At 42.2% G+C, this 288358-nt stretch overlaps 3 protein-coding genes and 2 long non-coding RNA genes across 12 annotated transcripts; 3 read left to right on the top strand and 2 right to left on the bottom strand.

Moving 5' to 3' along the window:
• Positions 1 to 68644: 68644 nt before the first annotated feature.
• Positions 68645 to 72609, bottom strand: LOC130142845 (uncharacterized). 4 transcript variants are annotated; one of them, XR_008819545.1, is made up of 4 exons: positions 71282 to 72609; positions 70912 to 71042; positions 69510 to 69577; positions 68645 to 68949 (listed from the first exon to the last, which is right to left on the bottom strand). It is a non-coding gene; the product is annotated as an uncharacterized LOC130142845 (long non-coding RNA). The 4 variants fall into 4 exon arrangements; XR_008819546.1 differs by having other exon boundaries at positions 68645 to 69577; positions 71282 to 71469; positions 71781 to 72609; XR_008819547.1 differs by having other exon boundaries at positions 68645 to 69577; positions 71282 to 71469; positions 71818 to 72609.
• Positions 72610 to 81400: 8791 nt separating this feature from the next.
• Positions 81401 to 109246, top strand: RIGI (RNA sensor RIG-I). Its single transcript, XM_056325049.1, is given in 28 exon segments — positions 81401 to 81499; positions 83043 to 83195; positions 90728 to 91406; positions 92651 to 92826; positions 94175 to 94325; positions 96124 to 96207; positions 96210 to 96248; positions 97080 to 97157; positions 97160 to 97186; positions 98180 to 98250; positions 98253 to 98330; positions 99212 to 99246; positions 99248 to 99413; positions 99416 to 99475; positions 100201 to 100366; positions 100770 to 100871; positions 103034 to 103126; positions 103129 to 103190; positions 103504 to 103639; positions 104488 to 104636; positions 105919 to 105952; positions 105955 to 106035; positions 106724 to 106801; positions 106804 to 106998; positions 107937 to 108260; positions 108801 to 108983; positions 108986 to 109169; positions 109171 to 109246. Coding segments are annotated over 28 exon segments (3759 nt in total).
• A 3921-nt stretch (positions 109247 to 113167) lies between these two features.
• Positions 113168 to 152382, bottom strand: ACO1 (aconitase 1). 2 transcript variants are annotated; one of them, XM_056325265.1, is made up of 21 exons: positions 152265 to 152382; positions 141305 to 141425; positions 139391 to 139559; positions 135046 to 135183; positions 133039 to 133108; positions 132738 to 132921; positions 129276 to 129415; positions 128039 to 128210; positions 127469 to 127569; positions 126324 to 126440; positions 124918 to 125077; positions 121549 to 121684; positions 120952 to 121036; positions 120540 to 120696; positions 119877 to 120001; positions 119503 to 119607; positions 118687 to 118829; positions 116887 to 117034; positions 116357 to 116479; positions 115163 to 115348; positions 113168 to 113885 (listed from the first exon to the last, which is right to left on the bottom strand). In XM_056325265.1, the coding sequence occupies exons 2-21, from the start codon at positions 141399 to 141401 to the stop codon at positions 113772 to 113774; spliced, it is 2670 nt and encodes an 889-aa protein (XP_056181240.1). In that variant the 5' UTR covers positions 141402 to 141425; positions 152265 to 152382; the 3' UTR covers positions 113168 to 113771. The 2 variants fall into 2 exon arrangements, with proteins under 2 accessions (XP_056181240.1, XP_056181242.1); XM_056325267.1 differs by lacking the exon at positions 152265 to 152382 and adding an exon at positions 151689 to 151823.
• Positions 152383 to 153069: 687 nt separating this feature from the next.
• LOC130142844 (uncharacterized) lies at positions 153070 to 166750 on the top strand. Of its 3 annotated transcripts, XR_008819541.1 has the most exons (8): positions 153070 to 153301; positions 159745 to 159930; positions 160018 to 160107; positions 163294 to 163364; positions 163633 to 163818; positions 163940 to 164101; positions 165427 to 165480; positions 165976 to 166750. It is a non-coding gene; the product is annotated as an uncharacterized LOC130142844 (long non-coding RNA). The 3 variants fall into 3 exon arrangements; XR_008819543.1 differs by lacking the exon at positions 163633 to 163818 and having other exon boundaries at positions 153071 to 153301; XR_008819542.1 differs by lacking the exons at positions 163294 to 163364; positions 163633 to 163818; positions 163940 to 164101; positions 165427 to 165480; positions 165976 to 166750 and adding an exon at positions 160886 to 161025 and having other exon boundaries at positions 153078 to 153301.
• A 5717-nt stretch (positions 166751 to 172467) lies between these two features.
• Positions 172468 to 281310, top strand: DGKQ (diacylglycerol kinase theta). 2 transcript variants are annotated; one of them, XM_056325263.1, is made up of 23 exons: positions 172468 to 172723; positions 198924 to 199003; positions 209610 to 209709; positions 215073 to 215158; positions 215887 to 216012; positions 218069 to 218222; positions 222682 to 222750; positions 237961 to 238061; positions 239562 to 239785; positions 240607 to 240697; positions 247433 to 247487; positions 248623 to 248684; positions 248943 to 249093; positions 249955 to 249993; positions 251654 to 251769; positions 258276 to 258427; positions 259786 to 259934; positions 260523 to 260704; positions 262161 to 262261; positions 267358 to 267504; positions 269140 to 269251; positions 272531 to 272683; positions 273818 to 281310. In XM_056325263.1, the coding sequence occupies exons 1-23, from the start codon at positions 172528 to 172530 to the stop codon at positions 273914 to 273916; spliced, it is 2745 nt and encodes a 914-aa protein (XP_056181238.1). In that variant the 5' UTR covers positions 172468 to 172527; the 3' UTR covers positions 273917 to 281310. The 2 variants fall into 2 exon arrangements, with proteins under 2 accessions (XP_056181238.1, XP_056181239.1); XM_056325264.1 differs by lacking the exon at positions 172468 to 172723 and adding an exon at positions 174955 to 175031.
• Positions 281311 to 288358: the final 7048 nt, after the last annotated feature.

Below are 288358 nucleotides of genomic sequence, written 5' to 3'. Positions count from 1 at the left end.
GGGTCAGGGTGTGTAGGAACAGTTGCCCTTTCATTTGAGCTCTGTAGAGTCAGGCAAACACAGCCTGATCATTAATATCTAAACAGTAAGTTACAACTACCTCTGCAGCAAGGAGTTGTTTGCATTTCAGGAAGGCAATAAAAAAAGTCATTGGGGTTATACCTACGATGAGGTGTTTCACGTGTCATTTACTGGCTTTTGTATAAGATGAGAAGCTTCTCTTCAGAATATTTGCACTCAGGAAAACCCTCAAGCATCTTGTAGAGAGCAAAAGGTTGTTGTCTTTATATGAACATCAGGGCAGAACCGTTGTAGAAATACTTGTGGTATGAGCATTGATTTTTATTTTAAATGCCTATTGTGAAACATGGCACTTGCTGTGAATTCAGGGAAGTGCCTCCGTCTTCAGAAAGTACCCACAGGATCAGGAGCCATACATAGGCTTCTGGGGCCATGTGGAGGTGATAATATGCTCATATCTGGACAAGTTATCCATTAATGATAATGTTGAATTGCCATAGAGACTGTTGGCTCAGGTTCGCATTGGTGAAGGTGGTATTTGGTCATAGATTTCATATTTGGAAAAAAAAACATTTCAGGAGGGGCAAGAGGAGACGAGCAGACTGTGTAGCACCAGGAAGGAGGGACAAGATGTCCACAAGGTCTTTTTAGACGTCCTGCAGAGGCAAAAGCCCAAGCCACAAAGTACAAGGAGAAGTAAGAGTTAGAGGCCATGGGTGGATAAGGAGGGTTTTGGAAACCCTTGTGATGGGAGAAGCTGGAAGCTTGTGCCCTGTGTCAGCAGCAGACAGGCTCTCTTTTCATCCACAAGCCTGCAACAGCCAAACAAAAATCTGGGACACAGGCAAGGAAGAAGCATTACAGTACTGTTTATTGTGTCTATTGACTACCTGGATGATGGGATGAAAGGCAGTCTTGGAAAACTGGCAATAATAACAAACTGGTGGGAGCAATCAATGTGTTACAGAGCAGGACTGCTGTGCAGAGGGACCTGTACAGGTCCAGAGAAGGGTCCCTGTGATGGTTAGGGTTGGAGGACAGGGTGTGCAAGGGGAGGTGTGGGATACTGAGCTAGTTCAGCCTGGGAAAGAGGGGAAGGAGAGATGTCTCTGCTGTCTGCAGCTGCCTGGGGGCAGGGAGCAGAGAAAATGGAGACAAACTCTTCCTAGTGGTAAAGAGCAACAGGATGAGATGCAACAAACATGACCTAGAACATGGGAAATCCCCATTAGATATTAGAAAAAACCGTGAGAGTGATCAAACATTGGAAGAGAGCCCAGAGAGGATATGGAATATCTGTCCTTGGAGAAATTAAAATTTGACTTGACAGATCTCTGAGCAGCCTGATCTAAATGGACCTGCTTCAAGCAGTGAGTTAGATTAATTCCAGAGGTCCCTTCCAATCTGGATTATTCTATGATTTCATGAAAATAATTTGGAAGAAAAAAGCAGTTGCATTTTAAAAATAAATAATCCCCTTCCCTAAGTTTCTGTACACAATTTGAATGTTTTTCCTGTGCTTTTATAAATCCAAATGTTACTATCCTATTTTTGCAAGTTTTCTAAATTCTGCATGTATATAAAGAAATTGGAAGGCCATTATTGCTATTGTACTGTTCTATATTGTTATTATTGTATGTTGTTAAACACAGTGAAAGTTTCCACTCAAGTTAACATGCACTAGTAAACTATGACATTTTTATTGTCATGATATTTAGGACCATTAGTCATGCATCAGAATGTGACACCGCAAGGTGCTACACAAATTAGGTCCAGAAGACAGTATACCACAGGGAGCTTTTGAGATCAGTAGGAAGAATGTTTTTGTATTCTTAAGAAAGTTGGCAAGTGGGTTTTTTTTCTCTGAATTTTAGGACAGATAAGTAAGACAGAGGTGATGTGAAATCACAAAAAAAGAAGGATATGTGAAGTTTCTGTATCAACAGAAAGGTGGTTCTGAGAAATTGCTCATTATACATCTCCAGCAGAAATAAGCGTCCTTTTTTGGTGTCAAAAATAAAGATAAATGACAGGTAAAGAGTTTTGCTGTCCCTGTGGTAGTGACTTAAATACATGACATCTTCTAGAAAAGTCAATGTAAAAATACTTCCTGTATCCCAAACTAAGCTACCGATCCAGAAGTCTAGCATTCCTGGAGGCAAGTCATAGCAAACTGTTGGAAAGACTTCTTGAGTAAGGGAGGCCAGAAAGTAATTTTGAAAAGTTTCAGATTACATAGGTTTATTACACCATGAAACACAACAATAGAGTGCAAAGTAGCAGAAGAAGCACAACTACCATAATTCAAAAATAACTAAACCCAGACATTATCTAGTTAGGTCAGCCTTTGACTTTTTCATGGACTGTGTCCTCAACAGATGTCAGGCCTTTTCTCAATGTAATTTCTTCCATATTTTCTCTAAAAAGAGGGAAGCTATGCTTTAAATAACCCTTCCTAAGTCTCACCATTGCTGCCTGTCACCCACTTCAAAAGCATCTCTCCCCTCTGCATCTTGATTTCCATTCACCTAGAAGACAAACTCAGTGACTTACAACATTTATTTTTGTCCTTTTGTGTGCCACCTGAGATTGCTTTGAACTATAGCCGGCACTTACCCTCTCAGGTGAACTGTTTCAGTTTTCCAAAACCTGTTTTTTCTTCTTTGTCTAACTAGACTGTCCTGGTCACATAGCACCAAGGGAGTGGATATCTGACTCATCTTCTTCTTACAGCTGCTGTTGCAAGGCTTTAACAAAAAACAGATGCAGAAATCATGCCCAAATAATTAGCAAACCAGATTGCTCTTCCCTGAGATCCTTCACTCCCCAGCAACAGCACACCAGGCTGCAAATCGCACTGCCTCCACAGGAGCGGTGCCAGGTTGCTAGTGGTGCAGCTGAATCAATCCCTGGCTGAGGAAAGCATGCTTTCTTTTTGTTGTTGCATTGGCAGCTAACTTGGCCTAATGGTCCCCATCCTGAATATGGTGTTTCATGAGGGACTTTCATGCATTCCTGCTTCATCAGGGCTACTCTGTTTAATTAAGTGATAGCTCTGAAAGGCTTGGGCAAGGAGATGTGTGAGCAGAAAGCAACACATAGCTGTTGTCTTCCTAACTGGGTGGTTTAATAACTAAGTAAGGACGTATCAAAGGTTTGTTTTGTTTTGTTTTTAAAAAAACATTTCTTTAAAAGTCAAGGCTTGTATTTTGAAAGGTAGTGGTTTGTTTTCTCCAAAACTTGTGGCTTCTGCTGCAGTATTGCCTATGTAGAGTTGTTTAAATATCCCAAAGAAATGGCGTTTGCTGTATATGGACAAGAGAATAATTTCTACTGGTGGTAAATAGATGTAATTCTGTTAACCTGCTTGTCTATAATAGTCACAATTCAAGGAAAAGGAGATAATAGGATGCTAGAACATATTTTACATTGGGGTTATGTGTGTGGCCATGGCAAGTAATTCCCAGAATTTTTACAAAGTTGCACATTGTTTATAGGATCTAAGCCAGTTTAACGCAACTTTATCTATCAATTAGGAAGCATACATGAAGAAAACCATACTTCCACCTCCCTTGTCCTTGACAGAACCACATACACATCTTAGAGCAGCAGAAATACGTAACACACGTAGCTGCTGTCACACTAACTTCAGTATTGTACATGCAAACTGTTATCACCTGTGGAAGGAACACTCATATTTGTCAATGGAATTATACTTTGTAGACATTTCTCATGTCTTAGATGCCATACCTGCACTCAGAATATAGCTGAACTAATGGTTAGAGAACTTCTAAGGCGTGTGTGATTGTGGCGCAATGGATATTTGTGCATATGAGTCTTTGTTCCTTGAAAACTTTTCTGTGGTTTATCTCCAGCTTTTTTTCTCTGTCTCTTTCTCTCTTTTTTTTTTTTTTAAATTCCAGTCTAATGTAAAAAAAAGTAGTTTTTTTTTAAACATTTGCTCCATAGCTTTATAATTAAATATGTTTATTACTATTCATATTAGAAGATCTTCTTAGCAACAAAGCTGCTCCAGATGAAGTAGATGGGGATTCTGCAGACTGCTGAAGGTGGAAGATCAGCTTGGACAGCTATGATGTAGAATGAAGGACAGCTATTTATCTGTGTTTATTTATACCTTTGAATGTATACGTGTGATTTCTGGTAAATTCAGTAATAGTTGTGCTTGGTATAGTCTTATGACTAGCTTTTCAGTGATAAGCTAGCTGAATGAAAGACCTGTTTTCAGTACAAAGCACAAGACCTCTAATGGAGTGAAAATCTTTTTTGCCCCATTACAGAACACAAAGGGTCTTGGTTACAAAATTCAGCTGTGGATTGTCTGTACCATAGGCTGGTACACTTGTCTGCAGCAATCCCTTCCAGCCCTGTTTAGCGGGTGTATAACCATAATGGGATGTTTGCTCACCCACTAGGAAGGAGATAGTTTGCATGTTTGAATGGAGTCCAGATTTACATTTTTGTCCCTCTGCATCTGGGGAGGGTGTTTGGGAATTGCATTTGACCCAGTCAAGCTGTTAGTTAAGTTTTTTACTATATGTTTTTTTCTTGAATCAGGTACAATACCAATACTGGGAAACATTCATTAAAACACATAGGTTTTATTTCCCTACTCTCCACCCATTGCTTGATAGCATTGTGTTCCTGCCGGGCCAGGCAGTGTTAGTCAGATCATTACCTTTCAGGGCAGAATTTCTGGGAGAAAAAACATTCTACTGAAAATAATAGGATACACTGAGTGGGGTACCATTTAATCTTTTTCCTTAAAATATAAAATTTCTTCCTAACGCAATGACCCTTAAACAGTAGGAGTGCAGCCTGCTTTTCTGGCCCTCTAAAGGCATCACTTCCAGGCAGTTTTGTATTAAGAGGTATCTGGAAGATCAGATTATTTTCTCTTTATTCTCTAATAAATTATGAGTCTGTGTACAGGTACTTCGCAGTGCATCTATACTGCTGGCTCATTCCTGAAAGGGCCTTGAAAAAAATGAATAAACAGGCAGTCTTCTGCTTCTGCTATCTTCCCTTCCTTATACAGTTGCTCAGTAGCTGATGGAACATTCCTATTTTGTGCAATCAGAAAGAGCCTTTCAGTTGTTCTGTGTACCTGCTCCACCAAATTCAATAACCAGTTACAGTCCTCTAAGCTGGTAGGGGACTTTAAATAAAATCATCTACTAAATTCTGTGAAATCGAAATTTGTAGGAGGTGCCTAGAGTGTGATTTGGTTCTGTTCCGTGGTATAATGTGATTCTCCAGAGCTGTTGCTCTGAGAGGATTCACATCCCACAAAGAGGAATTAAGTAAACATGGATGACAAGCAGAAGGACATGATTTCTGACATTAAGTGGTATATGCAGAAGGGAAGGTCTTCTGCTCATTCTGTGAGATACTGCTTTCTGGATGGAGGCTGCTCCTGCAGTCTTTCTCCCAGTGCAAACAGACTTCTCAAAATCTGTCAGTGGTAGCACTGACAGCGGTTTTTGCTGAAGAGAGCATTCATTCTGCTCCAAGGGGGAGGCAAAGGTCCCGCTGACTAATGGGGACCGGCAGCAGCAGCAGCACTTCCTTCCTTGGGAATCTTCCAAGGGAGTAACTTCAGAGGTTGCTCAGCTGGTCTTTGGGTATGAAGTTGGAAGTCTTGTTTCATCCAGAGGTGTGTAAGTGTCTTGCATGAGGGACAACTCATGCCTGGGAAGCAACAGGGAACTTGTATTAAAAATGTGACTTTAGAGTGTGAGCGAGCACTAGAGTGACTTGGGGTGGGAGGGTGTCACACTCCTGTCATTACTGCTCTGAGAGTAAATCATCATGTTAGGACTCCCCTGAATCTAAAACATCGAGCAGTAATCAAATTCATCACACTAGTTGATCCTGATGAACATGTGACTAATCCAAGGTGCCGCAAACCAGATTTTTCTTTGCTGTGTTTAGTCACAACAGTATTTGCTGTCTTTTATTTGCATATGTTGTTTCTTTTATGTCTTTCTGGTCAGGGAAGCCTAGATAACTGCAATACTAATAAAACTTAAGCTACAATGCAGGCACACTGTGATTAAGACTCTTGAGGAAGAGTTTCCTATCCTGTGTCAAAATTTTGCAGTTTAATTTTCCCCTCTCCCTTTCTGCATTGAAACAGAACCCCCAAACACTGCAGAGATTTTTGTGCAGAAGTGGAAGCCCACCTCAGACCTGAAGGAGCAGCTCCTCTTAGAGGTGGTGTATGAATTCCAGCAGGAGGTGCCTGTGACCTGGCCTTCTCCGGTTGTCTGAAAACTCCGATCTACTCTTAACTAGATAATGAGTGTGAAAGCATTTACAGGTGTGAGGTGGACCAGAAGACAAGGCTTTTCAAGTGCATTTAGCATTACTTCTATTAGCACAAGTGAAAATACAGATAGCTATGTCTAAATTCTGCACAACTTTTTGTTTGCCTTATACAGGTCCATAGTTCATTTTGAAGTATAATTAAAGAATTTTACGTGTTTTCCATGACTGTCCAATTACAAATCCTACCCCTATAGTATCAAATATCTTTAGTGGTTTTAGTAATTGGGCCCCTTTTCCCAGAAAGTTGCCAGCCATTTCTTTAGAAATTTGCTTAAAAGTCAAAGTCTGCAACTGGGCACACAAAAAGATGGAAATGAGTTGCATATCTATGCAAGTGGAGTAGCTGCATACATACATGTAAGTGGAAAGTTGAAAAGAAATTTATCTCTGAGCAAAAATGTGGGGCAACATGGATGCTGCCTTGGTTTGTAAGCTTCTGATACAATTTGGTCTGAATCACACACATCAGCCTCTGTAGTCAAGCACAGTCTGAACCTTTTACGCTCCACACATTTTGCAGAACTAACCATAGCTTGATTCATCTTTGAAACAAAATGGTTCCAAGGCAAATATTTTATCATACTATGAAATAGCCTTGTGATAAAATCTGTTCTACTTAGCCTTGGGACCATGGCAATGTTCTGGTCATTTGTACAAGGTCTAAAAATATTATCTTAGTGAGCATGTCACTGATTTCTTCAAATCATTCAGTGCCCTCTCAGTTGGCACAGTTTCAGCACCAATCCTGCTGCTCCCCCTTGTCAGTGTTGCCCTGCCTCCACACACAACTTTAGTAGGACTGCTGCAGTTATTTTCCATTTTATTCACAGTGAAGAGTGACAACAGAGAAGGGACCTGAAATGGAAAAGCATGTGGGAGAAGCTTGTTCATGTTTACCTTATGGAGAGCAGACCACTTGAACAGGCTGCTTTGATCTTAACAGGTACCTTGGTCCAGCACAAATTTCCAGTCTCAAAATCTCTGCTTCCCCCAAGGACCAGTTCTTCCAAGAGGAAGAATATATCTGCATGTCTTTTAAAAATTTGCATAAAGCGAAAAGAAAGCTGCAGTGAATGTTAACTAATTTTGATTTGCTGAATTATTCTCAAAATTATGGTTCTGGATTTAATCATCCAGTAAAATCAGCAAAGATATATACTGTTATTTATATACACATGTATACAGTCTGGGTGGTAACTTCTCAGAGAGTGCTAAAGAAAAAATGTTCTCTTCTCCCACCATCACAAAATGAAAAAAGAATATAGGGAAAATGAAACTATTTGTCTCTAAATCAGATGTTTGGAACATTATGGCTGGCAGTTTGTTTACAACATATATAACAGGATTACAAGTCTGTATGTTCCAAAAATTAAAAATCAACAACAACAACAACAAAAAAAGAGATTTATGTAAGATGACTTTGCATCCTGTCATATTTTCTTTTTTTATGAGTAATCTAATGGCTCCAAATGTATTCAGGCCTCACACATTCTTGATTGCATCCCATGACTTAATAAGAACTGTCAGTCTCCCACCCACACATGGACTGCATACCTCCCTTCAGAATTGCCTAAAATACTCCTGGTCATGTCCTATCAGAAAGCTATTGTGGAACCTACTTTTTTATGTCTTAACAGGGTAAACAGCTGTCTCTGCAGTAAAGCTATAAGACAGGCTAATTCACACAACCCTAGAACAACCTGTTTTAAACTGTAAAGATTTAATGTCTATCCTCACTAAAGAAACATAGTTTATATGTACTAGGCTTCAACAGGCACAGGTGTATCTTCCACATAATTTTGATATGGACTACAAACTCCCTTTTTTCCTGTTCTCCATTTTTGGAACATATCTAATATCTGCCTACTATTCTTTTTTTGCTGTGGCCAAGCTAGATCTTGGGTCAGCTTTTGGTAGTACGCACCAAGCTGGCATGCAGTTTGAAAGCTCCTGACACCTGTTTTCCATGGGGATAAGGGAAAGGCTGGGATCCTTCAACCCTAGCAAACGTCATTGGCCTATGCTTTTTGCAGACAGAGGCTTATGACTGTGCTTTGTTTCAAGAGCAAAGATGAGCTTATCTTCAGGGAGCTCATGGTGGCTGTTAACACAGGATTCTCCAGGGCCTTGCCAGTGCCTTGGAGGAGAGAGACTGCAGGACAGGAGTCAAAGCTTCAACATCTAATGACAAAGTTTAAATGAGGAATAGCTTGACACAAAGCAACTGATTCCAAGAAGTGGTGACGGTCAGCTGAAAAAAGGCAGTGTGTGAGGGCAATGATTACACTTTTAAAATGAACCAGCTTTGAGTTGTTTTGATTTGAGTTGTGACTTATGAACAGCTGAGGATGGTGTATGAGTGTGACATCTTATTGCAAGGAGGGAGGAAGCTTGCAATTTAGTAAATTACTTCTAGTAGACAATAAAAAATTTGACCATTAGGCAGGCCAAAAAGCAGAGATGAGCCTGGCTAATACCTGCCAAACGAGAGCCCTAGTATAAATATGTAACTTCTATCCAGCCTGTGGACACTGAAGTGTCCATTTAGTGTCACGGACAGTCTGGGAAACTACAGTAATAAATGGCAGTATATATTTTTGCTGGACTGTAGTCTATGAAATAGCAGGGAATACATCACCATTGTCAGGAAGCTTGCTGTGGCTGGTGAGTGGGGCAGCAATGCATGGCTTGAGAACGCACTTGTTTCTCAGTTGCAAGCTCTTCTAATCTCAAACAGGAGATTACTGTGTATTTGTCAGTAACAAAGACAGAATTTCTCTCGCTGATCCTCTGAAGATGGATAGGTATTAGATATTCTGTTATCTAAAATACCTTGTGGTTTGATGCTCAAACTGAGAAGTCAGGGTGCTTGCCAAAGATACGGTCACTTAAGTGGCCAATGCATTTTTCACCACCTTTCTCCAGATGTCAAATGGAATAAAACAATAAAGCAGGTTTTCTGCATGGGGACAGATAAAAGAATGGACTTTTCCCACAGTCAGGGAGGAGCTACGGACATATATTAAGATGCTAAGGATTAGGGAGTGTGACAAAGGGAGAGGTGGAAGGAAACTGAAGTGCTTATATTCACAATGTATATATGTGTGGACATGGGGAGGGAGGACCCTGCCGTTCTGACTGTGGGGAGGCAGTAGTCTAATGACGTGTGAGAGAGAAGGGCCATGGTCCACTTCGTGCTCCGTGTTGACCACTCAGTGACTGTTGCATGGGCAAGAGCTTGTTGGTTCTCAGTCTTAGACTCTGTCAACATGGTGATAACCTTTAGAAGGACAGCATGTACTGAACTTAAATGTATTAAAGTAATTCTCATAATATTTGGTGATATTAAAGCTTGAATGTGCTGTAAAGGAGTAAAATAGGAACACCTGAGTAACAGAAGCCAGCTATGAAAATTCTTGAGAAGGCAGCATAATTTTTAAGCATTCAGATTAGTAGATAATAGCATAATTATCATGAGGTGACTCACAACAGAGAATTAGAATCTCATTAAAAGACTGGGCATGGTAGCAAAGCTATGAAAGAATTTTGTCAATGATTTTGTTAATTAATCATCTTTGGCACTAGGCATTACATTTTTAATTTTAAATAAGCTTTGTCTCTTTCATTTCCTGTGTGCAATACTTTTAAAGCTGCACAGTAACTACTCAAAGTCAAAGTTTTAAAAGAACAAACAGTTTTTTCACAGCACAGCAATAACTCAAAGTCTAGCAAAAATATTCTGGAAGTGGCATTGATATTCTTACTGCAGTGTCATGGCAGCAGTTGTGTGTGCATCCCACTGCTTTAGCATCTAATCAGGATTTAAGTTATCTGTAGGTCTGATTTGTCAAAGGAAATAACAGGGTAGCAGGAAATAACACATTTACCTCTCTCTTTGTAATACAGTATTCAGTAGTTTTGTTTTCAAGGGTGTCACAGCCTGCCTCCTCCACACCCCACCCCCCCTTTTGGTTCATGAAAATGTTTTTTGGTTTAAGATCAACTAGAAAACCTAAATCTAAACGTTATTTTCATCCCATTTCAATATGTAATCAACAGCTCTGTTGCCTCCCTTAAAAAGTCATGAATGTCTCAGGTCCTCTGAAATCTTACACAACCTTGCATAAGTGTATTTATTCTTCATTATTAAGTTTATGTAAATATTTCATTACACTTTGTTATCATACAAGGGACAATAGTATTAAATAATTCTGTGTTAAATGCAGTACATATACGAATGTGATAGGCAGTAATTATTTTTAACAATTTACAGAGAGGCTGAAGTTTTTCATATCTAAACTTACTGTTTAGAAAAAGGTCTATTATGGAGCCCAGTATAAGCTTGATCCATGAGAAGCAAAGTATTTTTAAGGATAATTCCTGTAAAACTGAACCAGAAATTGTGTAAGTCAAGATGAATTCTTTCTTCTATATATAGGAACATGCTAAACTCCAGCATTGATTGCAGGTGTGAATCAAGCTGTCTATGGGTTTGTTTTGCAATAAATGCACACATTTGAAGACATTAAACAGCTGAATACAAGAAGGAAAGCAGTTCTTTTTATGTGAATGGGTAAATTTATGCCCTGACAATTTAGGAAGTTTTCCTTATGGTGCTGTCTCGCCCACTCTTACCAAAAGGAGTTTATAATTGATATCACAATATCACATAATGAAGATGACTGATAAACACCCTTGGCCCATGGTACTGGATTTTGCATGCTGTCATCTAAGATACAAAAAGCCATTTGTAGATTTGATCTGTGAAATACCTTAGTGGAGACAACTGCGTTGGCTAGAGATGTTACATGGGCTAAGGGAACAAGCTTTACATCTCAGTGTATGGTGCAATAATTCAGTGTGATTTAAGCTTGATGATTTAAATGAGTTTTGGGTAGGACTGTAAAACTGTTTGATAAAGGCCAAGCAGACAGGGCAGAGCAAGTCAATGATTCAGGAATTTTCGCTACTGAATTTGCATTGAGATTATTAACTATTTGTGCCTCAGATCTGTGAGAAAAAATTATAATCAGATAGGTATATATGCAGTATGGTGTTGTAAAACACAGAGAAGTCTCATTTAGTCCTAGAGATGCAGTGTTCACATTCATTTTAAAGCCAGCCTCTTTCCTTGAGTGTGTCTCCCCTGGTTTGTTCTGGGAAGGATCATTTAAAGCACTGTTCTGGAAGTTACGAGAGTAGAGCTCAGTTCTGCACTTTGCTTCAGCTATCCTTGTAAGCTGCAGTGCTTCTCTTCTCCTTATTGCTTACACCTAAAAAGTGGAGATCATACTATATGCCTGTTTTGATGTATAGTCTGAGGGTAAACAAACCAGGTTGCACTGATCTTCTGTGATATGAGAACAGAAATGTGCTCACACCTGAACAGAACTTAGCTGTGTCTCACAGCAATTTTTATGGCAAAAAATATCCTCTTTCCCAAATGAAGGCTGTATTGTTAGCATTTTTCTATTTTTTATTATTTTATTTTTTTACATTTGATCCATTGAATTTATTCCCCTTTAGACACTAGAATTACTGTAAAGTTTTCTGGCAGTATTTGATCAGTTTTGTTCACCTTGTAAACTAGTGGCAATATTTATTTGATAATCTGCTACATTTACAATTTAGGGTACCTTTTAAATAAGTTTAATTAGATCCATTGACTTCCTGATTGATAAGCAATGGCTTTATAAGCATTCTTTTCATACTTCTCAATTGCCAAATAAAACACTGTGGTTAGAAGGGGAAAATTTCAGGAATGTATGAAGCATTTGCAAGAAGAAAAGAAATTCTTTTTCTGTTTTGTTGACTGGAATAGCAAGCCATCAATCCTGTCCATAGGACATTTTATGCTAAAAATAAAATTAAGTTTTTAAAATCTCAACTTGATAGTGCAAAAGTAATCAGGATACCACAGGAATTTTCTGTGTTCAACTTGAGGTGGTCTTTAGCTGATTTAAAGAACAGACAATTATTTAGGTGTGACTCATAGGCTTGTTTTATTGATCTGTCCTGCTGTTAAATATATATGGGCATGTGTTCTTCTGGGACTTACTTGCTTCCAGCACAAATATTTAGGAGCAACATGTGCCAAGACATTAAGATTTCGCCTCTGCTATTCTTTCAAATTTCAGTGCTCTAAAATAGAAGATGTCTCAATAGATAAGGAATACATTACATTATGCATAATGTATTTATCCTTTCTAGACTAAATAAGATGCCTTCCTACAGACTTAACACCCCCCCCCCCCCAGCTTCACAAGTCAAGCTCATAATTTCTTTCACAGGAACTTGCTGGCTGAAGTGGTAAATCCAACAGTGCATACACAGGTCGTGTTGCTACCACCACGTTGAGTGACTCCAAGAGGTCTTACCTCAGTCGCTTTACTGCAAAATCTTTAGTTTGAGTAATTTCCAAAAGGAAAAAATACATCTCTTTTACACTGACTCTAATCCTATTCAGTCACTCAGTTCCAATTAGAGGAGCTTGTTTACCAGTTACTTGGCCAAACTGTAACTGTTTCAGGTTAAATATTCCATCCTAGGTTATTCTAGCCAGGAGGATTAAGCTCAGTTTTCAGCAGAAAGGTTTTCCACCAGGCCACCCATGCTCCTGAGCATACTAGCATAGCCAGTGGGAGTGAAGCATTAAGCCAGTAAGAAACACACAGGTCCATGGAACCAGATGAGATGTACCCAAGGGTGAGGAGGGACCTGGCCAGTGTCATGACAAGGCTTGCTTTCTACCATCTTCATCTCTACCAATGTAATTTCTACCATCTTTGATTACTTTGCTTCCTGACAATGACAGAAAGACAAATGTTGAACACATCTTCAAGAAGGGCAAGAAAGAGGATCCAGGGATCTAAGGCTGGTCAGCCACAGCTCAGTCCCTGGAAAGGTGATGGGGAAAATCCTCCTGGAAGCCACTTCCATCTGTGGGAAGGACCAGAAAGTGACTGGAAGTAGCCCAGTCAGACAGACGTACCAAGGGCAAATCCTGCCCAACTTGATTGTTTTCTACAGTGACATGAGTGAGTGGCCATGTGGAATAGGGGAGGGCAGCATCGTGTTGTACACCTTGACTTTAGCAAGGCCTTTGGTGTGACCTCCCACAGACTCCTTACAGCCAAACCAGTGAGATACAGGCTAGGTACGTAGACAGTGAAATAGGTGGACTGCCAGGCTCAAACTGGTGATGGTGGATGAGGTCCAGCTGCTGGCCAGTTTGTAGTGGTATGCCTCAAGGACTGGCAGTGGTACTGGTAAAGTTTAATGCCTTCATTAATGACCTAGAGGATGGGTTTGACAGAACTTTTGGAGTGTTTGCAGATGACACCAAATTGGGACTCACACTCAGCATGCTGGAAGACAGGGATACTATTCAAGCAAAACAAGCTGGAGAAATTGGCTGATGGCAACCTTGAAAGATTCATTGAACAAAGGCCAATGCAAAGCTGGGCCTCCAGGATGGACAAAGCCCTGCAGTAGTATAGACTGGAGCCAACCACCAGCAGAAAAGTCTGGTTGATCCTGGTGGGACACAATGTGGCCAGGAGGCAGGAGTGCACCCATGCAGCAAAGCAGACCCCACATCCAGGGCTGCACCAGCAAGGAGAGCAGATCCTTCCTAGGTGCTCAGTCGGCACTGGTGGGTCTGCTCCCAGCATGTTCTCCCCAGATTTGGGCTCCCAGCAGAGGACAAATGTTGACATACAGTAATTAGTCCAGTGGAGGGTCCCCATGATGGGTGGAGCTGGAGCACAGGGTGTATGAGGGGAGGTGGGGGGCAATGGGCTGGTTCAGCCTTGGGAAGAGAAGGGGAAGGGGAGACCTCACTGCTGTTGCAACTGCCTGGTGCGAGGGTGCAAAGAAGAAGCCAGGCTCTGCTCAGAGATGCAGAGCAACATCTGCATGAGAGGTAACACGAGAAGTAACAGCCACATGCTGGAATGTGGGAAATCCCTGTTAGGTACCAGGAAAAACTTTTGTAATGTAAGGATGGTAACAATATTGGAACAAGGCCCAGAGTTGTCCTTGGAGATATTCAGACCTCAAATGGACAAAGTCCTGGAGCAACCTGATCTGACTGGACCTGTTTCAAGCAGGGAGTTGGAGCAGACAACCTAGGAAGTCACTTACAATCTAAATTAGCCTGTGATTGCTTTTTAATGCTGAATTACTTCAGCTAAAGAAACTTAACTTCTTCGGAGAATATATTTAGAGGATAATTAATTCTTTACTGCAAGTTCCAAATGATGAGAATTTGACAAATATTTTGGGAGAACTGTTTTAAATATATCACCCCAAATAAATTTGGTGATACCTATAGTCACAGAAGCTTGCTCTGCTGTTAGGAAGATGCTTTTTGCTAGAAGGGTGGTTTTCCCTTCAGTTAACAGCAATGCTGCCCTGTAGGAAGACAGGATCTGTGCCGCTTACAGATGTCTAGAATATCAAGGTACCCTTTAAGAATGCAGCCAGGTGGGCAGAAGGCGGCACACATTGTATCTGCTATTAATGATGCTGGATTTTTGCTTTTAACATAACTTATACCTATACCTTAACATAACTATTAAGCAAAACAGATTCACCTGCCTAACCAAACACAAAATGCCAGACAGGCTTCACAGAAAGAAAAGACTAATTTGTGCTAAATTCCATCCACATTTCTCTGATAACTGTTTCAAGCCATACATTAAATATACACCAGTTACGTAAGAAGGAACAAATAACAATTTCCTTATTGCTTAGAGATTGTCTGAAATTAATCTACATGAGAGGAATGTACCACTCCCTTTTAGAGACCTAAGTTGAGGTCTCTACAGTAGCAAAGGAATGTAACTGAGGGTGATAGGACGGCTTCATGAAGCTCATGTGCTTTCATTCTGCTTTGCTTAGACTTGAGGGGGAATGGGAAGGGCTGGCTGAGAGAAGAGGCTTTGGAAAAATGCCCACAGCTGGGAAAGGTTGGCACTATCCCTTTTTCCTTGCAAGGGTAAGGGAAGATTTTCAAGTGGTTATGATGCTGAGAGCAGCCTGGAGGAAAATTAAGTAAAGAGTTGTCATTGCAATAGTTCAAAGAGAGAGGGTGTCTTCTGTGTCTCCCTTGAGCAAGGTTTCACTGGCAACGAAGCAGAAATCAGCTGAGCTTGATCCCTTCCCCAGCCTTTCCATTCTAATGGGAAAGGAAGCCTGACCCTCTTCTGGAGTCAAACCTGAAACTTGGTCTTCCTGTGACCAATTGGTGTATATTGAAAGTTATGCTCGTGACTTTATCCTTTACTCTTTGTTTTTAAGTGATAATGGCTACAGGTTGTATTTCATGCTGTGCCTATGCCCTTTGGAGATTTGTGATACAGGAAGAGTTGAGCCTCTCAGGGTGCTTATGTCAAAGGGACTGTAGTTTAAGGACTGATTCTGTGTGATATAGTCACTGAGATGCTCAGCACAGTTTCAGTGGTGTTGCTGTGCACTGAAGCAGAACCACAGACAGGAGAAGAAGTGCACTGGTAAATGTACGAGTCCAAGTCTCCCTTGCAGCAAAGGCTTTGGATGTGGATCAGGGCATATGCTCTTTCTCATTTCTTCTCACATGACATTGCTCCATTATTCTTGTCTTCAAAAGTCATTTATTGGCATAGTGCTGCATATTACTGCATAGTGCCAAAGGCACCTCAGTCTCAAAATAATTTGAAGTATAAATAGTCTTCTGCAGCAAATACTGTTGCCTGAAGTGGATGTCAGTGATTCAGACAAGGCATTGGGAGCACAAGCCTGTAATTCCTCTCACATCCTGGCAATCCATCTTCTTTATTACAATTTTGAAGAGATGTTTAATTGCTAAGTTTACAAATGAAGATCTGATTTTTCATCCTAGTACTTGTTCTCATTTTGATCTTATACAGCAGTTTCAGGGTGTATTTCCATAGTCTTTGCATGAACTTTGCTGATTTATGATGATGCAACATCTCCTTGTCCCACTTAATTTTTTGCATTGCCACCAAAACCTATCCCAATGTGAAGCAACTGAAAAACCCTCCAACCCTATATTGAAGGAAACTGGTAACCCTAACCCCTTTTTTTAAGAGCAAGCTATGCCAGGGGGAGATGGATGTCACAGATGAAAGAGGTCCTGTTGATCAAAGGGATGCACTGCTTTGTGCACAGTTCATTTGAGGTTTTGGAAGGATCTTGAATGGGAGTGAGTGGTGCCGTTGACTCATTCTCAGTTCGCTGCGGATGAGTCTCTCACCCCCGCCTCACAGGTGGGTGGGTTTTCCCATCCCCACTGTTCTTGGCAGCTGCTGGGTGAGGGCTCTCCATGCCTCTGCAGGGTTTCACCTGACCCTGGCTGCTGCAGTCCTGACAAGACAAGCAAGCAGCCTCCATCCCTGTTGTCAGCCGCACCCTTTTAAAGGAATTTGCTGTATGCTCCTATATAGCAGCAGATCATACAACTGCTGGTGGCTGAATCACAGCGGCCTACGCAAGAACAAGGGTGGCAGTCTCAGTGAAACTTCCAGGTCTTTCAGCTCCTATGTGACTTCTATACATTTGAAAACACATGGGGTTTCCTGCATCTTTCCTCCTTGCAGGTCCTTTTGTCGGATGCCATTTGGGTGAGAGCAGCCAGGAATTATGGCATACCATCAAAGGTTTTACAGCACTGCAGAGCAGCCAAGCATGTTGAAGGAAAATAAAACCTGTGTGGAGAGGTGTGACAGTGCTTGCATATATTTGCTCCTTGACACACATTTTGCAAACCCAGGGTGGTCAAGTGGAGGATGCATGAGCATGTGCAACGAGCCTGAAAGCTGTGGCTGGCAGGCCAGGTCACATTGTGCTTTAGAAGACCCATGAATATACCAGCAGAGCCCTAAAACTCAAACAGCATTCCACTGAAGAAATTCTGGCAAGGGCAGTTCTGTGTTTCTGCTCCACTCCAAGCTCCCATTAATCTCATCTTTCCATAAAAACAATTTTAGCTCTATTGTGTATGTGGAAAATCACACATTGGTCTGTTTCTCCTCCTGCTGGCTGCCAGTTAAATTACCGCTGATATTGAGACATCACAGCACAGGGTTAAAACAGTTTGGGAGGAACAGAGATCTGGTTATTCAAAGTACAACTGAGAAATATTACAATACACCTCCAATGCAGATTTAACTCCTTTTTCTTTGCACAGAAGATTAAAGCAGAAAGAAAATGACCCAGAGCTGAGATTTTCCTTTTTGAACACTTTCTGAACAGCTATTTTAAAAGGACAGAATAATAATAGTAATAATAGTAATAACAGTAATAGTAATAGTAATAATAATAATAGCAACAACAATAGCAGTAATAATAATAATAATGATAAATAATTTACATTTCTGCAGACAAAACACTCTGTGCTCTCAGAGGAATGAAAGACGTTTTGCAGAGTAGCCTTTGTTATTGCAGAAAGGAAAGAACTTGTGGGTCACAGGAGTCAGGAGACCTATGCTTTCATTTCCAGCTGAGCTGCACGTTTCCTGTGTGACCTTGTAAGTCCCCTGTACCTCCATTTCCCATTTGTAATGTTGGATAATAAATATCTTGATGAAACAAGGCTTATACCCAGCTTGCAGAAACTCTTTGCAGCTCCTCATTCAGGCAGTGCCTGAAATGAGTGCTGAAATTTCCTTTAACGACCTGGATGGCTCCAGAGCTGAGGGAAAGGGCAGGGGAGGAGATCCTGGCCTGTGCTGTGCAAGAAGGAGTGTGTCACTGTCCTTTTCACTGACCTTTGGGCGGCTGCTTTGGGAGGAGTGTGGTCTTTCTTGCTCTCTGGGGTGCTAAGGAAACACAAAGATGGGAGAAGGTACAAAAATTGCCCTCTAGCAGTGAGAGGTGAATGAAGGAAGCAGTCCCCAAGCCACTGAAACTGAAGATTACTGGGTCCTTCCCAGCCCAGGTTTCTTTTTTGGGCTCTTACTGACAGATCATTTTGCCTTTCCCTGAGACAGATAAGCATACTACCTTTATGTCTTACTTAGTTTGCTTTCTCTGAACAGCATTTTAAGGGCTGCTGCCTTGCTGTCCATCCACGCCTGTGAAAACTGATGTAAAATTCTACCACATCAGCACAACATGCTTTTTGGCTTCATTTTGCTTAGGTAAAAACATTTCCTTTCTATGTAAAAGCAATGGAAAGCTCTCAACTTCTCCACCTCACCAGATGTTCTCTCAGCTTCTAACCATGGTCTGTGCATGGCTGTAGTGGTGCAATGCAGCAGACCTGGTGGGATTCCAGGGAATTCCCTGAAAAGTTTTTCCCAGCCCGAGCCCAGAAAACATCTCCTGCAGCATTTGGCAATCTGTGGCATATGTGTCGAAGTGTCACATTCCAAGTGACACTCAACAGAGAAAACACACAGCCAGCACACAGCTGGAGGTATCTAGATACTGGAATGGTGGTGTCTCTCAGACTCTCTGGGATTTCCTTCTAGAGGACAGCAAATTGTGTGGAGGTTGGTGAGTACATCCAGCATCCCACTGGGAAGTGACTGGGGTGCTCCCCCTGTGGAGGTCCCGAGGCTGAGGGATGGGCACAGCCACTGCCTGCTTTAGGGCATGGCAGGTTCTCCGTGGCACTTGGAAACTGAGAGTGGTTCACACAACCAGTGCCACCCCAGGAGAACAAAAGGTCATGGCATTATACATGAAACCTAACCTGGCATTCATGCCCACCACCCATCTGTGAGGATCCCAGTCTGTGTCCATGACTTTTCAGGAAGGGCAGGCTGAAAAACTGGGTGAAGATGTCCACCTTATTTCACAGTGACTCTTAGCTGTTTTAAGCAACCTGGCAAGGAAAGGATTTTTTACATGAGTTTAGGAGTACAGGAAACAGTTTAAGGAAGATGCAACCTGTAAGTTTCTGTGTTTTTTCCTGTTAAGTAAGGATCGTGTTTAGAAAACAATGAAGCTGAAGTTCTGCTTCACCAGTTTTAAACTATGGTCCTGCTGCAGGCAACAGAGCACTTCTCCTGCTGGAGAACTTGCCCGTGAAACCTGGAATCTTCCCCTTTGCCATCCATCCCCGTGCTTCACTGTGTCTGCTCTCCACCACTCAGACAATGGTGTTTGTGGAGCTTTTATCTTTTTGATAAAACTTGTAGCAAAACTGAAAGCTGAAGTCTGTGGTGAGACCTCTTCTGCTTCAGGAGACACAACCCCCAAAGTGCTCGCTCTGACTGTGAGGTAAATCGAGGGTAAAATTGCTCATGGGGAGCATGTTCAGATATTCGTATTCAGCGCTTCAGAACAGTGCTGGGAGGCAGAACTCTTTCCTTGGTCCCAAACATCCAACATGTCATGAAATGGTAGCCAAAACCACACCGTAAGTTAAGTGGTATTAAATAGTAGCTATGGTATAAATACACATCACTGCCCATCACCTATGCAGCTATGAAAATGCAGAGGGTGATTTTAAGGGTCGGCAGTCCTGAGCAGTGCTTGAACGGAGGAAGTTTCAATATTTTTGATGGTTTCATGCCAGGAGCAATAGGACTGAACCAGCAAATGCCTGCTTTGGGCTCCAGCCTCTCCGGTGTGCAAAACTTGCAAGCCAGTAGAGATAAATGGTTGGACTCCCAGCAAGCCTGGGTCAGGTTTTTCAGCAGATGCATTTTGGTCAGTCCTGGGAGGTAAATAGGAGCCCTTGGCAGATGGTCCACAGAAGGCAGTACCAGAACAGCCCGTGCAGGAATACAATGGCAATACTGTTTCCCATAGACTAAAATAATGAGTCATGGCTTCCCCTCGCTACTGTCGTTCACATAACCTTTACAATAATTTATAATTAGATTAGTTGCCCTTTGGATAGGTACAAATGTTGGGGTTTTTTTTTTTGAAGGGTTGCTAAGGTAACTGATGATTTCCTTATTTCATCCTGTGTAAGGGGAAATTTTACTTCCTAGTGGGCCTGAACTCAGGACTAGTTGAAACAGACAACTTGTTTATCATGAGTTTCGGTGCTTCTACAGTTACCAAGCAAAGGACTCTCAACCTGTTTTATGGGGAGCTGGTTGTATTATTTAATTTTGCTGGTAAAAGAAGAGCTAGTGTAACTCATGTGAATTGTTCCACCTCAAAGATAAGGGAATGGAATTTTTAATTAAAAGTTTTAAAAGGCTTTGACACTTTTTTATAAACTGAGCCTGGAGCTCAGCCTGTTTGTTTTGTTATTTTCTCATTTTCAGCTAAAAGTGCAGTTATTGCTGTGCATATAAAAAGAAAAAAGGCAAGAGAAGTCTGTGTGGGTGGATGGTACTGCGCCTCTGCTTGACCTGACCAGTTCTCTCTTTTGAAGAGGAGATGCTGAGGTTTTATAAATCAAACAGCTGAGGGGAGAATTATTTCCAGATTTTCCCTGTCCTCTCCCACTTACACAAACATGGAGGCCCAGGAACAGAGGAAAGCTACAACTGAAGCTAAGTTGCATGTTTCTCAGCTGTAAGAAACCTAATACACACCTTCAAATTAAACAGAAAAATTCCCCAGTGTCCTTGCCCTCTACCACTCCACAGCACACAACAAAAGGAAAGTTCTCTGGCTTCTGGGGAAAACCAGAAAAAACAGCAAGCTAGTGGCCAGCTGACTCCATAATCCCTCTGGACCCCTGTGTGCCACTTAGCAGCAGCCCTCGGCATGCACAGTGTGCATACTGCAAGCAGCTTGCTCACAGGCAGCTTGCTTGTGCTGAGAGCAAAAGAACCAAGAAGGACAGCAATGCCTTGAGAGGGGGGCAGTGATGGGTGACAGCACAAAGTGCCAGATGGCCTTATACCAGGAATTTCCCTTCTGTCGCTGAAACTTTCTTGTGCATCCTGCTCCAGAAAACTTACCCCCAAATGCTGTGGCTTGCCCTCAGCAGTGAGATGGAGAGAGCCCCAGACATCTCACTCCTCCTCCAGAGCCTGCATCCGTGCAAGGTACCGGTGCTGCTGGCAGCAGAGCAAAGATTTCCATTAGCCAGTGCTTTGCAGCCGTGCTTGTGTGCAGACATGTAAAAGGAATTTCTCCAGGAAATATTGTCTGGAGGTTTAAAAGTAGTCTGTAATTTGATGAGTTAAAGGACAAAGGTGAGTACATTTTGTTATTTAATCTGTCAGAAAGTTCAATGCAATTCAAGGTTGTTGTAATAAATAGAAATGTTTACCTAACCTTTCTCCACCTGATTCATCATGAATTGTATGATATGTCCTCAGTGACACAGGAACGTATAACTATAACTGAGAAACGAGCAGATAAGAGCTTTACAGAGTAAATCTTTGGTTTTATATAAAACAGCACATTAAAGACAGGCATGTCCTGAGACGCAGGTCTCTATGTATATTCCACTGACAGTGCGTTGCTCAGATGCAGTTTCATACAACAACCAGACCCCACAGAAATCCTTCAAACTGTCATCCTGAGAGCTTCCACAGTTAAACATTTTTTTTATCCTGATCTTCTTTCTGCTCTCTCAGTAAGGGTTTTCTATAATACTCTTAAGTGACACCAATATTGAGAACAAAATGGTTGATACTGTTCTCCCTATTTGACCACAGGAGGAGATACTATTCTGAGTCACTGCAGAGTAAACCTCCAGTTCTTCACCAAAAGTAAAGATTTGTGTCAGAAGGTGTCTCAACCTACTTATGGACTGTGAAAGTCTATATTGTGCCTGTTCCTAGGTCTAATTTTATCTGTAAATTGATCCGGTTGATGGTTTTTGAGAAGAATAATCCTTTGTCAAAAAGATACCATATATTCTAACTAAAACTTTTCATAATGGAAAGTTACTGATAAGAAAATTTGTCAAGTCAATATGATTTATTTAGTTGACAATTAAAAAAAATACCTAATCTTTATTTCTAAAATAATTTTTGTTTAAAGATCATGAAGAATTAGGTCTATGGTTGATCATTTGCATGTTAAATATTACTGAGAGTAACTCTATGGTCAAAATCAAACCAAAACTCATAATGACATTTAGAATTTCCAAATTTCCACTTATAATTTTTTTCTTAATTTTTGACCTTTTGTCTGACTAGTTTTGGGACTTTGTATTCAATGTTGAAAACTTGATTTGGAGGCAGGAAGTATTTACCTCTTGAGAATTTCAGGTTTCAAAAAGAGGTATTTACTTGGTCAGTGCACAAAAAGACACACACACAGCAGCAGTAAGCAGCTGGAAGAGTGAATCAAAACATCTTGCAAATCCTGAGTTTCTTCCAAGACCTCAGTCTTTTTCCTCTTGAGAGGTGCCCCTTTCTACATAAATTAATGGCTGATCGGGAGAACCAAGCCAATTCATTCTCGGGAAGACTGAATCTGGGTAAATGTGCAGGGAATTTCAAGCCCTCTATGACTACCTGTTGAAGCAAACTGCACATTTGGTCTCATTCTGGCTTCTCCAAGACTAGTGGCAGCACCCCTTAATTGGCAGAACTCCCAGCTGTCACCTCTTGGAGCGTGGTGGGATTGTGGAGTGCAGTAGTGTCTTTAAAGCTAAGACCTTTGCTGAACAAAGGTAGAACTTGGACTGTGTACAAGGTGCGTGGGAAGGGGAGGTCGTTCCTGGAAGAGGTGTGATATTCCCACACTGGCCCAGGTTGCTAATTCAGTCTGTTGAAGTGCACCGTTCGAGTATGTTTGCAGCAGTTGTTTCAAGCCAAACCGAGGAGAATCACAGGAGGTAACAGTATGAGTAACCGTGGTTAAGTTCACATCTGCCAGTGGTGAAGTAGCAGAAGTTAACAACATTGCAAACTGAGCATCATTTCTCTATAGGTGTATCTTTTAACTTCATAAAAAAGAATCCAGGGAAGTCTTTTAGAAGTAAAAGAAAAAGCTCTTTTTCAGAAAGTTGAAGTCCACCTGGAGTACTTGGAGAAATAATTTGATAAAACAATTTAAAATTGTCAAAAATCTAAGCTGTAACAAGTGGCAGTAGCCTGGGATTTGAAGTTGTCTGACTAGAAACACAATGAATTTCAGAGAGCCAAAGTGAGGCAACTTTTAAAGGAATGAATAAGAAAATATGAAGGTGCAAAATAACAGTAATATTGATTCTTGTGTGGCAAAACACCCCCTCTTTGTTTTTTAAGGAATGCTGAGTCTTTTCACCTCAGGTGTTTCAGCTCTGGGAAGTGGTGCAAAACTGATGACAGTGAAGCATTGATGTTATGTGGGCCTGTACAACCACAGTCTTTGAGGTGTCTGTTCCCTTTCTTTCTACAAAAACAAAGCAAAATAATGGAAGTTAAGGACACAGCCATTTACACAGAATTCTACTGGCAGATCAACACTGAGTAAGGAACTGAAGAGGTAGGATACTTCAGAAAAGATAACCAAAGCATGATATTAGCTTTGCCATACAGCATGTGGAAAAAAGTCTATAAATAGAATACTACGCATCTGTTTAATTTCTGCTGTCTTCTCTGATTTTGGTGCTGGTATACTAGATAGCAGAATTTCATCACATGTTATAAAATATACAGAAAACTTACTGTGTCCAAATCAATGTCAAATTAAAACTTTACTAAACATTTAAATGCAAAGAATAATTAACATTACAATTACACTATTTACAATACTTTGAAGCGTCCTAGGCACATAAACATATTCTACTGGAATAAATTACACATAAAATGTAGATTGCAAACAAAAAATCTAAATCCAGATTTATACTGCATCAACAGTCCGTTATTTCGGTTGTGGTGTTTTCACACAGAAGAAGGGATTTTCTTCTCTAAGTATTTTCAAATAGCATCTTAAAGATGTTAGGAATACCACAACAGTGAAACTATACAGTTCATTTGAATAAACACTTGTCATGTTCATTCTGTTATTAACATGCTTTTGGTCAACTGGTTGTCATCCAAAGAAGGTGTATTAACAGTACTATCAACTCTTCAAGGCAGGGACTGCTTCTTACCAAGAATGTGTAATAGTACCCAGAGAATATGTAGTAACACCAGAGCAAAGGTAAGTTAATGCTAACTGCTACATGGTTTTGTAACAAAAATAAGATTACTATGCAGAGAGTGATTATGCCTCCAACCATGCACAATCTGAATTCTTGCCAGCTCTGTTTCATCTGTACCTTTATAAGAATGTGCTTGTTCAAATCCTCTCCTGCTTGCTTTTAAAACCTTCCATGAACTGGACATAAGCTGTTCCTCAGCTCTTCTCAGCGTTGAAAACACCACCCTCACTCCAGCAATGTCTGCTGCTCTAGGACAGATCGTCTGTCTGGCACGCTGCTACCTCTGCATGAGACGCTCACCCCTGCACCCAACTCTGACCCTTCTGCCAGCCAGCGACGATAGTGCCTTTAGGTGGGCGGTGAAGCATTTTCCAAATGACCTCTGCTCACATGTCATCCTCTGGATTTGCAAGCCTGTGGTGTGAGCATGACAGTGCCTCTGGGCAGGCGATAGGGGGATTTCCACAGTAGCTGACGTTGCACATGCTCCCAGTCACGAAGGCTGTGAACGTCTCACAAAGCACCTGGTTTGTTCAGACCTTGGTGAGCTGGGAAGTGCAAGACAGTCGAGAGTCTTCTTACTTCTGCTGCATTTCACCCAACAGAGGGTAGAGGGGCTGAAGTGGAGCCTGTTTGTTGAAAAGGAGGATTTATAATGTGGTGGGGTGAACCTTGTATATTCAAGTATTTGAGGTGAACATTGCATAGTAAGAAACTTTCTGACTTGGTGTTACAGTTTCATCTATGGGCACAAAATTTTCAGCCTTCTTCTCTGCACCCCGGACCTCTCCTCTGTAGAGGTTCAAGATTTTTCAGCAGAAGCCTCTGGAGCTGAGAACATGTGCATTCTGCTGCTGTGGTTGACGGCGAGGCAGCAAAGAGCACGTGGCACCCGCACCTCTGCTTTTGGAGGTCCCACCCCAGAGTCGGCACTGGCATATACGCAGTGTACCAGTATCACATCAGCGTGCACCACTGAACTCTGCCCAGACTTGGTCTTGGCTATTGGGTTTGGGACGACAGGCTCTGTGCATTATTCCCCAGCCATTTCTAGCTATTTATGCTCTTTAATTATTGAAATAAGTACAAAAGTAATCAGGACATAATTAGTGGCCACAATTCATTTATCAAGCTTTATGGATTCATTAGCTTCAGGTGTATGGCCCTCTCTTTCAAAGGCACTAAAATCTTGCTGCCCCCATGTGTGTCGTTGGGACTGAGTACACTTTTGGCCACTGTTAGTGAGAAATCTGGTGTCTGTTGCCATTAGATGAACTAATGAAGATTTCCACTGTTAGGTCACAGCCTAAAAAAAATTGTGAGCAATCTGAAGCTGAGATGTGTAAATCCAAACAAGACAGACGTTTGCATAGAGAAAACCTGTAGGCAAAACTTTTTTTCTCCTGTTAACACTGATTCTTCAGCTATCAACATTGCAACTTCTGACTTTCAGTATCAACTGCAGTTTTTCTCCTGCTTGCTTGTTTCATAATTTCTCCTTGGCTAATCCTACCAGTGCCCTTCTAATCAGACATTGCAGTTAATTAGGAAATGGGATTGGAAAGGGGTCTTAACATGTAGGCATTCACAGAAGACAAAAATGACTCTGAAGGACTGACCACAAGGCTGTGGGTGGCTGCATCCGTTTGTATCATCACTGAGAGACAAATATCCAGAGGCTTGAGTGGAAAAAAAACAGTCAGAGGGAGAGAGGAAGTTTAATGTATTTAAAAGATCTGCTAAGTCCTCAAAAACTGTAAAGGAATGATCCTCCAAACAGGTAATAAAAGGGGCAAATGAGAATTATTGGAGAAGTTTTAGTGGTATCCTGTGATTTAGCCTATAAACCATTTATTTTTAGGTAGTAATTTTACTATATATTTTTCTTTATGATATATGAAAAGGTTTGGGCTACCTCAGGCTTCAGATGTTTTGTCTTGCCAGGCCTGGATTTCCTTGATTCTGCCTCTGGGTGCATGAGCTTTCAGGAAGGACAGAAGATTTAAGACAGGTTATGAGCAATCATACTTTACACCAGGGTCCTGGTGTCTTGAGTCTCAAGGAAACCCTTTCCCCATGTGTTTAAATAAGGCTTAGAGTTGTATGAACGGGCATAAACAACCAAAGCATCTGTGTTCAGTGGTTCAGTTAAAAATGTTTTCCCATACCTAATAAATAAACAAACAGCATTTGCCAGCTGGCTATTGAACATCAGTAAGAGGGATCCACGGGTCATGATCCCCACCCTTACATTCTCTTTTAACAGATGAGAGTGAAAAAGGTTTTACAAATCTGGAAACGCTAAGATTTAATGACTGAAAAACTGAAATAAGGAGTTTTTAATACTGAAGTTGCCTACAATTTGCATCACACAAGTCTTTTTCCAAAATGAAAAGGGTATAATGACACCTAAATGAAATATACACAGGTTTGAGTAGGACAGTTTTAATCCAAATTATTTTTATTTATTCACTATTAGCTGGATTAAAATAGCTCCACATGTGTGGAATCTGTGCAGCTGGCACTACAGAACTGAGTGGCAACAGGCAGATAACCCCAGGCCCAAACCCTTTGGTATGTAAATGGATGCTGCCCACCCCCTATGGCTATACAGGTGATTTACACCCCAGTGGGCTCTGGAGAAGTGGCACACCTGGGGGCTGATGAAAGCCATGGGCTGAGGTCTTGTGGCCCAAAGAACAAATCAAAAATCAAGGCAAAGGGATCATCCAAAAATGATGCAAGATTTTAATGGTATGTCTGAGGTTATTGATTGCGAGCCACGTATGCAATGCTTTTACTTTCTCGAATCTCATCTGAATGAGGAAACTACATGGGACGAAACTATGAAAGATGCTTATGGGTAAATGAGCAAGGCAGTTTTGCATCACAGAGAGGGTAGGTACATTGGGTATGAAATGGCAGAACAAGAGAGAAAAGCAGATCAATAACAGTGTTGGGAAAACTCTCACAACAGGATACGAGGAAAATTATATCATGGCCTAAAAGCTAGCAGAAGAGACTTGGAGAAAATTGTAAGCCTGTATTATCTTGACTTTGCATTTTGAATGGCCTTGGAGATTCAGAGAAAATCATATAGGAGGGACCTTCAGTATTGTAATTAAGACTAAAGGCCCCAGCAAGGGAGAGGATGGAGGGAAATGGACTAAATGAAAACAGAACGAAGGAAGGGTTTCTATATTGAGAGCATAATAAGCCAAAGATATCATCTATGATATGAAAGGGAGTACAGATACCAGAAGTGGTTGAGAAGAACTTCAAGAACAAGATGAAAAAGGAAAGAAAACTTAATCTGGCTGGAACAGACACTAAATAAGAGGTGTTTATGGATAGAATCAACAGGATGACAGAAATTACTTTGTTGCCCAAGGAGAAGGCAGAAGCACAGAGACAAAAAAACAAGCTCTGAAGGACAGGTGCCAAATATTGTAGGAGTGAAAGGTAAGCCTGTCATGCAAGTTACTAAGAACAACCAGATGAACACAAAGAAAGGACTGAATCATGGGAAAAAAGAGAGAGAAAAAAAAAAAAGAAAAAGAAAGAAAAAGATAACACCACCACCCCCCGCTCCCCAAATCTCCAGCAGATCATGATTAATAATCAAAGGAAAAAATAATTTGGAAAGCTTTTCACTCTGAAGTACATAAACAGTATTTAATTATTGTGAGTAACAGGAAGAAAAATCCCAGGACCCTTTTTAAACCCAAAATAGATCGTAAATCCAAAACATAGGAAAAGGAAGAAAGCATGACCAATATTGTTTCCTAAAGCAGTAAAAACGAGACCCATGAGATACATTGAGTGCAACAAGGCATTTGTTTGAACGAATTAAATTTGGACAGTGCGTATTACAGCTTCTATCAGTCTGAAAAATAGCTAGCTAGTGTTTGCTTGACCTTCCTCCCTGCTGTACTTGCTGCCTGGTCAGATAAGTGTGCCATTCACAGAAATTTTGTATATTCCTGTCATGTCTGTACCTGCTCTTGACTGTCTTTCTGTCTGTCTGTGTCTGTATTCAGCTCTGAATTTCACCCAAGGAAAGCCAGCTGGCAGCAGACAGCTGAATTCAGCTGAACACGTCTTTTTTGCCCCAAATGCAGATGTTCCAGGTGACACACCCTTTGCATACTAGTACCAATGAACAACTTTTCTGAGAATCCATACTGCTGAGAAGAGCATTGCATGTATTTCAGCAGCTAGAAACAGGCAGGTGTCTGATAAATCAGCTTTCATGTGTGTGGTTAGTTGGGGAAGTGGTTATCGTGGTTAATGGTTATAATGACTGTCATTTACTCCAGCCTCTGAGACAAAAGCTGGATCTCTGGGGCTTGATTATAGACATGATAACCTTGCAAACTCAACACAGCTCGATTTACTAAAGCTCAGGTGCAGTGGAAAGTGGGTGCCGAGGGGAAGGGAGTGTCTGTGACATTCAGCCACATGGCAGCACGCCCGTCATGGCACCAGCAAAAGGCGGTCAGGGCATGGGAAACTGCACCTGGAGAACGGCTCCCACCGCATCTCCTGTGCCTCTATGTGCTGGGGAGGAGACACCCTAGTTTCAAAGCAATGATGGAGGTTCATCTCAGTTAGAAGAAGGTGAGGCAGCTTTTAATGCAGGGTGCACATATTGAGGGAGAAGAAGGAGAAATTAAGGCTAGCCAGAAGGCTGGTGGCTGTGGAAAGCCTGGTGCAGACTACAGTGAGTGAGCTTTTCTGTGTCAATATGCTTGCTTTTATAAAAAAGAAAAAAAAAGTCCTTTCTCAGTGAGCCCATTCATTCTCAGCAGCCTGTAAGTCTTTATTTTGCAAGGAAAAAGCACAGTTTAAGCTGAGTCACAGGCCAGCCACACTATGTCCTAGATGTGGTCATGTTTAATGACTTTCCTTGAAGGCAATTGCCTTGTCTGATTATGAGTAAGTGAGATGGTGTTAATATTATGTAGTCCAAAATTTAATCTGATACAGATCAGCTGAGGCCCTGATGCTGTTATACTGGTTTATGTCAATCTAAGCAAATACTAAGCCTTGAGGGTTTTTATACCTGCATTTCCTATGGGGCACACAGTGTGTCAGTGCAATTGCTGAAAGGTAGTTACCAATAGTTAACAATAAGGTAGACTTACGCCATGAGGAGACGTCTCAGCATAAGGTGTCAAGAAAAGCAGATACTTGTTTTTTTCTGGCAGTCTCAGGGGTAATACTTTTTAATACATTTTTCTAACTCATCAAAAATTCCAACATATTCCTAGGTCTGTTGCTCTGACAGATGTGTTTGTAATATTAAAAAAGGCCCCTAATGAGCTAGACCCACCTCTAACTAGGGACTATGTGAATTAACTGGGCTTTTTTGGCATTGTCCTCAGTTTCCTTTGTGCCTGAATTATTGAAATTATTCTTTGAACCTTACTATGAGAGACAAGGGGTAGACCTCCTAATTAATTTGTAATGCTTCTGAAACCACTTATCTTCTGAAGTGCATGGGCTATTTCCTGATATCTTGGAAAGGTTGTCTTCAAATTGACCATGGCCCCATCTATTAATGCAAAACAAAGCTGCCAGACAATATTTATTTTGAAAACATAGGTTACTATTTAAGAAGCTCTTGAGATATATATACATAGAGTCAGATGCTCAGCCAAACCTTAAAGTGACTGAAACCCAGTATTTTTATAGATGTTTAGTTAACTTTATTTTAATATCCTTTCTTGCATTATTTTCTGGTTCCACCAGAAGCAGAAGATTTGGAAAGTAAGTCATACAAGTGTTGTCTGAGTCTTGAGTTAGCCTATTGTTGCAAATTTTATCTGAATCAGTAATTTTTTCTACCTAGAAGAAAATTTTACATCTGGGGCAGTTTCATTCACGGTCAAGATCCAAATATTTGGATAAATGCAAAAAGCATATAGGGGAAAAAAAGAAGGAGGAGCCTCAAAAGATCCTTATAAGATAATTACATGAAGGACAGTGCTTTTGTGACTTAGCAAAAATTGTTCATTATTTGCATGTGTAGAGAGGTGACTTATTTCAAGATTTCTCTTCTTCCTTTCAGCTAAAGAAACATGCATCTGAAACCACACAACTTGCTGTGATACCCAGGGGAGTGTCTTAAAAGTGGGTCTTTAGGTTTGTTGCTTGTATCTAGTGTAATAGTTCATGGAGCTGCCTATTGCCTAAGTTTTTAAAATTGCTTCAAGCACATGACAATAGTAATGGGACTCATTCTTACATTCCTTTGTGGTTACAAGAACCTTGAAAGGAGGTAGCACAGTCTACAGATAGTAGAAAACACTAGAAAATGTATTGCTGTTCATGAAAAAATAAAAGACAGAAAAAGTAAATAGTAGGTTTGGCTACTTAAGTGTGTTGTGAACTTAATGTTAAAATTTTCAGGTAAAGGAAGTGTTAGCAGGCTGATGAGAACAACCTTCAAGGAGAAGAGCTGGCATTGAGCAGAACTGCAACAAGCAGGATTTCCGTGGTAAATATAAAATCAATGGGGACAATTCCGTCTACATGAGGGTGGTGGAATTGGCCAACTGTGAAAAGAGGAACTTTGCCTATCCCTTGCCACCCACACACTTCCTCATCATTGTTGAACTTGATAACATGGTCTGTAAAATACCACAGTCTTCCCTGGATGCTTTCTGACAGCAGCACGTACGCCACACCCAGCATGGAGCTCAGCAAACCCTGTGAAAATGTGCTTTGCTCCTAGAGTTGTCTTACCGAACCCCCTCTGCCTCACCACTTGCTGGCAATTATTTTCTTTGCTGTGGAGACCTGGTGCATGTCTTGTAGGCAGAAAGTAGATCCATAAACAAATACTCTCACCTGAAAAAGCAGCCAAGGTGAATGTTCATTGGAAAAATATTCCAGCCCTTTGGCGGCTGAGGTCCCTCTGTGCCAACAGGGGTGTGGGGAAAGGAAAACGGCCTCCTGAGACCAGAGGAAGTAGTAGGTTGAGCATGTGCTGGCACAAGATATCAGATTAGTCATCCAGAAATCACTGTGAGGGGTAGGGGCCTTTAATTCCAACACCATCTGTACCTTTGGTAGACATGGACCCTATAAATCTCTCACCATGATGGCTTTGTTCAGCACATCACATTGACTCTTTCTGCCTCTGGGGCTACATGCAAGCTGCAGGAAAAAAATTACCAGGCTGTAACTCTTGCTTTGTGCATTTTTTGGGACTTGTTTGCATGCGTGAACTCAGCTGACGTCAGTTTAGAAACTTCAGTCTTTACTGGGTCTCATCATGAGACTGTCAGGAAAACTCAAGCAGGCATGTGTAAGTGCCAGGAGCAGGAGAAAGGAGCTCAGGTCTCATGTTTCGCTGAAGGGAGAAATCCATGGGAAGACTTAGAGATGCCTGTGGTATCTTCAAGGAAAAGGGAGCTCTGAAACAAGAAAGGTGAAAAACAAACAAAAAGCCCTATCAGCTATGCTGGAGTAAACAGAAAGTACGCACCATGTTGGGAGCAGTTCAGACTTCCCCATGCAGACAGTGGCTCTCCCACCCACACAAAACACTGGCTGCAGATGTGAAAGACTGGGGCAAGGCTGCTGGTCCTGTGAGGGCAAGAAAATTAGCTGTTGGGATTTACTTTGGTATCTCTGAGCCAGTTATAGGCTCTTCAGGCAGCCCCCTGGCAAGGAAAATGAAGAGGGTCTGGTGAGGTCGTCACTGCACCCTGGCAGCACTTGGTGTTAAGAGAGCAGAGCTGTACTGCTGGGTGGTGTCTCTGCAAGGTGCCGAAAGATTCCAGAGAGATGCTTAGCAGGACTGGGGGTGCAGGTCGCACAGGGCTTCAGTGGTGCTTTTCTACTGTGTTATTTGCAATTGCTGTTAGCGGGTAAGTCCTGCCCGAACTGCAAGTGGGCAGCTGGCTGGCGCAGTTTCCCTGGCCTTGTGAGATGGTGTTGTGTCGTTCTTCAGGCAGTCACAATAAAGCGTGTGAATCATACCATCCCAAATGCCCGGCATCCGTGTGAGTCATTGTTTTGCTACCATGTTTTACAATTCATTCCTGTTTTGCAGCATCGGGGGTGGGAGTGGGATTGGGGGGTGTTATCCTTGTGACCTGCCCCACAGCACTTTGCGAACTGACTGAGGTGCAAATGTAAAGAGTTGGCTGCGTACAGTATTTTTTGTTTCCTAGGAAATCTTACAATTACAGTCAGTTTCAAAGGAGAATGAAATAAAGGAAACCTTTGAAATACACTGGGGGAACGAACTCTTTGAAAGTACCTTTGGGTGATGCTTTTTAAAAATTTTTGAGGTGTTTTGGTATTAAAATATTTTCTTCTGTTATTAGTTGTTTTAAGGTTTCTAAACATCTCCTAAATAAACACTGAAAATTGCTTGAACTGAGAAATCTGAGTTTCCTTTATTAAAATGTCAATAGCAAATTTTGACCATATGAAAATGCAAGTTAAAAAATCCTGTCAATATGGGCCCTGTATTGAAATGTGATTTTGTCAAAAAGCATTATTCCTGTCAAAAATATTAATCAAAAGATTTTTGCACTAGCTGTTTGTATACAGATGCATACCCACAGAGCTATACAAACAAAAACTTGTCAGAAACAAAAGATGAAAATTCAGAAACATAATCATGCAAATAGAAAATTACCACAGTTTTATAAATTCAGGAGCAACTATTGAAATGCTTTTCCTATTTCCATTCAGTTAAGCTTAGAGTCTAGCACATTTGACACTTCTGTCAATAACTTAGAAAAAAATGTAATGGCTAGTATTTAAAGTCTGCATAAGACAAGTATTGGAGAACTGCTGAACTGTGAAGAGACTGCATTAAGGATTTAGAAATCTGATTTAAATATCTAGATATATGTAACACTGTATGTTAGCTCAGAGTGAGAAAGTAGGCAGTGTTGTCTAAATGGGAACAAGGGACAAGATATTTGTGGGTAGTTTGTAAGTTCCCCCATAATGCCAGTGCCAAAATAGCTTAAGAAATGTATTGGGAGGTATTGAATGGAAATGAAGCTTTGGCTTTTTTTTGCTCTTTTTTTTTTTTTTTTAAATTTTCTATGTGTGCCACTGATGCAACTATTTCTGCAGTACTATTAATGATGTTGATAAAATACAGTGGGTTGTTGAAGAAGCCACAGGGATGAGTAACAGCTTGAAAAACATGTCCCATACTAGCAGACTCAAAATAGTTGGTTTACCAAAGAGGAAGTCAGGAGATGATTTGATCACAACCTGTCAGCACTCAAATAGTGAGCAAGCCTTTGGCTTCTATCTCTTAAACTTGGAAGGTGAAAATATCACAGGAACCAGTGAACGACAACAGAAGCATGACAAATGAAGATCAGAAATGAAATGCAGATTTTCAGCAGTGAGGCTAACTAATCTTTGGAACACTGTGTTAAAAAATGTTGCAGGTTCTTCAGATGTAAGTTTTAATTTAGAATTTTGGTGCTTAAAAGAAAAAGCTCCGCTCTGTCAGATAAAAAATAATGCAGAGAAATTTGGTCATCTGTGTTATTTAAATGGCTAGCCTGGATGACAGTGGTAGTTCCCTTTGGCCTTACACTCTAGAAATGCTTGTTTACTGACGTCTTAATTCAGTATGCTTTCCACCATGAAGTGTGACGGGTGATGTTTGTGTTGCCTGGGTGTTTTAAGTGATATATTGTGTTCCATTAAGAAGTGAAGAGGTTGACTTCAACCCTCTGGAAGGAAAAGGAGCATAGGTTGCTGTTGCCTTGGTAGGCACCAGACGTCCAGGCATCAGAGGGCTGGAAAGGGAATTTCCTACAGAGTACTCGGAAGAGTCTACTGTTCCTCACAAAGCCAATGAGTTGGCTGCAGCCAGTCATGGACACAAGTATCTGCTGGCAGAGACGCAGTGGTTGGGGGAAGAAATGCATATAAAATTTTCTATTTCTAGACTGTCTGACCTAGTTGCTCAGAGTTTTCCCAGTTAATGAAGTGTTCTAATTTTAGTTCAATTAAAGCTAAGTTTTTTTCACTTGAATTGATTTTTGGTCTTTTTTGAATATCTAGTTTTAGTTGAGGGTCTAGGAAAATGGTCTTCAAGACTGGCCAAATTAAGATACCCGTGCAACTTATCTTTGTGTGTTTAAACCCCCTACTCCTCCCAGAAGTCCTAAAAACTTTCTGCCACTTCAGTGCCTCTGTAACATGCTGGAAGGTCTGGAGCAGGTTCAGACACAAATCTTGTTCATCTCCTTGTTTCTGAGACTTATTAGTGAGGATTATTTGTTTGTTGTGTCTACAAGAATGTTTGGTGGGGAGTCTTCACAGATTCTCCAGGTGACCTGAGTCATACAGACCACGCCATTAGTGTCTGATCTCCACCTCCCTTAGTGCAGATTCCGTAAGCTTCTCAATCGTACTCTTGTTCTCACCTTCCTTTAGTCCTTTCTCAAGCAGATGACTTCATGTCTTTCAGTTTTTGCTTATCAGCTGTACTTTCTAGCCCTCTGATCATCTTCATTCTTCTCATATGGATCTCCATTTGCAATGTATGTAATTGTAAGTATATTTCACCTTTCTTATGAGAGGATGCCTAAAACTGAGCACAAAAACCGTTTGAAGATGTATCAGTGGAGCACAAGCAAGTTCTCCTTGGGTCTTTTGAGTTGGACCACCTCATCATATGTCTCAGTGTGAGCTCTCTGCCTTTCTTGCCACAATGTAAGACTTTGGCTTGTCTGATTTAGAAACCACCTACCTCCAGATGCCCTTCTGCAGGGCTACACTCTCCTGTGTTTTCCCACCCTGCATTTGAACCATTTGATTGCCATTGTTAGTCTAGAATTTTGCACTTGTCATTGCTGGAAATTGAACCCAGTGTTTCCAGACCTTTTTTTTAATGTTTAAAAACTATGCTGAACTCTAACCTTGCTCTCCATCACATCTAACCTTGCAGCTCATACCACATGGATGGTACAATAAACACATTCATTCTTCCATCATCTAAGTTTTTAACAAGAATGTTGAATATTGAATACTTGACTGGTTTAGACCCAGGAAAACTTAGTGAATACTTACATCCTGTTTGACATTTGTGTCATCGTTGCTTGAAGTGTCCTTTTCCGAAATGCTCAGCAACCATCTTAGAACAGTATAATCTAAATGATGCTCACTTAAGAGAATGTTATACAGGACCGTGTTTCAAAAGTCTTATTTAAGTCCAGCTTTAAAAGTCTGAAATTCACAACAGAGTACACCTAGCATGCTTTTCCTTTATTTCAAGGACCTATTGTCTTGTTACAACATGCACATACCCCTCTTGCTTAGATACTAAGTTTACACTTCCTTCAAATACCCAGAATAATGCAGATTTTGAGCTACCAAATGGGATGGTAGAGAACAAGGAACTAACAGCTGGCTCAGCAACCACTGCTTTTCATTATCTACATGAAAAGCAGGTTATGATTTTGGTTTCTTCGGAAAATTTTTGTGTAGGGAATAGTTTGAATGGGAATTTAAGACAAATAGGGTAAAGAAACCCAATGTTTCAGTAATAATACTATGCATTTATAAAATTATTTTCTTCAAGGCCCTTTAAAGGTCTTATACAGTAACTGCCTGAATCTATATGGATAAATGAGAAGGAATATCCCATAATAATTTTTAATGGGGCGGAAGGGTTTAAAGGCAAGAATGGCAACAGGGAAAGCCCATTAAATCTTTCATGTATGGTGTTCTGTGCTCCCTGAATTTTACATTGAAACCTTAGGAGAAGAATAATAAAAAGCTGTATTATTTGCAGTTCCATCAGCTGCAAATTCAACTGATAGAAGGAGGGAAATGAGCACAGTAATTCTCTGTGGGAGTGACAAAACCATAAACTGTTGGATGTACTCATCACCCCAGAGAAATTGTTGTCATCTGCTTTCCACACACTGGTAATAATATGTCTGTGAATTGGGTGCATAAAGATGGTTATCATTCTCCTAAACTGTGAGACCTTCTGCCTCTTGTCTTCACTGTACCCTTGCAATGCTTGTATTTTATCCATACAGTTTTCTTGTCAGCCACCCAGAGATTTCCCCTAAATATGTATTATCCTAGCCCACAAATCACCAGTCCCCCTTGCTTAGGATCCCTACTGCTCTGTCTGTATTCAGAAATTCTGCCTATATGAAGGGTGTAGTTTCAGTGCTATAGCATTTACCTCTGTCCTCAGTAATGGAGCTGCCGCCAATAAAGGGTCGGCACTTGGGATCTGGGAACTGCAGCATACACAAATTAACTTCAAATTACTGAAAGCAGTGGACCTGCAGCTGCAAAGAATGCAAAATTCAGGTTGCAAAAGTTGAAGTCCTCTATAAGCCCATCAGTGTCTCACGCTGCACTTCTAGGACTAGTTTAGAGCTCAGAGGTTTGTGTGACTTCCATTCACACCTTTCCCTTAAGGCAGGCATTCAGTCTTGTACAGAATATCAGCTAAATCTATTTTAAGAATTTCAGAATGCAGGTCTTCTGCTGGCCCCTGGTGTTTATTTGAATCTGAAGTTTACTGTTTTGTAAACCATTCACACTTATCTGCTCTATTTCGTTTGAGCTTCTGCTGACTCCAAGCCATGGCCTGAGAAATTACCTAAATTCAGTGAAAACAGATACTCCAGGGATACTCAGCCTTCTCTTTGAGGAAGGTGTAGCTGGACAGATGTAATTGCCCTGCAGTGCGATCTAGTTGTTAAACAGAAAGTGAGTGTAATGACACGTGTCCAGAGAAGCACTGTGGAAAAGGACAAAGGCCTTTAGTGACAACAACAGCATTAGACTGTACTTTCACCACCCTATATATTTGGTCTCACCAGGCATTTTTCTTTAAGCTTTCCCCATAAGGATTCCTATATAGTACAGAGCACTGATCTCAGTACTCCTGCTCTGGAGAAGTTGCCACAGCTGTAGGATTTACCTTTACAGTTCCAAGAAGATACAACTTCATTTGACTTTTTAATGTACTTTTGATTTTAGACTAAGAGCTTGAACAGTTAGGAGCTTACTGTGATAAAGATCATATAAAGATGTAATAAATTGTAGGCCCTGTCCAAACACTCAAAATTTCAGCCCAGTCACCTTTTCTGCTGATCATCAGTCAAGACAGGTTTTACATCCTTGCATTAAGCAGTCGATGTTTCACCACTGTGTGCAAACAACAGTTTCACAAGTATCTTGCTCTCAGCTGTGATTGTCGAAAAGGAAGTGTATGGCAAACAGGATGCAATCAGGCAGTTCATAAGATGGGCAAGACTGTCTCACCGGAAGGGTTACAGTGAGGTGATTTTCTCGTTGTTGTTAAAACTTTGTCCAAATATATTTGTGTGTGCATAGTTTTGGGCTTTGGCAGGAAGCTTTAATGCAGAAACAGCATGCCCTTCCGTCCTCCGTGTGTTTGAAAGCGTTTTTGGTGTGAGTCATTGGAATCCTGTGGTTTGTATATCCTGAGAGGAGAAGAGCTCTCTGTGATTATCAGACACCATGAAAATGTAGCAGTTTGAAAATAAAATGATAAGGAAGTTCATTATTTCATAGGAAATGTCTGTTGATAGCTTTTTCCTCACCTGTTTTGTGTGGAGGTCTTGTGAGTGTACATGGTCCTCTGTGGCTTTGCTTTGCAGGCATGTATCATTTTTCAGAAGTGCCACGGGTTGCTAGAAGGGAGCTCTCCTTATGAGCTGAAGAAAATAAGACTGAGAAAATAAAACTCCTTGAAACAAGGGAGTCATCCTGAATGGTAGTCCATGTGCTGAGCTGATGTGCAGTCGTGTGTCACTGTGATACTGTTCTGTAGCTGTCAAGGTCCATCTTCTCTCACAAGACATGATGGGAAGATCTGTATTGTTATCAACTTTCTATTAGTGCCCCAATGACACATAACTGTACTAAACTGAATATGTTTCCTCAAAGAGATGTGGATTTCCTGTGGTGTTTTCTAAAGATAGTTTTCCGCAATTGCCATTGATTTCTTTGTCTTTATACCCTGCTGAAATCAGGTGGCATTAAGGGTCCTGTCATTGTGTCGAATTGTTGTGACTGAACATGTTAACAGGACAGGCAAGTGGGATGTACAATTAAAACTGAGGGTTTTTTAAAATCTCCTGACACATTCCGAGTGAAGCTATCAATCACTATGTGAGATCTGCAACATTTTACAAAACTATTTCACAAAAGAGCACTAGGAGAATGCTGTCACATGATTGGGGTGTATTTGCCTGAGGGGCTGCTGATTAAAGGAACAGAAGTATCCTTTGAGAAAACTCTCTTCTTCCTGGCAGTGGGGAAAAATAAAAACAAAGGAGGAAAAAAGAGATATAACTCCATGGAACTAACTATTGCTGACTAGTTCAGCAAGCTTGTAAAGCTGAACAACACATTGGAGAATTGTGGTATGTGAGTTTATCTAGAAAAATTAAACAGCCTTCTAACCTTCTCAATGATCTTTCATCCCACAGAAGCAGACTTTCTAAAAATATAGAGAAAACCCAAATTCTAGGAAGTGCCAAATTCTAGGAAGATGAGTTACAGAGTCTGCAGGCTACACTTGAAGCGATGTTCTTACTTTTCCTGTGTTTAAAAAGATTCTTTATATATAACAACCAAGTTGCTGTTTCACTAGAGAATGTGTGCATGCACCCTTTTCTCCCCCACCCAAGCACTAGGCCCACCAGCTTTAACAATAACTTTGTTAAGGAGCTGACAACTGGAGCAGTGTTGCAGTGGTACAGACCACACCACCACTGTTGTGTCTTGTAAGCAATGCCTACACAGGTATTAGAGGCAACATAATCAAGCCCACGGCATTTAAGTTCGGAGCAAAGCTACATTATTTAAGTAGGAGTCTTTTACCATATGAATAAGATCGTTATACTACCCAGTGTATTAAAATGTGTTGTGGCTTGAAATAATAACTGTTTTTCTTTGTGTACTGTGCCTTAGAAGAAACTTATTCTGCTTGTGACCTTTATCTTGACAGTCACTTTATCAATAACAATAAAAATGCACATCACTTCTAGAAAATATTATTCAAGATCCTACTGATCTTAGAAAGAAGAGAGTTATTAAAGACTGCCAAGTCTTTTTATGACCATAAGATATAAGTGAGGTCTGTCTCAAGTTAAGTAAAATATAATTTATGTGAACATTTGGGTGACATCCAAAGTCTTTGGTTAAATAGACGAGAGTTGCAGCCAATAAGATACTAGTAATAACAAAGTTAAGTACAGTTGGTGAAATTCTTCCCAGCTGAGGTAAAAATGGCAGACTACACTTTGGTTTTCATTTAGGCAGTGTTTCCCTGTAACTCTGAACCCAGCAATTTAGGGAAGAGAAACTTAAAAGATGGTTAATCTGGAAAAAGGCAAAAATTTGTATGAAGCATTACTCAGGAGGATGAAGTTGAACTCTGTTTAACCCAGGATCTTGTGTAATTGGGATTCCGTTACAGAAGACTGTACAGATTTCTACAGGATATTGATTCATTCTTAAATTTAATAGGGACTCTCCATAAGCCTCTCAAGGCATACACAGAAAACCGGTCACGTGCTGTGTTACAGTCTTCTACAGTAACCTTAGGAACTGTAAGTAAACACTTACTTTCCCACACAGAGCCTGATGCACTCAAAATGCACAGCAACAGTTGCAGTGGCTTAATTGTCCATTCTTCTAAAAATGTAAGGCTCACTTTTGCAATCTCATAAACTGTTTGGAAACATTGTGCCATTGCTAATCACGTGCATTGGTCAGGGATTTGACATGAAGTGGTTTGTGATTTGTTTTACATTTTGGAGAAATTTGAAGTTATAAGCTGGATGATAGCCCTAGAAAATTAAGGCCTTTGATATGAATGTAAAGGACTTTGCTTGATCTTGTTGTATTTTATTGCCATGTAATTATTCCTGAATCACAAAACACAGAGTTCCTTCCTATTTTGCACAAAGTATTTTCCTGCGTCCTCTTTCCAGTATTGACTGAAGTCAGGAGAAAAGCATAACTTATGTTTTCTTCACTATGTAGAACTTGTTTCATTTAGGAAATCAAATAATGGAATGTCTCAGAAGGCTTAGAAAACCTGTTTTGTGCTGATTTGAGTGAGCAGACGTGTTTGATTCTGGTTCAGTAAATATTGGATCAAGCTGTTGTTTTATCAAAACTGGTTTCCTTGTTGACAGTCTCAAACATTAGTGAGAACTCTGCATCCAGTCCCTCCAAAACAGTTGCAATATGTTGGTAGTGTTCTTTCTTGTTCCCACCTCTACCAGACTGATATTTTTATGACTTCTTATTTCACTCAGAAATGATATTTGTAGAGGATATATACTTCTTTGTTCTTTAAATTTTGTCCTAGTGGAAAACCTTGCAAGGTAAGTTACAGACATCAGGTGTCTTGCTGAAACTGGGTAAACGAGATTTGACTCCAAGCTCTCTCCTTCTTTACAAGCCAGGTGACATAAAGCACAAAAGGTGCCTGCAGTGAACGGCATGACTGTGCAGGCCTTCTGTTGGCCGACAAGATGGGGCAACCTCCCATTTAGGATTTTATTTTTAGCAGCTGAAAAGGGGTGCCCATTGCCAGCCTATGTAGAGCTTCTAGAGAAACCTTTATAGGTGTTTAGAAGGACAGTACATTTGTGATCCCGTAACATAGTAAGTCCCATTTGTTTTGGAGGGCTTCCTTCACAATGAGATTCTTTCTACCAGCAAAGGTGGTTTTCACAACATGCCTTGCAGATGGGAAGTGTTTCTTAAAAGCTACATTTCATATGTTTTAAAAATTAACAACATTTAGGAATAAGAAAATCTCAATAATTTTGAAGAAATCTCAATGAGAGCAGAAATTTTTCAGGGTGGGTGTGGGAGTGTGTGTGTGTGGCATGGTGTATGTGTATGTATGTGTGTGTTTTGTTTATTTTTTACCTGGCTTTCACTTCATTATCCATGCTGGTAGCTCAGACTTCTGATGGAATGTGTTAATTTTATTAAGACCTCTAACTACTCTTTGAATTCAGTAAGATATCACATAAAAAATAATCCATATAGTTTTTATGCATAGTAAAAGTGATAGGCATCAAGAAGAGAACTATCTAAGCAGGGACCCACCCTCAGACACACCTGTCCCTCCATATTTCCTAAACTCAGCAGGTATTGCAGCTAAATTGCTGCTTGAAGCCTGCTTTTATTTCATAAATTCAAGGAAGCAAATGGTAAAGCTCCTTTTCTTTGTTTCAGACCAACTTGCTCTGGCCTTCTAGCTCAGGATGTAGAAGATGCATTTAATTTCTGCATTTCTTACTGTTACCTGCTACCTGGAGACTTTCTGATTCTGATCAATAACCAAAGAAAAATTTCAATGGAAGGTTTTCTCAGACTTCGTTGATGTCTTTCTTATAGCCATTCAGCTTCATCCATATTGATCTTTAATCTGTCTTTGGCCATGGTCATCTGAGAATCCTTTCTAAAGTCCCCGCTGGATCTCTGTTAAATACGAGAACTGTACTACTGCCAGGGCTATGAATAAGTCTGACTTGGGTCAGGATCATCTGTCCTCCTCACGACCTTCGAATCTTCCTCTTCACCAGACATAAAAAATTAATGAGTCCACAGATTCCTTTTCCTGACTTTTCCCACACTTCCTTGTAGGTGTCTGACTAGTTCCCACCGCAGGAGATCTCTCTCCCTTCCACCACATGAGCTGTCCCTCCAGGCTGTTCTTGAGCCTTCCCAAAGCACCAGCCTTCCTCAGTAAGAAGCCATCTTCAACCCGTTCATTTGTGCATTGGACAGAGCAAGAGCAGGGCTTGCAGTTAAATGGTGCATGAGACATGCTGTGTCCAGAGAGATGAGCCCAGACAACACCATGCACGTTCTGTAAGAGCATGGAAAGGATCCAAGCAAATTCAGTGTGTGAGACTCACAAATTCAAAACTGAGTGTGAGATGAGAAACCAAGCCAACAGGATTATTGTGAAGGAAAGTAAACAGTTAAGTTCCGACTTTGAGCCTGGGTGTCTGAGTGAAAATCTGTTTGCTTTATGATTAAGAATGTTCTTTTCAGGTGTTTGAGAGGGGAATGTGAAATTCAGCAATAGAAAGATGAATCAGAGTTTATTGTGGTTATTTGTGAATTCCTACTGCATAGTGTAAGATAACAATACCCCAAAACCTGAATTGCTCCACACCGAGGAGGCCAAGCAATAACATCAAGGCAAGCTTCCTTCTGCACATACAGATGTATATGCCTTGAAATCATGGATCAATTTCCCTGTAAAGAAAGAGTTAAAAAGTTATGCGAGGGAGCATATGGGCAGAGAAATGAATATACAGTTCAGTGACTAAGAAAGAGGATTATTGTGGGCTGCTTGATAAAAGGCAGTTGATCTTTGTGGAAGATAATCCTTGAAAATAACAAACATGAAAGATATTTATGAGAAGGATATGAGATGTATAAAGATGATACCAATTAGGTCAGTCACTTGGCTTAAAAATACAGAGCATATGTCCCTTAAATGTATGAACTTCTAACATTCACAATAACATAGTATTTCTATTAATTCTGTGTTAATTGGAGCAACAGATGACTGAATAAATTTTAGCACGTTTAAAATTTATCACTAACTTAGATGTTAGTAACCGCAACTCCTAGGAGCTTGGAAAATACAGAAAACTGCCATGAGGATAAGTTCAGACACAGAGACACTCAAGTAAAAAGAATGTGAAAGAAATAATCCATTAAAGAAATTTTCAGGTGGGTAGTACAACAAATAAGATTACCAACTACTGGAAAACTACCTGCAGTGTGTTAAATTAATAACCATTGTCTTGTCTCATGTCAATCTAAAAAATATTTTTTTGCTGTTGTGTCCTGAAGCACAAAGTTTTGTAGTTTAACAAGACAGCCTGAGTCAAATGCTCAGTAAACATTAAACCTTAAAAGTTCTTAAATCTCTTTGTCCTCAAACTCTGCTGTTGATTCTGCTTTTACAGTCTCCTCATTTTCAGTGTCCACCACCCCCAAGAAAAGAAGGCCCCAAAAAATTATTTTGGCAGCTAAAGTGAGATTACATACTATGTCCTGTCCTTCAGCACCAAGGTTGCAAGTTTCTTCTATGTTTTTACCTTGAAATTATTAGGAACCTGAGTTTGCATCTCTGAGAAGCCCAAGACCAACCTGAATGTGAAGGGAATTGTTCTCCATATATTTCACACCTCACTCAAGCCCAGAAATGGGGCATGTCTACTTTCCTGCAGGATGCTGGCTCAGAGGCTGCTCTCAAAACACACTTGAACATGTGCCATTTGCAAAAAGGCCATGTATGTGGGCGGCGGGGGAAAGGGACATGGTAAGTGTGGCTTTCAGACAGAATAAGAAAGCATATCCTTTTTCCAAAAATTACTCCCCCCTTTATTACAGATCTGTTTAATGTAGGATAAGAAAATGATAATTGCATTGGGGCTGAGACACGGTTATTACCAGCCAGTTATGTACTCTTTATTTGCCGCTAGAGCTGTTTTGAGGAAGCATTTTCATTAAAATGGTGGAGGCAGTAGAAATACAAAGTATTGCAATACTCCACTGTTCATGACTGAAATGCTGCATCATCTGTCTTTGACCTGGACCTGTATTTGGTGTTGGTGAAGCTGGGCAAAACACACTGAACTCTTTTTCACCCATTACATTGGTTTTATTATTGGCAGTGTTTACCAGCTCAAGTCCTCAAATAGCCATATAACATATAGTCTTTTGTATGATGCCACACTTTACTTTCTCATCTGTTCTTGTTTTCATATAGGTCTTTTTCTTTTTCTTACTGAACACTGTCTGCCTGGCAGTAGTATGAGGCAGCAACATCCCCTCCGTTTACATAGCAACATTTAACCTGCTCAGTAAGGGAAAAGACAATGTTTGCTTGAAATGCAGATGCACGTGGTGTAACGGAGGTTGTGTGACACCTCTGTAGGATTTCAGTGGGAACCTGAAGTGCATCCAGAACTCATGGTGCTTGAAGTCAGAGAGATAAAGCAAAATCAGTTATTACCTCTTCAGGACATGGATCCCTGCACTTGTGTGTAACAAAAAATTTCAGTTGTTATTAGAAAGGTTATTCTTAGAAAGGTTATTCCAGACTAGGTAGGGCTGGGTGATTAATTCAGTTTTGTCATGCTGACTGAATGGGAGGAACTGCTGACTGAACAAGGAACAGAAATTGATTAAAGTCTGACTGAAACAGAACTACTTTCTGCAAAGCAAAGCAAGAACTGCCACCACACTAATCTGGATTTCCCTCAGAGCAAAAATTTTGCATATTCCTCACTAATACCTCTTTGTTACTTCCAGATTATTTAGCCCCATTCTTCTTTTTCTTTTTAACTCTTAAATTAGGTCCCGTTTTCAAATCTGTGAGTTGAAATGTTCTGTTTTGAAACAGGGGAACAAATGGGGACCATTTCCCAATGGAATACATGCTGAAAAGCAAATTGTTGTGAAGTTTAAAAAATCTTCCTATGCTTTTTTTTAAGATACATTTGGATAAATTAACTCATAATCTGTGAATACTTTTTTCTCCCTGTGCTACTCCTTTTTCCAGTGAAGTGACGATATATTTGAACATTTTGTCCATCTCTGCTCCAGCCACTTGCTTGCTACATGCAAATCTGAAAGCCACTTAAGTATTATCTGTGGTTCCTTGTTTGTTGGATGTGGTGCAGGGCAAGAAAAGAGAAACCTTACTTGAAGAGCTATGTGTTAGTTTTTACTAATTTCCTGCAAAGGCTTAGCCTCAGCATATCCATTGAATCACTCCTACTTGTATATATTATTCCTGGCTTGATTGTTAGCACTCCTGCTGCACAGTACTTTAGAAGATTCTCAGTTTATTGATCTTCAGGGAAACCCCTAGATTTCCTTTACTATTATTCATGGGGATTTCCCAGCCTGCTGCAGAAAAACAAGGATCAAAGTGCTTTACATGCTGTTGGATGTCTTCATAACACTTAAAAGCTTAAGGAAGTGAGTGGCTATAAATAGAACTATTGAAACGATAGAAGTGGGAGGAATACAGGCATATTTTATGAACTGTTTTATTAAAATAGCATTCATAAGACAGCTTACAGCTTTAGTTTTTGCTATACAAGAGGGAGTACCGGAAAACAAAAGGAAGTGAATTGGTAGTTTTATAACTGTACTTTTTCTAGCAAAGTAAGCAGGAGAGAGAGGGTAACATTAGGGAGATGTTTGAAAACAAAATTAATTAGAGATAAGTCTGCACGTGCTGTTTGACATCTACCTGTGTAATCAGCCTATTTAAGGACAAAGTATTCAACAACATAGGTCTTTCAAGCCAAACTGAGAGCATTGGGCTGCAGTGTGGATTTGTGTCTGCTTTGTTGGTTGAATACAACAGGAGAACAGCCGAGTTCTGCAGTTTGCTGGAGGGTTCAGGAATCACAGACCTCCCACCTATACATTTGGAGTGCCTGGCCCTGCCTTCTATAGCTCACCAAGCCTTTAAAAGAAATGGCATGTATACTCACACATACATTTCCCTAAAATGTAATAGAGAAATGCCATACCCAGAGAATATATTTTCACATGTAGTGGGTAACTGATAGTTTGTTTTCCAATAGCAGCAATGGTGGAAATGTTGACTTTCAATGACTGCCAAAAGACATTCATATGCTGTAGAAATAACTAGGGTAGAAAAATAAATAAGCATAAACTTTGACAGAACCTATTTGCATACCATTAACCAGTCCATGACATCTCTGGATTTCAGATTATTTACCTATTGGAACTTGTGTTTGGGATGGGTATCAGTTACAGTGAAAGTAAATTAATACTTAAATATTTAAATAAATAAATGTGTCAGCGTATTTACAATCCAGTAGGGGTGGAACTCTCTCAGGCAAAATGCAGATATACAACGTAATTGCTTATGCATTTAGAACAAAAGTAAAATCATGATAAAAGGAAAAGTCCATTTCCCACCAAAGTTTGATGTGAGTGGGACAGATCACATCTCCAAAAGTAAGCAGGTATGTAGTATTATGCTGTTTTTACTCCCTGCTAACTTCAAACTTGGCTTTTTTTCCAGTGAGTCTTATCATATTTTGGTATTAAATTAAAAAACAAGGAATGGTGCCTGCATACAGGTTTGATGAAAAATAACTATAATAATCATCTTTCAGGTTTTCAGCAGTTTAAGGATGGTTTCAGTGTACCTGAGAACTGTGCAAAACCTCATTTGTTCGCCCTTGAATAACACATATGTATCCGTAATCATGTCTAACTTTTTAAAACATGAGGGTTTTGGAAATGAAAGAAACACAGCATCTTTGAGTCTAGATAAAAATCTGTCTTCATGAGGGCTGGAATTCATTGCAGTCTGCCTGAACTTTGTTGAGTTAAATGTTAGAAAAGAAATGTTTGTTTATATATTTAGGAATAAAAGCAGCAAATATTGAGTGACTTTTTTGGTGCATTTTGAGAATAATAGGCCAAGTAAATCTTAGCAAGTCAGATTTTAATGGAGTTAATCACGGGATGAGATTTTTTCTCTTGTGTTTGAGTCCTAAGTTCTATATATTTAAGTAAGAAAAGATTAAAGTTCTGTGCTAAAGTATTAGTGGAATTATGCAGGAGCTAATTGTATATATATAGTGAAAGTGAGAGCTTAAAATAATGCTTATTTTTTATTTAATTGTTTAATTTAACCACAAGGAATTCTTGTACATGCATTTCTCACTGACTTTGCTGTTTGACTTGGTGTTGTCTTCTGCTATGTGCATGGCCCTGTGTTTGCATGTTTGAATCTCTTGTATAGATTTCTGCAGGCACAAAGCAAACCAGGCTGACCTCTGTCTGAGATGCTTTGTTCTGAGCCTTTATCTCCTTGACTGCTTGTATTTAGACTATGGATGGTGTTGGAGTGCCTGGAAAGGGTCCCAAAACTCTTGGGAAAAGAGGTACTAATGCATAATACTAGTTCTTTTTTAATTTTGGCCTTTGAGGTTTTCTTTTAATTCCCTGGTCATGAGCATCTTGCTTTGCAGGATAGATTGAGGGAGATGGCCTGGTACAGATCTATCAACAAAGAAAATAAAACCATGGAGGGCCTGAATTATGATGTGGCTTTGAGCTTTTCTGTGTCTTTGTTCAAGAGACTGCTTGGGACAGAGATGCCTAAGAAAGCAAAATATATAGCATTTTCCCAGGCTGTGGCGAGATACTGGAATGAGCCACCTCAAGGGCCTCTACCCAGAAGTGACAGAGGAGCAGGGGACTCTCTGCTTTGGCTCATTCCCGTTCCTAACAGTGTCATTTAGGCCCTCAGAGCTCTGCAGTAGTGAAGCAGTGATGCCTCAGGGCTGCCTCTCCATGGTGGCACCCTCTGAGGCTGCTGTCGTGGACAGTAGTGACATTGCCAGACTTGTTGTCTGCTGAGGGGGACTGGAGATGGGAAGAAGACCTCTCCCTTGTTGTAATGGCGGTTCCTCTGTGCAGAAATGCACATACGAAATACACTGCTCATGTGAGACTAGGCTGTGAAATATGCATGCATTCAGATGTTGTTCTAATGCTTAGTCTTCAGAAACTATGAAAACAAACCTCCTCGCTTCTTATGAGTAATGTAAATAAAGTGGAGGGAAAACTCTCATCCTTTAAACTAAAGGCTTCATTGAGACCAGTCTGGACAGCTAGCACAAAGCTTAGCAAAGCAAAGCTGTCTGAGCCTGACAGCTGCCTGATTCGCTAAAAGGTGAGCACTGAAATTGTCACAGCATTGTACCTCATTTCCTGGAAAGCTGGGCTCCGGGATGTGTCATTTGTTGTCATCCAGGTTGTTTGCTTTACACTTTGACCTGGAGAATGATGTAGCAACAGAGTCGGTACGTCTTCTTGCCACCTTTCTACCTGTCTCCCAGTGGTGGAACAGGGGTTTACTGGGTCACACCATGTGTTTTCCAAATGCCAACGCTAGATGGTGTCCCCAAACCTTCCGAAAAACCATTCGGCCTAGTCTTGGCTTGGGGATCTCAGAAACAGCTTAAAGTGGTGTGATGTGATTGGTGTGATTGATGTGATGTGATGATGTGTGTCTTTGCCTGTGTCCACGTGTTTTCATCCCCACACACTATTTATGTGCTTAGTTAATGGCATGTGAAACAACTTTCTTGGTTAGCCCCTGGTAATAATTATTTTAAGCAGGCACATGCTTTTTGTTTCCTGTTTTCCCTGAACACCCACACGGAACTGGAGGACAGTTGATTTGAGGGCATGTTAATGATATTTCCAGAAGGCACAACAGAAGCTAACAATTCTGGTCCCAAACAAGTGAGCACTCTCCATGTAACGGGCAGTTCTCCTAAAGCAAGTTGCCTCCTTGAACTTCACGGCAGTGTTTTTGTGCTTGTATCTTTGCCAGACTGGGAACTGCATGTCCACAAATGTCTCTCTAATCTAATGTTTTCTGCATCATGCTGAATATAATGGGAATACACAACTAAGGCTTCATTCTGCTTATACCTGAGAAAACCGTATGTAACTTCATTTGTCAGAGGAAAATCCACAGGCATGCTTGCATCTGAAAAATTAGATAGGAAGGATTTTTCACCCTGGTTTTATAATGCTTAGGGTGTTTGGTTGGAGGGGTTTTTTTTGTTTGGTTGGTTTTGTTTGTTTTATTTTTGGTGTTCAGCAAGCAGCATGGAAATTGCCGGAAGATATGCAAAGATGCAGTGTGGATAAATGAGGAATAGACACTAAGCTTGCACTCTTGCTGCATCTTTCCCGAAGGTGCAGCACCTTTTAAAGAGGAGCCAGTTCAGTCTTTAATGCTTGCAAAAATCCATCCCCTGTAATTCAAGGAACCAACCTGGACCAGTAAAATGAACTGTCTGATTTCCTTGTGCAGACAATGAGCAAGGGAAGACAAGCATTTCCAGCAGGTGATCCTGAGGACAAGCTTAACTTCTCTGAGCACAAGGGGGGAGCCCAAAGTTTCCAATTTAGCTGGCATGAAGTCATTCAGTGGGTGTGTAAACTGAAGTGAAATGACTGCCACTCACCTCATTACTCACCACAGGATGTGTTTGTTACCGATTCTGGGCTTTACCGTCTGCTAGTACACTAGAACTGTAACTGCTGTTGCCTTTTGAGCAAATATTTCAAGTTTTTTGCAAGACTTTGTACTTAGTGGCTTTCTTCAAGCCTTACTTCCTGCAAAAAGGACAGTGTGACATAATATCTTTTTTTCCCCTCTTCAGTTGATTTCTAGAAAGAAAAGGATAATTTCAAGTTTTTGTGATTGATTTGGAATGTCTTTTAATATTTGAAAGACAACAGCTGGCAGCCAATGTACTGTGAGCGCTGTAACGTTCCACATCCCCTTGCAGCCTGCTATGCCACCAACACCTCACCCCACCTCTGCCAAATGTTCCAAGCGCCTCCTGCAGCACCCTGCAGGATCTCATCCTGAGGCTGGCTGAGCCCAGGACCACACTGTGAGTCTGCCTCATTCATCTGGGAGCTCTGCTGGTTGCACAGCCCTGCAGGAAGTGATGGGAAGAGACTGACAGAGGTTAAAGCACAGGTAGGTCCTGTCCTGAGCAGTGGATCGCTAAGGCCAGCACAGTAGGTGGCACATCTGCACTTTCATTAGCATCTTCATGGGCTTCTCTGCAGTTGTCTTGTAAACTGCAGGACTTCACCTGCTGACTCGTGCAGTGGTGGAGGTGGGTGACACCTCTGGACAAAAGGCCAAAGTCATGCCTCCAGTGTCCATGAAACACAGCAGTCAGCAGTCGGGTCAAGTGTGTTTTGTTCAGTTTTTGCCCCTGTGTGAGGTTTACACTGGCTGGCATGCTGAGGGCACCCTCTCCCATTCCCATGTACCATGGTCACGCACGCCTTTCACATGCATGCTCCAGGTGCTTCAAAGGGTGGCTGATTCCCCAGCTGCTTGTGGTCAAAAGGTGAACCATGCTGAGGCCAGGGCTGATGCCAGCTGACTTCAACCCTCCTGCTGTTTGTATAGGCTTGCTCTTGGTGCTGCAGGGTTAAACTCCATCCATGAGCATTACTTGAATGAGATAATTGTTCTGGACCTCAAGGGGAGATGAAGTAACTGCTGTAAGGAGAGGAGGCTAATGGGCTGTGCAGCTGCTTCCCCTGACAGCGCTAACTGCTGATGTTAGCAACTACAGCTGGTTTATATCTCCAAGGTTAAGGACATGTTGATCTTTAGGGTTAGATTTTGGGAAGATAGAAAGTGTGAACATGGGTAATTTATTTCAGTTTTAGAAGGTGGAGTCAGATTAAGTTGGGAAAGCAATGTGGTTTGATCATAGCGTACTTGGGATTAGAAGGTATTGATGTCGTCTTGGAGGAGATGACTGTGCCAAGACACTGGTAAGGACCGGCAGCCACCTTAGGGAGAGGGAAGGCATGAAAGAAAAAGGAGAACAGTCTTCACTTACATTCCTATCAAAAAGCTGTTTTCTTACTGCCCTCTCTTCCAAATGAGTAGGAACGGTAGGTAAACTCTAAGGCTAGGATTACAGTCTGGGTTATTAAAGTGCTCTGGAAAGTGGAGGCATCCCTAATTCAGGAATGTTTCTAGTTAAGATCGCTGAGCAATGGTCATACTTGGGCTGATCAAGTGTGAGCTATTTCTCCTTTGAAAGGGAGGACCATGGGGAGATGCAAGGAGGGGGCTGGAAGGTATCCTGGTGATAGTGGTGTGGTGTGACCAGGGTAACCAGGGGAGTCATGTCACCATAATCCCTTCTGGAGTTAACAGCTTACTCAGTGGGTTAAGCCTGGGGTAGATTTAGGGTTTAGGAATGGGAAAAACACAGAGATAGGACCAGACAATTTTAGGAGTGGCACCAAAGAAGGTCTTTGGGATATTCTCTGCAGTGAGCCAGCTCAGCAGGCCCTCACTGATGCTTTTATCAAAGCTGAATATAAGTGAGCACCGGACATTGTTGAGAAAAGTCTGTACTGTGGTCAAAAAGGGCAAGCAGCCCCTGAAAGAGTTTGCTGGCTCCTGTTTCTTTCTGCACTTAGTAGTTACAGTTGGGCCAAACTCTTATGAGGGTCTATTACAGGAAGAAGTACGGAATTACTTCAGGAGTGTGTCTTAGATGTTGCCAGGATGCTTGAGACTGGTTTGAGGCTTGTTTTTTGACTTGTTATGGCCTTTCTTTTGGTGGAAACTGGGTGCAAAACTCTTGCTGTCAGAAGGTTTCACTGGGAGACAACTGTGCTGCACACAGTTTCTCTCTTTTTACCTATTACTTTTCTGCTTATTTCATGGAGCTTATAGACATTGTTATGATAGTGGAAATTTAGCACTCTTAATTGTTAAGTACATACATTAATCACCACGCTAGGAGTACTACGTGTGAAAGACATATGCACTTGTGAGTCTGAGTTACTACACATTGCACTAAGTTCTTAAGAAACCTTCAGAGAAAGCATTGTAAGCAAAATAAAACCAAGTATGGTAGGACAAGCAAGGAAACATCATTAGGAGAATTTTGTTGGACTTCTAGTTGGTGATATCACCATGCAACATAGATCACCAAATCTTTCCATGTTTTACTTTTTTAAGTCACCAGAACACCTGCAGGTGTTACATTTATGCTTCTGAAGATATTGTTAGAATTTGATAATTAGAAATTAATTACCAACAATAGCATTATTTAAGCATCAATATGTTGTGGTTAGAATTGCTTGCAAAAAGTAGGAATTGTTTGAGTGTTGTTTAATTTTTTTTTATTAGAATTTGAGCAAGCTTTTTGATTGATAAAACATCTTAATAGATTTTAAAGACATGTTTTGCTAAATATGTGTATGCTGGCTGTGATTTGAGCAATTCCAAAATAAGATATTTTTTATAAATAATTCAGAATATGGATGACTTGTATGCGTGAAAAATGGACTTCATCCATGCAAGGAACATTGTTTATACAGCTACTTGCAATATCTCCTTTTGTCAACACAGACAGAAAGGCAAAACCTGTAACTGAATTGGAGGCTGTAAAACAGCATTATTTAGCTTCTTTGCTCAAGAGAATTGAGACAGTATGTCTTCTTTGTCTGACAACAAAATTGGAAGTTTCTCACTTCTCATAGTAATGGGGCTCAAAGAAGTGCTTTATTTACATTTGTGAAATGGGTCTGTTCTGCTGTGCTGAAATTTCCCCCATATATTACATTCACATCCTGGGAAAATACAGTTCCAAGCCTAAGTTATGAAACTAACTTCAATTCTTGTATTTTGAACTCTTAGGCTGTTCTTGGTAGGTCTGTGCAGGTTCACAAAGACAGGCTTATCGGTCATGGGCAAACAGAAATAATGGGTGAAATGTTCCCAGTTACATATTCCTCCAGACAGTCACAGGTGGTCCCTTTTTTGAGTGAGAAAAATGTAAATAGGATTTATACTTTTTTTCTATCTCTTAAGTCCACATGTTTGCAGATTTGGCTTATCAATGTGTGGATTAACAACAGACAGAGAGACATTCTAGAAAATCATTAAAGACTCATCAGGAGTTGTGTGTATGTGTCTCTAAATACAACCGTACAGAACACAGTGACCTGAAAAGCCTTACCATCTGAATTATCAAAAGTTAGATGAACTAAGAAAAGAATGAAAAAGAAATATTAAGAACTCTGAGGTCATTACAATGGATTCTCAATTGGAAAAAAGCCAATAGGGAAAAGGTAATTCTTCATTAAAAATGTCCCATAACTCAGTTCTTGTTTCTCTGTGTAATTTCAAGAGAGATAAATAAAATGCTTACATTACACCTGGCTAGAAATGTAAGTAAAGAGACATATTCTGCCCAGCAGTGCCCAGTGAAAAGACAAGAAGAATAGACACGAGGTAAAACACAGGAGATTTTACTTAAACACAGTGTTTTTTTCACTATAAGGGTAATTCAGCACTGGAGCAGAGTGGCCATCAGAAGTCTGTTTTGGAAACTCAGCATGTGCTCCATCTGGCTTTATATTAGTTTGCAAATCTGGACTTTGGCTCCTTGATCGCTAGCTTATTTTGAAAAAACACACTGCAAAACTGCTGTTTTCCCAGAGTTGCATGGGAATTGAGCTTTACAGTGCAGTCCTGCTTTGAACTAAGGTGCACATTTTTCAGGCATGCTCTAATGGCTTGGTGTGCTGGCTCCAAGTGTAAACTGCTACTTGATCCAAGCTTAACTCCAACGAAAAACATTTTTTCCCCATGCTACTTTATCACCTGATGTTGTGACATTTGAAACTATTAGCTGATTACTTTGGGCTTTGTAATTTGTTCAGAAAAGCTGTCACAGCTGCAGGCTCAGCCAAAAGGGTCAGATTTATTGTATTTCAACATTTTCTTCTAGATCTGTTTTCTCAGAAGAGTAACAAATTGACTCCTTCATTTCATTTTCCATTAAAAACTCCATGATGTCCACTCAGCACATTAATAATTTTTGTAATTACAGAATTACAAGGTGAAGAGGGTATTTTCCCACACACAGTTATGTCTTTGTGTGACTGAGCAGAAGTACTGTGCAATGATGTCATGGTTTCAAAGTACAAAGTATTTATGCTGGTTGAAAAATAACTTCTAACATTTTTTAGGGTGGTTAGAAGTATTACATTTGAAGAAGGCCCTTGCTTCAATGCTGTGGGATATGTTACTCACCACCAGGGTCAGTATGAGCAACTTTGTACCTTAAACATGAACATTTTAGAAATATTTCATTGTTAAATTCATGTTCCCAGTGGAGGGATGTCCATCACCAGCAGGCAGAGTCCTTGGGAAGTACCTTTGCCAAATGGTGCAGGTGTGCTCCTGGCTCTCACCCCTGGTGAGATGTGGGCAGGCCTGCACCATGGGAGCGGGACAATGTGGGAACTGCTGCCTCATCTTCCTCCCAGGTCATTCAGATCTTTCATGTTCACATCCAATTTCTTGGTGTGTTTTCTTGGGAGGGGGGGACCTTGCCTAGTAGATACCTTAAAATCACTTGTGTGCAAGCCGCTGAGACCAGAAGGTACCATTGGTTTCTTAGTTTCCAAGTCTGTAATCCATGAATCCAGATTTCTGAAATGCAAGCAGAATTGGGTTAGCAGGTACAATATGATGTTGGTAAAAACAGAATTCCATGTGTTTTAATAGACTGGCGCTCTGTTTTTCACAGGGAAGTTAGGCTTCACGCTGTGGCATTTCCATAAGCCAGCTTTCAGTGACTGGGCTGTAGTATCACATGTGGGAATTCAGGTAATGTGAGAAGTTGCTGGAAATGTTCTTTTAATGAGAACTGTACACCTGTGCTTACAGAGAGAAATTTGATCAAAGGGTAACAACGTACACTCTCAGAGTAGTATGCTGGTTGTTGTGGAGGGACCCTGGGACTGCTTCTCAGCTTGTTGTTTCAATTGCAGATCGGGGTGCTCCACTGAGGTCAGTGGTGTCACATCAGTGGAAAGGTAGCCTGAGAGGACAGTCAGAAGTTAAAGAACTTGTCAGATCCACATGAGTCATCCTGTGCTTAGTCCACTGACTCATTTGTGCTTTCCAGTGTGACTATCTTTAGTGTGTTTTAAGCACAGACACTAAAACAACTATCCCACTTCTGCAGAAATTCTTGGCTCTGAATGAATTATAAAACTTGACAACAGCTCTGGACATACTCAGTTTTTTCCCTTGCACTTTGGAAATAAAACCTGTTACATCCTGTGGTAAATATACTGAAGGGAAAAGTTAAGATACACAAAATAATGGCTGAAGGAATAACCAGCCACAATTGAATAGCATAGCATGCAGTTAAGTTCAGTTTCTGATTCAGGTCATTAGCCAATGATCAGTTAATAAATGAGCTTAACTTAAATGGCTACTGTTGTTATCTTAAATACCATAATTAATTTTTATTTTCCATAAATCTGCTAATGGTTTCTGGCAAGAGTTTGTTGAAGTTTTGAATGTGCCCGGGAGTGAAATGTATTGCATAGTTTGGTTGAACAGGTTTCAAACTAAGGCATAAATCAGAGAATGGGAAAGGTAAGTGGGAAATTATATGTGGATTAAAGGAAAGGAAAAGGAATTAAGAAGACTTAGAAGGAGTGGCTGAGGTCACTCTGTTCAGCCTGGAGAAGAGAAGGCTGAGGGGTGACCTCACTGCAGCCTACAGCTTCCTCTAGGGGGGCAGCGGAGGGGAGGTGCTGATCTGCTCCCTCTGGGGACCAGAGGTAGGGAATGAAGCTGTGTCAGGGTAGGTTCAGGTTGGACATGAGAAAAACGTTCTTCACTGAGAAGGTGATTGGTCACTGGAACAGACTCCCCAGGGAAGTGGTCACGGCACTGAGTCTGTCAAGAGTTCAGGGACTGTCTGGATGACATTCTTAATTGTATGGTTTAGTTTTATGGTAGTCCTGTGAGGAGCAGGGAGTGGGACTCAATGATCCTGAAGGACCCCTTCCAACTTGAGATATTCTAAGACAAAAACCCTCTTATCATACTCTGTGGATTAGAATTAAGAGTTTCCTGTAAAAGTGGGCAAGATAAACTGATTTCTTTTTTTCATACCACTGTAAGAGGAAAACTATATTCTGAGACTAACATATGTGTGTGCATACATCACTGAGTTGAACATAATGTAGTGAATTTCACAGCTTAGGGTGTAATACTAAAATAGAAAGTCCAACATGTTATTGACATATGACTAGTTTTCTTCCAGTTTTAAATATTTCACAGTAGACCGAGGAGATTTGATGTCAGGAAAAAAAAAAAAAAAAGTCTTTTGACCTTCACACAGAAGCTCTCTTCATAGTGAAAGAATCTGACTACACTGACAATTGCAATTTTCTGTTTCCAGCTTCTCATAACAGAAGCTGTTCTTGCTGTATGTCAAAGCTGTGTCCCCTGTAAGCCATCACATTCTAATTATCAAATGTCTCTATTATGTAGTCATAGGATACCAGTCAGAAAATGGAGAAAAATTAGGGATTTTTATGAACTCTGCAATCAAAGCAAGTAATTATTTATTTTAAAGTACTTATAAATGAAATATTTAGTGGACAAGAGTTGGGTGTCATGCAATTTTTTAAATAGGGCTATATAAGAAAGCAATTATGCAGTCAATAATATAATGTGTTTTAATAATGTAATTGCCAATATATTTGCCAATGTTTCTTTCTTTGTGACTTAGTAGCAATAGAAGACATCTTGACTTTTCTGGAATGTTGGTGTTTGAGTAAGCATGTGGTATGCTTCCTCAATGTAAGCATCTTTCATTCAAAGATGAACCCAATGGAGGGTCAACCAGGCACAGATATGTTTACAAACATAGACAAACTTACTGACATGAACAGTCTTATTGTATGAAGTACCCTAGCCCAGCACCCACTGACTTCTATAGCAGCATTTACCCACTGAATCCAACTGGATTATCGTGTGAACAACAGTTTTATGCTGCAGTGCACCTGAAGTCTGTGTTTGTTGGCTGAGCATCTGCCCTACCTATGATGTCTGTTAAAACCAAGTATTTCAATGGATCCAAGTGAGCTTCAGTATTATGAAAACATCTGGTCTGCAAAAAACTTAGACTAAATGCACCAACATGGTAAGCAAAACCGGGCAGAAGGGACACAAGACTGAGAATTGAAAATATGACAGCCTATATATTAGAATTTATTTAACAAATTGAGCACCCATCAAGCCACAAGGTTCAGGTTGCTGCTCTTCACATCCCTCTGTCAGTCTGCACTGTAAGAGGAGATATATAAATTTCTAAATGTACTCATATTCTTTGATTGAACTTGTCTTGTGGTTTAACCCCATCTGGCAACGCAGCACCATGCAGCCACTCGCTCACTCCCCCTCACCCAGAGGGATGGGAAGGAGAATCAGAAAGGAATGTAAAACTCAAGGGCTGAGATAAGAACAATTTAACAGGTAAAGCAAAAGCCGCACACGCAAGCAAAGCAGAGCAAGGAATCCATTCACCACTCCCCATGGGCAGGCAGGTGTTCGGCCATCCCCAGGGAAGCCGGGCTCCGTCACGTGTAACGGTTACTTGGGAAGACAAATGCCATAATGCCAGATGTCCCCCCTTCCTTCTTCTTCCCCCAGTTTATATACTCAGCATGGCGTCATATGGTATGGAATATCCCTTTGGCTAGTTCAGGTCACCTGCCCTGGCTGTGTCCCCTCCCCGTTTCCCGTGCCCCTCCAGCCCTCTCGCTGGCAGGCCCCAAGGAACTGAAAAGTCCTTGACTTAGTATAAACATCACCCAGCAACAACTAAAACCATCAGTGTGCTGTCAGCATTGTTCTCACATCAAATCCAAAACACAGCACTGCACCAGCTAATAAGAGGAAAATTAACTCTATCCCAGCTGAAACCAGGACAAAATGTCTCACAATTTTTACACTAATCTGTATTCTTTTTAATGTGCTTTTTCTAAGTGGAAGCTGATAGAAGTGATAATAATTTGTTTTTTCAGCAGACATTCCCCTGCAAAGACACTGTTCAGTATGTAGGTCCTACGGTGTAAACATACATATCTTTTAGAAATTAGTGAACAAGGCATTCTCTTTCTGAAGTCTATTACAGCTAACGATGAGGTTATTAACAGATCATGTGCAGTGTGTTGTTTGAAGCTTGGTTTTCTTGCTCATCTGCAAGTCAAGCATTATACACTTATTTTTAGATTTTTGCTTAGGCCACAGGGAAAGTCCATGAAGCCTGACTTGGCTGATAATTCTAATTATTTCCTATTAATTACTTCATGCAGGAGGGAGCCTTTTTGGCCAGTCAAGCCTGTAAACTCTTAAGTACACATTAATCAGTTGAATATAATTGATTCTTGCTACCTATGGGATACGTTTGCACTAAATAACACAGGGAATGCTGACAATTATCCCAGAGATTTGCTTTCCAGTATAAGCCTTCTAATGAAAAAGTGGACAATAAAATAATGGAGATAATGAAGATTTTGGGTCCTTTGGTTACTGTCAGTCATAAATGCCTATTATTATTCTGTTACATTACTTTTCAGGATTTAAAAAAATACATTGGACCAGCAGATCCTATAGTATTTTGGAGGAAAAGACTACGGAGTACCAAATGCCTGTTGAAAACCAAGAGTGTAATGTCATACACGTAGGTTGACACAGAAGCTTTAGAAGTCTTGTGAGAAATAAATTAGCCCCAAGATAGGCAGGGTTTTTCACTGAGCAGCACTGAACAGCACTGCTGGCAGCATTCACCTTAGGCTCCTTAGGCCACAAACATTAATGACAGTGGTCAGCCCCTGTGCTCTTCTCTCTGGTTTTTTTTGTATGTTGAACTGCCAGATTTAAGTGTAGTTTCCATCTCACTGTAGCAGGTTCCAAAGTGCTTGAGATAAAATACACTGGAATGAAAAATTATGTTAATTTCACAGGGGAATGCTGGAAGCAGTAGAAGGGATTCAAGTGACAGCTCTTTGAAGAGTTTCCTGGAGACAAGGATAAAAGAGTGCAACAAGGATCGTGTCTGTATTACAGAGCTACTTAAAACTCTGATGAGTTCCTGACATAGTACAGGCAAAGGTAATTTAAATAATCTTTTTTTCCATTTCTTGTCTTTTGCCTTGCCAAGGATGAAAATAACTTATAGCTTAAGCATATCTTCTAAGAGCTTTGCAGGGTGCCTTCCCATGCCTTGGTGAATGATGGGCTCTAGAAATCTTCAGAAAAGAGAAACACTATTTTTCCCACAAAATATAAAATGTCATGCGGAATGTCACTTTAAAAGGGCATTGGCTACTCTTACAGGTTAACCTGAGGGGAGGCTTAATGGAATCAAACAAGGAGTCAAGAGGGAAGAATGATAATGGTGTTTGTCCAAATGCTGTTCTGGAGCCTTGGCTTAGAGCCAGAAACCTGTGATGATCACTGAGTCATAGAACGGTCAGGTTTGGAAGGTACCTCCGGAGATCATCTAGTCCATCTCCCTGCTAAAGCAGGTTCTCATAGAGCAGGCTGTACAGAATTGCATCCAGGTAGTTTCTGAGTGTCTCCAGAGATGGAGACAACACAACCTCTCTGGGCAGCCTGTTCCAGTGCTCCGGCACCCTCAAAGTAAAGATGCTTTTCCTCATTTTCAGGTGGAACTTACTGTGCTGCAGTTTGTGCCCACTGCCCCTTGTCCAGTCACTGGACATCTCTGAAAAGAGCCCGGCCCCATCCTCTTGACACTCACCCTTAAGGTATTTGCAGTCATTGATGAGATCCCCTCCAGGCTAAAAGGGCCCAACTCTCTCAGCCTGTCCCCATAAGGCAGATGCTCCAGTCCCCTCATCATCTTCGTACCCCTCCACTGGACCCTCTCCAGTAGCTCCCTGTCCCTCCTGAACTGGGGAGCCCAGCACTGGGCACAGCACTCCAGATGGGGCCTCACCAGGGCAGGGTAGAGGGGCAGGATCACCTCCCTCCACCTGCTGGCCATGCTCCTCCCAGTGCCCCCGGGATCCCACTGGCCTTGGCCACCAGGGCACACTGCTGGCCCATGGGCACCTCGCTGTCCACCTGCACTCCCGGGTCCTGCTCCGCAGAGCTGCCTTCCAGCAGGTCAGCCCCAGCCTCTGCTGGTGCACCGGGTTGTTCCTTCCTAAGGGCAGGACCCTACGCTTGCCTTTGCTGAATCTCCTGAGGTTCCTCTGCGCCCAACTCTCTGGCCTGTCCAGGTCTCGCTGAATGGCAGTGCAGCCTCCTGCTCTGTCAGCCACTCCCTCCAGGTTTGTATCAGCAGCAGCTTGCTGAGGGTACACTCGGTCCCTTCATCCAGGTCATGGATGAATAAATTGAACAGGACACAGCACCGACCCCTGGGGAGCACCACTGGCTACAGGCCTCCAGCGCAACCGTGTTGCTGATCACAACCCTCTGAGCTCTGCCATTCAGCCAGTTCCCAAAGCACCTCACTGCCCGCTCATCTAACCCACACTGCCTGAGCTTTGCTATGAAGGTATTGTGGGAGACAATGTCAAAAGCCTTGCTGAGGTCAAGGTGGACTACATCCACCGCTCTCCCCTCGTCTACTGAGCCAGTCATTCCATCCTAGAAGGCTGTCAGATTGGTCGGCATGTTTTCCCCTCGGTGAATCCATGTTGCCTCTACCTGATAACCTTCTTTTCCTCTCCATGCCTGGAGATGACCTCCAGGATGGGCTGTTCCATCACCTTGTAGTTTCCCGGGTCCTTCTTCCTGCCCTTTTTGAAGACTGGAGTGACAGTGGCTTCCCTGCAGCCCTCAGGCACCTCCTCTGTCCTCCCTGACCTTTCAAACTTGATGGAGTATGGCTTAGCAATAACAGAAATGGTTTTGTCCAGCAATGGTATATACAAAGGAATGCATGTATTCTCTGCATAAAGAGTATTTAAAGTCGCATGAAGGAATTCATCACTTGGAAATATGACTAAATTTTATGTGTTTCAAAAATCTAAAAATCTTATTAGATAGGCCATACTAGGACCCCACAGCTGAAATAATAAATAAAATGCCATCTTCTATATTACGAACTTTGAAATGTATCTCTGAGACTTCAAATCTGACAAGCTAAGCAGAATCTGATCCTGATATTCAGAAAATACATCTTCTCAGCTTTGTGACATCTTTTGCAATAGGCACCCACATCATGGTAGTCAGCCTTTATAATGCTTTCTCCAAATCTTCATTCCTGTTCCTCAGCCTTGAACGTAGCTATGTCTCCCCTTCTCAGCTCCTCAGGATATTCCTGTAGATCTTTAAAAGACAGTACGCCACTGAAAAATGGAAACTCAGGTTTTCAGAGTGTTTATTTGAAATTACAACATGTAAAGAAAAACATGGGGGGGGTAGCTTATTAAAACTGAATGAAAGCGAGGATTTGAGGAACTGGTGTGTATTAAGTTAACTTAGTTAATTTAGTGAAAAAACATGTTTTAATAAAACTGGAAAAGATGTTGACAGGAGTCTGAAAACTAGCAAGAAAATTAATCCTGCTCTGCCTGAATTATTTGAAAAGAACTAGATTTTAATAGGTGAACCATACAGTATTTTAAAATTAAATGGACTTGAATTAGTACTTAAAATTTCTGTTGATCAGTAATGAAGATGATGACAAAAATATTCCAGTATGCAACTATGGAACACACCGAGGGTAACAAGGGCCAGGGGAAAAAAACAATACAGAAAGAGATTAGAAAAGACCTGAGACAAAAGCTACTAAAAAAGCATACAAAAATGTGCTATTTCTGATGGGAACATCTGGTGCTTTCTTGTTGTCTAATACCTTTTGTAAACTAAACATTTAAAAATGCCACTACTCAAAAGACTTCATCTGAAATGTTTGAGCTTCACATGGGGAAGTAAGAATTCTTCAAGTTCTGCAGCCTAGCACTTGCCTGCAAATGCTTATCACTTATTTAATCATGACACCACAAATGTGCCAGCATCATTTAGATTCCAGGTTGTTTTTTTTTATTAACACAATACTGCTCAGGAAAGCTCTGGCTTTGCTCTGGCAAAATCCCTGTTCTCTTCAGTACTGGTGATGACAGCAGCCCCTACAGAGAGTATCCAGAGTCCTTGCCCATTCTCAGTTGAGAGGGGTAGTCATTCCTCTAGTTTTTTAAATCCAAGGGAAGAAAGCACCTGAACAGCGATAGAAATATGCTACTGGAAGAAAGAAATTCCTCCTCTAGCTCTGTGTCCTGCCAGCAAAAGATCATGCATATGAACAACACATGAGACAATTTGAGAAAAGCAGTTATTTTAAAGCTTGCAGTATAAGAAAATTATTTTCCTGATGACCAGTGAAAGTAGAAATGAGTTTTATTTGTTGGAATAAAAATACACCCATAAACAGAGAAATAAGCTCCTTTTAAAGGTTCCTTATATTTTAAATCTCCATAACTAATCAAGGAGTAGCCACTATAGCTGTATGGCAACAGTGCCTGGAATCTTCATATGCATTTTCCTATAAATTGCATTTCTGTAAGCTTAGATTTTGCTGATGTATGAGAATAGGTTTTAACTAAATATTGAAAGTCTGGCAGCATTAATAAATTGGTTAAGAACTAAGGATTTCACACCTCTCTCACGTTTTTTGGGAGCCTCAGGAGACTCTTATGTATTTAACACTGGTGAATCTTTGGATCAGGTACTAAAACAGTCTGTAGAGCAAAGCCAGGCTCCTGGAAAGCATCCTATCCCATGTTCCTGTAAGGCAAATAAAAGCAAGAGAAGAAAAGAGATGATCTCTCTGGGAATACCATTTCATCTAGGTGAGATGCACGTGCTTCTAAGCTATGGCACTGCCCTGGAATTCATGTCCAGTTGATCTGTCTTGGTCTTCAAGTTCTTTCCTTTGCTTACATGGTGCAAGCAGTCCACACAGCTCTGTTGAACTGGCTCAGTGTCATGGTCGGTGTTTTATTAAGCCAGTACTTTAGGGACACCAGTGCCCAGAACACACATTGATGGTCTGATTTTTGGTTGTCCTCTGTATTTTGTGATCTTTCACAGAAGATGCTTGGACCACAAAGCCTTTCAAACTTAGCAGCCAATTGCAGATGTCAAACAAAAGTGTAAGATAAAGGCAACCAACGAATGCCACCTCTCAGGTACTAATCTCCTGATTTCCAGTTACCTGCACCTTGGACTTCTTTGCCAGAGGTTTTATAGTCTTTAATGTCTAAGGCTCTTGGCATCCTTATACAGTTTCATTGCCTACAATGCATTGTGGAAATCACTTCCACAGACAGACAACATCCTCGAAAAATGTTTCATTCCCTTTTAAACCTGACACATTTTGGTTTCATCTGTTGTTCCTTTTTTCCTGTATAAGATAACTTTTTCTTTTTCTTTTCTTTTTTCTATCCTGTCTATGATTTTATAGATTCTTACCATATTCATTCCTTATCATCTGCTTTTTTGACCATAGTCTGCTTTTCCCAAGGGAACAATCCCACAGATCTGAGCTTTCATGTTGCCACTCTGAGAAGTTGAACAAACCTTTTTTATTTCTGCTTTATCTTTTTTTCATGGGGGTGATCAGCCCTGCCTATACTGTTCAAGAGGCAGGCACACTATAGAGCCGTACAAAGACATAACAAAATTGTCTGGTTTATTCTTTATTCTTTTCCTTCTTATTTCTAAGCTCCAGGGGAGGGTTGATTTTTTTCCTAGTGGACACTTAGCTATTATTTTCAACTGATATTTATTAGGTGAGAGATCCTGACAGTCCCTGATTAAACAAGGGGTCAGAGCAATTCAGCTGCCTCCCTCAAGACAGCATTTTACATCTTGGCAGCACTGGCAAAGTGGTGTGGAGGCTGCTGGGCTGTGCAAATACCCACCTGTGCCCAGAAGCAGGGGCTGCCAAGGCTGTACTTACTGAGCAGCTCTGGAAATTGGGCATTTTTTAGCCCACACACACCATGGGAGCAGCAAACACAGTGGGTCCCTGAGGTCTGCTTCTCCCCAGCACTCCCTCTGATGTGATATTTGTCAGATATCTGTGAGCTCTGTTAGGAGACTGCAATCACAGTTACCAGCAAGGCTGCCGGTCCCTGCCCTCATAAGCACAACTGCTGAGAGAGCAAGGCAATGGGATGGGGGCAGGGTTTTTTTGTAAGAGTTAATTAAAATAGCATGACATTAGAAATTCCAACATGCACATCAGCCTTTGGTTTGCTTACACTTTGTCCTCATGCCATGATCCAGCCTTTCATGGGGACCTCAGGAGACAGGCAAGGAAAGTGCACAAAAAGGGAGATTCCACAGCAATTTATTATTTGGGTTTGCTATAATCTCTCACTATTGTCCAATACCAGTTGCAAAGAAAACCTGCTGTGAAAAGTTTTGTTGTTTTTTTGTTGTCTGAAGACCCAGGCAACTGTTGTTTAACTTTGTGAGGTAATTATGACTGTATGCCAACAGAGATGTTCAGTGTTCATCTATTTTTAATTGGAAAGAAAGCAAAGACAGGGGAATTTAAACTTACTCCCAGGCTGTACACAGCCATCACTAACATTACAAAGACAAGTACTGGGAGGCAATGGAAACTTCAGGCTCTAGACATTTAATGTACTTGACATGGTGGGTTTCTTTGATTTGTTATTATTTTCTTGTCCTAAAATAGTAAAGTATGAATTATTTAACATGACTGACAGATATCATACAAGGATTTGTGTTCTTTATTAGTGGTTTTATTTGGGGATGCTGCAGAAGCGTGCAGAATTTCTTAAATTAATTACCAAAAAAACCCTGCAAAAGCCGCAAAACCAAACCAAACCAAATCAAACCCCAAACAGCTTTATACTTTTATGAACACTGCAATCAAGGCACTGAAATTCTGATTTGTAAAATTTCTATAGTAGCTATATTTTGCCATCCAAATAAAACGCATGGACAGCTGACAGCATGAAGAGTGATGAGAAAGTGAATCCACAGATGAGGATTTTAGGTAGATTTACTAAAGTATGGCAAAACATTGTTGTGAAGGTGTTTACTCAAAATCAAATGAGTTTGATTCAATTTAATTTAACATACTTCAGAACTAAAGAAAATTTAATTTAACACAACAAAGCCCATGCAGACATTTAATAGCAGATAGATTAGAAGAATTCACTTAATTTCCTCTTGGTACACCTAGATACTCAGGACCATGTATTTACACTTCCATCAAGTGTAAATAAAGCTGAATATGCTTATGTCAAATTGCTTGTTGATTTTCTTTGTCCTTTAATTTTTCTTGCCTGTGCTAGACTTATTTATTTATTGCTAGCTCCTGCCACTAATATTCTGTCTCCCCTCTCTTCTCTCTTCAAGCAACACCTACCATTTTATTCTTTGAGTGCACCCTCAGTCAGTTTGCAGATGACACCAAGTTGGACGGGGGTATTGACCCGCCTGAGGGCAGGAGGCTCTGCAGAGGGACCTGGTCAGGCTGGAGCGATGGGCCCAGGCCAGTCGTGTGAGGTTCAGCAGGGCTCAGTGCCGGGTCCTGCCCTTGGGTCACACCAGCCCCACGCAGCGCTACAGGCTGGGGCAGAGCGGCTGGAAAGGGCCTGGTGGGAAAGGGCCTGGGGGTGCTGGGTGACGGCCGGCTGGGCAGGAGCCAGCAGTGTGCCCAGGGGGCCCAGGCGGCCAGCAGCACCCTGGCTGGTGTCCCCAGCAGTGTGGCCAGCAGGACCAGGGCAGTGACCGTCCCCCTGCACTGGGCACTGCTGAGGCCGCCCCTCGAACCCTGTGTTCAGGTCTGGGCCCCTCTCTGCAAGGGGGACGTAGAGGGGCTGCAGCGTGTCCAGAGACGGGCAGCGGGGCTGGGGAAGGGGCTGGGGCACAGGTCTTGTGGGGAGCCGCTGAGGGGGCTGTGGGTGTTTAGTCTGGAGGCTCAGGGGGGACCTTGCTGCTCTCTACAGCTGCCTGACAGGAGGCTGTGGGCAGGTGGGGGTTGGTCTCTTCTCCCAGATAACAAGCAACAGGAGAAGAGCAAACAGCTTTCAAGTTGTGCCAGGGGAGGTTTAGATTGGAGTTAGGAAAACTTTCTTCACTGAAAGTGTGGTGAAGCACTGGAACAGGCTGCCCAGGGAGGTGGTTGAGTCACCACCCCTGGACGTGTTTAAAAGATGTGTAGATGTGTGGTTTAGAGATGGACTTGGCAGTGTTAGGTTTGTGGTTGGACTCAATGATCTTAAAGGTCTTTTCCAACCTAAATGATACCATGGTTCTACGATTCTACCTTATAGTTAAATGATATACTGCTAAGAGAATGTTTAGATGACGTTTAGAAGATGCTCAGTGGTCTGGAGCACATCTCATGTGAGGACAGGCTGAGAGAGCTGGGGTTGTTTATCCTTGAAAAGAGAAGATTCTGGGAAGACCTTGTAGCATCCTTCCAGTACTTAAAGGGAGCCTACAGGAAAGATGGGGAGGGATTCTTCATCAGGGAATATAGTGATAGACAAGGCATAATCGTTTTAAACAAAAAACAGTAAATTTAAATTAGGTATTAGGAAGAAATTCTTCCTTGTGAGGGTGGTGAGACACTGGAACAGGTTTCCCAGAGAAGTTGTGGATGCCCCATCCCTGGAAGTGTTCAACCAAAAAAAAACGCCAAAAGCCACAACAAAACAAAACAAACCCCAAATATCTTTAAATTCTTATGAACACTGCAATCAAGGCACTGAAATTCTGATTTGTAAAATTTGTATAGTGGATGGGGCTTTGAGCAACCTGACCTAGTGGAAAGTGTCCGTGCCCATGGCAGGGGCGTTAGAACCAGATGATCTTTAAGGTCCCTTCCAACCTAAACTGTTCTATGGTTCTATGTTACAGAGCATAATTGGTTGAATGTATTAACTTCCTTGAATTAGATATAAGAACACTCTAAAAAAATAAAGAGCCAGGTAGCAAGCATTGAAGTGTTGCTTAACAAGGAATAACATGACATTAGCCAAAGACAGTGGCACAAGTGCTCCATATTTAACGTTCAGGTCTCTTTAAACCCATTGGTGGCAGTGAATTTACTCCTGTTGTATGTTTCAGAGGTCTTCAGGTGAAATCTATTGAAAGTTAGATATCTAATTAGGACCTAATATTTTTGCAGACTTTGGTCTTTGTAGCTGACTGATTTACATCTGCCTGTGACTTACAGCTGACTCTAGCCTACCTCTATACTACTTTTGTCATAAACTGTGATTTGGTTCTACAGCTGTGAGTAATTCTGCAGATAACACAATGTGGGAGTCCTTGTGCTGAAGACCTGCCATCCAGACTCTCTGCTGTGCTGTTATCCATCCTGCTTTGTGAACACAGCCATCTAATTTGATTTCTGGCAGGCCAAATGTTCTGCAGAAGCATCCTTCAATTAGGTTGCACAAGGGTCAACTGTTAGAATATTGCCAAATGAGGAGGAAAGAGCTGCTTCTGCCTTAGAAACTATCATGTTCACTCCACATATCAACTTTGTCTATCTTTGGGCTAAACAGAAACAGAAGACCTAGAAAACAGTCCATTTATTAAATTGAGAAGGTATATCTAAACTTCATCTAAGATTTGCTGTGACACCTTTATGCATGAATTAGTCCTAAACACCTTTCCCTCCCTCGTTCCTTGCAAGCCTTAATTTAATAAACACATAGTCCTCGCAGAAGCTGGAGAACCTGCTGTTTGAAACACTGCCAGACACAAGCAGGAGAAGAAGGAGAAAACAGTTCTTTCAGAGTTCATTTACAAAAATGGGGCAAGGGGAAATATGACAAAGGAAGAAGCTAATTTACAAATAGTGAGTCCAAGAATGAATTAGTAAAGAACAAATATATAATAATAGCTGTAAAAGCTTAGCCTTTGGGCAGGATCACCTTCAGAATGCCTCCTCCAGTTACATGTGTTTAAGCTTTACTGAAGTAGGAACATTAAACAGAAACCCAACAGAACAACTCAAGGTATAATTTATTCCTGAGATAACATAATACCTGAGAGAAAATTAACTATTTCTTTTACAAATGCTTTTTTTTTTTGCCAAGCATGATGTGTTACTTGAATGGCTCTTTATCTTCCTTTTGTGTCCCTATTGTTTTCTTCCTTTCACATCTTTTGTGGTCAAAATTTCTCAAGCTCTAAAGCAAATACTACATATAAGCCAGTACAGCTCATATTTGTCCTCAGCTTCCCCTGAACCCCAGAAACTTCAGGGCAGCAAGACACAACATAATGCTTGATATTACATGACCCACTTGGGGCATGGGTCAGCTGGGGAAGGTGCAGCTGATTTTCAGACAATGACAGCCCTAAACCCTGGACTGTATGTGTAAATATATATATTTATATGTATAAATATGTATATAGAAATATGTATAAAAGCTCAAGGAAAGGAGCACAAAAGTAATTGCTCCCCGCTCTTGCCACAGAATAATGCTAATGAGCTTGGAAAAGCAGGCAGGAGAAGACACAGTGGCTAAGGCAGAAAGGATTATCATGAAGATCTGCCTCTAAATGAATGAAAACTTGCCTTCTCTTACAAATATGAACTCTACTACACCTGACAGCTTTGACTTATCCAACCTACTGTGTAGAGGTAACTGGACTCTACGGAAATACACCAAGTATTTTTCCCACCAGGATTTTGTGAGTGTACATTTTCCCCAGCAATGATCTGCTCCTTCTGATGAAGGTTTTACAAAGAGTAACCCCCAACTTTTGTTTTATTTTTATTTTGTATTTGTTTAGGGATGGAATCCTCTTTTACTCTGTTACAGTTTGATATCAACAGAATATTCAGTGGGGTATGGGTATGCTTTCCAAATTTCTCAGAAAAGACATGCACACCTGGTTATGTGGGAGAAGCACTGGTCAATTAGTTCAGTTTCAGATTAGTACCTATGTAAAATGAGTTTGGAGGCTGAAGCTTAATAACAAATTTTCTGGAGCTGCTACGAAGTGCAGGTACCTTCATGTACCAAGTGAGGACCTTCAGGTACTTCCTTGCTTTTTGAAGGAATAACCATCTGGGCATATTCTGGAAGGCAAAAGTTGCAACCAAATCCAACTCCAAAATGAAACCTTACCATTTCAATGTTTAGTATTTCAATTATTATTTACATACTTTACTCGGACCACAAGAATACTAGAAGTCTAATGTAATCTCCTTCAGTAAAAGTTTAGTTATAATCTGTTCATCTCTGTGCAAGATACAGAGGAGAATGCAGAACACATTTTTCAAAGCTATTTAAATGAGTAATGTTTTACCATATTTTATTTGTCTCTTCAAACAAGTGATGCTAAGACAGACTAACACAGATCTGGATTTTTTTCTAATGCTGCTTGTTTTAATTACTTCAAACCATATTTTCTTCTCTATTTCTTTTCAACACTAACTACAGTAGTGGATTCCAGCCATTTTTAACAGTTGCATTAACGAAAGAGCATGCAACAGGCATGGCTCTGTAATGGGAAGAAGGTTGACCATTCATCATCAGCAACTTATTTTGTCCCATGCGCTCACTTCAGGTTCCCAAATAGAACAAAACACCCAAATCCCGCTGAAATCCAGTGGGAATAGGGCACCCACAAAATTACCTTGAAAGTCCTTTCTGTAATTACCATTTCTAGCAGTGAGAGGTGCTTGCTTTGCAAACTGGCCTCATCTGGGAGAAGAAAAAAAAAGAAAAGAAACAGACAAAAGGGAGAGATTGTCAATCAGAAGTAGTGCTGCACCATGATGTGTGCTAGACAAGTAATGTTGCGTCACAAATCACATGTGCACCATACCACACCTACTCAAAGTAAACCAGGCTACAAATTACTCAGACCCAGCAAAACACCCATTTATTGAACTGGCTTTGTGACAGCAAGCTCCTTTAATGGCTACTGGGTACACTAAGGACATACCATGCTTATATGACCACTATGAAGCAAAACTGTGGTTTGCATTGCGAACCTGCCAGCATGAGTAGGTTACTCAGCTATGTACTATTATGTCAGCTGTTTTACAGCATAACTGAACAGACCCGCTGTTGTATGATTTCAAATGAATATTTTCATTTTGTAATCCCTCAGTGTCAAGCTGTTAAGAAACATGACAAAAGAATGTCTCTGCTTTACTATGCTGTCAAGGACATCAATGTAATTATTGTCTTTGTAACCAGCAGTGAGAAAATCTAACACTACTCCAGTCCCACAGCAAACTTTAGTAGCATTAAAATGCTAACGTTGTTTTTCTTCTCACTGGTTGTTGCTGGGAAAATACCTTATTCTGTGTACACTACTTGGACAACGAAATTTAGCTTTGTGTATACTAAGAAGAGTACTCCTTAGAAACAGTGAAGCATGATAGACGCTTTTGCTTCAAGAAACAGTTTTTATATTGTGCCATTGAGAGAAACACATATCAAAAAGTTGAAAGATCTTGGCAGCTACACTTAACCCCCATGATAAAGACAGAATATGTATATACTAACAAGCACTAAGACAGTTCAGGTCCTTACATGACAAACTCTTTATGTACTACAGACAAAAATCAGTAGGGTTGGTTTTTTTCCTCTGTGGTGTCTGGAAAATTCCTGAGCATGCACGCAGCGCTGAGACAAATCCCTCAGTGGGAGGGAGGATTGTTTCCTTCAGCAGCAGTATTACTTCTGATGCTATTGCGTCTTTGTTTCCAAGAGGCTCAGCACCTACATCTCACCTTAATCTCAGCTGGAATTGTACTTATTCCATAAGGCTGATAATTGAGTATTTCTTGAATATTCAACCAGATGCAAAATGGCTTGCTTTTCACACATGGAAAAAACATACAGTTTCCCTGTCCTATTTATTTTTTAGATCCCAATCATCCTCACACAACTTTCATATTACCTCCAGTTTTAAAATAGGAACCTATGACATAATTAAAGCCTGAAGATAAATGTCCATATTTTGCACTCTCTGCCATTTTAGTGGCTTCCAGCCTTCATGTCTGTGAACAGGGGTAAGGTACTACCTGTTGGATTGCCTGTGCTGCCACAGGTAGTTTACGACAGTGGTAGAAGAGCTTTGCTTTGCTAATTCATGATCTACCAATTTAACCATCTTCTTGTGATATAAGCCAACAAGGAATGCAGTGCACAGCAGCTGTCAAAAGAAAAAAAATATCAAAAGATGAGGCTATGTCTAAAAAGGTTTGTAAATTACGTATCTCTTCTGACAAAACTGTAGTTACTCTTGCTAAAGTTTGGTATCCCTCTGACTATTCCTAGTCACTTCCTCCTCAGTTTTTGTTGAAATAACAGAAGATAAAATTTGATGAACATACTGTTCTTTGTGTTTCTGGGTAAAGGGTCGTGCAGAATTACATGATATGTGATACCTACCTTTTGCCCATCAACTGTGGAAAAGTCACATCAAGTATTTTGCAAAGACATTGTCCTATTTTTGAGACTCCAAGTGAGAATAAACATGCCTCATCTCTTGAAGAAGGCCAATGTGGAAGATCTGCGATTTCAGGTTCTGTTCCACTTCAGCTCTGTGTCATCACTTCTCGTTTTTCAAATGAACAACACTGGCGAAATCAGAGAATGACACAGACATAAATTAGGCATAACAAAACAACAAATTGGGTTCACAGTCTTGACTTTACCAGAACAATTAACAAAGTCAATTAAATTTCAAATTAGGATCTTTGTGATACATGCAAAACTACACCTATGTCTTCATCTGTGTTCAGAGATGCAGACAGGATTCCAAATCAGACACAAGGAAAGTATCAGACACAAGAGAGATCCCACGTTTTCCAATCCTGAAATTGCTTTGTAAAGTACTGCAAGCTTTAAGAAAAAAACCCTATATATTCCTAATTTGTCTTTTATTTACTTTAGATGCTTGAGTGACTCATCAGCTCCTGGTTTACCTCCGATGATCATTTCTCTAAGTCAAAGTTGTTTTGATAAGATTATGAAGCTCAGCCTGACTTCATTGGACCTGACAAGAAATGACAAAAGCCAGCCTAGATGAAGATGAGACAAAACTGATCTTAGTTTCTTGCATTTGCAGCTTCTTCATATACTAGATTAAGATGCAGAGTAAGATGATAAAACATAAGCAAAAAGATGGATACAGCAGCTGAAGTAACAAGACATTGCTTGTTCATTTCTTTCACTTTGTCTGCTCTACCCTACAAAAATAGGTGATTGTTATTTCATTTCTTCTTTAGATGTTAACCTACAAAAATGCTATTTATTTTTTTAGGATGGGACATAAATGGAATAGAATTTGGTTATGGGTATAGGGGATATTTTTAAGTGAGTTTTTTGGCATCTCCATAGATAAAATTTTGTCTTGAGAAACCTGTCCTGCAAGCTTTCACTGGGGAGGGGTTGCCCCATAGAGACATGCTGTCGTGGTTTAACCCCAGCCCCTGGCCAGCAACCCAGCACCATGCAGTCAGTTGCTCACTCCCCCTCACTCAGAGGGATGGGGGGGAGAGTCAGAAAAGAAATGTAAAAGTCAAGGGTCGAGATAAGAACAATTTAATAATTTAAACAAAATAAAGAGCTAAGAACAACAACAATAACAATAGCAATAATAATAACAACAATAATAATAACAAAATGGAAAGGTGGGTGAAAAGGGTAAAGCAAAAGCCGCACACCCAAGCAAAGCAGAGCAAGGAATCCATTCACCACTCCCACGGGCAGGCAGGTGTTCGGCCATCCCCAGGGAAGCCGGGCTCCGTCACGTGTAACGGTTACTTGGGAAGGCAAACGCCACAATGCCAGATGTCCCCCCCTTCCTTCTTCTTCCCCCAGTTTATATACTCAGCATGGCGTCATATGGTATGGAATATCCCTTTGGCTAGTTTGGGTCACCTGCTCTGGCTGTGTCCCCTCCCAGTTTCCCGTGTTCCCTCCCAGTTTCCTGTGTCCCCGTCCCCCCCCCCCCCCCGCATCATCCCCCCCCCCCCCCGCCGCCCCCCCCCCCTCGCTGGCAGGGCCCAAGGAACTGAAAAGTCCTTGATTTAGTATAAACTTCACCCAGCACCAACTCAAACCATCAGTGTGCTGTCAGCATTGTTCTCACATCAGAACCAAAACACAGCACTGTACTAGCTACTAAGAAGAAAATTAACCCTATCCCAGCTGAAACAGGACGCATGCTTTTTCAGAGCCTATGGTCAACCTGAGAGAGATGTATGATAGATTAGTCTTGCAGGTGAATGTGTTATAAATTTTAATAACACTGAAATGAAGAATAAAAACCCCACTGGAAGTAAGGAACCTTTTTTTTAACAATAAGATCAAACAGAAGAGTTTACCAAGAGAAGAGATGGATTTCTCATTACTCTGAAGTCTTTAAACAAAGTTGGATGTCTCCCTCAAAAGTGATGTTTGTAGTTTAAATAAAAAGTATTTGACTTGAAGGGAAAGTAAGTGGTTGGAAAAGTGGAAAGCCTACACTTTACAGGATGTCCGACCAGGTCAGCTTAACAGTCAGTTCTGGCCTTTGCATCAAGAGCATATATAGTAGCCTTACATATACTAAGATCATCAGTGAAATACAAGCCTCTTGGTTAATTCATGAGCTGAGATGGAGCAGTGCTCCAACTGACCAACACTAGAAGTCTTAGGAAGAACAAAATGAGCCAAGCTCTGAATTTTGGCTAGGACAGTAAGTTAAATAATTCCTGTTTGGGTTTTAAATACTGGCATCCCCTCAAGAGGCAACCCTGATGGTTTATATCTCACCTAATCAATTAAGCATTAATCATTTAAGTCTCATGTCAGTGCCTCCATTTGATCAGATCTGGTCACCACTGGGGATAGGGAGATAGGATTCCATAGAGAAGATGTTTTCTCAACTATGACTTGTTGTAACATGAAAGATGGAGAGGTACAGAGTTAAGTGTGTCCTCTCAGTACTTTCTTTCCATCAAGGTAAGTGGCAGGCAGCCACATTTTGGTTCAACACAGGAAAACGTCTTTTTTCCAGAGTTGTTAAGTCTGTGAATTGCTCCTGCTTTGGGGTCTCAGCAAAGGGAAAGGAAAGGACATTTTCTCTTATGGGATCAAATTATATAGAAATGCTGATAACAAAAGCTTTTAGCAGCATTACATTATTTGTTAATTTGTAACTAAGGAAGATGCCACTTAGAAAATGGAAATTTCTTCAAGAAATGCTTCCTTTCAGTGTCTGCTCAGCACTAACCTGAAGAAAACCCCACAGTACCAGAAACCAGACAAAAGACAAATTACAAGGTTGCTGAGCGGCTTGTTTTTCCAGATGGCCAACCCACAGCTACAGTTCACAGGCACATAAAGTCTAACTCATACAGTGAAAGCAAGCCCTATAATGTCACCAACTCAATTTAGTATTAAAAAAACCAATACAAAATGTGTTCCTCAAATTATTTCAAAGTTTGAAAAGTGCTCTTTGAAAAGTGGTCTAATGCCATACCTTTTCCTCCCATAGAAAATACAGACCAGAAGACACAGTTTACTCATTCAGAAAAAATAGGTTAAATTATATATGGGATATATTTTTCAAAGGAAGGCTGTGCTAGCTCTTCTGTGTGCTGAGCCTGTGTGAAGGTTTACTGACATGCTTGTCCTTGAGTTACATTTTGTTGAACAAATGGACATGGATTACGGTTTCCAGAGCATACAGTTTTTGGTAGATGCAGACAATGAGGATGTAATTTCAGCTGGGAAACCTCCAATTGTATCATAGTTTTCTGTAGTACAGCATGAATGGACACACTGTAGAATTCGGCTTGCTGCTGCTTTTTGTTTGTATACCACCTCTGGAAACTGTACAACCATGTGGCAAGAGACAGATGCGGCCCCAGAGAAATTACATTTTGAATGCATGGAGCCACTGAGGTTGTGAAAAAGGCATATGATGTTATCAAAGAAGTCCAGAAACCAGCCACACAGAAACATTCAGGAAGTAACCACAGGCCTCAAGTCTAAAAAAAAGGCAAAATCAAGTTCTAAGAGTTTTCAGAAGTTATCATGTAAGATGAAATACGAGGTTGGTTTAGCCCAGCATCCTGTCTCCAACAGAGACTAGTACCATTTCCTCGGAAGGTGCGAGGCCCTCATATTAAGTTCTGTGACCCATTCAGATCTCTAACTGATAGAGATTAGACAGATCTGAAGCACGGCATTCACATCTCTTCCAAAATTTGCATCAGCCTTAAATATTGCCATGTTAGAGAATTTAATTATCCTACAGATGTCCAGTTCTACACTGAACCCATGAATGTCAGAAAACTTCACAAAATTGTCTGAGCACAGCTGGCATTAACCTCAAAGCAGTGCTTGCACTTCAGGTCAAATTTTGTTGTCAGACACACAGATGAAGGGCTTACACTTTAGGGTTTGAGATACTTGCAGGTATCTCAGCAGGCTTTTTCCCAGTTGTACTCTGTAGGGTTTTCTTTCATCTGAATCCAAATCCTACAGTTTTCATAATGATGTTTTACATCATTTTCAGTGTAAAATAAGATAAAATTATTCCCCCATATTTCAGTCCTGTAGGCCAACTGACAGAAGAACGTGGCCATATTTTTTCTGGAACAGCTATTTTTACACTGCTGGAGACAAACTGCATGCTCTTGTGTTTTTTTAGAAGTATTTTACAAGCAAATGCCTAGAACTACATTTGATAGACCACTACGTCCAAGCTTTGTAAGACACTAGAAGAATAGGTTAAGAAGTGTAAGATACATTAAGAATGACAAGAACTGCTGAAAATAAACAGAAATTTTCCTTTGTTAAAAAGAAATTTCATTTAGCACTAAAGAAAGAGAAGAAGTAAATAGCTGCACAACAAACATCAGACTCAATCATACACACCACTTACAGCCACTAACTGCTGCACCTTTTGATAATTATGAAGTCAGCACAGATTTTCCCTTAAACCAGAACCAAAATACTTTACAGGTCTTCACACAGGGTATAGTTTAATGTAGTCAATGCCAACAACAGCAGGAATTACATCCATCAAGGTTGGCCTTCCCTTTCTAGCCCCTTCCCTCAATCTACTCCTTTCAAAACCCATCACTCAATTCTAGTGTACCCTGGGGGCTGCAAACTAGACCCTGCCTGAAAAGGAGGGAGCTCCAAGGTCCTCAGCACAGAAAAGTGCCTGAGGAGGATGCACACCCCATCCTGGCTCCAGCCGTGACAGCTTGCCTCTCCCCACCTACAGCTCCCACTTACTCCACACTCCTCTCCTGACACATCACAATGTCATGCCTCAGACCCTATGGTGAATCCTAAGTGTTGATATAGGCTGGTGCAGACAAAGGCATTTGTACTTCCCCTTGCCTCAGCACACATCCTAATGATAAACACTAGGTTTTAGTCTCCAAGGCCTTTGAACCAAGAAGCTCATCAAACTGTACGTTTTACTGGTTTTTCAAAGAGAAAGAAAATCCTGACAAGCAGGTAATTTATGCAGGCCCCATCCAAGTATAGCTTTTTTTGTGGCAGCTGTGATGCTAGTTGTGATGATGTTCAGTTTTTTAGAGTGAAAACATGAGTGCCAAATATTTGCTGACATTGAGGTGCTTGGTTTGTCACTGAGTTTAATGCTATCAAAATTCTTGCTTTGGTTGGCAGTCTGAACCAGCAATGAGCTTTTAATAGCAGCATCTCTCCTTAATAGACTAGCTAATTACACAGCTGTGCCAAGTGCAGCAACAAGCACACACCTTGACAGCAGTTGCATTATACGCTTCTTCAGCACTCTACCACAATCACGTTTTTCTAACTTTTTCCCCCAATTATGCTTCTTTCCTCTGTCACATATCCCCTAAGGAATTCATTTATTTATCCTGTCACAGCTCTGGGTGTTCAGCAAAAGGACTGTCTGCCACAACGAATATGCTTAACTGCTATTGCCCTAACACCCAGTTTAGATTTTGCTTCAGTAGCAATGTGACAAAATGGAATTTTTTGCATAGCAGCCTTGTGGCTTACATACCAGTCCAGTGTGGGCCTTGTCATGTTAAGAGTGACATGTGACAAGCATGTGCATACCAGTCCAGTGTGGGCCTTGTCATGTTAAGAGTGCATGTGACAAGCAGCCAGCGCTAGAGGGGAAGACAGCCCTCCCGTTGAGTCACGATGTTCAGAGAGGATCACCTTGCTTTCTCAACTCCTTCTCAGAGTGGAGTCTAGGTGCGGCTAGATCCAATCCTAGTCTCGGACCTGGTCAACAGTTTTAAGTCTGAAGGATTAAATATACACCTACTCATTGGAGTTAATTTGCCTGTCGGGGCCCAGGTTTAGGACTTTGAGAGTCAATGTTTGCCTGTCACAGTCCAGTTAAGGACTTTCACTGAAACAGTTTCACAAAGTTGAAAAAATAGATGATTTGTTAAGGTAACAGATATAACAAATTTGGAATTGCCATTGGAAAATACAGTTCTTGCAAAAATTGAGCTCAAGTTAGCAGTACAACACTTCTGTTAGCAATATTTTCCCGGGTAATATCTGACACAGTCAGAGGAGCAAATCTTACTAAAGAGGCATCCCTGCTTGGGGGGGAAAGAGGCCCAGGCCCATTGACCTGTCCCGTAGATAGAGTTTTCATCCCCGAAGGAAAAAAAACCAACTCTAAAATTCCAGATTTTATACTTGTGGCGAGGTGGGATTAAATCAACTATTTTGTGCTGATTGGCCCTTACACAAGGTACTGACTCCAGAAGGTCAGTTGGGCCCGATGATTCAGTGTGGAACAGGGAGGATTCGGTACAGGCAGATTTATAGCACAGATTTACAGTTACAGATGTGAGGGAGTCTTCCCGGCCTTCATTGAAGCAATACCAGGCTGCGAGGCCCCCGCCTTGCCCTGGGTGACACCCAGTCGGCTTGCTTATTAAACTGTACCCGTTATCTGGTTTGTGAGAAAGGCATGCTGCTCAGGTCAAACTCCCAGCTCCACTTGGACCTGACTAGTCGTTCATTGCTAGGTCAGGTTGGGGGTGGGGTGAGGGGGGCAGGGAGCACACCACCACAGCCCTGGTTTGTTTTTTTTTTCTCCCCATCAAAACCTAATTACCTTATAGTGAATAAAAGGTAATAGCTTAAGAACATTTCTGCAGTGTGCTACGAACAGCCTTAAAAAGGTTTTTTTAAAGTGAAATGATGCAAGTAGAAACTGCTTCTGTGGTTGATTTATGAATTATCTTCACAACAATAAAACTGTGTATCAATACTAATAGTAATAAGCAATAGAAATACAAGTCTATATTACTTGCAGTGGTATTGTTGTGAAGTAATACAATGGTAACATAAGTAATGACAAGCAATAGAATTGTAACTCAGTATTATTTGCAGTGATATCATTGTGTAGTAAGCTATAAGTTTTTCAGAGATGTGTTGCCTAAGCAATATACTTTATAGCCTCTTTTTCCTTAGCCCTGTACGAATCCTTACAGTAACCAGGAGAAGGCACTCCTTTTATCAGTGGCAGCTGAAATGAATTCTGAACTGAGGAGAGTTTCAGGGACAGGCAGGAAACAACAAAAGCAAGAGCTGGATCCACCTCCATCCTTGGAGGGCCTTGATCTCTTACTGGGTAAAGCCCCGGGCAACCTATCTGGCCACATGGCAAAGCCTTCTCTGGGCAGGGGGTTGGAGTGGAGACCTCCCATGGTCCTTGCCAGCCCGCTTGTCCAGTGGTCCTATGACCACAAAGGGAAGAAATGTCATGCCTCACAGTTTAACCCACACGTTCCCCTTCCCACAGGGTAACACACTCTAATGCTGGCGTTAATAGGTGATCAGTGTGCCTTGTCAAACGGCAAATTTATAAAAAGGACAAGTAGCAAAGGGAAATAACAATTTGAGTGTGAATCTTTCTATTTGCATTGGGTTGTGTGACTTCTGTGTGTTGAACAAGAGGAATTAGAGCTCTGAAAAATATGTCTTTCACATGTTACGAGACAGATGTATTTGTTAGGATACAAATACTAATTTCACTAATGCCTGTAACTCACAGTGACTCTCTTGCTGTGAAGTGATAACCCAGTGTGATAAGCAAGGAACAGGACTACATGTTTTCATACATTCATGTTCATGTGGAATAACCTGATCTTCCTTTGCTCACTCACCTGTGATACAGTATACTGCTTTTTATTGCAAGCCTTCATTTCCATTATTTCATTGATGCTCTTTACAAAATTATTGCTTTTTTGTTTTCTTGTATATTGTCTATCCATAAAAATCACTATTCTAATTCAGCAAATTGGTCATATTAGTTATTTCAGAGTAAATAAGGAAAATATCATCCTTCTAAATCCTATTGGCTTTATTGAGAGAAGACCTCAAGTAGGACTAACTAATAAGTGTATTTGAGAGATTGATTTCTGACATCATAGGACACAATGATTGAACAGGCATCACAGGGTCATGGTCAGAAATAACAGAGGGGTCTCTGAACAGAGCTGGTTGCTGCATCTCTCATAGAGAGTGATTTTGTGGTAAATATTTTTAAAATTTTGTGGTAAAGTTAAATATTACTGCTTCCTTATACCCTGTCCATGAATCCTGCTCTATGGCCTGATATCCATACTGCCAGCTTGTGAAAAGGTGATGAGATGGTGGAATGTAGCTTGTACATCCTTCTCCATCTGCTGTTCCTCCCCCAGCTCCATTTCTGAGGGAGGTTTGGGGACCAGGTACTCTCAGAAAGTGCCCTCTTGAATGCAGGTGTAAGCTAGGGACAACCACAAGCTGCTATCTGAAACGTTTTACAAGCAAGCATTAAAACCAGTTTTAAAATTTCTATGCCTGGCCTAATTTCCAGCTTCCCTGTCTATCTTCAGATATGGCAGCTGAAACTTAATGTTTCGTCTTATGATCAGAGACCTGTGCCACAAAACACAGAAACCTCAGTTTGCCTCTGGGGAGAGATTAGAGTAGTAGGCAGCTGTTTTCCTCTCTCTGATAGCCCAGACAAAGGGCCATAAAGTTCACTAGGGAGCTTTGCAAAAGCGTTTGGCATGGCTTGTCATGCAAACCTGATGCCAGACAGTGTAAGCCAGAGCACCATGTGGGTTGCAGTGACAGGGTGAACAATGGGTAGCAGCTCTTCCACGGGTAATTGGATTTCCCTTCTGTAACTCAAGAACATATTAATAAGAAAACCCAGGAATTTCAGAGGCCTTCTTTCCATCATAGTCATCTTTCGTAAAAAGGCTGCTTGTGGGCTGATGCCTCTGTTTAAGGATTACGTTGGATCCAAACAGAGGAGCAGGGCTGCTGAGGGACAAGGGGATGTGGCAGCAAGTAAGGTTCCTGTGGGAGCCAGAGTGCCCTTTTCCCCACCTGGCTTTTTACATGCATCCCCACCTCGCTCCCCAGGGATCCTCCATTCCTCCCACATCCTCAACACTTTGCAACATGCACGTGCTCCTGCTTTCCATGCCTAATGCTAGTGAAAGTGAAGTACCCAGGAACAAGATTTTCTTTTGCACTGAGACCCAAAAGACCTCTTTAATGGTCCTGAGTGCATAATATGATATGTATGGTAAGTAGCTAAGAAACATCAACTATGTATGTCAATACAAAATTAATTAGATCTGTAGTCCCTCATGTTTTGTGTGGAAGACTTGTACTCACCTGTGTACTCACCTGAGAAATGTTTTAACATGTTATGCTGTAACTCCCTCTGGTGATCAAGACTTGTATCAGACCTGAAAGTCAACTTAATAGCCTTCTGAGCAGGTTTTTTTTCTACAGAATGAACCTAAGGTGATCTTTAAAACTGCCCATTTTCATAAGTTACTCAGTAACAGCCCACTATGCAAAGAATAATTAATTAATGTTTAATTAATAATTAAATTAATTAATATTTAATTAATAATTAACTAAATGCAATCATTAAATAGTAAGTAATGTCATGTGAGATCAGATGCTAGATTCCATTGTGGCAGAAGAGCATAAAGGTTTTGCTGGAAGACAACACGCGAAGCAGGCTGCAATTCCTAATCCTTTCATTACTGCAGAGTGCACAGACATTCTTCAAACTACGATGCAGCACCTGGGCTAGGTGCATTGCCAAGTATCTAACGTCTCTTTGGCAGCCTCTGCTTGCAGGATCATTCAGTCCGTGAGAAATAACAATGGTTACGTTTTGCGGCTGAGTGCTTGATCGAGGCAGACAGGAGGGTTCCCAGAGCCAGGGAGACCAGAGGAGAAGAGCCAGCACCAGGAGCTGGCAGCTATAGCAAATCATGCTGACATGGCTTGGGCCTTGCCAGGAGCAACCGCGCAGATAGAGCAGGCCCTGGGGAGCGTGCTGGCAGGGCAGGCAAACAGGGGTGGCAGCAGCAGCCAGTGCGTGGCATGGTCGCTGGCGTGGGAGGACCCTGCACCCTGCCTGCAGGCCCACAGCCCAGGGATGTGCTCTAGGTCTCTGCCAATATGGCGGGCACTTGCCTCTGAGTCAAAAGCAATGTTGCTACAAAGGAAGCCCCTGAGATGTCTGATGTGTCCACCCAGATGGAGCCAGTAAGGAAGGAGACTTCAGTACAGGCAGCAGGTCGCCATGAGTGCCCTGATCCTTCTCCTGAAGAAAAGGTAAGTACCTGCACAAGGTGTGCACAGGCTGATGATCTGTTACGTTAGGTGTCCAGGTTGCAGGAGATGGTTAAAAGGCTGCACAGTATTAGAGAGGCCAAGACAGAAACAGAGAGGTGGTTTCAGGACCCTGCTCCTATAGTGGGCAGCACAGAGAATGGGTCACCTTGGACCCTGGTGACCCACAACGGCAGGACTCTGCTTCACTCTCTACCCTCTAGCATCACAACCAAGAACAGATATGAAGCTTTAACACCTATAGACACCACAAGGTCTGCGTGGAGAAACTACACTACACACTACAATTACAACAAACAGAAACATCGGGTGGTCATAGTAGGTGACTGTTAAGGGGCACTGAGGCACCCATCTGCTGGACAGACTAGAAAGTACATGAGGTACGTTGCCTTCCAGGAGCTAAGGTCTGAGATGTTGCTGAAAGGGTACCACAGCTTGCAAGGGCACAGGCTACTGTCCTCTGATACTCTTTCACATGGGCACGAATGACACTGCAAGCCAGAACTGGGGCAGAATCAAGGAAGACTGTAAAGCCCCAGAGGTGTCAGTGAAAAGTTTTGGTGCCCAAGTTATTTTTTCCTTCAGTTTACTGGTAAGAGGAAAGGGTGCAGCCAGAAACAGACATGTAACACATCAATTTCTGCCTTCATAACTGGTGCCATTGTGAAAGGTTTGGGTCTATGACAATGGGATATTTTTTTACCATAGTTTTTTAGGGAGGGATGGGATCTATCTGCCTAGAAGAGGCAAGGGAATATCTGGCAGCAGGCTGGCCAGCTTTGTGTTGTGAAGAGGGCTTTAAACTGAAGGGTGTGGGGTGAAGGATCCAAAATGGCAATGCTTACACCATCACATTCAGCTGGGGAATAAGCCAGGCCAACCAGAGCAGTGACATGCTTTCCTTAGCTGCCTCCCAAGATGAGTACCAGAAGGCCAGTTCCCTCAGGGTTGTGTGTGGCTATGGTGGATCCTCTTTTGCCCCTCCTGGGAAACCTGCATGCTCAATTACCTTTCTGAAATGCCTATACACCAACATGTACCCAGCACAGGGAACAAACAAGAAGAATAAGAGTTCTATGTGCGGTCCCAGGGCCATTGCAGTCAGGGAGACACAGTGGAATCGCTCCCATGACTGGAATGCTGTCATGGATGGCTATGCAGTTTTTAGGAAATTCAGGCCAGCAAGGAGAGGTAGTGGAGTTGCTCTTTATGTGAGGGAGCAACTGGATTGCATCAAGCTCTGCCTAGGAGTGGATGCAGAATGAGTTGAGAGCTTATGGGTAAGGATTAAAGGGCAGGCCAACATGGGGGATACTGTTGTGGGTTTACTACAGGCCACCTGATCAGGAAGAGGAAGTCCATGAAGCCTCCTACAGACACGTAATCATGGAGCCTCATGATTACAGACTCTTGTCCTCAAGGAGGACTGCCACCATCCTGATATCTGCTGGAAAGACAACAGAGCTAGGCACACACAGTCCAGGAGGTTCCTGCAGAGAGCATTGATGGTAATTTTTTGACACAGGTGGTGGAGAAGCCAACAAGGCCAGATGTGCTCCTAGACCTTGTACTCACAAATAAGGAAGGGCTGGTTGGGCATGTGAAGGCTGGAGGCAACCTTGGCTGCACTGACCATAAGATGGTGGAGTTCAGGATCCTGTGTGGAAGAAGCAGGACAGTAAGTAGGACTGCAGCCTTTGATTTCAGGAGAGCTAACTTTGGCCTCTTCAAGGACCTACTTGGAGGAATTCCATGGGTTAGGACTCTAGAAGGTAAGGGAGTCCAAGAGAGCTGGCTAATATTCAAGCATCACTTCCTCCAAGCTCAAGATAGGTGCATCCTTACGAGTAGGAAATTGAGCAAAGGGGACAGCAGACCTTCATGGATGGGCAGGGAGCTTCTGGCAAACCTGAAACAGAAGAAGGAAGCTTATGGGATGGGGAAAAAGGCACAGTACACTTGTGAAGAATATGGGGATGTTGTCAGAACATGCAGGGAGGTGATGGGGAAGGCTAAGGTCCATTTGGAATTAAAGCTGACAAGGGATGTCAAGAACAAAAAGGGTTTCTTCAAGTACTAGGGAAATTGTGGGCCCACTACTGAATCAGGTGGGTGCCCTGGTGATGAGAGACACAGTGAAGGCAGTGTTACTCACTGCCTTCTTTACTTCAGTCTTCACCGCCAGGACCAGCCCTCAGGTTTCTCAGGCCCTGGAGGCAGGAGAGGAAGTCTGGAGAAAGGAAGATATTCCCTTTATCTAGGAGGATCAGGTTAGGGGTCATTTAGGCAAACCTGATACCAACAAATCCATGGGTCCTGACAGGATGCACCCCTGACTGCCGAGGATGCTGACAGATGCTATTACTAAGCCATACTCCATCAAGTTTGAAAGGTCAGGGAGGACAGAGGAGGTGCCTGAGGGCTGCAGGGAAGCCACTGTCATTCCAGTCTTCAAAAAGGGCAGGAAGAAGGACCCGGGAAACTACAAGGTGATGGAACAGCCCATCCTGGAGGTCATCTCCAGGCATGGAGAGGAAAAGAAGGTTATCAGGTAGAGGCAACATGGATTCACCAAGGGGAAAACATGCCGACCAATCTGACAGCCTTCTAGGATGGAATGACTGGCTCAGTAGACGAGGGGAGAGCGGTGGATGTAGTCCACCTTGACCTCAGCAAGGCTTTTGACATTGTCTCCCACAATACCTTCATAGCAAAGCTCAGGCAGTGTGGGTTAGATGAGCGGGCAGTGAGGTGCTTTGGGAACTGGCTGAATGGCAGAGCTCAGAGGGTTGTGATCAGCAACACGGTTGCGCTGGAGGCCTGTAGCCAGTGGTGCTCCCCAGGGGTCAGTGCTGTGTCCTGTTCAATTTATTCATCCATGACCTGGATGAAGGGACCGAGTGTACCCTCAGCAAGCTGCTGCTGATACAAACCTGGAGGGAGTGGCTGACAGAGCAGGAGGCTGCACTGCCATTCAGCGAGACCTGGACAGGCCAGAGAGTTGGGCGCAGAGGAACCTCAGGAGATTCAGCAAAGGCAAGCGTAGGGTCCTGCCCTTAGGAAGGAACAACCCGGTGCACCAGCAGAGGCTGGGGCTGACCTGCTGGAAGGCAGCTCTGCGGAGCAGGACCCGGGAGTGCAGGTGGACAGCGAGGTGCCCATGGGCCAGCAGTGTGCCCTGGTGGCCAAGGCCAGTGGGATCCCGGGGGCACTGGGAGGAGCATGGCCAGCAGGTGGAGGGAGGTGATCCTGCCCCTCTACCCTGCCCTGGTGAGGCCCCATCTGGAGTGCTGTGCCCAGTGCTGGGCTCCCCAGTTCAGGAGGGACAGGGAGCTACTGGAGAGGGTCCAGTGGAGGGGTACGAAGATGATGAGGGGACTGGAGCATCTGCCTTATGGGGACAGGCTGAGGGAGTTGGGCCCTTTTAGCCTGGAGGGGATCTCATCAATGACTGCAAATACCTTAAGGGTGAGTGTCAAGAGGATGGGGCCGGGCTCTTTTCAGAGATGTCCAGTGACTGGACAAGGGGCAGTGGGCACAAACTGCAGCACAGTAAGTTCCACCTGAAAATGAGGAAAAGCATCTTTACTTTGAGGGTGCCGGAGCACTGGAACAGGCTGCCCAGAGAGGTTGTGTTGTCTCCATCTCTGGAGACACTCAGAAACTACCTGGATGCAATTCTGTACAGCCTGCTCTATGAGAACCTGCTTTAGCAGGGAGATGGACTAGATGATCTCCGGAGGTACCTTCCAACCCTGAGCTTTCTGTGCTTTCTTTAATTATTCAAAACCACATTTGATTTTATGAATTATATGAAATTATTTAATCAAGATGGATATTTTTCCCATTTTGAGCAGTGTGGAAAAGACTTGTGGAGCTTACTTAACCCCTTATATTACTCCATTATGTCTTGGGTTGTAAATTTCCCTGTACACTACTATAATATTGTCATATTTCATCTACAAAGGGAAAATATTACCAATATTTCTTTCTGATTCAATATTTAATTCTTATTCCCATCCTTTATTAAGGTTTTCATTGGTCATACTCACAATGTATTAGTGATTTTCCTCAGGGTTTTGCTGCTGTCTAAGATCTAGTTGGGAAAAAAGAAACCCAAGTATTCTGATTTCAGGCCTGATTCTGACCTCAGTTCCAACGAGAAAAGGCAAGGTACTAAAATACTGTGGGGCAGACCCTCACCTCTTAGTGGAACTTTACCAGGGGTATCTGGAGGAAAAAAAGATATCAGGAGAGGGTGTAATTTTGAAAGGTGGCAGCTTCAGAAAAGTCCTGGAAAGACTGGAGTTCTGAGCAAGAATATTCAGCATCTGACAACTAGAAGATATTAAGTAATATTAAGTAATAAGCAGATATTAAGTAGAAATCTCAGTTCCTGAAGAACAGCCACGATGGTGCGTTTGGTTAGAAGTTTTACTTTGAGGTCTGCTCTAGGCTTGTTTCTTTCCTATTAAGTAACATTAGCCAGTACTATATTTTAATGCATTTCTTTATAGACTTCGTGCTGAGCTGCAGACGGCGCTCAAGGCTTGCAGACAGGAGGTGAGCGCCATCGCCTGCCTGTTCCGGCTGGCTGCAGCTGGCTGCGCTGGTTGTAAGGATTCCTTCACCTGCGGAGCAGGAGGTGTTTCGTCTACGCTAGTACTCAAAATTTTTCTTCCATGATTAAGTTACAGAGTTCTCAGTTGCGACTGGTTGTGTTACACACGAAAACGGCCGTGAAGGGGTGTAATTTCAACACAAAGGATTTAAGTCTGTTGCCTTTTCATTTTCCTCCATAATACACCCCTGTAACTAGTGAAAATGTCTCTTAGGTAGGATGCTTTGACATGTGTCTTGTGAATACTTTGCTTTGGGCATGTTAAGTCATCCTTTTTGGTGGAATCATTTGTGTGAGCTACGTCTTGTGCTCATAACCTGTTATAGGACTGGAGACACAAAGCTGTGTCCTCCCTCGCGTTCAGCATCAGCATTCAGCATTCAGCAGTCGCTGCACTTGCAAGCTGCTTCTGTTGTTCCAAATACAGGAAAAGGTGCAGGTGTGTATGTGTGAGAATTTAAAAAGCTCCCACAAATACCGGTGCTTATTTTGTGTTTTTAACTGTTCGCCAGTTAGTGTCTCCATCAAATATTGGGAATTTTTTAAAGTGCTTAGATGACTCAGTCAAGCAAAGGGAAAGTGTTAATGGGTTATGAAAAAGATTATATTTAATAGCACTTTTTAAACTGCATTTTTAAAAAATGTTTCTTTTTACTGAAGCATGGAACAATTTATTTGCAGTGGAAGGCTTGCATATGCTTTAGGGATGAGGGGTGATCTTTTGGTGAAGACTTTCCAAGACGATTCAGTAAATTTTTTACTTAACTTTCTGATATTTTAGAAACCACCAGGGTTCAGAAATGTGGTTAAATATGTGCTCAGTGGGCACCTGTGGCTGCGTTAAAGACCATTGTGCGCAGACACACACACACACACACACACACACACACACACTGTGTAGGTCCCTGCAGCAACTATCCTTACACACTCAGTCTACCCAGTAAATGTCTTTGGCCTGATATTTGCTTCCTCTCACTTTTCCCCTCTGAAATAATCAACCTGCCCCATTCATGCTTTCCTCACCTGCCCCCATCTTGCTGATTCAGCACCCTTATTTGCTGACTGTGTATCCATGCCGAGCAACACTGGTAAATCAGCATTTCCCCCCTCTCAACATCTTCTGCCATCTGTCACCCTCAGGCTCCCCAGTAGTCTCCTTCCACAACTGTTCTCTGGCAGTTTCTCCCATTACTGCCTTACTACTCCAGGGACAGGTCAGGCTTGGCCAAACACTTACGCCTGGTAGTTTTCTTTGCTTATGCTCCCATCAGTTTAATTTCTGGCTAAGGCTGGCCATCAGCCTCAGGACCACTTCTGGTGCTCTACTCTCTGCCATGTATCCAGTTGCTTGGTGGTCCTGGGGAAATTCTACAGCTGGCAACCTGCAGAAAGTTGGACCTACAAAATCTAAAGCTGAGACCCACAGCCACAGGCTCTGCTCTGAAAATGGCAGAAAAATGTGACTCATGGACCACAGCAGCAGCATTCCCACCATGAGACACCGGACTGCACTCTAAAGCAGGATATTTGGTAGGTCACTTGGGTATCCTTCCAAGTGCCACAAGCGTTTTAGAGGCAAAACCTGACACTTTTCCTACAGCCTGGCCTAGAAAGATCTCCAGGAAACTGCTCAGCACCATGAGTTGCAGCAGTGTGAGCAGATTAAGGCATTCCTAGTGCCATGGCTTGTTCTCACATGACACAATGCAGCACCCTCCTATCCACTGCAACCCACCACTTGTACTGCAGCACCCAAACACTGATTGCGAGAGCAGCATAAAACAGCCACCATAGACATGGGTGTGAAAGATTCAACAGGCCACAGCTCACTCCACCACTGCCCTGCAAACACAACACAGGTAGACACAAGGCTGGGAGAGCCACCTGCTCTCACTAGATGCATCTCCAGCCTGGTGTGACTGGTCCCTACTCACTGCCTGGAACCACCCTCCTCAGTAGGTGTCATCCCACCTCCTGTATGCAGGTGCTTTCTCCCTGTGCCAGCTTTGTTTCAGAGCAGTGCATCAGTCTGGAAGGCTGGACAAGTGACAGGCAAGGAGTTTGTTTCCCTCTTGCTCTCAGATGAAGCACAGGACTGTGTTTCTGTGGTGCAGGGTGTTTCCTACCCAGCTGCAGCAATGATTTTTGAGTCCCTAAACACACTCTCTCTGTGCTAGACAGAGCTTGAGTCCTAAAATTGCTTGTCACTGGTAGAGCGAAAGCTGTAAAAGGCACTTGAAAAGTGAAGTCAGCTGCTGAGCACGAACTGGTCTCTACTGTGTCTGTTACTGGCCCATCTGGTAGCTGCACCCTGCAGGGTGAGCTGTGTGACTAGCCTGAAGGCTGACACTTCCACCCTGTTACAAGGAAATTAAGCCCTAAGGGATCTTCTTGTTGCAGCAGACTGGATCAACAAAACCAAAAGTGATCCCTGGTAAGTCAAAGTAGGTTGTTTGACAGATCATTTAGCTGCAAATTAACCAACTTCACTTATTTGATAGAAGTGAACAGGAACAATCGGTGTCCTTCCTTTCCATACCAAATAAGGAGCTGGAAGGTATAATGTCAAACCAGAATCCCAGACTCATTACTGAATTAATTCTTTAATTGTGCATATGATTTATTTATTTTGAACTATTTATGTCCTCTTGAGGTGTGGATGTGGTACTTGGGCATATGCACAGAGCTAAAGGGGAGGGTGGCCTGTGTCTCTGCCTGGAAATACTGGCTTTGCAGGTGGTTGGAGGGAGAATAATAATTTGGGGGGTTGTGGAGGAGAAAGTTTGCGTTCTTTGTTTTAGGAAATCTGGGCTTTTCTGGGAGGGCACAATGCATGATCAAGAGGAAAAAATTAATGTACCTCTTTGCTTATATTAATATTAAACTCAACAGTTGTTATTTCTGTTCTTCTGTAATTGAGGGCTGATACGCCTTTCTCTGCATCCTGGTTCCAGCTGTGATAGAATTAGGTTTTCTTCCTAGTGGCTGGTGCAGTGCTGTGTTTTGGATTTGGTGTGAGAACAATGCTGACAGCACACTGATGGTTTCAGTTGTTGCTGGGTGATGTTTGTACTAAGTCAAGGACTTTTCAGTTCCTTGGGCCCTGCCAGCAAGAGGGCTGGAGGGGCACGGGAAATGGGGAGGGGACACAGCCAGGGCAGGTGACATGAACCAGCCAGAGGGATATTCCATACCATGGGACATCATGCTGAATGTATAAATCAGGAGGGGCTGGCCAGGGCCAGCTGGTTTCTGCTGGAGGACTGGCTGGGCGTTGGTCAGCAGGTGGTGAGTAATTGTGCTGTGCATCACTCCCCACCCACTCCCCTTCCCTTTGGGTTTTATTCCTCTCCCCTTCTCCCTCATTGTCATTGTAATTGGTGTCGTCGTTACTATTATTATTATTACTGTTTTAATTTTATTTTATTTCAATTCTTAAATTGTTCTTAGCCCTCAAGTTTTATGTTCCTTCCCGATTCTACTCTCAATCCCTCTGGGGGCAGGGGGGAGGGGAGTGAGTAAGGGGTACTTAGTTGCCAGCTGGGGTTAAACCATGACACTGGAGGCTGAGCTCAAGCACAGCGTGGTTGGGGAGCTCCTGCTTTGTTCACAGCACTGGAGGGACATACAAAGAACGGAGAAGTGACTGATGCTGCCGTTTAGGGCTTATTCACCTGTCTTTTTCTTGCCATAGAAACTGTCCTCTCCCAGCTGTTTGATGTTTCCCCAGCTAGGGGTGGATAACCTTCAGCTGACTGTGGCATTTCCCTGGTTCATTTCACTGCATAGGGTTCATACTAAGAGTCCAAATGCAAGTCATTCCTATCCCAGGGCCTTCTGAGAGGACAATGGCCCACAATGCTACATCCAGTGGTACAGGGGGTGTTTCAAATGAAATTTCCTATAACCTCTTTAGAAACAGCTTTAAACAGAACAGACAAAAGAGAAGACTCAAGAGAAAGAAAGGTAAGACCTGTTAAATGCTTGAGAGTAAAGATGGACTAGAACAGATAGAAAATGCAATACCAATGGTAGCACTTCCTTCTGGGCTCCCCCCTCGCATCCTTCCAGAGCAAGCCCATTGCTCAGTGGTCTTTTATTACCTTGCCTTTAAAAAGCAGGTATGTTCTATCAGGCCAGTACCTGTCAGTCATCTATTTGAACATGAGATTTACGAAGCTGCAAACAGCTGGATGCATCCACCCTATACGTTGATGGTTAGAGGAAGGTTAGCGTATGTAGTTGTCATGTTTAGCAGCAGTTCTGAACTGTGGCTGCTTCCAGCTCTACAACCTGCTGGCCCCCTTTCTGGGCCAGCCATGTCCTTTGATGCTGGCTGCCTGGCTACAGGGCAGTCTGACAGACCTTTTCATTTTGATGCTCCCAAGCTGTACTAACGCTAGCAGCTTAGCAAGCACTTGTTCAGAGCATGCAGGGGTCTTGCCTTGCTGTAGAAATTGTTTTTCCAGTCTTTTAAAAACCAGGATACAGCCCATAAAAACGAGCTCAGGGTTTTCAGGGGGCAAAAGGCAGAGAGGGTAGAGCGATGACTCCATCCCTGTTACCTCGCTGTGCTCGCCCTCACGCAGACAGCCGCAAACGGCTGCTCACAGCCCTTCCAAACCCCACCCCGCAGCCCCCCGCCCCCTTTTCCTTTTTCCTTCGCTCGGGGCAGACGCCAGGGGCAGCTGCGCGGTGTCCGGGCCTGCCCTGGGTTTCCATTCTCCCGCTGCCCCTGCCCTCGGGGGCCGTTCCTCCCGCTCCCCGCCGGCTCCCCCGGTGCCGCCCGGGCAGGGGCCGCGCCCCGGGAGCGGTGCGAGGCCAGCCGTGCCGCTACGGCGGAGCGAGGGGCGGCCCGCAGCGCTGCAGGCGGTACAGCGGGGCAGCCCGAACCGCGCCGCCACCCGGCGCGCCGTGACGGACGGGCCGCCCGAGGGCGAGGGGCGGCGGCCACGGCCTCCCCCGGCGCTGCGCCTGCGGCCCTCCCGCTGCCGGCGCGGAGCCTTCCGACCGCCGCCGCCGCTTCTGGTCCGCCCCCTCCCGCTTCCCCTGCCTCGGGTGTTTGCTGGAGGCGGGGGAGCGGGATCCGGCGGCTGCCGCGCTGCTTCTGGGTGCAGCCCGCAGCGGGGTGGCAGGGCTGGCGCGGCTGCCGCAGGTCCGCTCCCGCCGCCAGCGCTGGGTTCTGCTTGGGGGGCACCCCCTTACGCGGGGGCGCGGGGGCCGCCCCGCTGTCCTGGGCCTTCTGCGGCCGGGTCTCGCCACATCCAGGTGAGATGCGGTAGGAGAAGGTAGGCTGGCAGGGGCTGGGCGCACAGCTCCCTGAAGGCTGGGAAACGCCGCCCGGGAAGCAGCCGCAACCACTGCAGCTGTGGGGAAAGTCAGTGGAAGTGACGGGGCAGCGTGAAGCCTCGGGGTGCAGCATAAAGCCCCGCTGAGGGGCTGCGCGTCTGTCTCAGGGGGCATAAGGACGAAAGAAGGCAGCCGTTGTTCTCACCAAATACAATTGAAGGTAGTAAAATCCTCTGAAAGAGAAAACCGAATGGGTTTCAGGGGGTGCGTGGGTGTCATGTGGTGGCAATAACTTCATTCAAGGACAGAGTCTTATATTAGGGACTGATTTCTAAAAATTATTCAGAGGTCTTAAAAGTCTTATGTTTCGAGGAGTAACCATATAATAGTTTATACATGAGATGATTGTCGCTCAGTAGCTATCACTGCTGGATGTGCGAGGTCCTAATGCAATTTCCTTTCCAAAATGTGACAGAAGAAATTGTGAAGGTGTAAAATTACCAGGATTTGCCAGCTTTCCTCTATACATGTAGGTTCTATTGTATCAGGTCTCTGGGACCCTGCCCTGCTTTCTTCCATGTCTTAAGCTTACACAGCAAATCACACAATCCCTCTAAATAAGATTCCCTGCCACTGTCTGTTCCAGGACAGTATTTTCAGCGGTTTGCTGACTGCCTAGGCTGCAGGTATCTGCACTGCTTTCAGTCAGGGACTGACTTGAATCCAATACAATACGGATTTCTGAAAGAACGTGGAGCCAAGGACAGGACTAAAACTTAAAGGGCTGGTAAATAAAAGAAAAGGGGACAAAGGTGCTTGTGATTCTGAGTAGTGTCTTGTGCTTTGGGGAATCCTGTGGAAAAGTATCACAGTCTGTAAGAATCCAAGTATTGTGTGTGTAGAAGGAAGGGCATGGTCATGGCTGCTTGGATGAAGTAAGTGAGCTGTGACATTGTGAAGCTTCTTTTCCTCTTTGCAAATGTTACTGCTCTTCTGGCATGGATTGGTTTGGGGTTTTTTTTTTTTTTTTGCCATACATACAAGTGCTGTAAAGGAAAACAGTCAATTTATAAAAACTATGTGTGAATCACCTAGATTTTTGTCAGCTACAGGCCAAAATAATTTTAATTTATCCAGTGTTGCTGAGAAAGTGTTTATTCAGCTTGTTCCTACCTATTCTAGCTAGAGATTGAATTCACAGTAACAATTCATTTTTCTGAAAGGTTGCAGTGAGCTGGAAGAAGCAAATGAAAACTGGGACTTCAGACTGGAAAACCTGGAGTTGTACCAACAGCTGTTGAAGCAGATAGAAGCAACAATGCTAGAAACTGGTTCAGCAACACCCATGCCTCACATAAGCACATGCATGATAGACAGGGAGTGTGATGAGGTCCTGCAGGTACAGTTAATGGTAAACCCCCGGTATTTGCCTGGTTTTGCTGTGGAGAAGTGCTGGCTGCCTCACTTGTGGGATGAATTTGTGCCCATCTGTCAGGCTGCTCAGTGAGGAGGATGGCCAGCTGTGGTCCCCTGGGAAGGGGCTTTACTTTCTTCTGGTTAGAGGAGGCTTTGCTGCGTGGCTGTAGCTTCCCACAGCAGTGCTGTATGCTGCACCTGCATATCTCATTCTTCACCCCTTGTGCTCAGCTGGTTAGGTGGCGTGTGGAGGGGCTGCAGGGAGGGAAGCAGGATGGGGTGGTTTTGGCATGGACAGCGATCAGCTGTATGTCTTTGCAGAGTCCAGGCACCTGTGAAGAGACATCAGGGGCTCTGGGAGATGCCACATATACAGTGAAATGGGTGCCTCGCTATGCCTTTGAAATAGACCCCTTTCTGGAACATTCACACTGTAATAATTCTCCTGAAAGTACAGATGGAAGTAGGCAAAGTGACATTTAGATGCTTGCCTAAATTAATTCCTTCTTGTCATTGGATTGGACACAGTCTATTACCTTAACTGTGGCAACCCCTAGAAACTGCGTGGCTCTTTGAGTTTTGTCAACACCCAGAGGGATGATTGTAGGGTGAAATGAAACTTCTGGTCTGAAGTAATTAGCTAAATGCTGTGTCACAGAAGTTGTCAACATTTTCATTGCCTTTGGATGTGAAACTGCTGTACTGTTACACAGTTCTAGCTCAGTGTCGTTATTTGTGACTGATAACAAGTGGTATTACCCATCACTCATAACTTACAACTGGTAAATAAGACGTTATTGATGCTGTGTAAAGGAGTCTGTTAGGTGTTCATGCTCCTTGTGACTCCTGAGAAGAGCTGTTTGCAGCTATTTTATTTTTAAAGTGATATTTCTTTATGGAGATAGGTAACATTTGGAAAGCTATTGCATCTGAAGAAACATCAGGCCTGCCATTAATTTTGTACTTTTGCATTTTGCCATTCTGTGATTTTTTTTTTAATTGGTTAACCTTCACAGGTTTATGGCAGACACATCTTATTACAAAGGACCTTGCCAGATGAAAATTCACAGAGCAGCTCTGTGATGTTTCAGACCTTGTGAATATTTAAGCAAATAGCCTACCTGTTGATGTAGCCTGGCTGAGTTTAGTGTACGCCTATGCTGGCAGAATTGCAGCAGTGGTAGGTAAATGACTGAATTTTATTGGAGACCTTTTATTCTGTGAGAAGGAAATGCAACTTTCAACTGAACATCAGACAAAACAAATCAAAATACCAATCAAAGAATAGTGGTTTTGATCACTCAGCAGCTTCTGTTCTTTTGTGTGTGCAGATTAGTGAATACAGAAGCAAAGCAACTGGCATAACTAGGCCCACTGAATGTCTCTGTCAATCCGGTAAGGAAAACTGGCCAAAAAGCCTTCAGCTGGCACTAGATAATGCAGGATATTACTATGCAAGTGGACTGTGGGATATGAGAGAAGGTAAAATGTGAACTGTCTTTATGATGCTCATTTCCTATTCTTTTACCAGACAGTAACTTTTTTTTTTTTTTCAGGGGAATAAGACTAATTTAAAAAGATACCATCAGACTGCATTGCTCATTTTTGTTTAAAAATAGAAACCTTTTTTACTTTAAAATTTAAAATGTCTCTTATACGAAATGAAATACAGGTACTACCCTACAAACTCTCAGAAATTATTTTTTGAGTATTTTTCCTCCCATATGGTTATGAATGATGCCTTTTTTTTTTGGTAAACAGAATCAGACAGCATACAAGGCTCTGAAGGTACCAAGCTGATAAGATTTTCATCTTCTTCCCTCCCTTCTACTGTACTTCACTTTTTGCCATCTTTTTGGTTGCTTGACTTTAGATAAATGCAAAGTTTCCTTTTAAAATATGATTAGTAATTGTATATTCTAGAAAGTGAATATACAATTCAAATATACCAGAGGAGATCATACACTTTTTTCTTTGAGAAGCTGATAAGCAGCATTTACCAAGTGGCTATGTTCATATTTTGTAAAAATGCAGAATTTCCTCTAATAAGATTTTGCTTTTGTTGTTGAGTCTACCTTCACCCACTTGAAAAATACCTATATGAGTATCCTGCAGCATGGGAAATTTAAAATGGAATACAGTACTTCACTAGAAAATAATTAAGAAAGATAAGTGATTTTAGGTGAACTGGACTGTATTTCTTTATACCTACAGTAACTTTCCCTCAAACCATAAATGTTTTTTTGAATTATTTTTAATTAGCAACTGGGACAAGCTACTTTTAAGTGGCTTCTTAAGCAATATTTCTTATTTTGAAATGTTTTTATTGTTGTAGTCAAAAGTGGGTATTTTCTTATCTGGATATTTTATTATATATAAATTATATGCATAGTTAATAAATAAATAATTATATATAAAATAATATATAAGAAAATACTTATATGCATGTAGATATTATTTCATGTAGCTGATGGTTATACATACTATTTGGTTGACAGCTATATTTTATAAGTTAAAGATAACACTGTCTTTTGAGGTAGTTTCTGCTAACATCCAACTTAATAAAGCCAAAGCCAGCCTACTGAAGAAAGGTTGTCCATATTGGAAGCGTTTTAATGCCAACAGTTAAGAGAAGCTGCTAGTAGAAGTTAATTGCAGATATTGTGTTCTTTCTGGAGCTGGATTAGGTTGCAAGTGTGCTCTTTCTCCATCTCCCATAGCAGCACTTGGCGATATGTGTTCTGTTTGCAATGAAACTGTTCATCCAAAGCCCAGTGAGGGTTCTTTGAGAAGGTAAGAATTATAGGTCTAAAGAAAATTTTAGCAAACATCTTTGGAACCTCTCTTAATTATCATGTAAGATAAAGACTAGAGATAGTTTTAGAATTTCTAGGTCCTTCCAAGGGGTGGAGGGAAAGGGAGGACAAAGTCTTAAATTTACAAAGCTTCTTTGAACTCCTAAGTCCTTTTCATGCTTGTGGTTAGTGTCTGGGTTAAATCTGTAATCTTGTCAGTAAACACAGAGGATACAACCTTCCTCCCAATCTATTATCTTCCTGGATTTTTATGGGATAGATTAATGTTCATTGAGTATGCAGGTCTTTTAAACCCAAAATTCTCAGTGCTATCCATCTCACTTGAAAGGGGGTCTGGGTGCATCATCATTTTATATAATCTTTCCATGCTAGTGACCGACTCCTTCACACTGTCATCCCAGAAAATACAACACTTTTAAATCAAAAGGCTCAATAACATGCCTATTTTTTTGGTGATTGTACAGATAATGGCAAAAATGTTGTTGATGAAATGACACATGCCTCTGAGAACAGCTTTGAAACCACAATGACATTTTCTGAAAAAGCAGAATGAGTAATAATCTCAGCGAAAATCTGTGTTCAGCTTCAGGTAAGTCTTAGGATCTTAGAACAGTTTGTGGCTGGAATTCTCCATTTCCTTAGACTCCTGAAGAATGCAGATGTGGTGTGCCACAAAAGAAGGTACTGAGGAACCAGTATGAATCTCTGACTTGATTTAGTTGTCTTCTGTTTTAATGTTTAAGGGATCTTGTGCTGAGCATTGCACATGTTAGGGGTTGCCCCTCGTTTACCACATTTCTAGTGCAAAGTTGTTCTGTCACCATATTATCAAAAAGGTCTCCAAACACCGGACTGTTGTTGGTGCATCTCTTCTCTGATGTAACTAATTCATACATGATCTGATATTAGCCAGTTTAGAGAACTGAATGTGGCTGCAAAGGGTCTGTGCAATGGCTGTGATGTCTCATATGACAAATTTTGCTCCACCAGTGGTTTCTAGTTCCTGTTCCATAAGTGCAAATCCTCTGACCAGACCATAATTTAAAACAGTATTAACTTCAAAAGTCTGTAGAGCAGAAGGCTAAAAGGAATACTGTGTTTATATTTGGGAGAAAATAAGCCCTGTGTTTTCTTTCTGAGTTGGAAAAGACCAGCTGAGGTGAGAGTTGTCAGCCGAGACCTTGAATTGAGTTCATTTTAGGAACCACGCTGAGTGGTAACAAAAGTATGCCATTGAATTTACATAAAATTTTTGTCTGGTGCTTCTGTCCTGTTGAGAAGGCTTGTCTGCCAGAGTGCTCTGTGTAGACTGCAAGGACTCTCTCTAGCTCTGTCACTTTAAATAGCAACTGTATGGGGCACAATGTACTTCATGCGTTTCTGTTGCCACATGCTTCACAAAAACATGGTTCTCTCCTAGAAAAGATCTATCAGTCTTCACCTGAGCCAAAGAAGGCTCAGAGCTACCAGACTGAACTTGCAGAGCCTGCTATCAATGGGGAAACGCACGGATATGTGCCCTCACAGGTAAGAAAACATGCTGCTTAAAAAAATGATTGTGCTGGAGAGGGCTGTGAAGGATAGGGAAGGGTAAAGGTTGAGTCAAACTTTCCCAGCTGTTTATTTAAAGCAATCTTCATTACAGGACTAGATCCAAATCTAGTCTGAACTTAATGATCAAGGGCAGCACAGCGACTGACAAGACAGGCGTGTCTCTTGGCACGCCAGTGCTTATATTGAGATTTCCACATGCTGACTTCTGCTGTCTCACTCCCTGGTGCAGATTTTTGAATTAAAATTACTCACTGATCCTTGCAGATCTTTAAAAAATTTGGTATGCAGGCTGAAGGAAAAATGGGATGAGTTACACTGAGAGTCCCCTGTCTTCTGTACTGCAATGCCCATAACATCAGAGCAGCAGAGAGAACTTTTGCAGTAGCTTAGTACTGAGTTGAGAAGATCAAAGTTCAGCAGCAAAAGAGAGATCAATGAGCTCTTTCTCTCTACCTGTGTTTTCCATCTTGCTAGCCTGATTCTGCCCTGGGCCTTGGAGAGGCAGGTGGGGTAGCTGAGGCAGGGGCACGGAAGAGCTCTGGGTGGCCTGCACAGTGAGCCTGAGTGCTGAAGGAAAAGTGAGAGGAGCAAGCCTTCATGGGGATGCAAGGATGGAAGCTGAGAGTGCCTGGTGCCTGTAACATAGTTTGATTTGATGTGGAAGCCTATGCTAAGGGCAGAAATAGACTCAGTGATTTCAAAGAACTCAAATAAAACTTCAAATGCATTTTCCTTCCCAGTGACTGCTACATGGTCTTTACAGACTGAGACTGTAAGAGAGAAAGAGGTGATTGTCCACCTGAGTAAGTAGCAAGCATTTGTTCAAATTTGTCCCCAGAGAGTCTGGAAGTGTAACACCCCCTTGTCAGCTTGCCTTGTTAACAGGGCATCCAGATGAGACAGGTTCCTGCTTACAAATACACCCTTTCATACCAGTGCTTTACCTTCCACATTCTTCATTTAAAGCATGTGGGAAAACTTCTGTGACACTTCCAATTCACGAACATCATTTCACAACGGTGAAAAGTTGTGAAAAATGGCAAAAATTGTCTGTCTTGCAACCAAAGTGCCAGCATATGAACAACAGAAAACTGTATTTGAGCAGCATTTTGAAAGAAGCAGGTATTTATGTAATTCTACCTGGTGGCTTCCTCTGCATAAATAAACTGCCCTGTAAGTCAGCTGGGACTAGGGCAAAATGTAATGGGTTTACTGGTGGCAAGAGTGTTTCTTGTTGATATAAGGATGATGCCTAGTGGTAAGAATGGCAAATTACCATGGTAGACTCCGGAGAGTCTGAAGTCTGCTTTTGGAGAGTTTAAGGGCTGGTTGTGCAGCATCTATGGAAATGGCCAAAGTGTACCTATGCCTCTGGAAAAGGTTGAAGTGTTCTTGAGACTCCTTTCAGCCCTGCTTCCAAAGATGAAGCAGTCCCAGGCTGCAGCCGTGGGATTCCTCTTGCCATTCTCAAATGTCAGAGTCTCTTTCTTTTCTACATGGAAGGATCCAAAGCCTTTAGTTTTGCAACCTCTGGTCAGAAAATGATGGTCCACCTCTCAGATGGGACTGAAAATTGCTTAGGGGAGTATCAACAACCTATAGCTTCTGATTTTGAAGGAACTGATTACTGAACATCCACATACGAATCGTTATAGCTATAGGAAAATGAGGCTGCTGGACAGAGAACAGTCCATGCTGTCAGACGTATACAGAAAAGGGAAAAAGGGCAGGATCTCCAAATACAGCTTATATGTGAACTGACAAATGCAGCTTAAATGCACAAATTCATCGCCCCTCAAACCTAGTATATTTTAATTAATGTGAGTTGAAAATCAAGCTGTTTAGCCTCAGCAGGTTTTTTTTCTCAGCTTCCGTGGGTCAAACTGCCAGCCCCAACTATCTGATATTTTTAGTTTAGTCACTGTCCTTCAGGCTTGCTTAAAAGTCCATTATTCTAGCTTTTTTCACCCTGCCTTTCATATCCCATCTTTTGCCTCTTCTTCTTATTCTGTTCAAGGAATTAGTGGTGAAACAGTCTACAGTTTCTGTAGAAAAGGTTAGACCAGGCAGTGGTGTCATTGTGCTAACACACCATATTCTTGTGAATAGCATTGAGGAGGGGTTCCTTAGCTCACTCTCCATCTTCACTCTGATGGTATTTGATGAGTGCTAAAACACTACGAGCAACCACCCTTACAATGTGTTTTAATGACCAGATACCTGAAACAAAAATTTGACGACTCTGCAAACCAGCTGCCTCAGGTAAGGCCCAGCCTGTCAGTGGTGGAAATGATGAAGAAGAGTATCTTGCAGTGCAGTCAGCAAAGCCTTTTGTGTTAATCCGGTTCAAACACCCATTTAACAATGCCTGTGAATTAAAATGGTAAAATGTGAGATGTGTTTTCCCTCTTCTTGGACACATCCAGGCTGTCTTCCCATGTTACATCTTCCCTGCAGCTGCCAAAAAGCACTGATCAAGCATGATGGAGACTGCAGTACTTGAGAGCAAACGAGATTTCTGGGCTGGGGAGCAAGCATGTGCCCCAGAACTTTAGTAAACTCCTTGTCACCTCTTTGTTGCTGTCTTCTGCAACAACAAAATGGGGCCACTGCCTCTGCTGACAGGTTCTGGTCCATCTGAGAAACATCTCCTCTGAATGAGTGCAGAGGGCAATTCTGGGGGTGGATTTGTTGTTTCTGTGTATGACAAGCACTGACAAATTACAGCTGGTTATGAATTTCAGTGTGTGGATAATTTATTTTCAGTTTGAATAATCTAAGCTGGAGTGCCTTGGGGAGGGGCAGGAGCATGGACAAGGCTTGGCTCTCGAGATACAGTCCTTGAAGTCATGTTTACTTCAGCTGCCTGTTTTGTTTCCTTGTTTTTGAAGATGGTGACAACTTGGCAGTTGATAACAGCATCTCTTGTGGGTTTTTTTTTCATTTGTGACAGAGGAGCAACCACTGCTATTGATATGTTTGCTCAGATTGTAGGTTTAACTGCTTGTGTTGTAGGTGGTAATGCCAGGAGCATCAAGGAAACAATAGAGCACATACCTACCTTCTGCTCTTACCTTGACATACAGGCCACATCCACTGTCGGAGAGAGCAAACAGGCTCTGCAGAGATCTGGAAATAACCCAGAATCACAAAGTAAGCACACTTCCTTTTTGTTTTGATGTGAGATGTAAAGCACCATAATTAAGGCAGCTATCCAAATTGGTCAGGTAAAGTTAAAAGCTTAACACTAAGCTGGAGCTTCTTTTCCTGCTGCCTTGAAAGGAATTTAAACATGCACTTCGTTATTGCCCTGCAGTAGCGCAGGGCCCATTTGGGCAAATTTTCTCTTTGCTGAGATCCGTAATCTCTGGGGTTTATGCAGTTCTGCCTTGGGGGCTGCTTTTTTCTGTGCAACTGTAATGCTTATTAACAATAAACATTGTTATGATTGCACAGGTCACCATATATACCATTCTTCTAGACAAGAATTTGTTTTGTGCTGCCCGGGGAAATGTTTTAGTTATTCAGGCAACCGCCTTCCATTTCTTGCCTGTAGTTGTCAGACTGGTTAAGATGTGAGTTCAGGATCACTTTGCAGACATTATCTCAGGTCTGATGTCTGAGACAGAGGCATTGATGAGGAAGATTTACTCTGTGGGTAAGATACTGCAATATGCCTGTAACTGGGATTCAGTCTTTGATTACATCAGTGTGAATCCTCATGGTTGCTAGAACAGTCACTCTTTTTCCACTTCCTTTCTTCTCCTTCCTTTTTACTTGCCTTCAACCAGTATTTCCTAAATAAAAGATTACAGGTAGAAGAGTCAACTGTTTTCCTGTTATATGCCACTACTTTGATAATCATAAGTATTTTTGGGTGGATTTCAGCCTGTGTTTTGTGCAGCTAAGGATGTGGTTTTGACACTGTCCAATCATTTTGAATGTTTGAAGAATCGGAAACAAAACTACCAAAGAGCTTGCTTTCAAAACTAAGTGAACTGGATTTCATTGATGAGATGCATGTATGTTCTTATTTAAGCATTTCTCCAAAAGCCTTGTACCTTAATCTGTATCTGTTAAGGGAAACAAGAAGGGCCTCAGTTACATTGTTACTCTTAAATGTTGTAATTTCTTCCTTTCAGTGAACGTTTACTTTCGCTCTTGCTGCTCTGACACTTCTTGTATTTTCTGTGGCCTTACTGATTTGCTGTCAGAGTTGTTTCTAGGGGTTCCCTGTCCACCTTTTCAGGTCAGCATTTTGTCCTCTTTATACCTCTGGGTACCCCTTTTTCCACTGTTTACCAGATCTCCGTGACTTCCTATTGAAAAACATTTAAGGTAATTTTATGGAGGAGGATCTGTGGAACATTGCAGCACCAGAGAGAGGATAGGACTGCCTAAGAAAAGAAACACTTGTCTGTAGGGTTGCAGCCTCAGAAGCTGCAGTGGTGTGACGGTTTGCAAAGAGGGAGATGCATGGCTGTGAGAAGAGAATGGGTCACCTAATACTGCAGCCCTTTAGAAATCAATTGATCTTTTCACTTTTGTGGAGTTCTTAAGCGGTGTCCAGTAAGTGGCTGTTATCAACAAATTGGAGAGCTACAGGCAGTACAAAGCATGGATGGCTATGTTCAGGATCAGCCTTGGTCTATCCAGCTCTGACTTAAAGGAATTTGTCTATCCTTAGGCTGGCTTTTGCAAACCGACTAGGGTGTCTTAAGCCTGTTTACCTCAGTTCTATACTTTCTGCATTTCCTCCAGACACACTTTCCAGATATTGGAGTGTGAACTATATTCTGGGGCAGGAAGGGAGAATTAAAAAGCCACACCAAACAAAAAACCCTACCCAACAACAAAAAACCCCACACTAAACCCACCAATAAAACCAAACCAAACCAAAATCAAAGAAACCCCAACCAAGAACAAATAAAGTGAGATTTTCAAACTGCACACTAAATTAAGGAAACACTTCCGAGGCTTGTTTCCACATCACAGTTCCTGTTGCATGAATGCCATTGGCTTCCCTGCTGTGGAATCCTGATGACTAAGTTTTGTGGAGCGCTCAGATAGAGTATGTATGCAACAAACAGGTAGTGATTAGCTCTGCCTCAAAACCAGACCCTTGGATAATATGCCTTTAAGCACCATGGACCATTTAGTAAATGAATACTTTACTGTTGAGTCTCTGGTAATTCAAGCAGCAACACACATGCAATTTCCTGAGTACTGCAGGCTTCCTATAGGATAAGTGAGCTCTAATTTTAATGCTAAACTCTGCAGGTGTGTGTATGTACACAGATCCTCAGCTGAATTATACTGCGTTAATTTTAACCTAACATCTGGGTATATGTTGAAACACAGGGAGTGAAGAAGACAAACAGACTCCGATGGTTCCAAGAGGCAGGACAAGAGGCAGTGTGCCCAAACAGAAATAGTTGAAAAACAGGAAGAAGTTTTTTGCTATAAAGCAGATCGAACACTGGAACACGTAGCCCAAAGAAGTTGTGGAGTCTCTGTCCTTGGAACTACTCAAAATCCATTTGGATGTGATCCTGAGTGACTGGCCCTAGGTCACCCTGCTCTGAGCAGAGGGTTGGACTAAAGATCTCCACAGATGCCTTTCAGACTCAGTGACTCTGTGATTGTGTCATACAGTGTTTTTCTGCATAGGCTTTTTAGACCTAACCTTAATGTCTAAATTATATCTAAAATTGTCTCAATAAACATTAATGTCTAAAAGAATGTGTGATCTTCTAGCTAACTGTTCTGGTTATTTGTTAGTCAGGATGAACAGGTGTTTGTTTCCTCCTTCTTTACTAGATCCTGTGTCCCAAACCAACAAGAATGATTTTGGAACACAGGAATATGAACACTGGATAGTTGCCACCCAGAAGAAATGCAGGTTATTACAACTAGCAATAAGGAGAAGGAAAGCAGCATCTGTAGAGACCTTTTCATTTGCACTGAACACCTGTGGGTCAGTGTATGTCCTTTTTCATTCCATACAGAGGTGGAGCCATCCTGTTCCTTCTGATACAGGTATGTTCACCTAGGAGCAGGTTTTGAACCTCATCATTTTATTTGACACAGGCTAAAGTGTAACATTTAAGAGTTGTGTCTTAACATACTAAAACCAATATAGTGTAGAGGAGACTTTGTAATGCTTGTGTTGTCATGCAAATGGAAGAACAACACAGGTTTGTAATACTCAATCTAGCTAAATAAAATTTGTGTTCATCTCCTGTCCCATGGAAAATGAGGCTTCAATGTGTATGTCTCTCTCTGGGAAGAAATTCAATGATGCTGTCATCATCAGTGAAGATATCCACATCAAAGATGCTTTATCCTACTTAATGGAATTTTTCACAAATGGAAAAAATGGACTATATACAGAGTTAGAGAAGCAACTGACAGCCAGATTTCAAGGTATTATTTCACACAATACCTGTGACAGTTGCAAGGGAGAAGAGGGCTTATGGTAGGATGACCCAAGTGTTTTCTTCAGAGTTGTTGTGTGGTTGCTCTTCTGCACTTTGTGGAAGAAACTTTGCACTTTTCAGAAGATCTAAGTCTGTGTGGGTGCAAATGTAGTGTTAGGGTAGGCAGCGGGGAACTTACTTTCTGGGATGGCAAGCTTCTAGTGCAGGAGCTAAGGAAGTAGTAGTAATTGCAGCTAGATGCTGTAGTAGGTTCTTACATGCCCAACTTGGAGATAAGGCAGCAGCGTCGGTAAGGATGTGCCCCACAAACAGGGGGATGGTCCTACAGTCATGGATGCTGGCAGCATTAGATAAGGCAACATACGCTGCCCAGTGCACCGCTTAGCCTCCTTCTGCCCAATGCTCCTGGACAAACCCCAGACTTCTGGGAAAGAAGCAGGTGGCCCTTTTACCCTTCTGATCAAAAGTTAAAGAGGGTGCACTGTTCTCTAACCAAACCCAGCAGTTTCAAATCACTGGGCTGTCTGCCCTCTAGTGTCGGTTGTTTCCTAAGAAGAAATAGCAGTGCCCTTCACAAGAACTGGTGCACAGTGTGTCACAGAGGTTCTCCTGTCAGTTTGCTATGAAATGTGAGAGATTCAGATTTATTTTTTTTCCGGGGGGATTTTTTTGCATTTAAATAATTTTTTTTTCTTGGATCCGAAAGAATGGTGTAGAAAATGAAAATAGATGCTAAAGAGAATGTGGGTACAATTTGAAAGTAGGTTTGGGTGAGAATTCTGTTTTCTGCATTAAAGAAGGCAAATTGTTCAAGACACTGCTGTTTTCTTCCAGAAAAAGAACCAGAACTGACTGCCCTTTCAAAAGATGAATCAGATGAGAATCCCAAGCTGGAAGAGCTTGCTTGCATCCTGGATGAATCATACCACTGTAACACGCAGACTCACACTTTTCTCTTGGCTAAGGCAAATGCCTTAGTAGCTGTAAGGTGTTTCTTTTTAAGGCTTCTAAAATGGGAAGTGAAAACGCATTTGAATGTTCCCATTTTGATCTTGAAATAGAAAAATATGCATGTATTTGATCTTTCTAAGAAAATATTTATCTTTCTATATCTTCCTAAGCAGTGATGCTTTGATACAGGATGAGGTTTTTTGGTGTTTTTTTTTTTTTCCTTCTAAAAACTACATTACAGGGGTGGTGTCTTACATCACTTCTTGCTATACGTCATAGTTGATCATTGAGCCATCAAGATCTTTACTTTAGGTCTGAAGTCAGTTTTAACAAGATGTGTTGCAAGGTTTTTGGCTTCAATGTGGCAGTGTTATAACTAAGTAGCTTTGCTTTATTACTGAATGCACACCAGGACATATTTATAGGTTTCCCAGAGGATTCCTATGAGCCCAAAGGACACCTGTGCCCTAGCATGTGTTTTTGAACAAGAAAAAGAAAAAACCTCATGAAGCAGATGTTCTCTGGACTTCTCTGATGCACCGGCCTATTTCATACTTGCCTAGGATGGAGGATTTAGGCTGGATGATGTTTTTTCTCCCTTCCAATATCTTGCTCCCATAAGAAGTTCATCCTTGAAGTGTGCTGCTAATCACTGCCTTCAGTTGCTCTTAAACATTTACTGCAAGGTATCATAGTCTCTGGCTACTGTAAACAGATTTTATCAGCTGAGAGTCCCAACCCCCATTTTATACTTGGGTATAGACATGCTGGGTGAATTGCAAACCAGAAGAAAGTTAAAAGGTGGGATAAAGTCCAAACTAACAACACCAAGCATCAGCTGACAACATTCCATTATAGATGTAAAAGTCTACTGTAGCTTGGCTGAATTTTGTTCTTATCTAAGAGCAGTCTGAAGGTGCTACTTTCACTGTGCAGTGAGGAAGTGCAGTTTGTAAATAGCAACTTATTTGCTTTGGATCCCAGAGGTGTATTATTCAGTGACCTGTTGTTTTATAAGAGAAAAGGGCATACTTTTTAGCAGTGAAATGCTGCTTGCTCTCTAGCCAGCCTTTAAGTTGCAAGAGTGGGAAAAGTGGAAATCAGCTGTGGCATGGTTTGATCTGACATCATGGCTGTGACCCCTGCTCTCTCACCTATTGATAGATGTTCCCTCCTGACGCACATGTTCCACCTTCTTTTCTGCTTTTGGTTCTCACAAGTATTAACTGCCTAGGCAAGCATGGGCAGGATCTACCTACTCCTCCCAAACTAGATCATCTGGACAGGGATCTTACTCCCTGATTTGCTTTCCAGGCTTTGAATAAGTGGATAGACGCAAACCCTCTACTTACCACATAAAGCCAGACATGTTGATGGGTCATGGAAAAGAGATCAAAAAACACACATGCAGGTTTGCACTGAGAAATACCAGTTGCTAGACCTACAGCAGCTACACTGGTAAATTTGTTCTACTTTTCCTGTGTTCTTCATCTGTGCTCTTAAACGGAGGAAGGTCATGCAGGTTTGCATTATGCTTTCTTCCATATCTAGAAGACCTTTAACCAGTTCTAAGGAAATGCTTGCCTTTTTTGTCCATAATCTTTGGTTGAAGTGGCAGTAATAGTCAGTGATCCTTTGTTGCAGGATTCTTTTGCTAGTTCAAAAGAAGTTTAGAAACTGTTCACTGGCATGGCTTCTTGTGATTACTTCTAGTGGTATTCTCACTGTTCCTTTTACAGATCCCTCTCTTATTTTGTGTTTGGTGGAACAAGGACATTTTAAGGTAGAACAGAAGCTACAGCCAAAATTAATTATGCATGGATTAAATTAATAGTTAGCTTGGGGTTAAAATAACTAGGCTGTATGGGTCTCTCTAATAAAGATCAGCTAGGTGTTGTGTCTGAAATGTTGTTTCCCAGGATGACAATACCTGTGGCATGTCAACAGGATTCCTACTCAGTGGGTATAGTATACAGCTAGGTGGGTGTGCAAACTTAAAGTACTTTTCCAGATCAAGAGGACATGCTCATTTCTAGTCACTTAAGTAAGAGCAAATGCAGGCATCTTGCTCAAGGAACTCTTCAGTGTTTTTTCCCGATACAGTTTCTTGGTAATGTAGATATGAACCTCCCAATGCAGAAAGGTGTATTGGATGCATTCAAAAGCAACAAAGATGGCAAACTGCTAACTGCTACATCTGTGCTGACGAAGGTGTTGACACTTCTGAGTGCAACCTTGTTGTACTGTATGAACACTTGGGTAATGTCACCAAAATGATCCAAGTCAGAGGTATGAAAATTCAGAGCTGTTACTTTAGAAACCTATTTTGGTTTGGAAATGGGCATAAAGTGCTACTGAATGGCACTTTGGAAGTACTGTTGGTAATACATGCATGTCTTGCTGTTGCTCCTCTGTGCCCAGATGATGGGCACATGATCTGGACATGACAGATTTGTTCACAGAACCGAGTCCTTGATGTTGTGTGACTTTTCTTATGCCACGCAAATTAGCCACGCTACACAAGGTTATCGAACTGTTGAGGACTGATCCCTCAAGTAGATAATTAAACATATAGCATAAGTATGCTTAGAAGAGCTGTAGTCAGAAATAGCACAAACTGTTCTGACTGTGACATTTTACAAAGGACTGCTGCAAGATGGAGTTTCATGTATCGCTTTGGCTTCTAAAGACTTTCTCCTGCCTAGTGGCTTATTACCGACCCACCTACTCACAGGTACCCGAAGCTTTTGCATGGTGCAGACCTCTAACGTTCAAGAAAAAAAAAAAAAAAAAAAAAAGGAAACCCTGTTTCTGTTCTGGCTTGTCTAAGGAGTCTGTCAAAACGTTGGTCTTGAGCCTTGGTGATTTTACAGTACGGCCAGTAGAGGGGAATGAAGAGCCACACGAAATACTGGTTTCTCTTTAACGTTCCTAAATGTCATAAAACTGCCTGTGTCTTTCAGGGAAGCATCTACAATATTATCATCTCACCCAAGTAGTTAACAGCATAATTTAATGGGAGGTGATCTTCATTGTACTTAGTCTTTTTAGGGTTTGTGTCCTGTGATTTTCTTATTTTTTGTCTTAAAATGAAGTAATTGGCCCAGAATTCACAGGTATGGGTGATAGTGTTTATTCTTAACAAGCCATTAAAGATGCAAAGAAAACAGGTTACATCTGTTTTAAACCTGATTTTGGGGGAATGGGAGCTCGAAAGCAAATGTGAACACCTTTTCTAACTGGAATACTTCTAAACTGGTAAGAGATCCTTGTAGTTCTTAGTTTGCCTGTGTCACAGCAGCAAAAAGCAGGCAGGCAGTAGGCATAGACAGGTGGAAGAGATGGTGTTTGCCCTTGTCTTTTTTCTTGCCAGCACTGCATCCTTGTGACAAGCAAACCAGAAGTGGTTGAGAATGAGAAACACAACTGTTACAAAGAAGAAATTCTGAATGAAACTATTGAGAAGTTACAGTTATTTTATTTTATTGGAAATCTCCCTGCAGTTGAGAGATTTCTCCCACCATTTCTGCTGACTGAAAATCATCCATACAAAGTACTGAGATCAGTTCACCATCTCCCTCCTTGGCCAGTTTTCAGTTTTGAAAGGCAAGGCAAATCATGGTTTTACAAGAGTAGCCCTTTAATTCTATTCTTTTGTTTTCCATAGTTCAGGTAGTTCACATTGCTTCTTTGTATCTCACTGGGATGTTTTTATTGTACTCTTTCTGAATTTGGAGGAGTTGGCCCACAAAGCCAAAACTCTGCACATGGAAACTGGTGATCATGGAAGAGGCTTTTCTGAGCACTTCAGGCCTTTCCAGTTCTGAATTTCTCCTTTTGAAGCTTATTTTACTTGTGCTGCTCTGAAAAGCACAGTTGTGGTGTGCTAAGGGGCTTCAGGTCACAGCTGAGCATTACAGAGTGCTTGCCTTCCGACACTTCCCTTTTTCATCAAGAAAATCCTTTTATTGTTTTTTTTTTTTTTTTTACCAGCTGTTTTTGGAATGCAGATGGAGTTCACTACTCCTCTGCAGAGGGATGTTCATGCAAGCATAGCTTTTAGAGGAGTCAAGTAAGCTGGTGACTGGTGATACATAGTAATTTTGATTTTGATAAGCCCACACACGGGCCTTTCTAGTACTTGGTACCTAATGAATGAGGAAAAAAGCAATGAACCATGGGGGCTGGAAGATGAGCCTTGCAAATGGCAGGAAACACCTTACTAGGGAAACTGTTATTTGTGAGGGGAATGACAGGACAAAATGAGGTTTCTACTATTAAGTGCTTCTGCATGTGTTGCTTCAGGAATCTCATCACTGTCCTAGGAGACCTGTTCAAGGAATGTTACATTACAAAGCCTCACCAGAAGCCAGTCCAGTTTGTTTTGAGGAAAAAAGCAAGATGTGTTGCCAAAATACTAATTGCCAGCACTACTAGGGAATCATAGTGAAGTACAAGACATTTGATAATCTACCAGTGATCAACATCCAAAGCTTTGAAGTAGAGAACATTGAAAGTGTTGAAACTGGGACACGAATGGATTTTCAGAAATGGAAAAATATTTCCCTTGAACAATTCTGATGTTGAATAAATGTCCAGCTGGACTCAGCATTTTAATGCATGTATCATCCTACTGCACTAAGATGACATAGTGGATGATCATTTCCATGTTGTTCTGGTTTCAGCTGGGTTAATTTTCTTCTCGGTAGCTAGAACAGTGCTCTGTTCTGGCTCTGATGTGAGAACAATGCTGACAGCACACTGAAGGTTTCAGTTGTTGCTGGGTGATGTTTATACTAAGTCAAGGACTTTTCAGTTCCTTGGGCCCTGCCAGCGAGAGGGCTTGGGGGGGGGACGGGACCGGACGGGACACAGGAAACTGGGAGGGGACACAGCCAGGACAGGTGACCCAAACTAGCCAAAGGGATATTCCATACCATATGACGCCATGCTGAGTATATAAACTGGGGGAAGAAGAAGGAAGGGGGGGACATCTGGCATTGTGGCGTTTGTCTTCTCGAGTAACCGTTACACGTGACGGAGCCCGGCTTCCCTGGGGATGGCCGAACACCTGCCTGCCCATGGGAGTGGTGAATGGATTCCTTGCTCTGCTTTGCTTGTGTGTGCGGCTTTTGCTTTACCTGTTAAATCGTTCTTACCTCAACCCTTGAGTTTTACATTCCTTTCCAGTTCTCCTCCCTACCCCTCTGGGTGAGGGGCAGTGAGTGAGCAGCCGACGTTAAACCACGATGCATGTATAAAAAATTCTCATTGTTTATGCTGTTTGAAATGCTAGGCCCCTCATCAGCATCTGGCTAGATTAAAAAGGGCTATTATGGCCACTAAAAAAGATTATCTAATGAAATATTTTACTGCAAGTTTTAATATAAGCATGGACAAACATGCTTAAGCAGCTAGATCTTCATCTTTGCTGCTACGAAGATACTGGTCTGAAAAAATCAAGTTGAATGACAAACTGAACATCTAATATTAGGTGACAGGCCACAGCCTCAAGCAATTCTGTGTGAATCAGAATCTTCTTTATTACTGGTAACTTCTGGTTGGATTGTACCTCCATGCAGACCTGACAACATGGCTTATGCATACTGACACTAAGCACTACTTCAGCTACTTCTAAACTTCTTGAAAATTACTTTTCATGCTCTAGGCATCTTGGTATATAGAAAATTAACAATGTCCAGTAACTTTTCTGTAAGGAAGATGCTCCATCTTTTAAATCCATCTTCAATAGAGAATGCTTCTGCAACAGCCTGAGAGAAGCACTTCCTATGTGTTGCTTAAGTGAACAAGCCCCAGTAGAGACAAGGCGGTGCTCTGTAATGTAAGTGAAGGCTTAATTTAGATGGTGATCAGCATTTACCCTGATGTGCTGTCTCACAGATTGGGATCTGAAATCTCTCCAGACACTAGTATTAGTTCTGCAGATTTCCTGTCAGAGTTGATCTAGAATTGGAACAAAGTCTAGGCATCAGCGTGTTTAAACCCCCACCTCCCCACCCAGATCCCAGATTTCTCTCAGAAACACAGAAATTGCTGCAGACACAGCTATGAAATATTGTTAAACTTGTACACTTTAAGGCACTTGCAGATTCTACACAGCTTCAATGAGTTTAATCTTCAATATTTCTGGAAACAAGATCAAATATATTTTCAGCTCACTTTATGCATTTGATAGTGTAGTAAGGTATGTATGTAGAAGAATTAGGTGTCTGAAACCTGAACTCTGAGGAAAACAGACCACCTTGAACAGGAACCTAACTCAGAGTCCAAAATTTATTTAAATTACCCAAATGCTAGTCAGTGAGACTTGATCTGCTCTTTTAAAGTGTTATGGGGCATTAAAAGCAAAACAACTTTTTAAGTACAGCTTTGTGTTCCACCCCATTCCATGCCTTTCACTGTGCAAGCTGTATGCACTGTACAGGAAGCCTGAATCTCTGTCCTACAGTAACATACTCTGTGCTTAGTTTTTGCCTAGTTTTCGCTCTTCTTATAGCTGCTTCCAAAAAGGAAACACAGAACAATGGATAAAGATGATTTACGGTTGGTTAATGGCTCCCCTCCAAAAACACTAGGAACAAGGATTTTGAAAACGGCTGGTTTAGCACTTTCAAATTAAAAGTACATGGAAACTCACAATCCTTGAGTACCAGTTTGCTGTGTGAAAGAGCCATCTACTTTGGGACTCTGGGTATATAAAACAATCAGTCTTCAGTTTCATAGCTTACAGTAATAACTACTGGGAAGTTAAGAGATTTGAGGTGTTTTAGTCTTTTCCTACTGTTTGAAGGCAAGGATTCCAGACTAAAACAACCCTGCAGTTCAGCCTAAGTAAGTGTAATAAGGGTTGATGAGGTAACACATTAATAAAAATTGAACTTGATACAACAAGCCTACTTTCAGTACGCAGTGCAGACGGGAGGGTGGGGAAGAACACCAGCATTCTACTTGGCCTTTGAGAATATCTGATCTGTTTTTTTAAACTGAACCCAAAGTTGCACATTTATTACTAAGTAACGCTCAAGATTATGACCACATTAACAGCTTTCTGTTAAAATGTTTCATAGCATCACGGAATGACTGTGGTTGGGAGGAACCTCTAGGGGTCATCTTGTGACCTCCAGTAGTTTGCCCAGGACCATAACCACGTAGTGTTGGAACATATCCAAATGAAGACACCACAACCTGTCTGGGCAATCTTTTCCAGTCAGTACTTCATCACCCTCCCAGTAAAAAAGTGTGTCCTAATGTTCAGAGCAAAACTCCTGTGTTTCAGTTTGTGCCTGTTGCTTCTTGCCCTGTCATTAAGCATCACAGAGAGCCTGGCTGCACCTTCTTTGTGCCCTCCGTTCAGGTATTTGTACACAAACAGTGGAGATGTCCCTGAGCCTTCTCTTCACCAGGCTAAATAGTCCCAGCTCTCTCAGCTTGTCCTCCTAAGAGAGATGCTCTAGATCCTGCAACACCTTAGTGGGCCTTTGCTGGATTCACTAGAGGAGCTCTGCTGTAATCAAGCAAGAATAACTTGTTGCAGGTACAGTGCAATATGTATCCCCTCCTTAATCCTCCCGACTTCTTTCAGAACTATTTTCATTGGTTTTTTCTAGATACGGCTGGAGCCAACTGCACTAAAATTATAGTAGAATACTTTGAAGGAGTTTTTCCACTCAGTTGTTGCGGCTGTTGCTCTAAATACAGCTAGGAGTAAGAATTAGTACTTGTCCTGGTCTTAGCTGGGATAGAATTAGTTTTCTTCTTAGTAGCTGGTACAGTGCTGGGTTTTGGATTTAGTATAAGAATAATCTCTAAATCAAGGACTTTTCAGTTTCCCATGCTCTGTGAGCAGGTGCACAAGAAGCCCGGAGGGAGCAAAGCCAGGACAGCTGACCTGAAGTAGCCAGAGGGATATTCCATACCACAGAACGTCATGTTCAGTATGTAAAGTGGGGAGAGAGGGCCGGGAACCACTGGTCACTGCTGGGAGGCCGGCTGGGCATTGGTCAGTGGGTGGTGAGCAATTGTACTGTGCACCACTGGGTTTTTTTCCCTTTGGATTTTATTCCTCTCTCTCCCTCTCCTCTTCATTACAATTATTATTAGTTTTACATTATTTCACCAGTACTATAACCTTGTTTATCTGTGCCTAAGAGGGTATTTGTTATCACTGTAGATAGATTCATGTGGTATTGTGGATTGGGCAGTCACTGACTTCAGTGAATGCATTAGTGTAATCACTGGTTGATAACTGTCAGTTATCAGTTGCTGACAAGGATCTTGAAATTTTGGTAGCCTGTCTACCTGAAGATACAAAACAGACAGAAGTACATCACAGAAGTATTCTGTTGGGTTACAGAAGACTGTCAGTATTTGACAGTATTTGTATTCACCGTGTCTCATGCAGATTATTCAAAGAAACATGAATTAAAATATGAGAATGCAAGACTTGTATGACTTTGTTCCTACATGGACAATGACAGGAGTCTAAAGTCAAAGCTCTGTTTGCGTCGCGGTACTGAGGATAACATGACAAAACACACCAAACTTCTTCAAAATAAATTTAATTTTATGCATTAGAAATATTATCCCCAATAGGTCCACCTTTCCACATTTTTAACAACAAAGTTCATGGCTTTCAAAATTAATAAACAGCTAAATAATTAATTTCAGTATTAGATTCAGATTCTGGTCAACTGCATAAGAAAGCTAGTCACTATCAGATAATCAGGAAGGAATAAAAATTATTTTTTATACTGTCAGTTAATTTTTGCACCACTGATATGATATGAGCATAGAACTTAACTTCAGAGTCAAACTAAATGGACGAAATGTATAAAATCAGCACATGATCTTCAACACTTCCACAGATTCCAGCAGTATTTTAATGACTTCTGCACTGTATTCTAAGGTAAGTGAAGCCGACCACCATATGAAACAGATAATAAATGCTGTTTACTTCAATTGGACAAGTGTGTCCAGTTTCCTGATACACAGATTAATTCAGCATTGTAAACAAGCCTTCTAATACAATTCACGAAAAAAATGTTTGCTTTATGGTTCACTCTTTCAAATTTATGATTACCATAGTTTCATTGTGCTCACGAGAAGCAGGCAGGCTTGCACCTGGACGTTTTTGCTTTATGTTATGATTAGGCCGCCATTTTACGGATCATGTAGTTCAGAATGCCGCCATTGTGGAAGTAAGTGAGCTCCACATCAGTGTCAAATCTCATGATGGCATGAAAGGTTTTCCCGGTATCCAGCTGTTGGGGTCAAAGAAAGTCATTCAAACAGCAGAACCTTCCACATATTACATGACATCATAGTAAAATAAGGACTATTAAGACAGTTTTGCCATCTCAAGGAATTGTGATGGAAAGTTGAAGTGAACAGGCACTCAACATCAGTATTTCTTCCCATGCTAGACTACAGCCAGCTGCTCAAGAGGGAAGTGCTTTAAAACAAACTGTAATAAACATGGTATGGAGTTTCCTTGCATTGCATTTGCTGTCTCATTTAGATTTATTGATACAAGCCCAGGGGCATGAAAGCTGACCACCCTTTCAAATGGTTATGCTAATTCTTAACATTTTCCTATGTAGTCATTCTTCTGGCTTAGGTACAGCAGCAATACTAATTTCATTCACTTTCTCTGAGGCCTAGCATTTGGGAGTCAGAAAAGCACAAAGACAACTGCATGAAGTGAATAAAATACTTGTATTTTACTGAAGACTCCCCTGGTCAGGTACTTCCAGATGAATGCACAATGTTCACCTCTGACTGGTAAACTGACGGACTCTTTGGTACCTATAGTTCCTCTGCTTCAGGGCAGTTAATGGGGCACATGTAAACACCTATTGTTAGAAACTAATTCAGGGAGACCACCTGCATTAAATGAACATGCAGTAAGTACATTGTTTTACTAACTGCAGTAGAAGAGCAGACTTTGATGCTATTAGGCTAATTAAGTCAGTTTTACAGATGTTCTAATCAAGAATAAACCAAATTTTATCACAGATGCCAATATTTTTCAAAAAAAGGCATAGGTTTAGAGGCAAAGCTAGACAAAAAGAAGTCTTTCAAATACAGGGCCTGAAGTTTAGATTTTATGCTGGGTACACTTAAACTTCACTTTTAATGCTGCAGTGAACAGTATTCTGTCAGTTGAATTGTCAATGAATTATTTTAAATTTGTTTAAATAAATTAGTTTAATGTATTTAATTTAACAGTTACAGTTCACGTTCTATTATGCTTCAAACATTTAAATGAGACAGAAAAATTTATAGTGGACTTTGAAAGACTGGTCCAAAATACAGGACTGCTTTGTGCTAAGTAAAAGAGTTTGCTCATGCTGCTTTTATATCCCATCACAGCAAATCTCTACTAGAATGACTGTTTTCATCCCTTTCTCCATGACAATTCTCCCTTCCTTAGGTAAGAGAAGCTTACTGCCATATGAAAGCAAGTTGTTTGAAGAGTCAGTTAATTCTGAGTGAAATTATAGTGAGTCAGAAAATTCAGACCTTTGGTGTCTCGTACCTTAATCTCAATTTTCATCTGAGGTTTTAGTTTTTCAGGAATGACAATCGTGTAACGCTCCCGTCCAGTGAGTTTTAAAGCCCCTGCATCCTCACCAGGTAAATACTGCAGAGGAATCACTCCCATCCCTACTAAGTTGCTTCGATGAATTCTCTCATAGCTTTCAGCAAGTACAGCCTTGACACCCTGGGAAATACAAAACAGGTATAGTTATCTTTATGGTTCAGGATAGTCTTCTGTGCTCATGGGAAGGAAATTGGTACATTTGTGGCCCCCTCCATTTCATTTACCAGCTACTGGCAGGGTCAGCAGATCGTGTCTGACAGTGGACTGTCCAGGATGACTTGATTATATGTTAACTTTTAAAAATCTTTAAAAGAAATCTGATTGCCAGGCTGTTGCTTTCTTGGGAATCCTGTATACTTCTTTAACATGTTTTAAGTAAAGCACCACTAGGCATTTCCATAATTCTTGCTAATTAAGTGTTACCCTCTTACACTACAAGTTCCAGGATGCAGTTTAATTAATTTCTGAATTTTTACATATTAATACAGTAAAGACAAAAAAATTACCACTGGAACAAACCCCCTCAACCCACCCCCCCAAACACAGATAAATGTAATCTTACACACCAGCTCTCCTAAAACTTTTGCCTTCACAAATTCCACAAGGAAGCTTGAATCAGAGTTCAGGTTGGTAAATAATGTAGAATAGGCAGACAAAGAATGCAACAGGTGTTTCCACTGTATGCGGATTTCTGTTAGGCTCCTATAACAATACTGTTAAGCATCCCTGCAATCTGCATATTGAAGCCATGCTAAATTTCATTTTCACTGGTACCACTTTTCTCCTACACTTCCTATCTTCCCTGCTAAGTGAGCTGAAGAAGGCAGCTGGAAGGAGACCCAAGGTTTACTGGGTTATGGGAAGCAGAAGTAAAGAAAATGGCCTTTCTCGTGTAGCCTTCTGGATTTCTAGCTGAAGATCAGTCAAGGCTTCCAGTCTGAACAGGATCTAGGAATATTTGCCCAGCTTTTGCAACGTTACTATGACTCTTGGAGGAAGCTGAGATTTCAAAATAGCTCTGGCTATCAGAAGTAAGAATGAGCAACCCAGGACGCTGGTCATAAGCTAGTCTTCTTGACTACGCGCTTTTAAGTACTGACCTCCTTCTGGTTTACTGCAGTCACTCACCAAGAGGAATGGTCCTTTAGCTGCCCAGTCTCTGGAACTTCCTGCACCGTATTCCTTCCCAGCCAGCACAATCAGAGGATGGCCAGCCTGCTTGTATCTTTCTGCAGCATCAAACACATCCAGCTGGAATGAAAATGCCCAACACCTTAATTCACTTTTTGGGGGTGGAAGCACGGTTCCAGGGAAACAAGGAAAGAAGTGTCCCCACATAAACAGCTGAAGCCCATACTTTCTGCCAAGCAGCACTTTAAGGATATTAATCACAGTGATTTGTGGCTTCTTTGTGGTCTGATCTCACTCCCAGCACAAACCTGCACCTTCCATTACCACTTTACAGTGGTTATACCCTCCAGTGATAAGCCTGATAGCAGTAGGTATGCCTGACCTGCTTCCCGAGGTCAATACAGCTTCCCCTCATCAGCTTTACTACAAAGGCAGTTAAGTAAATGACCTAAGCTGTAAGAAGGAAAGCCACTACTAATCCACTCTACTGTCAATGAGCCTTAGTTTAGAGGAGCAAGTGTACTTACAGTTTCCCCGGAAGGGAAATGGACAGTCTGAGGTCCTTGTTTATCAACAAATTTGTTCACCAAGCGAATGTTTGCAAATGTTCCTCTGGCCATGACAGCATCATTCCCTCTGCGGGAGCCGTAAGAATTGAACTCTCGAGGAGTCAAGCTATTAAGGGAAAAAAAACCCAACAAAAAAAGGAAACGTGTTTTGTTTTTTTTTAGACTGAAGCACTCTGTGCTTTAAAAAAAGAAATTAATGAACTGATGTTTTTAAGGCAGATATGAACATAGTTCCCATCATGGCGGTAGCATCCATTTAGCCAATATTTCTACTTTTATTCTTTTTTTGGAGGAAAAAAATAAAGTAAAAAAAATAGAAGTATGCCTACAGCTTGGTCACAGAAAGCAGCTTCCATAGTATTGTCATCCCTTGCCCTAGTAAATGGTATCTGATAGTGGTGCAAGGATACAGTTCCTGTTAGGTCAGAAGACACAATACAATTCTTTTCTTAATAGCTGGCTACTGAAAATCTTCCTTGTTACTTATATTACCACAGCACCTAGAACAAAGGTAGAGACACCACTGTGCTAAACATCTAAAAGGCACAGAGCATCCCTGCTACAAATTAGAACTACAGAAGAAAAAGTTAATCCACAAGTAGAGGTATTGGAATAAGGGGACACTCCAGCCTAAACAGTAAACAAAGAATATGCTGGAATGTGACTGAAAATTGACTGTTTGCACTGGGCTACATCCAAACAGCAGCTATGACGTACATCTGTTTTGTAATTTCTGTAGGGCTATTTAGATTTCAAAGTGACTGACAGCACAGGGCCAAAGAGTCCAGAGACGTTAGTTGTCAGCAAGTCATGTTTTAATCAATTTCCCCTCCAGAATTACTAGGTCTAGTGAATATCTATTTCTTGTACAATGTCAGTCCTGTTCCTCAAAAGATCACTGAAGCTATAAGAAGTACTAAACCAGAGAATAAAAGTATTATCTGTTAAGACTGGATAGGGCAACTCAGCACGTCCTAATCATGCCTTAAGTTGAACCCAGGCCATGGAAAAAGCCTGATATTTTACAGCAGTTTGGACTCTAACCACAATAGCTTTGCCAGTTTTTGCAGCTGCACTGAAACCTATATTTCTGGATATTCTATAGCAGGGGTCCTCAAACTATGGCCTGCGGGCTGGATACGGCCCCCCAGGTTCCTTAATCCGGCCTCCGGGATTTACAGAACCCCCTGTCGTTCCCCCCCCACCCCACCCCCCCCACCCCCCCCGCCAGGGGTTGGGGGGGGAAACCAAGCAGCCGCAGATGACTGCCTGCCACTGCATCCGCGCCGGCCCCCTGGTTAAACAGTTTGAGGACCCCTGGTCTATAGCTCTTGACAGTCTGGATCTATTAAATAGTTGCACATGCTAGAAGAAGCAAGTATAAAACCAAAACAATTTTTGGCAATAAGGACCGTGATAATTTTGTTTCATTAGGGGCACAAATCCTTATTCCTTTATTTATGAATACACTTACTGTAAACTAGCCTGAAAGTTATCTTCCTCCCCTCTGTCCATACAAAAGTCTTTAGCTCTCCAGTGTAACAGACATGCATACTCTGTGCAAGTTCTCACACTTGGTGAGAGCTGCTGAAACAGCAGAGAAAGAAATGTTTTTCTTTCTTCTTTTATATATTCTCCAGGCATCCATGAAGGTATACAAGCATATGCAAAACACCACCAGATATGTGCGGCTGTAACATGGTATAGTAGTTGTGGCTTGTTTCCTCTTCCCAGTCTGTAACAAGAAGCAGTGCTTACCCTCTGCTGGTCAAATAACGGGCTGCAGGACTATTTCTTGCTATATTCCCAGCTGGAGATATGTGGTCAGTTGTCACAGAATCCCCAAAACTCAACAGGACATAAGCATCTTCTATTGTTTTTGGGGTCTGAAGAGCCAAAGTCTAAACCATCATAAATAAAAACATAATCATTAGAAAATGCCACAGAATTCCTTTACCTTTCTTGAAAGTGCAAACTGAAAATAAGGTCTCCCTTTTTATATGTTAGAAGAAAGAAAAAAACCCGAACCCTATTAAAAATGTTTATGTTTTGGACAAAATGTGATTTCCTGGCTGGCCGTCAGCAAGTTCAAGATGAAGAAAATAGAGACAAAAAAATTAGCCAAGACTTCCTGTAGTACATGCATGAATGCAGACAAAAACCCCACAGGATTACTCTGCATCTGCATGTATTGAAATCTGCATTTTCTTTCAAATAGTACTGAAATAGCCATCTGAACACTGAATTATTTGGTGCAAAATACAGGCAAGCAGAACGGTGGGCTTTGTTTCCTGTCCTTTTCCCTCACTTGTTTTGTGACTATTTAAAAGTTTTTCACCTTAAAAGGAAAAAGACTTTTCAAAAGCCCTGAAGCGACAGGGAATCCTTAGAATTTTCAGATTCACTCATGCCTTTGTATTAAAATGAACACAATACTGTAATTCAAACATTTGAGAACCAAAGCCACAACAGGCTATGATGATGGATGCTCCCAGGCCCCTCAAAATGGCTTTGCTTCACCTTTGACCTTGACTACACACTTCTGTTTGATTCAAAGGGAAAGTGTGCACGTACCAGACCATCAAAGAAAGGTGGAGACTTGATATAAGTTGACTTAGGATTCCAAGTATATAGTGTATCTGAAGGAGCATCCAAGGCATTCCAAGACTTGTTTACTGTCTGAAAAACATACCAAGACATCCCATCAATTTCTAAGTTTTCAGAATCAATTTCTAAGTTTTCAGAATCAAGGAAATTACTTCAGAATCCAGGTAAAACTCAAATTTGACTTCAGCAAAAGCCCTATCTATTTCTTAAAGCACTTTGGGAAATTCTTGTGACAATATATATTATGTTTGGGGTTCATTTTGTTATGAAGACCAACTTATTTAACATCTTTAGAACAGCACAGTACATCAATCAAACTACAGTCCAGGGGATTAATTCACCTCTATTTTTTGGTAGACCTCCTTGAACATCCCAGGAATAACAAACTGACGCTCAACAGCTTGAATCTCATTTCTTGTTGGCCAGATATCTTTCAGGTAAATCTTCTTCCCTGAAGCATTTATTCCTGTAGAAAATGGTATTTTTATGTTTGTTGAATAAATTTTCCATTAAGGAAGAAAAAGTTTACCATGGTGTTCTTTAGGTATGTGTTCCTTCTAACCCTGTTAACACTCATGAGACACACTTTATTTCACCTACAAGGGTCTGACAGAAGAGGGCCTCATAAACTTGATGATGCCTGTACATACGGCTTCTTTTGTGATTTCCAAGGGCCTTCCAGAATAATTTAGATTGGAAAGGACCTTTGAGGGTTGTCTAGATGAACTTCCTGCTCAGAGGAAGTCTACTAGGTCAGGTTGCTCATGACAGACTGTCATCCAATTATCACTGAAAAGGTGCCCCTGTTTAATTAGCACACTGGTCAGGCTTGGCTTCCCCCTTTCTCCATCATACAGACTCCTTGTTGCTCTGTTTCTTAACAATTGCATGCTTTGTGTCCCAGAGGTACTCAGCATCTCCCTAGGACAAATGTTTCTGAAGAGCATAATTCCAACTAGTTTAGTCTATAAGCTGTGAAAAGAAGCATCCTGATACTGTCTTACCCAAAGGCTCTTTCTCAAAGTCGATCCGAACAGTCCCTGCAATTGCATAGGCTATTACCAGTGGTGGGGAGGCTAGGTAGTTAGCACGGGTGTTGGGATGGACGCGCCCTTCGAAATTCCTATTGCCAGACAACACACCCACTGCTACGAGGTCTCCCTGTAAGAGAGTTTGAGACAAAGGTAGCTGAGGTGCTTGCAGACTCCATATACCCAGCAGATCTGTCGGGATGCACTGTGCTGCAACATCAATGACTGGACAGTCACAGAACTGCCTCTTTTCAAGCAATCCCAAAGCACCTCCCACCTCAGAATACAGGCTGAATTTACTTCACACACAGCTGAGAAGAGTTAGTGCACAGCATAACACAGCTCAGAATAGCTTACCTATGCTGCACAGGAAAAAACTGCATACCTGTGTAATGGCCTCAACAACAGATTCTGGTAGGGGTCCACTATTGCCAATACATGTCATACAGCCATAACCCACCACGTCAAACCTAGACAGAGCACAAAAACCATCAGTGAACAAAAAGCTATTTTGGAGAAAGATGTTTAACCTCTTAGCAGTTGGCAGGGTCACTTTTAGAAGATGTACCGTTTTAACAATCGAATTGCTGCCAAAATCAGCATTTTTGAGAATGCTCGACTTTTATCATTGCAGTGACTGTCTGTGCTCACAGAATGAATATCTGGGAAATGTGTTATCTAGCAAGATGAATAACACTATAGTGTCATTTATGCTATTTAAAAACCATTAGTCTTGCAAAATAGCCCATTTTCCCGCTTAAGAACATGAGTCTTCAAGAAGCTACAGCAGGCAACACACCTTCTCGTTCATTGGCACAGTCAGCCAGCACAACAGCAATGAGTTAACTCATACAGGATCATGCCACACAGCACGTGACATATCTTCTAAGCTGTACAGGGAAACAGTTATTCTATTGCATCACTTGCTGTCAATGCTTTTAGCTAAGCAGCCACAAGACAACAGTAAGGAAAGCACTCTTACCCTAGTTGGGAAAGGTAACTCATAACTCCACTCTCCCTCAGATAGTAAGTGACAACCCCGCTTCCTGGGGACAGGCTAGTTTTAATGTATGGCTTCACTGTCAAACCAGCTTCAACAGCTTTCTTAGCAAGCAATCCTGAAAAATGCAAAGGGTATATTGCGGTTTTTCCTGGAAGTGTGACAGTCTGATGGATCAACAGGTTAACAGAAGGATCATTAAATAACTGAAAAACAGAAAAGGCTCCATTTTCAGCAATGAAACGGTACAGTAAGCCAACAGCATTAACTCAAGAAAAAACAGCTAGAGCTCAAGTGCTCTGTTGAACTGTAGATCCAGCCTGCAATTTCTGCTCCACTGGAAAGCTGATGGAGGTTGCATTCAACAAGGTGTACTCACACTGCGGCACCAGACAGACATTCAAAACTCAGAACACAATTCAGAAGACAAGTATGTCACAATAAATGCAATGAAGAATTGTTAACTTCCCTCTTATGGTGGTCTAGCGATCCACTGCTGAAATAACTGCCCACATATGACTTGCTGCCCTCAGAAGGAAATGGCTCTGAGCGCGCCAGCTCTGGACCTTGTGACAAACAAGCTATCTCACAACGTACATCTTGTTGCAGAGGTGCTGCCTGACCACTATATGCATAGAGATGTTTTAGTGGAGCATATGTATTACCAGAAACACATTTGTTCTGAACTTCTTCCTTTTAAATGAACTGTCCATACATAGCTGAATGTTCAGAAAACAAGTCCCCTCCAACCCCCTCCCAGGATGTGCATAAAAGAAGCAGCAGCTATGCAAACTATGCAAAACTTCATATTCCCATGCCTCATTCTCCTTCTCACACACCCACTTAGGTAAGAAAATATACATAAGCTCTTATTTGAGCCAACATGATGTCCAACAGGAAGATGTTATCGAACTGTTTTGCCTTTGTCAGCTGTTTGGCAGCTCTGTTAGACATGATTGGGAGACTTCTGTGTGTTAAGTGTTGTGTGAAAATGAACAGATTTGGAGGCCTAAGGGTAGACAGGTGAATTTTAAAAAGCAGTCCTATTCCTGAAATTGCTAGGACTCCTTAGCTGCCAGAGGAAGCTGTGGAAATGGGAGCTCTTGGATGCTTTTGAAAATGTGACCACAAATAAATGTTCATCCTAGGATCTGATAGCCTGATAGCCTGCTGGCTTGTTTTCCTGCCAATACCAGTTCTGAAAAGAATGCAAAGTCAAACTCTAAAAACTGGCAAGGAAATGCCAGAACTTATGTTGCTTCGAGCAACCTTAGTCCAACACCTTTGTAAAGTCAGATTAGGCTGTCAAAGCTACTACAGCATACACTTACTATCCCCACAACCACACAGCCCCTGCACATCATTTAATGCACAGGACATACAGTGGTAGTTTGAAACAACTATTGGTATTTTGGATTTCTTTTAGCTTGATTACTTAGTGGAAGCACTCTACGTTACATTACTTTCCCTTCAAAGCCTGCTCCGAAAGCCAAATTACCATGCTTTTTGTGGGTATCTCGGAGGTTCTCAACACTTAGTGTACAGTCACTGGAGACTGAAAGAATTAATTTGTCCCTCTCCTTGTCAAGGTCAAAGCATCAGCACTACTGGATGGAAAGGCAGCAACAGTAAGAGTGCCCACTAAATCCGAGTGCATACATTGAGAGCCTTAGGACTAGGTTCTTCAGCCCACTATGTGTTAAGTAGTATTGAATGTGTGCAAAGTACCAAATTGTATCTGCAAAGCATTCTACACTTTAAACCCATAGAGCTATAAGGCCAAGCACGCTGAAAGATCAGTATTCCCTCTGCCATGCTATGAGGGTAAAAAATGCATGCCATTAACCTAGAAGCCAAATGCTTGAGGAAACTATATCCTAAGCAGGTGGCACAACTGAGGGATACACCTACCTAAGGTGAGTAGGACAGAGCAAAGACAGCCTCTGTGGAGGAAACCTACTTCTTGATCCTTGGAAGAAATACAGCCCTATTTCTGTGATCATGACCAGGATGGACCTAAAGAAAGATGTATGCTGATTTGGCTGTCCTGTCCAGGGCAAGTGAATTGCAAGACGTCGTTCAATTGTGTTCCTCACAAAGGGTAAGAAATAGAGCAGGCCTCTCCTCCACTTCCCTTCCCACCCCACAGCCTGGCTCATGATGGACTTGTCCCTGTTGCTAGAAGTTAAAAAAACTGTTGTGCCTGGGAAGAGGGTGAGCTGCTGGTACTGTAGAATACCCAAAGACATATGCTAGTCCAACAACAGGTGACAAATATCACATTGGCAAACTATCTGTCAGAGGTTGTCCACAAGCCAAGATCTTCCCACCACCAGACAGGAACAAAGGAGACAAATCAGGTGGTTTCAGCCAGTAAGTAATCCTCTCTGGTCAAGGGCCCTTGCATTGCCCATTGCACTTTCCTTCCAGTGTTTGTAGAAAACAAGCCTGCATCCTACAAACAGTCTGACAAACTCGGAAGCCCTAATGTGGTGATGATCTTACAGTGACAGATAACATCTATGCATAAGTTTGTGGAGGAGAGAAAGAAATACGTAAGCATGTAGCCAAGCACCTGGGAAAGAGGACTGAACTGGTCTGCTATAGGCTGAACTCTGAGCTGACTCTGCATTCCTAGTTTGTTGCCAGAAGTACACATTTGGAATGAGAAATTTTCTGCTCAGACTAGTCAGATTGAAAATGAACAACCTCCTGACCTGACATTTAACACAAACAACTCAGACTACATGTTTTATAGTATTTGAGTAGGGATAAGCAAGAAAGTGGGGGATACAAAGCACACCTCTGATCACTTCTTGGATGCAGTTAAGATGTAAATAACAAGGCTCTGAAAGATGGCAATCCCTGAGAACACAAATTTCCTCCTCTGCTCACCTCCTACTTGCCCTCAGACTCTTGCTGTAACAACTTCACACACTCCCTAGCTAAGTGTGTGTTCTGTACTCTGCGGTCAGATCAGAGCACTTTCAGCCTTAGTTTCATAGACCATTTTTCACTGTCCTGCTTCTTGTGACCGATTTTCAATAACCTCTTCTCAGCTCTATATAACAGCTTCTGTGCATTTAACAAGTGTCAGAGGTGCTGGTTAATTCAGTTCCAGCCTGCCCTGTAGAGAAGCTAGTGCAGGAAAAATACATTTTCTTCGATCCATGTTTCCAGCTACCATTTCCAGAATTCCTTCTGCTACCCTCAGGGACTAAACTCAGTTTTAGCACTCCAAATGACAAAACCAGCTCTGTGCATGTAGAATTACATCGGTGTTGCGTTTGTCTTTAGGACACACAGCCAGAGTCAGAAAGAAACTACTGCAGATTAAGCAAATAAACTTACCTGCCCCCAACATAACTGAGGGGTTACTGGTGTTTGTACAGCTTGTAATGGCAGCAATCACTACTGAACCATGAGCAAGCTCAAAGTCACAGCCCTCAAAATTAAATTTGACTATTTTGTTGTGTCGGTCTGAGGCAATTTGGAATCCCTTGAATCCTTGCTGTAGGAGGAGAAAGTAAGAATCAGAAGGATATGGTTAATATAAATATTGTGAGTGGAAATTAGTATGAACTAGGAATTTCATGAATGAGAAGCATCTGTCAGTCACATCCATGATTCCATTTTTAGGTCTGGTGGTGAAGCCTTGCATCCCTGGTCAAAGTGGCAGACAAAAACAATTTTTCTGGGGTCTATCCTATTATCTGTTTACTGGTAAAGAGGCAACCTTTGCAGCAAAATATGTATTTTGTTCCTGCATGACTATATCCTTCTTCAGATTGCACAGATCCTTCTTGCTCCCATATGCTCCAGATTCCTGACCACGTATAGTCTTGTTACACAACCTAGTCCTGAGATACTAGCTGTAACACAAAAAAATTTTAAGCCATCATTATCAAACAGCTCAAACTTATACTAAGAGCTGACTTGAAAGGCAAAAGCCTGTCTGACAGTTCAAAAAAATCAAGGAGCAAGAAGGCACTGGTCGCACCATGAAAAATTATGTTTGGAGATCTGAAAGCACAAGGTCATTTAACGGTGTTTGGAACATAACAAAACAAGAATTATTGGGAACTGCTGTCGTTTAAGTTTGTTGATTTAAATCACGAGAGTTCTATACTGCCTTTAACAAGGGTGATTACCCTATCAGCCAAGGATTTAAACTGATTTTGGAAACTTAACTGTCTGGGCATATTAATTCAAATTAAAATCTTGCTCTTCTTTCAGTGACCATTTTTGACTGAGTGATGTAGAGAGAAGTCTTTTTTTTCTGTCTTTACCATGTGTCACAGAGACACATGCAGTTCTGATCTGCTGAATAGATTCAGTACTGAATGCAAAACTCCATTGCGGAGCTGAGGGCTTAACCTGCTTGGAAAGCTGAAGTGCTGGGTAGTTAGCACAGAGCTCAGCGCAGCAGCTACTTGGTCCACTCTACTAACAACACCCTTCGTGGCCTATTCAGAAATCCCTAGTGCATGTCAAAACCATGTTAGGTCTAAGACTGATCTAAAATCAGAAAGAACTACTAATTCAATAAGACATGAACACCTTCATGTGACGGAACCATCACCCCAGTTTTAAACTACCCATTGTTGATGTCATCTTCTAAACTGCATTCAGACATCCTCATTTACTTTTCAATAACAAAACAACACACAAGTTAACCCCAAAATGTAGTTCCTGAACACCAGACAGCTTTTAGAAGCGTGCATTAGTTTATATGCCCAAATGATCCCAGTCCCTACCTTGGCTCCCAGACAAGTCTCAAAGTCCTTCTTCATATCTGACACAGCAACTTTGTCCTGAGGTCTTTTTGGTCCACTGCAGCAAGGTGTAACAGTATGGAGATCCAACTCAAAAACCTATTCAGGAAGAGGAAGTGAGAGCAGTTCAGCACTGCATAACAAGTTGAAGCCAGTTAAGCCACAGATATGCCACCTCTGATGCTGAACCATGGCTAAATCTGCACACTGTGTTTGTTTGCAGAAATTATCTAAGACATATGAGAACGAAAAGATCAGAAGAAAGGAACAGTTCTACTTTTAGACTCTGCCAGCTCTCAAAAATACCCCAGCTATGAAAGCTCAGTGTATGACTGAAGCATCTAAACAATACAGATGATTTTGAGAATTATGTCTTTTCACATGCTAGCAGCAGGGTCCTCTTCAGAAAACAATGATGTGAAGAAATCCTGGTACTGGCATAAACCAAAGCAGACTATTCATCTTGGCCTTGGGTAAAACATTCGGTATATTATAAAACAGAGAATATCCTATTTTCCTATTCCTCAGCGATGTTTCAACTTTGTTATTATAGTATGCTGCATCTTTTCATATTTACTAAGATTTTTGAATAATCATGCAAACCTGAACATAAGTTACAAGGTAAATTCTTACTGTAGAGAGAACCAGGAATATTCTTGAGTTTCCTGGACTCAAGTAAGATCTTGGTTTTCTTGCAAAGAAAGCTGTTTGTGTGGTCTGTGGTTACCACACAGAGCTTCTAAGTGTCGTGATTCACACAGTAAAATAACTCGCTGAACAGAACAAGGGTAAAACTGGGACAAGGCTTACACAGACAACATCCGCACTGTCTTCATCGCTGTGTTTGAGTCTGGACTGAACTGCTCAAAACCACATGAACAAAATTGCAGAATCTGCATCAGCTAGAGCTCAGTTGAGAGCCAGTCTATACCTATGCCCAAGCTTTCACACCTGAAGAGACAGCTAACTTATGCCACTGGGCCTTAGATTAAGACAGATGTGTGAACCAAGCCAAAGGACGAGGAGTCCTTTGACTATTTCTTAGTTTCTGTGAAAAACTGACAAATGTCACATTGAAATAGGGCAGGGCATAAAGCAAGGAGCCAGAGAACAGCATAGTTTCTAACCTGTGTGAAGTCTGGATCCTGAGAGGAGTTCTTGAAATCTCTTAGCATTCCCACAGCCTCAAGATACCTTTTTGTACACATAACTTTCTCTTTATCACGGCCTAAGGTGAAAGCCAGACACAGCAAAAATAAAATGCAATGAAACTGAGGAACTACTGTATGACTGAAAAACAAATCAATGCTTAACAGGCTATTTCACTGTTCGTGCTGTACACTGCACTACAAGACCCTTTCAGCACAAATACTAGAGATTCATTGGAAACAAAGCCATTGAGCAGACTTAGTGGCTTTTGCAGAACAAAAACTTAGCGCTGCCTGAACCTAGCTTATCCAGATGACAGAAGCAGGAACCTAAGCAGCAGGCAGTTAGCTGTATAAAAGTAAAACTCAGCTCTTCCTAAACATAGCCCTAAGAGCAAAAAACAGCCCAAATAAGTAAGTACGGATAAAAAAATGCACTCAAGCTCAGAAGGCTCCACTTGATTCAATCCCATTGCTGACTACACCTTATAGACCTGGAGTCCCTGCTTTCAATTACACCTTTAACTCGTAGTCTCTTCTTACACTCACCAGTTTGTATCAGGTACCCAATGCTAATATCATCCACTGGGAAATAGGCAGCTGTTGCTCCATACTCTGGACACATATTGGCAATGGTGGCTCGGTCAGCAATTGACAGCTGGGCTACACCAGGACCAAAAAACTCCACGAATTTACCCACAACTCCAACTTGGCGGAGGTGCTGTTATAAAAACACAGGGCCTGTGTCACTGCTAGGTGTCAAAGACCTGATTATACACTAGGTAAAATATACAGGCTTTACTTCTTGCTCCATGTCTCTCAGAGTGAAATGCCAAATGCAGTGAACAAGAGTCATGTACATTATGAAATACAGCTTTCAACTTTTTAGCCATTTGCAAAGCTTTGGTAAACTCAGTCACAAGAATGAGGACACAGATGTAGTTTCAATAATAAGGTACAGTAAGTACAGGGATGTACTCCTTCTAAACTTGCTCTTCATCTCATTTAAACTACAGTCTATCTTATAACAATTGCATTTTTCTCAACGTGACATTCTAAGGAGAGAAGAACAGTGTGAGGTCTTTAGCCAGGAAATCCTGGAAGATGGGGAAACAGGAAGAACCAACTACACAAGTATGTGAATCAAACTGTAAATGAACACACACATGTGGATGAACTCATAAAAAAAGCATTGGTTTTCCCCATTTGGAGGTTCTGTCTAAGGACAGCATCCCATGACCAACCTGTACCAGATTTCTGACCTCCAAAACCCTTAATAATGCTAACCAGTAATATTCTTAATTCAGTCACAATCCACAGAGTGGATAAATGTATTATAAACATACAATGTGAGCCAAACACCTGCAGGTCAAAGAAATCAGACTGCAGCACTTACTGTCTGTTTCCAGGTTTGACATTGCCTTATTCTAAGGACTTCAAGAAAGAAAAACATCATGTTTCTTTTAAGGCAGCAGGGAAACGAGACCCTTTCACAAGCACTGTTGTTCCACAACAGGTCTGCATGTGAGGATTTGAACAGGCCACACAGTATCAGTTCTCCGCTCTGTTTTGTCTGCCTTCTGAGAAAGAGATTTGCCCATCAAATTTGCAGTTGTCCTTGGGCAGCTGATTGCAACCCACACAGAATGATAAAGTGTAAAAAAAAGTCCATAATGACTACATGGAAGCACACACAGGGCTCCTAAGCATGCAGTACAGTGGCTCTGTCCTACAGATTACGCATAGCTTCCAGCCGTAATGGCAAAATGGCACACACGTTCATTACCTTGGTAATGGTGAGCACTATGTCAGTGGATGTTACCAGTGGCTGAGGGTTTCCCAGCAGCTTATAGCCAACTACCTCAGGAAGCACCATGCTGATCGGTTGGCCCAACATCACTGCTTCTGCTTCAATGCCACCAACACCTGTACACAACAGGAGTATATAATCCAACTATTCAGAAAGACAGTAAGTAACATGCCAAAGATAAACCCATGAAGTACAGCTGACTGATGATTCCTCAATTTAAGGTGTGAAAGAGGAGAGCAGTCAGGCAGAGGACTTAGCTATCTGCTGAGGCACTCCTCATCTTGCTTATTTCTGCAAGGTTGGGCTTTTTTGATTTCTTTCCATTTCATACCTTCATCCTTACACCTCAGCCATTAGATAGGTTATTGTCTAAATCGAAGTAACTTACTCTGAGGACACACGGCTTTTATAGTAACAGATGTGTAAGTTTTATTTAATGACTTAAACATGCAATTCATAAACAAAGAATGACTGACACGGCATTGAACATGGCGTGCTGTGAGCGAAATGTAAGCAGACCATGACTATTAGTCACCAAACAAAAACTTACAAGTTATTTTGAAGGAAAGAAAGAATATTAGAGTCAAGAGTATAGAATACTAATAGAAAAGCTACTTATTAAGACAGAACTATCTTCCCTACATCTGTTAAGTTCCAACATCAACAGTTTCAACAACTAGGAACCTTTGTGTAAGCACACCTTCAGTATTAGAGTGAATGCAATTAAAGTGACTACTTCATTTTGCTAATTTAATAAGGTAAAGTATCAAGATGTCAGTCATATGCAATCTAAAAAAACCCATGTTTACTAGCAATCTGGCATTAAGCAGCAGTTTTATAACTTTTTGCCTGTAGAAACACCTTCTCATGTTTATCTTCCACTTTCAAACCTCATTCTACCTTTGCTTAGCTTAATTAATACTAAGCTAGAACAAACTGCCTGTAATAGTAGCTTATGCATGCCAAACCACTGCTCCTATCCTCTTCCCCATTTAATCTAACAATAGTTCTGAGAAATAATTTCCAATTTATTTTATGCAAGATGATGTTAATTAAAAAGATAATTCTGTTGGAAACAGTATCTGTTGGAGGGATAATGCAGTAGGGCATAGGCAATCCAGGAAATTCTTGGAATGCATTGACAGTAACATCCTTCTCCAAGTGACAGAGAAGCCAATGAGGAGAGATACTATGGTGGACCTTGTTCTCACCAACAAGGAAGAGCTGGTGGAGAACGTGAAGTGCAAGGACAGCCTTGGCTGCAGTGCCCATGAAATGGTGGAGTTCAACATCCTTAGGACAGCGAGGAGGGTACACAGCAAGAATACTACCGTGGACTCAGGACAGCAGAGTCTGGCCTCCTCGGGGATCTGCTTTGTAGACTACCATAGGATAAAGCCCTGCAGGAAAGAGGGGCCCAAGAAAGCTGGTTAATATTCAAGGATCACCTCCTACAAGCTCAGGAATGCTGCACCCCAATGCAGAGGAAGTCAGGCAAAAACACTGGGAGGCCGGCATGGATGAACAAGGAGCTCCTGGACAAACTCAAACACGAAAAGGAAGCCTATAGAGGGTGGGAGCAAGGACAGGTAGCCTGGGAGGAATACAGAGAAACTGTCCGAGCAGCCACGGATCAGGTAAGGAAAGCGAAAGCCCTGACAGAATTAGATCTGGCCAGGGACATCAAGGGCAACAAGAAAAGGTATATCAGTGATAAAAGGAGGACTAATGAAAATGCAGGCCCTCTCCAGAAGGAAACAGGAGACCTGGTTATCTGGGACATGGAGGAGCCTGAGGTACTCAGTGACCTTTTTTTCCCCAGTCTTCACCAGCAACGGCTCCAGCCACACCGCCCAAGTCACAGAAGGCCAAGGCTGGGACTGAGAGAATGAAGAACTGCCACTATAGGAGAAGATCAAGGTTGAGACCATCTAAGTGACCTGATGAGATGCATCTGTGGGTCCCAAGTGAACTCGCAGATGAAGTGGCTAAGCCACTATCCATCATACTTGAGAAGCTGTGGCTGTTCAGTGAAGTTCCCACTGACTGGAAAAGGGGAAATGTAACCCCTGTTTTCAAAAAGGGGGAAAAAAGGAAGACCCAGGGAACCATGGCCCAGTCAGTCTCACCTCTGCACCCAGCAAGATCATGGAGGAGATCCTCCTGGAATCTATGCTAAGACACATGGAAAATAAGGAGATGATTGGTGACAGCCAACATGGCTTCACTAAGGGAAAATTGTGCCTGATAAATCTGGTGGCCTTCTGTGAGACGGTTACAGCATTGATGTATGAGGGAAGAGTGACACCATCTACCTGGACTTGTGCAAATTTCTTGACACTATCCCACATGATAACCTTGTCTCTAAACTGGAAAAACATGGATTTGACAGATAGATCACCCAGTGTATAAGGAACTGGATGGATGGTCACACTCGAAGAGTTGTGGTCAATGACTCAATGTCCAAGTGGAGCCTGGTAATGAGTGGCATTCCTCAGGGCTCCATACTGGGACCAGTGCTGTTCAACATCTTTGTTGGCAATACAGACACTGGGATTGAGTGCACCCTCAGCAAGTCTGCCCACGACATAAGCTTTGGGAACCCCAACATAAGAAGGACATGGACCTGTTGGAGCAAGTCCAGAGGGCCCTGAAGATGCTCAGAGGGCTGAAGCACCTCTCCTATGAAGACAGGCTGAGGGAGTTCAGGTTCAACCTAGAGAAGAGAAGGCTCCAGAACAACCTTACAGCAGCCTTCCAGTACCTAAAGGGGCCTTACAGGAAAGATGGGGAGGGACTCCTATCAGGGAGTGTAGTGACAGACAAGGCGTAATGGTTTTAAACTAAAAGAGGGTAGATTTACATTAGGTATTAGGAAGAAATTCTTCCTTGTGAGAGTGGTGAGGCACTGGCACAGGTTGCCCAGAGCAGCTGTGGATGCCCCATCCCTGGAGGTGTTCAAGGCCAGGCTGGATGGGGCTTTGAGCAGCCTGGCCCAGTGGAAGGTGTCTGTGCCCATGGCAAAGGGGTTGGAACTAGATGATCTTCAAGGTCCCTCCCAACCCAAACCATTCTATGATTCTATATTCCATGCCACATTAACATCATGCTCAGCATTAAAACTGGGAGGCAGGGGGTGGGGGAATTTTTCCAAAGTAGCTGTTGCCCAAGGACTGGCTGGGCTTTGGTGTGCTGGTGGGTGATGGTCTCTGCACCACTTGCTTATGTGTACTTCCCTCCCCCCTCCCTTCATTTATTAAACTTTGTCTCAACGCATGAGGTTTTTTCCTGCATTCGCTGTTCCAATTCTCTTCCCCTATCCTGCTGACAGGAGTGACCAACTGGCTGGAGGCTAACCTGCCAGCCAGGGTCAATTCACCAGTCTGAAACACAGCTTTGTCAGTCAACAGACTGTTCGTGACATACTATTGCACATACCCCAGCCAAGCACTCCCAAGCCGTCTATCATGGTGGTGTGCGAGTCAGTGCCCACCACACTGTCTGGATAGTAGTAGCCGTCCTGATCCATCACCACTCTTGCCAAGTACTCCAAGTTCACTTGATGGATGATCCCAGAGCCTGGCGGAATAATTCTCATGTTTTTAAAAGCCTGAGAGCCCCACTGAAACAGAAGGAATTGGAGTAAAAAATTTTCAATGCATATGAGCGTTAGAAGAACTTTTGTTCATAGCCCTTTTCTCCATGCAAACAAATTCCAAAGAATTAGTTCTTTTGGTACCTTTAAGAATTCAAATCTTTCTTTGTTCCTTTCAAATTCCAGGTCCTGATTTTTTTGCAAGCTGTCTGATCTACAAGTAAAAATAATCAGCTGTCAGATCCAAAAGTATCCACACTAAATTTATGTCTAGTCAGATATACCCAAAGGTTGTAAGAAAAGAGTTATTACCTAATGTTAATGCTGATCAATCTCATTTTTTTAATCTCACTGTAGCTGTAAACTGCAGCCAACCAGTGAAAAGGATTTAAGAAATCTTAAGTAATACCTTAAGTCTGGTTCAAATGCGAGTGCTAATCTGCATATTACATATGTGAGAGGCCTAAAACTTGTAGTTTGGGAAGAGCTACACTATGTGTTAGAGCAATATGAAGTTCCCAACACCTGAATCAGAGGTTATCAGCAAAGAAGTAAAGGCTAACTGGAACAACTCCCCTGTAACTTCAGTTAAAAAGAGATTAACATTGACGAAAAAGGGCTGCCTGAAGCCCCTGTGCTTCAAAGCAGACAGGGTTAACAAACTTTTTACTTGAATCAGCTGCCTAACTTAGGCCTGAACGGAAGGGCTGGCCAATGTTCTCTCCACATACACGCAAGCCTAACAGAAATACAAAAAAAGCTGTGACAAAAAGTAATTATTAGCAAAAAAATATCTAAATGAAGTCCTAGATACTACAGATAACATAAAATATATCTTACTACTAAAATAATACAGAAAAAGAATCACAATAGTTGATTTTGTCCTATGGTAAAGAAGAAATCATATCTTGTTCACAAAGAGTCTTGTTTCCCAAAGACCTTAAAAAAATATGACACAAATTAAACAGAAAAAAGGTTAGGTTTTAGTTTAATAGAGTATGCTATAACACCCATTTCCCCAGAGATCAGTCTTTAGGTGAGTCTTCCTAATTTTTGAGTCTGTTTCTAAACTGTCTAGTGTTATGTTAAGATTAAGAATAGATACAGCATCTCTAGTAAAACAGCTAAAGACAGCTGATTTTCAACAATGTTAAGTCAAAATTTTTTGGCCCTTTTCTCCCCTGTCAACTATGAAACAGCATCAGTAAGAATTCATATCCTTAATAGTACACAGTTAAAAAAAGTAGGAAAAAATTATATTTGAAAACTATCTGACAACATTCCTCTATGCAGCAAGCTTCACAATTTCTGCTCAGAAGTTCAGTACTCTTGTTCAAGAGAAACCTCTAAATATTGGCACTGAGAAATTGCTCTTTATGTTCTTTAATCTCCACCTTCCAGGAATTTTCTTCTTTGCATTGCTATAACTTACGTGGCCCACTTTGAAATTATATCCTATAGAGGACAATAAATACACAGAGTATTTTAGCAGGCAAGGTAACTGCAGATCAAAAAAAACTTCTGGAGTTTGGAAGGTGGAAGGAAACTGAGAAACATGTAATTGCAGGATCTGTTTGGAAGATTAGTTCAGTAGACCCTTGCTCTAGTGAGTACTTGTCTCTTCGTAGCATGCTGAGGATTGAACAGCATTATGTTTTTCCTGCACTTACAGGGGCCATATTAATCAGTGTTTTGCTCTTCTGCCTGGAGGCACTGAACTAGCAAAGATTTCCTTAGAGCTGAGCTAGAGCAGCTTAGGTCTGTTCTTATATAAATAAGGAAGAAAGGAGACATTCTCACTCGTCCTTTTGAAAAAAGCCCTACGGGGTCAAAAAAGTGCGTATGGAAAAAAGCTATTTCTAAGCAACTAATAATAATGCAGTGTTATTATGGAAAATTATGATCACCACAGGTCTGAACTGAGCCTTTAACATTTAGTTCAGACTTGTGCTGCTGAGAGATGCACCACAGAAAAAAATCAAAACTCCCCCACCTAATTCACTGCAACTTGATACAACAGTTTAACTTAAACACTTTGAGTCTAGGATGTTATAGTCCAAATGCTAAGAGTATCACCAATGGAACTACCTTTATTATCAGTAACTGCATCTGGCTTGCTTATTACCATTAGGAGTTTTTTTGTATCCTTACCGTCTGTTAAAGTCAACCTGGATGGAGTGATCTATCACTAGATCAACAGGACAGATAGGATTGATTTTTTCAGGGTTCCCACCAAGTTTCTTCACAGCATCACGCATCGCAGCAAAGTCAACCACAGCAGGTACCCCACTAAAACAGAAGAGAAATGGCTAGGTGATACCATTAGGAAAAGAAAAAAGAAAAAAACAACAACAAAACAAAACCAAGCGAGATCCTGAGACACAGAAGAGACATCTACTGTCCCATCATCCTGGTTCTGGCTGGGATAGAGTTAATTTTCTTCTTAGGAGCTGGTGCAGTGCTTTTTTTTTTGATTTGGTGTGAGAACAATGCTGACAGCACACTGACGGTTTGAGTTGTTGCTGGGTGATGTTTATACTAAGTCAAGGACTTTTCAGTTCCTTGGGCTCTGCCAGTGAGAGGGCTGGAGTGGCACAGGAAACTGGGGGGGGGACACAGCCAGGGCAGCTCTCCTGAACTAGCCAGAGAGATATTCCATACCACAGAATGTCATGTTCAGTATAGAAACCGGCAGGGGGTTTGCTAAGGCTGCTGATCATCGCTCAGGGACTGGCTGGGCATCAGTCAACAAGTGGTGATCAGCTGTGCTGTGCATTACCTGTCTTCTTTTCTCCATCCACTTTGGATTTTATTCCTCTCCCTCCTTTTTCATGGTAACTGCTATTGTTATTATTATTGTTCTTTCATTTTTATTTTAGTTCAGTTATGAAATTGTTCTTATCTTGAGTTTTACATTCCTTTCCAACTCTCCTCCCCACCATTCTGGCTGAGGGGGGGAGTGAGCAAGTGGCTGTGTGGCATTTAATTACCAGCCGGGGTTAAATCACGACACCCATGGAAAAAGAACAAGTCTCAATGGCTACAGTACAGTATCAAACATTAAGAAAACATGATATAGCCTGAAGACATTAAAGTTAAATTTTAAAATTCCACCTTAAGTCTATTTAACTTCACTACACATTTGGCAATTTGTACAGGATGCAAAATACTTGTACTGCTTACATATGGGACTATTTAATCAATGCTTCTAACCAGATGTCTTAGAAAAACTTTGCACATACTGCTAGCTCTAACAAAGGATACTGACCACATTTCAAGAAAAGTCCTATCTAAAAGCTCCTAAACTCAGCCAACAGTAATATAACTCGTTGCCATCACCCCAAGAAAGATACTGACAGCATAACTAGTACAACACTACTCAGACTCTTGCCCAAGTGATTTTTGGGCACAGAAAAATGCCACCTATGCTGAGTTTTTTCTTCATAATCTTTTATTATTTTTTTAAAGAACCATTTCACACTACTCTGCATATGTTCAGGAAAGAGCTGAGTCACCGTCCCTGGAGGTATTTAAAAGTTATGTAGATGGGGCACTTAGGAACGTAGTTTAGTAGCCAACTTTGCACTGTTAGGTTAACTGCTGGACTCGATCTTAAAGGTCTTTTCCAACCTAAATGATTCAATAATTCTATACAAAGCAAATTGCAGCCTTACCCTGAGTCTTGGGATCATTACTCTATGGCAGAGACAGTACCCTTGGGAAAACAAAGTCAGAAGAGCAGAAGGGACAGAAATGTATCTATATCCTGAGTAAGAACGAAAAGCTAAAACCAAAATTTATCAAGTAACAGAAGCAGTTTAACAAGCTTGGCAGGGAATCTGGAAACTTAGTTCTAGTCAGCATTCCTTTGGGATCTTGAACTGGTTTATCTTCTTTTGCTCTGTTCCTCTCTCTCCTCCCCAGTCTGTTCAAAAAAGAAGGGCAGAGGGGGAAAAAGGCAATGTTCTTTCTTTGATACTTTGTTATCTGTATTTAGCTGATTTTAAAGCAAGGGTTGTCTCTTCCAAGTTTTGCAAAACACAAAAGAATCTTCTCCATACTTAGGGCTGTTTGGTACCCTCCACACTTCAAGTGAAACTGGCAGAGCAAGGTATCAGATTTCTTAAATTACAAAGGACATGACTACAAAACACCTTTGCAGCATAAATCCACTTCTGAAAATACAGTTAACTGGTCTGGCAGATCTCTGGACAAACACAAAAGGGAGAAATAAGGTGCACCATTCATCTTTACTAACAAATTATTGTACTTACCACTGACAAAAGACCTTACCACAAATGACATTCAAACAGCATGTTTTCAGGCTACAGGCCAACATTCACATTTCTGCCTTCTCATATCTTGTGACAATCTGCAAGCCCTTGAACTTCAAGTGACTTAAAAATTAACAAGCCTTTTTCTCTGTTTGTATGTCTCATTCATCCAAAATAATTTTTCAATCCCTATATTAAGACCTCTTTCCTAAGTGAGAAATGTAAACTATACAGAGGGTCAAAGTAATACACATGAGAGTCCTTTGCCCATCCTTCACTTCCAATCCAAGTCTAGTCATAAGCAAATGAGGAATAGTAATTAGAAGTTCTGGCACTTCAACACCTGCCTTACCTAACAGATCATACACATTTCTGTATTTATTTTAATAAAGCTTCCGGTGCTTCTCAGCACATGCATTCTCAGCTTCTACAGAGGTATGTACTAGATGACATTTTTCAATCACTTTGGGAAACCCTCTTGCCTACAAGCCTATCTGATTTTGCTGACTGCTGAGACAGAAAGAGCTGTCTGCAATGCGCTCATAAGAATCTGGCATTGTTCAGTAACCCACCAAAACCATTACGTTTCTGCAAGAGTAGCTCAAAGCAGCAAGAGTTTATGTTTTCAACTCTAATAAGGAAGCTATTACAATTTTTAAATACATCAGAAACGATGCAAGAAGAAGAGAAAAGGCCTTGTCATTCCCAGAGTTTTAGCTTGACAATCCTGAGTGTTTCCAAAAACAAACAGAAAAAAGGGTCCACATCATGTAACCTTGACATGATGTTTTAGAGCAGTTTATTTTCCTTGGAATATGCATATTCTGGGACAACAGCATAACAACTGTTAAGCCACCTAGGTGAACTTGGGGGAGGGCAGGTGTGGGAGGAAGGGATTAGAAGAGTTCTTTTGCCAGCTTACAAACATTAAACAATTGAAAAGGAACAGACACAACATCCATCTACAGTCTTAGAAGAGCTCATGATGATTACAGAATGATTAGATCTAGGAAATTCAATAATTCTAATGCAGAACACATGAATGTAGTTGTCATACGGTTTCTGGAAAGTTGGCAAAGCTGCCTTTTCCAAAAGATCTCTTTCAGCAGTCTGTTGAAGAGCTCGTTTTTCATGACTGCTGCTGCTCTGAAGACTTACAGGCAAATTTTTAAAACTCAGCAGGAAAGTAGGGGGCAAGAAAGTGCAGGAACAAAGAAAAAAATATTTGCTTGAAAGTTTGGCTTCCTCTTTGCTCCAGCTTTTTAAAATGTTAACAGCAGTCAGCAGGTACAATATAACTAGGAAATCAGCACTTTTTTCAATTGAGGCTTTGCCAGTTTTTCCTAATATCTTTAAGAGTTCAGCTGTACTGGATCTCTAGCACCTGGACAACATTTGGGAAAATGCGTAAGAGAAGGTAGGATAGCTAAGGGACTTTACTGTTCTGAAAAATAAAGTCAACTGACAGCTTAGCAGCACGGGGCTTACCGTGGGTGAACTAAATTCTTACAAAGGTAGAGGACAAACGTGCAAAGGACAGTGGACTTGCAAGTCAAATGCTGTATTAAAAACAGTTAAAAGCTACTGTTCCACCTTAAAAATTACTTTCCAGATCTACCAGGGACTATTACACACTGACACATGGGGACTAACTGCATTGCAATAACAAGGCCCAGTTTTTTCAGAGTCCATTAGGTATGAACTTCAATTTGCTTTCCTGGGAAAAACTAGACACTCATTTTTTCAATAGTAGAGCAGTCTTTAAAAATATGTATTTGGAATAACACTGACTTGGAAGAGAAAATATGATATGGGTTATAAATGAGACGTGAAAAGGGTAGGGAACTGAAAGCAAGAGCCCCTGGGTGGGGGGTGAGGCGCGGGAAAGATACACTACCACACTATTCCCAAGCAACAACAAAACCTCTAAACTCTGAATTGCCTCATTTGGGTGCAATTTAGCCATCCCATTTTCTTCCCCTCTATATTGAAGAGTTTCATAAAGATATTTCTCCACCCAAGAAAAGCTTCATTTAACACTCTTATCATGAGTGTTTGCCTCTCCAAGTGCTGTCTGCAGCATGACATCCAGGAAAGGTGAAAGCGGTCTTTCCAAACATTTCACTGCCATTCTTTCCCTCACCTCATCACTCCACCCCAAGCCCAGCATTTCTGCCCTTTCAAGAGCCCCTCTTCCTAGCTTTGGAGAGCATCACACTCACGTGAAGTCTTGCAGAATAACTCTTGCAGGCTTGAACGGCACTTCAACATTCTTGTGTTGCACCACTTTCCAGTTGAGAATATTCTCAACATCTCCCTTCTTTACTAGGAACTCATCACAGTTACGGATCGCTGCTTCCAAGAGGACTCGAATAGAAAATGGCAGGCGTGCTGCATGGGTAAGAGGCAAGAAACAAATTCAGTTTTTACCTTAGGGTACATGTCAGCAAGTGCAGAGTTCCACGCCTGGGGCAGACAGGTCCTCACATGCTGTCCCCATATTCTCACAAGACTTTATCCCAAATTATCACATACCCTTTTCTAGCCTCCAGCTTCGTCAGGAGGTCGCTGCTAACTGACCTGTTCCACTCATTCTTTGAGCAGATTTATTACCTCAGTCCCTGTAAGACAGCAGATGTCCTTCCTGAAAGGACTCTTCCACAGCTCTTCCACCCTCCACAGCAATGCCACTCTGAAAACATACTGTGTTCACCTTGTTTCTCTGCAGTTTCCTCTCACTCTTGCCACTGAACATAGTCATATAAATGCACTAGAAAAACATAATTTTCTGCCTGACATGTTGGAACGCATAGTGGTGGTGGTCTAGGCAGTCTCTTCTTCTCAATAGATGGAGAACGAAACTGAATGGCAGGAAGAATGTGCATCTGCTAATCTTCTTTTATTTCAAGATAGAAATGCTTACAGAAGATGACATGAAATATCATTAGAGCAGTCCTAACAGCTTTACTACAAGCAATGGGTTTAAAGGAAGAAGTTTCTCTGTCCTTTCTCACCTGGTCCACTGTAATAATAGCTGTTTGATTTAGTCTCAGAATATTTACATTTGAAAGTCTCTTGAGAAGCTTGTCCAAACTTTCTACACAGGGCCCCCAAGACACAAAAGTAATTTAATCACAGTGAGACCTCATTACTGCTATCATAAAAAACCCCAACCAACTATTATTCAGGACACAGTCATTCAGAATCATTTGGGGCGGGCTTTGGTTGTTTTTTGATGGGTTTTCTTGGTTGTTGTTGGTTTGGGTTTTTTAAATTTTCTTTCTCACCCACCCCATTCTTCTGTTGTTAAGTTATTCCATCTTTCTGCTGGACAGTGAGAATTACATCCCGTTTTCTTTAAAGTATCTGGAGTTTTTACTTCTGGAATAGATCAGCTGGTAGTACCATACATATATTTGTCTATTTCTTAAGACTCATCTCTGCTTCTCACACACTACGCCCAACATTAATTGATTTCTTATTTAAACACTGCAATAGATATGCGTTGCTGACATTCAGAGAAAATGTTCCTCCTCTTGCTTCCTGACTTCTCCTTAATCACCTGTTCCTTTCTTGAAAGAGGAAAAATACCCAACATCAAGACCTCTAAGCTAAAGATACTTGCTCTCTAAGTCAGTGGCAGAGATGGTAAGATTTTTACCAGTGCCACATGGAAGATAACCAAGTATATTCTGGAAGTGTCAGAGGAAATAAGGAAAAAAACCTCCTCAGAAAGGACTTCCTAGCCACTACTTTTTAAAGCTGAACAATCTTTCTGGATGATTCCATCATATCAGTGTTCAGTCCTTTCTAGCCTTTCACAGTAGCATAACAGCATATGAGAAAACTTGTGCTCATATATTTGTGCTCATACTAGTCTGGCCTAGTACTCCTCATGCACTCAAGGAAAACAAGACTACAGTGTGCATACTATATTGAGAGAATACTGTGACCTGTGCCAGTATTTCTGTAGTCCTAAACTCCCAGAACAAATTTTTGGTAATATTTTGTTTCCAAGAACCATCTTCCGAATTCACAGTTCTCTCCAGAGACCAAGTATCATCCAGTGTTGCAAAATCTCTTCAAGTTCTGTTCATCAATATTAATGTAATGCTTCCTTTGTGTTGTGAACGTACCGTATCTCACATCTTCCAATTTGCTCAGATTAAAGAACTTCTTCAGAGGCTGTTTAGGGTCCAGCGGCTCCAAGATACGTACAAAAGGGTTGCTCATGGTTATTCGAGACCCTTGGTGTCCCTAAAACAGAGAAGAAAAATCAGAGCCATTTTCACAACATCTGCACTGCGTACAAAGTACATGCCCCACAGTACCACAACGTGTATATCCCACATACAAGGTCTGTACCAGACAAAAAGGTACTGCACAGTCTGTGCTGGTCATGCCCTTACCCCTACAAAGCTACTTGTAACACATCCTCAGAGATAAAACGGTCTGCAGGAAGATAACAGCATTGTGAAAAATATTTATACACCACACAGTTTACAAAGGAAATTCAATGGCTGCAGTGTTCTTTATGCTGCTTCTAGGCAGCCCTTTGTGTCTCTATGTCCATGAACCATCACCACAATGTGGTCCCATTTCTTAAGTGGCCTTGGTCTAAAGTGGAACAGACAGGCACTTGCATCCAAAACTAAAAACAATTCAACCAAAACAGAAAACACGATAAATTTACTTGAGCCAGAAAGTGTTACAGACTAAGATTACAAATCCTGACTATCAGAGACACAAGGAACACTCCCAATTTCTGAAAGATTCATCAGGGTTGCCACAAAAATAAAAGCAGACTATTGTAAACATAGTTCTAGTTTGAGACCTTTTCTTCTTTGTGGGCACCCTAATGGTTTACTGGATAGAACATTCTACTGGGTCCTAGGACTTTTAGGGTTCACTTATACAAGCTAAAGTACCCTGACATATTCCCAATATCAAGGCCAACTAGCACAGACAGGCCCAAATTCACTCTAGAAATATCTCTCAGTTTCCAGAATAGGTTAACTGCATGCAAACTGCCTAATGGAACAGTTTGTAGGACACTTCTTAAGACCTGAACTCTGCCAGGGCTCCTTTGGGAGCACCAGCTTAGGCCAACACATGCCAAGGAGCAAGTTAACTATTTAACAGTAAGGACAATCCTCTTCCAGTGCCTGGAAACATTCCCAATCATGATTAAAACTTTTTTAGGAGAGAGAAAAACATAGGCCTGATTTCCAGATCTATTGTTGTTCACCTGTGGCACCGTTCTTATCTTCAAGTAACATTATCTTCCCTTGTCCCAGTTTTTCACAGAACAACAAAAAAACCAAGGTATAAGATGCACATCCTTTGACAGGCCTTGGAGACTGGTGCAAAGGGACACACAAAGTCCCATCTGTGTTAAAAACAAATTAATTCACTCTTTGGCCTTGCATTAGCTGTTTCATCTGTCAGTCCCATTGACTGTTCAGGGAATATTAATATGTGGATTATATTTATGGGGGATTTGTAAAGTATTCCAGCACAAACCATATTTCACGTATTTTGAAGACAACAACCAAGTTAGAGGTTAGACTGCGATGGATAGATAGCAGAAATGGTAACAAAGGAAGGTTCAGTGTGTAAAGCAGCAAGACACTGCAAAAGAAAGAAAAAAATTCAAAATTCTGTCAAACAAAACAATGGAAGTTTCTAGATAAAAAGTTGAATGCCAAGGGAAGGCAGAAAGGTAAGCTAATGAACAGACTGCAAACACCACACCCCAAACCTATCACCTCTTATGTCCCCACCTACAAGTTATTTTCTGAAATTCCTCTTCCCAGCTCCGCAGATACCCAATCCCACACAAAGCCCACCAAGTTTAGGTGTCATCTTCTTTAAACAGCATAAACTACTCAGCTGTTTCTCTTCTAAACAAGCTGTGCTTCCACAATTGAGCATGATCAAAATAAACTGCTTCCTTCGTCTCCTTGCCATCTATGCTCCTGATGAGCTTTATTTTCTGCCTTCCAAGCCGAGAACTTTATATTATGCATACCCACTTCTCATGGGAAAGTCTAAGGGTAGCTGAAGATAGAAAATGCTGAGATAACCCAACAGCTAAAGTAGAAGATCATTATTTTGATATGACCATTAATGAGTCTACTGTACTCAATTCACATCCTCTTATTTAAGTATAAATTGCAGCCGTAACATTTCCTACCCAAGCCAGTGTCCTGGCAAACCACATTAGCAATTCAAGATGCTATGACAGTAACTACTTGTTAGCATTCCTTTGCCCAACATCACCCTCTTCCCTGAACACAACTTTTTTAGTTCACAGTATGAGACACTTCAGTACAAACCTGCTTTCATCAGCAAGTTACACAAGTACGCCAAATTGTGGGACGACCAAGGCCTAAATACATGTTCTTTTCACCTGCCTGATCACTGATATGAACAACTCTTTCAACCTGGTAAGCCATTTAGAAATCCTTGCAAAGAGGCAAAGGATCTAGAAAAAGAATACTATTTGCAGCATTGCTGTAGCAAATTTCATAAGGCCCAAGAAGCCTCAGTCATACTGACTGCTGTTTCTAGACAGCAAATTATAAACCAAGTGGCCACAGCACAGAACTCAAGCTAGTGATCTGCCAAAAAGATGTGAGCACACAATACCCTGCAGATTGAGTACACCAAAATTTTTAAGTAGTCACTGAGATAGATACAGATTAACTTGTGATTGCAGCACAGAATATTTACTCATGTTTTGCAGGCACTGAAATGTAAATATGCCAACAGGCTAGCACACAGGGGAGCTGACATCTGTGTCTGGGACTGGTGCAGTGCACAGGGTCACATGCATTGACCGCGGCCAGTGCCACATGACCACAGTAATAGCTGATCACACATAAAGCAAGCACTCCATCTTCTGCCCAACAACCTCAAAACTGTTTGTGTGGAGGTCACATCTGAAATAGGATTCCACACAGTGGCCCTCAGGAAGACAGAAGTACAGAATATGAGGCTTCTAATGTTAACAGTCATCAGCCACCCACACAAACAGAGCTCATCCTGGCCTTGGAAAAGAGCTGCAACTCCAGCCCAAGCCATTCCCCCCTCTCCAGTTATCCAGACACACATTCTTTAGCGTTTGTGCAACTCTGGATACAGCCCTAGGACTCTAGGGGTTTCAGCTGACTGAAATAGATGAAAATGATTCAACTGGGGAGGGCTGTTTTTTTCTTTTTTTTTTAAAAAAAAAAAAAAAAAAAAAAGGCACAGAGTCTCATTAGTGGAACCTTCTCAAAGGGTTGCATGACATATAAGGTGTACCAGACAAACAATAGCTTTATTTTAGCCCTTCCTGTGCCTACTAATACAATTCTGAACACTGACATTTGGGCTGGTACTAATACTGATCATCTTTAAATCTACACTCCCTATTTATCAACATCGTTTTCCATTCACCTTGTTACATCAATGCAGTTGCTTAGCCCTGTGGCACCTAGCTCCATCTCTCACCACGGTACGTCTCCAATTCACCTACAGACTGCACATCAGTTCACCACAGAAAGTCTGACTTCTGGCTTTTCTCTCCCCAAGCTCCACTTCTCCCTCTTCCCCTGAGAAGCAAGTGCAAAAGGATTCCAACTGTGAATACCAAGAGGGGCAAATTTATTTGGCCAAGGTCCTAACTTTCCAAATAGAAAAAAAGGAAGCTGGTTTTCATTCATGCAACATTTGTGCTTCAGAGTAGATAATGAGCCCCTGGCTGTAACAGCTGTTCCATACTGGCTGTATCCCTAGATATGACACAGGAGAGTTCATGTTTCTCTGGCAACGCAAGTTTTACTTTGTGATATTTTAACAAAGCATTTGTACTAGCAAAATCAGAGTACAACGTTCCTCATTTCATCTGTATTGAGTGGGTCAACGAATTTCGCTTTTACCATGAGAGCTCAAATGCTTACTAGCACCAAAAGATCAGTGCAAAAACACCTGCCCGCTGTACTACATACGGAGATGTCTACAGCAGCCTGAAGACCACACCATCTGATGATCAGTGCCTAGGAAGTATGCACAAGCCCAAGGGGACGGAAGGAAAAAGGTGTCTGTACCCTCCATGTTCCCTCTTCCCTTAAAAGTTAATCAACTAAATCAAATATACTTAAAGCACATTGAAGTCTCATGCAGATCTCCACAAAAAAAGGATTAAAGTATGTAACTTAAACCCACTTTTTTTTTTAAAAAAAAGAATATTCATGGGAGATTTAAACATGTCACTTGTGTTGATTTCAAATCTTACGTTGATGTAACTTAGTTCTGAGTATCCAACATAAATACAGTATGAGTGACATCACACCACCTTCTATTGGAAAAGAACTCGGTTCAGTAATTGAGGTATTACTTAAAGCATGTTCTTGATTGTGGGTCCTAGGCTCCACTTCAGAATCCTTTAAAAGCAGCAATGTGACTTGGAACAATTTCCACAAATTGAAATTTTACTGAAATTAATGGAATTGAGAAAGCATCCTGATATATCTTGTAGTTTTGCACTTGTAGAAATTATCTCATGCAGACCGTAGAGAGGGAAAAGGTATGCTGTTTGGCCTCCTGCTATACCTAAGAGAATATCTGAAGATGCCAGAGCTGTTCTAGACATCACTTCAACATACATGCTGACAGTAAATTGTGCTTTTTCTGTCATACATGACATGAGTGTTTACAAAAGACTCCTTATTAGTAATATTATTATTTATTACAGCAGTGTCTGAGGACAAACCAAGTGTAAAAGAAGAAACTCGAACTCTTATGGGTTACTCTAGGTTTGCATGTCTTAATCGGTCCAGCAGTGTTGGGTCACCTCCGCAGAGAGTGACAAGCTTACAAGATTTTCAGTCACATATTTATAGTCGTTACATAATACCTTGATTCCACAATAAAACTTCTATCAGTTCCTATCTTGACAGTCGGCTTCACAAGTTGTTCCGTATCTTGATCACCTCACTATTTTGCTGCTTCTTTCAAAGATAATAGCTTCAGGTTCCATACGTCCCAGTTCTGAGTAATCACAATAGACAATCTCCATCATTTCAGCCTTCTAAAGGTCAGGGTCTTCTGTTTTAAAAAGCTCCTTTGAACTGTCAGGCATAATCTTATTAATATTAAACTTTTATTGTCTAGCATCTATCAGCTGACTGCGCCTACAGTCCTGGTTTGGGCTATACAGGGGACAAAGCTGAGGTGTACAGCCTACAGTAGCACTGATCTGGCATTTTCCTCCAACACCAAGGACGCATCTATATTGTTTGACCCACAGAAAAAAAAAAAGGGAAAAAGCCTCTGGATAAGACAACTTCTGTCTGAGCTTCAGGCCATAAAGGAGGAACAGAACAGACACAGTCACTCAGCATTTTAGTGCAGACATATTAATTCCACTCAGGGAAAGAGAACATGCCTCCAGCACAGCCTTTTCTACTCCATCTTTGGTTTTTTAGCTGTTGTCTTCCAAATTATGCAGAGGTGCCAACATTATTAATAGGAAGAGTTAATTTCAAACATCTATTCACAAAACTTAACGCCTAATAGCTTGACTAAGATTTCAAGTAGTAAAACCTTTTTCCTGGAGAGTGGGTAAATTCTTGGCCACCACTGGGAAGCGCACACTCAGCAAAGGAGCAGTTTAATTTGAACACTGTACCAAAACACTAGAAATGCTAGAAGAGGTTACACTCTGGCAAAGCAAAGATGGTATTTTATCAGCCATCAAGGAAAGGGGGAAGGCTCAGACTTGCCTGGACTTGCAAGAAATCTGTGAAGAAACTTCCAACTGAAAACTGGGAAAAGGAGAGGTGAGCTGGCAGACTACTACAATAAAAGCCCTCTCCTGTTGACAAGGCAGAGGACATAGGGAACACTCGTGGCCTTGCTTGAAAAATACACTGTTTTCCACCCATGCTGAATCTCGTCTTACCACCCTCCACTGTGATTATCGTTCCTCCTCCTACTCCCCCAATTTATTTTCCTTAGTTTTGTCCAGTCTGGTTAACACCGCATGTGTATCTGTACTTAGCTGCCAAGTATGTGGTAAGCACCTCTAATTATTGACAATATTGAGCATGCTTTTTGTGACATTACTAAGAATTATATATAGCTCAACAGCACTTCTTAAACTGAGGGCTGTTGCTCAGTTCCCCCGCCGAAATGAATCCCTGCACCTTACACAGCTCTTCTTATTGTTCCACATTCTACTCAGAAATGGGCCTTAATTAAAAATGTTGATGACTACTTCCAGTTTACCAAAGTTATAGGTCACTTAGCCATAAACAAATATCTCTTAGCAGGTCCAGCAAGTAGGAACTTCTGTCCTGTTGGAACTGCAGCATGCTCAGTGCATGTCTATTTGCTTGAAAAGCAAGGAAGGAAAATATCCATGCTAAGCATGGTGCCAGAAGTCAGAATTTTTCATATGGAAAGACAACCCCTCCACTATTAGTCCAACCCCTCCACTATTAGTCAAGTGTCTGCAGTAGCAAAACTTTGGTAAGTAAATCCATCCATATCTTAAGTCAGTTTAGAAAAAAACTAATACAGCTATTTGCGTGGTAGGGAAAAGAAACTGTAGTTTAAATATCCAAGTAAATATCCAAGCCTAAAAAAAAAGTTTCTGTTACCCTGGGGGGGGGGGGGGGGGGGGGGAAGCTAAAACAACCACAACACAACAAAAACATACACATACAAAAAAAAACCACCTGGCAAACAAAATTTAAAAAAACCCACAACCAAAAAAACCAAACAAAACCCAAACCACAACCAAGCACACCCCCTCACCAAAAAAAACCCAACTCAAAACACAAATGCCCCCAGCATTTGGACAGCGTTCAACACCACTACCAGAACAAGCAGAGTCTTGTTTTATAATGTATCTAGCTATAATTACTTGTGGATGCCCACAACTACTGTTGCAATAAACACAGGTTTCTTGTTTTGATTGAGAGAAGCTCTATTTAACACTTATTCCACATGTGACAGATAAGGACACAATATAAGAAATGCACAGTGCTGCATTGCTGTAAGCAGTCAGTAGCAAGATTTCAGTGCTAACAGTGAAGATATTTGAGAAAGAATCTTTGTGTTTCTCCAACAGAAGTCCATCGTTACATACAGATTCTTAAAGAGAAGCCCACTAGCCATCTGATGACTGAGCAACTATAAACTACACCATTATTGCACACTGGAAGAAAATGCAGTAATATGTAAAGGAAGTTTTAATAAACGCTCTCTAAGCAAAGTTTCGGGGACCCCTTTCAACTTTAACACTCAAGGAACTCTACTGGAACACAATCAGGACTCTGGATTGCAGACTTGACTGCTTTCTTCTGATGCCTAGAACTGCAATGCTAAAATACCGAGTTATTCAGAGCCATGATGTGCTACACTTCCAGTGCACTGGACAGGTTTTTAAGTGCATATTTCTATAATTTGTGTATTTCACAGGCTGTCATAAGCATTTTGACCAGTTTACTTCGTTAGCAGCGCTGTGTTGCACATATGGGAACTGAAGATTTAGTTCAGAGATTAAGCCTGTGAAATCAAACCTTTAGGTATTAAATTAACTCTGGCTGTAAGTGAGCTGGAAGTTTAGAAGCATGTGCAGTTCCCAAGATGTGGATATTACCCTCCCTTGGGTCATCCCTCCAGAAAGCCAAATGCTACCTCCTCCCTTACTTCAACACTATTAGTTCACTTACTGCTTATGGGACAGTCAAAACACTTCTCTTGTACACAACTCACCAGCTTTTGGTGATCTGGGCGAGCACAGGCATCTAGGATACCTCAGACAGCTTCTGGAATGCAAGCTATACTTACAGTTAACAAAATCCAGATTGCAGGCATAAGTGTTGAGGGAATGCTGTGTCAGCAGACTCACCACTGTGTGTCCCAGTTAAAAAGTAGAGATTACTTTTCTTTTCGCTGCAGAAAAATGAGCAGCGAAAGAAAAATTATGCCTGAGAATACAGGGAAGCTTATCTGGAGGCTACAGAACTCCAAAAAATGAAGCCTTGATTTTTCTTTTTTTCTTTTCCTCCCTGAAAGAGCAACTCTGAACTTTAACCTACTTCCTACCACTGAACAAACTTGCTGCTCATTTCTCCTACGTTAGCAGTCTTACACTGTTCATTAACAAATACGCAGCATGGACCAATTTTAACAAAGAACCAGCTTTCAGTGTTAGTAAAAAAAATAAAATCCAGTGTAACACACAGAAACACATTCACACCGGTAAGTTAACACGGAAGCACTAAGTATTCTGGAGTACAGACTGTAAGTGTGTACAAAGGTTCAGTCTGAAATTTGGTGTCAATTTCAACAGGCAGGATTAAAATACATCTCAGTATTGATCCGTTTGTTTCAAAAGGCTCATGTGAAGGGGAGGAGGAACACTGCAGAGGTGCGTGGGAAAGGGAAACAAAACAGGGCTATTGTGAGTCAGCTCTCTACTCACACCATTACCGCTGTACCAGCTCTGTACCCCTAAAACTTCTTTTGGTAACTTGCTATCTTAACTATTTCAGAGCTATTAAAGATACGTAGGTGGAAGAAGTCCTTTCAGGATGAAGAACTGATGTGAGGATTACTGCTGTTGTGAAATAGATCTGGCATCATGGGGAAAAAGTTCTAACTTCTCATGCCATTTCAAGACAAATCCTGAATTTGTGCTCTGGAAATAATGAAAGATAATTTTCTCACAACAAAAATTGCAGCCTATAATCACAGCAGCTATTCAACTATTTGGACAGATGAATCTGGCTTTCAAACACCCATGGCTTCAGCCTGTAAGCAGAATGAGTGCCTATCTGACAAGATTTCATCAATTCCAACTAGCCGTTACCAGAATTTACTGGCCAAGCTCCCTGGGAAGGCAAATTAAGTTCCACAAAATAGTTTTAATTCAACTGTCTTTTTCAGAACCATTTTCCACTAAAAGCTTGGAGGGAGGGACAAAAAGAAAACGCCCAAAACCCCAACACCAAACAATCAAGCAAAACCAAACACCCTCCTTCACAAGCTTCTAGAGTCCTGACCCTAGCTAGAGTCGTGGGATGTCCCAATTCCTGCGAGGAAGTGCCGAATACCTAGAGGAAATTTTCTGAACTAACCACTCCCTAAGGCAGCACTGAAGGCAAGAAGCCTGAAAAATTCTTAGCTTCTATTCACACAAACAGAGCAGACTGGAAATTAAGACTCCTTTTTACCATCTCTCTGTTTCAGAAAAGGAAAGGGACCACTCTTCAAACCATAACCTTCCAGTGATCTTAAGTAGACTGTTACCTCAAGGAGGGAAAAAATTTCAAGCTAATATGCGATGAAATCCTACAGTGAGAGTCTATGTCAGAAAATACTAGCAAAAGAGATTTGCTGCTATTCTTACTGTTTAAGTATTATTAGTGTTTCTTCTCTGGTTTTCTGCAATTATCGTTTCATCTCTTCCACCATTTTAATTTAATAATATCAAATGGGAATATATTATCCTCTGGCTAAAGGGAGCCAGAGAGAAAGAAACATGCTAAATTACAAATGTGGTATGACAACAAAAATGCAGTTTGAAAGCCCTACAGTCTTCAGTTCAGCAGCAGTTCTGCATGATAGACTCTGCAAAGCACTGCTAAGTGAGCAGATTCCATCATTCACTGAAAACCTCTCCAGGAATTTCCTCTATCTTACAAAGCCCAGGATGATTAAAGTATCGACATTTTTCTTAGTAACTCCTCACACACACCACTGATCCTGGAGGGCCCGAGAGTCAGCTGCACTTCCTACTCTACGCACATTATAAATTCCTTCTACTTTCTTTGAAGAAGTAACAATCCCCAGAAGTTTATTAGGACATTCTGATGGAGCACAATTGCTTTTAAGCAAAGCAATACCAAATAAACATTCCAGTGTTAATACTTCTCTAGGGTGGTCTTCCTTTACTTCAGTATAGTGGATTGATAGAGCCAGTCTGAACAATAGTAACAGCAATGAGCGCTTGGAGATATTAATTCAATTCCAATTGTTTGGAGAGAGAATCCTATGTTTTAGACCTAGTTTTCTGCTGATAGTAAAGAATACTGAAGACCTGACCTCGCCATCTTCCCCCACCCCATCCCTATGGTAGCTTTAGAGCTGGAAACCAAATATCAAAGTACAACCACCAGTTAAAAAGTAAGAAGGAACTGTGGTGGTGTTATGAAACACAGCAATGCACTGAACAGATACACAAGGACTAATCCAAACACACACCTAGTCCAGATTCTGAAACAGGGCATCTCCACTGCCACAGCCCTCTGCCAGGTTAGGCCACAACGCGAGTACCTGCACCTGCACTACCAGCCTCCGTGGCTGCTGCTGTTACTGAGCACCTGCCCCTGCTGCCGGTGCCATGAACGCAAAACACACGGTTTTTGTTGCCCAAAACCCCCGAACTAGTAAAACCCGTCACTTTGCATTAACACAGGCTTCACCTTCCCATGCTTTTCTCCCATCCCTTCCCTGCCTTACCTTACCGATGTTGCAGTTCTGTTACCTTATTGCAGCACAGCCGGGCTGCCGCACGCTCCACACAGGCACCATGCACAGCCCGCTGCCACTTGGTGCTACTGAAACACCAACAAAGGCTGGAGTTGTCCCAGCATGAAATTAACGAAAAAGCTTTGCCTAGATAAAGATAGGGCAGCACACCTCCCCTCCATTTCTGCTCTCCTCCTCTACCCAAATCTTTCTTCTTTCTCAGCTCTGCAACTGCCTGTTCCCGTACCCGGCTCCCGATGAGGCCGGGCTCCAGCCGGGCAGGGCCTGGCCAGCCGCTCGGCTTCCCGGTCCCGTGCCGCCCGCAGGGCCGCTTTGCCGGGGCCGCCCTCCCCCCGCAGTACCGGCCCGCTCCAGAACCCCGCCTGCGGCCCCTGCACCGGGGCCCGGCCCACTGCACCGGCGGTCCGCCCTGGCCCGCACCCGCCGCGGGTCTCCCGCGGCGCGCCCCTCGGCCCCCAGCTTCCCCCGCGGCTGGCGGGGCCCGGCGCCGCCGCGGCAGGGGAAGCGGCCCCGGGGCGGCCGCGCCCCGCCGGAGCCCGCACTCACCGCGGGCCGAGGAGGAGCGCGCCGCCGCCGCTTGCTGACCGCTACCGCCGGGCGCAGGCAGAGAGGAACTGCGAGCGGGCTGGCTCCGCCCCCAAGGCCGGCCGCGGTGGCATTGGCGGGGCGGGGCACGGGGGGGCGGGGCGGGGCGGGGCACGGGGGGGCGGGGCGGGGCGGGGCACGGGGGGCGGGATGTATTTCCCCTTCCTGCCCTCAGCTGCGGCGCGGGTCGGCTCGCAGGGGCCGATGTTTGCCAGAGGGCAGACGCGGAGCCGTGCGGAGGGTCATCGCCGAGCGCGGGGGGCGGGCAGGGTGCTGGTACCGGGCCCGAAGCTGGGTCGGATCGGGGCTGCGCTGCCGGCCGAGCCATGGCGGCGGCGGGCGCCGCAAAGCTTGGGGCGGCCCCCTCCGGGCCCTGCTGTGCGGTGTCGGTGCCGGGAGCACCCTGCGCACTGCTGGGGCCCGGGCCCGGGCGCCCCGGCACTGGGAACGATGGGGTCTGGTGCAAGGTCGCTTGCTGCCCCGTGGCCGTGCGATGGGAGAGGCATCCCCGGGCACTACTCGGCAGCCTGGGGGAGAGATGACTGGCCCGGCCGTTGGCGAAACAGCGTGTTACTTATAAACCAGGAGAGATCAATATCGTGATGCCAGTACTGCAGTTCAACGTCAGAGTACAGGGTGTCCTGCAGGACCTAATTAGCATCACCACCACAGCAGAGAGATATGGCCTGGCTTCCAGTGCCCAGCGCACCCACAACAGCACAGTGTATGGTCTGGGCCTGAATAAATTGAGAAACATCTAATTCCAGGAAAATCATTAGATAAATAGGAAGGGGGAGTTGTGTGGAAAGCCAGCAGATGTGTGTTACGAGTCTGGAGAAGGTCTTGGAGAGCAGCGGCTAGGAGATGTGCCAGCCGCTGAGAGTTGGAGCTGGAGGAGAAGAAGATGTGTAATGTGTTGGTTTTTTTCCTAGAGGAAAGCTCAGGCTAAGAGCAAACAGGGCTGCTTCCCAGCTTTGCTGCTGAGCAGCAGGTGTGAGGTAAGCATGCTGACATAAGGAGTGAAAATGGCAGTGCTTTTCTCTGCTCAGAAAGATGAAACCTAGAAAATGCCCGAGGCTGCTCTCCTGGTGGGCTGTGGGTTGGGTTCCTGCACAGTAGATCTTCCTGCCCGCACCCTGTCCAGCTGGAACTGGCAGACCAGGGAGAATCAGTGGTAGGATCTTGGGAACTAACAAACAAGATATATTGTGTAGGGTTTTCTGGTTTTTTTTAACCAAATACTGAAATCCTGGCTTTGGCACACCTGGTACTGATTATACAGGTACAGGTAAGACTTCTAGGGCCCCTCTGTAGTTACACCTACTATCCTCTGACTTGCTACCTCTAAATGTCCTGTCATATACAACCTATCATACTTTTGAGTTATCATTCAAATTCTTTTCCAGGTTGGGCTGTTTTCTGTTGAGCAAAAATATCTCATGAAGTAATTCATGTGCATCTGAGTTCTTTTTTTTTTAAATTGACCATGTTTTTAGGACATGATTTGTTTTAAGAAATGGTGAAGTTAGACAGACATGAAACTGGACATTCATTCATAATACACTTTTCAAACCTTCAGCCAGTGAGGTTCACAAGACTGAGGTTTTTCAGAATAAAGACGTTTGTAGTCTGGCAGTTGAAGGAGGAGGCCCATGTTTTCTTCAGGACTCCACAAAATACTTGATGGCTCTGGTGGTGTGACATGCCAGAACATTTCTAAAACCTCGTAGTGCTTTACTTAGAGCCTTAGATTTTTATTAATAGATAGAATTTTTAATTTTTGTATATGTTTATTTACTAGTAATGAAAGTGTTTCAGCAAGTTCCCCTCGGTGAGATAAAGTCCTGCAATAACTCTTTGGGTCACTCACTTTAAAACAAAAAAGGATTGTGATTTTTGCTGTTGTTTCTAACAGAACAGACTTCCAAGGCCGACATGCATCACAGAGTTTTGAATTGCGAATAAAATCTTTCATACCTAGATACCAAAGCAGTTGCTGCAAAATCTGAGTGAGCTAAAATCTCTTGGGCAAAGAGCAAAGACTACTGAAATAGCAGGTCAGCAACAGAAATGGGAAATCCATTCATCAGCTCTGACTTCTCCCAGCGAGTATCTGCAAGATTTGTATTTTCTTTTATGTTTGTGGGGGTGGCCCCCGAGGTTGCAGGTGGGATGGAAGGTTTCTCAGCAGAGAGGCAGCACTGCTGCAGCATCTGCTCATTATATTTAAGGACACACAGGCCATTGTGGGATTGGAAAGTATGCTGTTCATTCAAGGGTTTATGGTAATGCTGTCTGAAGGTTATTGCAAGCTAGTGCTTGCAGCATGGGTATTTGAAGCTGTTATTCTTCTCAGCAGGGCTGAGTTTACAATAATGTGGCTTATTTAGCAGGTGATTAAAAGTTGGTGGGTTTGTTTCTTTTCCAAGACTGCTAGGAGATGAGTAGTACCTCAGGGCCATTATTTGTAAGGAAGATGTTTACTGAAATGGGTTCTTGATTTTAATATCAGATTGCAAGGATGTCCAACGGTTTTCTTGGGCAACCATGCATTGTGCTGAATCAGGGTTAAAGGAAATGATTTTCAGTTCTTGCAGTGAGGATGGATGCAAATGGGAGCAACAACGCTTCTCATGTTGTAGTCATGAGTATCCCAGTGCTTGTGACTTCCTGTTTTTTAGGGGTTTTTAATTGAATTGTTTCACAGCAGATGAGGAACTATGTGTCAGTCCTTTATCCTTTCTGTTTTACTGGACAAATCCATGTACAAGAGGCTTGATCTAACCTTAGATTCCTTCTAGAGTGTTCTTTTCGGTTATTAACTAAGCAGTATCCTGGAAGTCCATGGAGTGTATCATGTCTATTCAATCCCTAGCTGACTTAACTGTTGCACTCCTAAACATATTTCACTCTGATCCTATCAAGAAGTTACAAATTCTTGGCATTCCCAGGGGACTGCATTCAGCTCATTACAGCCAATAAAGCCTTAACATACTGCAGTTAGTAGACTGTGTTGTGCTAATCCTCCATGGAGTTTTAGCTGATCACTGAGGTTGCAGCAATCACAGGATTGCTGCAATCTGTCTCGGTCTGGGATGAGAGGGAGACAATGAACTAGAGCTGTCAGCCTAGAGTACCCAGAGCTGTTTGCCCTTGGAAGTAGTCAACCCAAAGAAGTGTTCCGTAGTAGCACAGTCTGCATGTGTCCTCCTGCTTTTCCTGGTTATCTGCAAAAAAAATGACATCGCCTGATGAGGCTTGCACTGGAGTGCTGTGTCCCCACAAGCACCACCTTGTATATAATATACCATGTTATATATAACATATTATGTTCTGCACTGCACGATACAAATTAATAATTTCAAAGAATTCAGCACTCGGTAAAAGCATTTCACTCCAGGAGTCATCTGTGAATGAGTTTGGGAACTGGTGAGGCTTGTGTGTTACAGGCCTACAGCTTGTCCCGAGTATAGGAAAACAAATCTCTTTGGCAGCTCACAACGGAGTTAATGACCAGATTTCATCACCAGTCATATACACTTAACTGTTTTAAGCTGTTCAAATCATCACTGTACAAGTCTGAAAAGAGAATCTGGCGTCTTTCAGAAGATCAGTTGAGCAGGTTCTGGATATTTAAATCAGTGGGGGCTTGCTGCTTCTTTAATTAGATGAATATGCCTCCTCTAAAGGAATCTCTGTGGTCAGCATATTTTAATAAACATTATTTGCCTCTAGTCTTGGCACTGATTTACTTAAATCTTTCTTTAAATGAGTCTTCAACTGATATAATTGCAGTAATGCTTATTGAAGTTCATAGTTCAGCTTCAGTATCAAAACAAAGCTTTAAGTTCTGCCATCTACTGGTTAAATGGGGTTCAGCGGAGGCTTGGCGTCACCCACTACCAGTAAGAGGGCATCGTCTTGGGAGTTCAGACCCTGATTTTGCTTTCGCGTCGAAATCCACACGGGGGTACTGTCAAGGAACCATACAGTTCTCTTGCAGAATAAAAGCACTTGTTTAACTCTGCTGCGTGAATTGAAGAAAAGGGAGTTGAGAACGGGATTATGTACCTAAAATCAAAGCATAAATTGAGACCGAGACAAATAAAACTGCTGTCACTTGACTGTCAGCCCTCTGCCTTCAACACCAGACTACATAATGCTTTTGCAGAATTTCTTTAGACGTGGATAATCTCTGATCAGCTTATAGTCGCTGTACTGAGCACCAGAAAGAAAAACTGTGCGCAGCACAGAACTGGGAGGGTAATTCCTGTCCCTATTAATGATGTCACTTGCAGTAAATGCAGAAGTCTTGCTGGCCACCAGTAGATCTTCCTGCATAGCTGGAATGGCACAGAGGACTTTAACATGGACTAGATTCTTGGGCATGCTCACCCTAAAACAACCCATATTCATAATTTTCTTTAAGATGTTGGTGTATAACCGATGTTGTATTGGTATTGCAGTGTACAATACTCTTGCACACAGGCTGGATCTGTGCTGTTCATGGTTGCTGTTGCAGTAACACTGCCTTACTGAGCTCAGGACTCTTTACAGAAAATATTATTCATCTGATACAGCTGAAAGGGGATGAAGTGGGGAGTAAACTAATGCAGAAAGTTGGTAGAAGAAACAAACTCTGTAGCCCAGGCTGCTATACTGTGCATCATGTGGCCAGTCTAAGCTACCGGTTTTCACTCTGCTGCTATACCAGCCTAAAGAACTTGCACAGAATGACTAACCCCTCCCTGAGAGGCATCTGTTGCCTACCACATGCTCGCTGTCATGCATTTGGTGACTGGTAAACATTAGCCTTTAGCATTCACTACAGCACTATCCTTCCATTCCCTGTACTGACTAGTAATTAATTTGTAGTTGCCTAGACATCCAGAACTTGGTTTACCCAATTCCTGTGGGGACTATTCCGGTGAGTTCTCTCACTTCTAAGTAGTAAGTTGATGGTGTATTTCTTTTTTGTAGCTTACAATTCAGGAGTTACTCCAATAGCAAGGAGGTTTCTTACAGGAATAGGAAGAAGAAACAGTAACACTGTCTTTGCTTTAGTTTACATTTTTCCTGCAATGTGGGATCAACTTCATGTTCAAAATTCTGGACTTGATGTGTAAACACAAGCAAATTCTGGGTTAGGATTAACCGGTATTTAAGAAAAGCTTAGAAGAGCTGCATAATTGTGAGGATTTAGCCAAAGTGATAGCTGTTTTTACAAGTGAATAAAAGCATACAAACTTGAAAAATCCTGTGCCTTTTCCTCTTAAGAAACAATCGTTTTCAAACATCAGTTACTCCTGAAGTCAGGGAGAAGAGGGAACCATTGTGACGTATTTTAGCAATGCAGCTGAAATCAGTGCAGTCACTAGTCTTAAATGCTGTATTAACCCAGGCTGGTGGAGGCCTAGATGTTTCACTAAATATGTCTTTCTGTAGCTCCAGATAGAGGAAAACAATTTCTGATTCTGCCCTTCAGAGTTCCGTGAAGCATTGTGCAAGTTAAGCTGTGGAGCAGATTCTTTGTTATGCTGTCTTGTCTGTAATTTTTACAAACAGAGGTGATGGCCACACCTCAAATTTTAGAATTATTTCTGCTTTGCAGAGAAGGTTAATATGAGATCTAAATTTGTTGGATGCCTTAAATAACATGGGATGGAAATTTTAAAGCTGTCACTGGTAGAAATTAGGTAAAAGCAGTTTGACATAAAGTCTGATGGGAACGCAGGGGTGGTGTCAGAACAGTTTGGTCATTTGCAGTCAAATTAAGATGATTTTGCAGTTAATTGCAGTAAGATTGTTAAGAAAAATAAACATCATGTAACGATCCTCCAAATAAAGAGTGTGAGAACAAGTCAGGAGGATTGCTTTGATAATAAAAGCAGGTTAGAAAAAGAGGAAAATGGGGCAAAAAGAAAATGTGTTGAAACTCGACAGGCATTGTTAGTAAAATGAGTAGGAAACAATTTGTAAGTAATACTGTTATCATAGAAATATAGGTTAATTTCTGGATAGATTCTGCAAGGGTTAATACACTAGCCATAAAGGATGGAAAAGGCTCAAAATAATTCATTCAGCAAATACTGAACTATCTTTGAACTGGCTAAATACTTGAAGTCTGGAGCTCGACTTGATCAGATCCATGCTGCAGCAGCTGCCCAGCTTTTAGCAGAGCTGTTCGGACTTACACGAAACGAGGCATACTGTCACTTTTCACTTTTATAGACCACTCAGACAACACTGTAGCCCTGCAGTAAGGGACTTATGCAAAATAATGTGCAAAACTTACTGTAAGCCTGTGGGGGGAGAATAGCACCTCGGCCCTAAATCTGGAGGCAGACAGCTGTCTTTCCTACTGCCTCCACACACTAGCAGTGGTCAAACAGCACAAGACTTCAGTAAGTAGAAAGGACAGTGTTCTCCCTGTATCCCTGGTTGCTAATTTCTGAGGGGGGGAAAACATCTGGACATGTCTTATTACCTTAGCAAAGGCTCTGCTTTCACATACATCCTCTTGGAGTTCCTGTGGATAATAATTGTTCTTAAATGGAGCAGTTGTAGTCTTGCTCTAATAACAAATACAAACTACGACATTACTGATGAAAGATACAAGAACAGGGAATATTTCATTTTCCTTAGGTGTTATTCATCTATGTGCATATTTAATCCACCTGCTGATACTAGTTTCAGTGCTTATTTAGGCCTTATTTGCAAAATACCATTTTTACCCTTGGACAACTCAGTGATAGTGTAAGGTTGTGCCAAAATTTTCCTTCCTGAACTGAGAGGAAAGTAGAGCCAAGTTCAGTGCAAAAGCTAAGAACTAAGGCTCACCATTCTTTTCTGCTTCCTAAGTATATGGAGATGAAGGAAGACAAGGAAGCATTTGGAAATAAATCTTACTGATCTCTCTACAGTAGGGGAGGTGATAGAAAAACTTGTTTTCAACCTGAAATTCATCATTTTCCAGTCTGTCTGTCTCTCCTGTTATTCCCGATTTCCATATTCATGTCAGGAGAACTTCTGATGTAAGTTCTAATAATTTCTCCAAAGTGTGAAAATGGGAACATTCTGCTGTCACTTTGAAATTAACTATTTGCCACCTGCATCAAAAGCAAACACTTAATCATAGCTGTAAAAGCAGCTGGCACGTTATAGAAAGCAGTAGAGAACATGCTTCTTGAAAAGAGGTCTGTATTTTACACTGCCTATACATACTTGTTTTGCTCAAAGAGCATTAAAGAGGCAGAGAAAAGCAGCAGCAATTGCTTTGCTACACCCTAATGGTAGGCTGTGTTTGTCCATAACATTTTGCTTATCTTTATGCCTGATTAACTGTTCTTAACTACTTTTCAATTAAAAGTTGGATATTGCCTATTTTTCCCCAAATTTTTGTACTAGTACTTTGCTTTTTGATTTCTCATTTTTCCTGTAGGAAGTTAACATCGTGAATAAAAACAGTTGTCACAATTCAAGAATCTTCCACTTAGTTTCTTCCAAGGATTCCTGACCAGACCAGATCATTGGCACAATCAGGATGGATGTTTCTCTGATGTATCCTCCTGCATTTGGGGTCAGAGAATAATGCATCATGAGGGATATACCCTGACACCTAGCAAAAGTGAGAACATAGGGCTAAATTACATCTCACACCAGGCACTGCGATACTATTTCTATTTTAAAAGTTGTCTTTTTTGCCCCTTTGCAGGTAGTCCAGATCTTTCTGTACAAGTAAGCCTTCATTCAGATCTCCTGCAGTGGTTGCACTAACTAACAGTGTACCCACTGAACACAGCAGGTGAGGATAACATAGGGAAGGAAACAGAGATTAGTGTCTCTTTTTGTCCTGCTTCTTAGCACAACATTTAAAATGCCGCAAGAGTGGCTAAACCTCTACTACTGCTCTGTGTGCAAATAGTTGACGTCCATTGTTGATCTCTCAGTGAATAGACTGCTTTATTCACCACAAACCTTAATCAAAAGCTGTGGTTGTGCCAAGAGCAATCTACCCAATGGAACTTACTATGAAATGTTAGTCTGAATGCTACCAGCCGCTGAATGCTTAATTTCCATCAGTGAAAACCCATTCACTTTTTTTTTTTTTTTTAAAATACAGTACCTTAACTGACCACAACCACTGAAAATCTATTTACTAAACACTGATGAGATACTTTGGTCATGTTCCCTATGCAAACAGCTCCTAAACAGCCAGATTTAATTTTGTGGTGCTTTCAACATACACTAAAGCTAAGCCTCTTTTTAAATGTCCGCCTTCTAATAGCATTTAGTATTGGCCTGATGCAGCTCTTGTGTAATTTTGCCTTTTATGAGATTTTGTAAATGTGTTATTTGGAGGGTAATGACTGAAAGGGGCTATTCCACCCCTGGATGATCTTGTTCCACAGTAAAAATTACACTGGCAATACTTAGTTTAGTCCATTTGCAAAGAAAACTTACCTAGGTTACAGAAGCCTAGTTCTGGACTAAGCATTCGCATTAAAGTTAATGAGTATCTGCTGCGCTTTAACACTACACCCTGTTATTTCACATTCTCTTTCCTCTGGCTAAACCCCTAGGCAAATGGCAAGCTGTCGTAAAATCCCACCCTGAATTCTGCTTTCTCAACCTGAAGATAATGCTAACACACAGGAAGGAGGTGTTGAAAACTCATTTTTTTCCCTGTGAAACTAATTTAGAATTAAACTGCCAAACCTCAGCAACTATTTGATGTGTCTTTAATCTTCGAAATTCTTCTTAATGAATAATGCATTCAAGTATTTATTGGTAACTTTAACCTCTTAAGCTTTCAGGAGCAAGCAAAAATTACTTATATTCCAGTGTTTTCTGAGTGGGCATCTGGAAGCAGGGGAGCCTTCCAGGAAGACGTAATAAGCTGCTTTGCTTTAAAAAAAAACCCCACACAAACAAAACAGTTATTATATTTGTATAGTGAAGAAGGGAGTGTAGCATGAGTGCTTCGGATAGGAAAAAAGATCCCAAGCACCTGCAATGGCATTGTCTAGGGATTGAAGTATTTTTGAGGTTGAGTCCAACTTACAGAAATACTCAAGCTGAACTGATTCTCTGATCAGCTAAACAGTGCTTATGGAAGAAGAAGAAACTGACATGACACCTGGGAGTCCACAACAGCCAGAGGTGTTGCCAGGAGCAGCACCTAGGGCCAGTGCAGTGGTTTGTAAGGAAATCCCTGGGCTAAGAAGCAATGGCTCTGTTTTGGTGGTCTCTAAGGGAAAGCCAGGTTGGACTCCAATGCAGAGATTTTCATGATGCCAGTGGTCTGTGATGGGAAACTGCAGGGTTCATGGCTTTTTTATCCCATAACCAGCCTTGCACTGGCTGACACCTGCAGTGGATGACTGGGTTGGGGCTGTGCAGAGGAGCTGTTGGCTTCTCTCCCAGGAGCTGCTTCCAGGCCTGTTGTGTCTTTACTGCTGGAGGTGCTGGTGCCTGTCCCCATCTGGCTATGTGAAGGGTCAGGATCGCTGTGGACCCATTTTGATGTTGGGTGTTCATTTCCTCTGGCCTCTGGGGAATTTAAGGATGTTGGCTGCTTCCACATGGCCTTCTCTGCCTGACCCTCCAAGATGTCATGCTGTTGCCCAAACCATCATCTGCCCTGCACACCTTGGAAGTTTCTGTACTACATCCATGACCACCTGCTGGTCCTGACAAGTTATGTCATAGAGCACACGAGCAGATTTTTGTTTTACTTGCAGGACAGATTGGAAAAGTCACACTTTTCCCAAAGGCCTGAACTGAGAAAATTGTAAAGTTGTCTGCATAACAAGGCAAAAGAGCAGGTCAATGGCCCTGCTGGGAGGAAGCAGAGAACTGCTTCAATACCAAAGTTAGATATACCTTTGAGGTTGTCCCTGCTCTGAGCTCCAGAGACCCCCTCCTATCTGCATTATTCAATGAAATAAACACCTACAAAACCAGTACTTGCATCAGCATTCACAGTATGGATCTTCCCATGAACCAAGCCTGTACTGCACTGAGCAGGGACCATTTTTGTCACAGACTTACTCTATTACAGAGTAGAAGAAGGAAATGTAATGGTAACCAGGGGGAGCAAACAGGGACTTTGCACTTAACAGACCAGTTTTCTGTTGTTCGTAGGTATAGTCTTCTGCTCTTGCTTGTGTTTTCCTCATTATGTAGCACAGCAGCTCCGAGTCAGTGGTTCCCTGTTATTTGCTCCTGTTCAGCTAGACCAGAGAGCAGTGGTCAGGCCGGGGGTGGGGGGGGTGGGGTGGGGGGGTGGCTGTCCTTTAGCACAGCAGTAGCCTAACAGGGGACACCAAGGGGGCACAGAAATACTGCTGGAAGACTGTACAGGACAGCTGGAGCTAGCCTGATAGCACACCCCTTAGCATCAGACCAAATGCTGCTCCAGAAGGAAGGCATGGGTCCCTCTAGGTGTGGGGTTATAGGGGGTGCCTGGTGTCCCTCCCCAGGGCCAGGTCTGGGGTGACACTGGCCTTACCCATCGGAGGGCAGGGTCTGGCAGAGGTACAGGGCCACCTGGTGCAGAAGCTATGGAAGAAGGCCAACACACCACGTAGCATCAGGGAGGATAAGCAGGAGAGCAACAGAGTCTTTCCAAGGAGATGTTTGTGCAAAGGCAAGAGCTGGGGCCCGGTGCTGCTGTGATGGCTGTGCCCACTCTGACTGAGTGAACAGCACTTGGTTCAGGCATTGCCAACAAGCAGGCCCTGCTGTGCGCACCATGAGAACAGTGCCAGGCCATTCTCAGAGCCCAGGAGCTGAGGCCATGTCTTCCATGGGGCTAGCAGTACCAGCCTGAGCTGGGACTAGGCAAAACTAGAATTGCTATGGCTGCATCCTGCACATACACCACGTATGGCTGACTAGGAGTTGATCACTTCATGCTATAGATACCTGTAGCCCCCCTGAGCCTGTTGAGCTCTCCTGCATGGCAGCTGACTGGCCTCACTTTCAGCAGGGACGCCCCTCAGGGTTACTCCTCGAGGCTGAGAGATTCCTTACCCAGCATCTGGTATCTGTAACAAGGTAAGTGATGTTTTATATTAGACCTAAAAGTGTATTGTATGTTAGCAACATTTATATAGCCAACTGTAGCTTAAGTATTGAAAGTGTAGTAAGTAGTAGACTGTCTGACTGCCATCCAATCACTATTTAAATCATCACTTAAATCATTGTCAAATCCTCATCAAACCAGTTTAATTACCATTCAATTATTGCTTAATCACCATTTGATTACTACTTAATTATCATTCAATCATCAAATAATTATAAATTGGTCATAATTTAGTCACAGTTAAGTCCACAGTGATGACTTCTCTTAGTAATTCAGCTGTGATGGCTGCATAAGAGCGGCTTGACTTTGTCACGGGTTGGGACCCCCAAGGTGGGAAGGTTGGGAGCTTGTGATTCCTGGCAGCAGGATCCTTTTGATCATGCAGATGTGACCAGAGGGCACTCGGGAGCAACACCCTGAGAACAGGTAAGCAGGAACAAGTTTGGTCAGGAAAGGCATCAGAGCCTGAAACACATGCCCCCACGTGAGGACAGAGTGAGTGGCGGTGGCCGGAGACTGCTTTTGCTGACCAGACTTCCTGTCTCAGGGGGTCTGCTGCTTGCCAAGGCCTTAGATCTGTGATGCTTTTGTCCAGCCCTTGGACCATCACCCCCTGTCATCCATGTGTGCACCAGTGACACTGCCAAAGGAGCACCTCCTGCATGACCACATCACTCTGGAGTCTAGGATGAAGGGCATGGGCACACAGGTGGTGTTTCCTTATTTTCTTGCTGGTGAAGGAGTGGATGCATCCTGTGGGCTGACAGGCTCAATCAGACGTAAAGAGAAACAAGGCGTTATTAAATGGTCGTTTATATACTGGTTTTCTGATGCATGTTTAGAGTGCAGAAACAGAAGCTGCAATGCGGTTTTAGCAACTTCAGACTTGTGCTACATGGAAAACTTTTCTTCAGTGTGCACAACTCTTACCAAACCTAAACAGCAATCTGTTATTCTATACATGGGTGTTTCTGCTTATTTTGCAGTTCAGAATGCACTGAGTTAGCTACTCCATTCGCTTACGTGTTCCCTAGGTTCAGAGACAAAACATGATTAAATAAACTAAACTAACAAGCTGTACAATAAATAAATTAAACCCTAGTTGGTTTTTGGGTTTGGTTTGTTTGGGTTTGGGTTTTTTACCCCCAGATGAGTGATTCCTTAACTCTGAGAAAATCCCTAATATTCTTTGTCAGGAAGTTATTTGTGCTGAAATGCAAGAGCTGGAAATAAGTTACTAAATGTTAAAAATCAGTGGATTTGGAGCACAAATACCTTGGCTGTCATATCATCTTATTTGCTAGCTGAGTGGACATAAAGCTTCAGCCTCTTAAGCTGTCTCTGTTGTTACACGGGTTGTTTTCCCTTTCAGCTCTGAGACAGCATACTATTTAAAAGTATCAATTTTGTTAGCACAACCAGAGAAGCTCCCAAGATAACAAGTGTAAATGCTAAAATATTGTAGGAGTTCTGCATTTATGTCTGCCTGTGATAAGTGTCTCTACCTCTTTATTAAACACTTATGTTGACTATAATGATTTTGTTAAAATAAAGCTGCATTATTGATGTTACCACTGTAGGTTTCTTCACCAGAGGAGATGGATGTATTTAAACTGAAGCTCTTGCTTTTGATCTAAGTCTCTGTAACCATGTGTGGAGTGGTATATTTTATATGTAAATATTAATATCTAATATAATTTATTTTCTGGAGTTCAAGAGGATAAACATTTTAATTTTCCCTTTTTTTTAAAGCGTGTGTAGTCTAGTGTGTTCTTTATTATAACCTTTATCTGAAAAAGTATAATCTCTTAATCTGGCTATATAAAGAATCAAATCAAATATTGAAAGACATACCAGCTATCTTACTGCATAACTTGAAACTACACCAGAACTTTGTGTTGGCTCTCCATGTCTGAGGTTTTGCTTCTCTTACTCAAGGGCAGTTGTTGGTGCTTATGACCAACAAGTCTGCACTTGATTTATTTCTAGTGTGATCAGAACAATTGTTTTAAAGACTTTTTTTTTTTTTTCCAGGAAGTAAGCTGTAGAGCTACAATGAAGCAAAAAAGAAAACTAATTAAATGCTAGGTACTTATTAATACTTTTTTGTAGTGTAGGTTTGAGAAGTAGCATTTCTCTTCTGCTTTCCATTGCAGGTCAGAGTGCACAAATGTGATCTAATATTTTCCTTGTCTCTTCAGTTGTGAGATTTTTGCAAAAAAGATATCAAATAAACATCAGGATTTGCTTTAGGTTCAGACATCACCAATTTAAATTATGGAGAGATGAAAAAGCTAAAAATCTGAAACTTCTGCCTAGGAAGCTCAACTTCATGAGCCATTTCTACAAGATTATCCCTCAATTTCCAAATACTGATGCGCTAGTTTAAACCAAATCAAACCAACCCCCGCCCCCCTCCCCTCCCCCCCAAGCCTGCTCTTCTGACTGGCTGCCCACAGTAGGATACATTCAAAAAGTCCTGCCTGTGTTTTAAATTTTGTTCACAGAAGCCACAGTTTATTTTAAATTTTCCTTTTCTACCTCCACATATACTTCATGTCACACCTGTCTTTCAATGCCTAGTGGTATGGAAAGAAATTCAGAAAACAGAAGTCAATGACACAGAAGATCCAGCTAAGCTCAGAAAGGCTCCTGCTTGACACTCTGCTGTGAGATGGCATACCATTGGATTTCTCACCTCACCAACAAGTAAACAAAACTTCATATAGAAAAAGAAATTTAGCAAGCTGATCTGGCATTTGGGAAGCTAATGGCTCCCACTCCTGTTCTGCAAGTGGAGGAGAGTGTTTGGAGCTCTTCAATAAACCAGGAAACCCGATGGCCAGGAGAGCCCACTTTTTCAAGAAGCTCCTTCTACCTGTTTTAGGCTGCCACATTTGGTCCCACTGCTGCAGTATGAGCCCCAGTCAACAGAAGGACTACCAGTCTTGACTGTCTTTGCTGTCAAACCTGCCTCACAGGGCCACAGAGGCTGGTAGGCACCCATGGGGTCATCTATCCCACCCACTGCTCAAAGTAGAGTCACCTAGAGCAGGTGACTTAGGGCTGTGTCCACTTGGGTTTTGAGTATTTTCAAGGATAGAGTCCATAACCTCTCTGGACAGCTTGTTCTAGTCTTTGACCACCCTTACAGTAAAACAAAGCTTTTTCTTGGATGTAAATGGAATTTTCTTTATTTCAATTTGTGCCCATTGCCCCTCATCTTTTCACTAGCCACCGTGTGGGTCCACCTGCTTTCCACTCTCTACTTATATATCCTCCGTGTGCCTGGTTCTGACCTGATTGATTATTGTAATTTTTTTGCAGCTTGCTTACAAATAAATTGCTTCATGAAGGAGTTGAGTAACTGGATTTCATTTTACTGAGTGTCAAGGAGGCACTAATGAAATTTACTGTATTACTCAAAGGGTAAAAATATGATGTGATATTGACAGCACATAGTACTCATTTAATTCTGTACATAAACTGGGGTGATGTACCAGAACTTGCACTCTTCTATCTGTCATAGAGAGAACATCCCTAGAAATACAAAGTACAAGAAAGTTACAGAAGATTCAGAAGATCCAAGGTGTAAAGCTTGCTTGATTTACAGAATATACCTCTACCAAGCCAGGAAACTTGTAAAAATGAGGATTTTCCTGTATTGCCTGCCCTAGAGTTGTAATACCTGAGTTTAATGAGGTTATAGCCTACCAAGTACTGCAAAATATTTAGCTGGCTATAAAACTAAGTAAACGATCTCTTCAGAGGCATTATATTTTGACTCTTTTTACTAATCTTGCCACAAAACATAGAAAGTGGATGCTTTTAGCATTTTGCCTGTTTTCATCTGTGTGGCACTCCTTCATTAAAAAAAAAAAAAGCGTATCTAAGAAGTGGCAGTTTGTTCCACTTTGTTCGGTCTTTCTTCTACCAGTCTGCAGAGCAAAAATTCCTCTGTGAACAAACCCCTCATATTTACTGCAGCTTGGAGGTTTATGCAGATCTTTTGAAACAGTCCATTGAGACATGATGGATATCTCATAATTTTATACATTTATATACATATATATACTTATAATTATAGATACGTATAGAAAGACTGGAAGAGCCACCGAGCAATATTTCAGAGAGGCAAACCTTTGATCTCTGTCAGCTCTAGATTTTACAATTAAAGTATAAAGGTGGAAATTACTTCTTCACCTATCATGGATGTAAGTAGTCAATCAATGCTAGGGTACGTGGGAATATCTGAATTGAAGGCTCACTGGAATTCCACAAAATCTTCTGAAGTGGAAATGCTCCAGGATATTTACCCATGAGAATTTAGGATTAATAGCATTCACCAAGGTGTTTTTTTCCCCATAATGTGCTTTGACTGTTGATGACATAGGGTTATCTGAAATGAGTTCCAAAGCAGATCTGAATATAAAGTTGGCTATTGACTACGGTTTCTGGAGGATGCCCCCCTCACACAGCCTGACCCAGACAAATTATCACAGCTTTACCACAGTAAGCTGCCAGCCAAGAATGCACTGCTGCTTAAAACAGGTGGTAATTCTGTCCCAGCAGAGCTGTCAGAGGAAACCACTTACTTGCCTGACTTGTGATAAGTATGTTCCAGCTTCACATCACTAGGGCTGTGACTATAACTGTGACCCTGACCAGCAGCCACCCTTTTGCATGCTTTGCTATGAGCCAGCCACCTCCAACTGCTTCTCTAGTCTGGCTGTTTTCTGGTTTGAAACTTCTAAACCAAGACCTGCCTTTGTTCTTTTTAGCCGCACAGCTTCCTGCCATTATGAGAGTGCAGACAGTTGCACTAGTTGCATGTAACTCCATCCTCCTTGGCTTATGCAAACTGCTGTTCCTTCTTCAAAAAGACTTTAACTATCACTTTTTTACAAAGATCGGTATATATCCTCCTTATAAAGAACAGATTGATAGGTTAAACAAAAAAAATTTCCAAAAGGCCAAAAACCCCCACCAAATGCTGCAATTGCTTCCTAAAGTGGGATTTCTATCTTATCATTCTTCTGTTTTTGGACGGGTATCCTGGGTGCAGACATAAAAGCGGTAGAAACCTTGCAGTTAACCAGCTCTGAGTCAGAAACAGGTATCAAATCCCTCTAGTGGGCTATTGCATTTATGAATGTGACAGCTCGGGCAATAATTCTTCACCTCATTCTTTTCCAATGTCTAGGACCACATCCCCACTACACAAGTGAAATGGAAGGATGGCTCAACTGCTGCCACATTCCATGGCTGCTGGCAGCAGAGGTGGTGGCAGGCTCAGCTGAAGACAATCATCAGACAGTCTAGGTTGTTTTGACTTGTTAGACTTGTTGCTCAGAGATAAGAAGGGAAGTTAAATCACAAGTATAGGTCACACATACCTATATGTTACAGCACATAAATATGTACCTGGGGAGTCAGCTATTTACAAATAGCCAAAATCTCACATGTTCATTTACACCTTAACAATAAAAACCACGATTCCACAGGTAATTTCTAGCAAGGAAACCCTGTGACTACCCTGCCATGAAGATGATGCAGTAATGTATCTGAATTACTTGTTAAGTGAATGCATGTTCACGTCTCTGTAAAAGGATGTATTGATTACTTCCTCAGGCTTTTGAAACAGGACCAGCTTCTGATGCCCTTGAAAGGAAGGTCTATATATTTCCTCCATCAAGAGAAAGATTTGTTCATGTGCGTTTCAGCTTTCCAGCTCTGTGGCCTCTGTCTCTTGAGAGGGGAAGGACTATTAGATCCATACAAAATAAAGACAGTCTATGTTGAAAAGAAAGGCAGGCCAGGCCAATGGAACAGGTGAGGCAAGATGCTCTGTAGACAAGTTCTTGAAGAAAAGCAAGAGTAGAGGTCTGTATAGCTAGGTGAGAATATGATGTCATGGGCTAAGCACATAGGGAAGGAGCTTCCTCTCCTGAATGAGGAAAGTCCCAGAGAAGAAATCTGGCAACAGCACTGAGCTCCATCTAAAAAAATGCTGGCACTTCTGATCTAATCACAACTTTTGAATGGTACAGTCAGACTCAGCTAGTTTGAAAGCACAGAAATAGACAATGTGGGAATTGAGGCAAGCAGTCAGCATGCAAAAAGACTGCTTTTGCAAGTTTCAGTTTCCCTTTCTCCATGTTCAACAGGAATTTAAATGTACCTGCAGTCTCTGAATTCAGGTGTCCTCTGTAAAGGTCTGCACTCTCACCTGGTGCACACAGAGATAAGTCAAGGAACTATGTCAGCTCATACCAACTGACAAGATAAGCTAGATCTCTAAAAGAGAGAGTATTTCTTTGTGTATTGAGGTCCATTCACATTTGAAATGGTTGAGTGTGACATTTTCAATCATAGGATCATTAGGATGTCACATAGTTTAATTTTCCAGCTCAAAGCTGGGTCATCCATAAGGTCAGATCAGGTTGGTCTTGGCTTATCCAACCATGTCTTGAAAACTTCCAAGGATGAAGATGGCATAAGTTCTCCAGGTAACCTGCTTCTCTGCTTGGCTGCCATTGAGGTGAAAAGGTTCCACCTTATACCCAGCCTGAATGCCTTGTTTGAAGTCCTGCCCTTTGTCTCTTGTCCTCCCAGCAAGCACCACTGTAAAGAGCGTTGCTCCATCTTCTTGAAAACCTCTGTGTCAGTACTAGGGTGCTGCTATGAGATCCCCCCTAAAGCTGTCTTTTTTTGGGCTGAGTAAGTCCAGCTCCCTCAGCCTCTCCTTACAGGATAAGTGCTCCAGCCCCTGACCATCCTGGTGGCCCTCTGCTGAACTTGCTTCAGTTTGACAACGTGCTTCCTTTGGCGTGGGCCAAAACTGGGTGCAGTACTCTAATGAGTGCTGGAGAGACATGGGTAATCCCTTCTCTCAGCCTAGTGGCTGAGCCCAGGATGCTCTTGGCCCTGGTTGCTGCCAGGGTGGACAGCTTCATTGTCCAGTGAGACACCTAGGACCTTTTCTACAGCGCTGCCCCCCTGCCTGCCTCTCATTTCTCCTGCCAGTCCACTTCCCTCCTGGATGGCATGTAATGACTGTTCCCCTTGGTTTGGTGTCGTGTGCAAAACCGATAATAATGCTCTTAGTCACCTTCTCCATGTTGTTGATAAGGATGCTAAACGCAACAGGCCCCAGGACAGACCCCTGCAGTACTCCTCCCATTACGGGCCTCCAAGCAGAGTTTGGGTATGACCCATTAACTCCCACCCACTGGGCTCAACCATCCAACCAGGTTTTTTTACCCATCCAGTTGTCCACCCATGACGGACCATAATATTCCAGCTGGGATAGAAGAATAGTGTGGGAGACCATGTAATAAACCTTGCTAAAGTCAACGTTCCACTGCTATACCCTCCTACACAGATCTACCTATTTGGTCATGGGTAAATTAATGTCATGTCGGGTTGGTCAGGCATCACTGACCCTTGGCAAATCCATACTGACTGTTCCTAATCATTGCCTTCTCCTCCATGTCCTCAGAAATGTGTTCCAAGAGGCCTTGCTCTGTGATATTCATGAAGATCAAACCAAGGATGAGTTTGTGGAAGATGAGGCCTGCCATTATGGACTTTGGCTCATTCATTGTATTCAGCAGGTATATGTCAAGGGAAGAGGTTTCATTTCACACTGCTTCTCTCTTCCCCAGCCTCTTGTATATTTGGGACTCCATAAGGCTTTATAGTATATTAGGTATGTTTGCTAAGTCATGTTGTAGGAGCAATTAGAAATATTTCAAAGCTTTTATATCTATCTGCTCGCCCTTTCTCCAACCGTAAAAAGATATACCATGCCTTCTTTAGTCCCTGGGTCAAATCCTCCTTGCTCCTGATCATAAGTATGCTTATGTTAACAACATGGAAAGGAGATATAAAGTAAGATTGGTAAAAACTAGGAGATGCTACTTAACTTTAGAAGGACTTCAGTGCTGGTCTACAGGACCACAGGGTGGTTTATTAAACCTTTCACCACAATACAATTACATCAGAGTCAGGGATGAAAATTTAAACTACTCTTTTCTTGTCTTCCATGGCTTAATGGAGGTTCCTGGATGTTGTTTCAGATAGCTCAGTGGGATGTTGTTTCAGATAGCTCAGTGGAGATGCTCACTTAATATGAAGCTGACATCTGGGACACAATCAGACAAGTGGAGATGTGAACAACATGCATCTGTAGACACAAAATCTAAAGACACAGCATCCTTTCCTGTCCCAAGCTACTCCAGCCACGATACTTTGCCTGATGTAGTAACGGTCAAAGAAACAGAGGCAGTTCAGAGGCAGAGGAGGAGACTAGCAACGTGGAAACATCAGAGTGTGTTAATGTTTGCAAAACCAGCAACAAGAAGGTGAAGTGAATACAGAGGACAAAAATCTGTGTTACAGAGAGACTGCTAGGCAGAACCCTTTATCTTTCCTCGTAAAGGCTGAGATGTTGAGAGCGGAAGGCAAAACCTACAGCAAACCCATCTTCTGCCAAGACATCATCAAAAAATGTCACGAGATGGAGCTTTACGCGTTCCAAAATGGCACGGGGCTGGGGGGTAGCGCAACTATCCGGTTTGATGTCGCGGTAAGAAACGGGAGGTCTCCTCGAGCCTCACAGTTTCAAGTCGCAAGCTGAGCCCGCCGCCTGCCTGCGGTGAGACCTTCTGACGGGCAGCTTTTCCTCCTGCGGCTTTGCCACCGACTGCCGGGCCCCGGCGCCGGGCGCTGAGGGGCGCCCCTCGCCCTCCGGTGCGTTACCGCCGAGGCCGCCGCCGAGCAGCTCGTTCCTCCACACCCTTCACCTGAGCCTCCGCGCCCTGCGCGCAGCTCCCGCCCGGCGGGGCCGCGGACACCCCGAGACAGGCCGAGGCCTCACGGGCAGCGCGGCGCCGGCCCTGGGGAAGCGCCGCCCGCGCCAGGGGGACCGGCGGGGCGGCGGCGGCGTCCCCTCGGGGCGGACCGCAGGGGCCCGCGGCGCGGCCGGCAGGCGGCAGTGCAGCGCCGCCCGCCCAGGCCCTGACTGGGGCGCCGCCCCCGCCCGCCCCCCGCCGCCGCCGCCGCCGCCGCCGCCGCCGCCTGGGGCGGAAGCGAGGGCGAGCGGCGGCCGATGCCGTGCCGCGAGGAGCGGGCATGGCGGACGGGACGCGCTCGTTGAGCGGCGGCAGCCCGGGCTCCAGCCCGCTGCTGGGCGGCCGGGGCCGCGCCGCGGTGTTGGCGGGGAGCGGCCCGCCGGGCCACAGCTTCCGCAGGGTGACCCTCACCAAGCCCACCTTCTGCCACTACTGCACCGACTTCATCTGGGGGCTGGCCGGCTACCAGTGCGAGGGTAAGGGGGCGGCGGGGGGCCAGGCCGGGCGCCGCGTCGCCGGGCTGCCCGGGGCGGGCGTCGGTCTGCGGGACCTGCCGGGAGCGGCCGCCGCGTCCTGGGCGAGGTGGGGCGGGGGGGAGGGAAAAAATACTGCTGGTAAAAATTATAATAATAAAAATAGTGCATTCTAGTAAAAAAATCTAACAATAGTAATAGTAAAAATTCTATAATAATAAATTCTCATAATGAAGTCTAACGACAGCAATAATACTAAAAATCCTAACAGTGCGTCCGAAACCAGCGATAATACTAAAAATTCCACTATTAATAACCATTCTAGCAATGAATCCGAACGAGAGTAAGTCTAACAATAATAATTCTAATTATAAACTATAATGATAAAAATTCTAATAATAAAAAAATCTGGTAATAATACTAATAGCAGCAGTTCTAACAATGATAATCAAACCTCAGCGGTGCGGTGCTGTGCAGTGACACGGGTGTTCGCCGTGACCCAGCGCTGCCCTTGCCCACCTGGTGACGGGCCCGCTGGGCTGCTTGGTGCCCGCAGTGGAGCCGTCCCGGGGGTGCCCCTACCTGCTGTGGTGCCTGATGGCATGGAAGAGCTGCAGCCTACGTGGATTTTGAACATTTTACACCTGGGCTAACGCCAGGGAGGGGAGAAGGAATTGCTAGGTCTGCTTGCTGGCTCCCGTGGCAGCTGAGGTTCCTGGAGATGACGAAATTTTGTTGTGTTCTGGCACAGCGAAACCAAGTGGTGTCACAAGGGAAAAGAGGGGTTCTCCATGTCGTGCTTTAAAAAAACCAAACCAAAATAAACAAACAAAAAAACCCCCAGACAACACCTTGATGTCTTCTTGAGCATATGCAGCCTGGATGGCTTGGGCTGCATCACCCAAGACCGTGCCTGGAGGCTTGTACAAGAGCCTCATTGTTTGGGTGGTATCAAACAAGGCCCTGGGTGTAGAGTAAGTACCCTGCGATTCTTGAAATAGCTTCTTCCTTTTGTCATGGTTGTGGGTGAAGAGGGTGCAGGATGAAGTTGGGTGGAAGTCATGTTCCCGTGTGGTACAAAAAAAGTCTTGCAAGAATGGTTTTATATTTGCTTAAAATTGTGCTGAGAGGTGTGTAATTCTGTCTGCGTAGCAGAAGGTCACTGCCTACCCTTACAGCAAAAAAGCCCCGAAGTCGAGTGAAAATTTAAGTTGTGAAAATGCACAAAGCTATTCTTTTATAGTTTTTAATATGATGACTTAAGAAAAGGCAAATTGTTGGAGTAACAAAAGTGGACATTCAGGTGCCAGTACTGTTACTTGAAGAGCTGGGCAGCTTTGGTGTGTTAACAGGTAAGAAAATGTGTGAAAAGCTTTTGTCCAGGATGTCTCACTTTTTTTCCTGTTCACATACTAGGTTCGTAAAGGTGGTGCATAGCTGTAACTTGAATTTAGGATCTTTTCCTAGTTCGAAAGCTGCTGACAGTTTGTGGTCTGGAATTGTTTTTCTCCTTTGGCTTTTCAGGCTGAATTCTGGGTAAGGATCGTTACGGTGTGCTAATGAGGCACTTCAAGCTGTACAGTTAAGGTATCTTTTAGACCTACATCTGGAACCTCTACCCCAAACAAGTTGTGTGAGGGGTAATGAGAGAGAGAAAAAATACCTTAAGTCTTCATTACCTGTAACATTCCCAGCTCCGAGCGTGGGCAAAACCCCTGTAATATGTTACCTTGCACATCAGTGTCTCCTTTGGGTGAAGAACTAATTTTTTTTGTTTCCCTGTTGTCAACCAGCTGTGCTCAGTGTCATGTTTGTCTTTTCCAACAACTTACGACTAGGCAACAAATTCCAACAGTACCTGATGGGTTGGTCATTTGCAGGTGGTGGCTGCTTTTCACAGCCATGTGTACACCCTTGTACCTTGTTGAACAGCTTGTCAGCCCATTCTTTCAGAGTTATTTAATAAAAGCTAATATGATATTTTAAGTAAATTTTGCTTAATAATTGCCTCCTTGTCACATTTGCTTTAATTAATGGAGTTTGACCGATGTTCTTTAGAAAGTAATATAAAAGGTTATCTGTAGGAGTGCCAGGCTGATGAAAAATAAAGTAACTTCACCCTGCTTTTAGTGAAGGAAATGTTTGCAGTAGAGTGGAAAACTTTGTGGATAATTGCTATCTCCTTTTTCTTCTCCCCAGAGAGTCTAGGATTGTGGGTGTAATTGCAGCTGAGCTGATGTTGTCTTTTGGACTCGTTTTGAGAAACCATCTACAGACTTCAAAATGAAGCTGTCAGGTGGCCTTTTTCTAGGTGAATTTGCAATGGTTTCTGTTCCAAATCCATGGCTTCAGATACTCAGTTTCCTGGTGCTGTTTGTGTTGACATTCCATGAAGCTGGTCTTGATGGAAACTTTCTGTTTTGAAGCTCAGAAGGGAACTGAGCATGCTCATGATAAGATTCCATCAGTTAAAAAGGAGGAGGTGGGAGGAAGCCTCTGCCTATCACCATTTTGAGTAGTTGTGTTATCCCAAATTTCAGTTCTTCACCTGATGTGTAAGAGCTGTTCACACACAAGAACTGAGACACCATGTGTCGCACGTATGTGCAGACATGGGTGCTTAGTGGTAAATCCACGAAGCTAGCCCCTTCTTCACACGTGGTAAGGCATTTTACACACTTTGAACAATTGTTTACCATTTCATTTAGTCTCACTTAATTCTCATTGATTCTTATGAGCCTTGAATCCATTTAAAGGTACAGCATTCTTTTTTTATGTTCTTTGGGGAGGGGGCTTTGTTAGTAGGGAGATTCCTGTGCTCCAGGGTGGATCTTTTAATATGTAAATTAGGATCGTTCACACATAGTTCGAGTAATTTTTTGTTTGGTCTGGTTAACATGGTCCCAGCTTGACATCCTTATCGTATCTGTTCCTTCTCTCAAGGCCATGTCTTCTTACTTATTTGTAAGACTTTATTAACATCCTCTGTTTTCCAAATTCTTTCTTGATTTTTGTTACAGATATTTACATATCTTTTTTAAAAAAGTAAATAATTCTTGTATCAGTTTTGTGGCCTAATTGACCGGGATTTGACTTCTAATTGTGATGGTGCTTTTGATCCTCGGAAAATGGCATCTTCTAGATGTGAATGATCAGGTCTATGGAGTTTTTCAGTAGACTTATCCTGCTCAGTGAACTGGCACATGCCTATGTGGCTTACATGGCTGTGTAGCAAAAATACAAGAAGGTATAATGAATTCTCAAGACATTTCTGGCAGTGCAGGGGCCAATATAAGTGGTCTTTCCCTTTCGCATAGAAGAGATGCTCTCTGTACAAGGCACGAAGTGTCCCAGATCTAATCACTGTCTTTTAAAGGAAGATACTGCTTCCACCTCCAGGTACTTCTGGGAGAATTGCAGCTCTTTTGCTAGATTGTCAAGGTATTTTCATAAAAGAAATTTTACAGGAAAGGCAGTAGTCTTCCTATGTGGATTAGGTGTCCAGTTAGGTCTGAAGATGTCACTGTGTTAAGCTTTTGTGCACACATTTGTTCTAATCTTGGTCAGCCAGGCTTGCAGCTATGTGTCTCTCCTCCGCCCCTGGCCGCAAATTTGTTTCCTGTATAGGCGTTGTAGAAGACTATATTTTTCTTGCCACTTTACTCTTTGTAGCTGTCACTTTCTTTGATAAGTGTGAAAGAGTAAGTGATGTTTGGATTGTAACACAATTACTCTTTTATATTGCTCTTGCTTTCCCAAGCCTGGTCATTTCGGTTTCAGTGGATTTGAATTTCCTCAGACTTGGCAAAGAAGAGGCAGCATAAGACGCTGTGTGTGCATCTTAAAAATACTATATATATATGAAGTTAATGTAAGAGATAAAGAGAGTTGAATTCTCACTGGTTGTGCACAGGAGAACCAATTTCATACACTAAAAAAATGGCTAGTAGATATTTTAATTTGGAGTTTAGGATTTATTTTAGCCACCAGTAAACACTTTTCTTCTCACAGTGCTTTTTCTTTTTTCTGTAAAGACTGAAAAAAAAGAAATCTAGGAAGAACATTTTGGGGGCTGCATTTCCAGTGCTATAAATCTTTCTAATGTGAACTCAGTTTGGTTTTTTATAGCCAAAGGTTGAAATGTAAGGGGTTTGGGTAATAAGCAAGTTGGTTAGCAAATGTAACAGAATTTTAAGCCATTTTTAGGTGTTTTTTATATATATATATATATCTTTCATTAGAACGTTTATTGGAAGCAACTGTCATGGACTTTTTGGTATGGTTTGTGTCTGTTTTTACTAGGGAAATGTAATTTAGGCATCTAGGGTACTTGTCTTGATATGAAAGCACTAACTCAAATAATGCTTTGGGAAATAGCATCCTTGTTTTCTGTTTTTGTATCTTTGGAAGGTTTTTGTTTGGTTGGTTTTTAGGCTTTGTATTCTAAGCAGAACCCCCAAACCAGTTCCCAGATGCAGAAATTGTTGTTTTTCCTAATCTGGGTTAGATGTTGGCTGGCAACACTGCAGCTTTTCCAGAATAATATGTAAACTGTGAATTGGAGTGATGTTTGTGCCATAAATATCTTACTTAGCAAGGCAACCATAAGGCTGCTGTGATTCATACAGGTATGTCCCAGACATAGGCAAGCCATGTTGTGCCTCGGTGGCGTAGGAGAACCTGGAGATACTCAGACAGCATCTCTGCAGCAGGCTACCTATGTGTATTCTGGACGTGTTTTGAATGGAGTCTACTTCATTTAAAGACTGTTCTAAGTAATTGGAGTCAGATAGGGAAAGTGTATTTCAGTTTAAAGCTGGGTGTTAGACCAACAGAGAGTTTGTAGGGCTATGGAAATAGTAGCAGGGAATAAAGGGAGGAGGAGCAATCCCTTTGAGCTCTCACCCTTTCCAGTTAGTTCAGTAGTAGGGACAGGCAGCTGGAACATCCTTGACCCTGCTGAGTTTTGAAGGAAGTGGATGATGTGTGAGATTCCCCAGAAAGTCTTAATGTTTACAGTGCACAAGGGAAACATATTCTTCCTTCTAGTGAGCTTGGCTTGCTTTTGGTGCATGTTGAACTAAAAATGCTGCAACAAGGTAAAACTGCAGTAAAACCTTGCTTCTATTCCACAATTAGTTTTATTTTCAAGACTTGTTGGCTTCATTCTTTACTGGGTTCCTCATCAGTGGTGGGGTCTTTCCATGCAACAGTGAGCTGTTTGATGTTGACATGCAGTGTGAGTTTGTGGCTGAGATGTTTTTGATAGGACTTTGGACAGGATGTGGATATGACTTTGCTGTATTTAAAACTTAGATTGAGCCATGTGACTCTGGATCCATCTTGGGAATGAACACAAAAACTGGGGACACACACACATACACACCAAAAAACATTCCCCCAAAGAAACCCTGAAACCTTGGCTGAATTGTGGTCAAGCTGACATATATGTTGGGGGAAAATGTTTGGGGCGTTGACTGACCCAGTGAAAGATGCAATTTACTTACCAGTCTGGATTTGCAGGATAATCCGTTTTGTACTAAAACAATGTACGCTTTTCTTTTCCCCACCTCCCTCTGACAGTGCTTTGGAGGAAAATATCATTGTCACCATCAGTGATGCAGAGGAAAGGACAGGGAGCTTTGCAAGTACACACACAGCTTTTGTAGCTGGAAGCTATATTTTGTGTTGATAGTGTTGTCCCAAATCTCAGTCCAGAAACTCGGTTAGGTAGTAAATAACTTACTGTAGAAAGTGTTATAGCCAGTAATCCAGTAACAGGCTTTGCACAGCACTTTCACTTACCATCTGTGTTACTGCCTCAGTCTGACTCAGTGATAAATGGCAAAAGCTATAAAGAAGGTGCTCATCAATCCATCACAGTGTGGAGTGGCTGCCGTTGGCACTCTGCAGGTTTCCTTTCAAGATGATCTTCCATCTACTATTGCTTAGACTTAATATGTTCAGGTGTTCCTCGGCCATTTTCTAGGCTAATACTCTCATTCTTTTAATCTTGCACAAAATTTTTCAGTCTTCCTTTGGTAAGTTTCCTGTGGACCATAGTTCTTGCAGTCCTGTGCTAGGAGTCTAAAAAGCCTTGTATTCTTTCTCACAGTTGTGTGGGATAGAAATGCTTGACTAGTTATTTCTTTCTGATAAACAAAGTATGTTGAACTCTAAGGCTTTCTCTGTAAAATGTTTTTTAAGAATTGTACTGAGCCACCTAACAGCATTTTCTTTAAAACTTTGGTAGCATTTCAATCAGAAGTGACCCCAGTACTTCAAGGGTGGAGAAGCACATGCATGTTCCTATTTTCTGTGATGTTTGTGTGCATTAGCTATGTGCTGATACATGCCCTGGTTCAGGTTTGGTTTCTTTTTACGAACTAGTACGTCTGGGTAACACTTCCCCTTTCACTAGAGATGGTGTTCATTCCTTCTTTATAGATGTAGAAGTTGGTATTGAAACGGGGTGTAGTGCACCTTACTCAGCAGCACACGTCTCTGTGAGGTTACTCTGTCCTCCTCCAGTTTTAGTCATAAGCAGTTTTTTTCTTTAGTGGTGATGTTACTTTTATTTCAGTGTTTTCCTGAAAATGTATCCTGGGTTTTTCCATGTGAAATAAGCCCATTAAGGATACTTTGCATTGACAATTGCTTTCTAACAGGGGATGTGTTATGTACAGTAGATATTTATTACCCAAGTGTAGGTGCTGATGTTAAAGTGGGGTCTGGCACTTACAGTGCAATGGAGGATGACATGCAAGATTTTTAGTTTTCAATCTCCTCGTGGCAGTTTATGACAAATGTTTCTGCTGATAAACACGCGCCCACCCCACCCCACCCCGTCTTGTTCTGAATTCCACGTTCCGGGATAATTTTACTGCACTGTTTCCCAGGGGGTCCCTCTGGGCAGGGTCCTGTTGCTTGTCTGTTTTCCCCTCTTTGATTACATGCTCTTTGTAACTTGTCCATAACGTTGCGTTTCTGCTTAGTATCCCATAGAAGCCTGGTTCTGTTCTTGATTTTGGAGCAATTTTCTCAGGTAGAAGCTTTGAATTACCTTTGAATCAAGCTGTCCCTGGATGACCTTTGCTTTTTGTTTATGTCATTAGTTTCTTCCAGAGTTGTTTCTCATACTGCATTTCATCAGCTCAAACTGTCTTCCTTCTGGGGTACTTGTTGTTCATTAGGTCCATTCTGAGCTGGCTGTGGAAAATCCCTTTGATGAAACTGCTTTTGCAACATCTGTTGAAAACAAGTGGCTAAGTTACATTCATTTATTTAATTTAACTCAGCTCCAGTGGGAAAAGAACAGGACGTATGTATAGCAGATAGACCTTTCTAAAGCATACAATAGTATGTGCTGATCACTTCCTGTTCTTTTGGTGTTGGGATTTCTCTCCACACACACACACACACCCCACCCCCACTTTTTTTTGTTTGTTTTTTGTTTGTTCAATAGCACCTTTCAGTTTTGAGAGAAGCTTTATAGGAAACGCTCCAAAGCAGAGAGCAAAAACTAACATTTGTATGTCACAGTGTGATAAGGAACTTAGTGGAAGCCTACTTCTTTTTTTCTAAATGTGCCACCACAGTATTTTTCCTTTTAAACCATATTGTTGCCTACTGTTATTTCACTTGTGGAAGTCTGTTATTCACTAGAGTACAGTCAACCCCTAATTTCACTTCCTGTTTTCATTTAAATATTTTTATTCACTTGGTTCTGGAAGAATGAGGGTGTGTGCATGTGTATGTATATATGCATTCATACATATATACTCACATACATGTATACATGCAAAGAACACATGTATTTGTGTTTTTCTATGTTTGTTGCTTTTTCCCTCTTTAAAATTGAATATGAGTGATTTACTTGGAAGTATATTTAGGATTATGAATGTCATATGCTGATATTGCTCACCTGCTTGGTTTCTTTTTAAATACCACTTGTATTATATGTCATGCCACTTGCTATGTAAAAATAATGTTGTTTAAGAGCTAAAGCAACTAATAGTGAGAATAAAAATTACTGTATTTGACCACAATTAAATCCATCCCTGGAGGTTTTACATACAGAAGACTGCTACAGACATTCTGAATACTTTGCTAAACAAATGTGCTTGGGAGAAACTGAATGATCTGAACTTCAGGTGTTAAAATAGGAGCAGTGTGGTGTTTTGCACATAGCATTAGTTTACAGTGGCTATGAAATAATATTTGCAGTATAAGTGCAAGAATATGTAGCAAAAAAATCTCTGTTCCTCATTGCATTTCTTTCTCCTTGGCAGAATGTGTCACATTTTAATGTCTTGGTTTGCTATGATGTAATTCAGGAAATGAGCCTGTCCTTTTTCTGCAGTACTTTCTCTACAGCACGTGGAGATAATAACTGGTACACCTTGTTAACCAGTGAGCATAAGATTACTCCACTAACCAGTTCCTTAAGAGTTCCAAACAAAAATACTTCCTCAGTGCTGAAACCATTGCATGGTTGGGAGCTTCAAAAGAAGGCAGAAGAATACAAGGAAATTGCTAAGATTCCTCTAAGCCTGAAGAGGGCATAAGGGAAGGGTCTGAACATAAAGTAGAAAAAGGCTACTTGTGTTTGAGACTGTGTGCTCTCTTTCAGAATAAAAAAATGCGTTTTGCGAGGTGAAAGATTTTATTCAGAATCTAGTTAGGATGCAAGAGTGTAAATCATCACACAGACAAATTTTCATGGGAAACTGATTAGGACTAGCAATCCTGGAATGTATCTCATATAGAAAGGAGCCCTTAGACTTGAAAGAAAGGTGTGGGCTGAGTAGCGTGGCCTAGGAAAACTTTTTCACATTAAACCTCTTCTCACAGTGTTGATAAGGAGGACTGGAAAAGCTGATTTCAGACTTCTTGGATATTCACAAATTAAATGTTTGGAGAATTTAAAATTCTCAAGACACTTATGCAAGTTGGTCCATAAATTCTGGGTGGCCACGGATACTGTTTGATATAGTGGTGGTCCCCACACTGGAACAGTTGTGCTTGGCAGGTGTGCACGTGAGCTGTGAGGCAGTGTGTCTGTTCTTACTGCTGGAGAGTTGTCATTTGGTGGTAATAGCAGCCCTTCCAAAAGGTGATCACAACCCCTTTTCCCTAGAAGGGGTTGAAACTTGAGAAAAATTGTGCTTGCAATTATATTTGGTGCTCCAGCCCTCTGCCTGGATGCTGGGGAGACTTAACTCTGCAAAGAGAAGATGCTAAGTGAGAAACTAAGCATGTGACCCAAAATAAGGAGGTGTGAAAGAAGAGATGTAACCTTAAAAACAAAAACAAGTGAGAAGATTCCTGTTTTGGTTTTGGTGCTGTTGACTTACATGCCTGTAGTTTCTCTTGTGAAGAAGACAGTTAACCAGTGATGCATATTCCCAACAGCAGCTGAGACTATAAAACCTCCGTAGCTAAACCCTTTTTCAGAAATAGGCCAAAGTAGGAGGTAAAAATACTGTCATGTTAAAAATTTCCTTCAAAAGAGCTAAGTATCGTGTCCATTCTGGTTTTGACCTCTCTTACTCTGTTCCTCTTATATTCTCTTTGCTCCAGAATAGCTCCTGTCTGGCAAGTACCTTGAGATTTTTTGAAGCTAGTGTATTTCTGATTTGACCATTGTTTCTTCAGGAGGAACAAATAGATTATTTAAAAAATAAATCATCCTCCTCTTCCTTTTCCCAAGTTTGGAAAGATAATGGAGATATATTATACTTATTCAGTACTTTTGGTCACTGTAACCTTTTTTGTAAATATGGGAAGCATGGTCTCATGGGAATCCTTAAGAACCTTTAAGTATGCATTGGTAATTCACATGTATAAATTAATAGCTGATTATGTTACATAATAAATTAAGAGCAAGTGATACAAAAACTTGCCCTGCCAGTCTGATTGATTAAAAAACTCACAGCAAACAACAACAAACCAAAATAAACCCTGAGATCATTTGGTCCCTCTTTAGGAACAACTTACAGTTTCTCAGGGGTAGATCTTGAATTTTACTGATTTGTGAACAGAGCTATTGCACCTTGGAAGTTCTGGTGTACTCATAAGTGGTCTATATAACTTGACACTGCAGGCTTCTGTTCTCCAAATAGATGTAAATGCTGAGCTTCTATGAATTATATGTGATCTTACTCATGTGAAAGAGACTGTTGCTTAAATTCCAGGTGAGTATATTCCTGAGTCTCCAATGACTGAAGCCTAAGTGGTGGAATTGAAATCCTTGCTCTTTCTTAACAGGAATCTTTTTGAAATGCTTGGTGTTTGTAGTAAGATTAAGAATGGTGATTCAAAAAATAAATAGCACCTTAGTTTGCTAGCCTTTCTGGAGTGCCTTGCGAATGTTTGATTTTCCTCCGATTCACCACTGTATGAATCATTTACCTTTAGTTTCCTGACCATGTCAATACCCTCATAGCAGCCATACTGAAGAAGACACTGAATGTTCTTACCCTGCTGGCACAGGACCCTGCTTCTTTGCTTTTTGCCTTTTTTTTTTTTTTTTTTCCTTTCCAGCTCGCTTTTTCACTCAAATCCTGTAGTTTTGTACACTTCTGTCTGTGATGCAGCTTGGAAATGAAGCCCTATAGGAATTAGAGGTAGAGGTTGCCATGGCAACTGGAGGTGTTTTTGTGTGTGAGTGGTTTTTTTTCCCTTCACTTGTTTTGTTTTGTGGTGATAGGAAGTGTTGAGATGCCCTAGATAATGCTGGGATTACCCAAATTAAAAGAGGAAGAACACTTATCTTAGGGTTACATGTGTTAATAATTTGGCCTACATTTTAATTGTACTCAGTGTTTCTTTTAAAATTACACTGTGCTGTGGAGATAGGTGGGTGCTATTGTAGCCAAGATTAGCAGTGTTTTTTATTCTAGTCTCTTCAGGATTTTTTATTACATTTTTATGTTCTGTGTTCAGTTTTTAAGCGGCAAGGTGGAAGGAAGTGCACTCCCTAGGGATTGCAACCCTCCTGCTTACTGGTTGCATAACTGAGAGGCAGGGGCTGGGTTTTTGTAAAATGCTGCCTGTCACTTCTTCCTTGATTCATTCGAAGGATTTCGGATGTGTTTTGGACGGAATTCTTGGGTCCCATCTCCCCCCACCCTGAGCACTGAGCAAATTCATTGAGGCGCTGTGTGCACGGGATGCATGTGAGGTATATGTTGTGTGTCCCTGGTGATGCACTCCACAGGTGCAGGACTACATTGAAGCTGCTCTGAATGTTGTAGTGTTGAGAATTATCTCCACGTCTTTGAATGTTGTGAGGGATTCCAGGCAAATGCAACAAGATCACAGTTTTCTGCCAAAACGCCATCATGGATTATGAAGTCCCACAGTGCATTAAATTCTGCTGTGATCTGCCCTGTTTATGTAAGTAACTCAAATTCTTCTTTTTTCAAAGTTGAAGATGTGCTACTGTTATTTCCCTTTTATAAGTGAGGAGCCATTTTGGCGTGAATATGTCTAAAATTGCAGAAGTGTTAACAGGACTGATTTTTGTAGGAGACATCTGTGTTGTCCACCTGGCTTTTCAGAAACTATTGAAGTATGACATTGACAATGTGGTATGTGAAGTTCTGTGTGCTGTACTGGGCAACCAGTGATAGTAGGTCAACGTATGTGAGGGGTAGAAACCTGCAGTGTTTATGTGGGTTGCCTAAGCATGATGAAGTTTTCGTTTTACGGACACTTGCAGTAAATGTCAAATTGTTTTAGTGGATTTTCCTTAAAATTGAGGTCTGGATCAGTCTTGCTTGTGGGTTTTGTTGTGTTACTCTGTTCTGAATACTGTAAGCTATAGCTCTTTGTTTTGACCAGTAGCTGTGAGTCAGCTGGAGGGTGCTGATAAACAATTGACAAAGTTTCTCTTTGTAAAGCATCACCCTCAGAGCAGTGAATTGCAGAAGCAGTTGCACACAACAGATGCGGGGAGTTAAGTACCATGTCTTTAGCATTCATGACACTGGTGTGCATGTCCTAAAGTAGATGGTTCTGTGGTCTGGCTGGGTCTTTGTTGTCACTCCTCTGTTTTTAACCATTTCATGCTTCTCTGCCCCTGCTGTCCTATTTCACTTACAGATGCTGCAGAGCTGGCACCTCTCTGCTCTGGCCACTGGTTTTTATCTATGGTTCAGTTGATTGCATGGGCAATCTGCAGCAGAAGACAAAAAAGGCTCCAGCTTAAAGGTAGAACCAGGGGAAAAGATGAGTGTTTAAGTGTCTTCAAGAGGCTTGTCTTCAGTGGTATCTGGTATTTGATGTTTTTTCTTACCCTCGTGGCATCACATGGAAATTTTGAGTGGGGTGTCATTGGAAGACCTCTCTTCTCCCTTGAAGGATGTTAGGAGCTATAGCCTTTCACTGCAGGTGCAGTGAGGGTGGTCAGAGGTTTTTCTGTCAGATTTCAAGCTGACTTGATCAGTTCTAGCTATGTAAATATTGCAGTCTGGAAGACCTTGCAAAAAGCCAGACTATGTTACATGATCTGGCAATCTGGCTTGTATGGGCAACCTTCATCCTCTGGCCTGTACAAAAGAGCTACTGGGGTGCTTAATTGTTTGCCCTCACACAGATCTCTGTGGTTCAGAGACAATTCCTTTTCAGGATCCCTGTCTTGAGCGTAATTAAGTACCACTGCTAGTCACCTAAGATTGCGGGCTCGCAATTCCTCCTTGCTGAAAGGAGAGTCGCAGCCATCCCAATGGTCTGTGGCTGTTGCATGGTGGATGTGACTTCCCAGTAGTGTGCATCACCATGCTAGAACCACACAGTGGAAAGACAAACTCAGTGAACAGAGGGCAAAAACTGTGTCCCTCCAGGCTCCCTGTGCAACTCCATGTTGTGAGTGGGATGCCTCTTGCTCTGCAGGATTTTTCTTTGGGAACTGTCAGGAGATGAGTTGCTGAGCTCTCTCCTGATGTTAAAACCCTCTTGGAGATTTCTGGGTTTCCATCAGTGAACCAGTGCCTTGTCCCAGGTGCTGTCCTGTCTTTGACCTAATCCTCAAGAAGAGAAGTTGTAGGTGATTTCTGGGTCTGGATGTGAGTTTTGCACTAGCCGTCTTCCATCTCTTCGAAGAAGAAAAAGCTTTTGATGTCAGGGAGCTGTTCTATGCTAAAATAACACATCTTTTAAATTCTGTGTCCACCTTCATTTCACAGGTGTGAAGTCTGATCCAGATGTCTTTCAAGAGGGAGAAAGTAAAGTCTACGCAGAACTCTCCTTTCACATAGAATCATAGAATAGTTTGGGTTGGAAGGGACCTTTACAGGTCATCTAGTCCAAACACAGACACACCATGTAATGAGCAGAGATATCTACTAGATCAGGTTGATCAGAGCCCTGTCCAGCCTGATCTTGAATGTTTCCATGGATGGGGCATTCACAACTTCCCTGGCCAACCTGTTCCAGGGTTTTGCCAACCTCATCATAAAAAATTTCTTCCTTGTAGCTAGTCTAAATCTACCCTCTTTTAGTTTAAAACCATTATCCCTTGTTCTATTGCAACAGCCATACTAAAAAGTCTGTCCCCATCATTTTTATAAGCCCCCTTTGAAAGGCCACGATAAGGTCTCCCTGAAGCCTTCTCTTCTCCAGGCTGAGCAACCCCAACTCTCTCAGCCTTTCCTCACAGGAGAGGTGCTCTAATCCTCTGGTAATTTTTGTGGCTGTCCTCCGGACCTGCTCCAACAGGTCCACGCCTTTCCTGTGCTCAGGACTCCAGGTGGAGTCTCACTGGAGCAGAGCAGAGGGGCAGAATCACCTCCCTCAACCTGCTGGCCACGCTTCTTTTTGTACAGGCCAGGACATGGTTGGTTTTCTGGGCTATGAGTGCACATTGCCAGCGCGTGTCCATTTTTTCACCCACCAGTACCCCCAAGTTTTTCTTGACAGGGCTGCTCTCAATCCCTTCATCCCCCAGCCTGTACTGACACTGTGGCTTGCCCTGACCCAGGTGCAGGACCTTGCAGTTGTCCTTGCTGAACCTCATGAAGTTCACATGGGCTCCCTCCTCAGTCCTGTCAAGGCACCTCTGGATGGCATCCCTTCCCTCCAGTGAATCAACCGCATCACTCAGCTTGGTGGCATCTGCAAACTTGCTGATGGTGCACTCAATCCCACTGTCTCTGTAACAGTACTGGTCCCAGTACGGACCCCTGAGGATCATCACTGGTCCCCATCTGGACATTATGCTGTTGACAGCTCCTCTCTAGATGGGACCATTAAGTGAGGCCATACTGCAGCATGTAAAGTGGAGAGGGAGGACCCCTCTTGTTTCTGTAGGCACAGCTGGCAGGGTGTCTAGGGTTTTCTGCTGGGTATGGTTATGATGTAGAAAAGCCTGTTGACAAAATGGAGGTGGCTACTTCTGCTACTGTGGTATAGCTTCCTTGTGCAGTTGTTATTTGCTCCTTGGAGTGCAAAGCACTGGTAGAACTGAGCACACAGTGTAGGTGCCTTTGTTGTCCCTCTAGCTGTAGGTACTCTAGCTTCATCTGGTTAGCAGGATTTAGGAAACCTGCTTGGTCAGAGATGGAAGGCAGTGGAAGGTGCTTTTCTGACGGGTGCAGTGCTGTTCATTTGACAGTATTGGGCTTACTGTACCAGGGAAGATGGAAAAGCAAGATAGAGTTTATTGTTAGACTTCAGAATATTTGAAGCCTTACTGAAGGGAGAGTAAGAGGTCCTTAGGGTAGCTATGGGGCTTTAAAGCTACCACTATTCAAGCAAACCTACTGCAATCAAATTGGTGCTGTTGTGATTGACAGTTCAGATATATCATTGAACTCATTTGACTGTTTTGTTATTTAGTAGCTTGTCTTGTTTTTGCTTGACTTGTTGCTATGTTATTTCCTGACAGCATACCTGAAATACAAATGAATAAGAATTCAAATATGCCGCCTTGAAATTACAGAGCTCAGAAGTTATAAAAACATTTTTTTGGGGTAACTATACCTACAAATAGAGCTCGCTGTCATGTAGACAGTTCTGGAAATACAAAGTACAATGTAATCCACAGTAAATACTTGGGAAAGCCGAACAGGTTTCTCATCTCTTCTGGACTTTCAGAGGAAGAGTATCCACAATGCGGGTCTTACTGAACTGTAAGACGAGCAAAGGCCCAAGGTTTCTCACCACAGTGAGAGAGGAGGATGTTTTTAACACCTGACTTCTTAAAGCTTTCAGAGATTTTTCCATTTCTGTCTTGCTGTTTGAAATGTTCTGTGAAGACCAGGGCTTCTTTAGTGACAGTTTTCCTGGTGACATTTATGAAGCATTGCTTAACAGACTTCTAAACTTAAACTAGGTCGTGCGTTTGTCTGAGAGAATGTACAGGTCTTTGCATGGTTCTGCTGAATTGGGAAATAAGCTGGCAAGGTCCATGTACTGCATCCAGCATTCCTTTCAGCAAATAGTCACAGTATTCAGTCTGGCTGTGGTCACAGTCCTAAACAAAAAAGCTAAATGTGTCTGTGTTGGCAAGCTGCTACAGTAGAAAAGGAACTCAAAACTGTGTAACAAATGTAAAAGTTAAGTCCCACAAAATTCTAGTGAAAAGAGAATGTTGCTTTTAAGTTACTCATGAAATCAGCATCTCCTCCGTCAGCTGGAATGGTACTGTCTGCATAAGCAGTCTGATAACAGCATGTTTTATATAATAATTTTGAACCATTGAGATTAAAAAAAAATACAAATCTTTTTCTCCGATCTATGACTGCTTAGCTTGAGGGCATTTCTCAGAGCTATTGTCTTCTAATTATCAATGGATTTATTCAGTGAATGCAAAGGCGGTTCGGCTGAACAAAATAGTTGGCTTCCAGGATGGGGGATGACTTCAGAAGTGAGTGAAAAAGCTCCTAAAGGGCAGAGGCACTGTATGATTAAGCCTGTATTTTGGCTTCTGTCATGTCAGGCATGTGCTATGGAAAAGAGGAGGAAATAACCTACTTGCTTTTGATAGACTGACTTTGCCTGAATTATCTTGGTGCTGATATACCCTTTAAGTCCCACTGATTCACTGTTTGGAAAGTGGAGACTCTTACTGTTGTCCTGCATAATAGCTTTAAAGCTTTGGTTTACTCCCTGGCTTTGCTAGATTTTTTGTTTGGTTTGTTCTGTCCATCTGTAGACAGTTGTCCTTTCTCCTCCTTCTAGATACGCTGCAGTAGCTATGCCTCCTGTAGTGAGCGTACAGTGCACTCTGCCACGGTCTGTATGGGTGTACTTTTTTTAAAGTACAAGCTGATTGTTCCATGTTAAGTGCTACTTCTGTACCTGTCTTCCTTCCCCAAGTGCTTGTAACCAGCCTCTTTATAAACCAGTGTTATTGTTTCATGACTGTGAGCCCTGGCAGAACAGAGGTGGAAGCTAAGACATCTCCATGAATGCTGGTAAACAAAATGGGAATTTTGAGTTCTTCCCAGGTTCTGGACTAGATGGTGATCCACCAGAAGGCAGAGGGCCCTGCTTTGTTTGAGGGTAACCCTGGGGAAAGTGGTTGGACTGAACAAATATTTGCTTCCTCTTTCTTAATAACAGGGGTAATAAGAGAACATCTCATATTCTCTTATTCTAGCAATGATTTCCAGAGGTCTTTAAAAAAGAGCTGGTTTTTTTCACTTGCTGAGCACTCTCTTTTTTCTTTTTTCTTTCTGTTTGTGAGGGGAGGTGTAAGAATAACACTTAATGTGTAGGTTTTGCCACATTACGTGTTTTTTTTGCTGTTCTTTCTGGTCTGCATTCATTAACTGTCCAAAATAATCATCTGACTTGTTAAAATAAGCAGCACCTTGCTTCACGAAGGTACCTACCTAGCTGCAGAAATAGTTGAAAGAGAAATGGAAATAAACAGTTCTTCATGGCTTGAGTACACAGGGCAAGAAATACTGGAACGAAGTTGTGAGAAGGGAGGTTTGGTTTGGACATCAAGCACCAGGTTCATAGCTGTAAGGACTTTGGAGGATGTAGAGTTGGCTGTGTTCGGAGGCTGTGGGTCGTCTCTCCTGGGTGGGTGTTTGGAGCGGGTTTGGCTGCCATTTGTCAGGAATACAGACTAGCTGAGCTCATGAGGTTACTTGCTACTCAGTTTTCTGTAAGAATTAATGTGTTACTTATGTGCTTTCATTATAGTTATATCAGAGACACACTGAGATTCATGCCTAAAGTAGTAAATATTTTTGTAGAAATTATTTTGACAGTGTAGCTGTGTGGCAGAGAAATAACACACCATCTGAACTATAACATTTGACTGTTTGACATCAGTTGAGCAGAGTTGTTACTACTGATATTTTTCTATTTGGAATGAGTTTCAGTTTGCAGATCTGAGAATAAGGGGATAGAAATTCCAGTGCTCCCCTCATCCTTTGGGCTCAGGAATGTCCTCATATTTTTCTTCCCAGCAGTTGTCTTCTCAGGAGCAAATCATGCAAAACCTCTGAATTCCCATAGTCATTTGCTTTGATAGATGCTGAGACTTCCGTTAATTGCTGAATTTGTATCATTGTCAGGCTTGGTGTCAAAAGTAGGACAACATTTCGTAATTCTGAGGAACATTCATATTCTGAAGAGTAGCTCTGACTTCAGGGAGAGGAAATGCCTCCAATTGCAGAATAGGTTGCAATAATGGCTTGATGTAGCATAGGCAAATTCAGATACTCCCTCTTCTTCAGGATTGATGATGCCTTATATAAGTTGGTGACATACAGAACAAAGATTTGTAATAATTGTGTCTGTTTAAGAGAAATATTGTTGTTGCCAGAAGTACTGATGGATGTCTCTTCTTATCACTAAACTTTACAGGAAGCCTGGGAACATTTTTGAGTGGATAATTTACCCTTACTCATTCTTTCCTATCCCTGTTCCATTCCTTAATCTTGGTGTAAGTGAGACCATGTAACATATATCTTGTTTTTAATCTGGTATATTGACTTGAAGTAAAAGAATCTTGGCTTCTGTAAATTGTTGTGTTTTAGCAGGCTGAAAGCAGTTGTGCTGAATTACAGCATGTGAGAGTCTGACTGTAACTCTTCAGACTATGTAGTTAGATGTGCTGCACTCTTAACAGTAATGCTCCCTACTGGAGTTAATGACAATGAAAATTACTGAAAGTAGTGAAAAGGAATTGAAAAATTCACCCTGCTGGAGTGAATTACACCTCTGGAGTAAAATGGCATGAGCCATTATTCTTTCTGTAGTGCCTGTTGCATTTAGAACATAGTCATGTTTACTGCGAAGCACAAAGTTTGAAACTGCACCACATATCCTTTGTGCTGCCCTGAGACTGCTCCTAAACCTGATGGTTCTGATTTCTTGCTGAAGTTGGTGGCCTGTTGCATCAGGCATGTGGTAGTGTAAAAAGTGCCTGTTCTGTCACCTTCCCAAGGAGTCCACCTAATCCCAGCAGTTCAATGGAGAAATAGCAACACTGTCATCATACTCCTGGTGCTCAGCACCCTGGAGTCTGCAGCCAGGAGGCAGGTGGCTCTTCAACCCATCCGCTAGCAGTGTGGTCTCAGACCAGAGTTATCACAAAGTACAAGTCTGTGAACTTATCCTTTCGCCATCTGTAAGGAGCTGGATTTTTTGGGTACCCCTTCTCTTCAAACAATTGCCCCTCTCTTGGGGCCTGTTGCAGTGTTCCCATGGCTAAGTCTTTAAACACGTGATGGGATTGTTAAGAGGCATGGTCCTGTTTTTTCAGAGACCTGCCTGCCTTCAGTCAACAGAAGATGACGCTCCTTGTAGCTGCTGGGATTTGTTCAGATGGAAAAAGAAAACTTGATTACAGATGAGTCGTGTTTGATGTTGAAAATGCAGTGATGAGTTGGAGGTTGTTGTGTGAAAAAGGAGTGAGAATCTCAGGGTGTGGGGGCTTATGATAAAGAATGAAAGCTGCTGTAAAGTTGAAGGTGGGGAGAACACAATTGTCCCACCTGCATCTGGTCTGGGAAGCTATTTATAAACGTATTTGATTCTTAAAAGGAATACTTAAAATTTTCGAGCCTAAAATATGTGTGAGTACAGAGAGATATTCCAGTTCAGGGCAGGAGGAGTAAAGTTGCATTTAAATACCTGATGAAGACTTTGTCCATGTTTCTCCATCTACTGTGTTTCATGTTTTTTTGAAGATAACCTTTTAAAGATGACATGGTTTGGATAGGGATCATCTGTAACATTTGCAGACACCTGCTACTGGAAAAAAGAACTCCCCAGTATTAAATCTACCATTTTATTGCCTGGGGTCTATGAACATAAAGTGATGTGTATGGCAGGGGTCGGGGGGAAATTCTCACAAATCGATGAGCCTTGAGTCAGCTTTTACAGTTCAGGCAAGAAATGAAGTTAGGAGTTGTAATGATGCATCTAGGGAAATGTGTGCCCAGTGTGTATGAAAAAAAGGCAAACTGAACGCTAGACATTATTAGGAAAAGAACGGGGAAGGGTGACACAAAAGCCACTTCTATGCTGCTATACGAACTCACGGTGTGTGCATACTGTCTGCACAGTGGCTAAACTGCTGGTGAGTCCATAGGAGTATCATGCAGCATTAGATATTCAAGAAGGCTTTTTCTTTCCCTTTTTTTTTTTTTTTAATCACCCTTGTAATTCTTCCATGTAATCTGTGTAAATTTATAGGGCTTTTTGTAGAGGATTGTAGAGATTTTTCATTTATGTAATACGTCTACATATATCAGGCCATCCAGTCAGTAAACTCTCCAAGACAGGGATGACTTCCAAGTCTTACATTTAACAAGATGCCCTAGAGAATTACTGCTTTTCATTTAGTTTTATTTATGTTCCCATTAATGAGCTGAGTATGTTCTTTAATGCATTGCACTTAAAGTTTTCCAGAAATGAAAAATTTATTATGCACTCATAGCTGGGAAAACAATTCTGAGTTACTAGGCCATTCCTGGCTGAGCTAGTGGTTTGTTTTAAAAACAGGAACAAGCCCTTTAGTCAGCTAGGGCATTCAGTAATCTATAACCTTTCTGAAAAGATTAGAATAAACTTTTGCAGGCCCTTGCTGGGAATTACAGCTTGTGCAGGTGACAAAATGCGAGTGAGTTACAGCACTCAGAGATGACGATGAACAACAAGAAACTATTGTTTTCCAAGTCATCCAGTCAATACTGAGGAGTTGTGGTGTTGTCACTTAATGTCAGGGTATGAAATTTTCCTAGTACTGGCTCTGTGACAGGCAGCTGGCCAAAACACTGTGTTGTTTCTTGGGAGTCACTGGAGTTTGCTGTTGGTCTGCGGTGTGCCAGTGCATCTCAGGTTTGCATGGAAGGAGCACTCAGCTGCAGGAACTTGCCTCTGTCTTCAGGTACAAGACCTCTCTTCAAGAGTCCTGAATGTGACCTGTGGCAATGAAGGGTGATGGTGGTTCCTTTGTAAGTACCAGACCATGTCCTGCAAAACCCATGGGTTGTGGCACCTTGCAGTGAACATAAAAGGAGGGATTTTTTGGAAGAAGGAGTGGGTGTTGCTGTGGCTTCTGGAACTGGTGCAACTTAATTGAGATGTAAGAAGCAGAGGCAGAGGGGCAGAAGGCTACTGGCAGGTCAACAAATCCAGGCAACAGACAGTTGGAGGAGAAATTGCAATTTACTTTGCAGGTGCATTTGTTAAGCTCAGAATAAGTCCTTACTGAAATGAGAGAAGTGCTCTTGCCTTAAGAACCCACCTGTGAATAGGTGCACAGTCAGTCATGTGTTAAACTGATCAGACTTCCAGAAGAGAATCAAATCCATTTTGGTCTTTTTGTTGACATTCCTTGATCCTCCTTGGAGAGCAATTTAGTAGCTCTGTTTTTAAAAGTGTTTAGCAAATGTAAAATTAGATTTATAAATACAATTGTTAAAGTTAAAATGTTAAAATAAAAATTTACAAATAAATTTGCTTGAAAAACAGCAAAACTGGATTGTGATGAGTATCTCCTCAGAGTGGAAACAAAAGTAATTTTCAACACCACCTAGGATTTTCCTCAGAACTGGATGGTCTTGTCATGCATAGGAGAAGATTATGTGTTAAATTTGGTATTTCTTGGGCAATTCTCACCCAGCCATCATTTGTGTGGGACACAGACACATTGCTAGAGTCTGCACGGGACATAATCCACCTTCTTCTTTCAAGTTTTGGATTCTGCTTTGAAGTCTGTCTTGAGGACAGAGAAAAAGGGTTATTTGGAAAAAGTGTGGCATATTGGAGGGTGTAAATAGCTGTTGCTTTGTTAACAAGTGTTGCACAGCTCATGAGTTACAGCGATCATAGAATCATTAGGTCCAACTGTTAACCCAGCACAGCCAAGTCCATCACTAAACCACATCCCTAAGCACCGCATCTACATGTTTTTTAAATACCCCCAGGGATGGTGATTCCACCACCTCCCTGGGCAGCCTGTTCCAGTGCTTCACCACACTTTCAGTGAAGAAAGTTTTCCTGATCTCCAATCTAAACCTCCCCTGGCGCAACTTGCAGCCGTTTCCTCTTGTCCTGTCACTTGTTACCTGGGAGAAGAGACCAACCCCCACCTGCCCACAGCCTCCTGTCAGGCAGCTGTAGAGAGCAGCAAGGTCCCCCCTGAGCCTCCAGACTGAACACCCCCAGCCCCCTCAGCGGCTCCCCACAAGACCTGTGCCCCAGCCCCTTCCCCAGCCCCGCTGCCCGTCTCTGGACACGCTGCAGCCCCTCTACGTCCCCCTTGCAGAGAGGGGCCCAGACCTGAACACAGGGTTCGAGGGGCGGCCTCAGCAGTGCCCAGTGCAGGGGGACGGTCACTGCCCTGGTCCTGCTGGCCACACTGCTGGGGACACCGGCCAGGGTGCTGCTGGCCGCCTGGGCCCCCTGGGCACACTGCTGGCTCCTGCCCAGCCGGCCGTCACCCAGCACCCCCAGGCCCTTTCCCACCAGGCCCTTTCCAGCCGCTCTGCCCCAGCCTGTAGCGCTGCGTGGGGCTGGTGTGACCCAAGGGCAGGACCCGGCACTGAGCCCTGCTGAACCTCACACAACTGGCCTGGGCCCATCGCTCCAGCCTGACCAGGTCCCTCTGCAGGGCCCAGCTTTTATGTCCTGCCTTCCTAGGGACAGCTGAGGGAGATGTTTTGTATTTCCTTGCAAGTGTATGTTGGAGAGCGGCTGGCTGTATATTCACTGTGTGTTGCTGTATGTATATATTGCCTTTTTCTTTATTAAATTACCAAGTCAAACAAATGTGACTGGGGAAGTAACCCTAGGAAGTGAAGGCACTTGGGCAAAGACCACTGTAAAGCCACATCTCATGGTTGGTGTGGGCATGGAGCAGTCCTGTGGTGCCTGATGGCCACCTGGCTTCTTGCTGTGCTTTGGGAATATCTAATTTTTCATATAATTGAAGTAATTTATTATTGAATAGAGGAGGGGAACAAGGGAAAATTGTCAAATATTGTTGCTGCTGTACACCTGACCATATAGTTAGGTGCTCAGAGAGACCATGAAAAGTCCCCCAAATCTGCAGGTACATGTTTTGTGGATTCTGTCAGTGTATCTGGAAATTGCCTCTCTTCATTTTCCCTCAATATGCTATAGCTTCATTCAGTTTAAACCTGGATATGGATGCCTTGTATTGAAAGTCCAATGTGAAGGTTGCAGGCACTGTTTTCTTCCAATACGCCTCGTGTTTGTCTCTTCCTTCATCCATACTGTTAGGTACTTTTGGCAGTGCTGAAAATGCTTAACTAAAGGATGCACTGAGTGCTCCTGCCTTTCACACCTTAGTGAAACCATCACTTTTGTATACAGCATCTGAAAGCTGCATTTGAAATTGCTTTGTTGTGACTTAGACAATCCATAGATGCATGGGCTGGTGCCTCATCACTGAGTTTGTATGGAGAAATCTTCTGCCTATAAATAGAACAGCCTGTCTTCTTCCGCTAAATGATTTTACCTCAAATTTTGCATTTCGTATTCTGAAACTTCATGCAGCATCTTCTGGCTTGTTTTTCCTGGTGAAAGACCATCCCTTAAAAAACACCAAACCTCTCCTGGCTGTCAGAACTTCAGGCTTAATTGCATTCCCTCTCCAGTGCTACTGACACAAATTTAGAATTCACACCCCCCAGTACTGTTCATACTTCAGTTTGGCCTGCTGCCATTTCCGCGCCCCTCCCCCCCCCCCCTTTTTTGGGGAGTGTTGAAAAGAGAAGCAAAATGGTGCCTTGTAAGAGTTAGTGCACCCCCTGAGGAATTCTGTGGGACAGGAAGAAGAAATGTAGCTGCAGCGTGTGCATCCTCCCTGCCAAATCTGAAGCATGTGACAGGCAGAGGAGGGATGTGTGAGTACCTACTGAAAAACATGTGAAAATCTTCTGTGGAGAACGTTACAGTCTCTGTTCGGACCCTACTGATCTCCTGCCATTTGTCTCTTGATATTTCTTAATTGTTTTTTTGCAAATACTTAAATCTTTTCCACAAAATTTTTGGAAATTCATTATTTTGTGTTTTCTTTCTTGATATGCAGTCAAGCAGTTAAAAGCTTTATGCACCTTCCTGTTTTTCTCCTTGCATGAAACCTTTATTCACTTTTTGGTTTACCGCTTTTCTGAAATTGCTGGTTTGAATAAGTCTTCAGTATTATTTTTCTGTGCCACGAGATGTTTCCTCAGCTGAACCATGGGATGCTGTCTTTATGCAGGGCCGTATTTTGCTGCTTCTGTCACCACAAAGAGAAAACTGAGTGGTATTGTGTTCAGGCACAACTCACAACTTGAGTTGTCTGAATAAATGGACATCATCTCTCAAGATCCTTGCCCATGGAAGGAGCTTCACATCTGTCGGCTGATTCGGAGCCTTCTGAATTCCCTGAGGCATTTGTGTAGGGCTTGGTTAACCTGTGTATTGAGTTACTGTATGTGCACTTCAAGCCAGTAGCCACTTGGAGATACTGGTCTTGCAGACCTCAGTTGCCAGCTGCTTCTTGCCGATCATAAAATTTATGGGAGCAGTCTGTAGCGTCTTGCTCTGTGCTTTCCTTTCTAGTTTGCCTGCTTCTGAACCAGAAAAACAAAGGAAAACTGCGCCATTTCACTGAATTTCATTACTCACTGATGCTTTCTCCTTGACAAGTTCTCACCCCTTTATGAAGTTCTTGACAGCTGCCTATTTATATTTGAAGCTTCATATTGTTGCCTTTTGTGGGTTGGATCTGTGGGAACCTTTGTCACCATGCTTCTGCCTGCAGGGGCCAGCCCTCCTGACCTAGACAGGTTCAGCTGAGCTTCAGGCACCACCTGAGACAGGGAAAAGACTGGGGCAGATGTCTTCTGTCAGTGACAGGGCATATATGGTACATTTCAGACTAGCTAGTAGTGGGCAGGGAGCATCTCTCCTGCAACCTTTACAGACTTGTTCTCACAGCAACTAGCTGACCCTTCTGAAAGCATCCATAGAAATGCTGTGGAGACCTGAGGAGAGAGTAGGTTATGTCCATCAACATCCATGTTGTTGTAATATACGTAAGTGTGATAAAGAATTCACCAGTTCTCTGTGTGGGGTCATACCTGTGTTCTGGAATAGGAGATGCTTGTTTCCTCTGCCTGGACAATCCCTTTGTTCTCTTTGGTCTCTTACATGCTGATGGGCTGTGTGCTCCTTCCTCCATAGTGACCGCGTACAACTGTCTTGGGCATCTGCATTTTCAGCTCTGAGAATCTGATTTATTATCCCTTCATTGACTGTTTCCACCCCTTACCTGCCTTATTTAGTCACGAATGCTATCAACCTTAGAGATGCACTTAATACTGCACAGCACCCAGCAGAAGGTTTGGATCTGCTCCGTTCCCACTTCCTTTCATCAATGCAGTAATCACTCTGCGTTCAACCATGGATGATGAATAATAATGTGTTTATACGCAGTGGTGACTTGCAGTGCTACTTCTTTTTGATTTGCAGACTAATGAAAAACAAATGTCTGCCTGCTGCTTGCATTAAGATGAGCGCCAGTGTGAAAGAGGTTATCGTTCTTTTTGTGCCAGATAAAAGGAAAGGTTGCTTGGCATGGACTAGCGGTAAATCACAGAGAAGTGGATCTGGATTTTAATGCTTGAGTTGGCATGGGAGGCAGCAGTGTTGTGAAATCGGAAGTCAATGAGCTGGAGAAGGGAGAAGAGAGGAAAGGAAAATGGTCTGCTTTTGGTGGCAATGGCCTGCAGATGGGAAGCTTGAAGTGCATAGGGGTTTTCTCCATTCCTGGTGAAACTTAGGAAGCAGTACAGCATGCTTCTGAAAAGCAGGCATGTGTGAAAACCTCCTGTGTACAGCAACAGCAGGCACGGGGAGAGGTCTGTGCTTCCACACGAGGTCAGAGCCTGAGCATCTGTGTAAGGCTTTGCGCTGGAACTGCTAAGGGTAGTTCTGAAATAAGGAGGACTCTAAAGCTGTAGCTGCACAGCTTACTAGCTCCTCATTAATGCAGGGTGGTGGGAATGGAATAAAGAATGCCTTGTTTTCTTGGAACAGCTTAACATCATGTAAATCCATGGTAAGAAGCTATGGAAAATATGATCCCGATGAGAATGGATTTTTTCGAATGCTGTCTTGCTTGAAAGCGTACTTTGTGGAGATCAGGTGGAATTCTAAACCTGTGCTTCCACAGTAGAAGCAATAATTAGTTGCTCTTGACTTTCAAAGCTGCATGCAAATGGTGACCTTTAATTTAGTATCCTTCGTCCATTAGTCTCAGTGTGTAACAGTACTGTGGTTTCTCTCATTTATTCCTGTCACACGCATTAGCTTGTAGAATAAGTTTACTTTCAAATGTGTGTATCTGCTTTGGCTACATCGAAGAAGCTGTTTTGGACTTTAGATTGTTTAAAATATATTTTGAAATTTAAGAGCTCATTGTGGTGCTTATGGGGAGAAGGTGTGGGAGGGCATGACTCGCTGTAGGCCTGTAATGTATTGGTTTAAACCCTTCTTCTTTTCCATTGCCAATGCCTTAGTAACAAAGTGAGATGGAGTTCACGCGCTGCCTGAAGTGTGGCAGTCATGTACATCCTCAAACCTAGGGGAGAGCAAGTGTGATTAAAAAGATATGTTCCTAATTGTATTTGACTCCATATCATTTTTTGTTTTGTTTCTCACAAAATCCCTTATTTGTGAAGATTTGCTCACGGTTCTTATTTTATTTCCACAGTTTGCAACTTCATGTCTCATGAGAAGTGCCTCAAGAATGTCAAGATACCATGCTCATGTATTGCTCCAAGCCTTGTAAGGGTGAGTAAAGCACACATTGCCTTTTCCCTTTCTTGGGATAATGGCACAAATTTATTACTATTGAACATGGTGTAGTACAGTAGTGGCTTGTTGGTGTTGTAATCCTTCAATCAATTGTGTTAGTCATCACCAAGGCTTTTGTAGCCACTCAAAGGCAAAGTTTCATCTCCTTTGAAAAGTCCCTGCTATGGGCAGCTGTGGATAGTCTGTCTTTTGAAGAGCAGTTATTTGCATTCTTTAAATACTACTAGATATTCTTACTTGTGTGTCATTACCTGGAAGCCTTGCAATAACGTAGCGGGCCAACTGATTGGTATCAGTCCTCTCAGAAAACTGTACCATGTGTCATACTGAAGAAGAACTCTCTGTACGCCACCAATGTTTTTACAGCAATTGCATCTTACTGGGAAAATACTAAAGCTTCTCTGTCTAGGGAAGGGGCTGTGTTTAGCCTCTGTTGATTGCTGCACCTTAAGAATTTGCTTGCTTATTGTGTCCAGAGAATAAAGTCATTGCATTAAAAGCATAGGATTTCAAAGTAAAAAAAATCTGAGGGCAGGACTTCAGCTGATGGTAATAACTCAAATTTATTTATTTTGGTAATTAATAAAGTACTTGCTTTCAGATGCCCTGTGACTTTCTCTCCCACAAGACTTCATGCTTAAGAGATTGTTTTTAAAAGGTCTGAAAGATGAATCAACATTAAAGAAGATAATAGGATGCAACTAAGGCATTAAGAAGTTAAAATAATGAGAAGACAAAGTGTATTATCCGCTTGGGAAAAGATGACAGAAAAGGAAAAAAGGGGAAGGAGATCAGAAACTTACTGGAGAAGTAGTAAAACACTACAAATACCTTAAAGAGCCATATCCAAAAGTCAAATGAAACACGGCTGTAAAATCAGAATCATGTACATTACAGACTTCTCTGACTAAAAGCACATTTATGGGAACACATTGTGTAGACCTGGGAACCTGTGAAGCAGATCTGCTTCCCTTCTTTGTATCCTAGAAAGCTTTACAAATTCCTTTATGTTGTGGAAACCTATACAGGGGGTAGGACAGGAAAGTCTGAAACAGTATTTTGAAGTTACATGAATTGGATAGAGAGAAATCAGCCAGCCACTTGTTTTCCTTATATTTGCTTTGTCTAAATGATCATGCTGTTAGGCTTACTACACACTTCCTCTTCCCCACATACTTTTCATCTTGAGAGGTATAACTTAGGTGAAAAAAACTTGTCCAATACATAGGAAGTTGCCAGTGAAATAGTAAGAAATAATTGCTCTCAGAACCCGCGGTAAAGGGACACATAGATAGAAATGATATTGCTAGGAATTAGCAACTACTACTGTTGCAGTACGCTGGCAGCCGTTGTAGCATGGGAAAAGGAACAGAGTCAGATGATATAGGTATCTTTGCAAGGGCCCTTGGGGGGATGATAAATCCAACTGGGAAACAATTCAGAGTGTTAGAGCTGTAAACATTTGTGACGGCTTCTTTTGTGAATGTGCTCTAAATATAATTCATTGTTAAAAATAGCATTTGTTCCTTTGCCTTTGCATGGTAAAAATCCTGCATTTAAACTTACTAATGCTTCCACTGGCATTAGTTGTGGATGTCAGTGTGGGGTTTTTTTGTTCTTTTACCAGTCCCCGCCCCGTTCTTTACCTGCCCCAACACATAAATTTTATCTAATAGTTTGCACATAAAATTAACTATTGTTGCTGAGCAGTAGAATTTGTTTTATCTGAGAGTGGTTGTCAGCACTCAAAAGCTGTTTGCAGTTCAGTGTTGCTGTATTTAGCTGCAAAGTGTCTTCTGTGTTATCCATGCTGAGCTGTAATGACTATGTTTTGAAAATACTGGATTGTGCTATTCTTTCTGGACAGTGTTGTCCTCCCTGACGTGGTCATCTAAGTTTCATTAATCCTGGGTCTGCTGTGCAAGTGAAGTCTGCCATATGGGAGACGTCGTTTTGCGTGCAGGCTCTGTCGAAGTAAATATTGAACTTGGCATTTGCTTAAAAACCATAACAGAGCAAAAAGCAAATGGTAATCATTTAGAGAATGTGTGGAAAGTTTATTTTCTTAATCTCCCTTCTCTCCTTTCAGATTATTTATTATTTCTTTATGAAAAGGTCCAATGTAGGAGGGAACACTGGTGGGATTTTTTTTCTGGTAGTTGCTTCTAGTACGTCAATATTCAGTATATTACAGAAATGAGATGGTGAGTTGTTGTTTTTTACTTTAACCTCCTGGATTTCATCTAGAGAAGGTGGCAACTGTTAAACCTCATCAGAGTCTGTATCATTTGATAATAAATCAAACTGTCAGATGATAATTTTTCAGCAGATGTTTCATGGAAACTTTTATTCCTGAGAGTAGGGTTTCCTTCCCAGTGTCAAGTAAAGGCCCACAGAGTCACAACCATGCCATGATTGCATCCAGTCTCAGATCATTCTTTTTGTTCGCCTTGAGAACATTTTTTCCACTATTATTAATCATTATCACCTGTATTCAGTGTTCTAGACTGGGTCCAGGTCATGATGTTGCAAAATAAGACTTCATGGATCAGTCTTCTGAACAAGCTTACGGTTTTATGGTTTGCAGGGGAAATGATTTGTTCCACTGGTAAGGTTTTGGCAACTGTACCAAATGCAGACCCTCTCTTTCCCACATTCCCTTATGTTTCTACTCTGAGATACATGTTCAAAAAAAAGGGGGGGGACGGACAGACATGGGGACACCCACTCCCAAAACACCCAACACAAAACAGAGTAACAGTGAAAACAAAACCTCTTTGATTGGGTGTGAAATGTCAAGTTTTACTTTCCCATGTTAGGTTGGCATTGAAGCTGTATTACAGATTTTTTACTCTTAAGTTTGCCCTAGAAGTGTGTATATGTTTTCTGTATAACTGTTCTTTGCAAACTAAATGGAAATGATAGTATATTGAACGTGGTTTTACTGAAGCTGGGCATTTGCTATGCTTGTTTTTCCTTAGGGTTGACAGGCTGCTCATGAAACTTTCTTGTGTGCTTTTGTTCTTAAAGCCAGGTTGTCTAGAATGGAAAAATGCTGGTTTAGGTCATCAGCTTCTCCTGAAGCTTTCTATGCTAAAAATAAAACTTGGCTTTGTAGTTCAGGATGTGGATAGCAGCTGTGTTCATGAGTTGTGATAGTTAATGGGAAGGTTGTGGTGCTTGACGAGGTCTCTGCCTGGGCAAGCAGGTGTTGCAGTTGCCTGCTGACTTGCGTGTCTCCCTATGGCTGCTGGATTCAGCTGTGTGTGGGTGGTTATTTGGGTCATTTCCTCATGAACTGAAAGTAGAAGAGAGGAATAAAAGGGTACTTGGGTTACACTAAGTCCCCCTAACCATGCTTCTGATAATCTGTTCTGTACTGGACACTTTGTACTTTGAACACACAACAGCAGCATCTCATTTTTCTGCCACTGAAGTACTTCTGTACTGGGACACAACCTCTTGTTTGTTTACTTTCTTTCCCTACCCCTGTTCCCTGCCCAAGAAGCAATGGAAGGTCCAACTAAGTGTGAGACAAAGACCATCAAGGTTTGGTTACTGCTTAACTTGCCTTAGAATAATAAGTCCCCCGGTCTCATTCAGCTGTCAGAAATGTCTGAGGGATCTTTGTGTGACTGCCTCAGAGAATTAGCTTTTAAGGAATGTTGTTACAAGTGGCTCAAGTGTTTTAACAAATGGGAATAAGGTTGGGAAGCAGGGAAGGAGAATTTGATGTGGTTGGTTTGGGTGGGAGTTCTGGAGAACATAGGGGAAAAAAACCCCATCAGAATCCAATTTTAGAAAATCATTCTTTGGTGGTAGTTGCAGATGTTGGGGGTTTTACATCGGTGTGGGTTAAAAAAAATGCTTGAATGAATGCTTCCTGAATATTTACTACTTCTCCCAGAAGACTGCTGTAGAAGACAGGCTGAAATGCAATATTTGTAAATAAGCTGGTTGGCGTATTATTGTTACATCTTCTTTTCAAATTACTGTGTATTTGGCATGCATCAGTCAAGGGACATTTTCTCCTGCTTTTTGATGGTGGTAGTGGAGTTAGAGCTGTAACATGGACTCAACTTCACAAAATACATGCTTAATATTTTTCTTCTTTTATATTATATATTGTAAACCCAAGTTTTGTTAAGTTCTTTTGTCTCTTTATTATTCCTCTTCTATTTGTCCATGATAAAGAGGCTTTGCTAGTGTGAGGGTTTTTTTCACAGAGAGTCCTAATAATGGTTGTACCTCAAGACGATCTTTTTACTAGGGCCTGTTGTGATACGGCAAGGGCTAATGGCTTTAAACTAAAAGACAGTAGATGCAGTCTAGATACACAGAAGAAATTTTTTGCTATGTGGGTGGTGAAAACCTGGAACAGGTTACCCAGAGAGGTGGTAGATGCCCCATCCCCAGAAACATTCAAGATCAGGCTGGACGGGGCTCTGAGCAACCTGATGTAGTAGATCCTGCTTATTGCAAGGGGGATTGGCCTAGATGACCTCCAAAGGTCCCTTGAAACCCATACCATTCTATGATTTGACCTGGGTGCTTGCTGGGTAGCCCTGACCACCTTCACCAGGAAGGTCCACGTCTAGTTCTTCAGCACTTGACCTATACCTGCATTGTTTCAGCAAGGCAGTTGCTTGCAATGTAGCAGCTACATGGCATTATTTAGAAGCCAAATGAGGTGTAAAACTGCTTGCTGTTAATCTTGGCCCTGCACCGAAGTTTCCTTCCTCCTTTTCCTCCCCAGAATGATAGTCCCTTTAACCCTGAGGTCAACTCAGGAGAGCTTATTATGCTCTATTGAATCTTGATGCAAGCTGCCTGGTAGCCTATGAACTCCCAGAAGAGCCCTATAGCTGTATCAGTTACCCTTCAGGTTCAGAAGTGGTGTGGGATGCCACTGTGTCTGTTTCTTTTAGTTGTTTATCTTGATAGAAGGAGGTCAACATTGATTTTCTCTGTAGCAGTAAGAGCAAGGAGTGACTGTCTCTTGCATATCGTTTTCTCTTTCCAGAACAAAAAAAGCTAGTCCAAGCAACTCTTAATTGCAGTGGAAAGCTCTTACACAAGTCTCATTTTCTAGTAGAAGTATCATATACTCCTGATTTGGAATGGTATGGAATTCACTGTGTAGTTCCCATCGTAAAGGGTCCTTGAGGGCTTTTAGATAACGCCTAATGTCCTGTCACAGAGATCTGTAGGATGGAGAAAAGCATTCCTGGTTAAGGTGAGGTCACATAGGGGTGTGCATTGTTCCCTTGCCCTAGCCCCAGGTAAAACTTGATAAGTATTTGATTTTCTCATCTTTTCTGTCCTATGATATGCTGAGACACCATTTAACTTTGTATTCTTACCTGATTTCAGAACTTCCATACGGCATGTGTACATAAAGTTGCTTTTTAGCACCAACTGACTTATCAGGTACTCAGAGGAAGAATGTCAGTTTGGACACAACTGACAAGTAATTGACAGACATTGTCTCTAAAAGGCAGAAGTAGAAATAGAGTGTATTCAGCTGCATGCAGTATATTTAAGTTGCAGAAATCCTTTGCTACTGAAGTAGAGAGGTTTCAAGCAAATAAAAGAGCTCTTTGTGATTACTGAGTAATAAGTAGGTAATTGAAAAGACGTCAGTACTGGGAAGAGTCAAATCACAAATCTGTTAGCTGCTTTCAGAGAGGCTGTGGTCTAGGCAACCTGGACAGAATAATCACGGGTGTACTCGGATGTGATCACCTTATCTACCTCTCTAGAGCAAAGGGGTTTGGTGTCGAAGTGAACCCTAGGAGTGTTAGATAAGGAAGTACTTCTGCAGCGTAAACATCAGACTCCATTTGTTTCAGAAACACCATTTTAATTTGTATCAGCAATTTTTGCTGTCCTTCTGTTGAGTCTTTGTGAAAGACGGCATGTGACTGACTACCCTTATGGGCATGGTTGCTTCCGTGCTGGTTGTGCTTGTCCTTAAAACACCAGTGTTTTTGAACGGAAAACCAGTGACCTTACGTTAAATTCCTTTCGTTCAACCTTTGGAGGTTATTGTGAAAGTGTTTGTGTCTGTATTTCTGTATACCCTTTCCGACTTGGAAGCTGATCAGCCCCACACTACTGTAGGTCCTGCAACCCTGCTTTCTTGGTCTCTCCAGTGTCCTACAAAGTCCAAGTGTGAGTTTTTTTAAATGTAATGGGGAAGGAGATACATGGGCAAAATAATATTTAGATACAGGCTGAGTAACAGTTTTTAGTAGGTTGTTCTTTTTCAAGACTGCCCAAGACAGCAGCTGTCACGGGCTTTTGGTATGTCTATTTCTCTTGTTCCCCTTTGAGCCTGCAAGTCTGGTTCAGGATTCAGGCTAAACACTTTCTTCTCCCTGAGTTGGTACAAAAGCAGCTGTACCTGGTTGAAGAATTGGCCTTCCTGGAGCTGTGTTTTTCCCCACTGAGGTGTCCAGAAGGTTGCAGACCAGTAAGATTTGACCTGACTTGACTCTATTCACAAACTAGAGGGTTTGGGTGGTAGCTGGGCTGCTCTGTGTGTAGTGATACCACTGCAGTGGAAAAGAGCACTTAAATTCATGGCCTGCTGTTATCTATATACTTGGTAGCCTGTGACATTTCAGGATGAGGAACAATTTCAAAAAGCACTACCAAAAGAAAACAATTCTATTCTTTCTATTTTTTCCAAAGTTTGGATATTAAGAGCAGTTTGTTGCTGTTCTTTCTCTATGATGCAGAAATGCTATACACTTGCACAGGTTGCGCTGAGAGAGTTAGATTCTAAGTTTTTTTTCTGTAGGTTCAAATTTTGTTACAGGCCATTACAGACTTTTACAGAAATGTGGTATGTTCTGTAATGCTTTGGATTTCTTGACAGGTGGCAGGAAACAAAATAGGAACTAGCAATATCTTGTCCAAGAGTGCAGTCATTCTGGAGCTTATGCTGGTGTGTTATCGCTGTCTTTTGATGGGCTTCTGATCAATACTGTAAGGGCACTTAGATGTCATTTAATGGTATTACTAGCAGAAATTTTCTGTATTTTTCTGCAGAAATCAATTTTAGTGGTTTGCATAAAGTAATTTAAGTAGTTATATTGGAGAAGCAGTTTTAAACTCTCATCAATTATTAAACTTTCCTTCTGTAGGCTGTCTTATGTGTCTGTACTTTGCTGTACTCATACAGGTGGATATAAATTAAAGAAAAATGCCTAACATTTCAGATTCTGACACGCTGCCTCACTGGCTTTCCTGGTCTGAATTTTGGTTCTTTTTATGTATTGGGTGCTTGGAACTTGTTTGGCAACAAAAGAAATATAGGGAGCTGTAAGGAGAAACATCATGTGATAGATGATTTCGTTATGTTGTACTTGCTTTTTTTTTTTTTTCTCTTTTTCCATCTTATTCCCATCCCATTTCCCACCAGGCTCTGCAGTGGTTTTATACCTGTCTCTTTGAAAGCAGGTTAGAAAGACCATTCATAATAAATAAAGTTTCTTTGGCTTGTTTCAGAAAGGAAGAAGTTAAGGTGAACAGATTTTTTTTTTCTTTTCCTTTTTCTTTTCCCCTTTTCTTTTTTCCACCCGACATTTCAATCAGCAAGTTGTTCCCTTCTTTTTCACAGTGACATGAGACTTCGGAGGATTGTTACCAGGGTCTGAACACGTGCAGAATTTAGGTTTGGTATCTTTCCCTCAGGTCTTCTAGATAAGTACAGTCAGACCCTGAATAAATTTGACTCCTGTCAAAGTAATTTCTTACAGTCTTTCCCAAAAGAAGCAGTTTTTTCACAAAACTCTACTTTGATATATGGAGTGTCCTTTTTTTTTCAGCAGAACCTTTCTGTGACAGTAATGAAAAGCCTGCATTTCTACGCCAGTTGTAAGATAAAATAGCCAGACTCATGGCCAGGGAAAGGAAAGTTCTCTGTGTTTCAAACATGGGTTGTTGAGGGGATCAGATGCCCATGCTGGGTGTCCAGAGGAGGTTATTGACCACTCCAGAGATAGAGGAGGTCTTGTCTGTGTCTGATCTCAAGGGGAATACTGCTGCCTTGGGGACAGGACAGCTGGCTCTGCTGTGCCTGGGGCTGTGGCACGAGTAGGGCAGGCAGATGACTTGAAGGTGAGAGATGTGCAGAAAAGCTTTCATGGAAAAATCCCATCAGGCCTTTTCAGTACTCCTCCCACTTGCTGTGTCTGGCTGGGATTGTGCTGACGTGCACTTGAACTCATGGTGTAGAATGATCTTTGGGCAAGTGGCCTTCTCCCACCAAGCTGCAATTGGACTTTCCTCTTATTTTTAGAATGGCTAGAGCAATAAAACAGCTCTGGCACTTTACTTCAAGAATAGCTGAGCCAGGTAACTTTTATGTTACTCTACAGGGAGGTTTGGTTTTTCATTTCTCCTGAAGAAGTATGAAAGTGCAATAAAAGTGGGTAGGGATTATGAGCCTTAATCTGAGATAGTTTCATTACAGCTCCCCAGTCTCTCCAGGGTTCACCACCACCACCCCTCCCCAAGGTTATATATTCGTTTTATAAGCAGGCATTATATGACTCTTCTGATTTAAAATAAATAAATAAATAAATAATGCAAGCCAACCCTGAACTTTGTGTCAGTTAGAGCTGGAGGGCTGAAGAGAATGAAGTTTCTGTGTGGATTGACAGGAGCAGGAGACAGACCACAAAGCATAGTCTGTCTGTAGTTTTAAGTCCTGAACTTTTACATAAAGTAAAAATTCAAAGCTTTTGGAGGCAAGGATATTTTATATAATATATCACGTTGGAGATACTGATATGAAATCCTTTTTGTAGGCTGGCTGACAGCCAGGTGTGGCGAGGAGCCTGGGATCTGAACAGGCAGTTTCCTGGTGAGTCAGGGACCAAGGATCCCTCCAGACAGTGCAGTCTGCTGAGGCAATGAGCTCGTGACTGCGTCACTGTACAACTGCTCTGCATGATCTTGTTCACATCTGACAACATAGGTGTATTTCATACCTCTCTTCATCCTCCTTTGCCTCCGAAAGATTAATTCTGAGGAGGACGGAAGGAACCATGTGCTTTGCAGTTTGGAGATTAGTGATTGTTCTTAACTAAACTTTCAGTAATGTTCCTTTCTCCTTGTGTTATGTCTGGCAAAATTTATTACTCTTACTCATTGCACCTGCTTGAAGTATAGGATTGTTTAGTGTAACTGCCTCCGTGCTTTCAGAGGCAGAAGCACTGGTGGGAATAATACCTTTGTAAGTGCAAGCAACTTCCTGGGTCATCAGATTCTGTGATCCCAGTATGTGTCAGATTTGCTGCTAGATATTCCCAGGAAAACTCTTAATACACAAGGAGAGAAATTAAAATCCTGCTCAATAACTTTGGAGGGTTGTTTACTAGTACATCAGGGAGGGAAAGTAGATATCTGTATGTGTATCTTAAATCATTTCTAACTTTTTACTGGGCATGATTTATTTCATTTCGCACCTAAGTAAACATTTGTCAGCTTTTAGTAGAAATGGGGTTTTCTTTGTGATGCAAGAACCAGAAGATAAATCTGGTATGTTTGTCACATCAGGAAGGGCATGTGAGATGCACAATGCTAAATACCTAAGTTGTGGCAAACTTTTATGGAAGTCATTTGGATTATAGAATTGTAAAGATGCAATTATGCTTCTTCCATCTAATGTGAATGTCAATTTAATGAAGATGTGTGTCTTGCAGGAAGAATGGTCTCTAGAACAAGTATAAAGCTCAAGTATGTTTCTTGTGCATTTTTCATCATTTTTTCTGTTGTTGTTTTGGTACTGTCGCTTCCAGTCTTCATTATTAATCACTAAACAAGAAGAAAACTCTGCCTTTTTAGGATAAGTGAATAGTATGCTAGAAATACATTTGCTAAAACTGTTGGTACAGCTCTTGGCAAGAGGAAGTTGAAATGTATCATCTTCTACCTACAGTCAAACGAACCTCAGTATGGATGTACTTCAAGAGCTGGATCTCTGTACCGTCCAGGCTGTGGTGCTTTGCAGGGGCAGGGGGGGACCAATGCCTTTGCCCTGATCAGTCAGTTGGCTGGGCTGTATTCAGAGAAGAGGTGAAAGGCATGTGGAGAGTACCAGACTGTGACAGCACAGAGCTTTTAGAAATTGGCTTGAGTGTGTCTTTAGGGTATTTTGTGTACATGTGCAACTGTTACTCTTCAATTGTCCTTGATTCGGTTAAGAATACAGAAAGGAACTGTGATTTCAGGTAAGTCACACAGTACTGAACCCACAGGAAACGTTTGGCTTTGTGGCAGTGTGAAACATCAGGAAGCTGAACAGCACTTAAAAATATATACATTACATATTAAAACTGGAAAATGTAAAAAATATTTTTAGAAAAAAATACTTGAAGTATTTCAAATATATTAAGTATGGACTATTTTTTTTTTACAAGAATGCTTTGCTGGTATATTTGTTCTTGGGCTTAGTAAAGTTTACGTTGTATATACTGACCTGTCTTACATGATAAAGCAGTCTCTGTGAACTGTAACTGGCACTTTGAAAGTTGTGGATGATGATGTTTTATCCATTCTTCATTGGCAGGTTCCAGTTGCACACTGTTTTGGCCCTCCAGGACATTACAAAAGAAAGTTTTGCACTGTGTGCAGAAAGTCATTAGAGTCATCTGCCTTTCGATGTGAAGGTAACTTAAAAAACCCTACTTGTATAGCTGCCTGTGTGTTATCCAGTAATGTACACTTTGCTTGCATTGCACACCTTACATATATATACACACACACATACATGTGCTCACTGTGAGACTTTTTGGGTTGTTTATCATCCACTCATTGACTGTAGAAATGTGTACTTCAAACTAAGGAATCTTCAGTAAACCACAGACTTTATCAAACGTGTGTGCTCTTTCATCTTTCGTCCAATTTACTCTGAGCAAGTCTGTGATGTTGATCGTGTGTAATGAAGTCATGCCTGAGATATGCAAAGAATGAGAAGCTATTATGGCGAAAGAAAGACTCCTCCTGTTGAGGTAATTTATTTCTGTTTCCAATGGGAGCTGTTAATACAGAGAATCATCAGGTATTCACGTTTCTAAAACCTCCCCCTTTCTACAAAAGAATGGAATATAACTTTTCTGTGTTACTGGTCTCAGATAGCTATTGCTTGTAGTGGCAATGAGTGCCTTGAATGGAAAGATATTTGAAAATATTATTTGTCAAAATAATACTGCTCTGAATGTTCTGACATGGATCCTCTGAAAAAACATTAATTAAATAAATCAACCAAACACCAGAATTTTTATTTGGAATATGTGTTAGCATAAGTACTTGACTGATTTTTGACATGGGGCAGCTGCTTAATTCTCCCTTGTCTCCCCTGTCTTGAATATCAGGTAGTTGTTCAGTTGATGTTGTGAGGTTGAATAGAATTCAGTATTTTAAAGGAATATTACCTGTGGACTTTCAAAAAAAAGATAGGGTCTACTGAGAGAAGAATCACTTCTGTAGGGATTTGAGATGCTTTCAAAATTGCTGTTATGCTAAAGATAATGTCTTATTTAATACGATCACCTCTGTGTGTGGGAAACATTTCTTTTTGATCAGGGCATTTAGACTTACAATGGTGCAGTGTTTTTTGTTTCTGCTTTGGTCTTCTGAGTTCCATAATGAATCTAAACTATGTTCTTCTGACTAGTGGAAATCTGTCGCTTAATATAGTTACCGTGTGGGTGGGATGGTCAAAGAGCTACAGATACCACAGAGTTGTCTCTGATGATCTATCTTAATAAGCCTCAGAACCTGTGTGGCATGAGAGAGAATTTGGAAAGAAAATTTTTGCTAGCTATGTCCTCCTAACTCTTGAAAATTACTTTAGTGATTTTAGTTGAAGCTTTCTAAATTTTGCTTTCATTTTCTTACTCTCTTAATTCTACTGTGTTAGCATTGTACCCAATGCAAGGGAATATTTATTTTTTCAGATGTTTCCATTTAAGTGTTTTTAAACAAGAAACATGTGAAATTGAATGTTATATTTAGGTATTACAAATGCCCAGACATATTTTTTTTCTGGTTCAGTGAAGGTTCTGAATGACGTTCCTTGCATGGATTAAATTGTTTTCTTCTTTTCTGTGGAGTGACTTGTTTGCTATCCAGTTTTCTGAATACCAGTGAGTCTACAACTTGTTTCTCTGATACTTTTCCAGCTGAGGTTCATAAAATGCACAAGATTCTTCCTTTACTCTTCAAAAATACTTTCAGAATTTGTTTTAGAAGCTAGCTGTTTTAAGCTGTAGGGCTTTTCAATCCAGATGGAATTGTTGAACTTCCTTGCTTTTTTTTGATTCCTTCTAATAACTGAGCTTAATAGTACAATTCTACTGTTAATTATGATGTTCTCTACTGAATACTGAAATTTAAAGAACTTTTCCTGAATCTTTACCGTAATTCAGGTAGAAAAGAGGGTTAAGATGAAGTTAACTTCTCTAAGCAAATTATTAACATCATTAGATGTACTTTTAAAATAATTCAAATAATTTGTTTTGGACTCTTCAGGAGTCTCTGTTGGACTTTCTTACATTAAAATAAATTTTCCTTGACAGGAGATAGAAAATTACTAAACGCTGTGGGCGCATGATGGGGCATCTGTGGTCAGAAATGAGCATGCATGTATATTAAACTCTGGTGAGATAAGTACATAACACTTACTGGAAAAAATGACAACGCTTGGCCTCCAAATTCTGCTGATAATTATTAATAGCTTTGGACAGCTATTTTTGCTGTAGAATTCACTGGGTAACAGATGAACTCAGACTCATGATGGTGGGAGTTGCTTTCCCTTTTTTTTTACAAGAAGAAGGACTGCAAAGAAAAAAAGAAGAAAGGGAGTAACCCAAACATGTTTTTAGCATTGGATCCTTTACAAAAGTTTCTTATTAAACATCAACCAGGAGCAGCAATTTTACTGGAGAGGGAGGCAGTTAATGTTTTAAAGATTATTCTGCCAAGTTTATGTATTTGAAATGAACCAACTTGGTTTTTTGGCAATAATGAAGGAGTTCTCAGCACTTTAATGACTAGCTTGAACAGAAGACCACTGTTCTGTTAAAAGTTAAAGAATTGTGAGGGTTATGGAAAGGCTGATAAAGATGAAACTTCTTTTTGTAGGTGCTCTGATTTGACTTATCTTAACATATAAAAACTTTAACATTTCTATCAGTGGGATAGCTATTTTAAGGGTTTAACTCCTGTGACAGCTCCTGTCCTTCACATGCGCGCATTTTCTTACTGAGTTGGATTTGGTGTTAGAAGCAGCAGATGTGAATTAAACCAAGGGGGAAAAAAAATGTCTTGTTCTTACATATATACATACATGTATAGCAAATAGCAGTATGTGCCTGTGTTAGCAGAATTAATGATAAAAACCCCAACATGTTGTTAATTCCTTGTTGTGGTTTCACCCTGGCTGGCAACGCAGCACCACACAGCTGCTTGCTCACCCCCTCTCACCCAGAGGGATGATGAGAAGGATCAGAAAGGAATGTAAAACTCGAAGGTTGAGGTAAGAACAATTTAATAGGTAAAGCAAAAGCCACCCACGCAAGCAAAGCAAAGCAAGGAATCCATTCACCACTCCCCATGGGCAGGCAGGTGTTCGGCCATCCCCAGGGAAGCCGGGCTCCGTCACGTGTAATGGTTACTCGGGAAGACAAACACCATAATGCCAGGTGTCCCCCCCTTTATACTCAGCATGGCATCATATGGTATGGAATATCCCTTTGGCTAGTTTGGGTCACCTGTCCTGGCTGTGTCCCCTCCCAGTTTCCTGTGCCCCTCCAGCCCTCTCGCTGACAGGGCCTGAGAAACTGAAAAGTTTTTGGCTTAGTGTAAATGCAAAACTAAAACCATCAGTGTGCTGTCAGCATTGTTCTCACATCAGAGCCAAAGCACAGCACTGCACCAGCTGCCGAGAAAAAAACTAACTCTATCCCAGCTGAAACCAGGACATTCCTTCAAGCTGTAATATGGTCTACAGAAACTTTTACCATTAGTGAGGATATGACTCAAAGCATCTAACTTGAGTGGTAGCTGAATTGGCAACACTGTAAAATATTCCTGTTGTATCTATGGATATGGAGAAGTGTGAGTGGAGGAGGGACCATGTCACACCTCATCTAAAAGTTCTTGAGCTCAGTGAAGATGTATGGTGTGGGGCATTGTATGTAAAAGCTTGTGGTTGACTTAGCCCTGTTAAAAGAGGCTTTGCTTTGGTGTGGTGGTAGATCATGGTCTTCTGTGGGATTAGTTCTGATCACCTTTCCTAGAGACCAGAGACTGATTTTAAAATAAGGTGGTTTCTCTATATAATTAAATACTGTTTACAAGATACTTTCATGTCATGTAGGTAACATGCACAGTTGCCACCTTCCAATCTTCAGGTTACAGTCTTCAGTTTTTTGTGATGTCCTTGGAACAGTAACCTGTTCAACAAAACAAAACCAGAAAAAAAGTATTTGAGGAATTTGATGCTTGCTTCTTTCTTTCATTTACTCTAAAAAAAATCAGATGCCTTCCCAGAGTATTTGTATACACAAGTCTGTAAAAAGCAGCTAGAGGAGGATCTTTTTCATCCATCTCTGTCTGACGTCCATAGAGAACTTTCTGAACTCTTGCAGTAGTGAAGCTAAGTATTGAGATATTTTAGTTGGTTTTGTTTTTTTTAATGAATGATCCTTTGCAGCATAATAATTTAGCTGGGTGGCTTTTTTTTTTGTTTGGTTGTTTTTTGTAGGTTCTGTTTTCTTTCACTTCTGATACTTCAAGTCAGCTTTTAAATAATGAAGGTACTTTATTCAAAACCAAACTTGCCTAAAACTTCATAGGCTTCACTAAAACTTCTTCCAGCTGCAGTATAGAACAGGTATTTTGGAAGACAATGTTAAGTTTACTTAGGAGGGTGTGCTGAAAAAATTATTATTTTCCTTTTCCTGACAATGAAATGGTGATTTGCCATATGCAGACACACCTTGGACAAATCGTTGAGATTAACATACTGGTTTATTCTGGTCAGGTTTAAAATTAAATCCATTGAGTGTCATTTGGCAATAAAAAGTATTTATTTCCTGAGTAAAACATGCTTTCTGGCTGTTGCAGTCTTCCCAGGAATTATGTCCTCCGGTCATTTTGCATGTTCTGATGTCAGCGTGTGTCATTATCACTTTGCAAACACCAGTGAGTTCATGCTGGTGCAGCTGTGCCACGTGGGTTGGTGGCTGATCTGATCTCTGCTGTGGCTCCCGGGCTCCTGTGGGACTGTGAGCGAGACAAGGCTCCTGGCTGCCATCAGGAGGGGTGTGCTACTTGCCTTGCTGCTGTTCTGGTGGGAGTGCCCCCCTCCTACTTTGCTGGGGCTGGGGTCTTGTCTCTTGACTCCTGCTTCTGACAGCCCCATGGATGGACAGAGGTGCTGTCCAGCAGAAAAGCATCAGCTGTTTTGCACCCACTCTTGTGCCCGCTTCCTCTGCAGTATGCTTTGCAAAAGGTTTTGTAAAGGGAATGGAGTATTGCTTCAGGAAGACCATTACTTTACACTCAAGACTTGGTGGTATTTGGATGCAGGAGAACTTTCTGTTAATGCTTCTAACATTCAGCTTTTTTTGGATTTGGTTAAATCGAAGTAAGACTTTCGGGCATGATTATATGGGAGTAGGCAGTGGTTCCTGTGGAACTGTGAGACAAAGCTGTAATAAGCCAAACAGTTGTTGCAAATTTAACTTGCTGTATTGAAGGAAATACAGCAAGTGCTTATGAGCAAAATGAGCTTAGTCTTTCCTAATACTTGTGGCATCAGTTTAACGCAAAGGAAATGGAGCAACACACAGGACAATGCTGATAAACTTCCTTCATTGCCTGTCTTTGAACAAAAAAGAGCATGAAGGAAAGAAAGCATGGTGTGAAAAGGTAGTGGAGGACTGAGGGAGGGAGGGAGGGAAGGGAAGCAAAAACACCCCGGGGTTTCTAGCTTAAAGAAGTTTTCTTGTTTTCATGCTTTTAGTATGTGAGCTACACGTGCACACAGACTGTATCCTGTTTGCTTGCAGTGACTGCAGACAGTGTCACCAGGATGGGCACCAGGACCACGTAAGTGTGAATGCCTCTGCAGCAGAAAGTGGTCGTGCATTTTCAGTGTGAAAATTGGCTAGAGGAGGGGGAGGAGCCTTGGCCTTTCTTTCACATGCTGCCATTTGTCAAAGTATTTTTGTTGCTTATTGGCAGGCAAAGGAAATGTGGCTTCAGAATGCATCACAGATAGCAAAATGAACTTAAATTCTGACGTACGATGCTTATTGTAGCAGTGCTGAAAAGTCTGTGTAATGTATATAATGTCCTAATTAAAAAAAATAATAATTAAGCATCTTATCTAAAAACTTGCATTGCAGAAGCTGGCATGGAACTCTTCCCCCACCCCCCATATATGTTGAGCTGTTTGCTGCATTCCATCCCTGGCAAACATTGTCATATTCCTCAGGCTTCCTGCAGTCTGTCTGAGGCAAGACTGCCCACCTTCTTGCTGTAAAATATATGCATAATACTAACCTGTTCAGGATAATTGTTTAAATAAAGAATAAACAGTTTTTGGTGGACTGTGAAGAAAAAGAATATTTAAAAATATTAAACTATTTTTGGCAGTTTAATAAACTTCTTTCTGTGAAATACAAGATTGTTCAGTTTGTATAAAGTAAGAAAATACTTTATGTCCTAGTCTGTGTTGCTGTTTCCCCAGAGCTGTTTGAATTGCTGATTGTACGTTAGGTTGAGGATGCCTCTGTATGTTTTGTGTAACACCAAGTCTTGATGTGTTCCTCCAGGACACTTACCACCACCACTGGAGGGAGGGAAACCTTTCTTCAAGTGCTCGTTGTGAAGTTTGCAAAAAAACTTGTGGCTCTTCTGAGGTGCTGTCTGGCATGAGATGTGAATGGTGTGGCATCCTGGTATGTTGTGCTGTTGTGTATAATTGTGGGAACCATATATATATATATAGAGAGAGAGAGAGATATGCACATGCTTATTTAAACATTTTATATAAAATATTTGTACACTTCATAAATATACTTTATATACACTTCATAAATACACTTCATTTATGTACTTATATAAATATGTACTTGAGTTACATGGAAAATCTGATTTTCTAAGTCCCCCCATTAGTCTTTAAAAGGAGCAATTCTCAAAATCACAGTTAAGTTTTATGTAAATACAATAGAATTAAAATTTGTCAGGGACTAATCATTATAGATTTCTGCTTAGAAGCCTGCAGTTACTTTTCCTATGTGAAATCAGAATTTCTTTCATGTCGTATGAATTCTGCAAGGTCAAAGATTTACCATTCCAATATGCTTATCCTTCTTTCAGTGTAGAATAATTCTTAACCTGTATGTTCTGGGTTTTTTTTTAAGCTATCATTATTGGCTTCTGTCTTTTCTGTTCACATGATGCATGTTGAATTCCAATGCAACATAATGGTATGCTTAAATAATCCTCATGAAAGCCACAGCTTTTCACATACCGATACACAGTCTGCTGCGTAGATAACAATTGGTCCATCCGTTTAATGCTACCTCTTGTTGAAATATGAAGAAAGTGCAAAGCAGCACTAGATGGGGTGAAGATTAAGTATAAAATAGGTAAATTTTGTAAAATGAAAAGTAATAAAATAGGAACTGTAATAAATGTAATAAACTGTGTAATAATAATTTTAAATGAAACGGAGGTTATTCAGTGTTTCAGGTATGATGAATAATATCTTTTTAAATATTGTGGATTTTGTATTTTTAATATGATTCATAATTTCTGAGGTGGGAAGGGTTGTCTTTGAGGACAGTCTAAAAAATGTAATGTGCTATATGGCCACACATTCAAAGGTACGTGTATGAAATAATGCTGGAAGATCTCTTGCAAGTATGAAGGCAGAAAATAGCTAGTTATGCTTTGGAATAAAAACTCCTAACAGTGTTATCACTGAATCTGCAAGAGGATATTGCTGTTTTCAAGCTGTTTATTATAACCTGCTGTCGTGGTTTAACCCCGGCCGGCAGCCCAGCACCACGCAGCCACTTGCTCACTCCCCCTGACCCAGACGGATGGCAAGGAGGATTGGAAAGGAATGTAAAACTCGAGGGCTGAGATAAGAACAATTTAATAGGTAAAGCAAAAGCCAGGCACCCAAGCAAAGCAGAGCAAGGAATCCATTCACCACTCCCCACGGGCAGGCAGGTGTTCGGCCATCCCCAGGGAAGCCGGGCTCCATCACTCATAATGGTTACTTGGGAAGACAAACGCCATAATGCCAGATGTCCCCCCTTCCTTCTTCTTCCCCCAGTTTATATACTCAGCATGGCGTCATATGGTATGGAATATCCCTTTGGCCAGTTTGGGTCACCTGCCCTGGCTGTGTCCCCTCCCAGTTTCCCGTGTCCCCTCCCAGTTTCCTGTGTCCTGTCTCCCCCCCAGCCCTCTCACTGGCAGGGCCCAAGGAACTGAAAAGTCCTTGACTTGGTATAAACATCACCCAGCACCAACTCAAACCATCAGTGTGCTGTCAGCATTGTTCTCACATCAGAGCCAAAACACAGCACTGCACCAGCTAATAAGAAGAAAATTAACCCTATCCCAGCTGAAACAGGACACCTGCCTACCTTTCCCACCTCCCTCAGTAAATAACCATATAGAATGGAAGATCCAGGGTTTGAGACCAAAACTTCAAACTTCCTCAGATAGCTATATAAAAAACTTTAGTTTTTAATAGAGCAAGTTTACAGTACTTGGAGTTTCTTCACATTAAGACTTTCGATTATTGGTTATATAAAAGCTGAATGGAACAAAAGACAATCTAAAGTGAAAAATGGGTCACTCACTTCATGAAAGTGATTTACAGAAGGTCTATATATGCCCTAGCCTGGGTTTTGCAATTCTAGTGCATATTTTGTTATAAACAGATTTGCTTTCTTTGTGTCTCATTAAGTCCTTAATTGATGCTTCTATTTATAGGCTCATGCTGCTTGCTACGTAATTGTCACACCAGAATGTACTTTTGGAAGGTTAAGAAATATGATTCTTCCTCCAAGCTGTGTGCAGTTATTTTCTCGCAACTTCAGCAAACTGCATTGTTTTCGAATATCAGAAAATTTGCAAACAGAATCAGGTAAAAACTTTGACAGTTGAATGCAGCTAATTGATGATCATGTTTACCCTAGCACTGTAAATCACTGATATATACAATTCCCAGTTTTCACTGCTTTTGTGGCAACACTATAACTTCTTGCTGTTTCTGGGACAGGATAAAGATTTTTAAACGCACACTGTGCAAAATGCTAAAAATTCTGTTTACTTGTACAGGGCAATTTGAAAACTGTTCTTTAAATAGTAAGCATGCAGAAAGTGAAAACCTAAAATCCAAAAATGTGTATTATTAGTGTTACCATTGCAACAAACACTTGCTGGTACACATTGTTTTTTCTTTGCCTCTTTGATTAAGCATTAGCCCTTTTTAAGATTTCTATACTGAAAGGAAACCATGTATTTATATTTAACAGAGTAATGTTCTGCTGCCATCTAGAGTGTATGTTTGCTTAACAGCTCTTTAGGAACAAGAGAATTTTTTAAGCTGCTGAAGTATTTTCAAATTTATATTTTGATTATGATGTTCTTATAACGCCTTTCTTTTGGTGCTTGAAAGTAGGAAAGTAAATTAAAAGTACACTGTGGAAGTTAAATATTTGCAACTGCACTTTTCTCAGCCTGACAGGTTGTTCTTGAACTTTCTGCTTTGAACATGCACGTTTGGTTTTGGTGAAGGTGGTTGGCTGGTAGCAGGATCCGTGCATTCTCACATGCAGAAGCTATGGCAGTAGTCCTGCTGCTGCATAAACTGCATGACCCTAAGTGTACATAACCTAGATACGCTGAAGTGACCAATAGAAGTTGAAGGGGGAGGGGAGGTGTTATGTTGCTTTCATTGGTTGGGTTTGTTCAGTGAGTTGTTTTTCTTTTTAATGAATATGCTTGTTGTTTGGGGAAGGTGAAGTACTGCACGTACGTCAAAGTCATTGAGTTTTTAATGCTCCCAACATAAGAAAACCCAGAAATAAACTATATGGATAAGCTTCGTTTTGCTGGGAGACTCAAGAATCTTGGTTCAGGTCTATTGTTAGGTATTCTACAGGTTCCCCAAAGACTTAAGCGAAGATAAAGTTGTATTATGAACAGAAGTTAATCACAAACCTTCTAAATAGCCTCGTCGTGTAAGTCTTTTCTGACGTTAACTAAGTTTGTTTTTTAAACAGCAGTGTGTTCTTTTAATATGTCAGGCTTTTAAATCACCTCTAAGTAAAATTAAACACAGAGCACCTTGAGTGAAGGAATCAAAGGTTATAGCTTCACCTTCTAGTCTCTTCCTTCATTATTTCAGGTGATGGTAGAGGTTTTCCATTTAAGGTCTTAGGCCACATGCTAAGTGTATGAGTTTGTGTTACATATACTCAAGTTTTTTTGAAATAATATTTTTTGCATTCCTTTATTTTAAATGTGTGTCTTGTCCTTTGAATTGAGAGAATGCAGTGCAGGTCAGTCAGAAACAGATGCATGGCAAAGGGAAAATACTTAGACCCTTTCCAGTGCTTTAATGTGAGATGAAAAAAAATAAACAAACCCAAAGAAAACGCCCCACATTTGGAAAGGCAGGATGTATTTTTGTAGTGCTCAGCCTGCATACATCCAGATAAAATACCGCAATATCCTGAAAAATCTCTTTTCTAACACCAGATCTCTTTTCTGCTGGTCTGTGAAAATTTCTCCTCCTTGGGCTTAGCTTTCTGTTGTGTGGTGGGCAGCAGCCTCCCAGGGTAGAGGGGCTGCTGACACCTGGGGGAGCACCAGCCAAGCCATGGGGGTGCTCCCCTTCTGCTGCTGGTCCCAGGTGTACCTTTGAACTTGATAGCTGCCGCAGCACATGGCATCTTCCTTTTTTCATGGTCAATGAGCCACAGTTGTGGCTCAGCATAAGGCATGGAGAATATCTGTGGTGTGGTACCTGCCCCACAGTTTGCTGTGCATAAGGCTTTTTGTTCTGGTTTTCCTTAGCCAATGATGGTATGTGACATTTTTAGCACTTAGGTCATTGATGTTCAGGTACAAGCCTGGTGCCTTCATGTGTGGGTCCTTGTTACACCACTCACATCCTATCAAGGTTTTTTTTTAGACCTGTTGCTGAAGTTTTGCTGCTTTCAGCCATCTGCTGGGGATCAACTGTCTGCAGGTCCCTGCCAAAGGCACTGAATGCCATCACTAGGCATGTCTTTCCCTCTGCGCAGATTATTCCTTGAAGGCAAAGCCAGCAATTGCCTTAAACTGATTCTCACATCATCCTGTGATGTCGAGGGAGCTCACCCATGTTCACAGAACCGACCTGCATTTTCTTTCAAAAACCCGCTAGCTCCTGGCATGTGCTGGAAGTTACCAAGACATGTCATCGGTCCAGCAGCTCCCTGACACACTTCAGGACCTGTTTGAAGCAACTCTGACCACCGAGCAGCTTGGGGGAGCTGTCCTGGGAGTTGCTGCTGCTTTTCCAGGGGGAGGCAGAGACTCTGGGTGGCAGACCTCGCTGAAGATTGCATGCACATTAGGGAAGCAAGGAGCACTTCAGCTTTGTTGGAAGACAGGTAGCACTTCTGGCCACTCCTGTGGGATGTATCTTGCAAGCACACTTGTTCAGAAGTCTTCACACGGTGGCATGCACAGAGGCTGCTCTTCTGTTGCCACAGCTGACAAGGGGTGTCTCTCAGATTGTGAAAAGACTGGTTTGTGGAACCAAAGAAATGTTGCCAGTCATCTGGATAAGTTAATTGCTGCAGGCACAGCTCTCCCCAAGCTGATAGTTGGGAAGTATCAGTTTACTTGTCCTAGACAGAGAATGAGCACATCATCGTTGACCTGCTGGGAAGCATTTGTTCTGATTAGCTTTTGCCACTGAGTAAATGCTAAGCTTCATGGCCAACATGTAGTTAACATCTCTCTGCTGAAGGTGGCTTTTCAAAACTCATGGACTACCAGGGGAAGAAATGGTGGAGTTATCTCCTTTTCCTCCAACTGACTCCTGTTTTAGTGTATTTCAAAAGAAGTCTTTGAGCTTCACTGGAATAGTTTCAAGATGCTGTTAGTGTAGTGTAGATTTCCCTACTATCCGGACTGAGGGGGAAAGAGTAATAAAAAATGTCAGTTTCTTTCCATCTAAACTTAGAAAAAGGGGGCAGTTGGGAGCAATCAGGAATTCTTTCATTTCTTGTCGTTGTATTTACTTTTTTTTTAATTTGTTTTTGTCTGAAGTAGAATTTGTGAAGGCATTCAGCTTCCATTTATTTCAGGGCATTTCAAGACCATATTGTCTACATTTCTTTCCAGTTTGCAGCTTAACCTGTTTGTCAACTGTAACAGGGAAGGTATTTCAACCCTTGTTTTATATTTCAAAAACCCCAACCCAGAAATATTATTGTTCGTCTTTCTTGTAGTCAGTTCAAGTATTACCCAAATAATCCTTGTTACCTGGTATTTCCAGTTTAGGACTCCTGCTAAGGACCCTTGTTGACATGCTGCGATTATGCTTCTTGCAAGGTTTTTCTCAGTAAGGATTCTGACTTCCCTAGTACCTCTTTTGCTCTGAAGATCTGTCTTTACTGATTTTATTTTATTTTTTCTCTCTTATTCTGTGCATTGATTTCATGCTTTCTCCCTCAACTGCAAGGTGGAGTTTTTAAAAGGTGTTGCCTGATTTATATATTTAAGGAGCTTTGCATCCCAGTCAGAACTGACTGGGAGTTTCAGTGGGTGGGAGTATGAATACTATTACACGATCAGCCCACGGGGTTGGCTTATGTTGCATGCTACTACTACCCTTAGAGAAGAAAAATGTATCATGGTTAAATTTGCACCAGTCTTTCTGTATGGACCTGTGTGTCAGGAGTGACAATGCAGTCAGGATGTTATCTTCACAGAAGTAAATGTTAGTAGCATTTAATTTAGTATTTTCTAAGTATGTTATGTGTGATTTTACAGGGTGACATTTACATTATCTGACATGTTAGCTCCTAGGTTTTAGTGAGAGCAGTGAGCAGCTCTCAAAGTCCTCTTGTGGAGTGCAGTAATTTCTTTCTCTTTGGGTGTCAGCAGATCTATTTTTCATTTATGGAAGTTGTTTCTATAACACCCGTAATTCTGATGGGAAGCTGTTACTGCAATTCCTGAACTGATTTGGTGATATAAAACATAATGGAAACTGTATATACTTAATTCATAAGCAAACCTTGCAACTTAAGAAAGGGATGAAATGCAGTAGATGCAGTATTAAAGCTAATAGTAGAAGGGCTTCAGGTACACTTTCACTATAGCTACATGACAGTGCAGGTTTACTTTTTTAATGCTGTTTTTATAGTATGAATTATTATCATAAAATAGGCAGAAGAGGGGAAAGTATGCTTTTTTGACTGGCTTGTTTTGTGTTAGCTTCTTTGATGAAACCATCCTTAAATGAAAAATGCTTCCCTCCCACTTCCACACCCTATTTCAAATTAACAAGAAACCTTTCTTAAATGTTTCTGTTTTCACAGATGAAGATGACGATGTTGATGGGTCAATACAGGCATCAGCCAAAGATATCCAAATTTCGACAGATTCAAGTAAGCAGAGTTTTAGTAAGTGGTGAATACACACCCATTCCAGTCTTTATTCATATAATCTTAATTTGCTTTGCCTTATGAAAAAGTAGTAAATGGCTATTTTTCTTATGCTCGGTATCAGTTTGCTATCCAAAGTTTTGGTCCAATATATTTATCCAGGGTCTTGCAAGTATCTCGTTACTGTTTTCCACTGGTAGATTGGTACAAGTGACAATCCATTCATTACCCTGTAAAACACATGATTTCTCTCAATTTGGTAATGGAAGGACAGAAAACACAGTGTTAACAACCCATAGGTAAGCAACCAGTTTGAAAGGCAGACATGTCTTTTCAAAGACTTTTTCTTTTAAGGTAGCTAGATCCAAATCTTACTGAAGACACCAGGTGATTTGGGGGGTGGGGTGGGTTTGGTTTTTTTTGTTGTTTGGGTTTTTTTCTTGGGCATGTTGCAATAAAAGTGTATGTATTCCTGTGTGTCAGGATTGAGCCAGGCTGGTTGCTTTTTATGCTGTTAGATTCTTAGTGTGTGGAGTTTTCTGGGGTTGTTATTAGCCAAACCCTTACTTTTCAGAAGATGAGGCCAACCACAGTTTAAGGGCAACCCACCCCCTATATCCATAATAGTTACTAGAAAAACATGGTACTTGTTGCCTAATATAGCTGCATGGGTTGTTGTAAAGAATGAAATTTCAAATTAATAAATATGACTTTTCCTGGGTTTTTTTTATTATTTTATTTTATTAAGCCTAAAGTTCTTACACAATTAAGAGGATAATTGTGCAAATGCTGTTTGGATTTTCAAAAATTCAGCACAATAAATAATTAACACGGTTAGGGAAGTGATCTCAAGCATGGTCTTACTTCACTTCTTAAGATTTGAAGCTGGTGTCTCTTATGACAGTAAGTTATGAACCACCACCATGTTCCCTTGTGGGACCAGGCTCTGACGAACTGCAGTTTATCTAAGAAACTTTCAGTTTTTCCAGTGTTTTAAGTGACATAAGTGCCTGAGTGTCAGGACTTCTATGCTTTATCAGCTAAGGCTATTTCGCTTGCTCATGGCTGTCAAAGAGAGCAAATTATGTATCCAGATATTTCATCTGGATTGTTTGAAAGTACTGGTACAGGACAGTTCAGCTTTAGACAGCCTTCTCAAAAGAAGGAAAAAAGATAGGAAAATTGAAGGCAAGATGCAGCCTCTAATACATCTTTTGTTCATACACAGTGTCCATCTGTGAAGTGGAGAAAGCAGCAGTAGATGGTACATTTTCAAGGCTAGTGTAAGGAATTGTTACTTGGTTTCTAAATAGAACAGTGGCATTACAACAAATTGCTTCCTTTTGACACATTTTCACAAAACAGAAGTCACTGTAAAGCCCAGTAACTTTGCAGATTTAGAAAGTTCAATAGGTAGGGAATGATTCTAATGTCTCTTTAAAAACAAAACAAACAAACAAACAAACGTGCGCGCACACACACACACAAGATGAATTTTGAACGCTTTAGTTTAATGGTGTTAGGGGTCTCCAAATCTGGTACCCCAGTAGAGGTGAAGTTGCTGCAGCAACCTGTCCCCTCTGTGGCTGAGCAGGATGAAGGTCTATTAGTGGGAGTGTGTGTGTGTATACATACATGTGTTCTGATACATATATATTTATGTATATATATACATGCATGTGTAGCTGTGTGCATGTGTGTGTGCATAGATATATGCGCCCACACAGACACACACCACCAGGTCTCCCAGTGGACCCCCAGCCATCAGAATCTCCAACAGTCATCCTGGACCTCCTTGTCCCTCCAGTAGTCACCTCTGCTTGGTGTCTCACTCAGGCACGTGTACATGTGGCTCCCAGGCCATTTACATTGCATGCCATTGAGTCCAGCCTGATGTTTGCTGGTGCTCACACAACGGCTGTCACTCTGGTTGCTGGTACTGTGGACAACATGGGTCATGGTGACATGTGGTCCTGCTTCAGTTGCTGTACTTAGGAGCCCATTTGCATGCAAAAGAGTGGAAACTGCAGGCATAAGAGAGTTAAAAATAGCATTTAATGAGACTGACTGTGCTGATCAGGTGCAGGGCGTGGCCAGGCAGGCGCACTGCCCAGCAACATCTTTACACGTGACCAGCTTCTTGTATCTTCTTATACCTCTTATTTTCCCATCCTTGTTCCTCCTCAAACCACCTTGATTCCTCCCTTCCCCTGCCTTTGTTTCTCCCTGAAACATCCCCTAAAAATCTTGCACAATCTCAGAGTGCTTTTTCCATGCATCTTGTAGAGTACCACAACCTAAAGTGCCCTCCTGAGCTGGTGAAGTGACCCACAGAGCTTCTCCTGTGAACATACCTGCTGGGTGCCACCCCCAGCCTGTGGGGCTGATGCCCTTGCATCAGGGCAGGGCATGGCTTCTTTGATAACTTCTCTTAACAGGAGTTCACCCACCAGCTGTTGTGCTTCTGTGCTTCTTTGTGTGTGGGAAATCGTAATGTATCAAATTAAACATGACAGAGGCACAGTTAATAGCGTGCTGGACCTCTTCCACTTGTCTCTAGATAATACCATTGTGTGATATGGGTCAAGAGCAAGCTGCTCATTAGCTTATGTGTATTGACTCAGTACCTCTACCATATCTTTTGGGATATTACCATGCTCTCCCTCAGGAGTATCTGAATTAAATTATATTCCAGAATATTGTACCTTTTCTTAATTCCAGCTCTCCACATTTTGCAGATGCATATTTTTTAAAACAATGAAAACAAGTCAGAACAAGTTGAATAATACTGACTTGTAAAGACCTGGTTTTCTGTAGGAATGAAGCCAGTAGGAAGGAATGCAAAGTCTATAGATTAACGCTGGAAGATTTGAATTAGTGGTCTGCATTGCCTTTTGTTTCTTTGCTATTGTAGAAGCCTTGTTGAGTGAAGTGTAAACTTTGAAGATTTAAATCTTAATTTTGGGAACTTGAATATGTTAAGTCAACCATGAAATTTAGCATACGAAGATACTGAAGCCAAAAGGCTAAAATGATCATAAGAACAATCCTACTTTTTTTGAGATGACAGATTTAGCAGATGTGCAGAGCAGGTTTAGAAAAAGACTATAAATCCTTGTGCCTGAGAACACGATCCAGCTTCTAAGGACTTGTCTACACAGTGAACCATGAACTTGAGAACTGACTGTTACAGGGATAGTAGGATAAACATCATGTGGATGCTGTCATTAATGTAGTTAATTGTATTGCTTGGGTGAAGAGTTGAGTCCCAAAGTCCATTTTCATACCAAAATAATTATTGGTCATTCTGGGAATATATAGTTGATAAAACTGCTCTATATTGACAGACCTCCAGTAGCTGGATGTGTGTCATGGTTTAACCCCAGCTGGCTCCCAAACACCACGCAGCTGCTTGCTCACTCCACCTCACCCAGAGGGATGGGGTGGAGAGTCGGAAAGGAATGTAAAACTCAAGGGCTGAGATAAGAACAATTTAATAGGTAAAGCAAAATCCACGCATGCAAGCAAAGCAAAGCGAGTAATCCATTCACCACTCCCATGGGCAGGCAGGTGTACAGCCCCGTCACACATAACAGTTACTCAGGGAGAGAAACGCCATAATGCCCCCTCCTTCCTTCTTCTTCCCCTGGTTTATATACTCAGCATGGCGTCATATGGTATGGAATATCCCTTTGGCTAGTTCAGGTCACCTGCCCTGGCTGTGTCCCCTCCCAGTTTCCCGTGCCCCTCCAGCCCTCTCGCTGGCAGGGCCCAAGGAACTAAAAAGTCCTAGCAGTGTGCTGTCAGCATTGTTCTCACACCAAATCCAAAACACAGCACTGCACCAGTTACTGAGAAGCAAATTAACTCTACCCGAGCTGAAACCAGGACAGGGTGGCGGTAAAGGAGTGGATTAAAAGTTCTCCTTAGGGGTGCCTTTCAAGGGTTTGCATTTTCTGTCCTTTTTGAGATGCGATGCTGAGCTAGGTTTCGACCAGCAGAGATTCTTCTTCTTCCCTGGAGACAGAATTCATTGGTTTTGGCTAAGATGCAACCACAGATGTAATCTCTCAAGCTTGAGAATTCAAAGGCAAATTTTTGAAAATCTATTATTTCATGGTAATATGAAGATGGAGGAGGGGGGCATTGTTTGAATGTATATATGCAACAAATGAATCACAGAGGAGCTATCTCAGTAATTCCTGAAATAAGAAATGAGTTATTAAGAGCTCTTACTTGTGTGTCAGTCTGCAGGGATCTGGAAATGTGAGAAGACATTAGATTCTGGCCTAAATCCTTGCCAGGAATCAATAAAAGCTGAGGGTACTTGACTACTGTATAGTGAGGCCTAGGCAGCTTTTACTCGATATAAAGCTTATCCATCATAGTGGTTGAGGGCTGTTGCTTCTCCATGTCTCAACTTCTTTCCTCATAAAAGCTTCTGTTAGTGGTACTTCAAGCGATACTCATTTACAAGTTGAATTGCTGTAGCTTTTTTTTTTTTTTCAGTGTGTCATGCTGAAAATATTTTTTCTCCCAAGGCAGTTTGTTTCACCTGCGTTTGAAGATACTTTTTAAAAAAGGGTTATACTCAACTGTGTTGAATGAACTAGTGGCTTAAGTGCTGGAAGAGGTTACATACTTCCTTTTCTTGGCTGAATTGCCTGTAACTTCTGGGAAAGAAAAATGAGTGTTCAGAAAAATCACACATTTCTTTTCCTTCACTTTCCCCATTGTGCATAACTTCTTTTCCTCTTCTTCCCTCAACCTTACTCATCTGCCTTTTCTGACACTTGATGTTGCCCACTATTGTTCTCACTTCTCACCAAGTTTTTTATGCTCCTCCCCAACCTGTCTCCCAGTTCCCCTCCTTCCCCAAGCACATTTGGTCCCCAATGTTGCTGCTTCTTTGGCTTGGTTGCCTTTCCATCTGCCTGTCCCTTTCTTGTTCCCTGAATCCCTTCCCCCCTCATCCTTGATGTCTCATACCAGTTGGTAGTCAAAATGTTGGCTGCTCTAGATGTCTGTTTCAGGGAAGACAAGCACTTCTTCTTGACTACTTCCTGAAAATTTAAAGATATTTTATGGAAAATCTCTTCAAGAAGAAAGACTGAAAAAATCTTCTTGTAGTTCTGTAGCATCATTGCCAGAAAACTATGGAGATATATTCACAAATGTTATTAGCTAGTGTTAATTTATTCCCTGCCTTAGAAGTCCTTATGACAAGGCTTATCAGATAAAAAATTTAACTGTAAATACTTAAGAATGACATGGAGATCCATGCTTTCTGGGTTGTTTTTGTGATTATGCCTTCTCTTTGCATTAATATCCTGCTGGTCTCAATGCTTTGGTACAGCTTCTCCATAGTAGCCTACTGGAAATGTGTGCAGACGTGTTTCAGAAGGTGCATTGAGGGCTCATCATACTTTCTGGCTGTGTGTATGTGCAATGCGGTTGTCAGACAGGGACAAGTGAAGGGAAGGGCCCAGCCCTGACCTGGGAATGTCTCTGCCCTGTGAGTGTCTCACAGCATTCACAGGCTGCATGTGAACCATCTGATTCAGCCCTTTTTCTGCAGGGCAAAATGTAGCCGTCCAGAGAAACCCCTCCCTGAAGGAGGTTTGAGAGGAGTCTGTATGAGGAGAGAAACAGGGGCTGCTGTGCTGTCAGCAAACATACTTTTCACAGTACGTCCTTCCACAGCCACTCTTTTGGCCTGGCAGTCCTCTGCTCAGGTAGCTGTTCACCTGCTGGGTAGGGCACGTGAAGTGGTTTTGTATTAGACAGACCCAAATCATTGATTTAGTGTTTGCTTATGTCTTGTCCCAAACCTGCTGACAGTGCAGAGGAGACCTTCACTGTAATTCTGCAAGGCGCAAACTGTTTTCAGGAAGAAGCAAAGACAGCGTGTGCGCATTCGAGGGGTTTTTCCTCTAAAGGCACTTAGGAAAATGTTCAGCCTTCATGAAAAGAGTCATTGTACTGTGCTAAAACTGCTTACAGATAACTAAGCATGTCACATGTTCCTGTGAAACATGATTTCAATGGATTTGGAGCTCTAAAGCTAGAGAGAGAAGCAGGTGAAACCAGATTAAGTGGTGATACATACGGCACATGCTTGGAGATCTAAAAACCACCCTGCAGGAGGAGGGTGAAGAGGTGGCTACCATATGGGAGGATGGCTATTAACACAGCTTCATAATTCAGAACTATCTTGGAACTAGGGGGATTTCAGCTGCTCATGAAAACAGCTCCAGAGAAGTGACACACTTGCAAATGGCTCTCCTAGAAGAGAAACAGCTGGAGAAAGGAAGAATCTGGGGTTCTGAAAGGCTGTCTTCAAGACAAATTTTTTAAAAAAAAAACAAACACAAACCAACAAACCACAACTCTTAGCTGCTTTATTGCTGCTTTGTAGGTTGTGGATAACGAAAGTTTACCAGTCCACACTGTTGTAATTTGAAGTAGCGGTGACTAGGGAAAGAGCAGAAAGCATGTGGATAGCACAGGTTTTGCTGGGAAGAATGGTTCTTGCTAAATGATGTTGCTAGAATTTAGTCTTTTTAAGAGTAAATTCCACCAGTATGTTTGGTGTAGGCTTCTAGCTTTCTTCAGTGGCAAAAATATTTAGGACTACATCATTTTCCTCTCTCTGCCACAAGCTGCACATAAGTCTTTTCAGAAGCTATGCCCTGTCTGTAGGGATTTGGAAGTCAAAGGGCATGAACTTTGGACTCCTCAAATGCTGTTTATCCTTTTCCCAGGAAAACTGGGTATCTTAGCTTCTGAAATCAGATTCCATAGTTTGGTAAATTATGCCTGGAGTTGACATTTTTGTAGTTGTTTTCCTCTTGAAAAGCATAAGCATGAAGAACGGGGTTTTTTTCAACTCAGTATGCCATAATAAGAAAAAAAGTAATGTGTTTTTCAGGAGAAAGTCCTGATACTGTGTAGTCTGATCCAACAGGAAAAGATAAAAGGCATTTGGCAGTGACATATCAGTATTATGGATCAAATAGTAACTCATTTGAATACTAACATATGGTATGTGCATATGTTGCATGTTAGCAAGATTTTTTTAATACTAACTCGTTGTATGTGAACTTCCCTTCTATAATTGAATAATTTTTTAATATTTAAAAATTGGAACAGGAGGGAGAAAGAGCTTTCTTTAACTTTAAAATTTATTATAGTTGAGCTTCTTTCCAAGGCTAGTTCAACAAATCAGACTGGCATAAGACAGCCTTTAACTTTCATGTTACAGATATATACTTAAATCAGCTGGGAAGTGGTTTTCTGCCTGACTGGTTGTGGTCAAGAAAATAGGTGTTTCTTCTTTTGTTAATGTGTCCCCAGACACTCATGTGCAAGAAAGCCATGTCTCATCAGGTTGCGGTAAAATTGACCCCTGTGAGGAGGACAGTGATAAACACTGATAAATTAAGCTTGTTTTGTGTGACAGATTATCATATTAACCTTAAGGAAAGCAGGACTAGAGCATACTGTGTATTTAGCTAAGGAATGTACTTGGGCTTAGGACATTACTACTGGTCTGTAGGTCTTAACTCCTCCTTGCAAACCAGTTTATTTTAGGAGTCAAGCCAACTTTTGGCTGATCATACGAAGTGGAGAGCTCATTAAAAAAATCTGTGGTTAAAATTGCTAGGGATTCTCTCAGTCCAGCTAGCAGACTACAAAGGCAGTTCGAATGAAAACAAGTACTAAAACTTGGATGAATGTTTTTATTCTCAGATGTTTGTCTACCCTCTGGATTGCTAGAGAAAACAGTGGAGATTTTGATAATGTTATGAAAGTTTCTACTCAGAACATCAACTGTGCTGTCAGTAATCAGCGTTTGCTGTGTTTTCTCAAGTTGTGTCAGCCCTAAAGAAGTCATCCAAGACACAGTGTGTTTTTTGGTTAAAATTTGTCTATGCTAAAGTCACCATGGAGATCACTCTGACAGAAATCTGTTCTGTAAAATTTCACTTTTCCTGACACTAATCCAGCACGATTTAAAGCTGTGGATCACTTTCTGATGTGTGCTATAGTCTCCATGTAATGGCAGTAGAGTTTCAAGGATGCTTTAGAAGTGAGAGTGGATGATATTCAAATGTTCCTTCTATTGTGACTGAAATAAAATTGACAACAGACACAGTCACTAACTGAATAACTTAAAAACTGAAAAGCCAAATCAACCTGGTAATATTGTTTTTTTTATTAAAAAAAACAAAACTGCTTGAAAAGTCCCAATGTATTGTATCATATACCCCAAGCTCCCTTCTCCAGTAGAATAATTCACTCTCCATTGTTGTAAAGAGTGTATGTTGCATATGGAAATTCTGTAGATTTTTTTTCTTAAACAGGTGTAAAAGGTTTCAGCTAACTACTCTTTCAAACGAGTACTTAAGGAATAGTCATATAGGAAAGAGGAAATTAGAGCTCTGTTTCCAAAGGTCATCATTCATGAAAGGAGCCAGAAATAAACATGCAAAACCAGAAGCCCAAAGCCCTATCATGTTGCAGATATAATTTAGAAAGGCGGGGGTTTTTTCTTCTTCAATTGGACTTTCATCTAGGCTTTTAGTTCTTTTGCTTCCTGCTTAACCCTTTGTGCTTTCACATCAACGTCCAAGTGGAAACCAGTAACAAGTGGTGTCCCTCAAGGGTCCGCACTGGGACCACTGCTATGTACTATCATCATCAGTGACAGACAGTGGGATTGTCAACAGTGGGATTATGTCAACAGCATAATGTCCAGATGGGGACCAGTGATGATCCTCAGGGGTCTGTACTGGGACCAGTACTGTTACAGAGACAGTGGGATTGAGTGCACCATCAGCAAGTTTGCAGATGCCACCAAGCTGAGTGATGCGGTTGATTCACTGGAGGGAAGGGATGCCATCCAGAGGTGCCTTGACAGGACTGAGGAGGGAGCCCATGTGAACTTCATGAGGTTCAGCAAGGACAACTGCAAGGTCCTGCACCTGGGTCAGGGCAAGCCACAGTGTCAGTACAGGCTGGGGGATGAAGGGATTGAGAGCAGCCCTGTCAAGAAAAACTTGGGGGTACTGGTGGGTGAAAAAATGGACACGCGCTGGCAATGTGCACTCATAGCCCAGAAAACCAACCATGTCCTGGCCTGTACAAAAAGAAGCGTGGCCAGCAGGTTGAGGGAGGTGATTCTGCCCCTCTGCTCTGCTCCGGTGAGACTCCACCTGGAGTCCTGCATCCAGCTCTGGAGTCCTGAGCACAGGAAAGGCGTGGACCTGTTGGAGCAGGTCCGGAGGACAGCCACAAAAATTACCAGAGGATTAGAGCACCTCTCCTGTGAGGAAAGGCTGAGAGAGTTGGGGTTGTTCAGCCTGGAGAAGAGAAGGCTTCAGGGAGACCTTATGTTGCAACCATTCAGTATCTAAAGGAGGTATATAAGGAAGATGTAGAGAGACTTCTTACCAGGGCCTGTAGTGACAGGACAAGGGGCAAGCATTTTAAGACGAAGGGGAGTATATTTAGATTGGACATAAAAAAGTAATTTTTACAATGAGAGGTGAGACACTGGAACAGGTTGGCCAGGGAAGTTGTGGATGCACCATCCCTGGAAGTGTTCAAGGTCATGTTGGATGGGGCTTTGAGCAACCGGATCTAGTGAAAGATGTCCATGTCAGGGTGTTTGGACTAGGTGATCTTTGAAGGTCCCTTCCAACCCAGACTATTGGGATCTTACTTATTCTGTTTGTCTCTTTCTTAGTACAAGCATCCCTTGTACTAAGGGCAGTGTGGAGATTTATCTAGGCCAATGCCCTGCTCAAGCAGGGTCAATCAGAGTAGTTTGTTCAAGGTCGCATCCAGTTGGGTTTTGAATATCTCCCAGTAGGGAGACTTCACAACCCTGCCTGGACAACCTGTTCCACTCTCACAGTAAGTTTTTTCTTAGGTTTAAATGTAATTTCTTGTGTTTCAATTTGTGCCCATTTCCTCTTGTCTGTTCACCTGTACACCCTCCCATCAATTAATTATACACATGGATAAGAACCCACCCCAACCCCAGCCCTTCATTCTTCAGCATGAACACTCCCCACTCTCGCAGCCTCTCCTCATATGGGAGATGTTCCAGTCCCATCATCATCTTCATGTGCACTCCTTGCCTTAGCTTCAGTACATCCATGCCTTTCTTGTACTGAAGAGCCCAGGACTGGGCACAACTCTACCAATGAGGTCTTAGAAAGGCAAAGTAGAGGTAAATAATCATCTCTGTCAGCCTACTGGCAATGCTGTTACTAATGCAGTCCAGGATGCTGTTTGTCACCTTTGCTATGTTGCTGGCTTATGGTCAACATGGTGTCCACTAGGACCCGCAGGGTGTGTCTGACAAGCTGCTTTACAGCCAGTCAGACTGCTGCCTGGGTTATATCTGTCCAGGTGCAGGGCTTGGCATTTCACTGTGTTGAAATTTGTGAGGTTCCTGGTGCTGCATTTCTCCAGCCGTTGAGGTCCCTCTGTATGGCAGCGCACATATCTATCAAGCACTCCTCCCGGTCTTGAGTCCTCTGCAAACACTGAGGATGTACTCTGTCTCATCATCTAGGTCATCAGTGAAGAAGCTAAACAATACTGGCCCCTGTAAAGACCTGGAAGAGTATTCCATGGGTGACTGGCCTACAGCCGGACTACATACTTCTGTGGACAACCATTTGAGCAGTACAGCCAGTTTTCAGTCCACCTCTCTACTAACCAACTCTGTACTTCATCCATTTGTCTATGAAGCTGTTAAGGGAGGCAGTGTCAAAAGCCTTACTAAAGTAAATAAAACAACCATCCAGTGCTCTTTCCTTATCCACTCACAGCCAGCTGTCTCATCATAGAAAGCTACCGTATCAGTTAGGTATGATTTCCCTTGATAGGTCTGTGCTGACAACTGCCACTCCTCAATATGTTTAAAAATGGGTTTCCAGGATTAGTTGCTCAATCACATTCCCCAGAGACAGAGCTCAGGCTGACCAGCCTGCGGCTCTTCAGAGCCTCCTTCCCACCCTTCCCGAAGGTAAGGCCTGCTTTCTTCCACTCCTCGGGAACCTCGCACAAACCACCATGACCTTGCAAAGGTAATGGAAAGTGGTCTTGCAACAACATCAGGCAGCTCCCTCAGCACCCCCGGGTGCATTGCAGCAGACCCGTGGGCTTGCTGGTTTAAATGTTCCCTAGCCTAATCCTCCACCGCTGAGGGCAAGTCTTCCTTGCCCCGCACTTCCCCACTGGTCTTCAGGAGCCTTGGCATTGCTGCTGGCTGCTCCTAACAGCAAAGATCAAGGCAAAGGTGGCAACCAGAGCCTCAGCCTCCTCCACGTCCTTTAAGACCAGGTCCCCGTTGCTAGTCCTCAGCAGACCCCCATGTTCCCTAGTCACCCTTTTGCTGATGGCGCACCTGGAGAAACCCTTTTGTTGTCCTTCACGTCCCTTGCCACAAGCAGCTCCCTGTGGGCTTTAGCTTTCCTCAGCCCACCCCTGCACGGTGGGATGGTGCCTCTGTACTCCTTCCACCTCACCCACCTCTGCTTCTGCCTCTTGTGCGCCTGCTTCTGATGGTAATGTCAGGAGCTCCCTCTTCATCCATGCGTGTCTCCAGCAATGCTGCTTTTAAATAGTCACTGAAAGGAGAGAGAAACTTGGCCAGACAGTGGCCTGTACCTGACCGAGGCTTCACTCATCTTTGTGAAAGGTGAACATGAGATCCTGAACTCTTCACCCTTTCAGAGACGTCTGTGCCGCAACCTGTGCTCCATGGACTGAGCACGGACTTGGTAAGGCTTTAGTGAAATGAAACACAGCAAAGCGTTGGAGTTCTCCATCTGCTGTACCTTCTGGCTTCTAGTTTTTCTGCTCTTCCTGTATTTTCTACTCTGGCCCATACAGTTAGCCAGGTGCTTGAAGGACTTGCTTTGGAAGGGTGCTCTCAGAACGGGCAGGGCTTTGGGAGCTGTTCTGAAGCCGATGGCACTCTGTCTTGGTTTTCAGGTGGTTGAACTCGCCAGTAATAAAGGCGGTCTTTCTTAAGCCCACGCATGCTGCTTTGAGCAGCATCTCTGTATTCCTCCCAGGTCGCTTCTCCCTGCTCCCGCCTCATGCCTGCTTCCTTGTCACGGCTGCGTTTTGTCAGGAGCTCCTGTTCATCCATGCAGCGCTCCTAGCACCTTTGCTTTTCTTCCCTGATTGTTGGGATGGACCATTCTTGACACTGGAGGAGGCAGTCCTTGAAAATCCACTACCTCTCGCGGACCACGCTTCGCTCCACGACTCTATCCCACAGGAGTCTTCCAAGCAGGCTCCTGAGCAGGCCAGAGTCTCTTCCCCTGACACCTACTTGTTGATACCGCTCTTTGCCTTATTCCCCTCCTTTCAGGCTCCCAAACACCACCATCTCATGGCCGCTGCAGCCAGGGCTGTCCCCAGCCTTTAGCTCTCCAACTAGTTCTTCCCTCGTAAGAATCAGGTCCAGCAGAGCATCTCCCCTCATGGGCTCATCACTTGCCTCGGCATGCCGTCACCAGCACACCCCAGAAACAACCTGGGTTGCTCATGCTTGGCTCTCTTCTCCCCCCAGCAGCTACGGCACCGGCTCAAGTCCTCTCTGAGGACCCAGGGCCTGCACATGAGGCTTCTTGCAGTCGTCACAAGGCGGCATCATCTGCTTTACCTACCACTTCTTCCCAACTAAGGCGTTTGTGACAGCCAGACGCCATGGGGCCCGTACGCTGGCCTGCCCACTGCCCATAAACGCTGAGCTCTGGCTGTCTCACCATCCTTCCCAAGGCAGAGCTCCAAGCGCCTCCACTGCCCTCACGGTGGAGGGGCTCACAGAAACTCCTGCTCCTCACTGTTCCAGCCCCTCACTCCTCAGCAGCCTGTGTCTATCCATGGCAGCACACCAGTGGTGTGAGCTGTCACAACAGCTCTGCGTGATGAGACTGCAGCCTGGAATGGCATGCAGACCTCTAGTGTCTCCTGTTTGTGCCCCGTGTTGTGGGCAGCTGTGCACAGACACTTCTGAGACGTGCCCGGCTGTGACTGTTTCCATAGAAAAGTCCCAGAGCTTTCCTTATGCTCCTGGCTAACTGGCATTTCCCTGTTCGTAATGTGGAGGCACGTGGAATGGACCACCTTCAACCCTGCTCTGTCCTCAGGGTCTCAACATAAGAGATTCTTTCTTCATACAGGGTTTACCGTAGTTTCATAAACGCAAAAGAAGAGCAAAGCTTTATAGCTTTATAGTAACTGTTGTCCTGTGGGAGACTAAGAGGAATTGGAGTAGGATGGGAGGCTGTACTGGTAATTGCTTTGATCTGCAATTCGATCTTTATGTTACCTAATGTGAATGTCCTCACTCACACATTGTACCATGCCCAGTAGAATTGTTAATAAGGAAAGGCCTTAAGAAGTGGACAAGTTGAGAATGAAAAAGTATAGCTGTCACATCTCAAAATAGTGAGAAATCAAGGTAACAAGAATGAAAGTAGCACAATTTTTCTTTGAGAGTTAGAGTCTCTTTAAAAAAAGGCTGTTTTCCAACATGGTATTGGATGAATCTTTAGTTATGCACAGTGTCTGCCTTTGAAGTGAAGAACACATACTGAAACAGGAGTAGGTGGAGCAGACTTGATGTACCTGAGTTTCAGGTGGCTCTGGAAGGCTAGCAGAGCATCACTGAAGTGTCCTTGTAAAGCAATTACTTTCTGCAGTTTTGTAATCTGTCGCTGCAGAATCAAGATACCCAATGATGCACATTTCTGCCTCTGTTTCTAGCTTGGTTTTTTTCAGCCAACAGTTAGGAGTGGTTTGATTTTTCACTTCTCCAATGGTAGTTTGCTCATGTGGTTCTTCAAACCTAAACGTCAAAATTACTTGAGGCCAAAAGGCTTTCAGTACTTTCAGCTGTACTACAAAGTATTTCCAAGCTGTCAGAGAAAGATGGAAGTAGATTCCAGCATGTGATGTCTTTCTCTTTTACAATGTGTATTAACAGACTGCAGGATTAACCAGTTGTGTCGATGTTACAGCTGGTTTATGTGGCTTTCAATTAGTATTACTAACATCTCAGGTCTGCAAGTGATAGCTTCTGTAGGTTTTATTACTTTGTGATGGATGCAGGCATACAGGTTTGTTATGAGGTCAGAATCTGTAACATTGTGCTATATAGAGTGACTTTTGTTAACAGCTCAGCCCAACACTGCAATAAAAAGGGCAGATTCTCCCTGTGAAGAGAGTCATAATCTGTTGTGAAGCATGGACTCTCTGGGGAAGACATGAAAGAACCTGCAAAACTGAACAGCTCATCACGTCTCTTCTGAAGATGTGGTCAGGAGAGGACACAAGGTTTGTCTTGATGGAATGTCCTTTTTGGTCTGGATTAACTTGATTCCTTTCCATAGACAGTAAGGACTCATATATTGGACTAATAATGTTCACTTGTTCTTAGAACGTCTCAAAGACTGACTGTTCTATGAGAATTTGGTTACACTTGACTTTGCTCTTAAAACAGCCACTTAAATAAGGCAGAAACTTGGTCAGACAGTGGACAGTACCTGACTGAGTTTTCACTCATCTTTGTGAAAGGTGAACCTGAAATCCTTAACTCTTCACCCTTTCAGAGATTTGAGCACGGACTTGGTAAGGCTTTAGTGAAATGAAACACGGCAAAGGGTTGGAGCCCTTCAGTTGCTGTACCTTCTGGCTTCTAGTTTTTCTGTTCTTCCTGTATTTTCTACTCTTGCCCTTACAATTAACCTGGTACTTGGAAGGACTTTCTTCAGAGGGGTGCTGTCAGAACTGGCAGGGCTTTGGGAGCTGTTCTGAAGGTGATGGCACTCTGTCTTGGTTTTCAGGTGGTTGAATACGCCAATAATAAATGGAGACTGGAATGCTGGGATCGAAGAAGTGATAATACAAGCAGTATAGTTATGTATAAAAAGTTAAGTCAAAAGGCAGGATAAAACTATGCTTGAAATACTCCTCCCACTTTCCTCAGCAAATGTACCCCTGTTTTAAATAAACAGTAACAAAATTAAAATGCAAAGACTCTGCCTCAAAGCTTATGATGAAGATACATTTCTGTGGGTTAAAAGTAATTCTTTAATAGCTCCATTATACACTTCCTATTCAGGTAGCTTTGTGATTTGAGGGGTGTGTTATTGAAATACAATAATTGTTTTCATTCAGGTAAACAAACATTAAAGATATTTGATGGGAATGATGCAGTGAAACGCAATCAATTTCGACTGATTTCAGTTCCAAGGATTGCAAAAAATGAAGAAGTTGTGGTAAGATAACCGGTGAAGATCAATATTCCAGTGTGATGAAGGCACATATGATTGTGTATTACAATAGTTGAAAGCTAACAGTTTTACAAATGTGACTCAACAAATCTGTAAAGGGCTATAATGTTACAGTGTAATTTAACTTCTTCGTGTAGTGCTGTTATTTTAAAGCATCTGAAGAAGTGGTGGCCTACATATCTATAGCATAACAGAAGACCACAGCGCATCGCATGTTAAGCAGTCATTCTCCTTCCCTGTGTGACAATGAAGTCTGATTTTACTGATATGAGCAATACTGGATAATCAGCTCCTTAGATCTTGCTCCTCTTCTGTTGTGTTTAGTGGTTTGATGTTTATCCTGGACAGCCCCTGCTATTGCACTTCAGTTAATCAGCTTTGAAGACTGAAGAATGCCATAGTTACCTCTGCTCCTTGGCTGTGAGAGTAATAAATTGTTGGTCATATAGTAACCGCTCCCTAGCTTTTCCAGTCCTCCATCTGAGGTGGAAGCATGACTTAGTACTAAACCAAATGTTCTGTACAGACCTTAATTTACAGGGCTGGGCAGAGCCCCCATGCTGTGCAGAAATGAAGCCCAGAGGGAGTGTGGGGCGGTGCACAGTAAAATTGAACATGGTGAGGACTCAGAGTCATAAAGGACTTGGCACAGGAGCATGGAGAAGTTATTCCATCAGAATTTTAACAGTTTAAACCTACGGCTCATTAAGATTTCTATTGTGATTACTCAAAATGAACAGGAGTTTTGAAAATGGTTCTGCATGTCAAAGATCTTCAAGGAAAAGTGTGTACAGTGCTGAAAACACTTTTATTTAGGAGTGCTACTTGCCTTTCAAGCACATTTTTTCAGGCTGCTACTTAGAATACCAGGGCAGATTAATACCAGTTCTCAAAAGTGACTTACTGGGCTGTATCCACTACAGTGTCTGTGTTAGCAGAGGTGCTGCAGGCATGGGCCAGTAATGGATGTTAAAATTCCTGTGAGTGCTTGCATCTGCCAAGGACAGCCCTTTCCTCTTCACAGGTGTGTGGGTTCAGGGCAACCTTGTGGCTGAGAAGTTCACTAATTTTCAGCAAACCCTTAGTGTAAGAAGATTCAATACACAGAGCTGGGCACATTGAAGTATAATTTGTGGATTTCCTTGTGGAGTAAATTTTGCATGCAGTGTGTGTAGTTTTATTGGTGCTGAATTTTTACATTTCATCTATGGTGTTAAAATGACTTTCATTTGACAGAAATACCGTGGGCTGTGTTCAGATTCATTGACACCACAAGTTTTCGTTGTGTATCTTCCGCTAAAATTTGTTTTCAAAACTTCGCTCTTGGTTGGTTTTTTTTTTGCCACTGCTGTTTCTCCACTATTCTGTGCTTAAAACGTGTTAAGGGTTGGTTCCATAAGTAGAGGTATTGATAGATGTCTGTGGCTATACAAGTATTAATGATATCTTTTCAAGAAAATGTTAATTTATCTTGCTGTGTTGTAGGAGGCTGCTTTGAGGGCATACTACATAAATGATGACCAGCAGGAATACGAGCTTCAGACCTTTACGCAGCAGGCGCTGCTGTCTGATGATGTTATCAACAGGAACGATGCTGCCGAGGACAGCAACTTCGGCTCAGTATTCCGAGAATCTGTTCCTGAAGCTTGGATTATCAGAGCCAAACCAAAAGATGAGGAAGTGATCAGAATTTATCCTGCTTGGCTGAAGTGAGTGTTTTCCTCCTTTATCATGAAGTTACCCTGCTTGACTACATTTGTCCTCTGTTGTCTAGCCTGGTGTGTTTCAGTTAATGAGGTTGCAGAAGTATAACGGAGAATGTGGTTTCTTCTGTATTTCAGCGTTCTTCTGTTTATTTTTCTGAATGACTAATACACGTTATTCATTTGCATGCCTGGAAACATGCTCATGGGTTTCTTTTCGTGCAACATGTTCTGTGCATAACTTACACATTTATATTGTGTGTTTGGGCAAGAAGATGCAAAGTTACATTAACTGCATCTGTAAACAAATTCTGACATACACGTCACTTGAAAGCTTGATGGTTTTTTGGAAGACGTAGTAAGTAGGAAGAATTCAGTGTAACTTCTGATGTGAGACTAGGAGGACAAAATTAAGAAAAAAAAAATCTGCTTCATATACCAGTGAGACAATATACATTTAAGCATATTTAGCAGTGGAAACAAGACTGGTTGGTGACCTATTCATCTCTTAAGAGCAGTGGGATTAAATTTAAACACTTTTCCACTGTACTAATGCAGCCACATTGCCAAATTTTATGAAAGATGTGCAGGTAATTCTGTGTATATGGAGAAAATAATTTGCAGTGCTGCAATTTTAATGACCAGTTTCCTGAAATGAAAGTCTTTGCTCATGTGTGGGGCTAATACTGCATCTGCCATCATCTTCAGTGAACAGCTTTCTTCAACTAATACAAATTTCTGCCTACCCCCATAGAAAATTCCCAAGTTAGGTACACACAGGATAGGTCAAATGATTGTCCTAAAATAAGTATTTCTTTTCTCTTTAGGGTGGGAATGGCATATGTTTCTCTACGAGTAAATAAAGATAGCAGTACACAGACTGTAATCAAAGAAGTGCTTCCGTTACTTGGAAGGCAGGTAAACAAAAGATCATAAGCATGTCCATGTAACACCTGAGTGACCCTGAAGTGGGTTGTGTATGTTTTTCTTTTCAGAAAAATTATGGTCAGTCCACTCATGATAGATGATCTCTTCTAACTGTTATGATGCTCAAAACTTTCTGTAGTCTTGATGGTAGACCTGGTTGCTCTGTACTGGAAGTTACCATCCATTTTTCTGGGTCAAGCAGATTTACATGTATGACCACAATGATTATTGGCATGCAGGATATTTTTTCTGGTTGGTTGTGTCTTGAGGTAACTACACTGCCTATAGAATCATTTAGGTTGGAAAAGACCTTTAAGATCATTGAGTCCCATTACAAACCTAGCACTGCCAAGTCCCACTAAACCATGGCTGTAAGTACCATGTCTACACATAATTTGAACACCTCTAGGGATGGTGACTCAACCACCTCCCTGGGCAGCCTGTTCCAATGCTTCAACATGCTTTACAGTGAAGAAAGTTTTCCTAATCTCCAGTCTAAACCTCCCCTGGTGCAACTTGCAGCCGTTTCCTCTTGTCCTGTCACTTGTTACCTGGGAGAAGAGACCAACCCCCACCTGCCCACAGCCTCCTGTCAGGCAGCTGTAGAGAGCAGCAAGGTCCCCCCTGAGCCTCCAGACTAAACACCCGCAGCCCCCTCAGCGGCTCCCCACAAGACCTGTGCCCCAGCCCCTTCCCCAGCCCCGCTGCCCGTCTCTGGACACGCTGCAGCCCCTCTACGTCCCTCTTGCAGAGAGGGGCCCAGACCTGAACACAGGGTTCGAGGGGCGGCCTCAGCAGTGCCCAGTGCAGGGGGACGGTCACTGCCCTGGTCCTGCTGGCCACACTGCTGGGGACACCAGCCAGGGTGCTGCTGGCCGCCTGGGCCCCCTGGGCACACTGCTGGCTCCTGCCCAGCCGGCCGTCACCCAGCACCCCCAGGCCCTTTCCCACCAGGCCCTTTCCAGCCGCTCTGCCCCAGCCTGTAGCGCTGCGTGGGGCTGGTGTGACCCAAGGGCAGGACCCGGCACTGAGCCCTGCTGAACCTCACACGACTGGCCTGGGCCCATCGCTCCAGCCTGCCCAGGTCCCGCTGCAGAGCCTCCTGCCCTCAGGCAGGTCAACACTCCCCCCAGCTTGGTGTCATCTGCAAACTGACTGAGGGTGCACTCGATCCCCTCGTCCAGATCGTTGATAAAGGTATTAAACAGGGCTGGCCCCAATGCTGAGCCCAGGGGAACACCACTTGTGACCGGCCACCAGCTGGATGTAACTCCGTTCACCACCACGCTTTGGGCTTGGCTGTCCAGCCAGCTTTTAACCCAGTGCAGAGCACACCCACCCAAGTCCTGAACAGTCAGTTTTTCCAGGAGAATGCTGTGGGAGACAGTGTGAAAGGCTTTAATAAGGTCCACTTAAAAAACATCCACAGCCCTTCCCTCATCCATTAGGAGAGTCATCTTCTGGCAGAAGGAGATCAGGTTTGTCAAGCAGGACCTGCCTTTCATAACCCCATGCTGGCTGGGCCTGACCCCCCTGTTGTCCTGCATGTGCTGCATGATGGCACTGAGGATGATGGTGCTTCACTATCCTTCCCCAGCACCAAGGTCAGCCTGACAGGCCTGTGGTTTCCCAGATCCTCCTTGTAGGTGGTCATCATGTTATCTAACCTCCAGCCTTCTGGGACCTCCCCAGTTAGCCAGGGCTACTGATAAATGACGGAGTGACTTGGCGAGCTCCTCCACCAGCTTCCTCAGTACCCTCAGGTGGATCCCACCCAGCCCCATAGACCTGTGCATGTCTGAGTGGAGCAGCAGGTCACTAACTGTTTGCTCTTAGGCTGTGGCGACTTCATTCTGCTTCTCCTCATCCCTGTCTTCCAGCTCAGGGGGCTGAGTACCTGGAGGAAACCTGGTCTTGCTATTAAAGCCTGAGGCAAAGAAAGCATCAAGTACTGCAGCCTTCCCCTCACCCTTTGTGGCAGTGTTCCTCCCCTCCCCCTCCTTCCCCCCATCAAATAAAGGATGAAGATCATCCTTGGCCCTCCTTTTGTTTCTAATGTATTTGTAAAAACACTTTTTGACATCTTTTACAGCAGTGGCCAGCCTGAGCTCTAGCTGGGCTTTCGCCTCTCTGATCTTCGGCCTGTACAACCTTGTGACTTCCTTGTAGTTCTCCACAGTTTCCTTACAGTCCTCCACAGTTGCCTGCTCCTTCTTCCAGAGATGTTAAACTCTCTCTTCCCTCCCTGAGTCCCAGCCAAAGCTCTCTGTTCAGCCAGGCCGGCCTTCTCCCCCACTGCCTTGGCTGTCAGCACATGGAGATGGCTGATCCTGCGCCTTTAAGACTTCAGTCTTGAAGAATGTCCAGCCTTCCTGGACCTCTTGGCCCTTCAGAACTATCTTTGAAGGGACTCTGTCAACCGGGTTCTTAAATGGGCCAAAGCTGGCCCTCCAGAAGTCCAAGGTAACGGTTCTGCTGACCGCCCCCCTCCTTCTCTGAGAATTGAAAACTCTCAGCATCTCATGATCGCTATGCCCAAGATGTCCTCTGACCACCACATTGCCCACCAGTCCTTCCCTGTTCACAAACAGCAGGTCCAGCAGGGCATCTCCCTGGCTGGCTCCCTGCCCAGCTATGCCAGTAAGTTGTCTTCCACACACCCCAGGAACCCCGCATACTGTTTCCTCTCTGCTCTGTTGTTTCTAGCAGACACCTGGTAGGTTGAAGTCCCCCACAAGAACAAGGGCTAGTGGTCATGAGACTTCTCCCAGCTGGTTGTAGAATGTTTTGTCTGCCTCTTCATGCTGGTTGGGTGGTCTATAACAGACTCCCACCAGGGTATCCACCTTGTTGGCCCTTCCCCTGATCCTTACCCATAACCACTCAACCCTACTGTCACCATCATTCAGCTCTAGGCAGTCGAAACTTTCCCTGACACACAGAGCTACCCCACCGCCTCTCCTCCCTTGCCTGGCCCTTCTGAAGAGTTTGCAGCCGCCCACTGCAGCACTCCAGTCATGAAAGTAATCCCACCGTGTTTCTGTGACAGCGATAATGTCATAGTCTTCCTGCTGCACAGTGGCTTCCAGCCTCTCCTGTTTGTTGCCCATGCTTTGGGCATTGGCATAGATAGACTTCAGCTGTGCTATCGATCTCTCCTGCAGCCCTGGCATGCCGCCCCCAGGCTCATTTCTGATGAGCTTGGTTTTATTCCCTTCCCCCTTCCAATCCAGTTTAAAGCTTTCTCGGTGAGCCCTTCAACAGGGGCACATTTTACCTTGTTGGGAAACTGGCATTCACTGTTAAGGACGATTGTGCTTGTCTTCTACTTCTTCATGCTGCTCTGCATAGGAAAACATAAAATCACAGAATCTCAAGTTGGAAGGGAGCCATAAGGATCATTGAGTCCCACTGCCCACTCCTTGCAGGACTACCTAAAACTGAACTGTGTGACTAAGGGCATTGTCCAGATGCTCCTTGAACTCTGACAGGCTTGATGCCGTGACCACTTCCCTGCAGAGCCTGTTCCAGTGCCCAAGCATGCCCTCAGTGACAAACCTTTTCCTAATGTCTCATGTGAACTTTCCCCGACGCAGCTTCATTCCTTTTCCTCGAGTCCTACCTCTGGTCCCCAGAGGGAGCAGATCAGCACCTCCCCTCCGCTGCCCCCCTAGAGGAAGCTGTAGGGTGCAGTGAAGTCACCCCTCAGCCTCCTCTTCTCCAGGCTGAACAGACAGAGTGACCTCAGCTGCTCCTCCTAAGTCTTGCGCTTGAAGCCTTTTACCATTTTGGTTGCCTTCCTCTGGGTGCACTAATAGTTTTATGTCCTCTGTATACTGAGGCACCCAAAACTGCACTCAGGACTCAAGGTGGGGCTGTACCAGTGCAGTGTAGAGCGGGACAATCACCTCCCTAGACCATCTAGCTGTGCTGGGCTTGATGCCCCCCAGGACAGCTGGTCCTTTTGGTTGTCAGGACATACTGTTGACTCATATTCAACTTGCCATCAACCCAAACCCTCAGATTTCTTTCCACAGGCTGGTCTCCAGCCTGTAATTCCCTAGTGTGTATTTATAACCAGGATTACTCCATCTCAGGTGGAGAATCCAGCACTTTCTCTTGTTAAAGTTCATACAGTTGGTGATAGCCTATCCACATCTCTCTAAGGCCTCCCTACCCTCAAGGAGTCCACAGCTCCTCCTAGTTTAGTGTCACTGGCAAACTTCCTTAATGCAAATTCAGTTCCTGTGTCCAGAGCATTTATAAAGGCATTAAAGAGCACTGGCTGTAAAATTGAGTCCTTGGGGACCCTGCTGGTGACTGGCTGCCAGTCTTTGACCTTCTGAGCCAGTTGCTCACCCAACGTGTTGTGGATTTAACTAGCTGTGCGCTGGAATTTTTATCCAGAAGGATGCTGTGAGAGATGGTATCAAAAGCTTTGCTAAAATCCAAAACCACCATATCCACTGGCTTCCCTTGGTCGATTAGGTGGGTGGCCTTGGCGTAAAAGGAAGTTGGTTATGTGGAACGTTCCCCTTGTGAACCCATGCAGCGACCAATGACTGCATTGTCTCTCAAATGTTTTTCAGTAATTCCCAGAATAACCTTCTCCATAATTTTACCAGGCACTGAAGTGAAACTGACAGGCCTGTAACTACCAGGGTCTTCCTTCTTACCGTTCTTGAAAACTGGGTCTACACTTGCCAGATTCCAGTTGACTTGGACCTGTCCAGACTCCCAGGACCCCTGAAAAATAACAGAGAGAGGTCCTGCCATAGCATCAGCCAGCTTTTTCAGTACTCTGGGATGAATCCCATCAGGCTCCATAGATGTATGCACAACCAGCTGGAGCAGGAAGTCTTGAACAAGGTCAGGGTTGACTAGGAGTTTGTCATCCCCCCAGTCACAGTCTTCCAACACAGGGCTTTGGTGGTCCCAGGGCCCATTGTTGGTATTAAAGACAGAGGCAAAAGAAGGCATTAAATGTTGCCACTTTGTCTGCATCCCTATTTGTGAGGTGGCTGACCTTGTCAAGCAACACACCAACGTTATTTCTCATTTGCCTTTTGTTGGTAACATATTTTAAAAACCCCCTTCTATTGTTCTTCACAGTCCTGGCCAGCTTGACCTCTAATTGAGCTTTTGCTGCATGAATTGTCTCCTTACAGCGGTGAGCAGTATCTTTGTAGTTCTCAAGGCTGAACAGCACCCGTGTTCTTTACCATCTGCCTTCCTTCCCACCTCACTGGAAATTACTGTGTACATCTTGTAATCTTGTGGATGCATGTTTTCCCTGGAAGATGATCCCCTTTCAGTTTGCCTGTCTTTCATACAGTTGCTGCCAAGATAGCATGACTTTTAGGAAACACGTTAGAATTTGCAAGTGTGCCAAAACACTGGCAGTCTTAGGCAGCCACACAGGTGTGGAGGCATGAAGCTGCAGCGTGCACGTTTCATTCAGCAGTTGGGGCTCGTCAGCACACCAGCAGATCAGCACACTTCAGCTGTTCCAGGGAACAGCCATGCTCACACAGGGCAACCACCACCTGTTATATACAGGGTATTTAGGAACATGCATGTGGACTGTCTGCAGTAGGTGATAATTGCAGATCTCTGTCTAGGTGTACACAGCTATCTAATGCATGGAGCTAATTTTCCGCCGTAGTATGGTTCTAGCATTTGATTTCAGTCTTTTCCCCCAAATGCTGCAGACCTTTTAACAAAACTTTGAAAACCTTGTCTGGAGTCTTTGTCTCATCTGGAAAAAGCCGCAGTCAAACAGCATAGGTACTCTGGGAAAGATCTTCGCATCTTTGTATTTGGGAAGCTAGTTTTACACTGTAAGAGACTGAATTCACTGGCTCAATTGCAATTTCTCTGATACTGATAGTTTTTTAAAGGGCTTCCTCCTTCTTCTGTATGAAGATAGATACAGGAAATCTCTTTTTAATATCCAGAGTTTGTCTGTGCTGAAGATCCTCTCCAAGTCACACTCATGAAATTTCAGGCAAAGCAAATGTTAGCAGGTGAGGCTTTTAACACTCCGGTTCATGACATGTAAAGCAAGATCATCTGCCCACTGAGTCTCGAGGCCAAAAATTAAGAGACTTCCTCAATCCTGAGTGTCACGTTTCCAGGGTTGTAGCAGTCCTAGTAAATGGCTCAACTTTTAGCTGTGCCAGCTTTCCTCATCTGTCTGCAAGGGATCTCGGGTGGTCCCTGGCACTCTCGTTTGGAGAAGGGACTGTGGCACATGTGAAGAGGGGTTTGTTCCATCAGTGCTCGTGGAGTGCCCCAGGAGATGAGGACCGGTCAGCCTGCTTTTGCCAAGCCTGGTTCCTGGGCCATCTTCTCAAAGACCAGGTTCATTCCCAGTCGTGCATGCTGTCTCTGGAAAGACACTCTGGAAATACCCTAGTTGAGCTGCTGGTCACTGAAGGGGAGTAGAGTTACCTGTGCTTTACAGGTGCCACTTCACCATGGGGCTCAAGGATGCCAGTGTAGTTAAGGGCACAGGAGCCTGACGCCATGTGGGGGTAGGCTCAGTGTTTAAGATTATTCCTGGCTCGGGAGGAGTGGCTTAGAAGGAATAACATCATAGTTGATGTAAAAACATTTACTTTTCCATGCTCTGTGTGCATAGCGTATAATATAACATTAATGTAAACATCTGGCAAAATTATATTTCATTCAGAAACTACATTTATATGTTGTATCTTTTGGCAGACCGAGCGCCTCCAGAATTTCATATTGGTGGAAGTGCTTATGGGCAGTAAGCAAGGTAAGTGAAGGAGCATTGGCCAAAGACACATCTAGCTCTTTTTCCCCCTTTTAACGTGGTCATAGTCAATTTTTTAGAATAAATGCCTTCACAAATGAAACTTCACCATCATGTTGAAAATACTTGATCAGAAGTGATGTTGCTTCTTTTCGTTCTTGTGTGTCCTGTGGAAATATGGTTTCCTTCTCTTTCTTCATCATCATATAAATGTTTATTAGTGGTTTCTGGTGAGTATTGAAACTTCGGCAAAGAGCCCTGTTTTGGGGAGCTGCCTTTAACTGACATAGTTTTCTTAGCTGCAGTTATTTAGTAAAGATTAATTGTAAAGTTCAGCTGGCTCCCTTCCTTCTCTCCTCTTTCCCCCCTAACACTGCCCCCAAAAGAGCAAATTTGAGTCCTGAGATAGTCCAAGTACAGAAATACACAGTCTAGCATTGCTCAACAAGTCTGTGGTCCTGCAGGAACTGAGCTGGTGTTCTCCAAGTTCACATTCCTTTGTGCTTCGTTATTTGTAAGGCTGCATGGAGAGATAAATAAAGCCACTGAAGTAGTCTGATGATGCCCTGGCCACACCTGAGTAAATATCTTTGTAGTTCAAATCCTGGCATGATACTTCGCTTTCTTTGTGAGCATTACCACTAAGTTGTTTTATAAGGTTATTGTAGCCTTGTGAATGTCTTACCTTGGTTAGTTTCTGGTACTCTGTTCTAAAGCATCATTTATAACTTCACTTTAGCTAGAAGTTGTTACGATTGTTTTAATATTTTAATAAAATACAGAAGTTCGTTATTACTGTAGTTGTCAGGGAATGTAGTTTTAAAGTCTTATGTCAAACAGTTAGGTTGTTCCTGAAGTACTTCTTGTCTTTTGTGTGGCTTTGAGTTGTTTCTGCCTTTTTTTAAGGGAGGGTGGTGTTTTAATAACTGTGAATAAAATCAGACTGTGCAAAGCACATATGTGTTTTTTCTGTTGAATAAACAGTAGTAGTTCAGGTCTGCATTGTCCTTTATGTAAATGTTAGTTGTATGCAGAGTTGTGATTTTTCCCTAATTTTTTTATATTGTTTTTTATTTAATTGAACCCGATAATAACTTACAGTGCTTTCAAACATGGTTAATGTTTTTGCTGTCTCTAGTTCAGCGCATGGTCTTGGACAATCAGGAGCTGATTCTTAACAGACTCAAGGACATCAGAAAGGTAAAGCCGAAAAAGAAACATGATCCTTTTTAAAAAGCAATAGGCAGTCCCCTTTCTTACAGAAAAAGCAAGTAATCAGTTACCCTTGTAGCTGGGTCATCTGTTGAGAAGCTAAATACTTGGACTGAATTTTGTTTCTGTTCATAATATTCTCTAGGTGTAGAGGACATGATTGCTAAGTTCAGAACTGTTTGGGATTTTGTTTCATAGCATCTTTTTGCCAAATGTCACTTCATTTATTTTTCTTTGTTTTGGTAGACGTCAATACGTCAGATGAATCAAACAAGATTTTACATTGTGGAAAACAGTAAATCCATTGTGCGAGTAAATTTATTTGTTGGTGGCCTTCCACCTCAGCTTTCCCCTGAAGAATACACAAATATTCTCAAGGATGAGTTAGCTATCAAAAGTAAGTAAACAGGTGCATTTTGGGATATATTCACTTGTACAGAATAAAATGTAGTAGCATGTATAACTCCTTTTTATTATTTTTTTCTTAACGTTTTCTGCCTTATTTGAAAAATCAGTCTGCATTGTACTCTCAACAGGGGACTTTACTATCGATTTTAACATGCTGGTGGTTACATCAGAGATGTGACAGCTTATTATTCACAGAATTATTATTACATTACTTGAGTTATATGTAACCACACCATTTATTGTTTTTAGTGAAAAAACATCACTTTTTAGAAGTGAACAGTACATACCTTACACCATTCAGATTATGGCAGTGTGGTTTAATTCCCTGTGCATGAGTGTTCCTTGCCTTTCTTAACATCTGACATTTTTTGCGTGGGCTCTCCTTCATGTTGTTGATGAGCTCTGTGCCTAGTCACAGAGAAGTATGAGCAGTGTGCACACACATATGGGCAAGTACTCAATGAAAAGAATTAATTATTCTTTTTCTAAGAAGTCTAATTGATTTTGCATAATCTTCTTTCAACCAGTGTGTTCTATAAACAGTGTCAGGAATGCGTCACACTTTGTTTCAGGAAATGAAGCATTTTTCCCAATCGTTTATGTAACTTCAAGAGGAATTAAATTTTAAATGTCAGAAAGAAGTCATAGTCACTGTTCATGAAAGTCAGTTTAGCTTTTCTAACTTGCAAAGTAAACTTAGGAGTGGGAAAGTGTTAGCTGGAGGTTCTCCCTGTATTTGTGTAACTTTTAATATTTATTTACATTATATTTATGTAACTTTAAAAATATTTTAAATATTTACTCTAAATGTACCCAAGGTTTTATGTGTTTATATTTTCACTCTTTGCAGCAAATGTAGTATCTGTGAGTCATGTTTATCAAGCGCAAGGTAAGCATTCAGATTTCTAGTCTTGCAAACAATGTCTATTTTCAAAACTGCAGCCTAATACTAGAGGCCCTAAGCTCAGAGTAGGTTAGTCTTACTGCATAAGAAAAAGCGCTTCAGGTAAAATGTAACACGTTGTATTTATAAAGAGCAGTGGATTAGTGTTACCTTATTAAAAAAAAAAAAAAAAAAAGAAGGCTGGCTTCATGCCTGGTGTACCAAAAGGCTGCAGTATTTCATTGTAAAAATGAGTTTTAAAGTTGCTTTTGAACTGAATAGTTTTAACACCACTGAATGGTTAAAAACCTTTCAGGTGCTTGCTCTTTATTTTGACTTCTAAAATAGTAACATTTGGTGATGGTTTTGAACTCAATGGATTGTTTCACAGTCACTGTTTCCTAGCACCCTGCTAAGTGGGGGTTCAGTGGCGGGGAGTCTGAAGAAAATCAGTATGCTCATCTCTGCATTCATCCTTCGAGCTGTTGCTTTGCTTTTGCTGTACAAATTTTATTTCAGGCAGGTCGGAGAAGCCATGAGGCTTCTGAGACCCAGAGCAGCAGTGGCTCTGTGTAGCTTTAATGCAGTGGTCAGGTGGAGATCTGTGTTTGGGAAAAGTTAAAAGCGTGAAATGTATCTTGTGTACATTTAAGTGTCCATATCTGATTTGTTTCAGATAGGCTCAACTTTCACATGACTGCTAAATGAATCTCTCTGTAGCATCGATGTGAACACTGATGCAATCTCCACATGGCTAGTTAATACTGACTTTTCCTAAGGAAAACCATAAAGCTTTCAGATATGCTTTCTCCTTTTCATATTTGTCAATGGAAAATAGTTGGTTTTGTGACAGTCTTCTCATGTCACAGCTTCAGTTAACCAAGTTTACCTGCATATGTTTTTTAGGTGGTTCTGCTTGTGTGTGATTTCTGTTGTTCATTGTGTTTTTTCACATTCTGAGTATTTTCATGTTTCTGTTAACTTCCTGACTCTCACTTTTGGTTGCAGCCAGATGGTGTTACCAGCTTACATCTCATATGCTGTCCATTGTGCATTTTGATCTTGTCCTGCCCTGTTTTCCTCCTCACTAAGTATCTTACTTTAGACTAACTTCTCAGTATTTTTTTTTCTTTTATTTCTCCCTTCTGTCTTCCCTTCTTCCGCAGCTTCCCCACACAGGACCTAAGCTGACTTAAAGATCTTAAACTGATTCTCAAGCCAAATCTTTGCTTGTAATAATTCTTATTGAGATATTGTCAATGAATGAAACTACTGGAATTTTAATAATGAGAAACAAAAAGAAACCTGACACCCTTGTCAGTTTTACATGATGAGAACAGCCTGTTAGTTACGATAAAAGAGTATGGGAATAGGCCATACTTCTGAAGCCCAAAGGAAGTCTTTAAATATGCATCAGGTCTGTTCTGCAGTTCTTGTCCTCAAACTGCTTTGCTTTAACAAAAATCTGGGGTGAGTTTAGGGGTATGAAGGAAGCCTTAAAGAGCAAAACAGTCCAATTCCCTAATAACCAGCAACTGCAAGTGTTGCAGAGTAACTTTTACTGAATAATGTCCTGAGTAAACTGAGTGAACTTGTGCTGTGATATGATGATACTGATTTCCTAATAATAGAAAATGTAAAAAATATTTCTGATGCCTCTTTACAGGTGCTGTTGTACTCGAAATTTCATGCTTTTCTGAAGCTGAAAGAATATATATGCTAGTTAAAGATACAACTGTCAATGACAAGCCTCTGAACACTGTGGTGATTCCTGAAGTTAGGGTAAGAGATGGGTTTGAACTTAAAATTTGTCTTTAAAAGAAAAACAACTACCTTAGGACCTTTTCTGTAGTAAGTAAATGAAAATACATTTTATTCAAAGGAGCCTTTGAATAAAATGCGAAGTATCTGTAAGTAGTGTGATGGGGAAAAAGTACTACTTCAGAGCCTGCACTTCATGTATATGATATACTTCTGTGAGCTGTCACTTGTCCTGCTACTGTTGAGTTTTCAGGAGTAACTATACAACTACACAACTACATAGCTATACAGCTATAACAGGGACAAAAACAAATATTTTTTTTTCTCTTTATTTCTTTCAATGGTCAAGAAGTTAGGTGAGGTTTTAGTTTTAGCCGGCATATCTTAAAATGCTTACAACAACTTTGTTTTGGGGACTAAACATGTTTCCGTATTAGCCATGAGGTAGAGTACTACTGCTAATCTTCACATTTACAGTATCTTCCTTTCTGTAGCATCTATCTATGTAGCATCTATGTAGCATGAAGTATCTATCCCCCATTCTGTAGCAGAGGGAGTCTGACCTTGTTTAAATGCTGCATTGTCGATTTCAGAGGAGAATAGTCTTTTGAAAGAGTGGAAGAATCCTTTCATAAATTCAGGCTTGATTCTGATTTATTAATTTTTATGGATTCAAATCACTTTCCTATGAATCAGTTGGTTTAGTAATAGGTTTCATATTAACAAAGCAAATTCAGGGTGGAAAGAGGGAGATGGTTCACTGAGCAAATTGATTTTTAACCAGTATGATGCAGGTTCTGTTCAAGAGTGTAGCCGTAGTTACTCTGTGCTGAGCTGTTGTGCATCTTGCAATTACTGTCTTTCTGGAGTTGTGTTACGGCAATGAAGTGAGGGTCTTGGTTTGACTTCTTAAAACTTCACAGAACCTTTAAAACTTAAAAGAATACATAATGAGTGGGAGCTATGAAACAACTTTTGATGGGAAGGTCTCAAGTTCAGTAACCATAGTTGCATACTTACATGCCTGGTTTTCCCATTTCAAGAGTCCTATGCTTATCAAAGTTTTCTGAAGGCAAAATTATTTTTTTTATATGAGCAGATACTAGTGGCAGTGCTTACGTGAACCTGACCAGATTAAAAACTATCCTCCCTCCCCAAAAATTGAGAGTCTAGTTCTTATGCATACATAGTTATTATGTTTTGTGAGAAGCTTAGAAACCAAGGTCCCTCCTTCTCCAAACTAGACTTGAGAGTTTCTGTTACCAGAAACAGAGGGCAGCATGGAGATGGGATGGCTTTTGGATGCTTGTTTTTGGTGGTTTAGGCAAATCCATTATGAGCCTAGATTTGGTGAACAGTGTGTGAAGCTGAATATACTCCACTCTGTTGATTACATGTGTCTGGTTTTCTGATAACGGATATGTTTGTAGTTAACTTTTTGATGCCAGGAGAATAGGGATAGTGCTATTTGTTATCTGATGCAGGATACTTTTTTAGAAACTCCAGTTCAGGGACTGCTGGGGATGAATTTCTAGTATGTAAGAAGGAGAGAGGGGCTGTACATGCACACATACATTTTATTTCCATTTCAGAGTGCATTGTTTATATTTGGTCCTCTCACTGAAATGAGCCAGGATTTAACTGAAATAATATTTCAAGTGTTGTTCTTATGGGCTTTGGCCACCAGCTTACACCATTCACTATTACCCAAAGTAACCTAATGAGTGATTGTTGCCCCTACTTTGGGTAGCAGTTGGACTATATGACCTGTTGAGGTACTTTCCGACCTAAATTATCCTTTTATCCTATGATGCTATTAGTCTTTGTTTATAGTTAAATATGCAACCATTTACAGCACCAGGAAATACTTTTACAGGAACTGAGCACAATGTGAAATTTATGCTGTGTTTGACATTCCTCTTGTGGGTGAAATACAAAGAAATGGGGAATGAGAGGATCATGTGTAGTCTTAGAAAAAGAATGGGTGATAAAACAAAGAACACCTTTTGCAGTACCGGAAACAAGGAAATTAGCAGAGGATTGTATGAGGCAAATATCAGCATGAAAGTGACACTTTTTTGTGGTATTATCACTAATGCCACTTAGCAGTGGAGTGCCCTCTGATGTACTGTATTTAGGTTCCTTAAGAGCAGTAGAAAAAGATGTGGGGGTTTCCCAAATGGGTGAAACTTTTCCATTTCATTCATTTCACTACTTCATCACACAAATGAGTCCAACTTAAAAGCATGATAGTTTAGTGACCCTTTTAGCCAAAATACCATTAAAGGTTACTTTGCACATTTCTTCTGCTGCCACAATTCCCCAAAATAGTAAAGAAAAGGCTTGAGCTCCTGCTGCATTGAGCCAGCTGCTGCTCCAGTTGCATTGAGACATCTTGCACACCATTCCTCATCAGATGCAATGGCTTTTCTGGCCACGGTGGAGGACGTTTGTGCTTGGGGCATCATGGGGCCTTGCACATGGGAGATACTGCAGGCAGCCTGCCTGCAATTACTGAATTTTACTTGTCACTTAGAGATATCTGCAGTTCCTGGAGACAGCCCACCACCCTGGAAGATGCACCGTGGTTGTCATGCTGGCAGGCCTGTGGCACAGAATATTGTCTTCTCCTCTGTTGTGAGATGTGATTACACAGTACACTCAACAGAAAGGGGATTAGCGGGGATGATAGATATCTTGCCCCAGCCTGAAGCTGCGTTGTGCTAATCCTGACAAATTAAGCAATTCACAGTGACTGTCAGAGTGTCTAAATCACATGGCCTCCTTCAGCTGTCTCTAAGAAACAATAAATGCCTTCCTGAGCACCAGCCAACAAAAAACCCCTTCCTTAACACCAGCCAACACAAAACCCCTCTGCAGATTTTGCTCCTCAAGCACAGCACTGAAGCCAGGGCTAGAGGGGGAGGGAGTCCTCAGTCTGTGAGTCACACATCCCCTTCTGCCCAGTAACAAGCTCATTTATATGTCACCACTGGGGCTTTATTAAGGGATTAAAAAAAAATTCTGCGGCATAAGAGTGTGACCCTTCTGTCTGTCTGTAATTTTAACGGAGTGTGTACTTTCCAGAAAGCAACACAGCAGCCCTGCGCTTCTGTACAAGCTGCCGTAGAATTTTTAACCCCTAGTGAAAAATAATTGTTTCCTTACCAGCTAGCCTTTATCTAGAGATTCAGCAGTGTTTCTTAATCCTTTAGGTTTAATGAAGCATGATGATGGGAAGCAAACCAACTGTGAGGCTAAGCACTTTCTAGAATACTTCTATTTATTCTGCATAGGTCTCTTTATGTCTAAACAGGTATAGTGAGGGATTTACTTCAGAAGATACTTGAACAGACGTGGGTTTGTGTGGTAGGACTGCTCAGTTTACACTAGAGAGAGATATTTTGTTAGATCCAGGCATTCTCGGCAGCTGCTTGTGGGTCTTAGCAGCATTCAGGGTAAATGTTTCACTTTTATTTTTTGTACAGTGTTGACAATTGACAATTAGGGAATTTAGATGGCAGTTTTGTAGAAACTGGAAGTACATATTGGCAACAATATATATTTAGTTGGGTAAGGTCTCAAATGGCTTTCCAAAACACAGCTGTGCTTTTGAATGCCTTGGAGCTAACCACATCTCAGAAATTAATGTGATACCCTGAAGTTCCTTGTGAACTATTTTAGTTACTTGGTTTTAAACCCAGTGCATTAGAACTTCCCTGTAAAAGCAAGTAATATAAATATGTTGAACATGTGTTCAACATGTCACTTCTAAATGTCCAAACTCAATATTTTTAGAAACTAATTTCCTTAAGAAGAAAAGGTAATCAAATGTTCTTGTCCATATTCAAGTAAAGTATTTGTTTAATATGAATGTTGGGCTGGTTTCTTTTCTTTCATTCCTTTTTGAAAAAGTTTTTGTTTACTTTGAGCTGCAGAACTGATTTATTTTTTTTCTATTATCCCCTTCCCACCTTTTTTTTAAACCTGACAAGTTTCCAGGCATTGTAACAAGCCTGAGCTTTCAGATAGCCTGTATTGTTCAGAAAGCCGAAATGACGGGAGGTGAAATTTAGGTAGTAAAAAAGCTTTGAAGAGGAAGAAATGGGAAATGGGAAGGTAAGACAGAGTAGAAGCTGGAACAAGTAGTGCAGGAAGGGAATAGTTTGCCCTGTTACCCCATGGGACATGGTGCCTCCTTTCAGAGCTGCTCTGCCTGTCATCGCTTGTGGGATTTTCAAGGGCCCGTTCATAATGGGGTATGGCACATGATGGTGCAGGAACTGATGGAGTAACAAGAAGGGCTTTACTTCTGGAAAAGCCAGAGCTCTGCTTACTATTTTTGTTAATGCTTGTGATGGCTCAAAGGGAGGAAATCCACTTCTCTTGTTGGGATATGTAGATCCTTGAGCTGTTGACCTTACAACTCAAGAAGTCCTTCCCTTTTGTGACAGTGGCATGCATTGTTTCCCTTCAACTTCCTTTGCTGGCTACAAATATCCTTTCCATGTGCTTAACAGAAATAATTGTATTACCTTTGTTGTGCTTGGGCACACTTTGAGTAGTTGCTTCCCCTTTTCCAAGAAAGTGTGAATGTGGAGGTGAGAAGTATTTTGACCTAGCAGTCACCACAGTATAGTTTGAAGGTGATTCCTCTGGAGAAAGCTGCATGGACAGCTTTGCAGCCTCTGTCTCGCCAGCCTAGTTGTTCTGCCAGCAGTGAAACCTTTCCAGCAAAACAAAATTTTGAGTCTATTCTGTCTCTGTCAGCCGAAACAGGCCCTGTTTCTCATTTTTGTTAGAGAAAACATACATATTTTCAATCTGAATGTCCCTGGTAGAATCCAGAGGACCAGGAAGGAAGGGGCGTGAAGAGAAATGTGTACCTGCTCCACCAGCCTTCTTACCTGCTTAGTGTTCTGCACGGTGTGTTTTCTGTTTATGCCTGCAAGTCACGCTGGATGGCAGAGGGCATTTCTCGTGCAGGCAGTGACACAGAGGAGAAGGATTTTTATGTGTTTGTGGGTACCTTGACACATCTGGCAGGGTGTGACTTGCAGAGGATTAGCACCCAGCTCTTTTAGGAAAGCAAAATTTCAGGAAATCTCTCAAATACTGAGAAGCCCCAAACAATCATTTATTTTTAAGCATCCAGATCAGCTCACAGGTAGATGATGGTGTGGGGTATCTCAACATCAGACTCTAGTTTGCTTCCCCACAGACCTACTCATTAATTTGTCCTGATTTCTCCATTCTTTACCTTAGTTCGCGTGCTCTGTTGGTCGCTTATAAGACAGTGGCCAACAGGCTCCCCGGATGCTGCCTCCTCCCCTCTCTAGCTGTTGGTATCTCTCTACATGTTTGCATGCTGCGGTCATGCTGCTGCCTCACCACCCCCTGAATCATTCTTGTCTAAATTGACTTATATTTAGCACTGTTGCTGTGTTCCCTGAATCCATCCTGTCAGCTGCATGACAAGTTGTTGTTCCCTGAATGCTGTCCAATTTGTAAATCCAAATTACCATGACCTAGGGACTGTGGCAAACATTTCAGTTTTGAAGCTCACTTGTTGAAATGCCTGATGGACTTTTCTGGCACATACCTGCCCCACAGCACTGTGGAAGGATGGATGAAAGGTGTGCTGGTGTTTTCTGATCTTTCTAGAAGCATTTACAGATCATTTTATGGCATGATTTATGGCCTGGCTGGCTGGAAACCAGTCCTGAGGGAGTGCTTCTGGTGGCTGGAAGTTTTGACCTCCAGTGAGGCTGCAGGTACCGTTCCCACACAGGCCATGGAGTACCCCAGGAAATCCCTCATCTGCCATGTGGAGTGACTTCCTTTTGAGTGGTTTCTGGATGGTTATCAGGCTCCCCTGCAGCACAGCTGTGCTTTGAGAGCCCTTTCATCAGCAGCTTCAGTAGAGGTGTGAGGATTGTAAGGTATGGGCACCAGATCCTCCGGATTAAAATTTTTAAATACATATTTTTAAAAGAAGCTTTCAGCATCTTATTTCATGGGGAGGGGCACGCCAGTGTCTACCCTGAACACCCTCGCTTTGAAATGGTTTGTCCCTCTAAATTAACACGTGGTCTAAGATGACCACAAGACTTAAGACAGGTGTTTTAATTGGTATTGGGGGAAGTTCTGTCTTTGCAAGGAAAGTGTTTGACTTGTACATGACTCTGGAATGTACCTTATCCCTCACACTAGTCTTTGGCATAGACTGTTCACTGAAAATGTGTAGGAAGGACTACTTGTAGTACCTTTGTTTTTAACATTAGGCTCAACTGTGTAGTTGGAGTGGGTTGAGGAAACTTCAGTTCCCAGAAAAACAAGATCAGCAGCTAATGTGTCCACTGTTTGGACATTGACTCTTTTTATTTATTGAATCTGGGTTTTTTTTACTAAGCATCAAAGAAACATCAGGAAATACATCTGAAACATCAGGAAATACATCTGAGATGCAGTAATAATTTTCTGGCTAGTCATGGTTTTGGATAATCCTTTTTCTTGTCTTCTTTCAGGCTTCCAAGATACCACAGAACTGCTGCCCACTTCTTGTATTTGTGAATCCAAAAAGTGGAGGTCTAAAAGGTCGGGATCTGCTGTACAGTTTTAGAAAGCTGCTAAACCCACATCAAGTCTTTGAACTTACGAATGGTGGCCCACTGCCTGGGTAAGTCATATTTTTTAAAAATCTGGTTTTATTTATGTTGTTTTGTTGTTTTTTGAAAGAATGGGTCAGGTTCACTTGTTACAAAGATGTAAATTGCTTCTGTTCTGTGTCTGCAGACCAGCGCAGTGGATCCCTCCTTCTGACTGGTTCCTTATGAAAACAAATGTAAATTTTGGGTTCTCTAAAGAAAAGAGAATAGAGTAGTTCCTGATGTGTATAATTGTGTTAAGTCTAATGGAGCCCAGTCTTGGGAAAGTCATATGCACCTTGCAATAAAACAGGTTTAATAATTGTTAAAAATATTTTGTAATCTAATGGGGAGGAAAGAGAAATGTCACATTGCCCAATGAGGGCTCATTTTTGCTTTTATTTCCTCTGATGTATCCTGGGAACTAAAAGTATAAAATTTTCTATCTTGACTCTTGAAACATGGCCACAATTGCAGAATTAACAAGGCCTGCCTGATCACAGCTGCAACATACCTAAATATAAGGAACAGAAGAACACAATGCGCTTGTAGGGAGGCAGGAACTGATCCCTTGATTTAATCAACACTGCTTTCTTACCAGCTTCATAAAACTGAAAGTGGTGGTTGTAGCCTACTCAGAGTAGCCTCATTCCTTCAGCACTGCTTTAACAAAGGACTGACATAACAGCTCTCCAAAACAAGAGCTTTCTTGGAAGAAACACAGCTTATGCAGGATGCAAGGAAAACAAGCTGCAGAAACTAGATTTCTTGTTAGAACTGTTTAATTCTGTTGCCTTTCTAATGCAGCTCAAGCTGCAACTTCAGTAATTCATTCATTTAGTTTTGCCCTTGGAATTCTTCTGTAGCTTTATAGCAAAATGCTTCCACTTGTTCATTACTTCTTGTGCATTGGGAAGTAAAAATTCCTTTGCCGGATAACTCGGTATGTAGGATGAAAAGGCACAAAAGTTAAGAGCGACCAGGAAAATAGTACTATGCAGAAGAAAATATGAGTCCCATCACTAAGTAAAAAAAACACAACCACAACTAATCAACACCTCCAATAGGATTCAGAGTTACAGGTCTTCACATTGGAATGATGAATAGTTAGATCTCTGTGTCTTTAGTGGAAAAGGAAGTGATTAATGATTTAACTCTAGCTGTGAAGATTCTCAGAAGCATGTGGTTTTCACTCTTTTTAGACAGCTTTATCTAAAAGTTCCTATTTTTCGATTCACTTTGTTGAAGTTCATGCTGAAAACGGTGGTAAAGGCGGGGTGGGGTGTCGGGAATCCAATAATAATATGTTACTTAAATAGCATATTAAGAGGCTTTGCTTTTCCTGTAGTACATTATAACATTTATTTTTCTCTTTGCTTTGTTTCTCAAGGTTTCACACATTCTCTAAAGTCCCCTCCTTCCGAGTGTTGGTGTGTGGAGGGGATGGCACTGTTGGCTGGGTCCTTGGTGCACTGGAAGAGATCAGGCACAAGTTGGCATGCTCAGAGCCCTCAGTTGCCATCTTACCTTTAGGAACAGGTGAGAATTACAGCAAGCACCATTCTTCTGAGGGTAGAAGTCCTTCAGAAGGTTTATATTTATTTACCTGTCCGACAAACAGCTCACTTGCAATAGAGATACTGTAACTCAGTTCTGGCTGGTGTTGGATTGCAAATGCAGGATGAGCTTTTCAAGGAAATGTCAGTCACACTTTCTGAAGGAAAACCAAGCTGCAGTGGTGTTGGTATGGGTATTTGCGAGTGTCCAGGAGCTGGAGAGGGCAAAATATTCTCCCCTTGACAACCACAGATGCATCTGCCGTTGCTGCAAACCAGTGAACTCAGCTGCTCCCTGACTCTCAACTCCATAACAGGTTTTTCCATCCCTTCTTGTGAAAACTTTTGAGATGAGACAGTGTATCTATATGTGATACTAAGCACAGGTGCGACCACTACAATGCTTAGGTATTCTTTCTGCTTGTTAACTTTTCACTCCAATCTAACTACTTCCATGACTCGTTTGGAGCTAATGCAGTTTGATTTGTAAGTCAGGGCTGATGCATTGTTTGATGCTTTTAGCTAGGCTGTCAAATGCAGTTGCATTTTGGGGTTCTTCATTGTTGCCCAGGTAATGACTTAGGGAGAGTCTTGCGCTGGGGAGCTGGCTACAGTGGGGAAGACCCCTACTCGATTTTGGTTTCCGTGGATGAGGCGGATGACGTTCTTATGGATCGCTGGACTATCCTTTTGGATGCAGAAGAGCCAGCTGAAGGTGCAGAGAATGGCATTGCAGAACCTGAGCCTCCAAAGGTGAGCTGAGCACTATTTGGGTTTAATTCTTAGGAACTGCTGTTCTAGTGAAAATCACAAAGAGGATAGATAATCTTTAATCATAGTTTAATCTTTTATTGCTCACCTGCCTTTGAGCCTGGGCCTTACTGAGCTATTCTTTAGTGAATACAGCATACCTCTGTGTCTAGTGCTTCAGTTTTGATAGGACTGGTGGGCTGCAGAACAGACTGCATAGCTGTTTGACAAAAAGTATCTGGTGGAGGATTATAAAGTGGCAATGGCATACGTATTTGCTTAAGCTGGAAATAAATTTATTTGTCAAATAAGAAAAGCTTTTGAAGGAACGCCAAACACTTTTCAGAACACTAGTGGAGCTGAAGTGTTGACCAAAACACAACCCCTCACCCCAAAAAAGTACTCTCATCTTGACTTCAACAGTTTAAAAAATGACTAGGAGTTGCTAGCATATACAGCAAGTAATCCTTCTGTCATCTTACTGCCATTGTTTGTCTATATATGTGGCATCTGTTTTATTTTAGCATCCATTTTATTTTTTGTGTGAAAGTCCCTGTCCCTTGGCTTGTATTACTTGCTTCTCTTAAGGAAAATAAAAATGTTAGTTGTAGATGGTGACTTCAGAGCTTTGTGTAAGTCTTGGTTCTGTTTCTCTTCAGACAAAACAAAGTTATTGGATGAGGGAGTAGCAAAAAGAAATTAGGAAACTGTAATAATGGTAGAATTGTTTAAGATTTTAGTCCAGTTGCTGGAAAATCCTAGGTGTTATTTGTTAATTGGAAGATTTAAGTTGCTCAAGTTCCAGCTATTTTTCACTTGGTGGAGGCAGGCGTTGATTTGCCTTGAGTGCCTGATCTGCTTTTTAAAGGTGAAGGGTGGGAGACTCAAGGACTAGGATAGAAAAGCTGTGGAATGGACTGGCATGCAAAGGAAGAATTAACTGCAGAAATGGTTGAAATCTGTAGAAACTTGAGACTGGTGTATAGCGAGCTATTTAAAATGCAGCTGAGTGAGTGAAGTTGGGTTCTTCACTCATATGGTGTAAGCTGGTCACCTTCCAAAGTAAGGGGAAGTGTCTGTGATGTCATGATAAATCCATGGCTGATGTCAAAAATAATAGTGGTGTTAGTGTTCAGCAACTTGTATAGTTATTGCATAGGATTGCTTTGAGAAGTTGTGTTGGTTTTATTTCTGCATTTGTTTTTACTCATGTTTTATTATGCTTATTACTTGCAATTAAGATTAAATTTCGAAGACTTTGGAAGTAATTACTACATATGTCAGCAGTTGTCCGTACAGCTTTATTTTTAGTGTAGTGTTTCTGGAAAATTTTTCCAGAATCTGTCAAGGTGCAAGTGACTTGAAAGGATCATCTGCAAAGCTTGCTTTTGTTGAAAAACTTCAGAACCTATTCATTTATAAATGTAAGGAGGAAATAATACAAATTTTTTTTTGTCAGATTGTACAGATGAACAATTACTGTGGTCTTGGCATCGATGCAGAGTTGAGCTTGGACTTTCATCATGCTAGAGAAGAAGAACCAGGGAAATTTAACAGCAGGTAATCCTGGGGAAACAAGGAAGGGCAACTGTGTGGCATTGCACAACTTACACTATGGCTGGTAATCTTGAAATGCTACGGGTATCTACAAACAATATTGCTTGAGTCAGAGCTGACACAGGGAGCAATTCTGTTAGCCAGGTACTCATAGACGCAGAATTTGGGGGTTGTATTTGGTTTTTTGGTTTTGGGGTTTTTTTCCTTACCAAGAGAGCACCAAAGCAGTTTTTGGAAGCCCTGTCGTTATTATTCAGTATACTTATGTCCCAATAACTCCAATGTTGAGTTCATTGACGTTTTGAGGTAGCAGTCATATCTTTTATTCAAAGCCTTTAGCAGGAGGGGGGCAGTGCTGCTACATGAGCAATAAACATACTGTTCAGAACCTCTTCATCCCTTTCCCACCCTTGCTTATGCTGTGGTAGCCTCTGTGTGCTGGTAATAGGGATAAAAAAAATCTCTGTATCTCAAGTAAGACTGCATGATTAAAAAGGTGTGGAGAGAGACCTTCCTCCTTCGTGGCATGCAGATCAATCCATAATAGTACTTTTTCTTCTTCCCATAAACACTGAAAATTATGAGAACAAGAAACACATTTGTGTAATTAATGGGTAGTAATTCCTTGTAGACACTGGTTTTGTCTGCTTTCTCCTATGTTTCTGAGTAAATGTCTTCTAAATTGTTTCTTCAGTTGCCAGAGGGAGTTACAGACAGCTACAACTATGTTCTATTCAAATTCTAACTATTAAAAATATTCTCTGACCGGTTATGGGCGTAACAATGTGTTATCCCACCTATTGTGCAGTGTGCTGTCTATCTTTACAGGCATTGCTAATGTTTTTTTTTTCAAAATGAAATAGTACAGGATACTGGTTTTGCTACATAAGTTACTGTTAGGCACTCGTTTGTATTTTCAATCCACTGGACTGAAAACATCATAGGTAGTAAACCTGTGCAGTAAGTTTGCATATAGCAATGCCTATTCTAGTGTATAAAACTGTTCTAGATTTACTTGTGCAATTAATATAATGTAAGAGTTCATTCTTCCTTTAAAATATACTACTCTGACTTGGTAAAGCTGCAGCATTGTAAAAAATGTATCCTTTCTTATTACCACTGTATTTAAGGGTTATACTTTGCCTTTTATTGCCCTGTGTGATTTTCATCCCTTGAATCTTCATCTCAGTCAGTTCACGGTGTTCAGCACCTGCAGTGCACTGGGCAATGGCTTGGTCCTTTTATGTGCCTGTTTGGACACCAAGCCAGCAGGGTGTCTTGAAGGGCATGTGGGAAAGAAGAGAAGACTATTATTTTCTTTGTGAATCTGAAGGACTGTATATTTCTGTGATTCAAGATCTGGAAAAGGAACATGAAATAATGAATTGGTACTGAGGTACTGACACATGATTGTTGCCTTTGACTGTCTGTGACCATGATTGTTAAAATTCCTGGCTTTACCCTTTCCCAGGATATGCAAGTAGACACTCTTGCCAGCAAGTAGCACTTTTTAAATTATTTTCAGTAAATTAGCTAAGAAGGATGGCTACTTAATGCCAGATGCAGCAGCTGCTGGCCTGTAAACTGGCAGCTCCTGAGTGCAGAATGGGAAGTTTCAGGTTGTGGCAACAGAAATTGCAGATAGTCCTTGAAAGAAAAATGGGCTTGGGTGCTCTTCTGAATCAAGACCTTAAGCTGGTAGATGTCCTAAGAGCTGTGTGCTCTCTGGCCTCACACTGTAGCATCTCTCCACTTGCTCAGGACTCTTTACCTTTGGCTAGCAGCTCACAGTGCAGTGATGACATGCCTCCAGGGCATTCAGTGCTGAACTTGCATCACAGGGCAGATACGAATAGTGTGTGTTGTGGCAGTGATGGTTTTACATTGTTGTAAAGCTATGTGAATTTGTTTCTTAGTGCAAAACTTGAAGGATCAGGGCATCTGTCTTCATTCTTGTATTCCCGTGGGATCCTGGAGCAGTCTTTAGGGTTGCCTGTTACAGAAGAGACCACATCTTGTTTGTGCCATCCAAAATTAGAAGGAGACTGCTATGGCAGGCAGTCTCCTGGATGTAAGGTTAGGCAGAAAGAATATTCTGCATGGTTTAAAACAAGTTTGGAATTGTTTTACAAAGATACAGAACCGTTCTGTCTCTTGCTTGGGGAAAGTTTTGAAAGTATTGGTTCAATTTGTCAGTTGTGGGTTTTAAAATACTACAATGGCCACCATCTAACTCATTTTTTTTTCCATTTTGGGTCCTCTGTATGTGAACCTGGTAAAGTTTTTTCCCAGACGGTAAAATCACCCTAATAAATGCACCCCATCGGATGCCAATTATTGGTCAGAGCTCTTCTGCAGTGGTGGTTTCCCACCCAGTGGTGGGCTTGTTGAATTGCAGGACTAGACCGCAGGCGGTCATTTTGTTCCGCTTGATAGCTTTCCGTGCTATGTGCTGCAGTTCTGAGAGATGTGCTGCTGAGGGACGTTACCTCTCTGTTTATTAGTGCTCATGGGAAATCGCAGTTCATTTAAAAAGGCCTGGCACGCAGATTTCTTACCTCTCACCTTCAAAAAAGAGTTCCCCCAACCTACCCTTCTAGGTGTGCAGCAGTTGGCAAGAGCTGTGAAAAGTATGGCTTTCTGCATCAGCTTACTTCATGTCTTTACAGCTCTTGAGGACTGGCTTCTTTATTTTGTATTCATGAAAGCCTGGAAAGCAGTTACTTGCTTCTTCTGGTCGTTAGCAGCAGGACAAGCAAGCCTTCCTTGCTTCCTCTGGCCACCTGAGGTGCTTGATGCTCAGACAACAGCCACAGAGATAATTAAACCAACGGTGTATGTTGATGCTGTGGTGTCTCCCTGAGTCTATGGAGCCTTGTTCATGGGACTTTTTAAAAGTAACAGGTGTTTTGCAATTTGCTCTAGCAAGGATAAATACAGGCATGCAATACTTAAAATTGTTTATTTTCATAATTCATTAAACTGGCCCTGTAGAGGATTACATTTTAACTTCATCTATTCTGAGATATTAAATTTGCTAAACTGAAGAATTAGTTCAGCCTTCTGAATGCCCCTCAGAAAGGGTGTATGTAGCTTTATGGGTGTAGACAGTGGGGCATCAGGTAGTATATGAGTGTTGGCTATGCTTGTAGTGCATCTTTTTGTAGAAAAACAAACCAAAGGGTGATTCCTGAGCTGTGTGGTTCCCTCATACTCATCTGAGCAGTAGGATGTTACTTCCATATCTGTACTCTAGAGAGCCTTCCAGATGGTTATGGGATAACATAATGATGCGAGTGTTAGAGCCAATCTGATGCAAGGACTAGGTGGCTCCGTGGGGGTGGATGAGCTGCATGTAATGCCCTGCCCTCCTCTCTTATCTCCATCAGTGTCATTTACAGCAGTGACTGCAATGTGGGTCTCACCTAATATAAACCTTGATTTCTTTCAGCACAGATAAGGTGTTGGACACTGCTCCGAGGACAGCTTCCTCCTTCCCACCTTGCTAATTAGCTGTGGTGAAACTACTGTCTGCAAAATGTGTCTAACCAAGGGTTTGTTTTAGGAGATGCGTATTCTTTCTGCCCAAGTGGCAAGCTAGTGCGTTATTGGCTGCTGCTAGAAGTGCCTTCCACTGGCACTTTCTCCCCAGATTGTGTCCCACATGTAGATGTGCTAAGAGGGGTAATGATTGTCTCTAGTGACTGATGTGTGAAGATGACCCTTCCAACTTGGCTGACCATTTTAATCATAAAGTATTTCTGTCACCTTCAAAACCACTGGGTACAAATTGGCATGGTAACATTATTATTTAGTCTTAATGTCCTAATAATACATAAATGGGGTGGAATATGTATGCAGGACAGGAGTGATGGGATTTAATCTCTGACAGATTTACCCTTCGTTGTGTGGGGTGCTGTTACCCAACGTTTCTGGATCTTGTGGACCTCAGTGGTCCATAAGTGTCTCTTAGGAGTCACATAATTCAGGACTGTGTCTGCAGTTGTATTCTTTCAGTTTCTACAGGCTTCCTTCTTCATGCAACAAAAATTAGTACTTCTTGGGAATATTTAGAAGTATTGTGTTTCCCACCAATTTTGTGTTATTTTTCAGTTGTATCCGAAGTAGATAAAACCTGTCTTAGTATAGATACATCTTGTCTGGAGTAGAAACCTATATTAAATGGTGTTACATAAGATACCTTTAATTCAGTGCTGTTTAAACTATTAGCATGTAGGACTAATCATTCCCAATGTAATAATTCAAAAGACCTGAACAGTCTGTCTGAAGAGTTGACTATAACCCACATGCTAAACTGACTGTCTTTCCCTAGTTGAATGTCTACAGGATTTACATGTAATCCTAAAGAGATTTTTCAGGGTTGGATTCCAATGACACCCATGTGCTACTAGGGTCAAATAATGGAAATTACACTTCTTATTTTAAGGTTGCCCTGAAGGTCATGTATCCAAAGATTTACATTCTAGAAGAATTTACTGTGTTTAACTAACATTTGTTTGTGTTATTCTTAAAATATTTTGACATTTCTAGGGTTGCCATGAAATCTTTCTCTTTTTTTACTTTAAAATTCGAAGTGTTAGAGCTCTGTCACAGGTTAACATTACTAAGTGTGTTTTAAGTTTCTGCAGCTGAGTGTATTTCAAATAGGTAAAGCAAAGCCTTGCAAAGGTTTTGTGCCTCAATTATTCTAGATTTGCATGAGAAAACATTTAAAAATGTTTCCTGAAGACCTCTAGGTCTTAATTAAAAATACAGGTTTTCAGTGGAGAAGTTTACATTTCAAAGAGGCATTGCATTGAGGTAATGCTATAAGAAGGGATGATGTTTCTGTAATAAAATTTCACAGATCTCCACATGCCTGGACAGCACGAATCATCCCTTAAGCAAAAAGTATATAAAGTAGCAGTCTGTAGCTTGTGCCTCGTTTCTGCAGTAAAATTAGGAAGAATTTGGAGAGCATTTAATTGAAAAACTCTTCAAACGTAATTACCTGCTAGAGGACAGTACTGGTATATATATGAGGAAGAGTGCTGGGCTGGGCTTTACCTTTTAGTTACAGGATGTGTGTCTGCTCCTAGGTTTCACAACAAAGGAGTTTATGTGAAAGTTGGGCTGCAGAAGATAAGTCATACCAGAAATCTTCACAAAGACATAAAGCTTCAAGTGGACCAGCACGAGGTGGAATTACCAAGTATAGAAGGACTCATTTTTATTAATATACCCAGGTAACAAGGAGAGGAAGGAGCCTGTGTGGATGAATATGTATATGTGGCTTTATGTGTGGAAATGCTGCTTGGTATTTAAGTATCAAATGCCAAATGGCTAGATAAAATGTTAAATGATCTATATTAATAGATGGTTGTTACTAGGTTTTTTTGATTACAGTGTGACTCACTGGCTTTGCAGCTGCAGCTAAGGAGATAGCTCTTAATACTATTTTGACATCAGCGTTCTGATCCTTTGAAAGTCACAAGCTTACTCCACATAAAAGTAGTACTGTCTTGTTTTCCCAGGGCAAACCCCCCACATTTGCTATTTCTTCTGTGTTCTAACAGCAATTTGGAATGATTTCCTCACTAAAGGTCTTCAGACTTCTTTTGGACCAGTTTTTTAGTGAAACATGACTTTTTAGGCATGGTTGTAGGCCTGTGGCTTCTCTCCACTACCATTTTCTACCTCCCCCAGACTGTTTGAACGGTCCACTGGATTTCTCTGTGACTTGTAGAAGGATCAAAGATGATCAGCTTGCACACACTTTCTGGCATGCTAGAGACCAGGCATCTAAGCAGTTTCTGCAGTGAAAGCCAGTCAGGATTCAACTGTCAAACACTGTCTAGGTACTACAGCCATCTGGTCAGTATATGTGGAGCTGATGATGCTACCCAGGTAGCTGTGGAAAACCCACCGCTCACATACCTTCTACAGGGTTCTAGGGGCTGTCCTGAAACCTGCAGGGAGCTAGAGTTACTGCTGTGGAGGAAAGGAAGGCAAATCTGCAGGAAATCTGGCTTCCTTTAGGTGTGCTGTTGGTAGAGGCAGGTTTTCTGTTTGCACAGAACCAGCAGGTAATTAGTGCTGCCATACATTTCAAGTACACTCTTACCTTAAACTACCTGTATATCTTTCCATTTTATTCTGAAAATGTTCCAACTTTTTATTCAAATATATATATTTACATGTACACGCAGGTATGTGCACATGCACATACACACAAGTATACGTTGCACATGAGAACTATGGAGAAGAAAAGATCACGATTAGTACTGAGAAGTCAATGCACTAAAACAATAAGCAAATTATTTGAGTAAGAAGGGCTGATACTTCACGAAAAGCAACATGGTGTTAAGTCGAGAGAAGCATTTCAGAGGACTGAAGTGCAGGAGTACCTGCCTAACTGCAAGTGAGTTTGGTCAGGTACAAGAATAAAAACTTGCTAGTTGTTTCAGCTTTAGTTTCTCCTCAGTAGCTTCCGTGAGTATTGTCAAGACCAGTAAGATCTGTGTTAAGTTCTTAAGTCTTGGAAGTTAAGGGTTAGCGTAGCTGTAGCCTGTATTTCCCATCAAACTAAAGCTCTTTGAAGTTACTTTCCTCTTGCCTGTTCTTTTTCTTCCACGTGGAAACTACTTACCTGACTCCTTCTTTCACTCCTAAAAGATCTGGTCAGAAGTCTTCCAAATCTTAGGAAAACACTTGCTGCTTCTACAGCGCAGGAAAGCTGTGTTGTCTCCTCCAGCTGGTGGGGAGCGATGTCTAGCTTTTGAAGTCTGGCAAACGAGCCACCCCTAGCAGGGTACTGGGCTGGGTGCCCTGTGGCAGATGGCACATCTGCAGGCAGTCACTGTGGTGTGCTCTTTATGCAGCTGGGGGTCTGGAGCTGATCTCTGGGGGTCTGAGAGTGATAGCCGCTTTGAGAAACCGCGCATTGATGATGGCCTGCTGGAAGTTGTTGGTGTGACTGGCGTCGTTCACATGGTAAGTTGGCATTCCAGTAAGAACAGAGGAAACATACATTTTCTCGGAGTGGTTTATTTTGTAACAGACAGTGCATTGCAAGTGCCTAGTCCTAAAAAGTATGCCTCCATGTTACGGTTATACCATGATTTATTCAGGTACTTGTTGCATCACACAGAAGTGGTTATAGACCATAAACAGAATTTATGGGCAGTGTTGGCTTTCTCTGAAGAAAGCATTCAGATGTGAGGGGTTTAACTGCAGCTGGTGTGCCTGCTCATGGACTGCAGTGCCTTCTTGTTGCCTGTTCATTGGCCTGTCCTGAAGGTCCATATTAAGGTGCCAGACTATGACAGATGGAATGGAAACAGAAGAAACTTGTGGTTGGGTAACAAGTAGTAATAGCAATATGAAGAACTTCTTAAAAGGGCATAGGCGAATGCTTTGTGGCTTGTGTAGGCTTTGAACCGAGGCCAGAAACATGCATGTATACATACAGATGAAATGCACATATATATGTACTACAGAATACACTAGCTTTCTCACAACAAGTATCATGGTGTCAAAACAAAACCGTTCATGGGATAAGAACAAGATTTTACTTTACATTACAAAACCACGCACTCTTCACTTAGTGTGTTTTCAAAAAATCTTGTCATACCTCATCACCTCATCAGGGCAGACATTCCTTCCAGGTGGATGGCTTTATAATCATCTGCCACAGGCTTTCCGACACCTGTCTCTGAGAATCTGATGGTAGATGTTCTTGATCTGAACGGTACGTGAAGCAGATGGTATGCCAGCTCTGCAAAGAATATTATGACTCAGTTTGTGCAACTTCAGTTCTTCCATGTATTACCTGTTTTTACAATGGCCTGCTGTTAGCAACACAGTGCTGTGGGATGGCAGGTTATATATGCCAAGGATACGGAGAGAGCCGGCGGAGGAGCTCGCCAAGTCACTCCATAATTTATCAGCAGCCCTGGCTAACTGGGGAGGTCCCAGAAGGCTGGAGGTTAGCCAGCGTGACACCCATCTTAAAAGAAGGGCTGACCTTGGTGCTGGGGAAGGATAGTGAAGCACCATCATCCTCAGTGCCATCATGCAGCACATGCAGGACAACAGGGGGGTCAGGCCCAGCCAGCATGGGGTTATGAAAGGCAGGTCCTGCTTGACAAACCTGATCTCCTTCTGCCAGAAGATGACTCTCCTAATGGATGAGGGAAGGGCTGTGGATGTTTTTTAAGTGGACCTTATTAAAGCCTTTCACACTGTCTCCCACAGCATTCTCCTGGAAAAACTGACTGTTCAGGACTTGGGTGGGTGTGCTCTGCACTGGGTTAAAAGCTGGCTGGACAGCCAAGCCCAAAGCGTGGTGGTGAACGGAGTTACATCCAGCTGGTGGCCGGTCACAAGTGGTGTTCCCCTGGGCTCAGCATTGGGGCCAGCCCTGTTTAATACCTTTATCAACGATCTGGACGAGGGGATCGAGTGCACCCTCAGCCAGTTTGCAGATGACACCAAGCTGGGGGGAGTGTTGACCCGCCTGAGGGCAGGAGGCTCTGCAGAGGGACCTGGTCAGGCTGGAGCGATGGGCCCAGGCCAGTCGTGTGAGGTTCAGCAGGGCTCAGTGCCGGGTCCTGCCCTTGGGTCACACCAGCCCCACGCAGCGCTACAGGCTGGGGCAGAGCGGCTGGAAAGGGCCTGGTGGGAAAGGGCCTGGGGGTGCTGGGTGACGGCCGGCTGGGCAGGAGCCAGCAGTGTGCCCAGGGGGCCCAGGCGGCCAGCAGCACCCTGGCTGGTGTCCCCAGCAGTGTGGCCAGCAGGACCAGGGCAGTGACCGTCCCCCTGCACTGGGCACTGCTGAGGCCGCCCCTCGAACCCTGTGTTCAGGTCTGGGCCCCTCTCTGCAAGGGGGACGTAGAGGGGCTGCAGCGTGTCCAGAGACGGGCAGCGGGGCTGGGGAAGGGGCTGGGGCACAGGTCTTGTGGGGAGCCGCTGAGGGGGCTGGGGGTGTTTAGTCTGGAGGCTCAGGGGGGACCTTGCTGCTCTCTACAGCTGCCTGACAGGAGGCTGTGGGCGGGTGGGGGTTGGTCTCTTCTCCCAGGTAACAAGTGACAGGACAAGAGGAAACGGCTGCAAGTTGCAGCAGGGGAGGTTTAGATTGGAGATTAGGAAAACTTTCTTCACTGAAAGTGTGGTGAAGCATTGGAACAGGCTGCCCAGGGAGGTGGTGGAATCACCATCCCTGGGGGTATTTAAGAAACATGTAGATGCGGTGCTTAGGGATGTGGTTTAGTGATGGGCTTGGCTGTGCTGGGCTAACAGCTGGACTTGATGATCTTGAAGGTCTTTTCCAACCTAATGATTCCATGATTCTGTGATTGTCTTAATGTTTCTCTCACTATTTTAAGAAATCTGCTGCTGAAAAAGTGTATGTGGTCAGGTAACTAGAGACAACTAATTCATACAACCATCAAAAATTGAAAGGTGGGTGCTTGAAACTGCAGCTCAATCTTTGGTGTTGGCCCACTTTACCATTTTGTAATTTAGGTCTTTTAAAGAAGACAAATATAAAGCACTGCATTAGAAGAAGTGGTTTGGTAGAGATCCTTAAAATTTTTGTGAAGTTACAAGGAACAAGGAGTGTACCCATTGCTTTGGAAGATAGATGTTAACAAACTCATGCTCTGGTTTTGTGATCTTCTTTTAAGGTTTTTACCACCGTGTTTGGTGTCTGTATGCATTCCCTATGAGAATGTGTAGCAGCAAAGGTCACTTTGCTTCACTTTCTACAATTAATACTTAGCCATTAGTTGTAGCCAAGTATATGCATATGTAGTTTAGTTTATATGTATGTATGTGGAGTTGAGTTTAGCAAAACACTCTGATAGACTTCTGAGTTTCACATGTGCCGAACTCTCTGTGTATAGTTTGTTGTTTTGAAAATGTGTTTACTTCATTATGGAGGGGAGAGGTAAAAGCAAACAAGACCTTTGTGTGTGCATGCTTCTTGGCCAACCTGAGTGTGCAGATGATTTCAGTGTGCAAAACTGTGTATTTTGCTTCTGGCAGCCTGCAGGGTTATCTGAATTGTTCTTCATGTGCTAACTTAAATAATTAATGCTGCATCAGTAAAGGCATTTTTTTGCCTTTATTTTTTGATTTTGCCTATTCTTTTACTTGAAACTTAAAATGTCAGATGAGACTAAAATTCTATCCACTCAGTTTTAATGCAGCTAATATTTGTGATTCTTGTTGATTGGGTTGATTGATATCATGGTCTTTACTTCCTCACAGGGTCAAGTCCAAGGTGGTTTTCGATCAGGAATCCGCATAGCCCAAGGCTCATACTTTCGTGTAACACTGCTAAAACCAATTCCAGTTCAAGTTGATGGAGAGCCCTGGATTCAGGCCCCTGGCCAGATTATTATTTCTGCTGCAGGACCAAAGGTACTGGCTGTAGGTTTCTCTTAGCAAGTTGATTTTGTTTCTCCAGTGGATATGATCATACTATCTTGCTTGTCCGTTGTGTTCTGATGCTTCACTTTAAAAGAGTTGGTTGGCACAGTGTGGTAGCTGTTGGATAAATATGTAGCAGTTTCTACAGAGAATGGTTTGAGGGCCCACTCCACTGGCTCAGATGAGGCTTGTGTTTAAAGTAGTAGTCCCCGAGTTTCAGCTTATTGACTTAATTTTTTCCCCTGTATTGAGATCTTTAGGTAGGTCACAGTTATGAGGGCCATGGCAGTACTGCAGTGCACCAGGTAGGAAGCAGTCTGCTGGCAGTGCTGGAGGAGGGAAGGTCTGTCAGAGAGCAGCAAAGGAGAAAGCTGAATCATGGAGGAGAAAGTGCTGAGAATAAGATAGCTGGGAGTGATCAGTGTGTGGTTTTCCTTGATATTTCAATGTATATGTAGAAGGAAAAGAGCATCAGCTACCTAAGAATTTAACTTCTCTACTGACATCAAAATTGTGAAATAAACATTTTGTAGTAGTTGACTCTGGTGCACACCGGTCTACACATTTGCCTGCTACTGTAAGGATGCCTTTTTAACTCACACAAATTTGTTGCTGCAGGCAGTCTTGGAGAATACATAGCCCTGCTGGGAGGGCTACCAGAACGATGGCCCTTGCAGAGGAAAAATGGGTGAAAAAGAGGGTCATCCCTCAAATATTTTGGAATATGTTAAACTTTGGTTTTTTCCTGAAAGAAAGTGAGGAAAAGAGAAAGAGAGAGAGAACAAACCTGATTTCTCCTTCCAGTGAGAAATATTTCTATCTTTCTATCAGGTTAGTGACTAATAGTGTTATCTGTATATATGTGTATGTATATTTGTGTACATAAACATATATGCACACACATATATATCCTTACACATACACATACATGTGTATGTATGTTTATGTAAAAAACCAATTAATCCTATAGCTTTATAAGGAAATAGGTCCTTCAGATAGTTGCGTATTTAAATGTTTTTCTGTTGCAGTTCCAACATTTTACTTGTGTATTAGTTAGTTCTCTTAGATCTGCTTATAGGTGACTACAGGTATTTCAGTATTCACTTTTAAAACTTTCCATTTTAGGTCCATATGTTGAAAAAATCCAAGCAGAAACAGAAAAAAACTGGAAGCCTGAGAGAAATGAGAGTGGATAGCATGTCAGTCTCTGAAGGAGGACGCTAAGTGGAGACCTGTGTTCAGAAATAATGCAGCACACCTACTGTAGATACGAAGATGGTTCGGTAAAACGGAGTGCAGACGACTAGTGAAGAGGGTTGCTCATGAGCGTGCCTTTCATTACATTTTGACAGGACTGGGTTCTACTTCATCTTTCAAAGACAGTGCCTCATTATTACAAATAACTATTATGTACTTGTCTCATCTGAAATGTTTCCTTTGGGTTGCTTTTCCATAAGCCATTTCCCAGGTTTTTCATGTTTATAGAAAATGAGGCCAAACAGAGATTCCAAGATGCTGAGATTTCTGCATCTACCTTCACAAAGACTCTTCCTCTTTTCCCAGCTGTTTCTTAAAGAAAATCATTCCGTAGATAATTTTTGGTGCATTGTGCCATAAATGAAAATGTGTTCCTTTAAATTAATGCTCGCAGTACCCTCCCAACCAAAAAAATGCAAAGAATGAGCTGCTGAGAACTCCTTGGATCAGTCCAAATAGCACAGCTGAAACAGCGCTACTGTAAAGAGAAAAATACAAAACCCAGGAGAGAAGATTTCTGTAAAAGGAGTCCCATGCACGGGGAAGAGATAAAGTACTAGAACAATTGAGTCGAAATACTTCAGAGAGTTCGCTTCAGCAGTGTTTGGACAGTATGAATGAAGGGGAAGTAGCTTGTACAGCAAGTTCTCAACTGCAGCTTAGTTTCTCCTGCATTATTCAGTCAAAGCCTGTTTTAAAAGCTATTTGAATTTCAGCAGCTACCACTCTAATTTAAAAAAGGAACAAGAATACTCAAGGCAGTATTACATTATACTGATTTTTTCTATCACTGAAACCATTATCTTTGACAGCAGGCCTCTCTTCTTGTCTTTACTTGTGCTGTTTCATTTTCATTAATTTGTGACAGTTGGACTGTTATTCAAGCTCAAGGACTAAAAAAATCATCGCTAATTAGGGTAAAAGAAATACCTTAGTGTTAAGTAAATTAGCACAGTCATATGTTAGAGCTGAAGTACAGCATAGCTTCACTGAGGAGCCTTAGGAGGTATTGAAGCCTGTAGCGTGCATGTGATATTCTGTAGGCTTCAGATAATGGAATGTGATAGCTGTCATGAAAACTCATGTACCTGGCCAGCCTTCCCAGGTCCTTGGTGGGTGGTGTCATCAGGTGTGGGCACAGGGGCACAGTGGCTGTCTTTTCTCACTTGGATGAGTGTGTGCTCTTCAGAGGCTGTTCCTCTGTCACCTCCTGTGAGACTGAGGTCACCTCTCTGTGCTTACCCATCTGCTGAAGATGTGGGGGTCCAGTACCTATTTCAGAGCTTACTGCTAGAGGCTGGTGCTCGAGCAGACATGCTGCTCCTGTCATGCACTGCACGCGTCTACTGCCCGTGGCCATAGCTGTGTTGATCTTCACTCACATCTCTGCTGTCTCATCTCACCACTGGTTCTCCAGTGACTGAACCTTTCGCCTCAGGTCAACATCGTACACAAGGGGCCCCTCTGAGCTAGTTGTGCAGGGGGCCTGCAGCATTTTGCCACTCGTGTGCATCTGCTGCTTGGAGCTACTTAAGCTGTGTTGTCGGGAGCCCACTTAGCTAGCCAGTGGGCTAGCTTGTCCTCTGTTGCATGGTAATAACTAATTCAGCTATGGATGGCACAAATTCATCACTCAAGTGACAGCTTGAGGAGCATTGCTGTCACTCAGTGTCTAGGAAAACAGCTCCAGCTGCTGCAGGGGACTTCAGTGTATACGCCAAAGCCATATTCTATTGGAGCCAGTTACGTTCTGAGGCGCTTCTTGTTGGGTCTTGTTGGTCAGTCTGTACTCTTAAGCACTGTGCCAACTTCAGCAAATCTGATCATCACTTGTGCTTTCTACTTTCCAGTCACAGTGCAGACAAGGGCGTGAATGTGGGTGCTACAAGAATATAGCAATCTATAGCAACAGAATGATACAGCTAAAGCTGTAAACTGACAAAAGAGCCATGCAAAAATGGCAGCTGCCCACAGCCTCTCCTTCCTGTCTAGTGATTCCTTCTGTTCTTAGTGTTCTGGTAGAGATGTATTTGGAGGACTGACTCCTGTTTTCAATGGAGCCTGTTTTATTGTTTAAATTGTTAATTTAATTTTAGGGTTGTTCTTCAGGTACCACCATGTGGACTACAACTTGCCTTTTTATTCAACATGCAAACTAGATTCATGCTATGAAGGAGATGGTGTGGGTAGTACAGACCTAAAATCCTCATCTCCTGATCATTAAACACAGTGTTGTCTCTGCTTCAGAACCTGGTCTTGAAGGATCAGCTGGAGCTTTTCTGACATCCTAGTACCAGCATTACAACTAGTAAGAGTGAAGTTGTATTTCAGGGTATGCCCTCTCAGGATGAAGCTCGCTAATTAGAGAGGAAATCTGAAACAGATTGCTGCTTACAATTGCCCAGAAAGCCAGAGAAGCTGCTTTGTGTCCTCAGGGCAGCAAAAAGAATGCATGGTCTTTCCAGTTGCTGATTCAGTAATGGAGAGGAAAACTTGACTTTTTGTTACAGAAAATATGCGTGGGCTCCAAGCTTGCTGGTACTGACCCGTCTTGTGAAGCCCAAGTAAATAAACCTGTCTTACTGTTTTTCCAGACGTAGATAGTTCTGCAGCATGCAGCTGACCGTGGTTCGTGTTCTTGGCTCTTTAAGGGCCTGGCTGTCTCTCCCTTTGCTCAGTGCCTGGTATCTGAAATAACACGAGACTCTTGAGTCACAGTATTTTAATCAGAGGGCCCCTTACTGTGGTGTATCCTTCCATGGTGATTTTCCATCTCTGGAACACTGGACCAGCCTGTGTACAGTGATAGCGTACTGACAGGATAGCGTCGTGGCAACAAGTGACACAGAAGGACGAATGTGTTCTCGCAACTGCCAGAGGGGATCCTGGGGGAGGACAGGAAAGCTTTGAGTTTTCTTTTTTCTTTCCCTTTTCTTCTTTCCCAGAAACCAGCTTCCACATGTTTTTTGAGCAGATGAGTGCCACACTGGAATGAAGATGTATCTTAAGAAAAACACACTTGGCGTTTAATGTCTCTACGCATCATAAAATAATGCTTGGTGTGTTTTGAAGACGAAACAGATTCCTAGGCAGTTGAGATAGGAAAGGTCCTGTGAAGTTTTAAAAAGGAGAAACTCAATATTTAACCCCTCTGTTAAGATGTTTCAGTTTCAGGTACTGTAATGACCAGTATAACAAGACTTCTTTTTATTATTATTATTATTATGTTATGGGTTTTTTTTATTTTTTCATCATACATGGTCTCTGAGAAGGCCTAGTATTTTATTTCATAGTATGTAAGACTTCCTTAAAGAGAAAACTCTTTGCAATTAATACAAAGCATTTTGACTTAGCCTTTACATTGAACAAAACAATGCATGACAATTCACATGATAGTGGGCAGATAAGTGATTCTCAGCACTGAGTCTTTAAGTAACCTTGTGCGAGAATCTAGTGGTCACACAGCCAAGTGCTATTAATAATTCAGTAACAAGAGCATTGGGGAAGAGGCTCTGTTCTGTCAAGACAGGCGTTAATCAACATCCAGAACACTGAACCGGTGTGGACAGGGCAGAGATGGAGGCTCATTGCTATCCTGAGCACACTCCATCCTCTCTCCACTGCCTCGCCTTTTTACCTTGTCTATAAACCATGGCAGGCACAGCTAGCGTCTCCCTGCTGAATTACACACTCCTGACCTTCTACTAGTGTCCTACTCTGCTTTGCCAACATGGGGGAGAGAGGGGTCCTGAAAATTATGGTTCATTTCCAATACCCCACTCCTGCAGAAGAGAGAAGGTGGTCAGTGGGTTAAAATCTGTTTTGATGGTTGAAACACATTACCTCTGTCTCAAGAGAACTGAAATGCAAAAGCTCATCCGTGAGATGACAGGTACTACTTCAGAAAATTTGCTGCTTTTTACCCATGGCTTTTATACTTGATTTGTGTAGTTTAAATGCCAAGAACCTTTTGTTCATATATGTGTATATATGTGTGTGTTTATATACATATGCTGTTAAAAATAGGCCTTATGATATTTCCCGTCACAGTGCCTAGTTGTACAGCTTTTACAGTGTTACAGCATTCTGATAGCACTCACTTTTGGATCTATCATCAGCTTTGGAGAGGAGGCAGAGCTTGCTTTTGTACTGATCCCACTGAGCTTCCCAGCAGATGCTTCTAATGGGCATGTGCTCTTCCACAAGACATGATGGCAATATAGTGAAAGCACAACTGCACTTAGAGTACAGTCACTGCATGTGCACAATTTGAACTCTTGCTCTTTCCAGATTTTAATCAAGTCTTTGTGTGTCTAAAATCAATGGCAATGGCTACCGTAGCATTTGGAAAACTAGAAGCTGTAGCATAGTCCGCTGCAAGACTTAAGTAAGGAACAAAACTAAATGAATTGTTATAGAATGTTTTTCAGTGAAGAAAATCTTCACAGTTACCCTCTTGTAAGTATTGTACAGATTGCATTTCTTTAAAGAGCAAATAATGTTCTTGTTTTGAATAAGAACTGTTTGGAATCACTAAGCATTTATGCGTGTCCATTACTCTGCAGCAGTCTGTTTGTAAATCTGTCATTGAATGAAGCCTCATTTTGTGGGAGAAGGTAAAAGGAGCTGTTGTGACACTTAAAAATTACTTATGTTGCCAGCACAATAGATTTAGCTGCGTAGGTATTCTGTAATGTGCTGACTATGCGAGCAGGTGTGCCCTGTGTTGCATAGCCACAGGTCCATACACCGGCACTGAAACTGGGGATACGTTAAGAGTTGTGCATTTGAGAGACCTGGCAGTATATTCTTCCAGTCCGTACCTCATACCTCTTCCTTCATCCTTCACAGTAACTGCATTTTCTGACAGGCTGCCTTGCTGCGCTTTGGGCCCAGCCTTTATACTGAAACTGGTAACAAGGGCGTGAGTACGTGGTGGTGAATGTGTGTGAAGAGCAGGGGAATGGAGACCCTGCTCTAAAATACCACTCTGACTGTTCGTTAATTTCTACTTCAGCTTCTACTTCAGCCATTTAGCAGCTGTGCAGCAAAGCCTCGGCAGCTACTGAACACCTTGGATTCATGGTGACAGCATTGCCTCATTTTCAGGCTTTGATCTTCCATGCACCAGTGCATGTATCAGTTCATAGACTTTTTGCACTTAACAGAAAATGCAGGTTAGGTAGGCTTAGGGTGTGGCAAAATTGCAATGTTTGTACTTTTTTGTAAATATGGGGATGATTCTACAGATACAAAAATGCACTTTCAGGTAACAGTGAAAACAAGTTTGTAGAATGCAGCTGTTTAGGAGTTTCTCTGAGTGCAGGGTTCCTTGATTCCCATCCATCTCTAATACTGTGTTTTCCTTGAAAGCCTGCTTGGGAATGAGAGAAGGTATCTTCTTCCCATCACAGTGTGTATTTGTAGCTGACTGACTGAAAGTTCACATATATATTTTTAAACAATTAAAAATTGGCTGCTATTCTAAGATTTAGGTTTATTAGACTGATTTTATAATGCTTAAAAGTAATTTTCAAGTTTTATTTATAATGTCAACATTTACTGATTTGACACTTGGCTGGTAGGAGAGATCCAGCTCAAAGCCTTTGTTCCTTTTGCTATTTAATGTATGTTTTTAACAGTGTAGCCATTGTATGTGTAGAATGCAGTGGAATCAATGCAAATTATTAATCTTGACCTGCAGTTAGACTGGCAGTTTCAATGTTTACAGGTTGGTGACTATTGATTGTAAACTCATACATGTCAGTTGAAACTGCACTCTTTCCGTTTTTTGGAAGCATTGTTTCTGCTTCCCATGACAACGAAATAGTGGCCTTCTGGTTTAGATACCTGGTTATCTCCCTTTGGAGGGATTTAAATGAGGATGATGACTTCTCTGCCATGGACCTGTTGGACAGAATTTCTACTGATACAAGTGTCGTATTGAACATGTTTTCCAAAGGATTGACTTTATTTTTTGTGAAGATAATTTATGAGAATGTTTTATAAGCAGATCGGTGTTGTTGAAAAAGTTGGGTTGAAGTCTTGAAATAAATGTATGTAGATATTAAAGATGTATCCCAAAGCAAAGTATTTTTAAATAGGGCACCATTACTGGTGTAGTTATCCCTCTGAGCTCTCCTAGCAACACACCCATTTTACCATGTCACTGGGGTCAGCTCAGCTGTGTTATTTAGGAGACAACTTGATTTCAGAAGATGTGGCTTCATTTATATTGTGCATATCCCATATTACACCTCTGGCAGCAACTCCTAATAGAAACATCAGCTGTAGAAGGCAGAACTTTTTCCCCATAGAAACTAGTGCAGGTTAAAGATTAGAGAAGCCCGCCCATGTGCTTGACTGTGGGAAAAGTTACAAGTCTGGTGACTGCTGGGCACTTACTGTCCCCTCTCACTGTCCACAGGGTGTGCCACGTATTAGTCCTTTTGCATTCTGAAGGCAAGAAGGCGCAAATCAACATGTGCCTGTGTCAGTTAACAGCTTGCCTCGCCGTGGCATCCCTTTGTGCTGCTGGTCTTGCCAAATTGGGTAGCAAGAGGTGCTTGAATAATACTGAGTATTTATTGTGTAATTTTAGGTGCTTATACAGCCTTCCCTGCTATTTTAAAGCAAAATTTTGGGGATCAGTAGCATAGCAATAGCTGTATAACTCCAGCTTTCTGACCATGCCAAAAGCAAGTTATCCTTGGAATAGTTTAATTAGCAATGGTGTAGATAGTAGCAATCAATACCTTGACGCTCCAAGTTCTGATTATTGGAAGGGAGCATCTCTGCTTTGAATGCAAAGCATCACAGAGTTTGCAATTCACTACAGATTTCAGTGTCCCTTCTACTTAGGAACCACCCATGACATCTTAAGTCTTCTCAAATTACAGCTTAGCTATTGCTTAAATAACTGTGTCTTTCACCTCTGGTTGTTTAAATCATCCAACTTCAAGCAGTTTTATGAATGCTATTTTAATTCAAGATACTCTTAAGATGTCTTACAGCATTTCTTGTGGATGTTCTAATACATTGGTAATAAATCATCGTGGCCCAAAATACTAAGGTAAACTGACCATTGAACAGTTAATTTTCCAGTGCTTATTCTTTGTGCATCAGCCTAATAATTCTCAGAAAAAAAAGCCTAAGTATAAGCATTAAAGTGGTTGAAAACTGTTTCCACATTGTGTGTCTCAAACCAGTAACTATTATCACGCGTTTACTTGTGGATTGGTCTCAGAAACAGGCTTTTAATGATGTAACTTGTTTCTCAGTGTCTGTCTTGTAAATGAGACACGTCACTATGCTGTGGTAACTTGTCTAGAAATAACATGCCTAGTGTACTAATTGGTTTTTTTTTTAAAAAAAAAAAGGTAATTTATAAAAGATGGACTGTTCTCTCATATTTAAACATCTGTTTGTCCTTGGGTTATGTTCTTAGAACAATTCTGTATATATTTTGCAATATGTGTTTTGTGTTTGATTGTACATTTTGCACTGATTTGAAATTCTGTATTCTAAGTATTATTTACAAGTTTCAGAGATCTGTAACTAGAATTTGTCTGTGAAAAATACAACATCTCTTCTACCCTGGATGTTCGTGAACTAGTCATGTTTTAAAAACAGTGAAATACACTTCTGCAGAGACAAACGTACTTTGTTTCAGCAGGGCACTACTTTTATAGGTATTCTGTAGCCTTGCTGTTTGAGGTGGGGTCCTACTCTGTAAAGGCTGGCTTATGCTGTAGCAGGGGTATTTTGTAGGGTTTGGTTTCTAAAAGATGACACCTACATGCTGTTTGACCCCAGCAACATTCAAGCACTTCTAGAACCCTTATTTCTGGGAGTAGCACTTGGTGTAACTGGTAAAGCCTTCTGTGGATAGCACCATAGTGTATTAATCATTTTTGGTTTGTGCGTTACTTTCATGATGAGCCAGACCTTCCAAGGTCGTTTTGTATGATTGCTTGCCCTATTTGCACTCCTCTAGAAATACATCACCTGGTGTTTCCAGGCGGTGGGGAACAAGCCCATGCAAGCCGTTTTGCTTGGCTGGGGTGAGCGGTGGTGGACCTGGTCTGCACAACTCAAGGGCCAGACCCCACAGACCTGCTTGGCTTCCAGGAATTCAGCTGGCGCAAGAGGAAGGGTTCTCCAGGGAGCAGAGCCCAGACAGAAACTGCTCCGCTGTGGGTGGACAGCCCACCCTTCCCTGGAGGTCAAGACCTGTCAGCTCCTGACCTGCCTGTCATGGCTGATGGGGTCCATCAGTTTGACAGCTCCACTTAGGATGTCCCTGCTGTACTAACTCTTCCTCTGGCGTGGAGCCAGTATTTCTCCCGGCTGTGTTAAACGATTGATTGCAGAACAGGGGGGAGCTTGGTTTTGCCATAGCATCTCAGGGTAAACCTTATTGTTCCTTGCTGGGCTGCAAATCAACAAGCTGTGAAGCAGCTACCATCACATTTTAAAAACATACGTAGAAAAACTCAGTTCAGGACTAGTGTTCTGGGAAAAGCGAGAAAGCAAACAAAATTACTGACCTTCATGTACAGGAATAAAAAAGAACCCACAAAACTCCTGGCCCTGAAGGGTTCATGATTTAACCAAGCTTTATGACTACTAGCTTGCCTTAAAAATGGAGGAAAAATCACCCTTTGCAAAGTAGCGTTTTCCACTTAACTCTTTCTTCAAGTCCTAGTGGTGGTGAGGCACATTAAAGCATGCTGCTCTTTACATTATATGCACTTATTTTCAGCTTTTACACATTTTACACAGCACCTATTTCAAATAGGCGATTACAGGAGCTGGCCAGGCTGCCCTGTCAGTAAAACACATGTACCTGGAGGACCTGGGTAATCTCTGTGGGTGCTGAATGTGGTGAAATCCTTCCAAATGCTGCAGGTGGGCTTCTGGTGCATCTCTAAGATAGCACCATGCAGAGAGCTAGGTGAACTTTGTTCTTCAGGAGACATGACCAAAAACTCATCCTCTTACACAGTCCTGAAAAAGGAAGGGAGTGTGATCTAATTTCCAGTAACTGGGAAGAAGCAGGTGGTGATGAAACCTCCGTCTTAGAGCACTGCTAGAGGCTCTTGCATCACACCTGACAGATTTCTTTGAAGCTGTGGGCATGACACTCCAGCCCACCCATAGGATGCAGCCAGCAGACGTATGCTGGCATGCAGGTGTCCTGCGGGGCTTCTTAAGTAAAGTTGCTTAGTGAGCATAAAGGCACATCCTCAGTCCTACCTGTGTGCAGGGAGGCCTCAAAACCCGTGCCCAAGCCTAAATGAGCATGCTCTGACTGCCAAAAGGAAAGAGGACAAGGAAAGAAATGCAAGTGGGGAAGCCTCCTAGCTGGGGCTCCAGATGACACAGAAATTCACTGTTCCAGGGATCTGGGGGACAAGAGAGTGTTTGGGTATCCAGAGGGTGGCACCCCATGTTAAACTGCATGGAGTACACCTGAAGTGGCCTGCAGGCAGAAAAGGTACCAGGTCAAATTACCTGCCATTTCAGGGGGAGGCAGCATAGGCTTCAGTGAAGGATAATGATTACACAGTTCAACACACAAGATGCCATGATGTTCTGGGTATTTTGATGATGGTCTGCCAGCGGATTTTACTCCTGCCCTCCTCTGAGCTGACACAACAACAAGGATCTGGTTTGCAGGCAGCATGATTTCCAGCAGTCCCACCCTGCCTGCTTGTGTAGGGTTGTGCCTTGCAATCTGGCCATGCCACATTCCCATCGTTGGGAACTGGTGTCCAAGAATGGGAAAGATGGTTTGGCCATGGTAAATCCCCATTTGACTTCCAAGTGGATTTAGTCACCAGTTGGACAAACACACTTTGAAGTACAGCTAAAGCAAAAAACTTTCAGACAAGTAATTATGTCACAAGGATTGAAAAGCAGCTGGAGCCATTTTGGACATCAAATTGGTCATCAGATGACAGCTCTGGCCCCTAAAACAGATGCTTTCTTGTTGTGGACAACTGGTGGACACTGAGGATTCATCCTGCTGGTGCTGAATGAGCAAATACTGGAACTAGCGGCAGCATCTGCGTTTCCTCATTTGCAGGACCAGCCTCTTGCAAACAGATCAAGGTCAACATAGAGCAATGCCTTTGCAGACACCCACACACAAGCAAGCACATCAACATAAATAATGCAAATGGGGCAACCCTGTGCCTTCTCACCAACTAACTGGGCTCAAAGTTCACTACTGAATGAATCTCTGTCTCTCCATCTCCCCCCGTTTTCGCAGGCCTCTCTTGTAGCTGGCACCATACTCTAGGTCTATCCAGAACCTGTCTCTCACACTTCTTAACCAAGAAATTCAGCCTAAAAGTCTGCTAGAGGATCACAGAGAGAGGGAGGAAAAACAACAACGAAACTGTTATAGACAGTTGGATAAGGCAGCAGAACAGCCTGCAAAGATCAGGCAGAGTCTGGCCAGACAAGTCCTCTGACCAGGAGCCTACTGACTTAGCACGGGCCCTTTTAATATGAGGGGGGTCAGGGCAGGTGTCAGAAAATACACTCGGAGAAACTGCACGCAGCCAGCATCTCACCCCAGACTGGGAAATGGGGTAGGGACAAGCTTTGTCACCTCCAGGGCTTCCCTCAGCCAACTTGTGCTGTGAATCAAATTAATAATTTACCACAAGCAGCCACTCTCACAGGCAAGTGCTTGCACCACTGTGGGAACAGTGCCTTTGAGTCTGTTCCAGCTGCCTGCGGAGGCTGGCGTGAGCCCAGGATTTCTGGGAATGCTCCTCACAGCTCCGCTCATCCGCACACACTTTTGAGGTCAGGACCTCCTGGCTCAAAGCAGCTTTCCCTCCTGCAATTCCCAAAGCACAAGCAACTACAGAACAAATTAATCCAGACACATGGGCCACTACGCACCCTTGCATCAAAGGTCTCGCTTCCACATTTCTCTGCCACAACAGGATGGCTTGGTGTCCCCTCATGTGCTGCAGCAGCCTCCTCTGCAAAACAAGGAGCAGAGCTGGTAGCAAGTCTCCTGTCACTGTCAATATTATAAGCCACAATCCCCACCACTGCACCCTGACATCTCCTGTCCAAAGGAAACTTCTGGATGCTGAGGGGGCTGTCTGACAGAGTCTCAACACATCTGCAACAAAGGTGCAGAAAGAGACATCACCTAGGAAATGCCAGAACTGAAAAGCCTCCATCAGCCCTGTTACAGGCAAAGAGACTGCTTCAGTAGACAAGAAGACACCTTTTCTTTGGCACTCTTCCACCTCAGCTTCCCAACCTTTGACTCCTGCTGGTACCTCCATCCTCCTCCTAACGCCTCATCTGCCGTTCCCTTCCCAGGGCCTGTCATCACTCCTGTGTCACTGCTCTGTACAATGGCTTGCCTTATTTGCTCTTCTTTAGAAACATTTAACAGTTCTTTAGGCTTCTTTGGGTTGTAAGCAAACATTGTGTGGATTTTTTTTCAGCCTCTTTAAATTTGTAACTGTGGTGTGTCAGCAGTTCTGGTCATACACTTTAAACTGCAGCCTGCTAAAACCTGGTCAAAGTCTCAGTTATAACTGCTAGTTAGAGGGAGCTGCTTTAATTTCTGTTAATTACAAATATCCTCCCAGGTGTCTGCCAAGTTTTGTGCTGAGTGTTGGGACAAAACGAAGCAGTGTCATTCAAGTACCACACTACGAAAACAGGGACCTTAGTTCTGCCAAGCCTTTTTTACATACAAACAAGGCCGTTTGCTGACGGGCGTAGCTTTATGATTTGCAGTCTCGTTAACTGTACTCACTGTTAACCTGGAGGTTGCTGCCCTCTTACTTTCTGACTGAGGATAGCAAAACCTTCCACTGAACCAGGAAAGGCTCTCAGAAAACGCCACCCAGCCCCTGCATGTGCTACTGCTGCAGGTTGAAAAATATTGTAAGAGAAATGGTGTACTGTAGTTATGCAAAGATGCTTATGCTATAACTGTTTGGTTCGTGTATTAAAAAAAAAAAAAAAAAGGTTGTTCTGTTTTTTAAAGTCATCCTCCTCTAAAGTTACCAGTTTGGGGAGAAAAAAAAAGGCAGTAAGGTAGGGTGCTGAGGGCACAGGTTTCTGAGTCTGCTCTCCCAGGGTCTCCAGAGCTTTCTGTGATGGTCCCTCATGCTGTCTTCTCCATGGCAACTGTCTCCATTCTTGCCATGGGGTGCTTCCCTACACCAGGACATGTCATTGAACCCAGACACCCACTGCTTGTGCTGGGAGCAGCGGTGGTGCCGTGCCATGCTGCAGGGTGGAGAGCATGGACTGAGGAGCTGCTTCTGATCCCACCCTAAGAAGAAAGCAGGTCCTAGGGCTGTGCCTTGGTGGAGACAGAAAGCTAAGCCTTTTCCTACAGCAGTGTGCCCAGAGGCTCCTGTTTTGTCCTGGCCCTGCCAAAGACTGTTGCTGCTGAGTAGTGCATCACCAGCAGACATTGCTGGGTCTCATTGGGCAGCGGGGTGGTCCAGCCCCCAGAGCAGCACGCAGCACTGCAGGAGGGTGTGGGGTGCTGCTTTACAGGTGCCATTCCCCTCTGGAGGGGGGCATGCATGCTGGGGAAGCACTGGCAAGCTGTGCCCTGGGGGTGGCCCACCTGTTCCCAGTGGCCCCACAGAGGAAGGGCACCAGGGACCCAGCCCGCTGGGGGGGAAATTTGTCATGGGGAGTCTGTCTCTCTGAAACCTGCCTGCAAAGGGGTGCAGGGCAGCCAAGGCATGGCGCAGCAGCCAGGCCCGGTGTGGGCTGGGGGCAAGCTGGGGAACAGCCAGCAGGGGCCGGGCCCTGCCATGGGCAGCGCAGGGGGGGCATGGCGCTGCGCAGCCTAGGACCAAGCCTCAGCACCCAGCAGTGGGGAACAAAGCCCAGCACTGTTGCAGGGCCACATCCCAGGGTGCTGAGTGTGGGGGCAACCTTGGTGGCAAAGGTCTGCCTGCCTTCAGGAACAGGGTGCAGAGCTCTCCTATTCAAGTAGGAACCTGAAGTTTACAGCCCAGCATGGGTAAAGACCAGGCCCCGAGGCATTCTGCACAGGGGCTTGGTGGTGGACAGTGATGCCACCATCCCGAGCCAGACCTGGGGGCCACCAAAAGGCCTTGGCTTGGTAGGAGGTGGGACAAAGCCCTCAACAGACTGATGGGCAAGCCCCTGGGTGCACGGACGGGGTCACTGGTAGGGCAGGGTCTGCATGGGCTGAGGACTGGATCCAACACTACTTGGCTCACAGGAGACCTGAGGTTGAAGGACCTGCAGAACGAATTTCTCCTGCATACCTGGATGGCTTGGCCTTCTCTGCTGTAGCATGCTCCTCAACAAAACAGGTATTAGTGATACATACACACTTAAGTTAGACTTCTGCAATGTCCAAGCACTTCTAGAACCCTTATGTCTGTGGGTAGCACTTAGTTGCATTGAAATAGAATATGGTCCTCTTTGATTTGGACCCTTTGTTACACACTAGACACATCCTCCTCCAGAACTATCCGAGCCAAAGCACACCTAGCCTGCAGCTTCTCCTCCCAAGTGGGGCTGCAACAGACACCAGAAGCAAAAGCAAGAGAATGCTGTTACGTGAAAGGGGCTCAGGGGAAGCTGCCAGAGCTACAAAGATGACAACACAAGGTGGAGCACGCTCAGATGGAAGAGCCAGAATAGGGCTGGCATCTACCTAATTTTCTCTTGAGCATGCAAAAGCTCCAAGTACTACAAAACCCCTTCTGGGCTTCCAGCAGCTAACCCAGAAAGAACTAGGAGTGCTCTCCTTGCTCTGCCTGTCGAGGGACAAAGGATGTCTGCCTTTTGGGGAAGTGCCACTTCAAAAGACCCGACTCATCTGCACATACAGAAAAGGGAAGGCCTGCGCACACCTGCTCCCACGCCTCTGTCACAGCAAGATGGCTTGGGCTCCTCTGCTGCAGCAGCCTCCTCCACAACACAGGCAGCAGAGCTGGCGACGCCTTTCTCCACCGCAGCTCCACCCAGCTTGCTCAGGAGCACAAGAGCAGGGCTGAGCTCAGCCCACGCTCACGGCGTTAGGAGCGTGGTGCGGACAGAGCCCCACCTCGAGTCTCCCCACTCCTGCTGGACCCCGGCCTCGCCCTCCTCACCTCACACACGCAGCACGTCTCCCTTCCCTGGCCTCTACCTCCAAACCCTCCGCTCCTCACACGGCTGCTGCCAGCAGCTCCGGCGTTCTCGCTGCTCCTGCCACTGCTCTCCTCTCACCCACCTCAGCTTCACAGCCACCGGCTCCTGCCACCATCACCACCTGCCTCTCGACTCCTCCAAATTTCTGCCAGGGCACATCCAAACAGCTGCTGCTCAGCCACAGCCCAGCTGCCCAGGGACACAAGGAGCACCTCCTGTCCTCGTGAGGAG

The sequence above is a fragment of the Falco biarmicus genome, chromosome Z (assembly GCF_023638135.1).
Source record: "Falco biarmicus isolate bFalBia1 chromosome Z, bFalBia1.pri, whole genome shotgun sequence".
NCBI classification, from domain to species: domain Eukaryota; kingdom Metazoa; phylum Chordata; class Aves; order Falconiformes; family Falconidae; genus Falco; species Falco biarmicus.
Note: the sequence above shows the minus strand (reverse complement) of the source record. Positions and strands in the feature narration are given on the sequence as shown.

Bases quoted from the DNA above. Each gene is read 5' to 3' on its own strand.
- ACO1 (XM_056325265.1), bottom strand. From the start codon at position 141,401: ATGAGCAACCCTTTTGTACGTATCTTGGAGCCGCTGGACCCTAAACAG. The intron at 128,211-129,275 runs GTAATGAACGTG...TTTTTATAACAG, and splicing joins TAGTGCTCACCATTACCAAG to CACCTCCGCCAAGTTGGAGT. The intron at 120,697-120,951 runs GTATGCAGTTTT...ACTCTCTTACAG, and splicing joins TTGTTGAGGCCATTACACAG to GGAGACCTCGTAGCAGTGGG.
- DGKQ (XM_056325263.1), top strand. From the start codon at position 172,528: ATGGCGGACGGGACGCGCTCGTTGAGCGGCGGCAGCCCGGGCTCCAGC. The intron at 172,724-198,923 runs GTAAGGGGGCGG...TTATTTCCACAG, and splicing joins GGCCGGCTACCAGTGCGAGG to TTTGCAACTTCATGTCTCAT. The intron at 216,013-218,068 runs GTATGTTGTGCT...TTCTATTTATAG, and splicing joins GTGAATGGTGTGGCATCCTG to GCTCATGCTGCTTGCTACGT.